Source organism: Muscardinus avellanarius (genome assembly GCF_963383645.1).
Source record: "Muscardinus avellanarius genome assembly, chromosome: 9".
Lineage (NCBI taxonomy): Eukaryota > Metazoa > Chordata > Mammalia > Rodentia > Gliridae > Muscardinus > Muscardinus avellanarius.
The window spans coordinates 78805274-79093631 of NC_137795.1; the positions used below are offsets into that span (position 1 = coordinate 78805274).

General features: G+C 35.0%; 2 protein-coding genes across 2 annotated transcripts; both read left to right on the forward strand.

Annotated features, from left to right (window-relative positions):
* Window positions 1-1526: 1526 nt before the first annotated feature.
* LSM8 (LSM8 homolog, U6 small nuclear RNA associated) lies at window positions 1527-6997 on the forward strand (the record flags this gene model as incomplete). Its single annotated transcript, XM_080701124.1, has 4 exons — window positions 1527-1557; window positions 3200-3240; window positions 4506-4633; window positions 6907-6997. 4 exons carry the CDS (start codon window positions 1527-1529, stop codon window positions 6995-6997), a joined length of 291 nt encoding a protein of 96 aa, XP_080557250.1.
* A 23740-nt stretch (window positions 6998-30737) lies between these two features.
* ANKRD7 (ankyrin repeat domain 7) lies at window positions 30738-150020 on the forward strand (the record flags this gene model as incomplete). Its single annotated transcript, XM_080701213.1, is given in 10 exon segments — window positions 30738-30949; window positions 33265-33292; window positions 34101-34393; window positions 42206-42320; window positions 42477-42650; window positions 43596-43702; window positions 44538-44675; window positions 53988-54018; window positions 54022-54095; window positions 149828-150020. Coding segments are annotated over 10 exon segments (1365 nt in total).
* Window positions 150021-288358: the final 138338 nt, after the last annotated feature.

Genomic DNA, 288358 nt, shown 5'->3' on the forward strand with positions numbered 1-288358 from the left:
TAATATCTCATTTAATATTAATTAGCACCGTGTCTTTGAATTTAATGCATAACACATGCAAATCTCATGTCTTCTTTTTTCCATTTATGGACAAGAATTTGTTCTCTTGTCAATGGAGATACTCGTCACTTAATTCCTTACTATATTTGATTTCAAACAGGTCGTAATAAATTTCAGCATGTGAAATATTAACCTTGTGTGCGTGTGGAGTGATCTTCTTTTGTCGGTGTGTACTCATGAAGAGAAGCTTCACTTTTCAGAGGAAAACTGCTGACCCTGTAAGAGTTACTTCAAAGCCACAATTTTTTAGTTGAGAAAAATACAGCTCAACTGGAAATCATAAAGATATTTCGTGAAAAAGGGAAGTTACTTCTGCCAGTGTTGTGTATACAGATCCCTCTCTAACCTGAAGCCCTTTGAAGTTAGAACACCACAGCAATAGGTGGCGCAGGCTTGTAATCCCAGGACTCAGACCAGAGGATTCGGTTCGCGGACAGCCTCACCTACTTAGTGAGGTCTCCGCGACTTAGTGAGACCCTGTTTCAAAATAAAGTCTAAAAAACAGAGCAGGGGGTGTAGCTCGGAGATCAAATGCCTCTGGGTTCCATCCCCAGGCCCGCAAAAAAAAAAAAAAAAAAAAAAAAAAAAGTTGAACCTCATTGTTTTCGAGTGTCATCCAGAAATACCCAAAATGACAACTGTGGCAGGAGCTAAGGAAACTGAGGTCCAGAAGAGTTGAAGGGACTTGTGCAAGGGCACGGAATCACAGAGGCAGGGCTAGAACCCAGTCTGGGGCTCATTTACTACCCTCTTCCGTAATCCCTCCGTCCACGGTGGTGCACCAGCCTTTTCTGTGCTGATTTCGCCCAGAGCAAAGGTAGCCCTCACAAGGCTCACACACGTTTACCTATCTTGATTTAATTGCCTAAAAAGTGAACAAGCTCCATTTTGAAGTACTTTTAATCGAGTGTAGAATACACGAACATGCTCTTCATTGTGGGTTCTGCAGAAATGTACACCATGTGGTTACAACACGCGCCAATTGGTCCTCTGGTATGCGGCTTTTTAAAATTTTGGGCCCGCAGTGGAAAAAAAAAAAAAACAACAACTACGATCGCCTTTCTCTGGCTCTCCCTGACTATATTGTTTTTACATTTTTCCCTAGTAACTTCTACTACATTGCCTTTTCCTAGGATCCGAAACTAAATCTCCCTCCACCCCACTTTCAAAGACATCTTTCTTTCTTCTGCTTCTCGGTGCCTTTAATCCCTTTCGGCTTCCGTACCTCCTACCGGAAGACTGGCGGAAACACTTCGCGCACGCGCATTGATTCGCCTTGACTCTACTTCCGGTTAGGTCGGCCCGTTCTTTTCAATTTCCGATTCAGCGGCTGTTAGCGCTGCACAAGTCTCGCGATATTTTCTGACACCAGTGGACGCGAGCTGCCTCTGGTTTCTGGCGGGCCCTTTCAGCTCGGGTAGTCACTGGCACCGCTCTTGTTGCTGGGACTCTCCCGGCCGAGCAGCATGACGTCCGCCCTGGAAAACTACATCAACCGTATCCTATAGCCGGCTGCCATAGCGTCGGGGCCATGGCGGGGTTGGCGGAGGAATTGGAGCGGGAGAGGCGCGGGGAGGCCGGGGTCGGGATCCGCGGGCCGCTGGGTGCGGGTGGCCGAGATGAGTACCCAGAGTCGCCTAGGCTTCCTTTCATTGTAGCTGCAAAGCAGGGGGAAATTATTCAGAACTTTTCTCTGTACTAAAAGTGCCGTATTTGTTTATAGTGTTTCCCTAAGGCTTATATGTTCAAGTTTGGATATGAGATGAACTATTCCCTGGCGGCGATAATGGCCTTGCAAATCTATGCATTGTATTGTTTTATTCGCAGGCTTTGCTCCTTGTTCGAGGATAGCAAGACGATTAAAGACGGCCCACAAATTGAGTTTCGGCCCCTTTGGCATTTGAATTCCCAACTTGTTGATAGAAGTAATGCTGTTATAAAGGGTTGTAGTGGGGGCAAGTAACATGAAGTTTTATTTTTTATTTTTTTGCGGTACTGGACATGGCACCCAGGGGCATTCCACCTCTGAGCTACACCTCCAGCCCTATTTTTTATTCTTTATTTTGCAACAGGGTCTCAGTGCGTTGTAGAGGGTCTCACTAAGTATTTGAGGCTGTCCGCGATCTGCGATCCTCCTGTCTCAGGCTCCCAAATGCTGGGATTATAAACCAGTCTCTCCAAGTCCAGCCACATGAAGTTTTAAAGTTATCATCTTTGGAAAAATTCTGTGTTCACGTACAATTTAGGGTTCAAAGTTTAATACTTAAGGCTTTATTTTTAATGTGCGTACGTATTGTTGATTTTTGTGTGTGGCGCTAGGGATTGAACCTGGGGGGATTCTACCTCTGAGTCTCCTCCCAGCCCTGTTTTATTTTTTATTTGAAAATAAGGTCTCACTAAATTGATGAGAACCTCACTAACTTGCTGAGGCAAGTACTGGGATTGCAGGTGTGTTCTACCACATCTAACTACAGTCAATATCTTATCACATTAATTATAATTTATTTTCTTTTGAATTCCAAAAGCCAGGTCCTGGAAGATAAATATCTTTAACAGTTCTAAAACCATGCAACATTTATTAATTTACCACTTAAATGTTCACTTTAGAGAAAAGAAGTAGAGATTAAGAAAGATAAAAATGCTCGGAGTCCTAGGTTAACAAGGTTCTTTTGATCCAGTTGTTTTGAGACAGGATCCATTGATCACATACAAAAAGGTTTTTTATGCAGTTCTGGGGATTGAACCCAGGAACATTCTACCTCCCGAGCTAGACACCCAGCCCAATTTTTTTTTTTTTGTTTTGTTTTTTATTCTTTATTTTGAAATAGGATCTAACTAAGTTGTGGAGTCCCTCACTAAGTAGCTAAGGCTGGCTGCAAACTTGCAATCCTCCTGTCTCAGCCTCCTGACTACTGGAATTACAAGTGTACACCACCAGCCAGCGGATTTTTTCTTTTTTGATTGTAATTATTACAAAAGCAGACTTTTTAAAAATTGAAAACTTTAAAAATTTTATGTATTGAATAGTTGGATTTTTATTCTTTCAGCTTTCTTTTGATAATTCAAGCCATTCCTTTACCATAATTTAAGATTTCAGTTTGTATTTTCAAAGAAATGCTTTCCTTGATTCAGTTACCAGGAACTGTTGCTGTTATTACATCTGATGGGAGAATGATTGTGGTAAGTCCTTGGCATTTTCATTCTCTACTTTCTTGTAGACTTATTAGTTGGGAGTTTTTACATAGAACCTCTGACGCCTAGATATCACAGTACCACCTGTATTACAGTTTCGTTATGATTCACCTCTTTTCTTTTATCTTTGTTGCCAATCTATATTTTTTCCACTAATAAACACTAAATATATACAAGAATTCTAGGAGATATGGGTTTCCATAAGAATAATCATTTGCTAACTATATAGGAAATACTCCAAATTTTGTTTTTCTCCCAAATTTTATGTTCTAAGTTTCTATTTCATTCTGACTTTATATAGTTTTGATTTTTTATTACATTAAATAGTTTAATAGTGAGCTTGAGAGATTAGCCAACCAAAACCAACATAATTCAACTCTTGCTTCAGAAACTTTAATAGCATCTGAGTAACTATATTTTGTTAGATCTGTCTCCTTTATTTAATATTAAACTTATTTCATAAAATTTTTCATGATTATTCAAGTCTCTGGTTTTAATTATTACACTCATATTTGTATCTGTATCACTGGGTTATTGGAAGAATTGAATATTAAATACATGTGAGACACAGAATACTGGCAACTAGTAAGTACTCACTGTTAGCTAATAACTACCATTTGAAGTTTGTATATATATAGGATAGATTGAATCTCTGAAAAATGTCGTTATGTTGTTTACAATAATATGTAGTTGTTTATTAGTTTATCTCTGGAGCTAGCCTTTTGTGGTTGAATCCTGGGCCTGCTATTTAACTTTCCACAAGACCTTGAAATATTCTTCTCTGGACCTTACATTTTTTTCTTTTAAATGAGCATGATTATAGTTTTACCTTGGAGGGAGGAGAATAGTTAAGATAGAGTGTACACTGTGTTTAGCACATTGCCTAGTACTAGTATGTAGTGTGCAGTGGTATTGTTATATTGCTATATCTAGTAATATTAGCTCCTGTGTGAGCTTTTTGCTACTTATTTAGATGCTCTGAAACATAGGTCCTCTGCAACTCTCAATAACTCTGCACACTATTCATGTGTGGTACAAGTTTTTCCCCATCTTACACAGCCAAGAGGTAAATTTAGTGCATTGAAATATTGCTGCTTATAAGTAACTATTTTATTAAACAGTAGAGTTTTATTTAAGAGGTAGAACTTACCTGACAACTAAAATGGCTGAATAGTTGTAAGGCTGAATTTACAAATTCAGGTAAACATGTATATCTCCCCCCACCCCTCTTTTCCTGGATGTTTTCTTTTTAGGGAACACTAAAAGGTTTTGACCAGACCATTAATTTGATTTTGGATGAAAGCCATGAACGAGTATTCAGCTCTTCACAGGGAGTAGAGCAAGTGGTACTAGGACTATACATTGTAAGAGGGGACAATGTGTAAGTAAAATGTCCTTTTTGGTGGGAGGGGAACAATAATGGTGATTGAACCTGGAGACTTGTGCATGCTGGCCAAGTATTCTACCACTTAGCTACATCCTCAGCCCTATGTAAAATAAGTCCTTTTAAATTAGGTTAAAATTATACTACAGGTAAGTCCTGTGGTGGCACACGCTGTAATTCCAGTACTTGGGAGGTTGAGACAGGAGGATCTGGGTTCGTGGACTGCCTCAGCTACTTAGTGAGGCCCTTTGCAACTCAGTGAGACCCTGTTTCAAAATAAAGAATAAACAAATAGGGCTGGGGCATAGCTCGGAGGTAGAATGCCCCTAGGTTTCAACCTCAGTACTGCAAAAACAAACAAACAAACAAAAAATATATATATAATAAAAATATAATATATAAGTAATATATATTATATAGAAATAATATATATTATAAACATTATATATATATATACTATATATATACTATAGGTATACTTCCTTGCTTTACAGAAAAGATATTCTCCAAATTAGCATTCTGCATCAAATACACATAGTTAATAGAATCATCCTCTCATTTGTTGTATAAAAGTAGCTTTTCTTGTACTTCCTTAAAATAAAGTGAATCTAGAGCCTGGGGTGGTGGCCCACGCTTTTAATCCCAGTACTTGGGAGGCTGAGACTGGAGGATCACAGGTTCAAGGCCAACCTCGGCTACTTATGCCCTCCAAAACTTTAGTGGGAACTTGTTTCAAAATAAAGAATAAAAAATAGGGCTGGGGGTTGTAGCTCAGAGGTTGATTGCCCCTGGCTTCAATCTCCAGCACCACAAAATAATTAATAAATGAATAAAAATAAAGTGAATCTATATGTTTTATGCTAAGATTTTCAGTGGCTAACCAAGTTATCTCTTTACAAATTAAACTTTTACTTACTGAGATTTGTCCGTATATCTAATAATTAAAGTGACTTGAATAGGGTCCAGAACGGGCCTTGCCTTCGACCAAATATTTTATAAAATTCTTCCAAATACCATGAATTTCAGAGGAACATAAGTATACTCCTAGGGCCTAAGTCTAGAGTTGGAAAAATGTCTTTGAAATCTTTTTGAAGTTTTTTAAATAATTTAAGTTCACGCATAACTCATTAACTTAAAAATGTAATTGACACACTTAGGATATCTCATGTTTGTGCTGTGGTCTCAGTTATCTTGGGACACACTGATAACCGGCGTGAGGCGGTTTTAGAAGTGGCAGTATAAGGAAAGCCTGCAATGATATAGAGCAGTGCTGGCCACAAAAATTTTCCTAATGTTGAGAAAGTTATATTGGTATTTTCTAATATGTTAGCTATTAGCTAGATGTGGCTACTAGGCATTTGAAAAGTGGCTGGCATGGTTGAGAAACTGAGTTTTGAATATAATTTAACTGTAATTGTTAATACATATGTAACTAGTATTAGTGCAGTTACATAGGCTAGAAGAATGTTTAATTAATGTTCCAGCAAGTACTATATAGAGAGTCCAAGTATGACTGGAAGGCAACAAAAGATACATCAGCAGTTTTAGATGATTTGGGGAGACATGTAAGATATAAATAATGAAGGAATACTTTATTCATGTAAGTTTATCTTAAAATCTTCTGTAGATGGATTATTTATTTGATCTCCACTCAAATCAGGAATTTATAAAACATTTTTGGAGATGACATTTAAGTAAAGTTAAAAGGTGAGCTGTGAAAAACGCGGCAGAACAGATTGGGCTCAGATGCCCTGACCATAGCAACGCTGATTGCTTATGTTGGGATGGTGTATAATGACTGATCTTAGGGAGGCTTCTCTTCAATTAAAAACTTTTGCCCTAGACCTAATTGTGTGCTAGAGCTAGCTTGTCCTAGCTTATGGAAGCAGATGATTATATTTTCAAGAATTTTGCAAGCTAATTGATGTGTTATTAGTGCTTAAAATTGGCTATGATGGGAGTATTTGCATGAAGGATGTTAGTAAATGCTGCATATCAGTCTGTTTTTCTCCAGAGAGCTGGTTTTAAACATTTTAGTATTGGTTTCTTTAATCCTACCTTTAAATTATTTCTTCTTGAGTTTTGTGACTTAAACGTACGCTTCACTGACTCACGAAAGTGTTCTTTTCCTTAAGTAGTTCAATTTTACATGTTTTAGAAGACTAATACTATATGGTTTGATTTGATAAAATTTTAGAAATACAAGTAAATTTATTTCAGAAATGTATATTTTTTAACTCTTGATTTTTTTCCCCTGTCAACAATTACAGTGCAGTCATTGGAGAAATCGATGAAGAGACAGATTCTGCGCTTGACTTGGGGAATATTAGAGCAGAACCTCTGAACTCTGTAGCACACTGAAGAAAATACTACATACATAGGAAATCTGTAAATGTTGTACAGAAACTGATTATTCTGAGGATGATGTGTAGAAATTTTATGAACATGTAATTGTGGATTTTTGACTTCTTATTGATTCATTATAATATGTAAATTAAAATGTTTCTACATTTTTATTGAAAAAATGTTTGCCTAAATTATAAGTGTGGTAGTTTGGTTTTATTTTTCTATTAAATGATGTGAAAATAGAATGCTTTTAAAAACTTTTAGAAAAAGTGCTTTATGATATTTTAATGTTTCTGGAAAATAGCTGAAAAGAAATATTTGTGTTATATAAATGTGCCCACAGATAACATCGGTATTGCAAGATATTTGTGTTTCCCTGATTCTTAAGGCAGTCGCCTGAAGATAAGTTTTTATCTCCTGCAGATCTCTAAACCATTAGCATTTATCTTACTAATGGTGGTTTGCCAATACTTTTAAAAGTTGCTCTCTAGCATTTAGAGGTATAGATAAAATGGTGGAGAAAAGGATAAATGTAAACCAAGTTTTAAGACTAGGCCAAAATTTAGAACTTAAGAATTGAATATTAAGGAGAAGTAGGATATTGGTAAGAATCTTTCATGCCCAGTGGGTTAGATATGAGACTTATAGGAACACATTAATACTAAATTTTAGGAATAGAATTTTATCTGAAAAAAACTTATTCCATATGGTCTTAAAAACCTTTGTAGCTTCTAGTTTTTAAGATTTGATGAATTTCTTTTTTGTGTGTTTGTCTGTTTTTTGTGGTAGTGGGAATAGAACCCAGAAACATTCATCCTACCTTTGGGCTGCACCCCAGCCATATTTTATTTTATTTTTTTGATACAGGTTCTTACTAAGTTGCTAAAGTCCTTGCTGAGTTGATGAGGCTGGCCTCCAAACTGTGATCTTCCTATCTCAGCCTCCCAAGTACTGGGATTACAGGTATGTGCTACCATACCTGGCTAAGAATTTCTAAAAATAGTTTGTTGTTTGTATATTTGGGAAAATAAACCATAAGCTTAGATTGGATCAGTGCTTGCTATTGCTTACAACTTTGGATGATTCACTGTTTCCATAGACTGATTCCAGGACTAAACTTGGTTTTTAGAGACTCTATATAAATAGCATTTTAGGTAGTGTTTAGATAATTCATACTAATCCACAAAAATTCTCAGTTTATGTGTAGGCCAAAGTGTGTCTTTGTCATGAGGAGTAAATAGAAAAATAATTTCAAAAACATTTAAAATAGGTGTTTAAAAGAAGTGTATACAGTGGGGGGTGGTCAAGTTTTTCTGTAAAGATCTAATCAGTAAATATTTTAGGCTTTGAAGGCCATATGGTCACTATCACAGTAACTCACTGTACTCTTGTAACGTAAAAACAGCCATAGATAATGCACATATGAGTAGTTGTCTTCCAATAAAACTTTATTTACAAAAACAGGTGGCAGGTGGGATTTGGCCTAAAGGCCATAGTTTGCCAACTCTTGGCTTACACTTAAATTTAATAGATGATGGATAATTAGTATAAATTCTGCAAAGGGCTTCTAGAATGGGTATTTTCAGAGCATTTAGAGGTGAGTTTCATTCACATCTTTTATTTTTTATTTATTTATTTATTTATTTGTTTATTGGTGGTACTGGAGGTGGAACCCAGACACTTTGTACCTCCGGGCTATACTCTCAGACCTATTTTATATTTTTTATTTGGAAACAGGGTCTCACTAAGTTGCTGAGAGCCTCACTAAGTAGCTGAGGCTGACTTTGAACTTGTGCAATCCTCCTGTCTCAGCCTCCCAAGCGCAGGGATTACAAGCATGTGCCACCATGCCCAGCTTCATTCACATCTTTTAAAATATTTAAAACTTGGACATGATAGTTTGGATTAATCAGAAACAAGTCTTAAAAGGAAAGAAATATTCAGATAGTTTCTTCATTGGTTCATCAAGCACTGACACCCTTAGAATAACTTGGTTAATAGTCAGTGCTGGCTCTGGGAGAATTAGAGGGAGGTTAACTAGTGTTGACTATTCATAAATACTTGACCTTTGGTAGTTTAAGATGGTTATAGTTTGGATCTGGAATGTCTCCCAAAGGCTCATATGTTGAAGGCTTGGGACCCAATGCAACAATTGCTTCTGGAAGGATTTTTTTTTTTTTTTTTTTTTTTTTTTTTTGCGCTACTGGGGTTCCTGAAAACCCTTCTACTTCCGGGCTACACTCCCAGACCTATTTTTATACTTTTTTATTTGGAATAGGGTCTCTTAAGCCAGCATGGCTGGCTTCGAACCTGCGTGATTGATCCTCTTGTTTCTGCCTCCCAAGCGCAGGGATTACAAGCGTGTGCCACGCCTGGCTGGAAGGATTCTAATGTCATCAGTGGATAAAGCCATTGATGACTTTATAAATTGGTGGCTGTATTGGAAGGTGGAGGACACTGTAGGTGGTGGAGCCTGTTTGGAGGAGGAAGGTCACTGGGGACATTCCTTAGAAGGGTATTTATTTGACCCCAGCCACTTTCTCCTGCTCTTGTGTTGGTATACCTGCCCCCTCCTCCTCCTCCTCCTCCTCCTCCTCCTCCTCCTCCTCCTCCTCCTCCTCCTCCTCCTCCTCCTCCTCTCCTCTCCTCCCTCTCCTCTCCTCTCCTCTCCTCTCCTCTCCTCTCCTCTCCTCTCCTCTCCTCTCCTCTCCTCTCCTCTCCTCTCTTTCTTCTCTCCCTCTCCTTTATTTAGTTAGGGACTGTGAACATGCTACTTTAAAAAAAAAACTAGTATTTTAATTGCTGAACTAATTCCAAAAATTAAGTATATAGAACATTCACTAAAAAATTTATTTGGACAGTACAAATTAAGTCCAGAGTGATCTCTTCCCCAAATACTTGATATATCAACACAAATTACATAAAAGTAAACCATAGTCATCTTTCTCATAGTATCTTTTGGAAATTATATAAAACATCTTCAAAAGATATTTTTCTTGATGTTGGTAAAAGAATCTCCTATTAATAGTGTATGGAGGACATAAACAGTAACTTAACAAATGGTATACCAAATTTCTTTCCTAAATGCACGATAGGCTTTTTATGCTTACAGCCAACTTAAACTGGGCTTTGCATAAAAATTGTAAAAGTGACAACCATGTGCAATAGCATGATTAATATGCAGTATAAAGTTTTCTATATTCAATGAAACTTAATTCTATAATCAGAAGAAGAATGTTCTTTGGCAAGATATTTTCAGTGAAGTTATTTGAAAAAGGCAATTAACTACAGAAAGGACTTATGTTACCTTTTTTACCTGAACAGATAGTTTAAAATAACATTGCTTTTAGATGAAAACTCTGGTAAGAGCTGGGCATGATGGCTGTTATCAAGGCTAAGACAGGAAGATCAAGCAACCTCAGCAAGGAGACTCAGCAACAAAGTGAGATCATTTCAAAGCAGAAAATAAGAAGGCTCAGGGTGTATCTTGGAGGTAGAACAGCCTTGGGTTCAATCTCCAGTAGCACACATGCCCCCAAATAAACCTCTAGTAAATACTGACAGTTTGGGCTTGAATATTTCAAATCTTGATCCCAGAACAAGAGATACTAAAGACAAATTTTATTAATATTCTATTTAATACCTTTATAAAATTCTGAACATTTAACCTAATTATGTGGGATGTAAATAGGACTATAAACTTGTAGATGTCTAGTAGTAAAAATATTTCTCAGGCCTGTAACAGTAATATTTGCCATGTGGGAAAGAAAGTAAATAGTTCTTCATAATAGATGTGACCCTGATTGTCTAGTAGCAAAAATTATAAAACAACTCTTAGTTGGCAATATAGTATATTCTGGGCCTTCATTTTCAAAATTAGGTAGCATTTGAATGCCTATCATTTGGCAGGCATGATGCCAAGTGCCTACAACTGTGATCATTTTATAAGTGGGGAAATTGAAGCTTATGAGGTTAAGTGTCTTACGAAAGGTAGCACTGGTGAGCAATAGGGCTCTGGTTTGACCAAATTTTTGTACATAATATTTACTGTCATCAGAAAACATAATCTCAAAATAGAGCATCAGAAATCTGATTGAGAAGTAGGTAAGCTAAAGCAATTCCCAAAGCTAAGAAATGGAAAAATATAGCCCATTTTATTATAATAACCTGAGGCTTTAAAATTTTTCTTGGTCCCTAATTCATTAATTGTGGTTCAGTAGATCTGTAATGGGACAAAAAGGAACAGTTGCTATCAGCGAAAGAAAGATTGGTAAAATTATTAAAAGACTCAGTGCTTGTGTGCTGGGGTCTCTACCAACCAAACCCTTAAGATGTAATAATAGCTGTAGAAATAAAACTAGATTGCACTTAAAACACTTGGAAGGATTTCTAGGACATAATAGAAAATAGCCATTGCTCATAGTATTCACTAGGGAGGGGTTTCAAATGTGGGTCTTATAAGTTTAGTTTTGCAGTGTCTGTTTTACTGGATATCATAGCTCCACAAGAAACTGGCTTATATAACTTGTGAATAATTCAGGTTATGTGGAAGGTATGCATAAGTTTATAAAATTTTAGCAAATATGCAGTAGAATTAAGTTTTCTTTGGCAATCATATACTCTTGCAGGAGCATGAAAGTAAAAAATTCAGAGGTGTAAAAAGGAAACTTCATTCTGAATTTACTAATTTGCTTCACAGGTTTCTTCTTTCTTTTTTCAGTACTGGGGCTAGAACCCAGGGACATTCTACCTCTGAGCTATACCCCCAGCCCTATTTTTTATTGCTTTATTTTGAAACAGTCTTATTGAGTGGCAAAGGTCCTCATTAAGTAGCTAAGGCTGTCCGCAGACCGTGATCCTCCTGTCTTAGCCTCCCAATGCTGGGATTACAAACATGTGCCACCACGCCCGGCTGGTTTATTTCTAATTATTTTAAATCTCATTTTCTTTTGGTTTTTAAATTGGTGCATTGTAGTCATACATCTTAATGGAGTACAAGATGTTAGAGGCATACATGTACACATCACTTTAGCCCTTACCCAATTCCCACCCCATTCCCTCCTTCTCATGTTTAACTTAGTGATTGACTTTGATAAGTTTGTGAATGTACATCATGTACATTAGGGAAGTTTCCCTCTTAGTTTTTATATTGTGGGAAAATCTGATAGTGTTTTCTGTTTACATGCATCTAAAACAAATAAACATGGAGACGGCAAAGCTGTCTTCATCCAGATTAATACGGAACCATTCATTCACAGTGCTCTCATTCAACCAGCTACAAATCCATATCTAGTTCTTTTTGTTTCCAGTACTAAGGATGGAACCCAGGCATTCTACCTCTGAGTTACACCCCCAGCCCTATTTTTTTTTTTTTTCGAAACAGGATCTCACTGAGTTGCGAAGGACCTTGCTAAGTAGCTGAGGCTATCCACGAACTGTGATCTTCCGGTCTCTGCCTGCTGGGATTACAAGCATGTGCCACCACACCTGGCTCATATCTAGTTCGTATAGAGGGATTATTCTTGTAAAATTTGGCAAATGCCTTGATGGAATTTGTGTTCTTTTTCTATACTGAGAAATTTGACAATGTAGCTGTATATGGTATTTGTGAATCAATACTGCCTCCTAGGGTTCATTGCTTCCATCAACTTTAGAAAACAGATTTTGGAAAATTTTCTAGGACATTTGTCAAGCCATCAATTCAAGCCAGCCACTGTGCTTGAAGGTGGGAACAGAATTAACAAGTTCTTGTCCTTGTGAAGTTTGAATCTATCTGGCACCTCAACCAAATCATCTTGACTCTAAAATTTACTGTCCAAGGTCATGAGTCATTTCATCAAATGCTTTCAGTACCTAGGATATAATTTGTGGATTCTAGATTCATTTAAAGCAACTACAGATAGTCTTTTAAATGGATATAATACACATTAATCATTCTCATCTTTTTTCTGTTTAAGATTGTTAAGTCTGTGCAGCTTGCATAATTAAGGATGCAGGCAAAATAGAGCTTTACCAGCAGTTTTTTTGATTAATTAATAATATGCCACCTGTCTACTGCCATCATTTATTTATTTATTTAGGTGGTACTGGAGCTGGACCCAGGGCTTCCTACCTCTGGGCTATGCTCCCTGACCTATTTTATATTTTATTTGGGAACAGGTTCTCACTAAGTTGCCAAGAGCCTCACTAAGTAGTTGAGGCTGGCTTCAAACCTGTACAATTCTCCTGTCTCAGCCCCCCAAACACAGGGATTACAAGTGTGTGCCACCACATCTGGCTTACTGCCATCATTCAGAGGATGGAGTTGTTGGGGACTGTTCTTCAAGACAGCTTTCAAAGAGGAAGAGAGAAGCCAGGCATGGTGGCACTCATGTTTTGGGAGACTGAAATAGGAGGATCACAGGTTTGCAACCAGCCCTAGTAATTTAATGAGGTCCTCTGCAATGTAGACCTTTCTTCTTCTTCTTCTTCTTCTTCTTCTTCTTCTTCTTCTTCTTCTTCTTCTTCTTCTTCTTCTTCTTCTTCTTCTTCTTCTCCTCCTCCTCCTCCTCCTCCTCCTCCTCCTCCTCCTCCTCCTCCTCCTCCTCCTCCTCCTCCTCCTTCTCCTCCTTCTTCTTTTTTTTTTTTTTTGCGGTACTGGGATTGAGCCCAGGGGCCAGCTCTGAACTACACCCCAGCCCTTCTTATTTTTTGTTTTTGAACCTGTCTTGCTAAGTAGCAGTCTTACTATTTGCTGAGGCTGTTCTTGAACCTGTAATTCTCCTGTCTCACCCTCGAAAGTCCTGGGATTACAGACTTGTGATACTACACTCAGCGGAGACCCTGCTAAATAATAATAATAAAATTGGTCTAGGTGTGTACTCAAAGGTAGAGTTCTCACCAAAAAAAGAGAGAAACTTTAGTATTAAGAAATATTTAAAAGCCGGGCGTGGTGGCACACGCTTGTAATCCCCATGCTTGGGAGGCAGAGACAGGAGGATCACGCAGGTTCTAAGCCAGCCGCACGTGCTGGTTTAGGAGACCCTGTTTCCAAATAAAAATGGAAAAATAGGTCTGGGAGTGTAGCCCGGAGGTAGAAGGGCTTTCAGGAACCCCAGTACCACCCCCCCAAAAAAAAAAATTTAGCCGGGCCTGGTGGCACACACTTGTAATCCCAGTATTTGAGAGGCTGAGACAGGAGTATCACAGGTTCGAAAACAGTTTCAGCTACTCAGTGAGGCTGTCAGCAACTTAATGAGAGCCTGTTTCCAAATAAAATATAAAATAGGTCTGGGAGTGTATCCCAGAGGTAGAAGGCCCCTAAGTTCCATCCCCAGTACTGAAAAAAAGAAAAGAAAAGAAATGTTTAAAATTTTAATATTTTTGTTGAATAAATTTGTATTTACTTTTTTGAGCATGTTTCATTTGTTTGTACATTTAAAAATTCAGAGAATATTAGAAGTACCACAAATCAAGTGTTTGTGCAATTAACATCTAAATCCTATCCTATTAGTTCTACTCCAGTGTTTTTTCAGCTGCATAATATGTCTTCTCCTATTCTCATTATGGTAATGCTCAATGATACTGTGAACATTTTGTTCTTAGTTTTCTTTCACCGATAAATACTGACTTTGCAAATACTAACATTACCAATTTAAATTAAAAAGAAAATAATCCAGGAGTTGAGATGGGTAAATGGGTAAGAAACATTTCTTGGGAAATACAACACATTGTGTCATGTATTTAAGACTAGTCTGGAGAGAGTATGAAGGAGATAATGTATTTCTGTTTAATATCTGAAAATATGTACAAAATACATATACTTCACTTAATTTGCCTCATATCAAGAAAATCAGAGTAAACTGCACTCTATAGTACAAATTGCCAGAGAGTGCTGCTCTGTGGCTTATATATTTTTAAATAAATGGCCCAAAAGAGGTTACAATGAGGATTAAAAGTTTGCATTTTAAATTTATTAAAAAAGCTAATTCTTGTTTTAAAAAGTATTTAGATCTATCAACCTGATTTGGAAAAATTATATTGTAATTATGCAGAAGAGGGCCAGAGACACTTTAATTCAAACTTTAAATGGAAATTGTTAATTAGGTCTCAGGCCAGGCTAGCATGGCACTAAAGGGCACTGGCTTGGAGTCAGCCTTGGCTTACTCAAGTGAAAATGAGATAACAGTATCTGCCTCTTTGGATTGTGAAGATTAGTAAACTATTATGACACTAAAACACACTGAATTGTCAGTAATAGCTAACATTTATCCTAATATTGAGTGAAGGACTCCAAATTACTCATTGTAACCCAGAAAAAATACTCAAAAGCATATAATATTCTCTGATAAAAATTTTAATGGGGGGTCGTTGTTAGTATAATTTTGACAAACCTAAAATTTTATAGGGAATGAAAGTATCTTTCACTTGTACTAAAGATAATGACATGTTGATCACCATATTAGGGGAAAAAAGGTAAGCCAGCTAGGCGTGATGGTGCATACCTGTAATCTCAGTACTTAGGAGGCTGAGACAGGCCAGCCTCAGCAACTTCAGCTTTCAGCAACTCAGTGAGACCCTGTTTCAAAATAAAGAATAAAAAATAGGGCTTGGGAATAACTCGGAGTTAGAATGACCTGGGTTTCATCCCCAGTCCCACAAAAAAAAAAAAAAAAAAGAAAAGAAAAAGATCACTATTAGTGAGGAAGTATTATAGATCTGCATGCATGTACATGTAGCACAAGTATCTACAAAATCTAGACAAAATCCCATACAAGTTTATACAATATAGAAAAATGACACACCTGGTGTGATGGTGCACGCATGTAACCCCAGAATTCAGGCGTATCATGGTTCACAGACAGCCTCAGCTACTTAGGCCCTCCATAACTTAGTGAGACCCTGTTTGAAAAATAAAGAATACAAAATGGGGTTGGGGGTGTAGCTAGGAGGTGGAATACCCCTGGGTTCTATCCCCAGTACCACAAAAAAAGAAAAAGAAAAACGACGACACAACCTGCTCTTGTCTTCTTGAGAGATAGGTAGATGCACCTGGTGATATTCTATGCATGCTTCAGAGTTCATTTCAGAGGGATGTGCTTATTCTAAGAGTCAGAAAGTCCACGCTTTGGATTGCAAAATCAAAACTGTAGGTCTGTGATGGGGCCTATTATGTTTTCAGAGACTTTCTAATAAGGTAAACATAGGTAGACTTCTCTCTCCTCCAAAGAAAATTTTACCATTTTACTCTTAGGATTTTCTTTTTGTTTGACTTTATAATAACATTATAATTTTCTAAATATTGCGATTGCCATATCTGTTATTTTTTTGTCTGGGCAGTCTGTAACCATTGAAACAGACATCCCATAGCAAAATACAAGGAAAAACAACTATTAGAATTGCAGTCAGATGAATTAAGAAATTGAATATATGAATATGATAGCAAAAATGTCTATTTGAGTAGTAGTCAACCTTTTAGAATGCCTACTTTTGAGTGCATTACCAATCTCAGATACTTGCTGAAACTTCAGGTTCAAACATCAGTCTTCTTGTAGTACCAGCCTCCTACAGGAAGCACAGGTCCAGTTGGTTTTTCTTTCCCTCTACAGCAATGTGAGTGATCAGAAACATCTGAATATTTCTTCCCAGTGCAGTCACATCTGACCTTTGCACTTTCTGGGCCCTGATTCTGCAAATAAGAACTTTCTTAGTCCTTATGACTTTTTCTCAGGATTTCTGTTTCTGAAAGCAATGCTGAAATCACTGCAGCTCACTTTGTACAGAAAAGTTTCAAGTACAGCTGTCAGCAAACCTTCTTAATGGGCCTTGAGCATTTTCAGCCCTGCCTTTGTTGTGGCATGGCACCTCCAAAGGGATGGCTTATGTTGTGCGCCCTAGTGGACTGTTTCATTAAACAAGTGAAGGTGGCTGATGGTAGTATTTTATGCAGTAGTCAGTGGATTTTTTTCGTGCATAGAGATAAAATTGAAAACATACAATCACTGTATAGTATTTCTGCAAACTCTAGATTTTCCTTAAGTATGGGGAGAGAAGTCTGTGAGACCTACAGGGGAGAAAAGAGCATATGCACTCCTATTGAGGCAGGTCTGAACACACACACACACACACACACACACACACACACACACACCTATATTTCTTCCTAGGTTGTTGGGAAGATTAAATAACACAAAGTCTTGAAAGTGTGTTTGAAGCCCTAAAGTGCTATATATGAGGAAGGTATGAGTATTGTTCATAAGTGTATCTGTTAGAATTACACTCGGATATAAGCACTAAAAATACTGTCAGGCAGTGGTTTATTAATCTTAGATGAATAAAGGAAGAACAAAACATCTCAGGAAGAACAAAACATCCTGAGAAATAAAGATCATATCTGGGGAAGCTACTTAATGTACTTGAACATTATTTTCTACATTGCCATCCTTTTGTCCTTATGATATTTTCTTTCTAGGTAAAAAAAAATAAAGTGCAAAATCCAGTGGTACATCCCTGTAGTCCTGGCTATTTTATTTTAGGAGGCTGAGGGAGGATAGCCTAAGTCCAGGACTTCGAGACTAACCTGGATAACATAGTGAGACCCCCATCTCAAAACACAAACAAATAAACAATAAAAACCAAGGATAAAGGAAGATGTAATAGGAAAGTGAACATATCATATAGGAAAAACAAATGCTTTCCCAATTATAGCCAGCAGATGATATTTCCTATATATACTCCTTGAGTTTCATTGGCTAGGACTTTGTTATATGTCCATGCCTAACTGAAAGGGAGAATGAAAAAGTGATGGACTTTATTATTCTTTTCATGGTGATGCCATGTCACTGTAAATAAAAAGGGGATGGTGTTAGGGAGATCAAAGACTAGAGATGGATGGACAGACAACCAGCAGTGCCTGTCATGGTGCTCATGTAGAAGCAAACATCTCAGAAGCGATCAAATCCAACTCTTGCACCTTACTCGGATCAATTGTCATTCTCATTTTGGCTGTCTTCTATTGCTGGAGATAACACTAATTTACAAGAGTATTTCTCTCTTTTTTTTTTTTTCATTTTTGAGTCTATTGGGGATGGAATCCAGGGGAATTCTACCTCCAAGCCGAGCCACACCCCAGCCCTATTATATATTGGTGCATTGTAGTCAAACATCACAATGGAATTCAAGACTTGTGAGGATATTCAAGCACACATCATCCAATCAACTTTTATCTTATCCCCATCCCACTCTCTCCCCCAACCTCATTCCCATGCTTGATTTAGTGATTAACTTTGATATATTTGTTTACGTACATCATGTGTTTTAAAGAGATTCCATCTTCCCCCATCCTATCCCCTTTGATTGGTTACCTTAAATACTCCTCCATTAGGGCCCTTTCTTCAACTAGATTTCCTTCTATTACCCATTTCTTCTAGTTTTTGCATATTAAGGAAAGCATCTGATTTTTAAATTTTCTGTGATATTTATCTGTGTATGCCGCATTGCACATTCTGATCCCACTCTTGAAGGCCCTGGCACAGGCCTGACCACCCTGCAGACTCTGATCCTGTCCTCACTGGCTCCAGCACCAGCCTTGCCTCATGGCAGGCTCCGATCCCAGATTCGCAGGCCCCAGCACCGGCCTTCCCTTAAGGCAAACTCCTATCCCAGCCTCACTGGCTCCAGCTATGGCCTCACCGCATGGCAGGCCCCGATCCCGGCCTTGCTGGCCCTGGCACTGGCCTCACCCCTTGGCAGGCTTCAATCCCAGGCTCAGAGGCCCAGCACCAGCCTTGCTTCATGGCAGGCTCTGATCCCAGCCTCGCTGGCCTCAGCACTGGCCTCACCCCTAGGCAGGCTCTGATCTCAGCCTTGGAGGCCCCAGCACTGGCCTGGACTCATGACAGGCCCAGATCCCGGCTTCGCTGGTCCAGGCACCAGCCTCACCCCTCAGCAAGCTCTGATCCCAGGCTCAGAGGCACCAGCACTGACCTTGCTTCATAGCAGGCCCCAATCCTGGCCTCGCTGGCCCCAGCACAAGCCTTGCTCCTCAGCAGGCTTCGATCCCGGGCTCAGAGGCCCAGTACCAGCCTTACCTCATGGAAGGCTCAGATCCTGGCCTTGGCACTGACCTCACCCCTTGGCAGGCTCCAATCCCAGCCTTGGAGGCCCCAGCACAGGCCTTGCCTCATCGCAGGCTCCTATCCTGGCCTCAGAGGCCATGGCAGCAACCTTGCTGTGAATTGGGCTCCGGTCTCTGTCACTATGAGCAGGTTGTCTACAGATGTTCCCTTTTTTCTTCCTTTTTTTTTTCTTTTTAGTCTTACTGGGGCTCCTGGAAACCCTTCTACCTCTGGGCTACACTTTTTATTTTTTGTATTTTTATTAGAAAACAGGGTCTCTTAAGCCAGCAAGGCTGCCTTGAACCTGCACGATCCTCCTTCTTTCACCTCCCAAGGGTGTGAATTACAAGCATGCGCCACCACGCCTGGCGTTCTTTGATATATATATATATATTTTAATATGAGGGAGCAGTACATGTCTTTTGCAAAAGCTGGGACCCCAAATACCTAGTGGTAATGAATTTTGTCTTCCCTTCTAAAGGCAGAGGTCCACAGCTTCACTTCGGAGAGCAGGCTCTCCTGCTCCACGTGTACCTTGGCCTCCTGCTCTGCGCAGAGGAGCACAGTGGCCATGAGGGCTGATGATTGCCAGAACAGGCAGCATGGTGGCCCATCCTGGCTATACGGGGCTCCCTCTGAAACCCCCCAAACCCTTTTACCACTTAGCATGTTGTCCAGAATTCCCAAGCATGTGTGGCAGGAGCAGTCTACTTTTGGGGAGATTTTCTCGAAAGTTCAAGGTGGACTAGACTGGATCTGTCTGCCCCTCCAAATTCTGGTCACCACCACCGCTGCTGCTGCCACTGCCATCTTGGTTCTTTCCTGAACACCTTTCACACAGTTTGTTTTCTAGAAGTCCTGAGCATGTGCAGCAGTAGCCATATACCTTTGAGGATATTTCTTTAAAATTATGAAGTATATTGGAATGAATCTCTGCCTCTACCAAATACTGACCACTGCTGCCACTGCCACAGCCATCTCAGTTCTCTTCCAAGCACCTTATTCACACAGCATGTTGTCCCAAATTCCTGAGCATGAGCAGTGGTAGCATTCTACCTTTTGGGCAATTTCTTCAAAAGATCAAGGTGGATTGAATTAGATCTCTGCCTCTACTGAATACTGGTCACTGCCATTGCTGCTGCCTCCACTGTCTCAATTCTCTCCCAAACACTTTTCCCACACTGCATGTTGTCCAGAATTCCTGAGCATGCACAGTGGTGGCACTCTACCTTTGTGGAAATTTCCTCAGAAGATCAGGGTGGGTTGGATCAGATCTCTGCCTTTCCCAAATACTAGCCTCCATAGACACCGCCTCTGCCACCGCCGCCACCCCCTTCCTCCTGGTTTTCCACTGAGCTCCTTCCTTACATGATATGATGTCCAGAATTCTTAAGCATGTGCAGCAGGAGCAGTCCCCTTCGTGGGGATTTTTTTTCCCAAAAGTTCCAGGTGAATTGGATAGGATTTGTCTTCATCTCCTGAATCCTGGCTGCTGCCGCCATCTTGGCCCCTCTTCAATATATATATGAGAAGACAGTATGTGTGTTTTGAAGAGGTTGTGGGATCGAGCACTCAGCAGCAATGAATTTTATCTCCCGTCCAAAAGCGGAAGCCCACGGCCTCACTGCATAGAGCAGGATCTGCTGTTCCAACCGCAACAAGAACCCCAGTGCAGCACAGAGGAGCACGGGTGCCAGGTGCACTGAGATTCCCAGGAAGGGTCGCGTGACTGGGCTTCCCTCCCGGCACTGCTGCACTCCCTCTACAATGTCTGGATCATTTTTCTTACAAGGTATGTTGTTAAAAGTCCCCAGCATGTGCGGCTGAGGCGGTCCTTTCTCTAATCTCTTCTGGGATGTTCTTCTAAAAATCACTTTTCTTGCATGGTGTGTGCCTCCTTGTCATCTTGCTTCTAATTCCGCCATTATCCACTTTCTTTCCTGTATTCTATCTAGGAAGTCATGGCTGGAAATGTCTACTTAAGTTGTCCCAATCAGATATTAAACCAAAATCTGGTGTGTCCACGGTTTCTCCAAGGAATGCATGCCCTTTTTGGCAGCCATCATGGTCGCCACTGCGACCACGGCCGCCGTCATCTTGAAGAGCTATCTTAAATTTTTAAAGTTATATTTGTCTCAAACCTGATTCCATTTTCTCTCCAAGGATCCCTGGTTCCTTTTTGTGGGTAATAGTATTTAATAGCCAGGATCTGAGTGCTAGGTTGGTTTATTGTGATGGGAGTGCCATTATTTGTAGGCCTTTTCAGTGAATAGAAGCACTGTTTCTTCTGCTTCTTCCTTCTCTCCCCTCTCCTGTTAGGATCAAGAACCACAATTCTTCCCCTCTGTCAAACAGAGCAGCCTTTTCCTCCTCCAAAACCTTGTTCAAGGCATTTGTTAGAACAAAGGCAGCCTTCTTCCTCAGTGACAAAGATCGTGCAAGCGTTGATGATATCCAAGAAGTGCCTGAAGCAGCTGTAGAAGGATGTCTGCTGGAAGCAGGGTTTGCTCAGCTGGAAAGGAGGTGCATTGGTGGAGGTGTTAGCGGCACTAGCCACTGCCACTGATGCTGTAGTCGTTGTATTCCCCATGGCCACTGACGCCCACCTTATTTATTTATTTATTTATTTATTTAATTTATTTATTGGTACTGGGGATGGAACTCAGGGGCCTTCTGCCTCTGGGCTACACTCACAGACCTATTTTTTGTTCTTTATTTTTATTTTGAAATAGGGTCTCATTGCGTAGCTGAGGCTGTCCGCGAACTGCAATCCTCCTGTCTTAGACTCTCAAATGCTAGGATTACAAGCATGTACCACCATGCCCAGCTTTATTCTTTATTTTAAAACAAGATCTTTCTAAGTTGAAGAAGGCCTTATTAAGTAGCTGAGGATGTCCACAAACTGTGATCTTCCTGTTTTAGCCTCAATAGTACTGGTGTGTGCCACCACGATTGGCTATCACTAGTGTGTGCCACCACACCTGGCTAAACTTCTCATTTTTAAGACTTCTATTATTAGTGAATGGAAACTTTTTTTGCCACACTGGGAATGGAATTCATGGGCATTATACCTTTCAGCTATACCCCCAGCCCTATTTTTTATTCTTTATTTTGAAACAGGGTCTTACCGAGTTGCAAAGAGCCTCACTAATAGCTAAGGCTATCCTCCAACCGCAATCCTCCTGTCTCAGCCAAATGAAAACCTTTTAATGTTAGGCTTACACTATTTCTCTCTATATTTCAAATGTTAGGAGAATTTGGTGAAGGGACCTTATCTAGGACAGGAATCACCTCTCTGGAAGCAAAAAGAAAGTGGTGGCAAGTGGGTTTCCAGAGGAGGAGGTTCTGGTGGTGTTTGGGGAGGAAATCAGGATGCTTCAAAGTTTTAACAGAATTCAAAAGGACATTGGGTTCACTGAGGCTTTTGTTTATCTGAAGATTTCCCATTTTGGAGGAGAAGGGACAGGAAGAGCCTCTTTTTTTGCTGTTCTCTCTTTTCCAGAGAGGAGACCATGTGGGCATTTGTTGGACTGTGGCTGTGTAACTGTTCGCACCACTTTCTTGGCCGCTGTCCACTTCCTTCCAATGCCATGGTCAAACCTCAAACCTAGAGCCGGGCGTGGTAGTACATGCTTGTAATCCCAGCATTCGGGAGGCTGAAACCAGAGATTCGCAGTTTGCCCACAGCCTCAGCTACTTAGTGAGGCCCTCTGCAACTTAGTGAGACCCGGTTTCAAAATAAAGAATAAAAGTAGAGTAGGGGGTGAGGCTCGGAGGTTAATTGCCCTGGGTTCCATCCCCAGACCTGCAAACAAACAAACAAACAAAAAACAAACCTCAAAACTGCTGGGCAGAAGACGATATGGAAGCCTCACACCTGAGAATGGTAGACTATTTGTCCACATTCTGCCTGGACAAAAAGAGAGATTTTACAGAAGATGTAAAATGTAAGCTGGTCTTGAGGCTAGGGAGTGCAAGTGGCAAAGAACTAGAGGAAAATTATTCTAGCTAGAGATTATGAAATGAAAAACAAAAAAGACTGAGATTATGATGTATATGGTGTCTTCTAGATGCCTGAAGGTGAGAGAATTAAGCATGTAAGTAAACATAGGGTAAGTTTATGTGCATTTTAGATATAAAATATATAAAATACCATAATACAGAGAAGGAATATAAACTCCCCATGTAGATATTAACCAAATGGGTTTAAATTTTAATACATGTGAAAAAAAAAGACTGCTATGGTTCAGATATGGTTTGAGTGTGCCCCCCAGATGTTCATTTGCTATAAGTTTGGAATCATTTTTACAGTGTTGGAACCAAAAGTGAAGGAACATTAAAGAGATAGAGAAAAATAATTAGATTAAGGGAGTGTGCAGTTGGAAAGGATTAATGAATTCTCATTGAGTCCCAGTTAATTTCTATTACTGTATAATAAAGAGTGAGCTTGGTTCTCAAATCTCTATTTTTTCTGGCTTACTATGTGATTTATTCTGCGTTTACTACTACTGCTGTTATGCTTTCTGCCATCGTTCCCTCATCAGAAGCCACACAGTTGGGGTTTATAAATTTTGGATTTTCAGTCTCCAAAACTGTGTGTTAAACGAATGTCTTTTATTTATACATTACCCAGCCTCAGCTATTTTGTCATAACAACAGAAAATGAGGTGAGACACAAAAATATAGAAATGAAAATATAAAGCACTTTTTACATCAAGGGGCTCTTTTAACATTTCACATTGATTTTATTAGTGTTTTAAGATTGCATACAGCAAGCAGTCATTAAGGCATGGTTATTTTCTCTACATTTCGTAATCAGAGATACAATATATTTTCTTGTTTCCCACCCCAGTCTTCTAAGAAGAGCATCTGGTTAGAATGACATCATCAATGTAGCCAAACAATGTTGGACTTATTAAAGGAAAACACAGTTCCCATGTTTACAAGTGGACTTTTACTTTATGTAAAAATTAGAATTTTGGTGCATAAAAAAACCTTCTTATTAGTTAGGTATGGTAACACGTGCCAGTCAGTAAACTCAGCAGGTGGAAGACTGAGACAGGAGGTTTGCAGCCGGTTTGAGGCCAGCCTCAGCAACCTAGTAAGACTCTCAGCAACATAGTAAGATCCTGTTTTAAGACAGAAAATGAAAGACATATCTGGGGCTACAGCATGGAAGGAGAATGCCTCTGGGTTCAATTCCCAATACCACAAATAAACAAACAAAAAACAAAACTTCAAGGATCACATTTCTTGTTTTTATGAATCCATATGAGATATAGAGTTTCCAACCTGAAAACCACTGCCTTTAGGCATCTGAAAACATAGAAGAAGAAATAGAAATATCTGGGGTATATTGTTCTCTAAATGGTTTTTACTTCAGCTTGTAATTTTTTTCTTAAAATGAAAATACCAAAATGTCATATGAATTATTTACATCAGACTCTTCAATTAAATTTGGATGTACCATAATAGTTTAGGTAATAAGACTGTGAACATATTAAATATCCTAAAGGATACTTCTATACTTCTTTATGTAGTTAAATATGAGATGCAAAATTTACATCACGAGTGAATCTGTATTCTTCATTCTTCCTGCTTTATTAGGATTTTTTATTTCAAGGGTAGCCTGAGAAGTAGCTATGAAGCAAGATGATTCAGAAAAAAGGCACTGATATAATTTGGAGTTAATAATTGAGATAAAAATGTCAAAGTTGTTATACTCAAATGAGGCTATTTCTCAGAATAACCTTGGAAAGAGAAAGGGACATAGAATTGGTTCCACATAAATAATTACAAAGTCCACTCATACATTTATGCACAGTTAGTGCTGAGTCCTATCTTCATTCTTGACCTTGAAAATGATTAGTTCCTACATTTCTAGTAAGGAAAAGAACCCAGCAGAAATATAAATCCATTATTAATACCAAGAAGAAAATGAGAATAAAATTTTGATACAATATACAGCTCCTATTTTGAATGTAAGATAATCTTCCAAATTAAAATAGAAGTGCAGATGAATGTGAGTCTGTTTATTGATGGGGAGAATGATAGCTCTTTATCATATGGAAAAATCTTGCTCCAAAAGGATCAATTGTGTGTGTGTGTGTGTGTGTGTGTGCATGCACACATACAAACCTGTGTGTGGTAGTAGAGAAGGAAGCCAGGGGCATTTTACCTCTTAGATATACCCTCTGCTCTATTTTATTTTATTTTTTGTAGTACTGGGGATGGAACCCAGGGGCTTTCTGCCTCCAGGCAAAACTCACAGACCTATTTTATATTTTATTTGAAAACAGAGTCTCACCAAGTTGCTAAGAACCTCCCTATATAGCTCAGGCTGATTTTAAACCCTTGGGATCCTCCTGTATCCACGTCCCAAGTACTGGATTACAAGCCTGTGCCACCATGCCCGGCCTTTTATTTTATTTTTTTGAAACAGAGTCTTACTAAGTTACTGTATGCCGGCCTGGAAACTGTGATCCTTCTGTCTCAGCTTCCTAACTCCGGAGTTTACAGGTTTGCACCCAGGCTGACAGTGCAATGTTAATGCAAGTCATCAGAATATTAACACCTTTGCAATGCAAGTACTTATGGTGATTATTCTCCAATGTGTTGTGTGAATCAGAAAGAATCAGAAAGTAGAATTGTAATGGCAGAGCAGTGAAGTGAATAATAAATTTTATCAACAAAATCAACTGCTCTTTAATAGCCATCCTGATATACACATGGAGAATAAAAGGATAAGCTAATAAAAGGATAAGCTTTTAAATTCTAAAAATTACAGCTCTAAAAATTGTCCCCACAGACATAATAAGAGGGTTAAAATTCAATACGCTGGGCATGGTGGCACATGCCTATAATTCCAGTACTTGGGAGGCTGAGATAAGAGAATTTCAGGTTCATGGCCGTTCTCAGCAACTTTGCAAGACCCTCAGCTAGTAAGATCCTGTTTCAAAGTAAAATATAAAAAGGGCTGGGAGTGTAGCTTGGTGGTAGAATATCTCTGGGTTCAATCCCCAGTAGGAGAGAGAGAGAGAGAGAGAGAGAGAGAGAGAGAGAGAGAGAGAGAGAACAAGCAAAATACCTCAATAAATTATTGTAATTATTTTAAATATATTTCAGTTAGACTCTATCTCCTGGCATTTTGGGTCTATGTGTTACGTATCTTGGAATAATTGGTCTGTGTTACATCAGGATAAATGCTCAGACTTTGGCTTGTAGGGAATGGGGGTCTATTGGAGAGATTTTCAGTAGTTTTTACAAAGTTGGTGGTGGTGTGAAAGATAAGCAAGAACCAGTGCTGAAAGTAGAGGCTCACTAGTGATTTATTAGGAGCCTGTTGTAATAGTTTAAGTAACAGATTAGAGCTTGGATAAGCTAATGGAGGTAAATGACAAAGGTACAAATAGAAGAGCTGGGAGAGAAGCTCATCGCAGGTGGAAAGCAGTATCCCTTTCACAGGTCTGCATCTCATACAAATGTCAAACTCCTGGGTTCTGGGTTTTGATAGGTGAGCTGTAAGAGATAGGCTTCATCTCCCTGATGGGAAGAGAAGCCCAATGGAAGTAGGTTCAGGAAAGAGTTGGAGGAGAAAGAGTGGAGACAATCATTTTATACAGTTCTGTCAAGAAATGTTTGTGTTAAAGGATATGGGCAGTAGATAAAGGTGTTGTTGTTTTGTTTTTAAATAAAGCACTAGAAAATTATAATATATATTGAATAAAGCGGAAAACATTGTTTTAGAGCCATAAAGGGGACAATTTTTAGGGCTGTAATCTTTAGAATTTAAAAGCTTATTATTTTTTCCAATGGCTAGCCTATTTAAGAGCAGAGATGTTTAATTGATAGTAACAGAAAAGAAGGAATCATAAATGGGCAAAGTGCAGGTGAGAGGGTCAGTGTGTTCCTGGAAACTCTGGTTGTCTTTCTCCTCAGTGAAAAACAAAGCAAATTCAGAGTAATAGACAGGCAGACACAGAAGGTAAGAAATAGTGATCCACAAGGATGGGAATGTCAGGGACCTGGGAACTATCATTATAGCCTAGAAACATTTAAGCTAAGTAGAGAAAAATTTTCATGAAATGTTTGTATATTTCCAAAGACTAGTACTTAAAACACTAAATAGAGCTTTGAAAGAACAACAGTCATTATTAAGTGCAACAGCCATTATTAAGAAATGCTTTGCTTTGAGGAAAAAGTGAGAAACCTTCAATTGCCACTTACTACTAATACTTAAGTTTTATTTTTTTAGGCCACATTGACCTACACAATTGAATTGTGAGCCTTCATTGCAAGGTAGTGAAAATTTAATAGTCTCTTGATCCTGTATGTAAGCAATTCTGGACATACACTAGGCCAGTATTCTCAAGTTAAGCTAATGGGATTCTGGGCCAGTCATCTTTCTATCACTGTAATAAAATACTTGAAATAATCAATTTAATAAGAACACAAGTTTATTTTGGCTTATAGCTTCAGAAATTTCAGTCTGTGATGGCATGGTTCTGTTGCCTTGAGCCTGTAGTGGCATAGAACATCATGGTGGGACAACATGAAGGAGAAGGCCTAATCACCTCAGGGTGCTGGGAAGAGAGGAAGAGAGAGAGAGAGAGAGAGAGAAATGAATCACACCTCACTCTTCTCTTTTAGGGCATACCCCAATAACCTAAATGTCTTCCTCTAGGCCACACCTACTCCTAAGAGTTCTACTACTTCCCAATAGTGCAGTGAGCTGGGGATCAAGCTTTTAACACATGAGCCTTTGAGGGACATTTAAGATCAGACTGACAGACTGTAAAGACAACACAAACAAAAACAAAATACTTCTGTATGTGTATTATATTTATTTACATACTAAATAATATGAGTGCATGTGTCATTATGCTAATATGCCATATGTATTACCGAATATACAGAAATACACAATCTTTTTCAAAGGAAGATATACAAAGATATAAAAATAGAAACAAGAAGGAAGTTCTAATACTTTTTCCCCCTCACTCAGTGGATACATTTTTTATATGACTTGAGCATCATGCACTGCTCTTCAGAGATGCTTGCTCTCAGAAGTGCCCTGAGGGTAGCCAGGTGTGGTGGCGCATGCTTGTAATCCACGTGCTTGGGAGGCTGAGACAGGGGGATCGCACAGGTTCGAAGACAGCCTCAGCTACTGAGTGAGGATATCAGCAACTTAGTGAGACTCTGTTTCCAAATAAAATATAAAATAGGTCTGGGAGCATAGCCCAGAGGTAGAAAGCCTCTGGGTTCTACCCCCAATACCACCAAAAAAAAAAAAAAAAAGAAGTGCCCTGAGGGTAGAATAGGGACTGGCACTGCCACATGCTGACTATGCAGTTAAGCCTCCAAGAGCCCAAGGACCAGGCAGTCTCCCCATCTCCAAAATCTATATCTGAGTCAACTTAAATGTTTTCCAGCTGTGGGCAGAAAATAATCCTCCTGGGTCAGCCACCCATCAGCCTCCAATCATGGGTCAGCTTTTAAGTACAATTCCAGAACAACTATGTCAATATCCCATGAGCAGGGAGGCCAGAAATGGCTTTTACAAACATATAAATTGAATCAGAGAAACAGGAATCCTGATCCCTTGCCATTCTCCTTGGAACACACCACTGCTTCCAGTTTTAGAACCAGAAACTCAGGAGTATCAGCCTGTTCAAATGCTCGACAGGTCAACAAATAGATTGAGACTCTATTCTCCAATAGTACCGAACTCATATACTCTTCTGAGCTTGCTGATCCTCGAAAGACAGATTTATACTGTGCTAAATTTAAAGGATGCATTCCTTTCTTTGCCACTAACTCCCATTAGTACCTATCATTGCACTTAAGTAGACTCCCATTAGTACCTATCATTGCACTTAAGTAGACAGATCCTGAGGGAGGATTATGGGGCAATTATCTTGGCCTTAGCTTCCCTAACGGTTTAAGAACTTCCCATCCCTGTTTGATGAAGCCCTGAGTGTTGACCTTTTAGAGCTCCAGCAAGTGTACCCCCAAAGCACCCTGCTCCAGTATGTAGATGATCTTTTCATAGCCTCAGAAACAGAGAAGGAATGCAAGGAGGCCATGGAGGGACTCCTGCAAATACTCTAAGACCTGATCTATCACATCTCCACCAAAAAAGTACAACTCTGCCAGACCAGAGTGACCTACCTGGGCTACAGCCTGGAGAAGAGAAAGAAGATGATGTCTCAGAGCTGCTTTGGCCAAATCCTCCAAATCCCAGCCCCAGAAAATAAGGGGCAAATATGGGAATTCTTGGGGCAGTGGGTTATTGCTGGCTATGGATCCTGGATTTTGCTGATGTTGTAAGACCACTATATGCCAGTCTGTCAGGGGTGTGTGTGGCCCTCTCAAATGGTCAGAATTGGGACAAAAAGCTTTTGAAGTTCTAAAAAGGGTCTTAGTCTCTATGTCCCGTTTTTGGCACTCCCTACCATTACTAATCCACTCCACTTGTTTGTGGACAAAGTTTGGGGCATTGCCAAAGGAGTCTTTGTTCAAACCTTGCGTCCCTAGAAGAGACAAATGGCTCATCTGTCCAAAAGATTGGATCCTGTTGTTTCAGGTTGGCCAGCCTGCCTGCGATCTGTGACTGCTACAGCCATATTGGTAAAGAAGGCAGATAAGCTGACACTGGGCCAAAAATTGCTCTTGACACACACCCCCATTCAGTCGAGACTTTCCTGAAGGGAACCCCTAAACAGTGCATGTTTAATGCATGAGTGACTCATTCCCAAGAGCTTTTAGTCCAGTCCCCAATATACTTCTGCCAAACAATGGCCCCCTAACCCAGCAAGCCTGTTGCCAGATGACATCCCAGAAGGACCCTTGCATGACTATACTGAAGTGACTGATGTGGTTCAGTCTACCTGTTCAGACCTGACTGATGTCATAAGGCATAAGAGGAGAGGCGCTTTATACTGATGAAAGCAGCTTTGTCCAAAATTGTATCAAGCATACAGGGGCTACAGTGATCACTGAGCATGTAACTATCTGGGCCCAGTCCCTCAACAGGTGCACATTGACTCAGAAGGCTGAGCTTATTGCTCTAACTCAGATGCTGCACTAGGGAAAGGCAAAGTCTGTCACCATATACACCAACATCTGGCACACTTTGCCACTGCTTATGTGCATGGAACATTGTACCAGAAAAGGGGACTCCTCACTATGGCAGGCAGAGAGATAAAAAGTAAGGAAGAGACCCTAGTCCTGCTAGAAGCCATCTGTCTACCAAGGAAAATAGCCATTGTACATTGTAAAGGTCACCAGAGAGGAAATTCTCCTGAAGTCAGAGGCAAAAGAGCAGCCAACCAGAAGGCTCGAGAAGTGGCCCTAGAACCAGTGGGGCCTTTTTCCATTGTGGTCATGTACCCTAAGCTAGAACTGCCACAAAAGCCACTATCTTCAACTAAAGAAAGGGACTGGGAAAAATAGGAAGGTGCAACACTGAAAGAAACTGGATGGTGAATATTACCAGCTGGAAGACCCAGCAACTTTGGGAAGAAAATTAGTATCCTAATTTCACCAGACCAATCACTAAGGGGCAACAAAGCACAGTGAGCTCCTCAGACCCAGGTACAACATACCCAAGCTAGACCAAATTTGTAAATGATTTGGTGCCCAGATGTCAAGCTTGCATGCAGGTAAATCCAAAAGGAGGAAAGAAACGCCCAGGAGAAATAGAATGTCGAGATAATACACTGGGGGAACACTGGGAGCTAGATTTCATGAAAGTGAAACCCACCTCTCTTGGATACAGGTACCTTCTGGTGCTCATGGACACATTTTCTGGACGGGTAGAAGCTTACCCTACCAGGATTGAGACTGCCTTAATTGTGACCAAGAACTTGTAAGAATTGGTTCCTAGATTTGAGTTGCCCTTCTCATTGCAGTCCAACAAAATCATGTTCCAAATCTCTCAAATTCTGGCAAAGTCATTAAATGTTTGGAAACTGCATTATGCATACAGACCTCAGAGTTCAGGACAGATAGAGAGAATAAATAGGACTCTAAAAAAGCCATTGACTAAACTGGTCTCTGAAACCAGGAACGTTGGGCACCTCTTCTCCCCTTCACCTTCCTACAAGTAAGGTTTTACACACCTCATCGCTGTATGTCTCCCAGAGTAAGTCTAGGCCTATTCCTCTCACTGTCATTTTCTGCCTAGCAAATATTGATTGGTTGATGGCTATACCCACATACTTTGGGGGTTTGGGATTTAAACGTAGCCAGCAGTCCTCTCCCAGATTCAATCTGACCTGTTAATTACTTGATGGAACTTATTTAGCATCTTAAGCATAGATGGGTCCTCTTCTATATTTGTGGGTTTAGATGGTAAGGTTATTAGAGAGAGTGAAGTACTATCTGGTTCCCTAGTAGTTAATACTCGTACCTCAGAAATGTCTTTAGGTACTGGTAGGTAAAGGTTGGAGTTTGGGCTAATTGGCTGAGTTTTTCTAAGCAAGGGCTTTTTCTGTATGGCAAATTTGCTACCTGGGTCCAATCCACTTATATATAACCAGAATCCTCAGATCCTACCAGTTAGCCAATAACAAGTAGATTCCCTTACTGAAGTAGTCTTATAAAATAAGAGAGAACTAGATATCCTGTTCATAAAGCAAAGGGAATTATGCATGGCCTTGGGTAAAACATGTGCTTTTATACTAATAAGTCAAGAATTATTAGAAAAAGCTTACCTTAGCTGGGCATAGTGGCTCAAGCTTGTAATCCCAGCGTTCGGGAGGCTGAGACTGGAGAATCGTGATTCGCAGCCAGCCTCAGCTACTTAGTGAGGCCCTCCACAGCTTAGTGAGACCCTGTTTCAAAATAAAGAATAAAAAATAGGACAGGGGTGGGGTAGCTCGGAGGTCAAATGCCTCTGGGTTCCATCCCCAGACCCACAAAAAATTAAAAAAAAAGAAAAAGCTTAACTTTAGTTAGAAATAACCTTAGAGAAAGAAAAAAAAATGCCAGCATGAATCTGGCAACTGGTATAAGTCACTATGTTCCTGGTCTCCCTGGTTGACTGCCCTAATTAGTGACACCACAGGCCCCTTGTTGCTTCTCTTCCTGGCTATAACTATGGTACCTTGCATCATAAATTGCCTAGTAGCCTATGTCAAAGAAAGGGTAAATGCAAGGAAGTTGCTTATTATAAGGAGGCAATACCACCCTTTGCATGCAGATGATGAGTCTATGATTTGACTCCGTAACAAGAACCAGTGGAGAAGGAGATGCGGTGTTTCTCTATATTTTTCCTTGCTTAAATATTAATATATGATTTTTGGTAAGGCTTAACGGCTTGTCTGGCTCCTATACTTAGTGTTTGACTTGCACAGATGCAACTCTTGCCAAAACCCCCTTCTGACTTATATGTAAGTTAAAAAATAATTTTAACTGTTATCTGTGTCTGTAATCTATTTTGCTGAACTGACCTGGTTAAAAGGTAAGGAAGCTGTGTTGCTTATTCCAAAAGAACATCTAGTGTTTGTCAAATAGCCCTATTGCTTGACCTTTTCATACCCCTTCCTTGTAGAGAAGGGGTATAGAAAGTAGTTAAAACTAACAGGTGGTACGACAGTGCAAGAGAGTGCTACTTGCCCTGACTGAAAAATAAAGCAACCTCTTTGGCCTTTTGGAGTCTGGCTTTGAAATTTTAGAGTCTGGTGTTTCTCTATGGGTAAACTTGAAACAATATCATATGATGGAGATTATTATTATTATTATCATTATTACTTTGGCAGTACTAGGATTGAACACAGGGACATTCTCCCTCTGAGCCACCCCCTCCAATTTATTTTTTGCTTTGCTATAAGGTCCTGCTAGGTTGCTGAATATCTCACTACTTGCTGAAGCTGTCCTTGAACCTCTGATCCTCTTGTCTCAGCCTCCGAAGTACTGGGATTATAGGCCTGCACCACCATTCATGGCTATGGTTAATCTTTTCTAAAGGCAGTTTCAACTGAGTGATAGAAGCAAAATGGTCATCATGGGAATGGCTTTGAGACAAAGGAGGAAAAAGTATGGATAAAGATTATAAGATCATAGATAATCCTTCAGGAGTTTTCTGTAAAGAAGACAAACCGAGGTGAAGATTTCATGGGAAGGTGTATGTAATCCGTGAGTAAGATGTCCTCTAAAATTTCTCTTTGATTTTTCTCCTAGAATAAGGAAACAGGTTATTCCTGAGGATGTTTGAAAAGAGAGAGAGAGAGAGAGGGAGAGAGAGGAGAAGAGAAGATATGCAATGGCCAAGGAAAGCGAGGGTGGTCAGAGAATACCCAAGAACTTCTAGGAGGGATAAAAGACCATTTGGGATGATTTTCATTAATTAAAACTTAAGGAGTACAGCATGGTTATGTTTTTTCACATTCAGTGTCTCCATGCAGAGAAAATGGAAATAAATTTTTTGAAGGTATATACATAAAAGTGATTTTAAGAATCGGCCATGGACTATTTAAATAGGGAAGTAAGGACACAGGGAAAGATGGTAAAGATCAAGAAAGGGTGGTAGGATTAATTAACCATCGATGCTGGGAGTTCAATTTTCAAAGGAATTTTGGAGTTTTGTGACTAAATAAAATGAACTGAAATATGAGAGGTGGTGTTCAAAAAGTATATTTGAATTTGAGATGAGGGATTATGGTACTTATTGTATAAAAACGAGTTGTACCTTGTGACTATGGGAGTGAGGCTGGGAATGGGAAGATATCCATGCTTACCAGAGGGAGGGTAAATATCAGTGTGTAAGAATTAAATTATGGGGTTCTAACCTCGAAGAAGAAAGGGCTGCTTGAAAGAAAGTTTTCCTATGAGGCTCTTGACCTAAAGAAGTCTGCAGATGCGGCAGGAAGGTCAAGGTCACAGGTGAAAATCCTGGTTAGGGAGCCCCTAGGACCAGGTCACAACCACAGCTGGGCAGCAGGAGGCCCTGCGTTACCAGGCAACTGAGGGCGGTAGCCTGGAAGAGCTCCTTTCTCGTGCTCCCACTTTGGGTCTAGGCGGAACGGACCTCGAGCCAGGGCTCCGGGGAGAGGATGGCGGTTAGTAGCCCCGGGAACAACCTGGCCTGCACGGAGGACAACACCGCCATGAAGAAACTTTTGAGCTTCTGGAAGCAGAGGCAGGAACGTCACAGCCTCCCCTCAGGTCTGACCGCGGGCTGGAGCTACAACCTTCCGAGTAAGCACTTGAAGAAACTTCACAGAGCGGCTTCCGATGGGGATTTAGAGAAGGTTCAGGAGTACCTTCAGCTCAAGAAACAGGATGTGAACGTGCGGGACAAAGAATTCAGGTGAGTGAAGATGAAGAGCTGGGGAATTTAGGGGCCGTGGTTGAGGGAAAGCTGGGCTATTGGGTCCTTTAATCAGGAACAGAACACGTCTGGGATATTTGACTGGTGGTCACTCTGGGTTTACCTGAACAGACACATTGTCATTGGCAAAGGATTACACTTCCTTAATTAATTAACTGGTACTAGGGATTGAGCCCAGGGTGTTCTACCACAGAGCTCCTCTTTATTAGCTCTATTTATTTTTATTTTTAATATGCTTATATTTGCCATACTGGGGATGGAAATCAGGGGCATTCTACCTCTGACCCATACTCCCAGCCCTATTTTTTATTCTTTATTTTGAAACAGTCTCATCGAGTTGCAAAAGGCTCACTAAGTAGCTGAGGCTGTCCTCAAACCTTGATCCTCCTGTGTCAGCCTCCCAAATGATGGGATTATAAGCATGCGCCACCACACCTGGTTTTATTTTTTAATTAATATATTTTGGTGGTACTGGGGTTCCTGGAAGCCCTTCTACCTCTGGGCTACAGTCCTAGACCTATTTTATTTTTGGAAACAGGGTCTCTTAAGCCAGCGGGGCTGGCTTCGAACCTGCACGATCCTCCTGTCTCCGCCTCCCAAGCTCGGGGATTACAAGTGTGCACCACCACACCCGGTTTTTTTTTTTCTTCAGTACTAGAGATGGAACCCAGGGTAATTCTTCCTCTGAGCAACACCCCAGCCCTATTTTTAATTCTTTATTTTGAAACAGGGTCTCATTGAGTTGCAAAGGACCTCTCTAAGTAGCAGAGGTTGGCTCTGAACTACAATCTTTCTGTCTCAGGCTCCCAAATGCTGGGATTACAAGCATGCACCATCACACCCAGCGCCAAACTGATCCTTCTATTTGAGTCTTCCGAGTACTGGGTTATAGGTGTTTCTCACTGCAATCAGCTTCTTATTTATTTTTTAAAAATGCATACCGGTGTGTTTGAAAGTTCCCCATTATGGATGTAACAATGATGAGGACTCTTTTCCTTGATTCAAATAGATAAATTGAATTGGCAAAATAAAACGAATAGCTCAGGCCGGGCGTGGTGACCCACGCTTGTAATCCCCGCGCTTGGGAGGCAGAGACAGGAGGATCGCGCAAGTACACGCTGGTTTAGGAGACCCTGTTTCCAAATAAAAATGTAAAAATAGGTCTGGGAGTGTAGCCCGGAGGTAGAAGGGCTTCTAGGAACCCCAGTACCACCAATAAATAAATAAATAAATACATAAATAAATAAATAAATCGAATAGCTCATTTACAGCTTTAAAAAAATCTTTTATTACAAACTGAGTAGGAAATTTAAATGGAAGAGAAAAAAAAAAACAACAAAAAAAACAGCATGCCTGGAAGACATTCTAGAGAGCCCTGAAAATGAAACTTTGTCCCCTCTCAGACCCTGGCCCATAAATATAGTTTTCTTATTGGTATGTTTTTAATCAGCATTACCAAGACAATGGGCTAGTAATATATTTATTAGGCAGGTGGTGCCTTTTTGTCTCTGGGCAGTGCACTTACTAAGTGTAAGGGTTAATAATCTATCTTTTCCTACCTCTACTGTATCAGTTGCCCATCAACTCTGGATGCTTTGAAGCAACACACAGAGTTTACATTTTCCATATCAAGGCTGGGTCCCCTAGAATAGGGAAACAAGGGCACTAATTATAGTCATTATAGCTGTGTGTAATCTCTAAGAGCAAGGCATAATGCCCTTGCTATCTTTACAGCTTTAAAACATGCCAGGCAGAGCCATTGTGATCTTGTTTTTTTTTTTTAATTTGTTTATATATACTTGTAATGTTAAAAGCTTTAATTGCCTCTCTATATGTTTAATTGTCTAAATTAAAGAAAATTTAGGCTAAAGGCTTGAATTGGATGTTCTTACTATGGTTTAACATTAGTACAAAGGGCATAGGGGAGGAGGCCTTCTGTAGTTATAACAGGCCTAGCTGTGCTTCTCCCTGCCTGGGCGCCTACGTGGCACCCAGACTCTGAGTGCTTTTTGTATTTTTATTGGAAGTTAATGCTAGAGGAATTTTTCCTCCCCACTTCACCCTTTGAGACTTCCCACAGCTCCTTCAGCATTAATCTCCACTGTGTACTCTGTCCTCTCTCCATTTTGCTGTTTTGCTCCTTGGTGTAGGTTGTCCTTCCCAACATAACATTTGCTCTTCTAGTAATGGAAGAACAGGAAAGGAGTAGAGATGGCCAATCAGAACAGCAATTATTGAGATTGTAAGACTTGGAAACACTAAAACAATTAACCTACATTACAAAGAAATAGAGAAAACAATTTCACTTAATATATAACAAAGTTATTGAGCAGAGGATGATTTTTCTTTGTTTCTGCATTACACATTCTTTAGCATTACTCTGCTTAGATTTGAACTAATTTGCTCAACAAATTTATGCTGCAAACATTTGTAACAACTATGTAAACAAAGTCATGTTTTAAATTGTGGGATAAACTGAATAGACTTGACAGACTGTTCAATAGCCACATTCATTACCATTGACCTTAAGTCACAGATGTTTCTAAATAGCCCAAAGGGCCTTAATGCACCACATTCTGATAAATAGCCTCAGATACAACATTTACCTTGCTTTGGTTACAGTATATAAGAATCAGTAATCTCCAGATTCAGAGCTGCTATTGAGACTAGTTTGACAGCACAGGCAGTCACTTCTGTAGATATTTATATACCCAAATTTATATACCCAAATCAAGTAAAAATGTAATCACCTTTCCTCCACCACCCAAAATCTATAAATTTTATGATGGGCAGCAGAATTTTATATTATTTTGGTAAGAACACTAAACTTTAGATTTACCCTCTTAGCACTTTTTTTTGTACTGTGGATTAAACTCAGGGACATTTTGCCTCTGAGCTAAATCTCTAGACCTTTTACCTTATTTTTATTTTGAAACAAAATATTGCTAAATTGCTCACGATCTCTTGCTGAGTTGATGAGGCTGGCCTCCAATCTGTGACCTTGCTGTCTCTGCCTCTCTAGCAGTGAGATTACAGATGTGTGCCACCACACACACACACACACACACACACACACACACACACACACACATTTTGTGGTACTGAAGTTGGAACCCAGGGGCATTCTACCTCCGAGGTATACCCTCAGCCCTATTTTTTTAGCCTTTTTAAAATTTTTGAAACAGGGTCTCACTGAGTTGCAAAAGTCCTCACTAAGTAGCTGAGGCTGTTTGAGAATCGCAATCCTCCTGTCTCAATCTTTCAAATACTGGGATTACAAATGTGTGCCACCACACCCAACTTCTCTTAATATATTTTTAAGTATATAGTACTTTTTTGTTGGTTTTGTTTGCTTTGTTATATGACAGATCTCTAATGCTATTCACTCTGCTGTGCCTTCTGGTAACTCCACATTTCTCTATACAAGATTGTCTCACTCACAAACAGGGATGGACAGCTTTCTTCTTCCTTTCTGATGGAATGCCTTTTATTTCATGTGTATTTGTGTAGTTTTCTTGTAGTATCTTTGTCTAGCTTTAATATAAGGGTATTCCGAATCTTGTAAAATGAGTTTGGAAATGTTTTTCCTCTTTAAATTTGTAAGGATTGAAATTAGCTCTTCTTTAAATATCTGGTAGACTAAAGCCATTCATTTTTGGGCTTTTCTTTATTGGGGAAGTTTTTGATTGATTATTCAGTCTCTCTATCACTTTTAAGTGTATTCAGAACTAATTTATTAATGAATTATTCTTGATAGGTTGAATATTTCTAGGAATTTATTCTTCTATTTTATCCAGTTTGTTTATATATATATATATATATATATATATATATATATATATATATATTTGTTCATAATAGTCTGTTATGGTGATTTTTATTTTGTGGTATCAGTGGGTAGTTGTAAAGTTTCTTTTTTCATTTCAGGTTTTATTTCTTATCTCATTTCTTTGGTCTAGCTAACAGTTCATCAGTTTTCTTAATAAAAACCCATTTTAGCATCACTGACTTTTTCTATTATTTTCTGTTTTCTGTTCATTTATTTTTGCTATAATGTGTTACTTTTTCCCTTTTGGTAACCTTGGGCTTAATTTCTTCTTTTTATAATTTCTTTATGTGTAAAGCTATATTGTCATTTGAGGTTCTTTATTTATTTATTTATTTTTTGGTGGTACTGGGGTTCCTGGAAGCCCGTCTACCTCCGGGCTACACTCCCAGATCTATTTAATACTTTTTATTTGGAAACAGGGTCTCTTAAGCTAGCGCGGCTGGCTTCGAACCTGCTTGATCCTCCTGTCTCACCTCCCCAGCTTGGGGATTACAAGGGTGTGCCACCATGCCCGGCTTTGAGGTACTTTTTAATATACAAATTTATTGCTGACTTTCCTCTTAGTATTGCTGAGAAGGATGTTTATGTCTTTACTTCAAGAGCACTGAACAAAATGTTTGAAACTGAGTAGGAGTTGTTTACAGTTCCAGGATTTTAAAATTCTCTACCTGTCTACATTCTATGCTGACAGTTCTACCAGAATATAGTGAGAGTGTGTGATAAAAGAACTTGAATGAAACAAGATTACACTAGCTAGCCTAAAACCCTAGAAACTAATGCAATCTTCATAGGGATAAGTACTGAGTTAAGAAGTAACAATATAAGCTAAATCCTTATATTGACAATACAACATATTAATAAAATTTAAGGATTATTAAAATTAGAATTATGTTGATGTAAAGTGTTCAAGATATCTATCTATGAATATATTTTTGTATTACACTGTTTAAAAACAGAATAGCTTTTGGTTTTGACATTAGCTAGAAAACATTCATCCTGACCTCAAAACATTTACATTATACATTTAAACAACTGGATAAGAGACTATAACAAAGATATTATTTAATGCATGCTTACTTATTAACTCTGGAATTTAAGGATAGTTAAATATAAAATTTTAAGTGAAATAAATGCAAATGTATAATTTTAAAACAATTTTTTTCTTGTAAACTAGAGGACTCCTTTAAAACATGCTGAATATTTTAGGTAAAAAATTCCATTTTACAGTATCATTTTGAAGATTTTAGTGACAATGTAAACATTTTAGTGTTTCATATTTTATTAAGATAGATTTATACTTGTTTTCAAATTTTGAGCAAAAGACCACAGACCGTATTTAATACTTCTTTAGGAAGCTGAACCTTTCACTGTTTTGTTCTATTGAGTTTGTGGCTGATTTTCTAAGTTCCTTGAAACATTTAAATGGAAACTAAAATGTCCATGGAGGATTTTACTGTCACAGGAAAGGGATGCCAAGTAGAAGATTAAAAAGATCAGCCGGGCGTGGTGGCGCACGCTTGTAATCCCCGCGCTTGGGAGGCGGAGACAGGAGGATCGCGCAGGTTCGAAGCCAGCCGCGTGTGCTGGCTTAGGAGACCCTATTTCCAAAAATAAAATAGGTCTGGTCTGGGAGTGTAGCCCGGAGATAGACGGGCTTCCAGGAACCCCAGTACCACCACCAAAAAAAAAAAAAAAAAAATCAGTAACCACTTTCAGATGATATATTAGAGTTAGAGCTAATAATTGGGTAGAAACCACCAAATTTCATTGAGATTAAATTCTTAAGATGATTCATACAATATCAGATAAAGAAAAAAGATGATGATGATGATGATGATGATTTTTTTTTTCTGTAGTGAGGATGGAACCCAGGGGCATTGTAATCTCCGAGCTACACCCCAATCCTATTTTTTAGTTTATTTATTTATTTAGTTAATTTAGTTAATTAATTAAATTATTTATTTATTTAGGTACTGGGGATGAAACCTGGGGGCATTGTAACTCTGAGCTACACCACCAGCCCTTCTTTTTAGTCCTTTTTTTTGAAAACAGGGTCTCACTGAGTTGCGAAGTGCCACACTAAGTAGCTGAGGCTGTCGGCGAACTGCGATCCTCCAGTCTCAACCTACCAAATGCTGGGATTACAAGCCTGCACTACTGCTTAGTGAGAAAAAAGATTAAATTTTTTAATGCTACTTCAAGGAGTTTTCTCCGGCAGATTTAAATCTATTTATCCATGTATGTTTGGTTGTGGGCTGGAATTTTCTTTTATTAAAGAAATTCATCCTTAATCCAAATTATGAAAGTTAACAAAATGGCTCATCATAGCTTTACTGTATCAGGATTATTGAGAAACCAAATTTGTCATCAGGAATTTGTTTATATAAGGATGGAATCACAGTAAGTTAAGGTTGATAGATTTCAGTAATATATCATGTAGACAAAGATATCTGGAAAATTTGTTCTGCAACAAAACATTTCTTTCTTATAACTGGAAAGAATGAGTTTCTTAAATTTAGTATGTCTTTTTTCATGAAGGATGTTAATTAATCATGAACAACTTATGGTTCCATTCTGCCATCCCAACTGATCGTTCTCTTTCTGATTAGAGTCTTTCTTCATCTAGAGAATAATAAAATTGAGTTTTGTTTTTATATTGTATTTATATTACAGTTCTACCTTCTGTAATTATATTTAGGTAAATTAAAATGGAATTGTAGCATTCCAAAATTATTCAAAGATATAGATAGATAGATAGATAGACAGATAGATAGATAGATAGATCATTGCTATGGATATTGAGGTCTGTTATTGTATTTAGGCTTTGTTAGTTTAGCTTTTTGAAAGAAATCATATTTTCAAGTCTTTGAGGACCACTTTTTGCGACCTCAATGTGTCAATAACAGCTTCCTTAGGTACATGTGAAATACATCTGAGAACCTGAAGAAGGCAGGGGAGTGGCATCTCAGTTCTCTTCCTTGGGACATGGGCGATGTATATATGTATATATAAAATTATCTAAGGAAGGATGCAATGATATCACCCTCATAGATGCAGCTTATTAAGGGCCAGTCTAGGCTTAAAAAGTGCAAAGTATAAACAGAGCAAATTAGTATTCATTATACTTCAGTGAATATGTGCTTAGTTTCTAATAGGCTACTTAGAGTTCTTTGAGAAATGGAAATCAAAATAGATTTAGAATAGGTTGAGATCTTTAAAATTGTTTCAGATCTATAAGTTGGGGTGTCTTTTGGCTTTCATTCTTGTGTTTGTTTTTTTAAGATTCAAATGCCAATTTTAATAACTGAACAAAGAGAATAAAGAGGTGCATTCCATTAACTAGGCAATCTCTCCATTCTATAACCTATTAGATGTATTTCAGATTTTGGAGATTAATTCTAAATTTCATTGTGATATTTAATCTTACCATCATTTCCCAAGATTCAGGGGCAGTTTTGGTGTTTGAAAGAAAATTATTTTTAAACTCACTATAGTTGTTTTCTTGAAAGTGAAACGAGTTAAATATTTGACATCTTCTAGACGTTTGCACAGCCATTTAAATTCAGTAAAAGCAATTATAGTAAGGAGAACATGGTGGCATGTTCTTGTTATCCCAGTACTTGGGAGGCTGAGGCAGGAGGATCTCAGGTTAGAGGACAGCTTTAACAATATAGGAAGATGCTCAGCAACCTATTGAGACTTTGATTCAAAATAATAAAATAGGGCTGGGGGTGTAGCCTGGAGATAGAAATCCCTGGGTGTAACTCCCACTACCACAAAACACACACAAAAGTAATTATAATTAATGTAAATTTTATTTTTTAATTTTTTAATGTAAATTTTATATAACTATAATCATATGAAACAAATTACCTTAATTTACAGTTTGGCTTGTTCTTGAATATAAGTATCTTCTCAAATGAGACTTACCTCTAATCTCATGTTTCATCATATTGATATAGAACACCTTTGCATCTGGCCTGTGCCAAGGGATGTACCATTATTAAATCTCTCTGGAGTGAGAAACAATGCAAGTTAAGTGTCCAGGATAGTAAAAACAGATCCATATTGATTGAGGTGTGTTGTCTTTTTTTCTTTTTAATTATAATATGTTTTGTTCTCCTCCTAGTTAAATTTCACTGATTTTATGTTTTCAAAACATAGTGTTAAATGCTAATGTGTCATATTCTAAGTAGCAAATTAGTTACTCATTTTTTCTTATTGCATGGACAGGAATTGCAGTGTCAAAAAGAAAATTGTGCTACTATTCTTCTAGACCATGGTGCAGACCCCAATCTGGTGGATTTTCATCTTAACACTGCTCTTCACTACGCTGTGTGTGGCCAGAGTGTCTCGTTAGTCCAAAAGTTACTTGAACACAAAGCTAATCTTGAAGCTAAAAATAAGGTAGTTTTCTATTAAAGACATATTTTTTTAAAGTAACCAAAGGAGTGTTCACTTCAAGTACTTTATATAATAGAAATGTTTGTTATATAGTGAATTTTCTAAAGTGAAATTGGAGAGAATTAGGAGAATGAGATTATAAAAAACTGATTAAAATTGTCCTTTTAATGTATTTCTTTACTTAATTGCAGACCATAGTGCCAATATCCAAAGTAATATGCATCATAGTTAACAATAATTGTTTAAAGGGCCATATCAAGTGAGAAATATTTGATTCTCATATAAAGGGTATTGATTAAAATCTGAAACCTCATCTTCTTCTACTTTACTCATGCACTTATGAATAACAGTAACAAGATTGAAATAGAGAATTAGTCATTATACTAATAGTAATATGATTCCTTTTGAGATATTAAGGATATGACTCGATTTGAGATATTAAGGATAGCTGATGAATGTTTTTGCAAAGATTATCTTGGAACTTTAGTTCATTGATATTTTATCTACATGATAGACCTAAGTAAGTATCAGTTTTGAAAATTTAACTGAAACCCTAAGGACACCCAAGTATGACATTATAAAATGTAAATTTCTGCTACTCGGGAGTTAACATTAAATTATATGTGCTCTCACTTAAGTACTCTATGCTGCTCTTGCCCATAATTTGAAGACTGCACAAAATTTAAAAGGCATATGATTTTATACAATATTTTATTTTATTTTATTTTTGCAGGTCTGGGGATGGAACCCAGAGGCATTTGACCTCCAAGATACAGCCCCTGCCTTGTATTTTATTCTTTTTCGTTTTGAAACAGGGTCTCACTAAGTTGCAGAGGGCCTCACTAAGTAGCTGAGGCTGTCCAAGAACTGCGATCCTCTGGTCTCAGCCTCCAAAATGCTGGGGTTATACAATATTTGAAATAATCATTTTGAAATAATCTTTTACAGGATGGGTATACTCCTCTTCTACTTGCTGTTGTTGAGAATAATGCAAAAATGGTAGCATTTCTTCTGAAGAAAGGGGCAGATGTGAATGCTTCAGATAAGAATGAAAGGTATAATTAATAAAACTATATAAGGTGGTATATAACTTAAGAAGATCACATATACACACAAATACACACACAATCTCTCTCATGATTCTCTCTCTCTCTCTCTCTCTCTCTCTCTCTCCCTCTCTCTCTCTCTCTCTCTCTCTCTCTCACACACACACACACACACACACACACACACACACACTACTAACAGTACCATATGATACAATTAATATAATTTTGGGCAAATTACTTAGATTTCCAGAATCTGTTTTTTCTATTTGTAAAATCAAACAGTTTGGCTGGATTGTAACATTTATGTTCTTGTTGTTACTAATAACTTAGAATATTATGTAGACGATCGAATGCTATAGTTAAATGGGGGTTTGGAACCCAGAGTCTCAGACATACCTTTCCATGAATTTTGAGACATCCTGAAAACACTAGCCTTCTAGAGAGCAAGGTTTAAAACCACTGAGCTAGCCGCTTCCTAGAGATTCTTATCTTTAGATTCCATCATATGATCTGTTATTGGCACAGCTTTTTAAACAGATTTGCCTCACTTCAAAAAAATTTTTAAATTTTAGGTGGAATATATTGAAAACAGTATACATTTAGACTGTACTTGGTGCCCTCTCCCCATCCCTGCTTCCCCCTCCCCCTCCCAACAATGAGCATCCAGGTTAACCATGCTATATTCATACTTTTACACATATTTGGATGTAGCTCCTCCATTAATCAACCTCCGCCTTTTCCCTCTCCTATCCTTCCATTCAGTTTTCAGCCTTTTCCTAATAGAGACCCTGCCTTTGAATGGTAAATTGAGAAGACTAAATTTTTATATTTTTTGTTCCAGAACTGCCCTTATCCTTGCCCTCATTGATGAACCAACAATTTTAGTAAATATTCTTCTTCAGCAAGATGTTGACTTATCTCACAAAGATGTTTATGGATTCACAGCTGAGGAATATGCTTCTTTTAATGGCTTTACTATGTAAGTGATATTGTATGTCATTTCACAGTTATGTGGGTTTGATCTCAAGAAACAAAAAGAAGTATCCCAAGTGTAATAGGCTTAGCTGCAGGGGCAACCATCCAAAACTCTAGACCTATGAATCTAAAGATCCTTGATTTCCTCCATTTGTAGGGTTCAGTCAGTATGAGTACTTAGGCAGCTTGAGTCAACAAATTGAATTCCCACTGGTATGGGATTTGGAAGGATGCCAGGACAGGAATTCTGATACCATAATGTAGCCATTAGTAAAACATATAGGCAATCAAGCCATGCGTGGTGGCACAGGCTTGAAATCCCAGCATTTGGGAGGCTGAGATGGGAGGATCGCGGCTCGTGGACAGGCTCAGCTACTTAGTGAGGCCCTCCCCAACTTAGCGAGACCCTGTTTCAAAATAAAGAATAAAAAATAGGGCAAGGGGTATATCTCAGAGGTCAAATGCCCCTGGGTTCCATCCCTAGACCCACACACACCAAAAACAAAAACAAAAACAAAAATCAAAAAACAAAAACATATAGGCAGTCAAATTTGATAACAGATGATTAATTTACACAGACCCTTTCATTGTTTTTAGGTATTAGTAATGTAAGGATTTTATTTAGGTTTTGATTATTACTGTAAGTGTTTTACTAGCTAGCTTCAGTTTGATAAATATCCAGAATTTTTAAGTGTATTCTTATTATACCCAGAAGAAAAAAACATTTTATGAACATGCATTTTTTATTGTTTTTTGTGGTGCTGGGGATTGAACCCAGGGGCATTCTACTTCCGAGATACACCTCTAGCCCTACTTTTTATTTCTTTTTTTAAAACAGGGTCTCACTAAGTTGCAGAGGGCCTCACAAGTTGCTGAGGCTGGCTATGAACCCGAGAACCTCCTGTTTTAGCCTCCCAAGTAATCTCAATACACCACCATACCTTGCTCATTTTTTTAAGTTTTAAGTCAATGATAAAATATGATACAGTGTACATAAACTTTATAGCTAATAAATTTAAACAACATACACAGTATTTTCTTTATAATTTTATTTAAGGACAATTTTAAATTATGGATAAGTATTTTTCCTAGATTTTAGTGTATAGTTTTCTTTCACATAGTTTATTTACATTTTGGTAATACATTTTTACAATAAGTTCCATAAAAATTATAGATGGGAGGTTTTGAAATAATCATAAAAGCATTTTTTTCTTTCTTTTTTTTTTTGCAGGTCTGGGGAGGGAACCCAGGGGCATTCGACCTCCAAGATACAGCCCCGGCCCTATTTTTTATTCTTTATTTTGAAACTGGGTCTTACTGAGTTGCAGAGGGCCTCACTAAGTAGCTGAGGCTGTCTGGGAACCGCGATCCTCAGGTCCAGCCTCCCGAATGCTGGGATTACAAGTGTGCGCCACCTCCCTCGGCTTCTTAAAAACATTTCAATGTTTAGTTTTTAAGTCTTTTTTTGTGGTACTGGAGATTGAAGCCAGGGGCTTACTAGCTCTGTGCTATGCACCCAGCCCTATTTTTTAAATTTATTTATTTTGAAACACGGTTTCACTAAGTTGTGGAGGGTGTCACTAAGTAGCTGATTCCAGCTGTGAACCTGTGATCCTCTTGTCTCAGCCTACCAAGTACTGTGATTACAAGCATGCACCACTACACCTGGCTAGTTTTAAAGTCTTAATTGAACTTTAGATAACAAGAAATTAATATTCTATTACATGTGTGTGACATAATTGAAAACATTATTTTCTTTTTAATATTGGATATGATTACCATGTTTTATTTATTTATTTTTATTATTTTTTTTCTCTATTTTTTCATATTTATTTTTAATTGGTGCAATGTATTCATACATCATAGTGGGATACATACTTTTGTAGACATACATGCACACATTGCCCAGTCAGTCCCCACCCGATCCCCACCCCGTTCTCTCCCTATCCCCCCCTCCTATGCTTGACTTAGTAGTTGACATCTAGTATTATAGCAATTTATCCAAAATTAAAAATGATAATCTCACATAACAGTTTCATTTGTCTGATACCAAGCCTTTGATGACTTAAAGATAACATTTCAATATTTCTTTTTGCTTTCTTTCTTACCAGAGAATCTATTTTTTTCTATTTTTTAGGTGAAACTATCATATATTTATATATTTATTTTTCAGAAAAAAAATCTATCCTAATATGGAATATGGACTCTAGGTACCCACAACGATCTTGAAAAAGAACAAAGCTAGAAGATATATATTTTCTGATTTAAAACCATATAAAGCTACAATAATTGAAACAGTGTAGTACTATTCTAAAGGCAGATATATAAACCATTGGAGTTAAATAAAAGCCTAGACCTAAACTCTTCCCTATATTGTCAAGTTATTTTTGACAAGGTTTCCACGAACATTTGGTGGTAGAAATAATAATCTTTTAACTAAATATTGTTGAAAAATAATAATTACATGGAAAAGAATAAAATTGGACCCTTACCTAATCCCATATACAAATATTAACTCAAAATAAATAAAAGACCTAAATATAAATCTTAAGACTATAAACTTTTAGGAGAAAATCTGGGTCATAAAACCTCACAACATTGAAATTGGCAGTGATTTCTTGGTTATGATTTCAATGGCACAGGCAACAGAAGAGTATACAAACTCCCTAAAAATTAAAAAACATATTGTATATCCAAAGACAATGTAAACAGAGTTAACAGTTACTAATAGAATGGGATAAAATATTTCCAAATGCTATATCTGAAGGTATATTAATATTCCAACTAGAAATCCTAAAAATTAACAACAATAAAGGCAAACAATACCCTTTAGAGATAGGTAAAAGACTAACATAAATAATGAATCTCCACAGATAACCAATCTTAGTTGTCTGTTGGATGGAAAATCTTCTTTCTCTAGTTCTGGAGTGTGTTACCTATTTCTTCTTTGTAGTTAATCTCTTTGAGTATTTTCTCTAGTGCTGGTTTTGAAGACATAAATTCCTTCAGTTTCTGTTTGTCATGGAAGCTTCTTATTTCTCCATCTAATTTGATAGAAAGTTTTGCTGAGTAGGAAATTTTTGGATGGAAGTTGTTTTCTTTCAAAATTGGGAATATGTTACTCCAAGCCCTTCTGGCTCTCATAACTTGGTTTGGGAAGTCTGGAGTGATTCTAATTGGTTTGCCTCTGAATGTCACTTGGCCCTTTGCTTTTGTTGCCTTTAAGATTCTCTGCTTGGCTTCCACATTGGTCATTTTGACAATTATGTGGCGTGGGGATCCTCTTCTCCGATCCTGTCTAAAGGGAGTTCTATAAGTTTCCTGGACCTGTGTATCGATCTCTTGCTCTATGTCTGGAAAATTTTCTGCTATTACTTCTTTGAAGAGATTGTTGATCCCTTTGGTTTCACTTTCTTTTCCCTCCTCTATTCCAATTATTCTTAGGTTAGCTCTCTTAAAATGGGCCCATATTTCTTCAATATCAGATTCCTGCTGTCGGATATTTTTTCCTAGATTAGAAACTATGCGTTCATTTTTGGAATGATCATCTTCTAAGAGCGAGATTCTGTTCTCCATGTGTTCTAATCGGTTGTTTGTGCTTTGAATTGAGGCCTTTACTTCATTAATTGCATCCTTTATCTCTTTTTGGCTCTCTCTGAGTTCTTTTCGAAGCACCTCTATTATTTCTACAGTTATTTTCCTGATTTGATCTTCTAGAAATCTCTGATTTTCTGTTTTATCGGGTTCTGATGTTGTGGGGTTGTGAGCATTCATTGCTCCAGTATTATTCCTCTTTCCCATTATTTTGGAAGTTTGTGCCTTCTCTGGGTTCTTCCCTTGGGTCACTATGACTTCACTTAAGGTGTTCTGGATCTCGAGTCAGTAGTATCTCAGACCCCACTACTCCTTTACTGGGTTGTATCACAGAGTCTCCGACCCAGAGAGTCGATAGAGGCTGCTTTAGACTGTGTGGGGTGCCAGGTTGCACGTTCTCCTATGGTGTGATATCACTGCCACCGCCCTTCTCCCATTGGGTCAAGTCCCAGTGAGTACAGTACTGGGATTTCTCCGCTGTGGCCCGCAATTTGACTCACTGTTCTTGAGTACGCAGATGTAGCTGTAGTGAATTCGGTGCTGCTGCCGCTGGTGGCAATATGGCGCCGCTGCTACGCCCTCGGCTTTTGGGCTGGCGTTTTTTTTTCTTCTTGGTTTTGATTTCCACTCTGAATCCCTGCAGCGTGTGCTGAGCTCAGACACTGGGAGCTTTAGATGTCCTCTGCGCTGAGAAATCCGCCTGGCTGTTCCGCAGCGGCTCCCCTCGGCTTGCTGTGGCCGTCCTGTGAATTCGCCGATGCCGCCGGCAGTATGGCGCTGCTGCCGCGTCTGCTGCGTCCTTGGGCGTGAGGATCTCCTCTGTGGCTCTGTTCTCAGTCCGCTTTCTCTCTGGAGCCTGGTGATTTTTTTTGTTTCTCTGGTGATGTTGTTTTCTGGCTTTGAAAGGCGCTGATTTTGTGGTAATGGATATTTGTTGTTAGCGGGGCTCTTAAGCCCCACTTTTCTCGGTCGCCATCTTCCCGGAAGTCCTGATTACCATGTTTTAAACAAACTATCTATATGAAAAATTAAAGAGACAAATTACTGGTGAATATTCCTATTATAAAAAGGTTCTTCTTTTTTTTTTTTTTTGGTGGCACTGGGGTTCCTGGGAGCCCTTCTACCTCCGGGCTACAGTCCCAGACCTATTTTGTATATTTTTATTTGAAAACAGGGTCTCTTAAACCAGCGCGGCTGGCTTCGAACCTGTGCGATCCTCCTGTCTCCACCTCCCAAGTGCGGGGATTACAAGCGTGCGCCACCACGCCCGGCAAGATTCTTCATTTTTATAATAAAGATCACAAACTGATCATATTAAATATAAAAATATTCCCAGAACTTAAAAAACTGGGGATATATGAAACTAGGGGACAAATGTTTCTGGTCAGTAACATATCTATTGGTAAAAAATTAGTACTTACATATTTTAACTAATGTACTTACTTTTATAACTCTTATAAAGCCATTATTGAGTAGTTAGATGGACTTCTCAGTTTTTCTTTTTCTCTTTTTTGGGGGGGAGGGTACTGGGAATTGAAACTAGGAGTATTATACTTTCGAGTTATACCTCAGCCCTTATTTATTTATTTATTTATTTATTTATTTATTTATTTATTTAGAAACAGGGTCTTGTTAAGTTGCTGAGGGCCTTGCTCAGTTGCTGAGGCTGAACTCAAGTCTGCAATCTTCCTTTCTCAGACTCCCAAGTACTGTGATTACAGGAATGTGCTTCCAAGCACACATTGTATTGTCATAATTTTTCATTTTCCTTAAACGGTTCTTTGAAGGTTGATTTCTTATTTAAAAATAAGGCTGGGCATGGTCATACACACCTATAATCCTTGCAATTCTAGTACTTGGAAGGTTGAGGTAAGAGGATAAACATGGCTACGTCTGTGCCACTATAGTAGTCTAGTTTTAATTCATTTGGAAAGAAAGCTTAAAGAAATTAAAGTTTGGGATAGCTGGACCATATTTTGGTTCTGTCCCTAGACTTTCAAGGAACTTCTATACTGATCTCCATGGTAGTTGCACTAATTTACAATCCTATCATAAGTGTGTAAGTGTTCCTTTCTCCACACATCTTCACTAGCATTTGTTATTATTTGTATTCTTGATGATTGCCATTCTAACTGGAGTTAGATAAAATTTCAGAGCAGTTTTGATTTGAATTTTTCTAATTGCTAATGATATTGAACATTTTTATGTATTTGCTGCTATTTGCATGTTTTCTTTTTAAAGGTGATTACTTATTTCAATTGCTTACTTATTGATGGGATTATTTTTGTTTTTTGGAGTTATGTTTCTTGAGCTTGTTGTGTACTTTAGATATTAACCCTCTACCATAGGTGTAGTGAGCAAAGATTTTCTCCCATTCTTTAGGGTCTCATTTAGAGTCTCACATGCTTTTGAATTTTTTCTTTACTGTGTTGAAGCTTTTTGATTTGATTCAATCACATTTATTGATCTTTGATTTTATTTGCTGGGCTTTGGAATCTTATGGAGAAAATCTATAATCTATGCCAGTGCCCCTATGTTAGAAAATATATTTTCTTATTGTAATCTAAAAATTACTGGTCTAACTTCTTTGATCTATTTTGAGTTGACTGTCTGCAAACCACGATCCTCCGGTCTCAGCCTCCCGAATGCTGGGATTACAAGCTTGCACCACCATGCCCGGCTTCTTAAAAACATTTCGATGTTTTTAAGGGGATTTAGTTTCATCCCTCCGCATATGGATATTCAGTTTTCTTACTTCCATTTTTTGAAAAGACTTATCTTTTATCCAACGTACACATTTGATACCTTGTCAAAAATCAACTGTTTATAAGTGTGATAATTTGTTTATCTTTTGTTTCATTGATCTATGAGTCTGTCAGGTATTGTGATTCCTGCAGCATGGCTCTTATTAGCTAACAATTGCTTTAGCTATTCTGGGTCTTTTGTTCTTCTGTATGAATTTTGGTACTATTTTTTCTAATTCTGTGAAGAATGAAATTCTTATTTTGATAGTGATTGCTTGAATCTTCCGATCATTTTTGGAAGTATGCCATTTTGACAATATTTACTCTGCTTATCCAAGAACATGGACTGTCTCTTCATTTTATGATGTCTTGTTCAATTTCTTTCTTTAGCATTCTACAGTTTTTCTTATACAGCGCTTTTAACCTCTTTGGTTAGATTTAATCCTAAGTATTTTGTTATTGAGCCTACCGTGAATGGAATGTGTTTCCTGTTTTCTTTTACAGCGGTTTCATTATTGATGTACAGAAAAGCTGTTGATTTTTAAAGTTTATTTTGTTTCTGGCTACTTTGCTGAATTTATTTACTTGCTCTAGATGTCTTCTGGTTTGAGTGTTTTGGGTCTTCTAAGTATAGGATAATGTTATGTGCAAATAAATAATTTTACCTATTTTTCTATGGGTATCCCTTAAATTTTCTTCTTTTGCCTAATTGATTTGGCTAAAAGTTTAATTATTGTATTTAGGAGGAGTCATAATGGAAACCCTTATCTTATTTCTGATTTTAGATGAAATTCTTTTAGTCTTTCTCCATTCAGTATGATGTTGGCTTTAAGTTCGTCATATATTGCCTTTTTGATGTTAAGGTAAGATTCTCCTATTCTGAATTTTTTTAGTTTTTCTTATAATATACTTTTATTCATATATTATAATTTCACATCATAATGAAGTTCAGACTAATAGGAATATATATGCACAAACTCTTGATAAACTTTTTCATATCTTCCAATCACTCCAATCACTTCTTTCTTTCCTTGTATAAGATACTGAGCTTGGCATTGACAATGGGTGTTGAATTTTTTAAAATGCTTTTTATGAATCTATTAAGATGATCATGTAATTTTTAAAAACCCTGTTAATGTGATAAAGTACATTTATTGACTTGCATGTATTGAATCAAATTTGTATCCCTTAGGTTAAAGTATCCTTGTTGTGGTGTTCAATCTTTTTGGTGTTATTTTGAGTATGAATTGTTAACATTTTATTAAGAATTTTTGTACTTATGGTTATTAAGGATATTGTTTCTGTAATTTTCCTTCCTTAATGTGTCTTAATTTAGTTTTTATATCAAGGTATACTACCTTCATATGATGAGTTTGGGAGTATTCTTTCTTTTTCATAAATAATTTCAACAGCATCGATAATTGTTTTACTTTATTTATCAGGTAAAATGGCTGGGAATCCATCTGGTCCTCGGTTTGTTGGAAAGCTATTTATTACTGTTTCAATATTTTGCTTGTTAGTTTGTCTAGGTTTTTTTATATCCTCATTCAATTTGAGTAGGTTCTATGTGTCTAAAATTTTATCAGTTTCTTCTATGTTGTCAAATTCATTGGAATGTCAGTTTTCAAAATAGTTCCTAATGATTCACTGAATTTTGTAGCTGTCTATGATGACATCTCCTTTTTCATTTCCAGTTTTATTCATTTTGATCATATTTTCATTTGGATAGTTTGGAGAGTTTTTTTTTTTTTCAAATCTTGTTGATCTTTTAAGTAACCAACTTTTGGTATCTTGAGCTTTTGTAATTTTTTCTTACTTAGAAGTGAAGTAATTTTTAATTACTAAACAATTACTTTTAGGATGTGGAAAGTATTGCATTTAATTAAAGTTACACATGCCTCATATAAGCTTCAATCTTATTCCTTCTGTTTTTCTGTTTTTTTTTTCTACAATAGGAACTAATGTTTCTGTAATTGTGATTTTTATTGTGAGTAAATTTTTCCAGTATAGCATACTGAATCACATGTCCTTAGCTTTTTAGCATCATCTGTTAGCTCTTTTTCTTGGTATATAAGTTCTATTGCTTAGTAAAAGTAGAAGCATGAACATTATTTTTATGTAGTTTTTTAAAAATAAAACTCTCAAATGAAGAGAAATATTGTTTTTATTTAGAGTTAACCCTAACTCATACATCTCCTCTTTGCTTTCATTGAAATTCTGATACTATATCCCTTTTAATGAATGATTAGAATGGGCTCTTTTCAGGGTGGAGAAAAAGTATTTTTTACTGAATGTGTTTCAGTCTCTGACCAAATTAATGCCTTCCTTTTGTTGAGTTACTGTTAAGATTAAGTGCTTTGAGCTAAATTTCGTTTCCTAAATTTTATGGTATAACTCCTAACCTCAGTACTTCCTCCCTGATGTGACTGATTTTTGGAGATTGAATCATTAAAGAGATGATTAAGTTAAAATAAATCGAGTAGGGCACACCTTAAGAGGAAATTAGAAACATACAGAGAAACACCAGGGGTTCTTGTGTACAAGGATACTTTATGTAAATAGGGAGCAGGAACACATGTATCTATAAGGCTAGGAAAGGCCTGTAACAGATCATTGCCTTATAATCTTCAGAGGAAACCATCAGCACCACGATCTTAAAGTTTCAGCTGATGGGTTTGTGAGAAAATCAGTTCCTCTTTAAACTACCTACTTCGTTTGGCAAACAAATATACCGAATATCACATAAAGCCAAGTTTTTTTTTCTACTTTGTTGGTGGCTTTTCAAAATTAAATTTTAGATAGCAGGAAGAAAATAGGTGCCAGAGAATGAAAGAACGTGGAATAAAGGTGTTCTTTAGTAAAGCATGGGTGTAAGAATGCTTGAGGGAGTGTGTGACCTATGAGGGAAGGTTTTACTTGATAATGTCATATTATAAATTGAATGCTGGGATTTGTACATATTTTGTCTTTATGGATAGATATCATCAACTAGTTGCTAATTATGGAAAATAAAAGAAGTTTAAACAAACATCTTACTCTGAAGATACAACTCTGTACGACTCGTCATACAGAAGAGCTAGAAGAAGGTAAGACATGACTGAGCAAGAAGTAAATTTTTTATTCTTTTTTATTTAAGGAGGAAAAGTAGCTTTTTAAAGTAATATTTTAATTCTAAATTAAGATTTTCCTCTATTTTAAAATGTCAGGCGACTTTTTTATTGATTGTCTCTAGTTGTGCATGTATACAAAACTTTTTTTTTTTGGTGGTCCTGGGGTTCCTGGAAGCCCATCTACCTTTGGGCTACACTCCCAGACCTATTTTTATTTTTTTATTTTTTGGAAACAGGGTCTCTTAAGCCAGCGCGACTGGCTTCCAACCTGCGCGAGCCTCCTGTCTCTGCCTCCCAAACGCGGGGATTATAAGCGTGCATCACCACGCCTGGCCAAAAATTTTGATAGATGTAAAATGGCCATAAAATTTTAAATTTTATTATAAGGACATTTTAGATAAATATACTTGATAATATATAATATTTATATATGAAATAATTACATAAAATTTAAAATTGCATAGCATTATCTGTGAAGAATTGAATTCACTTACAACTGCTGAAACGTTTGTTGCTCGATTTTAAAAACATTTATAATTATTTAAGTATGTAGAACAGCTTTTTTGGTTCATATGTCTTAACTGATTATTTTTATTGCATGAAAGAACAGTCCTTTATAACTATGTTTTGCATATACTAGCAATCTACTCCTATCCTAAACTGAACTCACAGTGTTAAAGAGAAAATTAAAAAAAGGACATGGAAGAAGCATGGTGAAAATGGGAGATTATACAAATGCCACAATAATTCACAATAATTCTCTCACATCTATAGTGATGGTACTTACCACAGTGCTTAGTTCTATTGATTGTAGGTGGGTAAAGTTAAGAGGAATTTCTCTGAATTTCTCTTAGTATACACATTTAATTTTTTATACACCTTTAAAAATAAAATATCCACACATCTGTAAGAAATAAAGAATATCTATGATTTATACTTCATTTGAAGTATAAATGACAGAAAAAATATTTATTTTGATGTTTTCTGAAGGTAAATATTTAAAATTATTCACAATCACTTTACACTAGCAATACATAGTCCAGATTCTGGTGAAATGTTAATCTTTATATGTTTTAAACCATAATAAAATATCAGGTGAAGAAAATTACCAAAATGTAAAGGATGATAAACTTAAAAACTTGTATTTCTGTCAGATTCGAAGGGGACAACGTAATTATTTTTAAAATGACTGCAAAATTCAGAAGTATCAATATTAAATTATAATTGCATAGTAGCTCAGAAATATATTTAGGAGGAAAATATTTAGATATAATGATGACATTATTAATATTATTTGTTTTCTAGATGTGTAACTTCATTTCTACAAAACCTGTACTGCTTCCTCTAATTACAGAAGTCTATTTTGAAAGAGTGGTTAAGTGAACTATCATAAAGCATTTTAAAAACTATCCATTTACAAAGAAGTTTGTTAAATGAAGAGCAGTTACCTTGGAAGACATGAAGACATTTCAAAGGACTAACATCTATGTCATAAACCATTGGTTGAAAAGATGCAAATTGTATTCAGGATATAGATGGAGAAAATTTGTAGTCAGAATATCAAATGGGATGATTTTAAGAGGAAGCTGTGTGAGGCACGTAGAAGAATGTTTAAATAAAAATGTTAGCATTTCAGCTACACTATAGCTGAAAATCCTATGTGTAAATGGAAGTTGTCTTTTATTTACAAGTACGTTCACTGATAAAGCCTTTTTAATTTTTAGAAAAACTACAGTGATATATATTCAGAAGACTTGAGTATTACAGAAAATAAAAGTAAAGCATAATCTATAGACTCACCACCCAAATAAACCTTTGTTAATTTTGGGTACATTTATACAGCCATTAGTTTAGCTTTTTTTACCCTCAAAGGGAATTCACAATTTTACTTTTTGAATGTTGGTAATTATAATCTCACATCATAATATGGTTTAGAGTGATAAGACATGCATGTACATAGCACTTGGTGGGCTTTCTCCCAGTTCCCTCTCCACTCCTCCTCCCTTTATGACATACCGTGATTGACATTGGTCTTCTCACAAATGTTCGTGATGTCAATGGAAGTAATGCCTTCATTGACTGTCCCTCCCTGACTCTTTCCCTTAGACCACCTCCCTGACTCCACTGGGGTTTCTCCTTCAGTATCTAAAGTCCTTCTGGTATCCTGATTACTCCCTGGCTTCCTGGTATGAGAGAAACCATAGGATCCTTCACATTTTGTGAATGCCTTATCTCACTTAACATAATGTTCTCCAGGTCTCTCCATTTCCAGACAACGACACAATTTTGTTCTTCTTTATTGTAGAATTCCATTAAATGTTTATCCCATAATTTCATAATCAATTCATGTGTTAATGGTCACCTAGATTGGCTTCATAATTTGGCTATTGTGAATTATGCTAATATAAACATAGATATACATATATTACTATAATGTTCTGATTTAAGTCCCTTGGGAAAGATGCCCAGGAATACAATTTTATTTTATTTTACTTTACTTTTTATTTATTTATTTATTTTTGGTGGTTCTGGGGTTCTTGGAAGCCCTTCTACCTCTGGGCTACACTCCCAAACCTATTTTTTATATATTTTTTTATTTGGAAACAGGGTCTCTTAAGCCAGAGCGGCTGGCTTCGAACCTGAGCCATCCTCCTGTCTCCGCCTCCCAAGCACGGGGATTACAAGCGTGCGCCACCATGCCTGGCTATTTTTTAAAAATTATTTATTTATTTATTTTGGTGGTACTGGGCGTGGAACCCAGAGGCTTTCTGCCTCTGGACTATACTCCCAGACCTATTTTATATTTTATTTGGAAACAGGGTCTCACTAAGTTGCTGAGCACCGCACTAAGTAGCTGAGGCTGGCTTTAAACTGTGTGATCCTCCTGTCTCATCCTCCCAAGCATGGGGATTACAAGCGTGTGCTACCACACCCGGCCGGAATACAATTAGAAAAATACATTTTCTGCATTTTTCACTGTTTTACTGCCTCACTTACATGGGGTCTGCTTTCAGGACTATTCCATAGAAGATTCTTTCTTTAGCTGTTGTCTGAAAGCTTCTTCCCTTCAGATGGGACCTCAGTGGCTACTCTGTCATTCTATAACTTAACTGTAATACTGTCTGTTCCTTTCTTCTTTCCTTTTTAGCATGCATCTCTGTAATAGTTTGATCTTTCAATTTTCCTCCCACTTATAGACTACCTGGAATATAGTAGATATTCAGTTTACCAAACACATAATAACTGACAGGTCAGGCACTGTTCCAAGAGCTTTACGTGTCTAACTCATGTGATCTTCACAGTTTTGTTGAGGTAGGTACTATTTATACCATAATTTTAAATATGAGGGCATTGATAAACATTAGAGTTTAATGACTTGCTAAAGGTTACTACGCTAAGAATCTGAGAGCTGGATATAAACCCTTAAACATGGCCAGTCTGACACTAGAATTCATGTTATTAACCAGTATACCACATTATCTCTCTCTCATAAATGAACTAATATACCATCCTTATAAACACGATTTTAATGGCTCAGAAGAGAATTTTAGTATTATTTACAATTTAATTAAGCCATTCATTATTTTAGTGCTCGATGATAATGAAAAACTAGTGTGCAGGAAATCATCTGACAATTCCTGACATCAACACAATAAATATTTTTATTATGGTTTGAATGGGTGTTTCTGAACTGGGAGCAATTTTGCCTCTCCATACTCCATGGGACATTTGGCAATGTCTGGAGAGATTTTTGTTTGTAAAGTCTGAGAAGGAATACTGCTAAATATTCTAAAATACAGAGAAAAACTCTCACGACAAGTCATTTTCTGCCCCAATGTGTCAGCAGTGCTGAGATGGAAACCCTTAACTTGATTATATATCATATGCTTTGAAACAAAGAAAATATCTCATAATTTCTTCCCGCCTTGAATTCACAAATGGCTAATATGTTCTAGTTCTCTCCCACTATGTAAATGTATTGTATCTTTACCATTAGCAGAGCTAAAATGTCTAGAGCAAGTTAGGAAGGGTCAGGGATGATTTCCATCAAACAGAAAATTTTGACTGAGTTTGAAAGATACGGAAGTTTCTTAGGTCTTCCAATCAAACTTCGCTTAATCATAATAAAAATTTATAATAGAGTCAACCATAGAAACACCAATGAATCAGAAAAGAGAGGTTATTTATGGAAGTCACTGCCAGGTTAACATTGGTGGGGTAGAGATTTGAATAAGGTTCTGAAGACTTGATGGAATTTTATCAATGGATATCTAATAAAAAATTAGGTGAAATAAAGAATTGTGTATTTTATCTTTGAGCTTTTGTTGATTGTTCATTTGGGGAAAAATGTATTACAAATGGTATGTTGTAGTGCAAGTATAGTACAAAGACACTTGACTTGCGTTTAATTGCTTAGTTTGCTTCTACAAGACCATAGCACCTCTACACATATTTGACAAAGGGGCCAAACACAAATGGTAAACCACACACAGAAAAATGGAAATAAATTCTACTTTCTCATCCTGCACGAGAGTCAACTCAAAATGGATCAAAGGCTTGGAAATCAAACCAGAAACCTTGTAGTTTTTTGAAGAAGGCATAGTCTAACACTTGAACATATAGGCACAGGTAAGAACTTTTCAACAAGCCCCCTAAAACACAAGAAATTACAAGGAGGATCAGTACTTAGTATTGCATTAAACTGAAAAACTTCTGTGCAGCAAAGGGAACTATCAAGAACCTCAATAGAGAGCTGATAGAATGTGAGAATTTTTTGTTGTTATTTTTAAATCATATATTTGAATAGTATACATTAACTTCCAGCTATGAAAAGTTAGGTCATGAACCTTTTCTCCTTATTTTCATTTCTCTTCTGGCTTCATGGTTTTGTTGCTTCTATTATTATTTTGTTGGCATCTTAACCTTTCATATTTTACTCTGCAATTTAATCTCCTAATTACATAGTTTTTCATTTTGAGTAATAACTCTTTGGTTAGACTTCATGGTCAGAAAGCATAACTTGTGAGATGTCTTTATATCTGAGCAATAACTTGACAGATCACAACATCCTTAGTTTATACTTTTTTTTCCTTCGGGATTTTGCTTTATTGGTGTCTAACATTGGGTTTCGTTGTAGTCTAAGGCAAGCCTGGTCACTCCCTTTCTCCTAGTTGACTTTTTTTTTTGTTGTTGTTGTTAATCTCAGTGGCTGCAGTATTTTTTTAAAATCCTTGACTTTCAATAACTTCAGAAGTACCTGAAAATAATTGTTCTTTATTAATGATTTTTAAACATTGTGGTCTCAAGACCTCTTAATACTCTTAAAAATTAAAAGACAAGTGGTTTTGCCTGAAGTTACTTTAAGAGATTTCTAAAATGAAGTTTATATCTATCAATATTTACTGTATTAGAAATTAAAATTTTAAAAATTGTGTGAAACCAAAATCCACAACTACACATTCCATTAGCTATCATAAAATATCTTGTGAGATGAGATAAATTAGGCCAAATAACATCTAGTTATAGTAGTTTCAACCTTAAAGACCTCCATGAATGCCATTATATATTAATTTTATGAGTTGAATATATGCTGTTTCAATCCTCAGATTCAGCTCTTCTATAAATTGCCTGGATTTTTTCTGCACTTATCTTTTGAGTTTTTTATATTAGTCCTCTTCTCTGTACTTTTAAAATCTTTTTTCTTTTCTTTTCTGCATTCCTAATGATTATACCATTGATTTCAATTGATTCAATTTTCTGGAATATCTATTCTACATCTTATTATTTCTAATTTATATCAATTTTATAATGATATGTTTTTGGTCTTTGGTTGGCTTACCTAATTCATTTACCTTTAATTCCCTTAATTCTGAGTTCTACATTCCTGATTTTGAGCAATTTATTTTTTGGATACTTGATCTTACAAGCTCACACTATAGTATGATCAACTTGAGCAGTAGTTATTTTCCTTTCAAACTGTATTCATGCTAATTATACTTTTGCATGCTAGCTAAATTTCTTCTTTAGTTTTTTATTATCCCCCATTTTGGGGGGGAGGTTTATAATGTGAGTCTGCATTTGCCACATTATTTCTTTACACTTTGCTTATCTTTATTTTTTATTTTTATTTTATTTTTTTTACAGTACTGGAGATGGAACCCAGGGGAATTCTACCTCTGAGCTACACCCTCAGCCCTATTTTTTATTCTTATTTTGAAACAGGGTTTCAATGAGTTGCAAAGAGCTTCACTAAGTAGCTGAGACTGTTCCTGAAGAGACATCCTCCTGTCTCACCTCCCAAATGCTGGGGTTAAATATGTGTGCCACCACACCCAGCTGACTTTGCTTAAGAATTTTTACTTAATTTTTTTTTTTTTTTTTTTTTTTTTTTTTTTTTTTTTGTGGTGCTGGGGGTGGAACCCAGAGGCTTTCTACCTCCGGGCTATACTCCCAGCTTTTTTATATTTTATTTAGAAACAGGGTCTCACTAAGTTGCTGAAAGCCTCACTAAGTAGCTGAGGCTGGCTTCGAACCCGTGCAATCCTCCTGTTTCAGCCTCCCAAGCGCGGGGATTACAAGCGTGTGCCACCACGCCCGCTACTTAAGTTTTTTTTTTTTTTTAAGAATTTTTAATTTAAGAATTTTTGCTTAAGAATTTTTACTTAGCTCATTTGTTTGCTCTCTTGATTTTGTAGCAAGTTTGTTGTGTTTAGTACTGCCTAAGATTAGTTATTAGTATTACATACAATTTGTTTACTTGGATACAAACAACATATTAAAATGTTTGTTTGCTTTTGAAGACTAGAGTTTTAAAAAGTGTAAAATTTAAGAATTTTCTTATAAAAATGATTGGAATGGGTAACAGGAAGAACTCTAGATGAAGAAGGAGACTCTATAGGTGAGCAAATAAGGTAACCGAACTTAGGGGACTGGAGGGTGGTAAGAGTGAAACTCTAAAGCACATGATGTACTTAAACAAACACATCAAAGTCAATCACTAAGCCAAGCATGGGAAGGAGGGAGGGGGAGGGAATGGGACGGGAATTGGGTAAGGGCTAATTGGGTGATGTGTGCATGATGTCTCCAGCATCTTTTGTCCCATCAAGATGTATGACTACAATGCATCAATAAAAAAATAAAAAAAGAAATGATTGCAGTCTTTTTGGCAGGTTTTGTTTACAGTCTAGCTAAAAATATAGTAAATTTAAGTGATGGTATGTGTCTTCTTGTCATGTCAAGTTGTAGCTATATATTGTTTTTTCTAAGCAATAAAATGTTTAAGTATTTCAGGTAAATAAAATACTTTTAAGCAACAGTTCTTTTAAATTAACTTATAAAATAACTGCCCTTATATCTTTATGACATTAATAAACATACTACAGTTAAGATATTATTTTAGTGTGTTAGAGAACCATAGCAAATCTTTACAAAGATGAAGTGTTCAAAACTTAATACAAATGTTAATTTAATCAGGTCAGGCAAAATCAGACATTTTTTAAAATAAGTTGTAATATTTCTGCACTGAAGTTAATGAATAATAAATACAGCTAGAAGCCAATGTATTTTTATCACTTGGAACAATATCTTGAACTCTATCTTGCATTTTGTGCTAGTCCAGATAACAAGTTAGCAGTATTTTAGTGCTGTGCTTCTATTCAAATAAAGACACTGATTAAAATTAAGCCCCTAGAAGCATATGATGGTATATATGATCCACAATAATTTTTATTGGGTTGCAACTATAACCATTGTAAAATAATTAGGAAACTTTCTTCTAAAAAAATGCCTAAAATCTAAACAGTGTCATTGAGAAGAGATTTTTAGGGTTTATAAATCTGGCTTAGATTTTACTTCTTTTCCCCCTACATATGTTAACATTTTTGAACCTAGAAATTTTACAAGATGAAAAGAATTTCTACTTTCATTTGGCACCTCAGGACATCTCACTGTACTTTTTTTTTTTTAAACATAATGCTTACCATTTTGATATAACACTTCAGAACTAATTCTGAGAACTCCAACTTCTACAAATCCCCAGAAAATCCAGTTTTAGAAATATGAACGCTTTCTTTTGAATCAGTAGCATCTCAAGTCTACTCTGAACCACCCACTATATTATTAAAATTGTATATCTATTATTGAATTATATCGTTGTAACACTCGGAATATGTTCTTAGGAATCACACTAAAGGCAAAGATTTATATTGAAGTACTTCACAGAATTATATTAGCAAAAATGTAAAATCCATTTGCATGTTCAATAAAAGTGAATTTCCTGGAATTCTAGATTGAAGTGATTTTCTCCTTATCTTGTTTTTAGTGGGCCAGTATCCTACCTACCCTGATGACTTTGCTGATTCTTTACTGCATTTACTCTGCCATTTTTGGAAACATAACACAAATAAAAAATAAAACATTATAACACAAATTAACAAAAATAAAATAAAAACTTCTCTAATTCCTTAACCTAAATTAATACATTGAGTATAAGCATAAATATGATAACAGTGCATGTGTGTGTGTGTCTAATAATGTCATATTAGTTTTAGAACTTATTTTTCATTTATTAATTTGTTATAAACAGAGTTCTAAGTCATGGGATATTGTTTTACAGCAAAAAATTATAAATGCTTGCATAATATTTTATGGTAGGAATTGATATGCCATTATTTAATAGTCTTATATGACAAACATGTAAGTAATTTTTAGTTTTTCACTCTTTTTATTTCTCTTTTTTGTGGTACTGGAGATGGAATCCAGTGGCATTCTACCTCTGAGCTATACCCCAAGCCTTATTTTTTTTTTTAATTCTTTATTTTGAAACAGGATCTCATTGAGTTGCAAAGGGCCCTCCCTAAGTGGATGAGGTTGTCTGTGAACCGTGATCCTCCTATCTTAGACTCCCAAATGCTGGGATTGCCACTGTGAGTCACCACACTTGGCCAAGTTTTTCACTCTACATATAACGTTGAAAACTTGTCCATTTCTTTTCTTAGGCTATCATTCTAGAATTATGCTTTCTGTGTAAGAGGTGAAAGTATCAAAGGTACATGTTCCCAAATGAAATTAGAAAACTTGGGACCAATATATATTTTTATAAGTAGATAAAAAATTTACTTATCCATAACTCATACCTGTTCCTCTCTTTTGATGCCTTCTGATTATAAGTAGTCTACGGAATATAGTAAAGAGGGAACATTTTTCATATTTACTAGCCATGTTATTTCTTTTGGGGGAGGGAGAGTACTAGATACTCATTCATATTTTTCCCATTTCCCCATTTTTCTTATTTATTGGAATAAATACTTAAACTATTAAGGCTCAAATATGCATTGTCATATATGACAGAATATTTAGTAAATTTAGCTTTGGTTCATAATATTTTAAGATGGTGATTTTTTTGTAGTAATCAGTTCTACTACTAATATTACATTTATCCTTCCTTCCATTAACTATTCCACACTTGAATGTGTTCTCTTCATGTGATCATTAAAATTTACTTTCTATACATAGCTATTATGTGACTGCAATGTTTTAAGATCTAGAACAGTTTTTTTCTTAGGATTGCTTATGGCACATATTTATCTTATTTACCTATGTCACTGATGAGTAATTATGAGCCTCTTATTCCTTATAGCTAAGTAAGATTTTCTTCATATAATTTTGTCCTTCCTTCCTTCCTTCTTTCCTTCCTCCCCTCTCTCCTTCCTTCCTTCTTCCTACCCTCCTTCAAGCTTCCTTTTTTTTCTTCCTCAACCAGGAGTTTCTGACTCATGAATAATTGTAATATAATAGGAATTTTCAAGTATTTTTCTCTGGTTAAAGATTTGAGATGCTTTTAGGATATTTTATTTGGTATTTGATTAATTTGTAAAAAAAATCTGCCTTTATGACACAATTTGTAATTGTAGAAAACATTTTTCTATTGTCTGTTTCCTTGTGTAACTGTTTGCCATCTAGTGGACAATCCAAAGGCTGCATTGTTTTGTAAAATAGAGGGTTCTATGGAAGATACATGGAGATAGAAATTGAAATTGGTCAGAGATATCTTGTGAAAATGTGTGTTTTCTATTAGTGTGTACAAAATCAGATTACATAGGATAAAAATACTTAATCTTTTTTGTTTAGTCCTTATAGACTGACATTATAGATATACAAATTTATCATAGATAAAGCAGATTGTTCTTATTATGTATTGATAACAGTATTTAGTATTTGAGATTAAAAAACTAATTTGTATACTTATTATACAATATGTGCAGTGTCAAAGATATGCATGTAGAGCAAAAATAAATTTCTTGGTTCCTCCTTAATTTCAGAGATAATCTAGTCAATGAGAAAATGAAATTTAATACTATCAAATTAAATTTTCAGTACTGAAATAATTATTTTAATAGATTTCAAAGAAATACCATATAAATAGTCAAGAAATAATTATTTTTCCATGTGATCTTACCTAAACTGCTAATTATCAATATTAAAATGATAGCATATTTTCTTCAGATATGTAAAATAAATTTATTACATTTGTGATTACCATATTTACATATATTTGTAATGGTAAATGTATTTACCTCCAAAGTACTTGTGTACCATAAACAACATGAATATAAAAACCATTTATAAGTGACTATGATCACATATGTTTTTGTGAAAATTTAGAGATCACAAATTTTTAAACTTGGTCTGCAGTTGTAGCAAAAGGGCATCTGAGAATAAAGAAACTTTATTTAAAAGATAAGAAAGAAAGAATTATATCACTTCTTTTTAGAAGCTATACAAGTCTGAAGACAATAGAGGAAACTCTTAAAAGTCCTGATATTACCAAAATTCATCTTTAATATCTTTTTCTGGGGGGGTACTGGGGTTCCTGGAAACCGTTCTACCTCCGGGCTACACTCCCATACCTATTTTTTATTTTTATTTGGAAACAGGGTTTCTTAAGCCAGCGAGACTGGCTTCGAACCTGCACGATCCTTCTGTCTCCACCTCCTAAGCGTGGGGATTACAAGCATGCGCCACCATGCCCAGCATCCATAATATCTTTTAAGGATGAAGATGAAGTAATATTTCTTACACAAGGAAAAGATAATCTTTTTCATACAAGAAGAAGCAGAAAAAATTTCTTGCCATTAGTTTTTAGAGGATGTTATTTAGGCAGGTGTATGGTAATAGATGAGAAAATAGATATAAACAAAAACAAAGCTTGAAATGGCAAATATGGAAGAAGGTAAGTAGTTTAACTGTTTAAAGAATTTATAACATAAATATGTAGAAGTAACATATATAACAAAGGACAAAACAAGGAAGAAAGTATAGAAGTTTACTATGATAAATCCTTATGCTACATGTGAAGTAGTTCAGTATTATTGGAAGATAAGCAGTGATATCTAATTCGAAAGCAACTATAATTTAGCTGGGTGTGGTGGCTCATGCTTGTAATTCCAGTACTTGGGAGGCTGAGACATTAGGAGTACACAGGTTCGAAGCCAGCCTCAGCTACTTAGGCTCTTTGCAACTTAGTGTCACCCTGTTTTCAAGACAAGTTATATCACCAGGAATAGTCAAAAGCAGGGCATAATCATATATAGCCATTTTGTGCAGAAAATATGCATATATATATATATATATATATATATATATATATATATAATCGCAGACCTTACAGACCTTCAAAATATATATAAGTAGCTGGGTGTGGTGGCATACACTTTTAATCCCAACACTTGGAAGGCTGATACAGGAGGATTGAAGGTTTGAGACCAGCATCAGCAACTTAGTGAGACTCTCAGCAACCTAAGGAGACCCTGTTTCAAAACAACAAAAAGAGCTGGGGAGCCTGGCAGCCTGGCGTGGTGGTACACGCTTGTAATCCCCGTGCTTGGGAGGCTGAGATAGGATCGCTCAGGTTCGAAGCCAGCCTCAGGTACTTAATGAGGCTCTCAGCAACTTAGTGAGACCCCGTTTCCAAATAAAATACAAAATAGGTCTGGGAGTATAGCCTGGAGGTAGAAAGCCCTTGGGTTCCACCCCCAGCACCACCACCACCAAAAAAAAAAAAAAAAGAGCTGGGGTTATAGTTTGGAGGTAGAATGCTCCTGGGTTCAATCCCTGGTATCCCCCACACCACAAAGGTGTGTGTGTGTGTGTGTGTGTGTGTGTGTGTGTGTGTGTCTGTGTGTCTGTGTCTCTGTGTGTGTGTGTGTATAAAACTGATAACTGCTGAAAGGAGACACAAAGCTACAATTTTAGCCATAATCTGTAACACTTTTTTTTTTTAGTAAATGATAGAAAAAGCACACAAAAATATTAGTAACATATAAATCTTGGAAATTACTATCACCCAAATTAACATAGCTGACACTATAGACTGCTATATCCAGCAATAACAGAATATACTTTTATGAAGTTCACATGGAATATTCAATAATATAACAGTGTATCTAGAATGTCTCTTATAGTCCCCAGCATGGCCCTAAGGGGAGGAGGTTGTGGATGCCTTAAAAGTGGGGCCAAGCCTGGCGTGGTGGCGCACGCTTGTAATCTCCATGCTTGGGAGGCAGAGACAGGAGGATCACGCTGGTTCGGAGCCAGCCTCGCTGGCTTAAGAGACCCTGTTTCAAAAATATAAAATAGGTCTGGGAGTGTAGCCCTGGGGAAGAAGGGCTTCCAGGAACCCCAGTACCACCAAAAAAAAAAAAAAAAGAAAAAGAAAAAAAAAGTGAGGTCAAATGGGTCTTTCATGAAGCAAAGGTTTCAACTTCTAATAAAGTCCAATTTAAACATTGATTATTTCACTGGTGGAACATCATTGAAATGAAAAAAAAAATAGAAATGTGGAACATGTTAGTGTTTGCAGGAGATTAAGCAGTTTGGGGTAGGAGGGATGTGGTTATAAAAAGGCAATATAAAAACTTTCTAGTGATGAAAATGTTCTATATCTTATATGTATTTATGTACTTTGTTATTTTACATGAGGAAAATCAGGGTAAAGGGTAAGTGGGGTTTCTCTGTATTTTTCAATTACATGTTAATTGATCAAAAATAAAAAGGTTAATTAAAAATATGTACGTTTAAAATATTACTGGAGCAAAGCACACTTTTCTGAAGGTACAAGTAATAAATGGTAGTTTACTTCTTCCAACCTAATATCAATTTCAGAGGGCTTCACAAAATACTTTTATGCCCTTGAAATCTTTAAATTTTTCTATATAGTTGAGAAGCCAGGCTCTGTTCTATGTGTATAATACTCATATATTTCCATAGACATGCAAGTTGTTAGTAAACACACTAAAAAGATGTATTTATTTTTCTAAACAATAGGTGGCATCTTAGTTTCACAAATAGAATGATGATTTATGCTGATATGTCAGAAAATTTACAAATTAATTTAGAATTTAATCTACATGATTTTAACCAGTTTAAATAAATTTTTGTCTACTATTTGCACTGGAGATTTTGCTGCTCTTGGGGAAAATAAGCTACAGATTTCATAATGTAGTCTTATGTCCTTTTGAACAAATTCTTATTTATACAATTAATGGGAATATTCTTTTTCTCTCAAATCTATATAAGAAATTTTAACTAAGATCTAATAATTTATAATGCAAGTGAGGTATTATTTTTCCAGGTTCAGTTAGTATTATTGAAATGTGAAGAAAAGTAGAATGTAAGTATTGGATATATAAATGACACAATTTTATTTTCAAAATGAAATTTAGATTATTTAGAAATACTAGCCTTCTAACCATGAAATTGACTATTTTATATCTCAGGCACTGACTATTTTCTTTTTTCCTCTCTATCAGATTTTGAAACCTTGTAGGGGTTATTTTAAGCCAAAAAAAATCATACTAGGTGAGAATAATCACTATTGTTTTTAGGTATTCTATATAGTCTATCCCAAAACAGAAAGAAATATATACAAACACACAGACACACACACACAGACACACACACACACACATACACACACATACACATACAAACACGCACACAAACACCAAAACCAAAAACTAAACCTCACTTGGACCTGAGATATAAGATTATAAGAGATATAAGTTCTTTTATAAGTCACATTAGCACACAACCCCAAAGGGCAAAGCCAGCCTTGGCCTTCAGGTTTCAGCCACCAGCCCAAAAGGATAAAAGCCCAAGCCCTGAATAAATAAGTGATGAAAACAATTAAGGTTTTCCATTTAAAGAGTGTGTTTGAATCCAGGGACTGCAATTTTTGAGCAATGGAATCGTGCTTAAGTTTTCTAATCTCTGAGGAATCAGTTTCATCTACAACATAATCTGTTGTGTGAATTGTTTTGAGTATATATATATATATATATATATATATATATATACTCAAATATATATATATATATATATACTCAAATATATATATATATACTCAAATATATATATATATATGAAAACTATTGTCTAACAGGGATATTATTTTTGCTTTTATTCATTAGAAAGTAAAATTTTAAAATGAATTCAATTTATAAGTTCAAGCCATTATTAAAAGAGTACTAAATATAAATTTCCAATAATAACCAACTAGTTGTGAGCTAAAAGAGACACTTTTTTTTTTGGTGGTGGTGGTACTGGGGTTCCTGGAAACCCTTCTACATCCGGGATACACTCCCAGACACCTATGTTTTTATATTTTTATTTGGAAACAGGATCTCTTAAGCTAGTGAGGCTGGTCTGAACCTGTGCGATCCTTCTGTCTCTGCCTTTCAAGCCCGGGGATTGCAAGTATGCACCACCACGCCTGGCCTAAAGGAGACTCTTAAAAAAGAAGAAAATAATAAAACACGAACAATCAACGTTTGAGAAGCACACATGGTAGAGAAAAATTAGTAATAGTAGATGTGGTGATATTTGAAGGAGAATGTCTATGTAAGACATAACTGAGAAGATGAAATTTGAGCCACATACTGAAGTGCTGGAGAGCAGTGCTGAATCACACCGCACCAAACTGAAGGAAGAAGGCTGGCCTTTGAGGAATAAATGACTTAGATTATTCTCATATAAGTGGTTGGGGATCTTTTGTCACACATCACACAAATGTAAAACCAATAAAGTATATTGATTTTAAAAAGGCATTGAAAATTATTTAATAATGTATCTATGCTGAAAATAAATAAGCTGTATTACTTTTAATGTGTGCTGAATTTTAACAATCTTTTTATTAGTTGTAATTATACATCATAGTGAGGTTCAAAGTAATACAAACATACTTTATGCAGCTCTTGATGTATTTCTTTCAGCATCCCACCCTGCTCCTTTCCCATACATATTAATGAACTTGATAGTAGTAATACGTTTTTATATTTCTATGGTATTATTTGAACAGTTTCCTTTCTCGGTCCTCCTCCTTTTTCCTCTCCTCAACTCTCTTCCACAATCCCCTTCTACTTTTCTACTTTCTGTTCACATCATTTAAAGTTCCCTATTTCTCTCTAGCTTCCACATATTACAAAAGACACAATTTTTTACTTTTGAATCTGGATAATCTCACTTAGCATAATATTCTATAGTTTCATCAATTTTTCTGCAAATTACATAATTTCCTTATGGCAGTGTAGCATTTTATTGAATGAATATACCACATTTGCTTTATCCATTCATCTACTCAATAACACCTAGGTTTGTTCTATAATTTGACTATTGTGAACTGTGCTGGTATAAATATGGGTATGCATGTGTCACTATAGTTTTCTACCTTTATTTATTTGTTTATTTTTGAAAAAAACCCTAAGATTGTTGTATCTGGGTCATATTGTGGGTTTTTTTTTGTTTTGTGTTTTTTTTTTGTGGTACTGGGGTTCCTGGAAACCCTTCTACCTCCGGGCTATACTCCCAGACCTAATATATATATATATCCAGTGCAATCCCCCTGTTTCAGCCTTACAAGCCTGAGCCACCACGCCCTCAGGGTGTCACTAAATTGCTGAAGGTTTTCGCTGGCCTCGATTCTCCTGTCTCAGCCTCCCAAGCGCTAGGATTACAGGCGTGCACCACCATGCCAAGCCCATGTTGCTGTTCTAATCCTATTCTTCTGAGGAATCTCCATACTGATTTCCATAGTGGTTGTACTAATTGGCTATCCTATAAACAATGTATAAGAGTTTCTATTTCTCCACATTTTTTCAGCATTTATCATTTTTTGTATTCTTGATGATTTTCATTCTAACTGGAGCTATATTAAATTTTAACTTGGTTTTTATTTGAATTTCCATGGTTGTTAATAATGTTGATTTTTTTACATATTAATTGATGATTGTATTTTTTAAAGTGTCTATTCAGTTTGATTGTGATTTATTAAGTTTTTAAGTTGTTTATTAGTTCTTTGTATATAGCAAATCTGATTGCTTTATCAGAAAAGTGGTTAGCAAATATTTTCTCCAATTCTGTAGGCTCTCTATTTACATATTTAGTTGCTTCTTTTTCTGCATAGAAGCATTAAAATTTGGTGTCATTCCACTTATTGATTTGCAGTTTTATTTTCTGTGCTTTTGGGGTCTTAGAGAGTTGCTCTTATGTTTTCTTATAGTAATTGCAAGGTTTTGGCCTAATTATTAGGTGTTTAATCCATCTTAAGTTAACTTTTGTGCAGGGCCAGAGGTTAGAATCTAAATTTTATTCTCCTGGAAATGGATTTCCAATTTTTCCTGGCACCATTTGTTAAAAAAAAAATCTACCTTTTCTCCAGCATATGTTTTTGGATTTTTTGTTAAATATCAACTGACTATGTGTGAGATTTTGACTCTGTACATCTGATCTAGTCCCTTGTCCTATATGTCCATTTTTGTTCCAGTATCATACTGTTTTTGCTATAATTTTTTGTATAATAAATAAATATATTTTATAATAAATATAATATTTCATAATAAACATATTTTATTATATTTTGTATAATACATAAAATAAATTTTGTATAATTTTTAATCGGGTATTGTGATGCCTTCAGCATTGTTCTTATTTCTCAGAATCACTTTGGCTATTCTGGGTCTTTTTTATTCCATATGAATTTTAGAACTTTTTATTTTCCTCTGTGAATTTGGAATTTATACCAAAGAAGTTGGGTAAGTCTTCTAGTTTAATAATTATAACCAAATTTCTTACCCGGGAGAACATGGTTGAAAATATAACCTATGCATTTCCTGTAGTGTTTTTTTCCTAGTTGATTTACTTTGCAATCACTATATAACTAAAATTAAGCCTGCAGAATTGAGAGGGAGCATGGTCTTTGTGTTCTCTACTAAACATTTTATCATCAAGCTGGCCATCAGCAATATCGGTTAATATTCAGTTCTACTGCCTAGCTGTAAAGCAGAACCTTATAGCATAACACATACACTCCGAGGGAGGAGTTAAGAAGAGGAAAAAAACATGATCTATTGCTTTTTACTTATGAAAACATAATTCACATCTAGTTTGGACTGAATAGGAATAAAATTGCACATTCTAAACACTTTTACTGTTCACTTGCCTGTGGAAAATGCTTTCAATAAGCAAATTTAAATAAGAGAGAAATATGTGATTTTGTAAAACTCAAATGCTGCCCTCATAAAATATTTCTTTTTCTTTGGCAACACTCCTGAGCTCAGCATAACCTGCTGATGTTATAAACTGGTAAACTGTCCAGTATTTCTTCAGTTCTAATAAGTATTGATAACACAGTGATATGATAAACACTTCAGCCACAGAAATGATTGTTCATGCAAAATTAATTTTTATTGACATTAATGAACATTCTATATTGTAGAAAGTTTTAAGAGATTTTGTCATTTATTTTCTCTATTAATCTTAATAGTATGGAATCTAATTCTTTAATTTCTAAGTTATAGCTATTGTAAAGACAGTGAATACCGTTGAGATGTTTTCATGATTGGCCTTTTCTGATCAGACCTATCTATGAAGAATTTTGACTACTACTTTAGCTCCAGGAACCTAAGTTACATTATGATTGGAATGATTAAAAACACCTGTAATATGTACAACATGTAGAATACCCATCATAACAATCAGATATTAGAAAGATATAGGACCAAACACAGAAAATATAAGGTGTTATGTAAGATGATGAAAATAAAATTTAGAGAGTTATGGCAGAAGTATGGAAACCAAAAAGAAATCTGAGAGATCTAGGTGCCATTATTAGCTCAGCAACAGGTGGAGACAGGAGGATTGCAGTTCATAGGCACCCTCAGCTACTTAGGTACCTTTGCAACTCAGTGAGACCCTGTTTCAAAATAAAGAATAAAAAATAGGGCTGGCGGTATAGCTGAGAGGTAGAATGCCCCTGGGTTCCAAACCTAATACCACCAAAAAAATAAAAGTTCTCACCTAGCCTCAGGTACTTAATGAGGAACTCTGCAACTTAGTGAAACTGCTTCAAATAAAAAAATAATAAAAAATAGATCTGGAGATGCAACTCAGAGGTAGAACACCCTGGGTTTCATCCCCAGTACCACATAAACAAACAACAACAAAACAAAAACAATATAAAACAAAAAATTCCACAGAATATCCAAAGTAGTTCTCAGCCACAAGAACTATGCATGAGGCATAAAAATATCTGACTTAAGACTATACTAAAATGCCATAGTAATAAAAACAGCATGGCTCTGGCACAAAAGCAGACACATAGAACAATGGAGTGGAATAGAAGGCTCAGAAACATCCACACACTTACAATCATTTGATTTTTGACAAAGAGGCCAAATATACACTCTGGAAAAAAAATCTTCAACAAATGGTGTTGGCAAAATTGGTTAACCATATGCAGAAAAATTGGCAAGAAACCCCACTTTCTCAACCTGCATAAGAGTCAATTCAAGAAACTCAATACTAAAAAAAATCCAATAAAAAATGGGCAAGTGAACTAGACACTAGACACTTCACAAAAGAAGATAGTCAAATGGCCAATAAATGCATGATAAAATGTTCAACATTATTGGCAATCAGAGAAATACAAATCAAAACTACCCTGAGATTTCACCTAACTCCAACTAGAATGGCAATCATTCAAAACACAAACAACAACAAATGCTGGCAAGGATGGGGTGAACTCTAAAACATTGTTGGTGGAATTGAAAATTAGTGCAACCACTTTAGAAAACAGTGTGGAAGATCCTTATAAGAATGGGAACAAATTTACCATTTGATCCAGCAATACCACTTCTGGTTATCTACCCAAAATAGGAAACCAAACTACCAAACCTATGCATGTGTATCTATGTTCATAGTTGCACAATTCACCATTGCCAAACTCTGTAGCCATCCAAGGTGCCCATCAACAGATGAATGGATTACAAAACTGTGGGATATGTACACAATGGAATTTTACTCAGCCATAAAAAACATAATTACATAATTCTCAGGGAAATGGATGGAATTGGAGGACATTATGCTAAGCGAGATTAGTCAGTCACAAAAAGTAAAAAAAATCGGATGCTCTTCCTAATATGTGGAAACTAGGAAAAAAGAGGTCATAGGAGGAATTCTAGATAAAAGAGAAACCATAGATGAGCAAATAAGGCTACTTAACTGAAGGGGATGGAAGGAGGGAAGAGGAAAATTCCCTAATGTACTTGATGTACATTTCTAAATATAAAAGTCACAACTTAAAGGAAGAAAGATTTATTGACTTCTCAAACATGAGAAGGAGAGAGGGGGAGGAAATGGGGTAGAAATTTGGGAAAGTCTAAATGAGTGATGTATACATACGTGTCTGTGTTTACCATGTTGTACCCCATTAAAATATATGGCAATAATGCACCGATTAAAAAAAAGAAGAAAAATCTTCTCCCTCTGTTTGATCTCTGCTTCTGGCCCCCACAATATGAATGGAGCTTTATGTGCTTTCTTTGTTCACTTCCTGCAACCATGTCCTGAGCTTTGAAGATGTGACCTAACCTGACATGAACTGAAACTCTCAAATCTCCAAGAAAACTGTGAGTCAATAAATCTTCCTTTAAGTTGTGTGGTCAGTCTTTTTGGATTATACAAGTGAGAATGTTGAGTGAGAAGCTATTTGACAAGATGCAATTCATAGGGCTAATAATTGTGGAGTGCAGAGCAGGGCACAGAGAAAAGCTGAAAATGAATCTGGAAATAATATATAGACAAAAGGCAAATGACCAGTAAAGTCTCTTATAAAAATCAAATTTATTACAAAAGTCTTCTCTAATGTTTATTTCTACCAGGTTATCAGAGCCTTAATTTTAAGGTCTATCCACTTAACAATACTCAGAGAGGTTCTTCAAATCAGAACCTAGTGTACTGTGGTTCAGTACTCATGTGTACATGTATTCAATACAGATCTGGTATGCAGAGATGTGTAATGGAGACTAGATACTTCTGCTAAATGGGCCTATATGGTGTCTCATTCCCAAATATGCCTCTGTGTTTCTTAATGTATATTGATGTCATGATGCCCAGGACGAAAAAGTCTTTGATACTGGTACATCAATGTGGTTCAGACAATTTGATAGTAAGGGACTATGACAGGAATTTGTAATTATCCTGGATAAGGAAAAGTGTTATCTGTTAATCCAGCAATAAAGCCTGAGTTCATAGGGTAGTAAAAGTTACAGTCATATGGCTAATTTTAAGCAATTTTACTACTTATCACCTTATTACCTGGGAAAATCTTTGTAGTAAGAGTCTTGTATTGTTAGTGTTGCTGGAACCAGAGAAAAGAGCTTGACATTCAGGGAGAGGACTTCTCCTTAGGTTTCTCTGAAACAGAGCTTTGAAATACCATCTTCATTGGGGTGAAGAGTGAAAGAGTTGTATTCTTAACCACCAGAATATTTACATCTCAAAATACAGAATCTAATTCCTATTTCTATTGAATGTAGCACAATAGACCCATTTTTCTTAATTTTTAAAAAATGTGGATTTTTCTACTTATTAGCCACAACCTCAGTGGTATAAAAGATAGCGCTACTATTGTCTTTTTTTTTTAATTTTTGCAGAACTGGGTGTGGAACCCAGAGGCACTCTGCCTCAAAGCTACATCCCCTGCCCTATTTTTTGTTCTTTATTTTTAAACAGGGTCTCACTAAGTTGCGGAGGTCCTTGCTAAGTAACGGAGACTGGCCATGAATTCCAATCCTCCTGTCTCTGCCTCCTGAATGTTGAGATTACAAGTAGGTACCACCACGCTCGGTTTTTGTCAGTTTTGATGTTGTGGGTTTTCAATTTCACTTGGAAACAGCTTTTCTAGTGTGGCAGCAAAATAACAGGTGATAGTGAAAACGCAGTTTTGGACTAGGCCTCTTGAGCTCAGCTGTCACTCTCACGGAACAGTGAAATCATTACCGATTGTTCACACAGTCACATACATGATTCGTAATTTTGTAAGAAGGACTGCTTTTCCTGTAACCGGACACTTGGGTAACTAGAGCACTCAGATTAATATATTGATGTGACTATATCTGTATTTACCACCTGGTGGAGCTCATATACAAAAGTTTGGCTTAAATACTATACACATATTCAGTGGGTCAATAAACAAACTATGTACAAAAGGAATATCTTTGAAAATATTATGTAGGTGTTTTCCCTATAATTTTCTTTATTCACCAGCATAAGTAAGTTACTAAGCATAGTGAAGTCTTGCCCTGGAAATTGGAAAAGGTAGGAAGCAGAAGGAACTTAATTCTAAAGCTGTTTTTTTTCCTGAACAAAAGCTTAAATCTTTTGAATGGAGTATTAGAGAGTGGAGGTTATTGAGCACAGTGAGATGGGAAAGCTACTCAGAGACTGGGAAGGGGGCAGATGCCCATGCATTCTGGGACTGCTTCTTTTTTTCTTACTGGTATTTCAGAGGGGCATTAACTCTTTAAATTGGGGTTTCTGTCCTCTTTAAAAGCTCCTGTGTCTGACATGCAGTCTGAGCAGAATAGAGAAAAGCAGAAAGACTGAAAGAACAGTTTTCCACACAGATAAATTGCCAGTAGCCAAGGGTTTTCCTGACCTCTGTTCAACCTTGTGGAGTAAATAGGAACCCCAAGAGTGATTGGTTGGATTTTCTGTCATCTTGGTCAGTGGGGGTCCTTTATTGTAATTAAGTTAGTTTATATAAAATGTTGAAATATTTTTTATACTGTTGGATGTGTGGACTGAGTTTTTATTACCAATAATTACTATTAGAGTGGGGCAGTTCTACCAGTTTCCTACAAATACTTTTAGATAGAATGTTAAAAGCTTTAGCTAATGTGGGCAGGTTAATTGCCTTTTTTCTAATCCAGGTTGAATTTTTCTTTATCTTATACAAGTCACAGGAATCCTCATGTCATTGTTAAGAACTTCTGTTCTCCGTTTTCTAGATATGCAGTAGGCCAAAGATTTCATCAAGCAGTCTTTATCCTCTGAAATCTTATTTACTTAGTATGCTATAGAAAAATTCTGGGTATCTGCCCTACTTATTTATTTGGTGTTCAGTTTATTCTAAATCCTAAAGACATTGTAAAATATCTTCTCATGTGGCTACAAAACCATGTAAAATGTCATAAAAGCCACTTTTTCCTATCGTGTAGGAGACCTCTCTTCCCACTTTTGTACTTTGCACCTCTTTTTTCATTTTTCTCCCATCCTAACGAATGTCTCTTAATTAGTTTTGCTTTGTGTATTTTTTATTTTTTCATTTTTCACTCATTTGCATTTTATAAGCCAATTTTAGATTTGTCTACCTCAGATATAAGATATAATAGAATTTTAGAATTTATCCCAGGCTTCATAACAAATCACTTGACCCTACACAACACAGAGTCCTTTGAGACCATTTTTACTTTTTTTTTCTTCTAGCTCTTTAACTCTTTTTTAAATCCAAAGAATGTTGTAACTAGTGAGAAAATAATTTTTTTTATAATTTTTAAGTCAACAAATCACTATGATGACTGGTAGCATATACAGAACCTTCATAGAGAATGAACTAAAAAAAAAACTTTTTTATATGAATGGGCACAGCCCCAAGTGATGGTCTTTGCCCTATCTAAATACAGATTTATTAAGTGGGACCTGGACTGCAATTTAGTCTCAATTTACCTATTCAGTCAAGCAACTTTGCGTCCATGTTTTCCACTTCTTTTGGTGAAAATAGGGTTAATTCTTAATATGAGTTTGAGCAATATTATCCTGATTATCCTTCATATTATGACATTCTGTTTCCATAAGATGTTTTATCTTTCCCACTAGGAAATGTACCATCCTTTTTCTTTTTACAACAGGACTGACTCCCTGTGTGTCAGCCGGGAAAACCTACTACACATTGGAAAGCAGCTGAGGAGGCTGATTGCAGCCTCGAGAGCCACACCTTTAATATATAAATTATCAAGTGTCATCATCTCCATTATTTTATTGTTTGTTTTCAGTGGGTTAAATGGTTTTGACCTATAGAATATGGTTTCTCAACTCCACATTGCTGATATTTTGGGAGATTATCCTGTGTCTTGTGGGATGTTTAACGCTATTCGTGGCCAGTACCTATTATATTCCAGTAAGCATCCTTTTGGTTATGGAAACCAAAAATGTCTCTAGATAATTGCCTAATTTTCCATGAGTGTACAAAATCACCTTCCAGTAAAATTATAAAGTTCATATGAACATATTAATGCATTTTAAAAGTTCTGTATTGCCTTGTTTCTCATCTTTATGTGAAGAACCATTTCATATTGGAAAAATCCTTTGGTCATATTCTTCATGACAGCAATTTCTCTTAGTTCTACAAAGAGAATCATGAGGAGGATTCTTTTAGAAGAAACCTTTAGATTAAACAAAAATACTTACAAATGTAGGTTATTCACATTAATTTTCATGTTCATATGTTCACATATAAATTTATTGTTCTATTATATCTAGGAAAAGAAGTCCAAATGAATTAGTAGGGCTTAACTTGAAGAATAAGACTAGGGAGGTAGAGTGTTTTAGTTTTTCACCACACACAAAAACGATAAAATTGTAGTAAAATTTAAATTGTCAGCATTTTTAAGTAGTTTGTTTAGATACAGAGAAATCAGATTTTCTCAAAAGGTATTATTTTAAAAGATGTACCTAAACAGATTTTTCATTATTGAAAGACAATAAACTTTATATACAATACACTTAATTGGCTAATAAAAACTATTCATTCTTAAGAAATTTCTAAAAGGCATACTATAAAAAAGTACTTAGTTATTTCCCAAAGGGCTTCATTCCGAAAGATAAGCAAATTCAAATTTAAACCATTTTTTTTTACAACTGCGTTAAGTACATCTCTTACGCTTTTTGCTATAAAATCTCTTCAAATAGAAAGCATCAAAAATTAAATTTGTGTTCTGAATGCCAAATCTTCACAATATTTCCCAGCTGTGTTGGTGTTCTAAGCTAGGCTCTTTCCCTTTAGAGTCGGTGTAATAAGCTATAATTGATGGTGGCGATGATGACGAGGCATGAAGCGAGTATTTCTCATGTAAGCTCATTCAGAGGAGTTTCGAGCAATCACTTGAGCCAGACTGTCAAGTTTTTACAGTGAATGAACAAAATTATATAAAAAAATTCTTTTTTGAACCTGATTTTTTTCTCTGGCCATCAATAAATCTTTATTTTTCTTTCATGTTTTAGAGGATTAAGAGTGGATTTATTTTCCATAACTTAGCTTCCTAAATTTTATCAATTATCTTTTCTTCAAAGTACTATACAAGCTTAAGTAGCCCTGAAAAGAAAATTTATACACAAAGTGCAGAATTAGAAAATATACGTCATTTTTTCCTTTGAGAGGTGCTATAGTTTTGCTGTGGATTTTCAAAGTTGTGTGCAGCATTTTATATTAGTAAGCTGACTTGGTATAACACTAATTTGAATGATGGCTTGGTAAATTCTCTCTCTCTCTCTCTCTCTCTCTCTCTCTCTCTCTCTATATATATATATATATATATATATATATATATTCAGATATTTAAGCATACATTTTACTATCTAGAGTTTAATTTTTTATATTTTAAGAAAATATTTATGTACAGAAAAACATTTAAATCTTAAATGATGAAAAATAGAGAACTTATACAGAAAATATAAGAAATTATGTTAGGAATCACTGACTTATTCAAACATAAAATACTTAGTCGACAGAGACTGTTAGAGGTCCTCAAGCTCAAATATTTTAATTAACTTCAAAAATCCTTCCCCAAAGCATGATATACCTTAGAATAACACTTGGTGAAAACTTGAAGAAATGATGAGAAATCTGATACAGAAGGATTAGTGCTTCTACTGGTTAGATATCTTTGCAACTCTGGTTGTCCAAGTATTAGTATCTTTATAGAACAGAAAACCGAAGACAAATAACTTGTTTATAGATTTATAAATGGAAAGTATTCAAGTTGCTACTTATCCCTCACTTCTCCCAAGTATAAAGCCAAACCTCTATCCATTCTTTAAAAAATCACATTAAAATTTAAAATTATAATTATCAGTATATATTAATTGTACAAAATAATGGATTTCTTTGTGACATTTTCATACATATCTGACATGTATATATGTGTAATTGACCTTGATCATTTAGATCATTTAGACCAATGTATTACTCTTTCTTACTTTATCTTAGTTCTTTGTCACTGTGACCAAAATACCTGGCAAGAACATGTTAGAGGAAGAAAAATTTATTTTGGCTCAAGGTTTCAGAGGATTAAGTTTGCACTGGGGAAGCTACATTGCTTTAGACCTGACATAAAGCAGAACATCATGGCAGAAGGGTGTGAAAGTGGAAGGTTGTTCATCTCCTGGCAACCAGAAAAGATGATAAGGGATAAGAGAGAAGATAAGTCCTCCCAGGGCAGCCCCAGTGGCTTCCTCCAACTAGGCCCTACCTTCTAGCAGTCCATTCAAGTGTCTATTGATTAATCCATATGGTAACCCAACTGATTAATTCATAAAACAGATTAATCCACTGTTGATGGCAGAGCCCCCATTGCCTAATCATTGTCTGGCCTAAAAACCCTACCTCTGAATCCTGCTGCACTGGGAACTATGCTCTCAACATGAGACTTTGGGGGCATTCCATGTCCAAACCATAACAACCATCTTTCTCCCTCAGTTCCCTTTTTTCTTTAATAGTCTCCCTTCTGCTTCCATGGCACTAATTTTTAATAGATTCCACAAATGAAAAAAATATTTAGTGATACTTGTCTTTTTAAATCTGTCTTATTTTGTTTAACATGATGACCAGCTTCATTCATTTTTCTGTAAATGACATAATTTTGTTCTTTATGGCTGAAAAATACTTCACCGTGTGTGTGTGTGTGTGTGTGTGTGTGTGTGTGTGTGTGTGTGCGTGTGTGTAGGTATACATACCTAGAAAATATATGTAAATATGTATATGTATATATTATACATACTATATATATATATATATATATATTCCTTTTTCCAGTTATTAACTCATTGAGGTTTCATTTCTTTCAATATAGTCTAGTTTTTTCTACTTTTCAGAATAAACATAAGTGGAATTATACAACACATATTCATTTTTGTTTAGCTTCTTTTAATGAACATCCTGTCCTTGAAATAATTTTATGTTGCTATATTTGGGAATATAATGGTCTTACCATGCATTTAATGTCTGCATTCATCTGGCATAGTTTTTTGTATATAGTGGGAAGTGTGACTCAAAATTTACTTGTTTTCACATGGAGATCTAGTATAAGGTGGCTATATATATGTATGATTGTTTTTGTCTCCATTTTTTGTTCTTCAATATGGATATCTTTGTGCCTATTCCATACAGTTTTAAATAGCTTTACAATAGATTTCATATCTGGTATTTTAAGTCTTTCTTGTTATTTTTTGAGATTTTCTTTGCTATTCTTAGCTTTCATCAGAAATCAGTTACTGAAAGAATGGTTATTGAGAAAATCTATCCACAATTGTAAATGTGTCAGTTTTTACTTTATATATTTAGTTATTAGATGCAATTTAATTTAACATTGTTAAATATTCTCTTCTATAGGAATCTTATATATGCAAGCATTAATAATGTTTTATAAATAAAACAACTAGAATATAATTTATGAGCATTTTGGACATAGCATCAAATACAATGGAATTCATTTCTTAAATAAAAGTTGTCTCTACTGGTGGGAGCGAAAAAAGCACTATTTTTCCCATACATTTATATGGTTATGAGCTATTTTTCTTAGTTATAATGTGTCAGTAAGTCACAGATATTGAAAACTATTTTCAAGTAAGCTAATTTTCAAAGAGGTTGTGAATATATTGACTGTTAGAATGGAGCTCTTGCCTCTTTCTTATCTTAGAAGACAAAGAGTGACTGCATATACTTTGGCTTGATAAGTTCTGTTCAGGTAAATCATAGCTTCTTTTTCCATTACAGGCTTAATGTATTACCACCCCAAACACATGCTATCCATTCTTCAGTGTTGTATGTAATAAGTAAATATGCAGTATTCCATTATTATAATGTTATGCTCTTGTTGCTAAATAGGGGTGAAAATTATAATTTATCATTTTTGTTATTAGTCCCCATCCTCTTTCTTAAAAAAAGAAATTTGGTCATAAAATAAAATATTTACTTCTTGGTTGAAAACAATAACAGATATGGTCCTGAAAACAATAACAGATATGGTCCTACCTAAGAAATGAAATTTATGGATCATCCCTTATGAAGATTCTATAGCAAGAAGCACTGCTAGCAGCTGAAGAATCCATTCTGAGTAAGATCAGAATAAGAATCCATTCTGAATAAGAATGTGCTCTCACCATTCTCATCCCAGTCACCACTTGTTTACTGATGTGCATATGACACTGAATCTCATAAAGATGATCCTGTTGTTCTCAGTCATTTTCTCTTATGTATTTTATGTTTTCTTTTGAGACAGAGCAAAATTCTATTATTGTTAACTGTCAAGATTATAATAAGAATTATCTGTAAAGTTAGAAGAAACAACATTTTACTTTGAATCAAGAAACAGATTGTGAAGGGAAGTCAATTAATTTGGCATTTCTTGTAGGAGAAATGTGTGCCTGAACTTCAGCACACAAAACTCCTGGTCCTCATGGGCAGCTTCTAAAGAAACTTGATATTTAAGTTTGTGAACCAGCCAAACTTGCATTTAAGATCACCACCATCTGAGACAGAATAAAACTGAAATCTTGCTAAGCCGGGCGTGGTGGCGCACGCTTGTAATCCCCCCGTTTGGGAGGCAGAGACAGGAGGATCTCGCAGGTTTGAAGCCAGCAGCGCGCTGGCTTGGGAGACCCTGTTTCCAAATAAAAATGTAAAACTAGGTCTGGGAGTGTACCCCGGAGGTAGAAGGGCTTCCAGGAAACCCAGTACCACCTTTTCACATAAATGCTTTTTGTGTAACGATTTATAGAATCTATAATGGATAGACAATGTGATCAAAGGAAAGAATGTACAGCAGGCAGAGACATATATAAGATTTATGAATCATCACTACAATTTTATCTCCTAAATAAGCCAAAAACCTGTGGATAGGCAATAGTTCTCTCTTTCCTCTTCAGTGAGGGCTTTGCTCTATATTTGCATTATATTTTCATCTGCTTGTGTATTAATTTTTAATTTAAAATTAATGTAATGAACTCTAAGTATTTTATAAGTTAAATGTAGATATTCCTCTTTCCTGAAATGTTAAAACAATTAATTGGCTTATAATGAGCTCCCTTAGGACATAGTTTTGCATTGTCTACTGATTTAAGATTTTGGACTCAGTAAGTATTCAGTAATGTTTCTTGAATAGATATTGTTTCTTGAATGTAGGGATTCTTATTCTTCACAGGATGTTAAAAATAAACAATCAGTTTAAGAAAAATGTAATTTTTGTATTCAACTAGTGAATGAGACTATATTCAATATTAATACTTTTTTTAACAAAATTTCTTTTCAACATCTCCAAGTGTGAGTATAAATCTCTTCACTTCAGGAGTGTGAAATAGAATACTCTGAAAATCCTAGCTGAATAAAATTTGTTTGATTAGGAAATAGATTATAAATGACACATGAAGTGAGAAATTTGGGGTGAAAATGTTTTCTTGGAAGTGAATGTGGCATTTTCTCTATGTACTTATTTCTTCCTTAGAGTGTTTGCTTCTACTCGTCTGCATACTCTTAAAAATGACAATCAAGCCGGTGTGGTGGTGCATGCATGTAACCCCAGTGCTTGGGAGGCTGAGACAGGAGAATCACATAGGTTTGAAGCCAGCCTCAGCTACTCAGTGGGGCTCTCAGCAATGTAATGAGACTCTGTTTCTAAATAAAGTATAAAGAACGTAGGTCTGGGAGTGTAGCCCAGAGGTTGAAGGCCTCTGGATTCCACCCTCACCACACACAAGAAAAAAAAATGACAAGTTTATACTGTATTGAAAAATAAAGGTCTCTATATTCTCTGCCATTTTAAAATTATTGCTTTGACTTGCCACTTGAAGTTTTCATTGCAAATCCCTATAATATTTTATGAACATTGATCTGTCTTACAACTGAAGAGGTTGACTTAGGAAACCAATCAGCAAACCTTTGTTGAATATTAATGGAGGATTTAAAATAACATTTGCAAACTCCTAGAATGCCTAAGTCTATGACAGAAGTTTTGGAGGATTAGAATTTAAAAAGCATAACCAAACATGAGCCGTGCTTTCAAGGTGTTTACACTCTAGGAAAAGAAATAAGACACATTTACATATGGCCATGTGAGATACCAAATACTTTCACTAGAATCAAGATTCCCAGAGAGGAAGATTATTTCAGCCTGGTACTAGGGAATGGTTTAAGGAATACTGAAAATAGTAATAAAAGCCAAACTGACAATACTAATGCTGGTAAGAGACCACTCCAACCTTTATGAAAAACCTTAAATATATGAAGTTATATAATAACTATATATATATATATATATATATATATATAATCCTCACAATAACTTCTTAAGGCATATATTCTTATTTTACAGATGAGGAAACCAAGGCTTAGAAAGGCACTAAAGGAAAAGGGGTATTTAAAGTACCAGTGTAAATTTCCTTAGGGAGAGAGAGCCAGTCATGTTTACTGCAGCATAGGGTGGAAAATAGTGGAAAATAATTAGGAAGTACATTGAGGATGTTAAAAGCCAGATGTCAAAAGCCCTTGAATATGTTACATGCTCATCTTTATTCTCCTGATCCATAATTTGCATGATTTCTCATGTAAATATATACTATAGAGTTTTGACCTTAATTTAAGATGGGAAAAAATACTAAGTTGGAAAAAGAGAATGCCAAGATGAGTATTGTGTTTTAGGGGGATGAATACATTTGAGATAAAATTTAAGAGGTGTTTGAGAATTACTTTAGGATAGACATTGTAAATTAATGACAACCAATACTTTTTATATATGATTATATAGCATTTTAAATTATGTCAGTTTTAAAACTGAACTTTTATCTTTTCTATTCATTCTTCATTACTTTACTTATACACAGAGCTCTCTGAATGTTTTAGATATTTAAATCTCAGAGCATCTTCACAGAGATATGATGTTAAGTATGTGTGTTCATTGTAGATGAAGCTACTAGAACTCTACGAATTAGGTGATAACACTGTGCTTTGGAAATTTCAAGAAGACTATTTAAGTAGAGCTATATGTTTGGAAAATCTCCTGTTCCAACAAGATTAAAGTACAGAGAAACACCAAGGCCTCTAAAAGAAGTACCAGTGGTGATTTATGAAGATCAGTAATATACAGGGTTTGAACTTTCCTATTTATGATTACTGACTTCAACTAGTTGTGAATAAAATTAGAAAATTAGAAATATAATCGTATAGAAAAACATACCATTATTATTTTAGAACTTATAGGAAATTATTAAAATACCTATAGACTAATTATAAGAAACCATCTAAAGAAAAAAAAACCAAAAAAGCCCACTATATGTGCTCATAATTAATCACTGGCTATTTTTTATAATGTTATATAGTATGCAACATTAATTATCCTATAAGGATAATTTTTCATAATTAAAAGATATAGTGGATAATAAATAAATAGCTTAGGGAATATACTCTTGGTAAATTCTATTTGAGAAAGTTTAACTTAGACAACATAAACAATTCTATAAGATTATGATGAGCATATCTTTTCTGACTTTGAAATCTCATGTTTTTTGTTCTAAAGTTCAAAATGTGAATATCTAGAACTTATTCTCAAAATTATACCCTGAACTTTTATAATTTTGACCATAGTAATCATTTGCAACAGGAAAAGTGAAGCTTTCAAGAAACAAATTTGACAAAAAATAATTTTAAAGATAGCCACCACTTTATTTTGAGGTATATCTGTAAAAGTTTCTTTTTTCATTTTTTCATTGTAGTCATACATCTTAATGGGGTAAAAATGGTAGAGGCATACATGCACACATCACTCATTTAGCCCTTCCTCACTTGCCACCCCGTTTCCTTCCCCTCCCTTCTTCTCATGTTGGGCTTAGTGATTGACATTATATGTTTGGGAAAGTACATTATGTACATTAGAAAATTTTATTCTTTTTTATAATGAAGTTAAACATGGAAATTAGGAAATCACACATAAATGACCATTGTGGATTTCAAGATTACATTAGCTTTTTTGGGGGGTAGGGTCCTTCCTTCTTTTCTTCCTTCTTTTCTTCCTTCCTTTCTTCCTTCTTTCCTTCTTTCTTTCTGTTCTTTCTTCCCTTTCCTTTTTGTACTAAAAATTGAACCCAGGGGCATTCTACCTCTAAGATACATCCAACCCCAGCCTTTAATTTTTTTTTCTATTTTGAAACAGGGTTTTACTAAGTTGCTGGGGGCCTTACTAAGTTGCTAAACCTGGTCTAGAATCTGCGATCCTCCTGACTCAGCCTCATAAGTACTGGGATTACAGGTGGTTACCACCACACCCAACTAGCAATTGCTTTTATGTTCCATTATTCCCTTATCATGAACTACTATTAAATGGCAAATAGGGATTGTAAGTACAAGACAACCTATTAATTTTTAATCATAATGAGGTGTTCATCTATTGTTAGATACCTAAATATTCCAGTAAACATTTGACTGAAATCACTCTTTATAAATGATGGCCATCTCTATAATCACTGATTCAATGTCTTGCTTTTATTATATAATAAAATTTAAAATATTAAAATAATATGATCATTTGAGATGTTCATTTGAATTTACATAATGACAACATGAAAAAACAAAAAACAAAAAAGCTGAAAAAAGAGCCCTTTAACATATATTTTTCAAAGAGCCAGGATCTAGTCTGGCAACCAAGTCTATACTGACCTGCATCATACAGTGGTGAAAAATCATCAGCAGATAATCAGAAACATTTACTGAGCCTTTTTTTTCTTTTTTTGTGCCCAGCATTGAATTAGATCCTGTGTTTGATACAAAAAGAAACTTATCATTTTACAATTTAGTGAAAGAAATAATATAACTAAAAATTTCTTTCCACATACAAGTGTACACACACACACACACACACACACATACACACACACACACACACACACACTCACACTCAGTATAGTCACTGCTTTTGGTATAAAATTCTTTAAGTTTTAACACACACATAGAGTTTTCTAACTAACACTACACCTGAATACAGAACAATTGTAATATACCAATGAGTTCCCTCATGTTGACTCTTTAAATCATACCCTTTCCCCTACTTATAGTCCCTGGCAACTACTGATTTGTTTCTCATTTCAAACTTTTTGTTTGTTTTCTTACAGAATATCATATTAATGAGACTTGTGTATTGTATACTCTTTTGAGATTTACTTTGTTGACTCAGCAAAGTGCCTATAAGGTTCAATTTGTTTGTGGTAAGCCTTAATATTTACTTATAAATAGAATTCCCATGTGTGGATATACCACAGTTTCCCCATTAACCCAAATATATTTGAATTATTTTTTATTTTAAGTCATTGTAAGTAGTGCTGGTGTGAACATTTCATGTACATATGAAAGTTAAAATTTTGTTCTTCCTAGAAATAGGAAGAATAGTTAAGATAACTAAAATTTCAACCACAGATTAGGAGAAAATATGTGCAACGCACATTTTATCTTGAATATAGAAAGTTGACTCTTGAGTTATTTGAGATAGTATGCCTAAAACAAGGAAAAACATGTTAGGGGAACTGAATGGTAATTTTGTTCTGAAATGAAACAATAATAAGAACATTATAACATAGCTGCAATAGTAATGTAAAATAATGTGGTAACTGGACAGATGCTTAAATTTGGACAGGCTAGATTATAGTAAATACATATCTATGAAAAATAGGAATAGAATATTAACTGAGAAATTTTTAACAAGGGAATAAAGAGGTCATTGCTTTTATAGGGCTGCTGCACACATTTAAAATACGAGAGTCTCTGACTATAAACCTTGGCATTTGGAGAGCTTTAGATGTGAAAAGCTAAGTCACAAAGTGATCAACCAAAAACCTATTATTCATAAAATACGTGGGAAAGAGAGACACATGATGTCCTGGTTATCTCAAGGCCAAATGTGTTTTAATGGGGGCCGGAGAAAGGAAATAAAATGTAAAAAAATTTAAATCATAAATCACCTAGTGTTCATATGTGTAGTTGATGTTAAAGCTTTGGGAAATGAACATAAAAAGATCTGTAGAGGAGGCAGTAAATGAGAAAGTATTACATAAGAGAGAGAAGGAAAAGGCAACTATGTGGTAAAATTAAAAGTGTTCAAGTGGCAGATATGACTTCAGGTGTTTCAAGATGGTAGTACTATTTCTGTGTACTATCCTAAGAACAAAGATAGAAGCTTGGATGATAGTAACAGGAACACATGCAGAAATAAAGAAACTTACATTTCTTTTGACAGAAGCTGTCTTCAAGAAATTTAACACTTATTATCATATTCCTTTTCCAGATGCTTTATGAAATTAAACTATGTTCAACTCATATTCTCTTTACCTTGATATACTTTTAGAAACCATCATGCAAAACAGATGCGTCTATGGACATTTCCTTCTAAGGAATTGTGTTATAATAAGGACTACTAAATAACTCATGTATAAAAATCAATATGTAGCAAAAATAAAATGAGGTGATAGACAATGGAGTTTAATAACAGTTATATCATTTTATGAGAAAAAGCATTTTATAAACTCCAGGTATTATTTCAAAACTAAAACAAATGTAAATATTAGGGTAGAGTAAAAAGAGTCTCTACAATGTAAGCTATATTTAATGTAATGCTATATACATGCAAATGTAAGCTATAGGTTAAGTTATAGGTAAATTAAAAATAAACAATTTTTATCTGCTAATCTCTATGTCCATATTTATCCTTTAAAATAATAATGAACAGATATGCAAAAACAAGAACAAAAGGCTTTTACAAAAAAAAAGTCTAGCAGGAAAAAAAAATAGTGGTTTGAAAGAACATCAGACAGACCTATGTTTGAATCCGAGGTTAACTAGAAGCAGTGTATAGAGTCTAGCAGAGTGCGGTACACATAGTAATTTTTTGAATAATTGCAGATGATATTTTTCTTCCCAGGCTTGGGTAGTATAACCCTTGCCCTAAATTGAAGCCTTCTTCTACATCTTAGAAACTATGTTCTAATACCATAGTTTAGTTCACTAAACCATCATATTTGTCATTTAAACCCATAGACTCAAATTTAAATTTTGGTGTCTGGCAGAAATGCTTATTTAAACTGCCCATCCTCCACCAAATATGGGCCCGTCTTTGCAAAAGTAGTGTCTTCTGAAGACTGTCAACTGCCACAACATTGCAAATCACTCATTTAGTCCTCTATCAGAGGAGTAGCTGGCAAAGATCTTATACCATTTTCCTGGCTCTTTTTTAAGGTTCTTTGCTGCTCAGAAGCTCTTTAATTTGATGCAATCCTCCTTATTAATCCTCATTTTAATTTATTGGGGTCTTAGTGAGAAGTATCTACTTTGCTTATATTTTAGAGTGTTGGACCTACCCCCTTCTCTAGTAATTTCAAAACATCTAGTCTACTTTTCAGATCTTTGATTCATTTTGAATTGACTCTTGTTCAGGGTGACAGGTTGGGATTTAATTTCATTTTCTCCACAAATGGATAACCAAGTTTTCTAACACCATTAAAAAGGCTGTCTTTTATCCAACATATGTTTTAGCACTTTTGTAGAAAATCAATTGGCTATGAGTGTGTGGATTAGTTTCTGTATAAAGGACTAATATATAGAATATATAAAGAACTTAAGAAGCCTCTAAAAACACAAAGAAGGCAATAATGGTCAAGTGAACCAAATAGACATTTCACAGAAGAAGAAATACAAATGGCTAATAAATACATGAAAAATGTTCAACATCAGGTCAGGGAGATGCAAATCAAAAGTACACTGAGATTCCATCTAACTCCAATTACAATGACAATCACCAAGAAGTTCAACAGCAATAAATGCTGGTGAGGATGTGGTGAAATAAGAACTCTTCTATACTGTTGGTGGAATTACAAATTAGTGCAGCCACTATGGAGATCAGTGTGGAGATTCCTTAGAAAATTGAGAATGAATCCACACTGATCTCCATAGGTGACTGCACTAATTTGTAATCCCACCACATAACAACAACTGAAGTATATATTGTTTTTGTACATAAGAGAACAAAACCCAGGTGAAGACTAGAGAGATAAATAGGCTTTAACAAGCTAGTTTCTGAGACTGAATTCAAAGTTACACATTCCAATTTTAAGTCTAACACTCTTTCTATGATTTCACAATGTTCCACAATAAATCAGAAAAAATAAATTACTTTGGTTGTTACAAACTACCCATTTTTAAGGGAAAAGTGATTTAGTCCTCCATGGAAAAGACCATTTGTCTCTTCATTGTTTTTAGATAATAAAACTATCAAGAATAAAACTATTTTCTTTTACAACTTAATAAATATTTTATAGTAGAAAATATTTGATTGTAGAATGTGGATCATGGTCAAATAGAACAAAATGACACTCCAGAGAGAAGGCAAGAGAATGCAATAAAATATGACAATGTAAAATGCCAGACTTTTAGATGACCATGGAGAGTGTCACCATAAGGGAGATGAGAGGCTGAGTCATGCTAGCTGATCACATTGGAAACATCTTTTGTTAAGTATGATGGTCACCTTTATGTATCCAATTAGGATGCTTCAATGGAGATATTTAGTAGACAAAAACTATAGATTTGTATGTTTTCTTCCCTAAGGCATCAGAGCAGGATACAGAGATTTTAGTGAATTGATAAGAATATGGTCCTCTATCAGATGACCTTTGTAACATTATTGTATAATATACTTTTTTAAAAATAAGTCACTGTAAATGCAAATGTATAAGATTGATCTCTGAGAAATTAGGACATTTAGGACCATAGGGGGGAATAAGAATTATCCATATCAAGGCCTTTAGTAGTTCAGACCTCTTCCTCTTGCTTTCCAGGTATCAGAATCTGTCAGGCAGGGTCCTACTTCCTCCCTCTCTGCAGACCTAGGTCTATGGCTACAATGAACCTATTAATTTTCTGTTGGAAAGTAACTGAAATGTTGGTGAAAACTATCATTTTCAATCTTTTAAGTGGCTTTTAGGTCTTTGCTAACAAATTTGAAATCCATAGTTTATAATTTTTATTTCAACCACATAATTTGTTTGTGTATAGTCTCAAGAGTCTTAGTATAAAATGCTACTTTCATTATTGTAAACACTTATGAAAAATTACCTGCCAACTTGAATTAAGGGCAGTTTCTTTTATAAGTATTATAAAAATATTGTTCTTAAGAAGTACTAAATAAGGCTCAAACCTTGTTTAGATATTTTAAAGCCCTATACAAGAGGATAAAAAAATTCATAGTATTTAAAATCATTTGTACTTAGTTCTGTGTTACCATATGGATAATTATATTTGTTATAAATTATACAATATTAGATAGCATACAGAAAAATAGCATGGTGTAGTGAAAAGTGTAGGACTCTAGATTGGCATAATTCAAAACTAATTTCTGTTTTTTTGTGATTATATGAACTTGAATGAGTCGTTTACTCTGTGTCTTACAGCTCTTATCCATAAATGGGGATTTGCTTCCCATCCATTATTAACTGATTATACCTTGCATATTATCATGAATAATAGGAAGGGACCTCATTCTACTACTTACATAGCTCCCTGTGTTGATCAGTACAATTGCCAGGGATTGAGATGATTTATATTAATAGTAAGAGTTATTTTAGAGTCAAAACCAACACAATATAAGCCAAGGTTTTAGCGAGCTTGCATAAATAGGGGTGGAATATCTGTAGTGCAAGCTGGAACAGAACTTCTCAACTTCATGCTGAGAAGACATCAGTAGGGTAATGTGTTCTCTGAAAAAAAATTTACAAATTGAAGAGTGCATATAGCTAGGCAATGAGCATATTTTTGAGCCATTGTCTGGGAACAGACATGATAAATTTTTCTTGGAGAATATTATGGTTAGATATAGACTGCCTCCTAAAGAGAATATGTATTATTTGTCATGGTTGATATAGTTAAAAAGTCATCAGGGTTGTAATGACTGAATCTGGGTGGTAACCTGGGAAGGTAGGGTGTGGCTAGAGGAGACTGTGGTCTTAGGGATTATGTATTGTTTCTTCCTCCCTTGCTTGCTCCCTTGTGTTTGGCCTCTGTGATGTGAGAGTGGAGCCTTGAACTCTCCAGCTCTCCACTTTCCACCACCATGCCCTGGGATCCATGGTCCCCAGCCTCACATAGACTGAACCCAAAATGCTCAAGGAAACTGTATTAAATAAATCTTTCTTTTTCTCAGCTATATGGTCAGTTCTTTGTATTATTGCAGTGGATATACTGATTAAGACAGAGAAAAGTGGAACTTCCGGGAAGATGGCGACCGAGAAAAGCGGGGCTTAAGAGCCCCGCTAACAACAAATCTCCATTACCACAAAATCAGCGCGTTTCATAGCCAGAAAACACCATCACCAGTGAAACAAAAAAATCACCAGGCTCCAGAGAGAAAGCGGACTGAGAACAAAGCCACAGAGGAGATACACCGGCCTCACGCCCGAGGCCGCGGCAGACGTGGCAGCAGCGCCATACTGCCGGCAGGACCGGCGAATTCACGGGACGGCTACACAAGCCGAGGTGAGCCACTGCGGAACAGCCAGGCAGGATTTCTTTGCGCAGAAAGCATCTAAAGCTCCCAGTGGCCGAGCTCAGCACACGCTGCAGGGATTCAGAGTGGAAATCAAAACCAAGAAGAAAAACACCAGCCCCACAGCCGAGGGCGTAGCAGTGGCGCCATATTGCCACCAGCGGCAGCAGCACCGAATTCAGCGAGGCCAGTACAGCTACATCTGCGTACTCAAGAACAGTGAGTCAAATTGTGGGCCACAGAGGAGAAATCCCAGTACTGTACTCCCTGGGACTTGACCCAGTGGGAGAGGGGCGGTGGCAGAGATATCACACCATAGGAGAACGTGCAACCTGGCACCCCCCACAGTCTAAAGCAGCCTCTATCGACTCTCTGGGTCGGAGACTCTGTGATACAACCCAGTAAAGGAGTAGTGGGGTCTGAGATACTACTGACTCGAGATCCAGAACACCTTAAGTGAAGTCATAGTGACCCAAGGGAAGAACCCAGAGAAGGCACAAACTTCCGAAATCATGGGAAAGAGGAATAATACTGGAGCAATAAATGCCCACAACCCCACAACATCAAAACCTGATAAAACAGAAAATTAGAGATTTCTAGAAGATCAAATCAGGAAAATAACTGTAGAAATAATAGAGGTGCTTCGAAAAGAACTCAGAGAGAGCCAAAAAGAGATAAAGGATGCAATTAATGAAGTAAAGGCCTCAATTCAAAGCACAAACAACCGATTAGAACACATGGAGAACAGAATCTCGCTCTTAGAAGATGAGCAATCCAAAAATGAATGCATAGTTTCTAATCTAGAAAAAAATATCCGACAGCAGGAATCTGATATTGAAGAAATATGGGCCCATTTTAAGAGAGCTAACCTAAGAATAATTGGAATAGAGGAGGGAAAAGAAAGTGAAACCAAAGGGATCAACAATCTCTTCAAGGAAGTAATAGCAGAAAATTTTCCAGACATAGAGCAAGAGATCGATACACAGGTCCAGGAAACTTATAGAACTCCCTTTAGACAGGATCGGAGAAGAGGATCCCCACGCCACATAATTGTCAAAATGACCAATGTGGAAGCCAAGCAGAGAATCTTAAAGGCAACTAAAACAAAGGGCCAAGTGACATTCAGAGGCAAACCAATTAGAATCACTCCAGACTTCCCAAACCAAGTTATGAGAGCCAGAAGGGCTTGGAGTAACATATTCCAAACTCTGAAAGAAAACAACTTCCAGCCAAAAATTTCCTACCCAGCAAAACTTTCTATCAAATTAGATGAAGAAATAAGAAGCTTCCATGACAAACAGAAACTGAAGGAATTTATGTCTTCAAAACCAGCGCTAGAGAAAATACTCAAAGAGATTAACTACAAAGAAGAAATAGGTAACACACTCCAGAACTAGAGAAAGAAGATTTTCCATCCAACAGACAACTAAGATTGGTTATCTGTGGAGATTCATTATTTATGTTAGTCTTTTACCTATCTCTAAAGGGTATTGTTTGCCTTTATTGTTGTTAATTTTTAGGATTTCTAGTTGTAATATTAATATACCTTCAGATATAGCAATTGGAAATATTTTATCCCATTCTATTAGTAACTGTTAACTCTGTTTACATTGTCTTTGGATATACAATATTTTTTTTATTTTTTAGGGAGTTTGTATACTCTTCTGTTGCCTGTGCCATTGAAATCATAACCAAGAAATCACTGCCAATTTCAATGTTGTGAGGTTTTATGACCCAGATTTTCTCCTAAATGTTTATAGTCTTAAGATTTATATTTAGGTCTATTATCTATTTTGAGTTAATAGTTGTATATGGGATTAGGTAAGGGTCCAATTTTATTCTTTTCCATGTACTTATTATTTTTTAATAATATTTAGTTTAAAGGTTAATATTTCCACCACCAAATGTTCATGGAAACCTTGTCAAAAATAACTTGACAATATAGGGAAGAATTTAGCTCTAGGCTTTTCTTTAACTCCAATGGTTTATATATCTGCCTTCAGAATAGTACTACACTGTTTCAATTATTGTAGCTTTATATGGTTTGAAATAAGAAAATATATATCTTCTAGCTTTGTTCTTTTTCAAGATCGTTTTGGGTACCTAGAGTCCATATTTCACAGTAGGATAGATTTTTTTCTGAAAAATAAATATATAAATATATGATAGTTTCACCTAAAAAATAGAAAAAAGTATTCTCTGGTAAGAAAGAAAGCAAAAAGAAATATTGAAATGTTATCTTTAAGTCATCAAAAGCTTGGTATCAGACAAATGAAACTGTTATGTGAGATTATCATTTTTAATTTTAGATAAATTGCCATAATACTAGATGTCAACTACTAAGCCAAGCATGGGAGGGAGGGATAGGGAGAGAATGGGGTGGGGATTGGGTGGGGGCTGACTGGGAAAAGTGTGCATGTATGTCTACAAAAGTATGTATCCTACTATGATGTATGAATACAGTGCACCAATAAAAAAAAAACAGAGAAAAGTGAATTAGGAATATAATAGCTATCTTTGATTATTTACAAGAAAGTCATATGTAGTAAGGTTCATGCTAATTTTGTGAAGTTCTGGAAGACAGGACTGGTATGGATAGATGGAACATGTGCCTTAATATAATTTCTAAAAATTAGATCATACCTCAAAATGGATTGGGGTAATAGTTTTCTCATCATTGTGAGTATCTAATCAGAGAATAGAGAGATGCTTTGGAAATTTTTGTAAGGTATTACCTTAGATTATGTCTTAATTGCCAAAGTCCTTTCTCACATTGGTTTCTGAATTTATCATTTATTATTACTGTTGACCAATTGTTAAATGACTAGATTGAAATTATAATATTTTTCTATTTAATCAAAAATATCTATGAAAAACAACAGGTAAAAAATAAATATATTTACATTATTATGTTATTCAATTTCATCATATTTTCTCAGGTCTATATTCTTGAAATACATATGACCTGCTGAAAATCTGTTTTATGTATTTTCTGCCATATTTTCCATGAATTTGTGAGTTGTAAGAACATTTTTCACCTTTGGTATTATCTTTTTTAGAAATAATTTAAAGAATAAAAATTAGAGGCATCTTAAAAAGCTTTCTAGGAAAATAATTTACTGTGTTTTTATTTCATTCTTTCTATTTCTTGCTGGTGGCAGTCATCCATTTACCTTTTCCACCTCAACATGCTGTTGCAGACCATCAGGGATTAAGTTTCTAAGGTTAATCTAATGGTCTTAGCAGAGCACATCAGTGATCTGTGGAAAGGAGAATTCCTACATGCAAGATTGTCTCCAAGGTCCTGATATATCCATATCAGAAACGAGCTCAGGTGCACATATCTCCTTTGTATTATATTTGTCCTTGTCTTACGCTTTTGTCTGAGATAACAAGTTATGTTTGTGCATCTTAAGTTTGGCAGATGCTTTGTTTAAACTCCAGTATAAGAGGCTTCTGAAAGAAGACTGGCAGAAGAGGATCTCTGCTCTTCTCCTCAGCTGCCCTGACTAAATTAAATTTATTTATGACTCCGAGTCTTTCATGTGAGTGGGCTTCTAAATCTGCAGTATCCATGGCAGGTGACATCCGAACAGACCCTATGAAGCAAGCAAGCTTCATTTTTGGTGAGTGCCTCTCATTCTTTCAACCACCCAGGTCTTGACTGTTTGGAAGGGAAATTTCACAGGTAACAATGGGGAATAATTTGTCTCAAATGCAACATTACTCTGGTTTGTTTTTTTGTTTGCTTAAACAGGGGGGAGTTAATGTCAGTTGACAGACTATAAAAGAGTTATTAGATTGGGTTGTAGAAGCTTAATCTTTGTTTACTGATAAAGGAATAGTTAGCATCATAAGATACCTAAAAAAGTAATCTAATTAAAATCTTTTTGTAAAATTATAAATATTTAAAATCCCATTTAAGAGGGACTATAATCTCCATTAGTAAATAAGATAACACTGATAAACAAATATAAATATCTCCACTGATGAACAAGATAACCTGTCTATCCCAGTAACACCATAACCAATATTCAGACCAAAAGGGGCCTGGAGATATAAACAATATTCTATGCTGTGGTCTCCATGTTGGATGAAGGCTCCTCAGAAAAATATAATGCTACCTTGTTGGACTGTGGTCCACATCATCAATTAAAAAATAACAATAAAATTTTAAAATTTGGTAAATATTCCAATCAATCTATTACCTGGAGTGAACATTGACTGTCAGGACCTATTTTACACCTTATGGAATGAAAAGGGCATATAACTCTCCTTCATGCACAATAATAGTAGAGGTCAAATCTTCCTTTTTTTGAATGAAAGGCTCCTCATGGTTATTATGGTAAATTTGATAAATAATTACTCTATTATTTTCTAATAATGTTACTGATTCTCTTATTATTTATACTACTCATCCATATGCATTGTTATGGGGAAATGTACCCTCAGTTATTGAAATGACTTTTATATATTACATTACTGTTTCACCTCCTTCTTGGTTTTTAGATTGTTTGACATATCATAATGCAACTGACAATAATATATCATTTGTTACAGTGCTAAAGAAAAGAGCTGCAATTTGGCTTTCTGTTCAGCATACTCACACTTGGCTTAAAGAGCATAAAATACACACTTTAAGAATCTTTAGATTCTTTGGAATCTAAATCTTTTAGAATCTTTAAAATGAATTAGACATAAAAGGTTTCTAGCTATACTTATAGCATTTATTATTTAAACAGTTATCATTATTGCTGCAGCTCTTTAAGCAATTATTTCTTTAATAGAGAATATTCATACAGCTAAAACAGTTGAAAGTGTTCTCACAAATGTTACTAACAAATTAGAAATGCAAGTAGAAATTGATAGAAAATTTATAGCTAGACTAAAGCTCTAGAAGCTGTTATAAAATGGTTAGGAAAACAAGCTGCCATGGCTGCATGATGACAGTTAAAATGTGATTGGCAGTTTACCAAACATTGTGTTACTGCTCTCCCATTTAATAATTCCTATGATAACCGGCAATCAGTAAAGGAACAATTACTTGACCTTTTCAATATATCCCTACATAACAATGCTAGTTATTTAAATAAAATCAATTAGACTATCAGTTGCAAAATATTTATACACAGTTCTCTTAATCTGCCTTTCAGTCTATTAAGCAAGGGTTCATTGGTTAAACTTCACTAATTGATTCTCTGAAATATCTTTTAGACTTTGTATGATATTTCAGCCAGGGTTGTGTTTTATAGCAATGTATTAATTATACCATTTAATACAATGTTACTGGTGTTATGATATTACAAAGGCCTGTTGCAGTTACTCTTGAGGAGCCTTGGCAAGAGACTCCTTCTGTGTTTTTCATGGAAGAACTGTTAACACATTTGAAAAGATAAACAAAGAGTTTTATCTGGAGGTTGATTGCTGGGATCGTCATACTTGCCAGCATCATTGCATCAGTGTCTACTGTTGCTGTTGCTTTATATCATATGGCACAAAATGCTAAATATTTACAATAATTACCAAAAACTTTACTGAGAATTAAGCAAACTCAAGTTCATATGGATTGAGATATTCTTGAGGAACTTTAGCAACATAATAATACTATAATTTGAATTGGAGAACACAAAACTTGCACTGATCTCAGTGCCTACAATGTAATTATAATGTTACTGAATATTGTGTAATTAAGCTTTCTTATAATGATATAATGATATCAAATAATGCTGAGTTAAAACTAATTTGTTAGTCCTAGTCTCCTTTCACAATGCTTCTCTAGATATATAAAAATTACAGTCTAGTAGTGTGAGAGGGATATTGAAGTCTCACAATATATTAATGCGTGGCTTAATGTCAGAAAGAGTATTTTCATGAAAGTGGCTGCACCTATGTATGGGTCATAATTGTTGACTGCCATTATTTCCTTTTGCTGGATTGTTCCTTTTGCCAGTAAAAATGATCTGCTTTGTCTCTTCTGATAAGCTTGACCTTGAAGTCTAACTTGTCTGATATCAAGTTCCTAGTCTTGCTTGTCTTCAGGTTAAATTGGCAAGAATTACCTGGCTCCAGCCCTTTACCTTTAATTTGTTATTATCTTTACTTATAAAGTGTGTTTCTTGTAGGCAGCAAGGAGATGGATTCTGGTTATTAATTCATTTTGCCACTTTATATCTTTTTTATTGGAGAGTTGAGGCCTTTAATATTCAGTGTGATTATTGAGAGATGGTTTTTAATATCTAACAATTTGAGTTTAACTTGTGTTTGAGGTAAAGTTTGTTTTTCTTTGCTTATTTGTTTGCTTGATAGAAATTATTGCTTCTTTGGTTCTGGTATGTATAACTTACTTTTCCTTTTCACTTGATCTTTTTGAGTATTTTCTCTAGTGTTGGGTTGGAAGACATAAATTCTTTCAGTTTCTGTTACTCATGGTAGATGTTTATTTTTCCTGCCAAATTTGAGAGATAGTTTTGCTGGGTAGAAAATTTTTGGTTGCAAGTTGGTTTTTTTTTTCTTCTTCAGAGTTTAGAATATTTTACACCAGGCCCTTCTGGTTTTTATGACTTGGTTTGGAAACTCTAGAGTGATTCTAATAGGGTTGCCTCTGATTTCTTTTTTTTATTTATTTTTTTGTAGCCTTAACATTCTCTCCTTGGATTCTATGTTGCTTAGTTTGACTATTATGTGATGTGGTGAACCTTTTCTCTGATCTTGTCTGAAGGGGGTTCTATAAGTTGTCTGAATCTGTATCAACCTCTTGCTCATATTTTAAAATTTTCTAATATTACTACTTGGAAAATATTGTTGCTACCTTTGGTTTCACTTTCTATTCCCTCTTCTATGCCTTTTATTCTTAGGTTACCTTCTATAAGGTGGGACCATATCTCTTCAATGTCCAAATTACGCTGTCAAATTACTTTTTCTAAAATAATGCTAAGCATATATTTTTATATATTTATCTATATATATATTTTTATTGGTGCATTGTAGTCAAACATCACAATAGAATACATGACTTGTGAGGGTATACAAGTACACATCATCCAATTAGTCCCTATTCTCTCCCTGTCCCATTCCCTCCCCCTCCCTCAAGCCCATGCTTGATTTGATAATTAACATTGATTCATTTGTTTATGTATATCATGTGTTTTGAAGAAATTCCATCTTTTCCCATCCCATTTCCTCTAATTGGTTACCTTAATTGCTCTTCCATGGGTCCTTTCTTCAACTAGATCTCCTCCCATTACCCATTTCTTTCTAGTTTTTGCATATTAGGGAAAGCATCTGATTTTCTATTTTCTGTATGTTTCTCTATGTATGCCGCATTGCAAGTTTTGATCCTGCTCCTGAAGGCTCTGGCGCCGGCCTGGTGCCCCTGCAGACTCTGATCCCAGGCTCACTGGCTCAAGCACCAGCCTTGCCTCATGACAAGCACCAATCTCTGCCCCACTGACCCCAGCTCCGGCCTCACCCTTCGGCAGGTTTCAATCCCGGCCTTGGAGGCCCCAGCATCAGCCTTGCCTCATGGCAGGCTCCAATCCTAGCTATGCTAACCCTGGCTCTGGACTCATCCCTCGGCAGGCTCTGATCCTAGTCTCTGAGGTCCCAGCACTAGCCTTGCCTCACGGTAGGCCCCGATTCCAGTCTCACTGGCCCCGGCACCAGCCTCACCCCTCAACAGGATCTGATCCTGGCCTCAGAGGTCCCAGCTCCAGCTTTGGCTCACTGCAGTCTCTGAGCCCAACCTCGCTGGCCCCGGCAATGGTCTTACCCCTCGGCAGACTCTGATCACAGCCTTGGAGGCCCCAACACCAGCCTTGCTTCATGGCAGGCTTCAATCACTGCCTCGCTGGCCCAGACTCTGGGCTCACTGCTAAGCAGGCTTCGATCCTGGCCTTGGAGGCACCAGCACTGGCCTTGCCTCACGGTGGGCCCCAATCCTGGCCAGGTTGGCCCCAGCACCGGTCTCACCCCTTGGCAGGCTCCAATCCCAGCCTCAGAGTCCCCAGTACAAACCTTACCTCACGGCTTGCGCTGATCCTGGCATTGCTCACCCCAGGATTGGCCTCACTCCTCAGCTGGCTCTGATACCAGCCTCGGAGGCACCAGCACCAGCCTTGCCTCACGGCAGACCCTGGTTCTAACCTTGGTGGCCCTGGCACTGGTCTAACCTCTCGGCAGGCTCTGATCCTGGCCTCGAAGGCCCCTGCACCGGTCTTGCTTCATGGCAGGCTCCGATCAGGGCTTCGCTGGCCCTGGCATCAGCCTCACCCCTCGGCAGGCTCCAATCCTGGCCTCGGAAGCCCCAGAACTGGCATTGCATCATGGCAGTCTCCAATCCCAGACTCACTGGCCCTAGAACTGGCCTAACCCCTTGGCAGGCTCTGATCCTGGCCTCAGATGCCCAAGCATCAGCTTTGCCTCATGGCAGGCTCTGATCCTGGCCTCACTGGCCCTGGCATTGGCCTTGCCCCTTGGCATGCTCTGATCCTGGCCTCAGATGGAGGCCCCAGCCCTGTCCTTGCCTCATGAAAGGCTCCAAACCCAGCCTCCCTGGCCCTGGTGTCAGTCTGGTCGCCTGACAGACTCCTATCCTGGTCTCAGAGACCCCAGCACTGGCCTTGTTGTGCATTAGGTTCTGGTCTCTGTCACTATGGGCAGGTTGTCTACAGATATTCCCTTTTTTCTTCCTTTTCTTTTTTTTTTTTGGTGTTATTGAGGTTTCTGGAGACCCTTCTATCTCCAGGCTACACTCCTGGAGACCTAATTCTTTTTTTAAAAAAATATATGTATATATTTATTTGGAAACAGGGTCTCTTAAGCCAGCAAGGCTGGCCTCGAACCAACGTGATCCTCCTGTTCTCACCTCCCAAGCGTGGGAATTACAAGTGTGCGCCACCATACCCAGCGTTCTTCCTTTTTTTTCTTTCTTTCTTTTTTTTAACTATGAAAAAGCAGTACATGTCTTTTGCAAAAGCTGGGACCCCAAATACCTAATGTCAGTAAGTTTTGTCTTCCCTCCAGAGGCAGAGGTCCGTAGCCCTCTTCAGAAAGTAGGCTCTGCCATTCACGTGGACCCTGGCCTCCCACTCTGCAGAAGAGTGTGTTGGCCATGAGGGCTGATGATTCCCAGAACACACAACAGGTAGTCCCACCCCGGCTATGCGGGGCTCCCTCTGATAACCCCCATACTCTTTTGCCACTTTCCATATACTCCAGGCTTTTCGATCATGTGTGGCAGGTGCAGTCAGTCTACTATGAGGGGATTCTCTCAAAAGTTCAAGGTGGACTGAACTGGATCTGTCTGCCCCACCAATTTCTACCTTTGGGGAAATTTCTTCAGAAGATCAAAGTTGGTTGAATCTGGTCTCTGCCTCTCCAAAATAATAGCCTCCACCTTTGCTGCCGGCACTAGTGCCTGCACCTCTGCACTACCCTACCATTCCTCTGCTCTGCTGGCACAGCCCGCCACTGCGCTGCCCTCCACTCCACCTGCGCCGCTTTGCTGCTGATGTCCCAGGACTATGGCTCAGCTCCCCACCTGGTGCTTCATGTCTCCCTCCACCACTCCCGGCCCATTTTTCTTACGAGGTGTGTTGATAAGAGTCCCCAGCATGCGCAGCTGGAGTGGTTCTTTCTCTCATCCCTTCTGGGAAGTTTTTACGAAAGTCGTTTTTCTTGTGTGTTGGGAGCTTCCTTGTCTCCTTGCTTCTAATTCCACCGTTATCCATGCCCTCTCCTGTATTCTAGATACAAAGTAGCAGTTGGAAGTGTCTCCTTAAGCTGTACAATTCTGATATTACACAAAAATCTGGTGTCCAGGGCTTCACTGAGAAATGGCCACCACCATCTTCCTGGGATGTAAGCATATATATTTAGAGTGATCACCATCTAAGAGTAAGATTCTATTTTCCATGTGGTCTAATCTATTGTTTATAGTTTTATAGAAGTCTTTACTTCAATGATTGCATCCTTTATTTTTTTCAGGCTCTCTCTAATTTTTTTTCAGAAATTCTGAATCATTTCTACTGTTAAATTTCTGATTCGTCCTTGTAATCTTCAATTCTGTGTTATCAGGTTCTGTTATTGTGGGGTTGTGTAAGCTTATTGCTTTATTGTTATTCCTTCTCATAATTTTGAAGTTTGTGTCTGTTGCTTTTGATAAATTTTTCAGTCTTTAAGTGTCAGCTGCTATATACAATGACAAGTTGTTTTTTTTATTCAATGGTGAAGGTTGAGTGAAGAGAAAATTGAAGTTGTAAACGCAAGAATATTGTAAAACCACAGGCAGGATCAAATAGAATGAGATTATGAGTTTGATAAGATAGTATATAGTAGAGATTAAAAATAGTGAATATGTAGTAGTATTCTAGTAAGCAATGTAGAGTATTTAATATAGTGATATGAAGTGAATTTAATATAAAACAAAGAGGAGAAAAGAAAAAATGAAAAGAAAAAAGGTATGGAGTGAAGAAAGTATTAGTGTACAAGAAAGATGCTTGTGAAAGGTGTGGGGAAGAGAGCAAGCAAATAAACATACACATACAAAACAAGAACAAGAACAACAACAACAACAAAACCAAAACAACAAGAAAATAATGCAACCATATAAATATATGAATGCTCATCACTTGGCCTCTGCAGTCTCTGTACAGACGTCAAGTGCTACTGGCACCTTACTGCTCCAAGCCTGGTTCTCCGAGTCTCTCTCAGTTTGTGCAGATGGCCGGTATTAATGGGGATGGATCTAGTGTTAAGTGTAGGTCTCCCTTCATGCTTTTCATTGATGCAGAGCCTGGGTCTCTCCTTGCCTGTGTAGACAGTTGATGCCTCTGAGACCAAACCCATTGTATACATAAGAGTCCCTGTTCTCCATAGCTAGGGCTGGATTGGTCTAACTTCTCCTCGTTCACCATGGTTGGGTAGTCTGTAGTGATCTTGAAGATCTTATTAGTTGGATCTAGTGTTAAGTATAGGTCTTCCTCCACAAATTATTTCTTTTCTTTTTTTGTGCTAGTGGGGATGCAATCAAGGGGCGTTGTACCTCTGAGCTACACTCTCAACCCTATTTTTATTCTTTATTTTGAAACAAGGTCTCACTAAGTTTCAAAGGGCCTCAATAAGTAGCCGAGGCTGTACACAAACCACAATCCTCCTCTCTTAGTCTCCCAGATTCTGGGATTACAAGTGTGTGCAACCATACTAGGCTAAGTCTGAATTTCTCTGAGCCTCTGCTATGTCTAACAGCAGACTCCACCTGCACTTTCAAGTCTCAGACCCAGGGTGTTTATTATGGCTGCATGAGTCCTTGCTGGCACAGTGCTGGGGGTTCTCCTGTGGAACAGAGGGTTCACTTAAGGTGTTGTTAACAGCCACTCTGGATCTCTGGAGGGCACAGTGAACTCAGTTGCCACTTCTGTAAGTTGTAACCAGTGTTTGCACAGGAGGAACTGATGGCTTAAAATTTTGATGAGCTGTAGCTGCCTTCTTTGTTTCAAGTCATTGGTTGTTTTCTTGTTAGTCTCTGTCAGTTTGGCGAGGTGAGGCAAGATGACACTGCTGTGATGCTCATTGCCACAGCCATGGAAGGTGGGTGGGATCTTTTGGGCTCTCTTATTGGCCTTCTAGATTTTTTTCTGCTGCTTTCACTTATTGTGCTCTTTTTAAAGTTTTTCTGCTTTCTTTCTTTTGTTGTATGATGTTTTTACAGCAGTGGAGACTGAATGTCAGCAGGACTGATATGTGCTGCTTCCCTCTGTCACCATCATCCTGGAATTCCTATATTATAAAAATATATTTAGAGAAAAGCTTTTCTTCTTTCTTATAAGATCTGTTATTAAACCATACTCTTCAGTTTAACAAATGTATTATTATTTATTGTCATGTAGGTCTTCATATTTTCCTAATTAAATTCAATCTTAAAAATACTTAATATATTATTTTAGTATTTCAAAATTTTATGAAAGCTTAATTTAATTATCCAATACATTTTCAATCACTTGCCTATGTTAACAAAGGTGATAAAATTTATATTATGTTTCACATTATGGATTAAAATGTTGAATGGGAAAAGGCTGATGAATGAGCCACATGGTATATGACTAGAAATATCCAGAATGATACATAACTCATTATTCAGTCACATTCCGTGTGAACACTTAACAGTTTACTTGATTGTCTCCACACACAACATATAACATATGTTGCTGAGCATGCGTGTGTGTGTGTATGTGTGTGTGAGAGAGAGAGAGAGAGAGAGAGAGAGAGAGAGAGAGAGAGAGAGAGAGAGAGAGAGAAATATGTTAGAAAAGCCTTTTTCAAATGCTTTGATGAAGACTATTTTGCCTAATTTTGCGATAGCTTCACAGGAAGCATGATGTTTTGTGTTTATTGCAGTTCACAGCTGGTGACTAAAGAGGGGGAAGGGAAGGAAGGAGGGGAAATGACTTTTTTTCTTGCTTCTGGAACTGAACATAAGTGGATTTGACTGAAGTGGCTGATTTCTCAATGGAACAGGACCATGCGGCTTTATTGTCCAAACAACTAACTGACTCGTTTTTAATGCAGCTATAGCTGGTATCTAATGTTAAAATTGGTTGGTTGAGCCTAGTGACTGAGATGAGACATAAGCAGTTGTTAGTTATTGGGCATTACAGTGGGCAGAAGTCACTCTGATTCTTTGTAGACCTCCCTATTCTGGAAGGAACAATAGTATTAGTGAGGAAGATGAATGTGGTTTGTGTTCTTTAGGTTGGTATTTAGATTTGAGTATGATCTTATGGGAGTGCCATAGAAGAAACCAGTTAAAACTAAGGAGTTAGGCCAATGTATAATGAAAAAAGGCGCCACTTAATCAAAAGGATAAAATTACAAATTTATAATTTTAATTTAAATATAAATATATGTTACATATTATAAATATATATATGTACACAATATTGGAGCACCTAAATAGGTAAAAGATCTACAGTACTGTAATAGCAGAAACTTTGGTAACCTGCTTTAATAATGAATTTTTATTTGGACAGAAAACTCAATAAGAAAACACTGGTCTTGAGCTATACTTTAGACCAAATAGACCTATCAGACATAAAACAGAACGGTTCATCCAACATCAACAGAATACCCATTCTTCTCAAGCATGCACGTAATGTTTGCCCAAACAGATCATATACTAGGCCACAAAACAAGGCTTAGTTTTAAAAGGATTGAAAAAATATTGAATTACCTTTCCTTTATCTTTTTAAACACATATTTATTTGAATTCCTTTTGTACCAACTAACTACAGAAGCACTTCATTAACTAAAACTTTTCCCTTTAATAAATACTGAGTATACTTTTGAAGAATATTTATTTGAATGAGAGCCCATCCAAAGGCTTATAGTTCTATGACCATATTTGTTTTGAATAAACACATCAGCAGAACTGTGATCTTGAGGGATATAACTCAGTGGTATAACACTTACTTGTCATGCACAATGCTGTGAGTTTGAGTCCAATGCTTGTGTGCGCGCACACACACACACACGCACGCACACACACACACACACACACACATCATTATTTTGCCTAATTTCTCTCACTGGTTCTCTCTTTCTGTGAGTATGAACAGGAGGAGAGTATTTCTTTTCCATATCTATGTGTTCAATATTTTTGAGGGATAAATTATACAAAAGTGGACTTAGCAATTATTTCATAGTTGGAATCAAATATTTCTACCCTAGACCCAGGATGAATTCAATACAAAGGCATTAAATATAATGAATTACAAAGGAATTAAATCAATATAAGGAAGTTAATTGAAATAACTATATTTAAATTATATTTTTTCTTTGTAATGTTGTTATTATTATCCCTAAATGTATTTTAAAATAAACTTCCAGCATATCAGATAAAAAAGTAGATGGAAATTCACTATTAAAAACCCAATGTCTTTTTCATAAAAAGAGGTTATAAGTATGTATGAATAAAAATACCATGTTATTTTATTTTATATTATTTTTTATTGGTGCATTATATTCAAACATCATATTGGGGTAAAAAACTTGTGTGGGCATACATGTACACATTACCGATTTAACCCCTACTCAATCCCCACTCCATTCCCTCCCCATCCCTCCTTCCTTTGCTTGGCTTATTTGAACATTAAATTTAAACACATACAATTTAAACATTGCACTTCTGTCTATTAAAATGAAGTATGTAAATGATAGTCTTGTTTCCAAAATTATGAGAAAAGAGTTGAACATTTTGAATATTTGTGCATGAATAGCGTCTCTACCTATTCCAATTAGATAAAATAATACTCATTTTATCTTGATATAGTTTTGCTCTTTCAATCACCTTTTATTAAAAGCTGTGAAATCACCTCATAATGCTAATATTAAAAATTCTACATTTCAAGTTATGCTTTGGAATTGTATGAACTAGAATATTAAGAAGATTTAATATTTATCTATCTATTGTGTTACTGGTGATTAAACCCGTGGGTACTCTATCACTGAGCTATATTCCCAGACCTTTTTATTTTTTAAATTTTGAATAGGGTCTTGCTAAGTTACTAGTGATTGGCTTGAACCTGTGATCCTCCTGTCTCAGCCTTCCAAATGCTTAGATTACAGAAGTGTACCACCAGGCCTAGCAAAAATTATTTTTATTACATATTTAATTGGTGGTATTTGTTTAATTTAGGTTCAAATGCAAAATTTTCTTTTTCAGATAGATAGCTATTGGTTCTTTTTTCTGTTACTGTGAAAAATGTTTTATAATTTTATCACCTTGAGATAAATTGAAATGTGATATAAAAATTTCAGTCCATATATTAAAAAATAATGTTGAATAGTTAGTATAACTTTGGAATTTGCTTTTGAAATATGACTCTTGGAAACTTTGAAAAATAACATTAGTATAAAATTAATTTGAGAACCCATAAAATTTAACTTATATAGTTTACTTAAGCATAGAAGGACTTGCTTTAGAAAGGGCTTCCTACAAGAATTCCTAATAGGACAGTTGTATCAATCAGAATGGTAGAGATGGCAAAATGAAGATAGATGTAACCAAATGTTTAAAGAACTATAGTATATTTTGTTGTGAAGAATCATCAGGTTTTCTGCTAGACAGTTATATGGGCCATTAAGATGCATAAATTTAGCAAACTGGGTTGGAAAACAATATAAGGACCTTTTGAATTCCAAAGAAAGAAAATGTTAGTTCTGTTGTAAATATCTACATGCCTAATGCCTGAGATCTGTTCCTTTTAAAGAAAATAGAGTACACATGATATAATTTTCCTGAGAACTCTGAAATATTTGGTTATTTAGATAAAAAGGTTCTCAGGTTATTTTCTTAATTTTTACTCAACCAATAGAAACATTTTAGGTAAGATGAGGGGCAAAAAATGTAAAAATAAACTGATTCCAAATGAGAATTATATCGAAACACACCGTAATGGGGAACAGATGAGAGGACTGTTACCTAGGTAAACGAAGCATAACTTGGCTCTTGCCAGCTTCTATTAAAATTTTGGCTAACATCACTTTAGAAAAGCTAGACTTGAGAAGAGCCAGCTCTAGGTCAATTAGCCAAAATTCAACTTACCAAATGACCTTGTTTCTTTTAAATGTATTAATTGACATTAGCAAATTTTCATTTTGTCATCATAATAGTTTTCAAGTAAATATTAATTTGTTTCTATTCCAACTTATTAAAAAATAATCTTTTTGTTTCTATGACAGCTGGAGGTCAACAGCTAGAGAAATGGAAAGACTGACAGGCAAGAACCGGTTTTTTTTTTATAAAGAATTCATACAAAATAGTATTTCTGAATATATTCTTTATGGTTGTATTCTTAATGTATATATTAATTAAAATTTATATTTATGAACAAAATTTATATTTGGGAAGGTAGATTTTTAAAAATATATTTTATTAGGAATAGAAATATATAATTGATCTCATGGATAATTTAGAATGTCAGTAATTGCATATTTAATTTTATTTTTATTTTTAAATCTTCCCTTTTGCATGTACTTTAATTACTCCTCTTTCTTCTCCTCGGTTTCTAGCGCTCTAAAATGGTACCATGAAGACAAAACAGAGCCAATCAATATCGTGAAAGAAAATAAATGTTAGGTGAATTATTGAGTTGTCTGTCCTCTATGTGTGTGCAAATTTGTTGGAGGAAGGTTAATTTCTACTATTTACTAAAGGAAATATAAAGCTGATAATTTGCTATGAAGAAGAGAATAAATCAAAACACCCAGCTTTTAGTAGAAGTGCTTGGGATGATCAATTCACAAATGTTTTAGGCCATTTCTGTACTGGCTGCATCTTTGTAAGGATTTATGATTTTAATGCAAGATTGATTTAGGGTCTATTTGACTATCATGCAAGATTTGTAATCCTGCAGTGTTCTTGTCGCTTCACCCTGCAACAAAGGTGCATGCGTGCAAATACTATACATTATTGTCTTTTACAATATGTGTATGTGAGAAACTGTTCTAAGTCTAAAAAATATTTTTTAAGGATTTATAGCTTCTTACTTGCTTTGGCAGAAGACTGGCTTTCTTGAGGGTATTGAAGTCAGGGACCTTGATGCTTCTTTGCTGTTTGAGCTAGGCCCTTCTATTTCACTACACCTTTGCTTGCTTTGCTTATGGATGCAAGACTGCCCCAAGAAGAGGGCTGAAGACAGCAACCTCTGCTCCTCTTGAAAAACCGCTATATAACTTACCTTCTAAAGCATTTATTTCTGTTTTCTTTTTCTTTTATTGGTACTGGACATGGAACCCAAGGGCTTTCTACCCCTGGTCTCCACTTTCAGACCTATTTTATTTTATTTGGAAACAGGTTCTCACTAAGTTGCTGAGTCTGGCTTTGAACCTGTGTGATCCTCCTGTCCCAGCCTCCCAAGCTCGGGGATGAGAAGTGTGCGCCACCATGCTCGGCTACTTCTAAACCATTCCTAACACGATGCGTTATGCTATGGCCAGAGAAAATTAATCATTTAATGACTCAGTCTTAATTCTGTAAACCTGTAATAAAAGGAAGAGAAGAACTTCCCTAGGGGAGTATGGCTCTCTTGTCCTCTCTTCTCTCACCTCTTTGAGTCCAGGAATAAAGTCTCAAGAACATTTTTTTTTTTTCCATCATGTCATCCCATGTCCTGCGGCACAGAGCCCGGCATGTATGTATGTATGTGTGTGTGTGTGTGTGTGTGTGTGTGTGTGTGTTTCCTGGATGTGATGACATGCAGTAAGCCAAAAAAGTAAGAAAAGGTAAGAAAATTGTATCAAGATATTAATATTTTATGTGTATCAGTTATAGATATTCAAGCAGTGCAGTGAAATAAACATATACTGGTTAAGGAAGGAAGGAATAGTCTTTTAGTTTAGTTATTGTGTTTGAGAGATTTGAATAAATCTAAAGTAAAAACATAAACTATGTGTTCCCCAATACATTTATAGAATGGCTTCATTCAGAACTTCTCACTCATTTGGTGATTCCCTTTTTAGTGCTGTGCTGTGATCAGGTCAGTCACAGCCTGTTCAATTATTCCATCGTGCAGTAAGGATGTGATGTGATGTGTGTGTGTGTGTGTGTGTGTGTGTGTGTGTGTGTGTGCCATCATGGGAAGTAGTGTTTGATAATACTAATACTCTTTATGTTTCAGGCTTCAGATAGAGTGTGATTACCTCTTTTATACTCATGGCATTAAGAAGAAGCATAATATGCAAAATAAAGTCAATGAATCACTTTCCTTTCTTTGCCTAAAATTTGACTCAAAAAGATCTCCTTAATTCAGTCAGCTTCACAGAGAAAGCAAACGACAGAGCTTTTCTAAATCAACTCATATATAAAAGAAATAATTGAAATAATTGATTAAATTAAAACGTGTCCTAGAATTATGAAATATCCTTCATTACAACCATCCTATCTGGCAGATATACTGATGAAAAGATTGACTTGAGTTCTTTGTACAATGAACCTTTTTGACTACAAAGGCATGGACTTGACTTGAATACCCAGATGCATTTTATACACACACACACACACACACACACACACACACACTCACTCACACCTGTGTTCTAAAATTTATTTTATTCAGACTATTTAGTATGGACAAATTTTCCAAGAGAGCAACTTCCACGAAGGAGTTCAGAGTATGCCACCCCAAACTATGCCACTTAGACTTAAAGATTATTCTGAACTGAAAACAATTGAAAAGAAGCACAGAAAAGAAAGACTTCTCTATACCCATACACATACATCTTCAGGAAGGGTAGCATAATTCTTTATCTCTGGAGATAAATACATATTCATATAAGACCACAGAAGGCACCAGAGGAATTCACATAAACTTTACTAAATAGCCCTTATAATTTATTAATATTTCCCCTATATTTATTTTTCTAAAGCTCATCGCCCTTAAAAACCTAAGCCACTTTTCTCTCTCTCTCTCTCTCTCTCTCTCTCTCTCTCTCTCTCTCTCTCTCTCTCTCTCTCTCTGTGTGTGTGTGTGTCTGTATATGTGAGTGTGTGAATTTTCTACAATTTTATAAGTCCTGGTTTCTAACCACCCTTTTGATTTACTAATCATTACAACTTCCATATATTATTGTGATATTCATGTTAGTAAACTTCTGTCTCTTTATACCTGGTTAATCTTTTGATCAGTTTAATTTGCAGATGAAGAGAGTAACAAATCTTTTTTTTTCTTTCCAACATCCATACTTCCTTTTGAACAGAGAGGGTTCAAATGCTTAAACTGAGATATAGTAAAAGGTAGAATGTATCCACATTCTTATCTCAAATAAATATCCTTTTAAAATAACTTCAAAGTACCAAAATATGGATACTTACATATTGCATACGATAAAAAGAAGAAATCCGGTCTCTGCTTCTTTCTTTATATGATATTTTCCTTTCTGTGTGTCTCTTTTTGCACATGTTTCCCTCTTCGTTTTATCAGAACACCAGTCTTGGATTAGGCTCCACCCTAACCAGTAGGACTTTAACTATTTCTATCTGTGAAGACCCTATTTCCAAATGCAGTCATATTGTGGGCTATTCAACCCAGTATAATTTGTATATTAAACTACCAGCCTAAATAACCAGTTTGTTGCTCTCCTTTTATTTACTTAAGTGTTTAAACTATTATTTCTTATCAGGCAAATGTAAAATAGGAATATGAACGTAAATCACGTTAGATTGAAATAGCAGGTTGGTCATGGATTGAGATTAATGATATTATTTAATTTTTCAAACGCTCACCCAAACCAGGGGGAATAACACAGTTAAACACAGCAAGAAAATAAGCTGCAACTAGATAGATAAGTTGTCTATCATCAAATAAAATGTTGACAATAGGTGTGATCTCAAGTTTCTCTTGCGTTATTAACTGTTCCTATCTATTTTCTCTTAGCTTCAGTGGAGTGAGAGAGACAGTCTCTCATGGTTATAATGTAAGAGAATTTCAATGGAATAATATATAGAAGCACCTTTCTTTCAGTTAATAGGGATAAAATAAACTGGAATTTAGCCTTACTGTTACTTATGAGGTTTTTATACAGGTAATAAAATAAAGCTTTTTATGAGAGTTGCAAAAAATAATAATTGTGTATGCAATCTTCAAATAGATATTCAGGATATTTTTCAGTTACTATAATGATATTTTGCTAAATTATTTGGTTTTACTGTGTTTTATATGTTACTTAGCTAATTGCTTCTCAGCCTTAGATCAAGTGTAATATCTGTGTTACTTACCTAAGATGGCACTAAACTAACTTCCTTTGTTCCTTCCTTCTTCTCTTGAACCCAGGGGCATTTTGGCTAAAACCCCAACCTTTTTTATATTTTGAGAGCAGATATCACTAAGTTTCTGAGGCTGGCCTTCAATCTATGATCCTTCTTTTTCAGCCTCCCAAGTACTGAAATTATTGTCATGTGCCACAATGCCTGGCCCCACCTCTTATTACTATTCTACTGTGTATTAGATTCTGACACATGAATTGAGGAAGGGCAACAACACTGAAACCACAGCATTCATATAAATGTATATTATTAAAGTCACGTGAAGCCAGTGAATACTTAGGTTAGATTGTACTTCTAAAAATTTTTTTTTGGGGGGGATGGAACCTAGAAGCATTTGGCCTCCAAGCTACACCCCCTGCCCTATTTTTTATTTTTTATTTTGAAACAGGGTTTAAGTAGCTGAGGCTGTCCGCGAACCATGATCCTCTGGTCTCAGGCTCCTGAATGCTGGGATTACAAGTGTGTGCCACCACACCCGGCTTATCTCTATATATGAATAACAAAATAAATTTATTCAGAGATATAGGAATAAAAATGCCATTATGTTTCATAAATATGTATGATTATTATGTCAGTCAAAAACTTAAAAAGAACTACAGAAGCAAAAGAAGTAAAAATATTATACTTAATTACTTTAGTTGCCTAAAAAAATCCCATTTAGAGAATTCACTGTTGTGTATGCACTGCTATATTGCTAGTGAAAATATTTTGATGTAACGAAAGGAAACAAACATATAAAAGATAGCTTTTCTTTACAAATTTTATTTTAACTTTAATAAAGTCTTGAAATGCTATTAATATTCAAGCAGGTTTAGAATTTCAACAGCAAAGGGACACTCTCTGGCTGTAGCAATTTTGTGTTTTTAATTTCAAGGTCTCTGTATGGCATGCACATACTGATTAAACACATTTGTTTTTTCATATTTCTGCTAATCTTTTAAGCCACAACTCGAATGATCAGAGATGGTAAGTATAAATATTAAACATGCAGAACTTTGTGTACTCATTGTATTTATCTTGCACTTTAAGTATCCAACTCATTTTCATGCTCTAAGTCATTTACCCAGCATCTCTGAGGCTAGACGCATATGAGCTTTGTTACTTGAAGAGGAGGCAAGGGTTTGGCTTGAGATACTAGACTAGGGCACTGGGCATTATTGGACTTGATTTTTTTCTCCTTGGTCTTGGACTATGGTATTTTGTTTATGTGAAAAAATCACCTAATTTTGGTGCTAGATTTAAGTTGTGTTGACTGAGGCAAGGCAAGGAAATACATCATATAAAGGGGTGTTCATTAAGAGACAGGTTATTTGGGAGAGAATGTAAGAGTTTATGATATCCTTAGCTTTTATCATATATTAGTCTATAAACATGAAAGTTAATAGCACTGTGTTCTGTTGCTGGGTCCTGTTTACCTCTTATTTTACCCTTTAAGTTTTACATACTTCATATCATTTTCTGTGTTGCTAACACAGAACAACTGAGCATATCTCTCAATGCAAATCTGTTATTTATTCATCCCATAAGAAGGAATCAAGCATCTAACCTACCTCTTGACCCATTTGAACCTCCAAACTCACTGAACTCATCAGATAAATCATGGTTTATTCTGTAGTAATGAAACACTTCTGAGACTATTTCATATCTTCTCACTCTTATTACATCTTTCTACTTTCTGAAATACTTTTTTTTTCTTAGAAAACTTTTCCTGAACATCAGTTGGGCTAAGTATCCTTGCTGTCAACTTTCATAGTACTGTGAGCATTCTTCCAGTTGTCAGGGCAGCATCATGATTGATAACTATGGCCTCAAACTGGATTTGATTCTATTCTGCTCTTTCCTATCTGGGTATCTCCAGGTTCACCAAACCTCCCATATCTCATCTTAAAAAAAGGCTATTCATAATGTCAATTTTACTTGTAGAGTTGCCAGTGAGTTAATACTTATAAATCACTTTACCATAGTGCCTTATGTGGGTAGCAATTTTGAATCTAAGAAATATTGGCTTCAGGATCTATGGCTCTTGCTTACCTTAATGGAAGGTCATAAAAAGAAGGCACGGAGGCAGTGACTTCTGCTCCTGCTTTCCCTGAAAATATCTTTCTCATGCATAGAAAACTAATGATCTCAATTTCTTGTTATACTAGCCTTGAGTTAAAGATAAACTTGTATAACTACAGACACATTTGAAAGGCTTTACCACAAACAAGAGAACTCATTCTCTTTCCAAAGAAAACAACTTAAACTCTATACTTTTGCAAATAAAACTGAGGTTGAACACTGGTTTGGGGAGATGACTCTCTTGCCCTCTTTCCTCTCACTTTTTGACTCAGAATTTTTGTCTTAAGAGTATTCCATAAAGTGGACACAAATCAGAGCCTAGAAGTTTAGCTGCCTTATAAATTGTAAACATGCAATACGTGTTTCAGGGACCATGTTTTAATAACATTTACTATTATCAGTAATTATCACTATAGCTTCTTTTTACTATTCCATAGATAGTACTTGTCCATGAGTTCATCTCCCTTTCAGATTGCCTATTATATAAGGCAATAGTCAGCCAGTACTTATTTCTAATGCCTCTGGGGAGTGTATTGAGCCTAGTTCATAGAGGAAATCAATAAATGTTAGATTATGTTTACCATGTCTCTAAGCTTAAAGTATAAATTAATATTAAAGGATCACACTCTAGACTTTGTAGAATGGATCAGCAAAATGTTTGTTCATTGGCTGAAGGGCTGAAGGCTGTGTTCAAGTACCTTCCCAATTACTTCAGTGTAGTTACTGATTGATAAGTAGTCCTATGGTTTCTGACAGCCACTGTCTTCTCTTTCTATAGGGATTAGACTGAGCCTTACATTCTGTTAGCATTTAGAAGGTACTTAAAATGAAAAGTTTTACAAAAGAAGGTACAGAGCTAACAATTTAACTCTTGTTTGTTTTTTTAAGCTTAAGCATTTTTTATTATTACAAAGGCAGAAAGAAAGGGACAGAAAAGCACTACATCAGAGTGATATAGTGTTGTGACTTGAAAATAAAACACTTAATTCTTGTTTTTAAGTTTAGGATTATGTTAATTATTTTAAGTTTAGAATAACATGATCATCTTATTGTGAGTAGATACCGATGATGTTATTTATTTTATGCCTTTGTTTTAACTCTGAAAGTAGAATGGTAGATGGAAATCTCTTCTATAGTGTCTTCTTAATTTTTATTATTATTATTTTTTGTAATCGTCCATCTCTTTGGAATACAAGCACACATCATCCAATAAGCCCTCATCCAATCCCCATCCCATTCCCTCCCCCCTCGATCCAATGCTTAATTGGTGATTATCTTTGACATAACTGTTTACTCATCTCATGTGTTTTAAAGAGATTCCATCTTCCCCCATCACCTCCCCTCTGATTGTTTACCTTAATTGCTTCTCAATAGGGCCCTTTCTACTACTCAACCTCCTCCTGTTACCCCTTTCCTCCTAGTCCTTGCTAATTAGGAGAAGCATCTGGATTTTATTTTCTGTGTTATATCTCTGTGCATGCCGCATTGCAAGTTCCAATCCCACTCTTGACAGCCCCAGTAGTGGCCTGGCCACCCGGAGAACTCTTATCCCGACCTCACTGGCTCCAGCACCAGCCTTGCCTCATGGGAGGCCCCGATCCTGGCCTCGCTGGCCCCTGCACCCAGCTATCCCCTCCTTGGCTGGCTCTGCTCCCGGCCTCAGAGGCCCCAGCACTGGCCTATCCTCATAACAGGCTCTGATCCTGGCCTTGCTGATCCTGGCACCGGCCTAACCGCTCGGCAGGCTCCTATCCTGGTCTCATAAGTCCCAGCTCCATCCTTGCCTCACAGAAGTTTCCAATCCTGGCCTTGCTGGCCCTGTCACTGGCCTTACTCCTCGGCAGAGTCCGATCCCAGCCTAAGAGGTCCCAGCATTGGTCTTGCCTCATGGCAGGCTTGTGTCCTGACCTTGCTGGCCCCGGCACCGGCCTAACCCCTTGGCTGGCGCCAATTCCTGCCTCAGATGCCTCAGTAGCGGCCTTGCCTCATAGCAGGCTCTGAACCCGGCCTCGTTGGCCCCGGCACTGACCTCATCCCTCAGGAGGCTTCAATCCCGGCCTTGGAGGCCCCAGCACTGGCCATACCTCAAGGCAGGCTCTGATCCCAGCCTTGCTGGCCCGGAAACCAGTCTAACCCCTTGTCAGGTTCCTATCCAGGTCTCGGAGGCCCCAGAACCAGCCTTGCCTCACAGCAGGCTCCGATCCCGGCCTTGATGGTTCCGGTACTGGCCTAACCCCTCGGCAGGCTCTGATCCCGGCCTCGGGGGCCTCAGCACTGGCCTTGCCTCACGGCAGACTTCAATCCCAGCCTCGCTGGCTCCGGCACTGGCATAACACATCAGCTGGCTCTGATCCTGACCTCAGAGGCCCCAGCACCAGCCTTCTCTCATGGCAGGCTCTGGCCTTGCTGGCTCCGGCACCGGCCTAAATCCTTGGCAGGCTCTGATCCCGGCCTTGCTGGCCCCGGCACCAACCTAACCCCATGGGAGGCTCCGATCCTGGCCTCGGAGGCCCCATCATCTGCCTTGCCTCAAGGCAGGCTCTGATCCGAACCCCCTCTTCACCCAGCAGGTTGTCCCACATTCCCGAGGTGCGTGGTGGTAGTATTTCATCTCTGAGGTAATTTCTTCATAAGTTCCAGGTGTAATACATCAGATCTCTGCCTCCCCTGAGTACTTGGTGCTGCCAATGTGACTGCCTCCACCATTTCAAATCTTTCCCAAGCTCTTTTCCCATACCGCATAATGTCCAGTGTTCCTAAGCATGAGCAACAGTAGCATTCGACCTTTGGGGTAATTTCTTCAAAGGATCAGATGTCTGCCTCTTCCAAAGACAAGTCTCCACTGCCATCTCAGTCACTGCTGCTGCCACCGCCTTCCTCCTAGGTCTCTGCTAGACTCTCTCCTTACAGGTGATGTCTAGGATTCTTAAAGATGTAGAGAAGCCTCAGTGCTCCTTCGCGGGAATTTTTTCATAAGTTCCAGTTCAGATGTATATATTTTGTCTGCATCTCCAGTATTCTAGCTGCCGCCATGGTCGTCTTAACCCCTCTCGAATATTTTTCTTTTTTCTTTTCCCTTTTTTTTTTTTTAAATAAGAGAAGAGAGTATGTGTGGTTTGGGGAGGATGTGGGTTCAGGCACTCAGTAACGAAAATTTTTTTCATTCCGGTGTGTGAGGTGGGGGTCGCCTAAGGGTGCCCTGCCCACGCCCTCCGATGTGCCCAGGGTCGGGGCCTGGCAGCTGGGACCTCAGGGTCCTTCCCGGTGAGGAAGGGGTCGCCTAAGGGTGCCCCATCAGCGCACGCCTGTCAGCCCAGGGTCAGGGCTGGGGGCCCAGACCTCAGGGTACTTCTGGGTGGCGAGGGTGTCACCTAAGTGTGCCCCGCCAGTGCCTGCCTATCAGTTCAGGGTTGGAGCCGGCGGCCATCTTCTTAATTTTAATATCAATAAAATTTATATTTTGCTACATAATTTTGAGGATTTAAAAGATGGTAACTTTTTCACTTTTACAAAGGTAAACAGAAAAAAAATAAGTTTAAGATGTTTAGTAGCTTGATTTCAATATTTTGTTTCTTTTGAAAAGATGAAGGTATTTAGTAGTAAATAATTTCTTCTTTTAATTTTAACAGGAATTGTCAGTTCTGTCAATGTAAACACAGAGTGTTAAACTTAAAACTAAAATAGTATATAAGATATGGATGAATATTTACTACAAATTTCTATTTTCCAAGACTTCTAGAAGATTGATATATTTTGCTAGTATTAATATTCTCATGTCTTCACTAATAGTTTTATTTTTAATTGATTATTGCCTTGTTTTTTTAATTTTCTCTGGAAAAGCACTGAGAATATAACATGCAATGCCCAGTATTATGAAGCATATCTCATTTTTCACATGGTGCTGAATGATTTATTATAAAGGGTTCCTCCTTGTTATATTATGTAATATGTAATGTATACATGATTTGGTACTTTGAAGTTACTTATAAGAAATATTTGTTTGAGAAAAGAATGCTTATCATCTTTTTGTTGTTATTCTAGAGCTTTTTCTACAGCTCAGTTTATGCACTCTGAACGTTCTCTGTTTATAAAAGGAAGTATGGATGTTAGAAAGAAAAAATATTTTTTTCTCTCTTCCTCTAGGGTTCATTGATTAGGAAAGTCTACAAATTAGACCAATTAAAAGATTAACCTGGTATAAAAAGACAGAGGTTTACTAACATGGGTATCACACACAATACATAAAAGTTGTGATGAATAGTAACTCAAAGGAGTGGTTAGAAATCAGGACTTATAAAGCATCTTAAGGAAAGAGAAATAAAATTGTAAGAGATCACACACACACACACACACACACACACACACACACACACACAAAGTGGTTTAGGTCTTTGGGAAAAATAAGCTTTAGAAAAATAAATATAGGGAGAAAAATTAATAGATTATAAGGTCTATATTTGTAAAGGTTATGGAGATTCCTCTGATGCTGTCTGTGGTCTTTTATAGTAAGGATTTGTCTTCAGAGATGAATAATTATTCTACCCTTTCTGGAAAGTGTGTGTGTGTGTGTGTGTGTGTGTGTGTGTGTGTGTGTGTGTTGTATTTCTTTTGTGTGGTTATTTCCAATTGCTTTCAGCTCAAAATAATTCTTATGTCTAAGTGGCATACTCTGAACCCTCTTTGTGGAAGTTGCTCTTTTGGCAAATTTGTCCATACTGAATAGTCTGAATAAATGGCACACATTTTGGAACATAGGTATGTGTGTGTGTGTGTGTGTGTGTGTGTGTGTGTGTGTGTATACAAAATGCATCAGAGGATTCAAGTCAGTCCCAGTCTTTTGTAATAAAGAGGCTCATCCTACAAAAATCTCAATTTATTCTTTTCACCAGTATATCTTCCAGATAGAATGGTTGTTTAACATTTCAGAAGTTGTTGCTCTATATAGTCCCTTGAATTTAGTGCAAGATTTAATAATGGATTACAAAATTGTGGGATATGTAATCAATGGAATTTTACTCAGCCATAAAGATAAACACAATTACATAATTTTCAGGGAAATAGATGGAACTGGAGGGCATTATGCTAAGTGAGATTAGTCAGTCACAAAAAAAAAGAAGAAATTGGACTCTTTCCCTAATATGCTAAAGCTAGGTAGAAATGGGTAACAGGAGGAACTCTAGATGAAGAAGGAGATCCTATAGAGGAGCAAATAAGGCAACCTAACTGAGGGGATGAGAAGGGGGGAGAGGAAAACTCTCTAAAGCACATTATGTACTTAAACAAACATATCGAAGTCGATCACCAAGTCAAGCATGAGAAGGAGGGATGGGGAGGGAAAGGGATGAGGATTGGGTAAGGGCTAATTGGGTGATGTATGCATGTATGCATACACAAGTCTTTTAACCCATTAAGATGTATGACTACAATTCACCAATAAAAAAAAAACTAAAAAAATTATAGGAAAGACTTTAATCAATTCTTTCTTACATACATGGATTGATTTTAAAAAAAACAAGAGAAAGGTTCATTGGGTGCTGTGGGCAGAAATGGACTTGCACTAATCTTATTCCAACATTGTCTGTTGACCATAAAAGCAGGATATCTGGACACATTGGCACACAACTATAATCCAAGCTACTTGGGAGGCTATAGCAGAAGGATTGCAAATTCATGGCCAGCTTGGAAAATTTAGTGAGATCCTGTCTCAAAAAAAAAAAAAAAAAAAAGGATATGAGATTCAGCTCAGTGGCAGACATCCTTGAGTAAAGTCCCTCGAAAGGGGTGGAGGGTAAAAATAAAAAGGATAACCCCAAAGATTGTCCTAATATAGTAGTGACTGGTGTATTATTGAAAACTGGAACATTTAATGCCTTGGCTTGTGTGATTTCATTTCAATAGAAACCATGTGGCAAAAGCATTCTTAATTTCTGACCATACTCCTACATTATTTATTTCTTTTTCTTGTAAGTCTGAAAAAGAGTTTGTCTTCTATAGTTATGTTAGGAGTGAAAAATTTTATTGAATTTTTTAAAAAGAAGATAGAATCTATTATTGGCTCAACTGTTTTTATTAAATGCACACTATGTACTATGATGAATAAACACATTTTGGGTGGACCAAGATGGATTTATAATTTATTTACTTTATGTAGCGCACAAATATAACATATAAGCCTAATTATCATTTTTATTATTTATTTATTTATGTATTTATTTATTTATTTAATTTGTAGTACTGGGGGTGGAGCGAAGATGCATTCTACCTCTGAACTACGACCAAAGCCCTAGTGTTTATTCTTTTTATTTTTGAAACAGGGTCTCACTGAGTTGCTAAGGGCCTCACTAAGTAGCCGAGGCTGTCTGTGAGCCATGATTCTCCTGTCTGAGCATCCCAAAGACTGGGATTACAAGTATGAGTCACCACATCCAGCTCTAAACATCTTAAGTATTACTTCCAGTTTCTTTTTTTTTAACAAAGAAAGATACTATATTATTTTGTAAATTCCCCATGAGGCCTATGAAAAAGTCTATGATGTGATTATCATGTAGCAGGTCAGCTGATTCTAAAATATAGATGGTAAAAAAGGAGTAGAATAGCAGAAATAATACTGAGTTTCAACTTTCTTATTCTTTTGAAAAAGTGGATTAAAGGATTCAAGCTAACCAATTGTAAGGCATACTACTACAGAGCTACAGATAAAAGTCTAGTGATAGTAAAAGGATAGGCATGTAGATCAATGAAACAGAACAAGTTGAGATGTAAACTTAAACAAATATAGTCTACTGATCATGCATATTTACAATTATACTCTTTTACTATTTTAGAGATAATAGATTACATTGAACTCTTATCATGTTTGATTCTAGTAGGCTTTCTTTTTTATATACCGATATTGGTACATTGCATTCTCATTCATGGAATTTTGACAAAGAAACAAAATCAGCTGGAACAATTGCATATCTTTATGCAAACCCAGGAGTTTTAACACATAACTTACAGGTTCCAGAAAAATTAACTCAAAATGAACATTGACCTAAATGTAAAATATAAAAATGTAAGATTTTAGAGAAAATCTTAGGTAAAATTCTGAGTTCACTGGGCATGTGTCCTAGACTGTTTGCCCAGCATACATGAGGCCCTAGATTCCATTCCCAGCAGAAAAAAATAAAATTTGAAATATTTTACTGTATTAAAATTTAAAATAATGTGGAAGACACTGTTAACAAAATGGAAAGATAACTCACTAACTTGGCAAATCATATATCTGTTAAAATATTTGTATCTTGACTATTTGATAGTCTCAGAAGTCTTTTAAAACAACTCAGTTTTTAAAATACGAGCTAAGGATCTGGACAAACATATTAACCAAATGATCAAGTTTAACATTACCAGTAGTAATAACATGCATCGACTTCATTTATTTTCCAAAATCATGCCATGAGTATTCTGTTCCATTGTAATATTTATCCCTTAAGTTCTAATAATGAAGATATACCAGGGAAACCCCAAAATGAAGAACTTCCTAAAAAATATGAGACAAGTACTCATGAAATACAAAGGAAGTCTCAAGAGCTATTGTAGTTGATAGAACTACCACAGTAGTGAGGCAGTGTGAGATTCCAGATCAGAAAAAGGATATTAATGAAAAATTTGTAAAAAAAAGTCTGTAGTTTAACGAAAGTATTTGTGTTGGTTAATTTTATATTTCAACTAGCTTGGATAAAGGGATAAGTTTAAAAAAATGATAGAAGATGGAGATTTTTTTTTTTTTTTTTTGCAGTACTGGGGATGGAACCTAGGGGAATTCTACCTCTGAGCTACACCCCCAGAACTATTTTTTTATTCTTTATTTTGAAACAGGATCTTACTGAGTTGCAAAGGACCTCACTAAGTAGCTGAGTCTGTCTGTAAACTGATATTCTTCTGTCTCAGCCTCCCAAATTCTGGAATTACAAGCTTGCTCCAGCACGCCTGGCTTGTGAATAGAAAATTTGAGAAAAAGATTTGTGGTTTTTCACTATAAACCTTTCTCTGACCTTTAACGACATATTCATATGTATTATTTGTTTTTGGACTTCTCTGTTAATAGAGTTGTCTTGGTTTATTTCTTTTTTATATATAACTGTGATAAATACCTGAGAAAAGCACCTTAGAGGAGTAAAGATATATTTAGTTCAAAGTTTCAGGAGTTTCAGTCCATGGCCCGCTGAGTCCTTTGGTTTGGGCCTGAGATGAGGCAGAACACCATGACAGAATGGCCTGGCAGAGGCAGCTGCCCGCTGTATAGAGACCAGGAAGCAGGTGTGTGTGGGAGTGGGGAGGGGGAGAGAAGAAGGGGCTGGGATGGCATAGAGCCTTCCAGGGAATGCCGCCAGTGTCCTACTTCCTCCAGCTAGGTTCCATCCCCCAATAATCCATTCAAAGGCTTTAGTCCATTGTGGAGGTTGGCTTCTGCATGGTCCAATCATTTTCTAAAAGTCTCATTTCTGTGTTGCTGCACTGGGGATCCAGCCTTCAAGTACATAAGTCTTTTGGGAATAGTTCAGATCTATCTCATGCCAATAGATACCACCCATGAGAGTCATAAAACTATAATTGACATAGCAAAATATGAATACATATATATATTCACATTTTTATGTGTGTATACACACATACACATAAACACATGTATATAAAAGAGAACCAAATTCTATATTAAAATTTATCCAATATAAACAAAATTACCTTTAGAATGCTTTGAAGTAATAGATTCAGCAATTAAAATGGCATTTGTCTTCAAGTTAATTATTTAAGCAATGACATTTGTCTTTCTAAACAAAAGTAACAAATTGTGTCTTATAAGGTCCTTGTCATCAGTAAATGGGATTCTATGTGTAATGTGCTTGATTGTTTTGGCATTACAATAGCCATAACCATGATGGTAGCTATTATTATATGAACTTTTTTACTCTTCCGCTCTGTTGCCAAAAATACTTAGTGGAATACGGTGTGAGGGAAATTGGTAAATAAGTCTAAGAAGGAATATTGACAATCTAAGTGTGGAAAGTCTAAGTGTCCAAAGTAAAACACTAGGATTAAACAGGTTTCTAGCCTTCTCTTAAATTAAAAAATATCTTTACATTTGTGTGTACTAAATGTATATATGTATATAAATGCACACACTTGAAAAATACCCATTGTAATATGAATTATCATTTTAGATAGTTTTTGGCAATATATGTGAAATAGATAATAATTATATTTGGTAATAAAAGAAGGTTCTAGATTCTGTCCTATGTTCTGAGATAGCTGAACCTTCTTTCTTTAGTTTTATTTTTGTTTTTCTCTTTTCTTTTCTGATCTTATTTATTTATTTATTTATTTATTTATTGGTGTGTTGTACTCATACATCTTAATGAGGTACAAGATGATAGAGACATACATGCACACTTCCTCAGTAAATTTCAGTCTCTCATCTGCCATTGATCCAGAATAAACTGAGAACTAGAATCCTCATAGTTAAATTGATTTCTGAAATCTATGATGATTATATTGAAGTTCTATTTGGTAGATTTTTTGCCTAAGTGTTTTTTATCAAAATATACTTTCAAAATCCACTATGATGGCAACTAAAATGCTGTCACAGCATTTCTGAGATTCTGTCAATGCAGTTTTGTAGTAAATAGAATTATAATGTCAGTGTATCACCAAGAAGGTGATACAATGTCAAGGATACACTCAGCATGGCTACACCATAAATTATGGGGAATGCATATTTATGGAGACTTAGAATGTCAAAACTGAGTCATGCAAATATTACATTACTAAGAGAAAAGAAATCAAGTCAGGGCACTTTGTTAAAATTATGTAAATTCTATCGAATGAAGAATATTTTAAATTATGACAGTCAAGGTGCCTTCAGATTATAAGGTGCTATCATATCTCCCATGACTATCCCCCACACCAAGTTCTATTGACAATGTTCAATGTCCTTGGACCTAAAGGATATTCCGGAGTCATTCATAGATTTTTTTTCCCCACCAGGATTTTGTGATAGGACCAGAAAAATTTTAATGTCATAATGGAGGTTGGAAGTTGTTAAGCTGCCCTAATTCCAAGGCCTGCCTACCATGACTTTCTTACTTGTAGACTGCTCTCCTGTTTTAGTATTGGAAGAAGAGAATTGAGGTCTTAGACCTACCACTGTCTTATCTATGTGAAGAAGAGCATCTGTGCACAGTCAACTGATATCTTCTCTTAGAAAATATTCTCCTGAGTTAAGATTTTAAAATGTCATTGCTACTAGAGAGTAACACATCAGCCCCTTTCCATGCTTACTGAAGTGTTTTTTTTTTTTTTTTCAAAATATGGTCAGTGGATGGCATGTATTTGAATTCCCTGGGATGCTTGTAGAAAACACATTATTTCTTTCTGGATCCTCTCTCAGCTGTGTCGAGTCAGAATACTGGGGGATTAATATTTATTTCCTTCCCATGAGTGTGTCCTGAGAAGAATTAGACACTGAAAAACATACCTTTTCTTTGGGCTAAGAAAAAACCCAGCCATTAATCATCCTGAGTGCAAGGCTGGCACTCATTTCTTTCTTTGCTTGGTTTGCAGGGCACTGTGTCTCTGTCTTGAAAATGTCTGCTATTCAATATTTTTTAAAGATCCTTTGAAAGGGCATTAAGTAGATAAAAATCTCTGTTGTTCCTTCTCACCAGCTTATTTACTGTCATGCCCAGACAAATGGAGAACCACCTCTTAACAGCTTGCATACATTTTGTATTTCATTCTTAAAGTGAAGGTGACCATATAATTTATGGTTTTTTTTTTTTTTTGTGGTACTGGGGTTCCTGGTAACCCTTCTCTTTCAGGCTACACTCCCAGACCTATTTTTATATTTTTATTTGGAAACAGGGTCTCTTAAACCAGTATGGCTGGCTTTGAACCAGCGCAATCCTCCTGTCTCTGCCTCCCAGGCGCGGGGATTACAAGCGTGTACCACCACGTCTGGCTAATTTATGGTTCTAATTGGGCTTCTCTTTAGCAAGAGAGAGAGGGTGTTGTTAATGATTATGTTGGGCTTTAGGAGAAAAATCAAAACTTTTTCAGACAAACTTAGACATATATTCTAAAAGAGTAACACCAATCAAATTTTACCAATCAATTCTAAGCTATTAATTATATCTTTTCAATCAGTGTTCTGATAGTGTATTATAATTTAATACCTCTTTAGTCTATGAAGTCAATTATAATTTTGTTGAAATTTCCTCCTTCATCTTCCCTCAACTCCATACACCCTTAAGCCTATGTTTTAAGGGTTAATATTTCTATAATATTTTAATTTCTATAATATTTCTATTTTAAGGGTTAATATTTCTATATAAAATATTTGAATGAAGCATGAGAAACTTGGGGATGGCCCAGAAATATGTTTTACCAAGCCCTCCATATTATTCTGTTTCATGCTTGATTTTGTTTGAGGACCACCTGAAATATTGGAATTCTTTTCCTTCTATTCAGTTCTCCTCCCACTCCCTGTTCCTCTCTCTCTCTTTGGCATGTTGAACTTGTGATATCATCAATTCAGTTCTTCTGTTACTCAGGTTGGTGAAGTTGAAGGATGAGAAAACGTGAGGTCTAATTTTTAAATCAAACTTAATTTTATATTACACATATTTTAAGCATCTACCTTATGCTAGGCATGAAGATATGAACTAGAGTCAAACTCAGATCCTGCTGTCATAGTATAGTGAGCTGTCTTCTAGAGAGACGGAAATGTAAACTAAGTGCAAGTTGTTGCGTCCCATGGAACTTGGTATGGTGGTAACAGATTCTTTACAAGGAAATCTCCTAGAATAATAGTAGAAGTTCACCTAAATCACTCTGGAACAAGGTATATTGGAGAGCTTTTGAGTCTTTAAGGTCTCTTTTTTGGTTCTTTCATGAAGCTTCATGGTGTTTCATCTACTGATTTCTGTGTCTGTTCTTTTTCTTCTCTCATAGCCTTAATGATTTCTCCATTATATAATGAATATTATATAATGAATATTATATAATGAAGAGAAATAATCTCTTCATTATTGTCTTTCAGCACCAAAGCCTATGGTTTTTCTTAATGAGTCTCAACTGGTATTCTTTGTTTGTTTGTTTTGGTAGTTTGAGTAATCATCACTTAATTAAAGATCACTGATTTTTAAATCCAGTCAATAAAGAATGTTTATATATACCAATATAGTTCTTCAAAGTTATACAAAGTGAGAAAGTATTTTAAAAAGAGATAGGCAGATAGGCATGGTGATGAATACTTGTAATCCTGGTATTTGGGAGACTAAGATCAGAGGTTTGAAGCCAGCCCCAGCAACGTAGTGAGGCCCTCCACAACTGAGATCTTGTTTCACAATTTAAAAAAAAAAAAAAAACAACCTAAAAAGTAGGACTGAAGGAGCAGCTCAGAGGTAGAATTCCTGAGTTTAATCCCCAGTAAAACACACACACACACACACACACACACACACACACACACACATACACACACACTTGGCAAATGCTATTAAGTTGTAAAATTAATTGTCTCCATATTTACTTATGTTTATCTGTGAATGAGGAAATGTACAAAAGATGAGAAAAACTGCTGTTGGTGAAAATGTTTCTCAACAAAGTTATATTGAAATATTTTTGTATAACATTTAGCATTCTCTCTCTCTCTCTCTCTCTCTCTCTCTCTCTCTCTCTCTCTCTCTCTCTCCTTTCCTCCTTCCCTCTCTCTCTTTGTACTTTTGGGGCAGATGTCAGACTAAACCTGTGGCTAGCAGTTCTCTCTTTCTCTCTGTCTTAAGGACCAATAGTTATTTCAAGCTGCTTTATTTAGCTAGGAGAGTTCCGTGGGAGAGTGCTGATGGTGTCCTTGTAATGCAGGCTTCCTGAGGGATAAAAGCAGCCTGGGGCTGACTTTTAGAAAGCAGATTTAAAAAACACCATGCTGTGGTCTTGCTTTTATATTTTATTAGCTGTGGGGTGACTATTATCTTATCTTTTTACAGAATTAACTATTTTCAAGTTCTAGACAGGATTTTTTCTATCAAAATAAATATTTCAAATGCTGAGAAATCAAAATGCAGTGTATGTATCTACTTTAAGTACAAAATGACCTTAGTCAACGTTATTTAAAGTTTCCTCATCTCAACTTCTTCATTCACAAAATATATATTTGAATAGTTCTAACTGAACAAGTCAGAATTGTGCCAGATCCATGAAACACACTCAATAAATATTATTTTTTCATTTAAAATAATTACTCACTTTAAAGCAATACTGTGCATTTTTTACATAATATCCTTTTAAAATTTAGACATGTATTGGAGGGAAAATATATGATGTAATTTTGGCTTATATAAATGCTGACAGGAAGGGGTCAGAAGTTCAGATACACATGAAGGCAGGTTAATTAGACTGGATGGAAGGAGACAAAAATGTTAATATCTTGTTTATGAGAAAACCAAAACTATGGTTAGTTCTGTTTGAGCATCCATCAGTCTGGCTGACTAACATTCAGACATAAAATATAGTCATGAGATGACTTGTTCACTTTTCAACTAATTTAAGAATTGTAAAAACGTAACGACTGTGTGCTGTTAAGACTCTATTTAGAAATTAGCAATTGATTATGTAGCACTTTGTAATTCTTAAGTTCCGTTCATTAGTAACGAGTATAATTTAACCACATTTGTAGAGCTAGAACTATGCTTTTGGATTGAGGATTAGTTTGGAGCTGGGGAAATTAGTCCTCCCTGTTGGTTGGGTAAAATGCTGAGCCCTATCCTAAATCTGAGGAGAGCTCTTCTTCAGTGATCTCAGAAGCTCAATTCAAGCCAAAGTGTCAAAGATTTAAGAGTACTTCCCAGATGTGTGCTTGTTTGAAAGAAGAAACCTATAAATCCAACACAAATGAATAACAATTCGGGGAGAATTTCAGCAGTCTAGAGAAGACTTTATTCTTAAACATTGAATTAAATAGATATTGGCTTATTCTCTCTCCGGAATATCTCTCTATAGACTATATATATATATATATATATATATATATATATATATATATATATTTGTGTGTGATATATGTTTGTGTGTGTATACATGCATCTTTATATATACTTATACAGTGTTTTATGAATATATAGTATATAGTATAATGCATATGTGCAAATAAAATACAATATAATCATATGTGAAACTTTTCTCTGGCCTTTCGGGGATTCCACTGAATGTTTGAAGACTCCATTCAGAATGATCAGAGACAGAATATGTGAGAATAGTTAACAACTCCACTGTCTTTCTTGGCTTCACTCTGGGGTTTAACTCTCTGTGTGCTCTGTCAGTACCTGGTAAGAACCTAAGAGGATCCCCATATTGATGTCTGCAGCTCTTTTCTGCATAACTCATTCCTCTGTGAAACTCAGCCACACATCTTCCAGAAGCTCCACTTCCCTCTGAGATCTGGCACTTGTGCTCTTTTTACTGGGTTGTATAGCTTCTAGCATTGCTTCCCACTGCCTAAGCAATTTATTTTCTTAAAACATAAACTCAGCAAGTGAAACAAATTTGTAGTTATTTTCTTCAAAGAAATACTTTGTAACCCATACAATTTAGTACAAATTTGGAACTTGTAATACACTCATGGAAGATAAAAATCAATAACCTTTATTTAATTCCAATAATATTTTGCTTTTATTAAAATAGTTGACATATATGTTAGAAAAGTATGCTACACTCACTTTTTACTCCGAGTTATATACAAGAGTTACTCTTAATATTAAAGTCAGTAAAAAAAAAATGGATTCTGGAAGTTAGCTCAAGGCATTTTATAAATATAACAAAGATTGTGTTTTTTTTAAAAAAGTAGTTTAGCTCTGTAGATTTTTTTTGAAAGACAAAACAAAGCCCAGTTAATGCTGGAGTTTGTTCTTCTCCTGGGCTTTAGGTTAGAATGCCTTTACCTTTGGTACCTAAACTTTTTCCTCCCATTTTGTGCTTATGATGAGGGCAAGGAGTTCATCTTCTCTTATTTTCTTCCCCACTGCACCTCTACCACCAAAGTAGGTCATCTTCATTTCAGGGACCAGATTCTACCTTAGTGAATGCCTAAGTTGTTAGTGCACACATTCTTGCCATGTCTCAGTTTGTGAACATTTTCTTTTTTTTTGGAATGGGGGTACTGGGAATGGAACTCAGGACATTCTATCTCTGGGATATACACCCAGACCTATTTTATTTTTTATTTGGAAACATAATCTCATTAAGTTGCTGAGAACCTCACTAATTGCTGAGGCTGGTTTTGAACCTATGATACTCCTATCTCAGCTTCCTAAGTATGGAGTATACCATTGCACCCAGCTAGAATTTTCGGTTTCTCAGCCCTCTAGCAATTGACGTTCAAGGGAGTAAGTTTATAAATATATTTTTAATAATATTACTTAATGTATATGTGGAATTTCTTGGCCTTTATCATTTGCTATACTAAATAATTTCTCTTTAACCCATTTTGTCCCATTGTTTCAGATGTGAAACACCTATACAATTGAGTGGCAAGTATACCACTTATAGTAACTTTGAATTAATTATTATATTTGTCAAGGTCTTTTTTTGAAAGTGAATAATTAGAGCATTTGAATGCATGTGTACTTCATGTATATAAAAATATAAAAGGTAAGCCGGGCGTGGTGGCACACGCTTGTAATCCCCGCCCTTGGGAGGTGGAGACAGGAGGATCGCGCTGGTTCGAAGCCAGCCTCGCTGGCTTAAGAGACTCTGTTTCCACATAAAAAAAAAAAAAGTTAAAAAAAATAGGTCTGGGAGTGTAGCCCGTGGGAGTGTATCCCGGAGGTAGAAGGGCTTCCAGGAACCCCAGTACCACCAAAAAAAAAAAAAAATATATATATATATATATATATATATATATAGTGTAAGCTGTAGATTATGATTTCTAATCTATTTTAATGCACCTATGTCAATTCTGTTGAAATATTTGCAGAATTTAAAACCTTGGATTTCATGGGTTAATCTTATGTTATATTGTTAATGGAAAAAGGGAAGTTTGCAGACGATTTCTTGAAGTTTAGCACCATTTATACAAAATTTAAAAACAAAATGTCATATATTTTTATGCACATATATGTATTTGGTAGAGTATAGAGGTATGCATTTGAACAATAAATACAAAATTTAAATGATTTTGGGGGAACATAATAATTGGAATGAGGTAAGAGTGTGTTTCCTAAAAAGGGTATTAAAATAACTTTTGGGCTGGGCGTGGTGGTGCACGCTTGTAATCCTCGTGCTTGGGAGGCTGAGACAGGAGGATTGCACATGTTCGAAGCCAGCCTCAGCTACTCAGTGAGTCTCTCAGCAACTTAGTGAGACTCTATTTCCAAATATAATATAAAATAGGTCTGGGAGTACAGCCTGGAGGTAGAAAAGCCCCTGGGTTCCACCCCCAGTACCACACACACACACACACACACACACACACACACACACACATACACACACACACAAAAAAAACATTTGAAGCATATATAAAAATATTAAAATAGATAAAGGATGTGATGGGGTGAGACACGTTGCATTAGGAAATTTGAGGGACAGGCAGCTAGTTTATATTAACAATTTTATTTAGGATAGGTTTTGACTTACAGAAATATCCATTGTTTTATTTATGATAGCTATCTGAAGTGTTTGCCCTGGAACACTCTAAGTTTGTCTTTAATGAGAAAGGAGAAAAAATGAATGGTGGATATGTGCCAGTATTGAAAAATTGCTCCAGTATTGACTTCCAATAGAAATATAAAAAGGAGTCAAAGTCTGGGTGCCACATGGGCACTCAGGCAGGGTAAAACACAGCTTATTCTGTTATATTCTCAAACTCCCCTTCACCTCAGCTCTTTGTTTTAATGTTAACTCATAGTAAAAGGTAGAGATAATTAAATTCTTTAGCCTTAGAAATACATAAAGAAAATTAAAGCCTTTAGCTGTACAAATATAAAATAAATTAAAACCCCTAAGATCACAGTGGCTCTGCCTGGCACATTGTAAAGCCACAAAGATAGCAAGAGTTTTATGCCCTGCTCTTAGAGATTACACATAGCTACACTGGCTGTCATTACCACGTTTTTCCCTCCTATTCTTTATGACTTGGTCTTGGTATAAAAAATATAAACTCCATGTGTTGCTTTAGAGCACCCATAGTTAATGGGCAACAATTATAGCCCAATACAACAGAGGTTTAAAAAAGGCAGATTATTGACCCCTGCATTTATTCAGTCACTATTTATTTTTGTCACTATTCAGAGACTAAAAGGTACCACCTGCCTAAAACATAAGTTACTAACCTGTTGTTTTGGTAATGCTGATAAGAACATAACAACAAGAAAACTGTATTTAAGGGCTGGGATTGGAGAGGGAGTAGAGTTCCATTTTTGGTCTTTCTGGCATGTCTTCCAGACAGGATGCTTTTTCCTCTTATCTTTCTATTACTTTCTGATTTTAATAAAGATTTGTTGAAGATGAAACTGAGCTGTTAGTTATAATTTTCCAATTCCACTTATCTATTTGAATCAAAGAACTGTTTGTATCAAAGAACCCTCAGCACTGTTACAACTGTAACAGATTTTTTGTTTGTTTTTGCAGTTCTAGGGTTTGAATCTAGGAGTGCTCTACCTTTGAGATACATTCACAGACTTTTTAAAATTATTTAAATTATATTTTTCTTTTTTATATTTTGAGATAGGGTTTTTGCTAAGTTGCTTGGCCTTGAAAATGTAGTCATCTTACGCAGGCCTCCACAGTAGCTTGGAATCAACGCATATGCCACTGCCTCTCATTTAAAATATCCTTAACCAATGTATATTATATATTTCCTTTTTATATGCACTTAATATACAGTATGATAAAAATTCTAAATGGATTTAAACTCTTCTGCTTTCTGGCAACAAAAAATAAAAGACAAAGCACTGCTTTGAGCAGTGGAAATATATATTAGAAATTATTACTATTATTGACATCTTTGTAATCAGTGATTGAGCCTCTACCATATGTTCCTGTCATAGTGAAGTTATGGTGGGTGTGGCCACTGTGAGGTCTTGTCTGGAGGAAACCAAGAAGAAAAACCCAAGAAATGCTCAAGAGCAGGGAGGAATCTTTCTAACCATCCTTCTCCCCCTAAACCATAAATTTACCAAATCTGGCTCAGTATCAAGCCCACCATTCTGAGAAATACACCACTGCTCTTGCACTCTTCTTTCCTTCCTAACCCAATAAGAATCCTCAAGTCTGTAAGGAAATGGGCTTTGGCTCTCATGGGGTCTTTTCCTATGAGAAAAGAGGGTCAGGTGCTCCCTGCCAGGTTTTTATCCCAAATAAAGCCTGTTTCTTGCTGTTGAGCTATGTCCCTTTTGTTCCTATAATTTTTAACATTTTGTCCTGAAACCTGGAAGGGAACCAGAAGCAAGATCTCACTTGTAACCTGGGAAGTGGCAGACAACTGCACTCACCTTGGCACTGTATCTGTGCTAGTTCCCAGATCTTGAAAGATTCTGGCTGGCCACCTTCCAGGAGACCAGTGCCATTTCTCTTCCTCCATTTCTTTTCTCTTGAGTGTGGTCAAAAGGATTACAAGGGAATGAAACAAAATTCCAGCAGAGTGCAATAGAAACTTTAGGGATTAGGCTCACTCCCCAGACTACCCATCTAAGTGTTCTAGCTGGCTGACTTACACTACCTTTCCCTCCCTCCTTCTCATAGCTTCAGCACTGGAAGGTCCTTTCTAGGTCCTTTCTGGGTTACTGCTTCCAACACTAATCACTAATTCAGGTCCTGCAAGCCCTGCCCCCATCTACCTTTCAGTGATACCCAAAAAGCACCCCCAAAATCCTACCTGCAACACCCAGGATTCTAGGCTTCAGAAATTCCCTTTCCACACCCAAAGGCCTAAGGAATCCCCAGCTCTAAAGATTTTTTTCCCAATATGCCCAAGGGTTTTTCCATGTTCAAATAGGTACTCAAAGATATTTGGCTTCCTTTTTCTGGCTCCATCTATCTGCCAGGCAGATAACTGTACTCTCCCTCCCTTTATTTAAGATGCTTTGTGAATGCCAAATCTGTCCTTCAGCATCGTGTCTTAATAACCCATGGGTTTATAAATTTTAAAAATCCCCCCAGAGTTCCCTCTGGAATGCTTTTAAAACACATCTCTATTTGGGACTGAAGGGAATCTTAAATCAAATTATCTTAGTCTTTCACTCTAACACTGCCTGGCCTCAATATAAATTAGGAAATGAGAGTCAGAGACCTGCCTAAAAATGGCACATTCAATCCCCAAATCCAGAAAACGTATATAGTTTTATTGTCCAAAATGGCCAAAGATAGGAGGCCCTTTATTTTCAAGCTTTTTCTCCTTTCCATTCTCAGCCCTCACTATAACAGTCACCTTATCTGGCAAGCCATTCTCCTTGATGCAAAACTTCACAGGAAAAATCTTCTCCTAATCCTCCCCTGCCTTCTACCAGCCATTGCCAGAACCTAACCTTCCGACTCCACTTTGTCAGTTCTGGCCTCTCCCTTCAGATCCATTCAGCCCTTACATTCCAATTTGCTCCTGCTCTTCTCTTTCCAGTGGTCTCCACATCACCTCATGTGATCCTCCTGCTGCCCATTCTCCCTTGACTGCTGCTGCCCCAGCTCTTGCAGGTGCTTCCGCCTTGGCCTCTGCAACCACCATGACCCTCCTACCATACCTGTCCACCCAGGCCACTTCAAATCTTTTCCTCTTTCTCTACCTCTCACTCACTTCTTTTCCATCACACATTCACATGACTTTTTTAATGATCAATCTTGCTCAAGTGGAGGAGTGACAAGAATCTTTCTGTGATGCAGATGAGCTCTATCAACAAGCTCCTGACACTTACCCACTGGGTGTTAATGCTCTTCCTAGAACCAATACTGATTGGACTTCCAACAAGGAAATATCTCTCTAATAGTAGGAACAATGTATTCTCCTGGATTTTGGTTGGAATGGACAAAAATGTCCATAAGGTGGTAAGTTATAATAAGATTAGAGGGTAGACATAAAAGTTCAATGAAAACCCTGTCTCACCTCAGGCAGGTGATGCTTAAACACATAAATACAGATCCATATTCACTATCTCTAATTTCTACTATATACTACCTTACCAAATTCGTGCTCTCATTCTATTTGATCTTATCTGTGGCTTTATCTGTTCTTGCACTTATTACTTCACTTCCTTTCTCACCTCAACCTTCACTGTTGAATACAACACAATTTATTCTTGTATATACCAGAGGACACCTAGAGACTGAGAAAAATCTACCCAAAGCAACAGATACAAACTTTTAAAATCACGAGAAGAGGGGATAACAAGAAAGCATTGAGCTTCCATAACCCAACAATAACAGAACCTGACAACACAGAATTGCATAGATCTTGAGAAGGTCAAATCAAGAATATAATTGTAGAAATAATATAAGACTTCTAAAAAGAATTTAAAGATAGTCTGAAAGAAATAAAGGATGCAATCACTGAAGTGAAGGCATCAATTCAAACCATTAACAATTGATTAGACCACATGGAGAATAGAATCTTGCTCCTAGAAGATAATCACTCCAAAAATAAATGCATAGTATGTACCTTAGGAAAAACAATTTGACACCATGAATTGGACATTGAAAAAATATGGGCCTATTGTAAAAGAGATAACCTAAGAATAATTGTCATAGAAGAGGTAATAGAAGGTGAAACCAAAAAGATCAACAATCTTTTCAAAGAATTAATATCAGAAAAAATTCCAAACATAAAACAAGAGATTGATCCACAGGTACAGGAAACTCATAGAACACTCTTTAGACAAGATCAGATAAAAGGTTCACCACACCACATAATAGTCAAACGGACCAATGTAGGAACCAAGGAGAGAATATTAATGGCAACAAAAACAAAATACCAAATGACATTTGGAGGCAAACCGATTATAATCACTACAGACATTCCAAACAAAGTCATGAAAGCCAGAAGGTCTTGGAATAACATATTCTAAACTTGGAAAGAAAACAACTTGCAGCCCCCAATTTCCTACCTAACAAAACTATCTCCCAAATTAGATGGGGAAATAAAATCTCTTTTAACAAACAGAAGCTGAAAGAAATTTATGTCTTCCAAATCAGAGGCTGAGAGACTGAGAGAACAATGTATTCTTCTGGCTTTTGGCTGGAATGGACAAAAATGCCCATAAGGTGGTAAGTTATAATAAGATTAGAGAAAATACTTAAAGAGAAAACTGCAAAGAAGAAATAAGTAATATATGTCAGAACCAGAGAAACAAGGATTTCCATCTAGCAAACAAGTAAGCAAAGAAGAATAAACTATCTTTGACAGAAGTTAAATCTCAATATGTTAAAAATTAAAATCATTTTTCGATAATCATACTGAAAATAAATGGCGTCAATTCCCCAACAAAATGACATAAAGTGGGAAAAGGGATTTAAAACCATAATCCTTCTATCTTCTGCCTGCAAGAAACACACAAGTAAAGATAGTAGCAAACTTAAGGTAAAGGGCTGGAACAAAGAAATCCATGCCAATGGAACTCAAAGACAAGCAGGAGTAGCTACTATGATATCAGACAAGTTAGATTTCAAGCGCAAGTTTATTAAAAGAGACAAGGCATGTCATTTTTACTGGTAAAAGGAACAATCCAGCAGTAGGAAATAATGATACTCAACATTTATGCCTCAGATATAGATGTAGCTACTTTCATAAAACAAACTCTTTGTGACATTAGGTCACAAGTACCAGTACAATAATACTGGGAGACTTCCACACTCCTCTCACACTGCTTGTCTGAACTTCTAGACAAAAGGTCAATAAAGATACCTTAAACCTAAAGAACACCATCAACCAAATGGACCTATTAGACACATATTAAATATTCCATACAGAGTTCACATCTTTCTCAGCTGCTCACAGAACCTTCTGCAAAAGAGATCACATTCTGGGCCACAAAGTGAGAACTAGCAAATTTGAAAAATATGACATACTTCCCTGTGTATTCAGACCATAATAGAGTAAATCCATAAATCAACAATAAGAAGACCCAGAGAAAACACATAAATATGTGGGGCCTGAACACCACACTGGTGAATAAATATTGGGTCATAGAAGAAGTAAGGGGTGAAATCAAGAAATTTCTAGAAATAAATGAAAATAGAGATACAACATATCAAAAACTCTGGGACACATTGAAGGCAGTATTAAAAGGAAAATTTATAGCACTAAGTGCTCACATTAAAAGAACAGAAAATCACCAAATATATAACCTAATACCACATCTCAGAGCCCAAGAAAAACAAGAACAATCTAATCCAAAAGCCAGTAGAAGAAAAGAAATTATTAAAATCAGACTAAAAATCAACAGAGAATGAAATGAGAATATAAAAAATGAACAAAACCAAAAGTTGGTTTCTCAAAAAATATTAACAAGATAGATAAACCACTAGCCAACTTAATAAAGAAAAAGAGAATATACCCAAACTACAAAGACAAGAAATGAAAAAGGAGATATTAACACTAACACTGTAGAAATCTAGAGGATTATCAGAAACTACTTTGAAAATTTATACTCCAACAAAATGGAAAATCTGGAAGAAATTGACAATTTTCTAGATAAATACAACCTTTCTAAACTGAGTTAAGAAGATATGGAAAACTTCTTTATTTATTTATTATTTATTTAATTTTTATAATCATACATCACTTTGGAATACAAGACTTGAGAGGATATACAAGCACATATCATCCAATAAGCCCTCATCCCATCCCCATCCCATTCCCTCCCCCTCCCTCGATCTCATGCTTAATTGGTCATTATCTTTGATATATTTTTTTATGCACCTCATGAGTTTTAAAGAGATTCCATCCTCCCCCACCTCTTCTCTCTGATTGGTCACCTTAATTGCTTCTCAATAGGGCCCTTTCTACTACTTGACCTCCTCCTGTTACCCCTTTCTTCCTAGTTCTTGCTAATTAGGAGAAGCATCTGGATTTTATTTTCTGTGCTATTTTTTTGTACATGCCGCATTGCAAATTCTGATCCCACTCTTGAAGGCCCCAGTAGTGGCCTGGCCACCCGGAGGACTCTGATCCCAACCTTGCTGGCTCCAACACCGGCCTTGCCTCATGGGAGGCACCGATCCTGACCTCGCTGGCCCCTGCACTGAACTAACCCCTCAGCTGGCTCTGCTCCCGACCTCAGAGGCCCCAGCGCTGGATATAGAAAATTTAAACAAACCAATAGCAATTAAAGAGAAATAGCAATAAAGAGCCTACTATGAAAGAAAATCCCAGGACCAGATGGTTTCCCAAGTGAATTTTATAAAACCTTTATAGAAGAGCTAACCTCAATACTCCTCAATCTATTTTGTGAAATAGAAAAAATTGGATTCTCCTAAATATATTTTATGAAGCCAACATCACATTATTACTAAAATGAAATAAATATAGCTCAAGGAATGAATACTATAGGCCTATGTCTTTGATGAACTTGGACGCAAAACTGCTAAACAAAATATTAGCAACAGACATTCAAAATTACATTAAGAAATTCATACAACATGACCAAGTAGGGTTCATTTCAGAGATGCAAGTGTGATTCAACATATGAAATCAACTCACGTAATTCTTTACATAAACAGAACCAAAGACAAATATCATATGATCATTTTAGTAGAGGCTGAAAAAGAATTTGACAAAATCCAACATCCATTTATGCTAAAAGCACTGCAGAGAATTGGAATAGAAGGAGCATACCTCAATATCATAAAGGCAGCCTATAATAGGCCCAAAACCATCATCATATTAAATGGGCAAAAACTTCTAGAATTTTCCTTAAAAACAGGAACAAGATGAGGATGTCTATTATCAACACATTTTTTTTTCTTTTTGCGGGTATGGGGATGGAACCCAGGGGCATTTGACCTCCAAGCTACACCCCCTGCCCTATTTTTTAAAATTTATTTTGAAACAGAGTCTCACTAAATTATGGAGTGCCTCACTTACGTGGCTGAGGCTATCCTCGAACCATGATCCTCTGGTCTCAGCCTCCCAAATGCTGGGATTACAAGTGTGTGCCACCACGCTCAGCTCTATTTATTTTTAATATTGTACTTGAGACTCTAGCAAGAAAGATAAGGCAAGAAAAGAAAATCAAGGAGTACAAATAGGAAAAGAATAACTAAAACTTTCACTATTTCCATGATACTATACTTGGTACACTCAATAAATTCTACCAAAAGGCTTATAGAACTGATCAACAAATTCAGTAAAGTGTCTGAATACAAAATCAATCTTAAAATATTAGAAGATTTTTTTATATATCAACCATAAATCCACTGAGAAAGAAATCCAGAAAACACTATCACTTTTAGGATATCTCACAAAAAATAAAATACTTAGGAATAAACTTAACCAAGGAGGTAAAAGACCTCTATATAGGAGGAAAGTATAACAGGGCTTGGTGGCACAAGCTTGTAATCTCCTCACTTGGAAGGTGGAGACAGGAGGATTGCACAGGTTCAAAGTCAGCCTCACTGGCTTAAGAGACCCTGTTTCTAAATAAAAAATATTAAATGGTTCTGGGAGTGTAGCCCGGAGGTAGAAGGGTTCCATCTCCAGTACCACAAAAAAAAAAAAAAATTTAAACATTGAAAAAGAAATCAAAGATGACCTTAGAAGATGAATAGATCTTCCATGTTCATGGATAGGCAGACATGGATAGGCAGAATAAGTACATCAAAATGGCCATACTTCCAAAAGTGATCTACATATTCAATGTAATATCCATTAAATTACCAAGGTCATTCCTCAAAGACATAGAAAAATCATCCTTCATTTCATTTTGAACAAAACATCCCCAGAATGGCCAAAGTAGTTCTCAGCAACAAAAATCATGCAGAAGGAATTACAGGCTCCTGGCTCTTATGAGTTCTTTCTCCATAAGAAAAGAGGATCATTTGTTCCCTCCCAGTTTTTATTCCAAATAAAGCCTCTTTCTTGATGTTGAGCCATATCCTTTTTGACCCTGTAATTCCTAACAGTAGGATATTTGCCTTTAAGATATCTTCAAAACTCTCTTGGAAACTGGGAATTTCTTCCCATTCATAAATCTTGAATGCATCTTAAAAGGGATTGAAAATTTATATTTATCATTCTAATAATGAAAGAAAAGTTGTGGGGATATTGCATAAATCATTTGGCTTGTCCAATGTAAAGATTGCATCTATAAATATTTCTAGCTATTTGGATTACGCATGGCCCAAAGCACTTTTAATTAGTACATTATCTTTAAAATTTTAAAAAGTGCTTTACATTCATGAAATCACATTCTCTGTTTCCTCAGGATGGATATATTCTTGTCCTTTCTCTCTGTCACTTGATGGTCATCATTCAAAGTAGGCAGAAAGGACACACAGTGGGGGCAATTTCAATGATAACTTATCCAGAAAATTTATTCCTTTTGGTTCCATTTCTAGCTCAGAATAAAATTAGCTAGAAACCAATTATTTTAAAATGAACATTTTAAAACCTTTTTAATGTATATGTGTTTTTGCATTAAGACTTATGGTTTATTGAAATTTTTTATAATCCACTGATCCAATAATACATAGTGATCTCATTTTTTCCTATTTGAAAGAATAAATTTTCAGCATAATTTTCACATATCTATCAAAAGAGTAATTTTAAACCACAAAGGGATTCTGAATATCATAGATGGTAGAGTTGCAAACAGGATTTGGCATTAGTGGAATTATAGGTGAAACTGTGCAAAGCTTAGCCTTTATATTAAAATATGACTTATTTACTAACAAGAGTATGTTTATGATCAACTCTACAATGTATAAAATATAAATACCATATTTAAAGGACAATTATGTAGAAGAAAAATGTATATATTATATAGGCCCAACCCATATTCATAAAGTAGTAGGACTGCTAAATGTACCTGTTTTATAAACACTTCAACATAATAATGTAAAACCTTGGATAAATGTTCTCACAAATATATTTTTCTCTATTTTCTATTTTGGTTAACATCAGCTATCCTCCAAGCTAAGACTTGAGATACTATTAAGCTTTTTATACATGGCTCATACTTCACTCACACACACACACACACACACACACACACACACACACACATTTTCCTTTTTGTTTTTTGTTTTCTGATTTTTTGTTTATTTGGGATTTATTTTTTTTCCTTTTATTTGGGTTTCTTGTTTGGTTGTTTCACTTTGTTGTCTCACATGGTTGCTAGTTTGTTTTATTTTATTTAATTTTTATCTCTTTTTTCTCTTAATCCTCATTTTTTCTATTTTGGTTGTTTATTTTTCTTTTTGTTGATGTGGTTATTTATCTTTGAAGTATAATAGTTAGCCTTTGCATCTTGTTTTGTTTCTTTATTCATATTTGTTTGCTTCTCCCCCCCCCACTCCTTTTACAAAATGCTTCACTCTAGTCTATCTACTCTCTTCTCTCAAAATGTCCTCTTTGTCCCTTAACTTTATCTTTTTGTTTAATACTCAAAGTTCCTTGTATCTCCATACTTATATATTCTACTTACTATAAGTGTCCTACTATCTAACCTCCTCCCATTCTCAACTAGATACTACCCTATTATACTTAAATTCTTTCTCAACCTAATTATATCCTCCACCTTACCCGACTCCTGCACCTATCACCCTAGCTACTTCACCATCACCCAACCCTGACCTCTGGAAAAAGTACTGCTTACCGGCTGACTCTTCTAAATTTCTACTACTAAGACTGGATTAAACATAATATGCACAAACAATGGTAAGACATTAGAAAAACAGGCCTGAGAACCTTGAATATACAAGAACTAGGAACAGTGAAGAGACAATGGAAATCATGAATACTGACCTACAAGAAATGCAAGAAGGGGAATTCCAATTCCTGTTCTACAATATGATTAACGGCTTTAAAACAAGCATACACGAAATGAAAGAGGAATTAGAAACACTAAGAAAGACTCAGAAAGTGGTCTGAAATGAAATGAGTCAATAAATGAAGACAGCAATAGAAAGAAATTCTGAAAGATTAGATGAAATGGAAAGAAGAATATCACTGTTAGAAGACAGTTCATTCAAAACTAGAAACATAGTCAACAGCATACAGAAGTCATTACAACAAAACCTAAACATCCAACAACTATGGGACAACATGAAACCTCCTAAATTATGGATGAAAGGCATTGAAGAAGGTTTAGAGGTACAGACCAAGGGCATCTGTAATCTCTTCAGAGAAATAATTACAGAGAATTTTCCAAACATGGATAGAGACTTGATTTTCTTGTCCAGGAAATATATAAAACACCATTAAGAAAAGATCAAATAAGGAGCTCCCCATGCCTTGTAATAGCCAAAATGACCAAGATTAAATTTTAAGAAAAAAATGGCCAAGGAAAGAATTTTAAAGGCAGTGAGAACAAAAGAATGTGTGACATAAAAACAATATGACAATTTTGTCATATTGTCATATTGGGAAAAACAATAAAAATTACCCCAGACTATACAACCCAAGTCATGAATGACAGGGAAGACTGGTATGATGTGCTTCAGACCTTGGAAGAAAACAACTTCCAACCAAAACTGCTATATGCAGGAAAATTACTATTCTAAATTAATGGAGAAAACACAAAAGTGTTTCAACATAAGCAGAATTTCAAAAAAATTATTGAATTCAATGCCAACACTAGAGAAAATATTTAAAGAAAAAAACATAAAGAAGAAAAAAGAAGCACACTTCAAGATCAGGGAAAAGATGAAATGGATCAGTAGGGCATCTAACTAAAGAAGAAATAACAAGCTACCAGACATAAAACAGAACACAAAATGACAAGAAACAAAAATCATATTTCAATAATAACTCTGAACATCAAAGGAATTAACTCAACAAACTAAAGACATAGACTGGCAATTTGAAGTAAAGAACATAATCCAAATATATGCTGTTTGTAAGAAAATCACCTTATGACCAAAGGCATTCACAGACTTAAAGTAAAAGGATGGAAAAAGATATACCATGCTAATGAAGACCAAAAATGGGCAGGAATAGTAACGCTGATATCCCACAAAACAGACTTTAAGCTAAAACAAATCAGAAGAGAAAAAGCAGGACACTTACTTTCAATAAAATAGGCAATCCACCAAGAAGATATAATTATAGTAAATGTTTATGCCCCAAATGTGGGTGCAACCACATTTGTAAAACAAACCCTCCTGGACATCAAATCTCAAATAAACACAAATACAATAATTTTTAGAGACTTCAACACACCTCTCACACCAGTGGATCTATCTTGAAGGCAAAAGATGAGTAAAGAAACTTTAGAACTAAAGAAAACTATAAACCAAATGGACTTAATGGACATATATAAAATATTTCAACCAGTAACAACAGAAAACACATTCTTCTCAGCAGCCCATGGAACCTTTTCCAAAATAGATCACATCCTGGGACACAAAGCAAGTACCAGCAAATTTAAAAGATGTATTATAATTCTCTGCATCTTTTCAGACTACAATGGAATGAAAGTAGAAATCAACAACAGGAAACTCAAAAGAAACTATTTAAATACATGGTGATTGAATGATACACTATTGAATGATGAATGGCTAAGATCAGAAATTAGGGGAGATATAAAGAAATTTCTGGAAATGAATAAAAATAGAGAAACAACAAAGTCTATGGGACACTTTGAGGCAGTGTTAAGAGGAAAGTTTATAGCATTGAGTGCCAACATAAGGCTGAAAATCTGCAATCCTCCTGTCTCAGCCTCCCAAATACTAGGATTGCAGGTGTACACGACCATGCCCAGCTAAGAAAGGCTTTCAAGAATCCCAAATCCTTACTGTCTTTATTCAGAAAGTCAATATCATAAAATAGCTCACTCATATTACTCTAATATATTTTAATACATAATCTATTAATAATTAATATGAATATAATTTATATTTATTCATATTAATTAAGCATGTCTATACACATGCTTATCTGATTGTATGAATATACAATCACATGTTTATATAAATATAAATTTCACAAGTATATATTAAAGCTGCAACAAGTAATATTTTAAGATGAGAAAAGGTACAAAAAGATAATAAAGTAATAGCTTTATAAAGATAAAAATTTAAAAAATAGTGTTAATATTGAAGGAAATATCTGTAGGCTTCTTTCTCCTTTCTTTATCATTTTAGTAAATATGAGCTACTTGTTAAGTAAGAGGCTTCTTTTAAAGTTACACCTCTTCTTTGAGATCATTGTACTTGCCAGGAGATGGCACTAATGCACTTTCTTCCAGAGTCTAGAAACTGACTCTATATGCCAAAGGTTACCTCAACAGTGCATTATGTAATACTGCGTGAATTAAGCATTTTGTTTTGCTCCACTTCTTACTTATACTGCATGTTATACTGCATGTTAAGATTATTAGTTTTCTTACCATGTCTATATTAAAAGATCAACTTGTATTACTTTAGGAGTATAATATATGCTTTAACAAAATGATCTGTCTCATTTTGCAATTTATTTGAGAAATGGTTTTAGCCCTAAAAGGAAGAAAAAAATTAGGTATGAAAAGCCCAAAGGTTACTAGGTTTATAAATAATAATAAGCTGTAAGGATACCAATGGAGATCAAAATCAACATAAATTAAGTGAGGAATAATGTGGGAATTGTACCTATTGATTTCTTCTGTCATTTGTAATTTTTGTACTGCTAATGGATACATTTTATTACCTTATGAATTAATTTTGACTTTTCCCAACAAGTAAGGTTTGAGAGATAATCATTCCCAAAGATTGAATACTTAATGGATATTTATTTTAAATTAAATAATTAGAAAAGTTCTATTTTAGATTTTTCATTATGGAAAATGATAAGAATATTGGCTTGCTAAATCATTACAGAAATTGGGTGCTTACTTTGAATAAAATTCAAAGAAACATTAGTGTGTTATGTGCTATGAGCCAGACTTCATTCCAGCTTTCAGGAATACAAAGATATAACAATTTCACATCCTCACCCTCAAATAGCCCATGTTAGTACATAAAAATTCCAGCTCTTCTACTTCCTCTACAATGCTTGATGTGGCCAGTTTTAATTTTTTTTTTTTGCCTCTTCTAATAGAACTTAGTGAGAAAAATAAAACAGGGGCACCACAAAAAATACAGAAGATTTTAATTTTGATAAAGTTCTGATTATTAATGTTTTCTTTTTTGTGATATACTTTTGGTATAAGAAATATCAGCCTAATCCAAAGTATAAAAATCTTGTCTCATTTATTTATGTGTATCTATCTATCTATCTATCTATCTATATATATATATATGGAGAGAGAGAAATATATATGTGATATAAGGTTTGAATTGAAGTTCATGTTTTTTTTTTACATGGGTAACCAATTGATCTTTCCTATTAATTGGAAAACTTTTTTTCAGTGAATTTTCTTTTCATATATTGTCAAAAATGTTATTTTTGATTTTTTGTTTTTATAGTTTTGGGGATTGAATCCAAAGGCATTCTGAGCTACACCCCACCCTTTTTAAAAAAAATATATTGTTAAGTTGATGAGGGTCTTGATAGGTTGCTGAAGTTGGCCTAAAACCTGTGATTCTTCTATCTAATCCTTTGAGTACTGTGATATAGGCCTATACTGCCATACCTGGCTAAAAGTCTGTCTAGAAATGTGTGGGGCTATCTGGACTCTATTCTGTCCTGCTGATCTATTTGTCTATGTCAATGTCACACTTTGTTGACTATTGTAGTTTTATAGTAAGTTTTAAAATTATGTAATATATTATTTCAATTTTGTTTCTATTTAGAGTTGTTTGGAATATTCTAACCATTTGCATTTATATTTCAATTTTAGAATCAGCTTCTCAATTTCTAAAAAAAAACAAATAAATAATCTCTCTTGGAACTCTATCCTTACAGTGATGCTGTACAGATAATTTAGGGGAGAATTTACATTTTACTAATATTGAGTCTTGTGGCCTCTGAACATAGTATACATAGTATACTCTCTTATTTAGATCTTCTTTCATTTCTCTCAGTTGTAATTTTAGTTTTCAGTATGCAGTTCTTTAATATTTTTGTCAGTTATTTCTGTTTTTATTTATATTTTATGCTTCCAGAGAAGCTATCTTTTAATAATCTCAATTTCTAAATTTTTTCTTCCTCCCTTCCTTCCTTATTTCCTTTCTTCCTTCCATTTTTGGAAGGAAGACAGTTTATTTGTCAAAGCAAAAATATGAGACAATGTTACAGAAGCAAGGAAGATTTTGCTTAATTATATTAAGGGAAAGAGGCCAGAACTTGGTCCTCAGTCTGAGCTCAAATCCTTGGAACACAAGCTAAAGAGATTCAAGGGCTGGAATCAGGGAATTACAGGCCACCTGTATTCACTAATTGGGTTTACTCTATGGAAAAGTAAACATTCTTGAATTTTCATAACAGCAGGTAGTTTACAACTGGATGCGAATGCAGAGCATACTGTCTTCCTTGATGATTACATTAAAAGTAATAGCTCTCAGGGTCTGGAGAAAGACAGTCTTGGGTTGTCAAATTGGCAAGAGGCTTTTGAAAAACTTTAAATCTCAAAGAGGCAGGGAAATAATTTACAAGTTTTCTAAAGTAGATACTTGAACAAAAGGGAGATCAGGGGTCTATAGTCAGGAGAATCTTGTCCAAAGTTTAGTCAAGCTGAGGGGAACTTTAAGAGCCTCTTGGTCCTATGTTACATTTTGACCTGAAATAGTGAAACATTCATAAACTCATTACTTTTAGAAACTTTGTTTTCGGCATATTTACTGCACAGAAAATTATGACAAGTGTGAGGGTAGACAGTTTTACTTCTTTCTAGAGTTCTATCAATTTTATTCATCCTTTCAGATAACCAGGTTTTAGCTTTGCTCTCTGTTACTGTTTGTTATCTATTTAATGAATTTCCAATATGTTCTTTATTATTTTTGTTAATTATATTTTTGTTTGTTAATTTGCCTTTTCAAGTTTCTTAAGGTAGAAAAATACCATGCTTTTAAAATTTTTCTTTGTTGATATATTTCTTTTTATAATTTTCTTCTATTATATGCACTAGTGGCTTTCCACAATATTTTTAAATATTATTTTTGAATGTTTTTCCTTTTATTTATCACAACTCCCTAATTTTTGTATTCTAACTGAATATTTAGATTCTCTGGGCTGTCCTATATAAGCAATATTATATCTTAAAAAACAAGTCTTATTCCTTTTCTCTTTTTTACCTCTATTTTTCTCTATTTTTTTCTCTCTCTCTGTCTCTCTGTGTCTCTGTCTGTGTCTCTGTGTCTCTGTCTGTCTCTGTCTGTCTCTGTCTCTCTGTCTCTCTCTCTGTCTCTCTCTCTGTCTCTCTCTGTCTCTCTCTGTCTCTCTCTGTCTCTGTCTCTCTCTCTGTCTCTCTCTGTCTCTCTCTCTCTCTCTCTCTCTCTCTCTCTATATATATATATATATATATATATATATATATATAGTCTCTATTATCATTGTTCTCATTTTTCTTTAATTACTTTGACCAGTATCTTTGATATCTTATTGAATGAGAAGTAAAGTAAACAGGGATCCTTGTCATGTTTTGGATTTTGTTAAATCTTCCAATAATAATAACTAATTTACTAAAATATTTGGTTAGAGATTATCAATTAAGAACACTCTTTTCTACTTTGAGATGTTTTTTAATGGATTACTATTAAAATCTATTATGTGTTTTGTTTATTAAATTATTATTGGATATTATCTTTTAATCTATTAATATGATGTCTCAAATGGGTAAGTTTTCTAATATTGGCTCACCTCTTAATTTTTGGAAAATTATCAATTTAATCAAGATATATTTATACAATATTTCAATTTGTTAGGAATTTACTTAGGAACTGTGTATCTACATTCTTTTTTGAAGCTAAACTAAGCTATAGAGTTTATTAAGTGTTTGCAATAGTTTCCTGGCAATATAACAGTAACCCAAGGAATTGGGGAACATTTTTCTCTCTTACTCTTTGAAAGAGTATAATTATGGTATGCATTGTGCTCTTTTGATGTTTGATGGTTGCAAATAAGCATTTCTGATTTGGGGTTTATTGAAAGAGGATATTTTAACATAGTAACTTATGTAATTAAAATTTCTTTTTTAAACTAGGTATGGTGGTACATGCCTGTAATTTCAGTACTTTGGAGGTTAAGACAGGATGATTGTAGGTTTGAGAACAGCCTCAGCAAAATATTGAGACTCTCAGCAACTTAAGAAGACCTTATTTCAAAACAGGAAATAAGAAGGGTTGGGGATATAGCTCAGAGGTGGAATGCCTCTGGATAGAGTCCTTATTGCGCGCGCGCGCCCGCACACAAACACACACACACACACACACACACACACACACACACACACACACACTTATATTTCTTACTTGAGACATTTTTTTCTTGAAATTGTCCACTCAAGCTGGGTTTCAAAACAATGGCTTATAGGTATAAGCCATTCTCTTCTTCTCTCTTTGTGTGTGGTACTGAGGATTGAACTCAGAGATACTACTTCTGAGCTATACCCCCAGTCCGATTTTATTTTTTATTTTGAAACAAGGGTTCCCTAGGTTGCTGAGAATCTTACTATGTTGACAAGGCTGTCTTTGAATCTGCAATCATCCTGTCTCAGCCTCCCAGAACTGAGATATAGGTATGTTCCACCATTCCTGACCTCTTTTTTTCTTCATATGCTTATTGTAAACATACATCATACTGAGATTTAGCATAAAAGAAACACACAGATAAATAGTACTGGGTACATTTTTTCTGGATTCTGCCTCCCTCCTCTTTTATAATATTAAAATTGATATGGATAGATTCACAAATGTACAGAACATTGTTAAAACTTTTTTCTTCATCAGGTATCCCTTTTCCCCTCCACACCTTCCTCCCTAAGTCCCCTTCCACTATTCTACTGATATCTCTATAAGATGGATAATTAGATGAATAATAAAGAGATAGAATACTTTCTATTTTATTTATCTTTTGCATTTTGTTTTTTAAATTTTGTAACTGACAAATATAAAAAAAGTCTAGTGGAGGAACACAAGATGTTTACATACATGTATACATTGTGCAAGGTTTAATTCAGGTTTAATATATCTGTCTTTTCAAAATTTATTATTTCTTTATTATGAAAATATTCATAATTCTTTCTTTTAGCTTTTTGAAATATATGATATATAGTTAATAACTATGATCACCTAATATATGCACATCAGAATTTCTTGTTCCTATCTAGCTTTAACATAATATGCATTGATCAACCATTTATTTTTATTTTTTAATTTTAATTTTATTTTTAATTTAATTTTTTATTTTTATGTGGAACATATTGAAAATGGCACACATTCAGACTATGCTTGGTACCCTCCTGCCATTACTCCTTCCACCACCCAACAATTAGTGTCCAGGTTAACCATGTTATATTTATAATTTTACACAAATTCAGATGTAGGTTTTTCATTAATCAACCTCGGCATTCTTCCTATCCTATACTTCCATTCTAGCATTGGTGAGGTTTCTCCTCCATTGTCTGAAGTCTTTCTGATATCCCCTAATACTCCATAGTTTGGGCATATTAGAGAAAACATAAGTCCCTTTGCTCTCTATGCTTGGCTGATCTCACTTAGCATAATATTCTCCAGGTCTTTCCATCTTCTTGTGAATGACATGATTTTGTTCTTCTTTATAGCTGAGTAAAATTCCATTGTGTGTATTTCCCATAATTTTGTAATCCATTCATCTGTTGATGGAGACCTAGGTCGGTTCCATATTTTGACTATTACGAATTATGCTGCTATGAACATGGGTATGCAGGTATTATTATAGTTTTCTGATTTAAAAACTTTAGGAAAAATACCCAGGAGAGGTATAGCTGGATCATATGGTGGATCTATTCCCAGTTTTCTAAGGAATCTCCACACAGATCTCCATAGTGGCTGAACTAGTTTGCACTCCCACCAACAGTGTAAAAGAGTTCCTCTTTCCCCACATCCTCGCCAGCATTTGTTGTTATTTGATTTCTTTATGCTTGCTACTCCGACTGAGGTTAGATGGAATCTCAGTGTAGTTTTGATTTGCATCTCCCTGATGGCTAATGATGTAGAACATCTTTTCATGTATATATTGGCCATTTGTATCTCTTCTTTTGTGAAGTGTCTATTCAGTTCAGTTGCCCATTTCTTGATTTGGTTGTTTGTTTTGATAGTGTAGAATCTTTTGAGCTGTTTGCATATTCTGGATATTAGCCCTCTATTTGAGTGGTGGCTTCTCCCATTCTGTAGGCTTTATCTTAAGGTTCTTGATGGATTCCTTTATAAAGGAAAGGGCTGGGTCCATATAATATTTGTATGCCTGATCACTGGTATATTCTGGAATATATTCCAATGTGTCTAATTTTCTCTGTATCCTATTGTCAGCTTTTAAATCCAATCTCTGCATGATCCCACTCTCTCCCCTCTTACAGCTTTGTGCAGAGAGCATCTAATATAGACTTAGCACGCCCTCCTGTGACTTTGTGCAGGTACCATGCCTTGAGCACCTTTCCTGTGTTTCTACAGGATCTAACTGGACTACCCCACCAGGTACCTTCTCTGGGTGCCCAGGATTACCTGCCTGCCCTGGTCCGGGTCACAGGAAGGCTTGTTGTGCTGCTGTAACCCAAGGATTTTCTGGGTGCACATGGTTACCTGGTCCTCCTCTGAGTCTCTAGAGGACTGTGCTACTGCGGGTGCCACCTTTGGTGAGTACACAGGATTTTCTGCCCTCCACTTAAAATGTTGGAGGTCTGTGGCCGTTTTCAAGCACTTGGGTTATTTATTTGGATTTCTTAAGGCTGCGGCACCAGGGCTTGCAGTTTGGGCCCATGGCCCATGGTCTGCGATGGCGCCAGCAGCTTGTCTACAGGTTAGTCATGTGCTCTGGCTTTTTGCAGTGGATCTCCCAGTTCAGAGTTATTGGATTCCTTCCACTGTGGTTCCTCTTTCTGTTTTGGTTCATAAGCTGCATTTATTTTGTTTGTATAGATGCTGCCTTGAACTTTCTTTCAGCTACCGATAATGTGCTGCATCCTGCAATCAGCATTTAGAATTTCCCAATCAACCATTTCTTACTCCATTCCCCATATTTACTCTAGCCTCTGGTAGTTAGCATTCTATTCTCAACTTCCATACGATCAACATTTTTAGATTTCACACATTAATGAGATCATGCAGTTTTTGTCTTTTTTATTTCTTAAATACTTTCATATTTGCTGCATATACCATCATTCATTTTGGATAATGAAATTTTATTTCTTTTTCTTCCATCCACATACTTTTTATATTTTCATTTGCTCATCTCCCCTTATTAATTATCTATTTTAAGTCTTTCTGTGCTTGGATCATTTAATTGACCGTAATGATCTCCAGTTTCATTGGTGTTGTAACAAATGGAAGGATTTCATTTTTTATGGCTGAATAGCATTTCATTATATATTGATATCACATTTTCTTTATCCATTTATTAGATGATGGACACTTAATATTTTTCTATTTTTTGGTTATTGTCATGTGTTCTTATATTAGTGTTCAAACTGGGTGAAATAGAATAATAAAGTGCACAGTTATCAGATACTTTCAACTTTTTGTTGTTGTTGTTGTTTTTTGGTGGTACTGGGGTTCCTGGAAATCCTTCTACCTCTGGCTACACTCCCAGACCTGTTTTTATATTCTTATTTGGAAACAGGGTGTCTTAAGCCAGCAAGGCTGGCTTTGAACCTGCACAATCCTCCTGTCTCTGCCTCCCAAGCACAGGGATTACAAGCCTGAGCCACTATGCCTGGCTACTTTCAACTTTAACACTAATGGTTTGTTGAGTCATTGAAGAATAGATAGAAAGATGTAGACAATTTTTTTTTATCCTTTGTCCATCAGTGAAGTTATAGAACTTTTAAGTAGACTTAATATATGAAAAAATAGAATTAATCTTTGAGTTATTAAAGTACTTAATATAATGAATGTTATAATTTAAAAATTACTTTAACATTGTGAACTATTTCTAAAATGATTTTTGTATGAGTGTCAAAAGCACACATAATGATGAGTGAAAGTATATGATATGTGTCTTGAAGTCTGTGATATTCTCAATTATATTTTATGATACATAGTTATCTGTATGTAAAGAACTGATTTTAAATAAGTTAGGTTTTGGTTGTTTATTTTATTTTTATTTTATTTTGTCAAAACTGATGTACCATACAAATGAGTTTGAGTTTCAGAAAATTTATAAAAAATACATTAGTTAAATTTGACCATTTATCTTTAGTTAAAATCTTTCTTAAAACATTTCTTGATTATAATATTTTTGTAATTTGACACTTTAGAATTTTCTGAAAGTCCTTCTTTTCATTAATACAAAACAAACCTCAAAGAAGGTTATATTTTTCACAATTGTAATAACTATGTTATGATTATAAAATTTTTCCTCACAAACCCTGAAAATTAAACAATGATTTCTGATTATTTTTATTCTTCCATTGTGCATAATTCTTACTGGGATTAAGTTACAAATTACTACAAAAAAGGACTTTATTAAAATTAGTCCAAGTCATATGTGAATAACAGCTGCCAAAGTATAAAGCTTAATCAGTATATTAATCAGTACATATCATTTTCAAAGATACATTTGTATTCATAAATGCATAAAGATTAATGACAGGAAAATCTTTTGAAAAGCAATTGTTTCATTGTTAAAACAAATTTAACTATTATTATTCTAATTTCTACAGGTATAACTTTGATATTTCTTAAGTTAGTTAAAGCATAATTCTACTTATATGTTCTATTACATGGTTTTGAAATTGATCTTTGGTCCTGGGAACTATGAGAGTGTTTTATTGCAAGATGTCTTATTCTCTGCAGAGAAGTCTGTCTATCCTTTTCCTATCCCACCTTTTGCTTAGCAAACTCCTTATCAATATATGCTCCTGGTATCTACTCTCATTGCAACACTAGACTGTCATCGCAAGCATAACAGCTCTGGTTAAAATAATGAATTATTTAATTATTGCCTACTTTGGGGGCTATGATGTAAATTCTGAGATAGTGGAAATTAGGTCTTGCCAGCACCTAACATAGCCAGGCACAGGGCACCTTATCAATTATGATTAATTGATTTTGTCCATTTATGACTGGAGAGAGGAGGGTGAGAGGATGAAGGGTTGGGATTGATGCTCTATAGAAAAGGATTCTTAAAAGAGTGATGTGAGTATGCCTGTATCATCTTGTATTACCTTAGGATGTATGATTATAATGCATCAGTAAAAAATTATGCATAATATTTTAAAGATTACAAAATAATAGAGTAATTAAACATAATGTAATCCCCCAAAATAATTAGTCTTGAAAAAAAAAGAAAACCACACTTAGCAGTATCTAAAATACCCTGAGTATATGATGTGAGAGAGATGAAAGCACCTAATAAATTTGAATATTATTTAAATACTTAAAATAACTGGTTTCAAAAACAGATTTATTTATCGCTTAGTTGATATTTAGATGTTTAGTGAGGTTTATTTGTTTTATTGGTTAGGACCTAGAGCTGATGAGCCTGAAGTTGGTCATTGCTTCTCTAATTAATTTTAGTGGAGTGTAAAAGAAATTGTTCCTATATTTTCAGACTATATATAACCTCAACTTGTGTTAAATATTGTCTGATATCCAACGTGGACCCAGTCAAAAGAGTGGAGGTGCCTTAGAACAATTGCATGTGATCTGACAATTCTAGGTAATAAACATTTATTGAGCACCAGAGGTTACTGAGAAGGTTACTTCCACCAAGGAGAGCAGTGTCTTTCAGAAAACAGATATTATGACTATGGGGACAATTATGGCCCTTTTGTAGTGAAGTATACCTGCCAGTTGATCTATCTTCTCTTATTTATTTGAATTAAATAGTATCTACTTATTTTATCATACCAAAAAAGAGGAATTTATAAGATTTGATAAAACTTGAAATTCTGTTATGAATGTTTTGGTATAGAATTTTGGTTTACTCAGTTCATCTCTCCAAATTTATGATAATTTGATGATAAATATTTTTAGATGGAGACAAATATATACCAATGGACAACTTGTTTAGGAAACTTCCCTCAAAATCCATAGACAATTAAGTCATATAGTTAAATAACCCATATGACTTTGATAGGACTATTTGAAATATTACCAGTTGCTACTGTGTATTTCCTAAATTAAACACACATGTAAGTTAATGGAAGATTTAGACTTTTTTGACAGTCTAGCCATTCCTTACTTATAGACTAGTAATACTTTATTTATTCTTCTACAGTTTTGTATTACTGCTAGTTTTATACTACCATTTATTACTGCTCTATAGAAGCTATTGTTGCCCTTGAACAATGTGTGGGTGAGGGGCACTGATCTCCTTCACAGAAGATCCATGTATAATTTTTGACTCTTCTAAATTTTAAGTATCAGTAGAATTAACAGTAATATAAGCAGTTGGTAAACACATATTTTAAATATTATAGGTTTACATGGTGAAAATTATGTGTGCCTTTTTAGAGATTACCTTTTATTACATCATAAAATTTACTGAAGAGAAAAACTTCTCAGGGGGAATTGTCTAGAATCACATGACCATTTAAGCACAGGGAGGGTTAAGTAATACTCTAACCCCCAAGCTCAGCACAATAGCAACCATGACTACAAAGCTATTATATAAGTACAGGATGTGCTACAGTTATCTTTATGCAGTGGACATTTAATTCTACATCTCTGCTTGCTTATATTTTTCTTTACTGTGAGTGGAACCAATGTCACTCTCTTTGTGTTTAAGTTTTGATAAATTTGAGCATTTTATAATTGATTTATATATATTTCATGGTAGTAAGTAATAAAGTAAACTCTTATCTACATATTTTATGTATTCATATTATACCTAACTTTACTGAGACTTCTAGGTTACATTATTTTCTGTTCTTTTTTTCAAATTGTCTCACATATAAAAAATATCCATATATAACTGAGTCTATTCAGTTCAAAACCATGTTCTTTCAAGGGTTATCTGTATATTATCAAGCAAGTAAATTGTTAGATAATTTTAATTTAAATTACAGAGACTAAATACATTTTAGAGACAAATTATGATACTAGTAATCAGCTGAGATCTTTTTCACACAGAAATATAAAAGGGAAATGAGAAGATTTTACTGATACAATCTAAAGAAAAAATGGAAAGAACTGTATGTACATTGCCTCAGATATTTGAATGTCATTCAGATTGATAGATCAAGATAAGTCTCAGGGGGTAGAGGTCAAATATATTAGACTTTTACCCTATTTCAGTAAATAATTTTGATCATCTTAATGACTATGAAATGAGTTATAGTTTTTCTGCTATTGTGGTTTTATCTAGCAACTTCTCAATATAGCTATCTCAATCTATTCCGTCACAATTTTGACCAGATCCATAAAATAGTAAAGATTAGTTACTAGTATGAGTAAGATAATCAAGTAATTTATTTAACTTAACCATTAACAAATTTTGCTTAGGAATTGTTTTCATGTAAAATTGACCTATGTAAAGAATGTTTCCAATCTCCCTTTAATTTATAATATTATCTCCTGCCATGTGTTTTTGGACCTCATATCTGATCATATAAACATTCAGAATTCTTTATACTAGTGCTTACATTTTCAGACTTTAAAAAAAGTCATTAAAATTCATTTAAGTATTTTGGCACTGTGTATTTTAAAGAAACTTATTAGGACTTTACTAAATATTTTATGTAAAAGTAAATATTACTAATTGCTAGAAGTATCTAATGGATTTCTTCTATATTCTTTCATAGATTGCAATACTGAAAAAAGTTTTTCAATATATAAATAGATGAAAATAGAAAAATACTGTTTTCATTTTCTTAGAGTTCCTATTATTATTGATATGGTTTGGATTTAAAAGATCCCCTAGATACCACTTCATAAGTAAGGCAGTCATGTTGAAGGTGAGACTTAATTGCTGAAGAAGGGTCCCTGCAGATGTATCCTTGGAAAATTTATATATGATACTCTCTCTCATTGTTCTCTCTGCTTCTTGACTTCATAATGTGAGAAGAGTCCTCTTTTTACTTCCTGCCACCATGCCCTGAACTCCATAGACTTATCCTGGCCTAACAGATTGCAAACTTGGAAATTTTTAGAACTATGAGGAAATAAATCTTCCTTTCTCTAAGGTATAATCATCACCTATTTAGGGTCCTAGCACTAAGAATGTTGACTGAAACAGTTAAATACCAAAAGCACATGGTGATCTACCACCAAATACAAATTTTAATTGATCTGTCACATTAAGCTCACCTTCTAATGTCACTGAAAAAAAAGAGGTGTAAGGTGGGATGCATATAAATTTTTTATCAGTTTTGTTATGCAGAAATTAGAGCCGCCTTCTTCTTCTTCTTCTTCTTCTTCTTCTTCTTCTTCTTCTTCTTCTTCTTCTTCTTCTTCTTCTTTTTCTTCTTCTTCTGGTGGTACTGGAATTCCTGAAAATCTTCTACCTCTGGATTACACTCCCAGACCTATTTTTATACTTTTTTATTTTTTTTATCTGAATTTTATTTATTTTAGTTTTGAAGTGTCAAAAATAACCCACTGTAAATTTTAATTTTAGGTGGCCACTATTCACTCATAAATCTGAGAATTTTACTTTAATTATTTTTATTTAGCTATTTTGAGATATTCTTGTGCCTTATTTATTCTATATCCCCACTAGTATCATATTCTGGACTAATTATAGTAGCATATAAATTAATATGTATACATAAAGTACAGGATATATTACTAATCAAGATTGTGTAATACATTATCATTTTCCCCAGGTACATAGTCTACTAAATTGTTGGTAAGCATCCTTAGAAAATTTAATATACCTATGAACTCTGTAAATCTAAAGTATTTCATCAGTTCATTTAAAAAAATTTGCAAACCCAGCCAAGTATGGTGGCACATGCTTGTAATCCCATATTTTGGAGGCTGAGACAGGAGGATTGTTGTTTGAGGACAGCCACAGCTACTTAGTGAGACCCTCTGCAACTTAATGAGAACAAGTTTCAAAATAAAGAATAAAAAAATATGGCTGGGGAGGTCTAATTCCCCTGAGTTCAATCCCCAGTTCCATGAAGAAAAAAAATTCAGACATTTATAATGTGTGTCATTATCAATGTTACTTTTGGGGAGGGGATTACTTGGGGCATACCAGGAATGCTTTATCACTGAGCTATATATCCAGCCCTTTTTATTTTATATTTTGAAACATAGTCTCACTAAATTACTACACACTGACCTCAAACCTGCAATCCTCCTGTCTCAAGTACAAGAACTATAGGTGTGTGCTGCCAGGTCTAATTTCAGGTTACCTTTTTATTAACTAAAGTTGCTAATTTGTAATCATATTTAATCTAAAGTATTTTGAATTATTAAATATTCCTTTTTATAGAAGAGGATATAATTCAATGGAGAGAAGGATAGAACAAGTCCTAGGTCCTATCCTCAACCTTTTGCCAAACTTCTTTTGCTCTGAGATAATTGATTTCCAGAAATGGATAATTTCAAGTAGTTCTTACTTTTAAATAGCCATCTTCAAACATACATCTAAGAAAAAGTGACCATTGCTCTCCAGTGCATCCAAAAATTTAATGTACATACTAATCGCAGGTAAAAACCCAGATTCAGTGGGTGTGGGGTGAGTTTGCGATTCTGCCCATAGAATCCCCAGGTAATGATAATGCCACTATTCCATGGGCTATGGTGTGAGTTGAAAACCACATTCTCTCCCTTTTTTCTTTAAGCAATTCCCAATCAATTTCAGTAGACCTACAAATGTATTTCTGAATAAGATATATAAATAGCATCCATTAGGAAAAGTGAATAGTTGTCCTTACTCCCAGTATTATGATTTATTTAAAATAAAATTGGGATATCACTATAATATCATATTTCAGGTTATTTTAGATTTAAAAAGCTTTGCTTGATCCATTTGCAATTTAATTGCCATTTATAGCCTTACTTCTTTAAGAATATAAATTTCAAAATCAAAACAACTGACTTATTAGTAAACATTTGAAAAAATACCATTTATAAATTTAAATTATAAAATATTTTATAATATTTTCCCCAAAATACCTTAACTATACCAAGAAAATATTATAATAAGCCAGGTAAAAACACTATGATATATATGGTATTTTAAAATGTAGCCTATGTGAGGATGTGGGGAAAGAGGAACTCTTTTAAACTGTTGGTGGGAATGCAAACTAGTTCAACCACTATGGAGATCTGTGTGGAGATTCCTAAGAAAGGTGGGAATAGATCCACCATATGATCCAGCTATACCACTCCTGGGTATCTTTCCAAAGGGGTTGAATTCAGAGAAATACAGCAACATATGCATACCTATGTTCATAGCAGCACAATTTGTAATAGCCAAAATATGGAACCAACCCAGATCTCCATCAACAGATGAATGGATAGCAAAACTTTGGGAAATACACACAATGGAATTCTATTTAGCCATAAAGAAGAACAAAATTATATCATTTGCAAGAAGATGGAAAGCCCTGGAGAACATTATGTTAAGTGAGATCAGCCAAGCACAGAAGGAGAAGATACATATGTTTCCTCTAATATGCCCAAACTAGGAAACACAGAGGATACCAGTGGGACTCCAGATAATGGAGGGGAAATATCAGCAAAGTCTGAATGGAAAGATAGGAGAGGATGAAGGCTGATCTTGATTAATGAGGGTCTACATCTGGACATGTGTAAAATTATGAATATGAAATGGTTAACCTGGACAACCATTGGTGGGAGGGGGGAAGGGAAAATGGGGGGGGAGGGTACCAAATATAGTTTAAATGTATACTATTTATGTTCAATAAAAAATTGTTAAAAGAAAAAATAAATAAATAAACAAATTAAATAAAAAATATAAAATGTAGCCTATAAAAATAAAATAAACAAAATAAATAAAACTAAATAAAATATAGCCTATAAATTGTAATAAAGAAAATTTTATGATATGGAGAAATTATACAAATAACAATAAAGGTAAATTGATTTATAAAGTGAAAAGATTGGTAAAGTTTATAAAATAAAAATTTTACACAGATAGAAATATAACACATTTCTAATGCATATTAAAATATTTACCTTAGTCAAATTTATATTCTAATCAAACATTGATTAACTAATCAAATAAAACAACAATGCAACAGATATATAATTAAATTAACAGGAGCAACACAGATGTGAGAAATCCTGCTTTCTGACTTTATAGAAGGCACTACTGTTGGAGGTAGAGCTTGGCAGGATCTTGAAGGACAAGTAATTTCTTTAATGGAAGATGAAAACAGTGTTAGCAAGGGCACAGTGACAGCAAAGTGCTTTTCATATTTAGAAATTAACAACTAGAATAGTGAAATCCCATTCCTGAGCATTTGCATAAAAGAGGTTGGAAAAGTAGAGTGTGATAGACCTATGCAAGGTTAGAAATTTAAACTTGACCCTGCTCCCTGGAGAATACAAAGATTTTTCCAAGGGCACACAAGCAAAACAGTCATACTCATATATACTCTTTTGAAACTAATCTGAGGAATAACCAAATTCCATATTAGTTTTCTTAGTCTTTTTCCTCTTTTGAAAGAAAGATATCCACTTAATGCAGTGCATTAACCCAGGAAGTAAACCCTTTCTTTAACCAAACAAAAGCAGAAATTGATATAATTCTTTCAATGTCAAGAAAGTAACTCTAAAGCCAGGCGTGGTGGCGCACCCTTGAAATCCCCGTGCTTGGGAGGCAGAGACAGGAGGATCGCGCAGGTTCGAAGCCAGCCGCGCTGGCTTAAGAGACCCTGTTTCCAAATAAAAAAGTATGAAAATAAATGCTGGCAGAGATGTGAAGTGGAAACTCTTATATATTGTTGATGGGATTTAAAATTAGTGCAACCACTTTGGAAAACAGTATGAAGGATCCTCAGTAGAATAGGAACAAACATCATATGATCCAGCAATACCACTTCTGGGTATCTACTCAAAAGAATAGAAACCAAACTACCAAACTAATGCATGTGTACCTATGCTCATAGCTGCACAATCCAAAATTGCCAAACTATGGAACCAATCAAGATGTCCATCAACAGTGAATGGATTACCAAACTATGAAATATGTACACAATGAAATTTTACTCAGCTGTAAAAATGTAAAAACACAATTATGTCATTTACAGGGAAATGTATGAAACTGGAGACCATTATGCTAAGTGAGATTAGTTAGTCACAAAAATTAAGAAATTGGATGTTCTCCCTAATATATGGAAGCTAGGGAGAAAATGGGTCATAAGAGAAACTCTAGACAAAGAAGGAGATGCTATAGATGAGCAAATAAGGCGACCTAACTGAGGGGATGGGAAGGGAGGAGAGGGACATTCTCCAGTGTACAGGATGTACATTATTATTTTTTTTTAATTTTATTTTTTTGGTGGTACTGGGGATGGAACCCAGAGGCTTTCTACTTCTGGGCTATATTCCCAGACCCATTTTATATTTTATTTGGAAACAGGGTCTCACTAAGTTGCTGAGAGCCTCACTAAGTATCTGAGGCTGGATTCAAACCTGCGCGATCCTCCTGTCTCAGCCTCCCAAGCGTGGGGATCACAAGCGTGTGCCACCACGCCCGGCTACAGGATGTACATTAACAAACATGTCAAAGTCAATCACTAAGCCAAACATGAGGAGGGAGGAGGAGGAAATGGGGCGGGAATTGGGTAAGGGCTAATTTGGTAATGGTGCAGGTATGCCTCTACCATCTTGTACCCCATTAAGATTTATTAATATAATGCACCAATACAAATTTTAAAAAAGAAAAAAAATTAAGAAAAATTATATAGAGAAATAAATTTAAGCTATGTACTTAGTTCTAAACTGCTAGTGACTGATTTTTTAATATATGATAATTATTCATCTAAAATTAGTTAATATATTGACTAAGCAAAATTAAATATCAATGGATCCTTATGTAGTTGCAAAATATAAAGTACAATTACTTTAAACACTGCTGTTTGATTTTGTAATAAATGAGAGCCCTTCCTTCCTTTTCCTTCCTCCATCCCTCACTTCTTACTCCTTACCTTCTTCCTTTTTTCTTTTGCTTTTTTTTCTCTCTCTCTCTGTAACACATGAGTATCATATAATGCATAATATTATTATATACCACAGTCATATTATATATTATATTAATATGCTATATAAGAATGATATAATATGCATTCTATATTACTCATATATAATACATATTATTTATGTATATTACTCATGGGGGTTCTCAAATATGTAATTATGTGTATATAATATATATGAGTAGAGTATAGTGAATTTTACTTATTAGTGAATCTTTCTAGATGTTGACTGTGTGCTAATGAGTAGGAATAGAAAAGCTACCATGGATCTTCTTGGGTATTTTCTAGATTTGTGGCTTTGAAACAGTCACTTGCCTGTGTGTACTAATGAATAGTACACATACTCAACATTATATTATCATAGAAACTTTTGTGCTTTGACTTACTTTAATAGTAAAGGTCATATTTAATTTACTTTTTATTCCCATTACTTTTCACAAGACATAAGAAAGTTAAAATTACATGGGCAGATCTTAATTTGAAATTTGTCCCCCAAATAATTGCCAGACATACCTACCTTTAATCATGCTTTTATTTTTCTCTCTTTTCTTGTGAGTTGTTTTCTTTTTTGTATGTCTTATTTCATGTATAGTGTTGTGATATCTGTTCAAAGAAAGTCTTTATGCTTCACATCATGTAATCCACTGAAAATAGAATATTCTCCCATTGTAGTATATGAGTGGTATAAATTGTAACATCAAAACATGGGTGGAACTGTGAAGATAAATTCATTGGGTATAATTGTAAGAGCTAAAATGACTTTCCAAATAAAATATTAAAAAAATAGGTCTGGGAGTATAGCCTGGAAGTAGAAATCCCCTGAGTTCCACCCCTAGTACCAATCAAATAAGTAAATAAATAAATAAATAAATAAGATTTCTATTTAATTAGAATAAGTTCTTTATAAGGAATTATCAGGACAATGTATTGGAACAATTGAAATCTTTTGGTATATATTGCCCAAGTGCATCCTTGAAATTTTTTTCTTATCATGTTTTAACATTTGAAAATTTTACTATTTATTGTTTTAATTTGTTTCTAAAGTTGATCATTTTTTAAGTTTGTCAAGCATTTGTATTTTGTTTTCTAAAAATTTTGCACTTTCTCTAACTAGGAATATTCAGAAGCCAGTGCCACTTTTACTTTACTTTCATGTCTTCTCCTTGGGCTGATGCTGTTACTTCTACCTTAGAAATGTAATTATTATTATTTTTATTTTTATTTTTATTGTGGTACTGAGGTTCCTGGAAGCCCTTCTACCTCCGGGATACACTCCCAGACCCATTTTTACATTTTTTATTTGGAAACAGGGATTTCGCACCTGCGTGATCCTCCTGTCTCTGCCTCCCAAGCACGGGGATTACAAGAGTGCACCACCACGCCCGGCTTATTTATTTATTTATTTTTTTTAAAGCAGCAAGCTTTATAAAATGTTCTGAGGGGGGAAGAGGAAAATCTCTAAAGCTCACGATGTACTTAAACATATCGAAGTCAATCACTAAGCCAAGCAAGGGAGGGAGGGACGGGGAGGGAATGGGGTGGGATTTGGGTAGGGGTTAAATCAGCGATGAGTACATGTTTGTACACACAAGTTTTTTACCCCAATAAGTTGTATGAATATAATGCACCAATAAAAATAAATTAAAAAAAAGAAATTAGATCTCAAAAAATAAATAAATGTTCTGTAGAACACCTTTGCTTTACCTTTTGTATCATTTTAATGCTCTGATACTCAAAATCATAATTTTATGCTCACCGTTCTCTTTCTTTTATTTTGTGGGCAATCATCTTTAAGTTTAATTTTTTTTCTAGAAGCTTCTTACTCTTGATTGGTAGAAACTTTTAAGCCTGACAACAAAGACCTTCCATAAATAATATCTAAGGGATTCAAAATGGCAGCTGTGGGATGTAGCACATCTCAGAAGCTGGAACAAATAAAGTCCAGCTACTGAGAAGGCAGCGTCTTGACAAAGTACACAAAGCAGCAAAACATACTCACGAGTCCCAAATTGTTGGAACTGGAAATATAGTCCCATTTGTGAGTTGGAAGTGAGACTCACTCCTGCTGCCACAAGAATATTCTCAGACCCAAGTTTCTCCCTGTTTGTGATACATCAGGATAAAAGATTCTGATTCAATGTATAAACCAGGAGAAGCTGCTCCATTCTCATGAGAAATTGCTACAGAACTGTTGCATCTTCTGGCTTTCAGCAGGTCACCTCTGAGTACTATAGGATAAGACAATGTATTTTAGGTATACTCTCTCCTTTTTATATTGTAATGTGGGTTTCCTGGTTGGCCAACTTATGTGGGATTGGACATTCTGTGAACTCTGATGTAGTTTTTCTGGTTGGTATCCTTCAGGCAGAAAAGGCAAACTCATGACTAGAATAGATATTTATGCATGATAATATATCTCTCAAAGAATGACACTGTATCTGCATTGGTCCCACTAAACATTTGAAGGCAACAGTAACTGAATTTGCCTGTGCTCTTGGGATCATGGGTAGCCTTCATGATCAATAGGTTTGCCAGTCCTAGTGAGGAGAGAGTCATAGCAAAAAGCTGGGAAATATCAACTGAATTCTGTTCCCCTTGTTGTTAAGTTTCCAGTGAGACTTATTGGGACTAAAGTTCTTTATATGCTGCTTTCACTCTAATTGTACTCTATCCATGTACATCGACTCCAGACAGTTTTGGCTCTGATATTCTATTTTTTTTTTTTTTTAGTTTCTGACCAGCTGTATTAATATTCACAAATAAAATTTAAAATTATCACAAAAATAAATATTTAGAATGAGAATAACTCAGAACACAAATGAATGAGCTTCAGAAGTGCTTTTGGAGGTTTCACCACTGTCACAATATTTTAAAGCCTTCCCTGAAGAAAGCTGTAATGCAGTCACTGCCCATTTTGACTTGAATGCATAAAACCAATCAAATCATCTTCCAAACAAGATTCACATTTCCTCTTTCTTCAGATGGTCATATGGGAAGCTCTTTATGATCAAATATGTGAGCTGAGGGAACAGAGCTAGAGTAATCATGGGTAATGACAAGGAAGTCCCAAATAACTAGTTATGAAGCCTGCTCACTTTCTCTTACATTGCTTATTGTAATAAAATACAAATGGCATAAAATTTACTATGTCAATCATTATCAAGTATCAAATCATTGATATTAAACATATTCACATTTTTTTTACAACCTACACCATTTCCATCTTTTTCATCATATCAAAATGAAATTCTGTATCCATTCAATAACTTTCTATCCCATTCATTCTACTCAGCCAGTGGTAACCATTATTCTGTTTTCTGTCTCTTGCTAAATTTTGATCGCATATATTAAGCAGTGCCCTTGATAACCGCATAGCTATTTTGTCCCTGGGGATGCTATGTTCTATTAAACCACCTTCCTAACTTACTTAGGCATTCCACTGACATTCTGGTTTTGTTGCTTATTAAAATAGTTTAAATCTCCTGGCTTCTGACAGACAAGTCACACAGCCGGGTCTTTGTTGCTTTGAGGAGCCTACCATTCCCTTTGATATCAGCAAGCCAATTTCTGTGATAGAATCTGCTCTCAGTCTTGGCCTGCAGAGGAGAGCTATCACTGACCATTTTAGTAGAGCTGATGATGCTCACGCCAGCTCATTGCTTCTGTTTTGGTAATCAGTGTGTTCTCTAGTCTTCCCAAGAAAGAGAATCCTTCTTTGGGTTTTATGGCCTCTCATAACAACCATTTCAGCAGGCCCAAATCTCTGAGCCTTTTAAACTCTTCCTTTACCATCTGCCACAGCAATTCAAGCATTCCAAACTAATTCACCTTGGGCCATCGCTTTTCCCAGGCTTCTGTTAGGAATCCTAGCAGCAAATTTGTAACATATCTTGGCTTTTTAGCAAGGACAGTATGTTATAAATCTATCTAGAAGAGGGTTCTCTTCTAGATAAAAGTCAGTGAGCTTTTCCTTATCTGATCTTACGTCTAATTTGATTGATGTTCAGGATCTAGTTTTATATCTCTTCTGAGGGGTGTAGTTTATTTCCTCAATCATTAGCCTCCACGCTTCCCAGCTGCATTGATGTGTGTTAAGCTTGGCTATAGGACTTAAGGCCAGGAGAAGAGGCCAGGGAAGCTACTGAGAGGACATCAATTGCTTTGTATGAGAGAGTGGGACAAATGTATAATCTTTTCATATAAGGGAAATACTAGTTCTTAGGAGGGAGTGGGAACATTTGTTACATTCAGAAGATTCAGCCGCTTGTGGAGAGTAAAAATCATCAGGGTTACCACCTACATTTTCCCTTTACCATGTGATAGCTGGGGACCTGTTTTCTGCAGAGCGCCCCTGCTTTGAACATTTAAACATCTTGGCAGTTTAGCAAGTCTATTTGTTTTCACACTTCATGAGAGGAGGGCTTCTTGTTACCTACCAAGAAGAGTCTCATGTTTTCATACTCTCAAGCGTTTTTAAATCCCTCTCAGCATCCTATTATCTATCTTTAGTAACAAATGCACTTAGTAAACTTTGTTAGATTCTATTAATCTTATTTTTATTGATCATCATGAATAGTTGAATAGTTCTAATCCTCATACCTTTTAGGGCATAATCTTCTACCAGCACAATTCCTCAGGTGGCCATAGGTGTTCTAATAATTAACTGCCCAATTTCCATTGAGGATGGATTGATCTACTTTGCCAGTTGAGGAGTAAGCAACTGGCCCCATAAGCTCTCTTACTACCTGCTTTTGTAGGCATTCCTGTTATAAACTGTGTTCATTGGGTTGTCAGGAAATCAAATAGTGAGACAAAGTTAAGAGGTTTACTGGCGGTTAAGACTTAGGAAAGAAAAGTGGAGATAGGATGAGGCAGTCAGGCTACCATACAGCACTATAAATGCCTTTCCAAGCCTAGCAGAAGCTCTGGAGCAAAGATTTATTTTATAGGAAACATTAGTTGGGTACAGTGTGTTTCATTTAGCTTTAATTGGTCTTTACTTGAAGGAAATGTATGAGTTTAATCTTGGCTCAAAAGCTCAGGCAGATCTTGAAGAAACTAATAGCTACAGGTTATCAGCAAACCACACTCCTCATAGGTGAACAGTATGTCTCTTCTTCAAAGGGGATCTTGGGTAACATAATTATTCTGCCAAAGCTTCCACACAGTATGCCCTCTTTGCTTTGAATTTTGAATCTATTACTGATTGTGATGTATTGGAAATTTGAAATGTCACCCTCACTGGAGGTGTTCTCCACCTTTATTAGGAAAAGATAGACAATATGACAGGGCCTGACAATATTACACTACCAGAGAAAGGGCCTCAGAGAAAAATACATTCATTTGTTCTAATTAAGTCATTATATAATTTATTTTACATATACATGTCCTATCATATTTTGGGATTCTTCTGAGTATACATTTAATTATTGATTTCAATAAGAATATAGAGTTTGAAATATGATTAAATGATACTAAGACATCTTATATACAAGATATTAATTAAAAGTATTTAGTTAACACAATAGATATTTTGGACATACAAGAGACATTTAGAATTAGAAATACCATATGACTTGTTTGAGAAAGTCCACACAGTGGAATACTAATAATCAGACACCAAAAACATATGTTTTCCTGATGAAACCAGTGTAGTTTAGGTAATATGGAGATTTAGGACTACACTATTAAACTTAATTTTTCACTCTTCCAAAAAAATTATATTTACTCACTCAGTGAGTAGTTAGTGAATAATATTGTAGAAAATCTAACCCTTTAAAAGCTTTCTAGAAGCACACAGTTTAATTATGTCATTTTCATCTACTTCAACATTTTTATACTTGTTAATTAAAGTATTTATCAAAAGAACTTGCTTTCCAACTCTGTTTATCCTAACTGGAAGTGCCCTATATACTTGAAGGTAAGCATATTTAATAAAAATATAGTATGAAACATTCATTTTACTAATCTAAATTGGGCCCCCATCCTCAGATATGCAGCATGCACTTATAAGTAGAGTTTTATTTAAAGTTACATAAATATTTTACTAATACACATTGGCCTTTGCAAATTCATTATGTGTTTATTTGTGAGTTTGGGACTCTTAAGGTTGACCTAAGGGAAAATTTATTATAGAAGTGATGACAGAAGCCATTTCTGTCTGCAGCAGTGGCTTTCTAAGGAGGTTGGACAGTGTTAAATTAATTTCTTTTAAACAGGATACTTTGATAGATCTGAAGATGCAAATCTGTGCTTTGAGCTGAATTTCAAAGCAGTGTTCTGAGGATAATTTGTAGTTCTGTAAAGGAGAACAGGAGAAGGGGGAAATGACAAGGAAATCAGGTAGTCAGGAAAGTGGGGACAAGCTGCAAACCTAAATGGAGTAATAGGGTCAGGGAAAGCATACATTCCTGGAATAAGTGATCAGAAGTTTAATATTAAAAATAATGTGGAACCTATTTCCTTAAGTCCTTTTCTGGTGTCTTTAGATCTTCAGTAGAATTTGTTACACACACACACACACACACACACACACACACACACACACACCTCATTTGAGAGCCTCAGTATTTTTTGTAGTTGTTGTAGTTGCATGGTTTGTTCAATTATTTAAAAAAAGCAGAAAGATTAAAGCTGAATTTTATGAATTGACTGACACAAATCAGAGATGGAAATCATTAGAAAAACTTACAGAATAGGAGTCAGACATGAGCATAAAAATGAATCAAAGCCATTTTCATTTCTTTCTCCCTTTCCACCAATTACAATGAACAGAAATATTAGGATATTTTATTTATTGCCCAAAAACAGTAGAATTAAATTTCACATTTATTAGCTAGGGCTTAAAGGGCAGGTTGCCCAGTTAAAAGTTTGAATCCAAGTGTAAGAATACAACTAGGCCTCAGTAAAAATAGAACCAGAAACTCAAATTTTAGAAACATTTCTTCAATGGTTATTTTCAGTTTTTCTGGGTACATTAACTTTTTTACTCATCTTACTGGGCACTTGTTTTCTCTACATTGTAGGAAACTTGACTTCCAACAGTTACCTGGAAGGAATGATTAAACTTACTATTTTACAAATCCCAGGAAAAGGCAGATTTATGCTTGATAGAGATCACTTCTAGTGACCTCTTCAATGCCCCTTGTGATTGTTAGGTTTTGGCATAGAAAAAGGTGAGAGATCAAGGGTACAGGAAAAGAATTTTAATGTGGTCTTCTCTCGGGGATAGGGGCTAGACCACTCCTGGAGACCTCTGAGCCCGTCTTGTGGGTGGGGCTACCCGCAGGAACCCTGCATCTCTCGTGATATTGCCTGCAATATCGCCCAGCAGAGTCTCCTCCTCCTTTTCTAGGGTTCTGCCCCTGCCGGGAGGGACCCAACCTGTCAGTGATTTTGTATAGTTTGCACTGCATAGTACTTATATAAGGTGTTTGTATTAAAAGTATTTACATTTTTGTATAATTTATTCCTACCTTGCTATTTTGATGTAAGGATCAGGAATGTCACATGCCCCACCTTGTTAACAGGTGTTTTAACCCATTGGTTACATAATCTTATGAACTACCTTCCCCCTATCATAAATCATGTCATCTTTGAAAACAACACTTACTAAAGGAATTTAGAAACATGGTAATGAATAATTAATAGAACTACTGAGACAAGGGTAAGGATGTACTTATAATAGTCAGGAATAGTTGATTGATGACAGAGCATATTTTTTTACATAAAGAATTTATGTTACCATCTGGAAAGTGTTCTATGGATGTTTACCTGTATATTTTGAGTTTAATAACAATTCTAGACATCTTTAATAAATCACATCTGTCAAATGATGTTGATGACAGACAGCTAAACAAGATCTCTTCAAGGACAGTCTGGCTTTACCAACTAACCACAGATATTATTGATTCAGAGAGACTTGAAAATGTGATATGGGTTGATTTTTAACTGCCTTTCTTAAATTCCACATAGACAGAATACTTAGAATGTGTTTGAATGTATGCATATATTTGGTGTGAGAGTGTAAATGTATGTAAATGTCCTATTTTATATGTGATATTTTTGATCTTTGTGTGCAACACTGTGATCATATATCATGTAAGCTTAATGATATCTGCCTGGCATCTTTCTAAGATGTATCAGAGAGGCTCAGGTAACAATCTCTTTTTCTTTGTATTGTCCTTATGGCTCCTTCACTGTTCTTGCCATTTTGTTAGGATATTCTAAAGTCATAATTTAAAATATCAGTAGCTTAACCTGACATAGTTCCTTTTCCTACGAAACAGCCAGTGTAAATTAGTAGCAACATCTGAGTGGGAGCTTAGATCCATAGTGACTCAGGACCCTGGCTGATAGAGGTTCTACCATCTTATATTTGAGCCATCTACAATACATGGAGTTCCCCAAATTTGTAATACACAAAGAGGCACTAGAGGTTCTTGCATTGGTAATTAAATACTTTGCTCTGGAAAAGACATGTATCATTTTATTGACCAGAACTAGTCATGTGATCTCACCTGGTTGCAAAAAGTTTGGGAGGTATAAGAGAAAACATAAAGTGATCAGTGAGCTGAATGTCTGTCATACTGTATTCTAGGATTATTTTTGTTGAGTAAAGGAAATTGGATTAATTGAATGATTAGATCATTTGAACAACTTGTCCCTGTGGATCAAATTCTTTAGTTGAGAAGAAGTCCTATGTGTCATATTCAAATTTTATGTTTTAGTAATTTTATTTCTGAAAAAATTTCATATTTTTAAACATACAGGAAATTATTTAAATATACACTGAAGCCTGTTATTGTAAGCACTTCAAACTTTACTTCTTATTTTGCAACATATAGACCAGACTAATTTTATCTTTAACTCTGATTCATGGACTGTGAATGATAAAATCAACCACTACATGGTTTTCCACAAGCTCAGTTTAATCACAATGATATCAATTTTTGTTTAGTTTCATCTTTTGTAATGAATACTAAAATAATTGAGTCATTTTAGCACAAAAGTAAAGCAAAAAAGACTAAAAGAGGAGTTTATTGTGATATCCTAGACTCAGTTTTGGCCAAATTTATGTTATATAATTATTTTTAAAATAATGTTTTTAATTTTTCTCTCTTTTCTTTATCAGAACAATTTCCTGTTAACTAATACAAAGTTTTGACTTTTTAGTATGTTTTAGGTGCAAAGATCTAGGGACATTCTTCTACTGAATATACCTGACAGACAAATTGATCAACTGACCTGAAAATATTTAATAAATTAAAAAAAGATTAAATTTAAAATAACAAACTTGGAAGGCTGAGACAAGAGGATCACAAGTTCAAAGCCAGTGTCAGTAACTGAGCAAGACCATGTTTTTAAAAAAAAATAAAGAGCTGAGAATGTAGCACAGAAATACAATGTCCCTGGGTTCAATCCTCCATTTCAATGAATAAATAATAAAATAACTCTTTATTTTCTCTTTATTCAAAGGGTACAGATTCCTAATTCACATTCCCCCTGATTTTTTTCTTTGGTGGTACTGGGGTTCCTGGAAGCCCTTCTACCTCCGGGCTACACTCCCAGATCTATATTATACTTTTTTATATTTGGAAACAGGGTCTCTCTTAGAACCTGCGTGATCCTCCTGTCTCCACCTCCCAAGAGCGGGGATTACAAGTGTGTACCACCATGCCCGCCCGGCTCCTCCTGATTTTTAAACTGACAATGTTGTTCTTCCTCTAGCTGTCATTTAGCTCCCCAGTTGGATGCAAAATCTCAGTAGGCCAGAGAAGACATGCTGAGAGTTCTAAGTTAACTCTACCTAGAGAAACTAAATGTTAAAAATTCACACACAACAACAGAGACCCCATTGTTTATATATAGTTAATCTTAGATTAAGAATTTATGTACAGATTAGAAAGTAAATGTCAGGTATCTGCACATTTTTGATGCAATCTTCACCTTCTCTTTTACCTTCTATCCATAATTAAGTTCTATTGAAGAATAGATTGAAATTCACTACTTTTGTCCAGCAATTTACTGTAAACCACCCATTCCTCTCCTTTTCAGAATTTATAATATACAACTTTTTATTGATGGATTGTGGTCACATATTTAAATGAGGTATAATTCACAATGGCCAAACTATGGAACCATCCAAGATTTTTATCAACAGATTAATGGATTACAAACTAAGGTATATGAATACAATGGAATTTTACTAAGCCATAAAGAAGAAAATTATGTCATTTGCAGAGAAATGAATGTAACTGGAGAAAATTATGCTAAGTGAGATTAGTCAATCACAAAAAGTAAGAAATCTGATGCTTTCCCTAATATGTGGAAGTTAGGGAGGAAAAGGGTCATAAGAGGAATTCTAGATGAAGAAGGAGAAACTATTGGTCAGCGAATAAGGTGACCTAACTGAGGGAGGTGGAGGGCAGAAAGAGAAAAGTTCCCTAATGTATAGTCATAAACATATCAAAGTCAATCAGTGAGCTAAACATGAGAAGGAAGCTAAATACAAGGAGGTAGGGAGGAGGGAACGTGGTGAGAACTGGAGAATGGCTAAATGCGTGACATGTGTATGTATACTTCTATAATCTTGTTTCCCATTAAGATGCATGACAACAATGCACCAATAAAAATTTAAAAAGTAAAAGATGGTTATTTTAATTTAGTAATAAAGAGTGATCTGACAAGAATGTGCACATTTTAACAGGTGCAAATTATCTAGCTCTTTTACAAAATATCACAAGCGGATCCCAATTTGGATTAGGACCAATTCAAATTTTATACCGAGAGAGATGTGTTCTCCAGTGGGGAGTCTTGTAAAGAGTCTCATTTATGATAGATCACAGTTACTTTTACTTCTTGTATATATGAACACATACTTAGATGACCATCTAAGAAAGTACTTTGTGGAATAGCATTTCTCATGGTATTTATTTTTTGCAAGTTTTTTTTTTTAAGATTTAAATCACTGTTGTGGGTTCTTAAAGATGAACCATCTGTCACACCAGAATCAACATTTATTATAACTTATTAAGAGAGGAAAAGTTCCTAGCAAAAACCATTTAAAGTGTAAAATTGGATATTGGTGTATTTCTTTCCCACAGAGGCCTCTAAAAAACAGATTAGATGTTCATATGCGAAAATAGTTCTGACTTTTTGCAAATAGGCAATTACCTCATATGGCAGAGTCACTAACAAGCTAAAATGCATGCAGAAGGAAGGCAGAGGGACAGACACCATACTCTGTGCATTCATGCACCAGAGAGGGAAAGTGAGAGGGAGAGGGAGAGGGAGAGGGAGAGGGAGAGGGAGAGGGAGAGGGAGAGGGAGAGGGAGAGGAGGAGGAGGAGGAGGAGGAGAAAGAAGAAAGAAGAGAGAGAGGGGGGGAGGGGGAGGGGGAGGGGGAGGGGGAGGGGGAGGGGGAGAGGGAGAGGGAGAGGGAGAGGGAGAGGGAGAGGGAGAGGGAGAGGAAGAAGGAGAGGGAGAGGAAGAGGAAGAGGAAGAGGAGGAGGAGAAAGAAGAAAGAAGAGAGAGAGGGAGAGAGAGAGAGAGAGAGAGAGAGAGAGAGAGAGAGAGAGAGAGAGAGAGAGAGAGAGAGCGCACAGGGATACAGCCACTTTGTATGGCAGCAGTGTGGAATTAAAATCACTGGGGTGGTGGAAGGTTGGAGGGTTCTCTAGTCTGTGACCAACTATTCCTCTGTATAACTCATCAAAATCTTGAGTGAAATTATCAAATGGATTCCTAGGACTAGCTTTTTTTTTATAGAAACCAGGAGAAGGGCCGATATCTGCCTTTCAAGGAGCTGAACCACGATCTCACTTCAGACACAAGAACTGACACAGATGCAACCTGAAGTGAGTTTGCAGATTTGTAGAACCGGTGGGAAAAGCAGGAGATTCACTCAGGTCATACATACAGAGTCTTAAATTCCATTTTCTTGATTCTAAATTATTGGCTAGCTTCAACTGATATTTGAGTTATAGAGGCACATATGCTACATTGCACTGTGCTTTATTACTTCAGGTAAACCTCGGGTGAAGCATATCATTAAACATATTCTTAGGAATTAAGTGATTCCTACAACTTTCAAGCTTAGATAACGGCATTTAAAAAGTAATGGTTAAAAAAACCAGAAGTTTGAACCAGCTACGAAGATATTAAAAATATTAATCAGATACCCCACATCTTTTTCTCAATTTACCCACTCTTATAATTGTCAAGTTATAGGAATTTTTAAAAAATCATCCCCAATTTTTTAAAATGTTTTCTTTCTGATTCACTTTAATGACAAGTTAGCAATATTGAGTGATTCTAACCATTTCTTGAAACTACAGGGGAAATATTATTGATTTTTCTGTTGTTTCAAGTGAATACACATGACTAAAATATTCTGGAATTTGTATGCACCATACAAACATCATTTAAAAAGTAATGCCAATCATCTAAAATTCAGTATCATTTTAGTGTTTTTTTAAATCTAAGAAAAATTTTATTTTAGTGAGTATTTAAAAATTTTGAGAACATTATTACACTTTAAATAACAGGCCAAATAGGTGTAGCAAGAAGGCATGTAATACATAAAAGGAATGTTGCTATTCCAGGTAAATGATATTAAGGAAATCAACTGGAATAACTGTAGGTACTTGGCATGGCTCCAAAACTTCTGAACATGATTATTGTTTTCATTAACTAGAGCAAGTTTAACACACAATATTTTCAGAAGATACGATAATTACTGAAGTCTTAATTACTGATTTCTATGAAACAGGGATTTATTTAATGTGAGGGCACACTTGGGTTGCTATTTAAATAAAAAAATTATACATATAATGCTAAGGTAATACAAGGATCAATAGAATATAAGTTTATTTTTTGCATATCATAAAAGAGAAAGGCATTGAATATTATTACTTACAAGTTATTGTTCTAATTGAATTTTCCTGTTTTTAAATAATTGCTAAACAAAAAATAATTTGATTTTGACCTCTTACTACTAACAAATACTACTTTTTAGTTTGAAAGAGAGATATACTATGAGAAGGAATATGAAGAAAAATCATACCTGAAACACAAAAGGTACTAATGAATATGGTTATCAATTTATTCGTTGTATTATAATAAAATAATTTTCTTGATAATATATGGCATCATAAGCCCAGAGAACTCTTCTTATGGAAATATTATGTTAAGCATTGAAATTTATGTAGATAGCTACTAATTTTTCTGGGTTTTCTTTTTTTTTTAAGTGGTACTGGGGTTCCTGGAAACCATCTTCCTCCGGGTTGCACTCCCAGACCTATTTTTTATATGTCATTTGGAAACAGGTTCTCTTAAGCCAGCACAGCTGGCTTCGAGCCTGCACGATCCTCCTGTCTCCGCCTCCCAAGCATGGGGATTACAAGCATGCACCAGCACACCCAGCTTTTTGTGGGTTTTCTAATGAACATATTTATAGACTCATAACATAATCATGTATATGTACAGAAAAATGTAGGACAATAATTTTAACTTAATCATTATAGTGATATATATTTATAAACACTAAGTTCTAAAGCATACATTTTGCTTGCTAAAATACAAATACTAAAGTTTAAAAAATGAAGATAATATTTTATAAAAATTATATTTCTAAGTCCAATGTGTTGGAACACATCTGTAGTTCTAATACTTGGAAGGCTGGACCAGGTGAATTGCATATTCAAGGACAGCTTCAGCAATGTAACAAAACTCTCAGAAACCTAGTGAGACCTTATTTCAAAACACAGAAAAATAAAGTAAAAAAATGGTGGGGGTATTGATGGAAGGTTGCATGACCCTGGGTTCAATCCCAAGTATCAAAATAAATGGCATTTATAATATTGTTATAAAACCTAGATATTATGCTGAAATAAAACTTCCACATGAATATAATTTTCCTTTGTATTCTAAATATTTTTGTTGCATTTTTCTATTACAACAGAAGTATATTTGAAGTGGATCAGGTACCTTCTTGTTCCCTTAAGTGTGGTAAATGATGAATTTCGGTGAATTAATACCTCCATTATGAACCTAAGTTACTGATTGTGGCTGTGGAACAGAAATGTCTCTGGAGACCTCTGCGGCCCTGTGAAATCCATCCATAATAGACTTCACTTTAATGTTTCTTTATGAATTCAGTTGCCATTCTTTAAAATATTTTTCTTCCTCTGGTACCACTGCTGCTTTTAGAATTTGTTGCTTTTGATTTGTTACATCAATTTACATGTTTCTGTCAAATGTATAAAGCTTCTCTACATGTTTCTGTCAAATATGTAAAGCTTTTCTTACTTTAGTTCAGAGACTGTTTTCCATGCATATAGTCAAACTGAAAACAAGAGAAAGAAAAAAATCATAGCTATTTACTGAGAATATCATAAATGATATCCAGAAATCAGTTTTTACTCCTTTTATGATATAGTTACAAAATGTGCTTCATCAGTGTTTCAATTTTTTATAAGAGTTCAGTGTCTTCTATTATTTTCAAAGAAAATTCTTATTTAAAAATGTTTGTAATAAAAATAATTTCATAAAAATATTTGCAATTTACTTGGTTTTCTCTGTCTTGTGGAAAAAAAAAGCACAGTAGAAATTTTATTTGGCATATTTTTCTCCTATTACTATTCTGCTATTATTTAATGCTGACCGATCCTTGAACTCTATGTGGCTATGGCCAGACCAGCTAGTTTATGTATGAAAAGCAGACATTTATATATGGTTCTATTGATTAAATATGATCATTTATCAAGATGTATATTAGTTCTCATATACTTGGGATGCACCTGCTGTACTTGAATTTAGGCTATCACTGAGAGATTGTTCTTTAAAGAGAGCTGATGTTTGCAGGAGGATGTTTTGTTTTAAAATGTGTATTGCAAAAATGATTTGTAAAACAAAATGTAAAAGTTTAAAATTATTAATTATAAGTTTATTATACAAATGAAGCCACAATCATTATGTAGTTTATTATTATTGTCAGTTTTCTTATTTGTCTTCTTTTTAATAGTTTCACACCTTTGTAGCTAGAGGTTTAATTATCTTTGTATTTCCAGTGACTGGCCTGGAGCTCAGTTCATCAAAGTTCTAAGTTTGTTTTCAAAAATTGAACCTGAACTCCAGAGAATCAGATATTATTTATAGTTTTGCTAAGGTATAATTCTGCACTTCAGCAAGCTCATATTTAGAAAGATGTGGAAAACACACATATGAATGGTGTAGGAAAGATAGTGTGCAGAGGAGAAGGAGTTTTGAGACAACAGCAACTAATATTTAAAGTCTCCAGATACATCTGAAGAAGAATATTACTTTCTATTCTTTCTCTATGTCCCATCAGAAATGAATCTAAGTTCAGTATGACATAGAATACGATCCAGATCACAATTGTTACTGAAAATAATCTAAGAAGCTGTGTTGCTTAATATTCAGAAGTGCCCTTCACATATTTTATCCCATTTATGCAAGGTGACTATGTAGATAAATGCTATTTTACTGTCATAAAGGAAACACAGATTGGGTATGCTGGCACCTGCCTGTAATCCCAGTACTTGGTAGACTGAGATCAGATGATCACAGGTCCTAGACTAGCCTCAGCAACTTAGGAAAACCATCAGCAACTTACTGAGACTCTATTACAAAATAAAAAAGAACAAGCAAACTAAACAGGGCTGTGTTCAGAAGTAAAAGACACCCGGGATCAATACCCAGTACCACAAAAGAAAAACAAAACAAAAAACTGGGAAGTGAAAAAAGAATCCATGTTTAGAGGAATTAACACAAAACAGCTGAAACAGCAGAGCTCTGATTCAATTTGTCTTTCTTATCAAATAACAGAAGTCCTTTTGAATCTCTTTGGATAGTCTTTCCCTGCTTTTGTGGACCTGAGACCTGGACAGTAGAGCAACCTACTGTTCGTCAGAGTAAAAAGCACTTGGTTGAACATAATGGAATTTTAAGGTGAACTTTCAGAGAACATTTTCTATAATAAGTATTTCTGAACGGCTTTAAAATATCTAAGGTTGTAGTTAATGAAAGAACTCTAGGCAATTATGATTTTGGGGTCAACAGATAGATTTATCTAGCAATAAAGTAGAGTGATAAGAAGTATTCCAGAGAAGATATTTAGTTATCACCAAAGAAATAGAAAGCTTTGTAACCTGCAAAAGGGATGTTGCATATGTCACAGCACACAAACTAATCTTCCTGAGAGCAGATTTTGGTCATTGCAAATTGCTTACATTAATAACAAGTAAAATAAAAAATTCAGAATGAAATCTCTCATTTGCCACAATGTTGATGGACCTAGAGGATAATATATTAAGTGATATAAACCACATACAGAAAGACAAATGCCACATGGTCTCATTCATATGTGGAATTTAAAGAGGTTGATCTCATCATAGAAATAGAGTAAAAGTGTGGTTACCAAAAGCTGGGGAGGGTAGAGAGGAAACTGGAATAGAGAGAGTTCAATCTATAGGAACAGTTACAGTTAGCTAGAAGTTAAATTCTGGTGTGCTGTTGCACAAGAAAGTGGCCAGCGTTAACAGTATTTTATTGAATATTTAAAATATCCAGAGGAGAGGATTTTAAATGTTTTTTATCTCAAAGCAATGACAATTTTATGAAGTGATGGATAATCTTAATACTCTGATATGATTGTTACACAGTGGGTACAAGTATAGAAACATCACACTGTTTCATAGTAGTTATTATGCATCAGTTAACAAGAGACCGAAAAGAAGAATATACCAAAGCAATTGTAAAATAATAAAGACACTCAGAATTATTCTACAATCTCCAAATGAAATTCTTTCATCTTTTGTGTAATACTTAATCAATATGCATATGCAATCTTAATGTGGTCACAAATGCTATACTTTTAAATAGTTTACTTTTCATTTATCACAAACATTATGGTACTGCTCATTCTTAATTATCCCTTTAAATTTTAATAACCACTTTGATTTGTTAGATAGTTCCTTCGGTGAATAGTTTAGAATCGTGATATCCAGAAGAGAAAGAGAGAGAGAAATAAAGTGGCCAGAGAAGATATAGTCCTCAAAGCCACAGATCTAGTAACTCACCTCCTTCAGTCATGCCTCATCTCTGAACCTAACTGCGTTGCCAACACATGAGCTTTTTTGGGAGACATTCCAAGCATAATATTCTATAAAGTTAGGTTTACTTTAATATAGACAAAGACAGATATTGGTTTATAAATAGATCACTTATGTGCAGAATAGTGAACACACATATTTTTAAGCTGTATTGAGGTGGAATAGAAGCAGTGAAACACCTTTAACAATGTCCATATCCAACACCATTTTTTAGTAAAATAAAACAGGTATCTTTGGGAAAATGTGTAATTCTGAGGTTAGGACAGGGAATAAATATGAGCATGGAATTTCATGTGTTAGAAAGTAAGTAAGTGCTAAACCAAAGCAAAACAAAATGAACCACAATGATGGGGATATGCCAAAGGTACATATTAGTGAACTCGAAGCATCTCAGTGACCAAATATGAAACAGTTTCAGCCTGCATTTGAGCCTGGAGATTCTTGTGTCAGAAAGTAAAAAAGTGCTTAAAAAAGCAAAATGGCAGAGATAGATTAAAGGGACAAAGATTCAGCATGATGAAAGCTTCCAATGGGAAAAGCTGGAAAATTTAGCAATAGAATAATAACATAGTATTGGATTATAGCCCAAAGGATAAAATAAATATTCATGGAGCTATAATGATATGAATATGTTATTGAACAAATGAATAGGGAATGAATGAATGAAAGAGAATAGATACATTTCCTTTGCAGAAGAATTCCAAACCATTTATGTAGGTACCACCCACCTCCTTGAAGAAGATTGAAAATTACTCAGCCCTTCAACATGGAGAACACATACTAAGTCTTTCCTAATGAGTGCATTTGGAAATGGAAACAAAGTAATTTAACAGAGAAATCTGATAAATACTACCAAAGGGTTAATATAATAAATTATAAGTGATCTCAGTAGCATGTACTTTGATGTCATGTGATGATAATGCCACTTTACCTCTGTAGGCTTTCTCCCAAACACCCACAATCTCTACTGATAAGTGCCATCATAAAAAACTTAAAAGATTCAGGGCTGGTGGTTTCTACTACATCCCCATTGTATTCATTTGCATTTTCAAAACTGTAATATAAAAAACTGACAATACAACTTAGAGGAAGAAGATTTATATGCTCATGATTCAATCCATGTGAGACTGGATTGCAGATCTTAAGGTAATGCAGTAAGAAGTGTAGAGAGAGACAGCAAGGCTTTGCTTTTTACATTTTGAGGCTGGAAGCAATAGAGTTATCAATAGGGACAAGGAACCATATAGAATTCCTAAGGCCACAGCTCCAGGGACCTACCTGCTACAGGAAAACCCTACCAATCTGGGCCATCATCCAGATAAATACATGCTAACCAAGCCTTTTTTACAACATTGCCACTCCATTTCCATGAGGGCTGAGGGGCATCCCCAAATCCAAACCATTATACTCCACCTCTGGACCCCTAGACATCACAGTCATTTCACAATGCAAAATGCATGTAGTCAATCTCCAAGAGTTCCCAAAGCCTTAACAGTTCCAGCATTACTCAAAAGTCTCAAATTTCAGAATCTTCACTGAGACTCAAGGGGAACTCTTGTGAGCCCCTGTGAAAGCAAACAAAAATCAAAATGAAAATCAAATTATATACATTGAATATACATTGGCAAAGAATAAATATTTGCAATAGAAAGGTAATATGGCCATAGAAAGAAAAAATGGGATTAATTCAAAATCAAAATCCAGCAGGGCAAGTATTTGGTCTTACAGCTCTACTTCTGGCAGTAAGAAGTGATCTCCAAGGGGCCTTGACAGCCCTGCTCCTGTAGCCTGGCCAATACAATGGGCAGTACACATGCTCTTCCATCCTGGCTCCACGACTCACATCTAGCAGCCTTTCTCTGTAATCATTCCATGTTTCTGCCATTTCTAAATCTCAGGGGTTTTTCTTTCGATCTTGGCTTCAACAAGCTTTACAAATTGTCTCATTTGGACCTGCTTGCAGGAACTGAAACCCTTCCACATGTTGCCTGGCTTCCTAGGCCATCATTTGAAATCTGAAGGGAAGTCTCTATGACTCCACTTTCCCAGCAAGACAGCATTATTGAGTGCCAAGACTGACCACCAGCAGGAAAGATAGGTACTACCTCTTTAATTACTGCCACTGGGTTCTTTGAAAATCACATCTGTAGGGCACACTCTATCCATGTTGCCACAGGCCCCAACTCCATCTTCTACCTCCATCATGGCCATCGATGGCTCCATCACCATTATGACTACCACTTCCTTCTTGTAAGCTATGTTACTTTTTTTTATAATATCATCTCTCTAGGACTCAGCTTTCCACATGCCTTTTTGTCCAAATTACAAGTCTATAAAGTCTCTCTGATTTATTTTCTGATCCTAAAATTTGTTTTATAATCCTTGAACAGGGACATCATGTTTAGAGATTTTCTTTGCCAGCTTAATTAGCCCATAATCTTTAAATTTGTTCTCAGTCTCTGGTCTAAAAGAGGTAAGGATTTAGTTCCATCTTTCTACAAATAGATAGCCAGTTCTCCCAGAACTATGGAGATAAGTGTGGAGATTCATTAGAAAACTGGGAAATGATCCACCATATGATCTGGCTATACCACTCCTGGGTATCTTTCCAAAGGGAAAAATGTCAGAGAACTACAGTAACATATGCATACCCATGTTCATAGCAGCACAATTTCTAATAGCCAAAATATGGAACCAACCTAGGTCTCCATCAACAGATGGATGGGTTGCAAAATTATGGGAAATATACCCAATGGAATAAAGAACAAAAAAAAAGCTATAAAGAACAAAATCATGACATTCGCAAGAAGATGGAAAGACCTGGAGAACATTATGTTAAGTGAGATCAGCCACACACAGAAAGAGAAGGGACATATGTTTTCTCTAATATGCCCAAACTAGGGAGTATTAGGGATTCCAGAGTGACTCCAGATATGGAGGGGAAACCTCATGAAAGCTGAAATGGAAGGGTAGGAGACAAAGAAGGCTGAGGTTGATTAATGGAGGAGCTACATCCAAATATGTGTAAAAATATGAATGTAGCATGGTTAACCTGGACACTCATTGTTGGGAGGGGGGAAGTGAAGTTAGGGGGGAGGGGACCAAGAACAGTCTGAATCTGTGCTATTTTCAATATAATCCACATAAAAATAAAAATAAATAAATAAAAAATAAATAAATTTGTTCTCACACAAATTTTCAGGACATGAGCAAAATGCTGATACATTTTTTGTCAAAGTGTAACACATGTGGCTTTTAAACCATTTTATCATGATATTCTTTTTGCCCTTTTGAATCTCTTGAACACAATCTTTACCATATGCCCTTCTAGATACATTCTGGTCTTTTCAATGTCCTCTCAAAAGCCAGTTTTAAAAGACTTACAATCCACATGGTCAGACTTAGATATAGCCATAATCCTAATTCTCAGGTATTATTTAATGTATTAGTCAGCATTTAGCTACTATAATGCAAAGACTTGACCATGTAAATTAGAGGAATAAAGATTTTTATGCTAACTGTTCAGTCCATTTGAGGATAGGGACTGCCAATCTCAGAGCATGGCAGTGGGAAAGGAGAGAGAAAGAGAGAGAGAGAGAGAGAGAGAGAGAGAGAGAGAGAGAGAGAGAGAGAGAGAGAGAGAAAGAAGAGAAGAGGAGAGGAGAGAAGAGAAGAGAGGGGAGAGGGGAGGGGGGAGAGGGGAGAGAGGAGAGAGGAGAGAGAGAAAAGAAGAAAAAGATGAAGAAGAAGAAGAAGAAGAAGAAGAAGAAGAAGAAGAAGAAGAAGAAGAAGAAAAGAGGAGAGAAGAGAGATATTGAGATTTGCTTCATCTATCATAAAGGCCAGAAGCAAGAGAATGGTCTAGGGGGAAAAGGAACCACAGATAATCCCCGAGACTGCAGCTCCAGGGATCTATTTTCTCCAGCCACACCTTACTAGCCTGGGCAATCACCCATAAAAATCCTTACAACTATGCCCCACTTCCAACATTGTTATCTTATTTTCATGAGGTCTTGAGGCATCCCAAATTCAAACCATTACACCCATTTAACTCCTATTTTACCTGTGAAGAAGATGGGAAAATCCCGAAGAATGATAGATAGTGGGTTATAGAAAGTTTAATCATGTGGTGTTCTAATTTTAGTAGCAAGTCATAGTGATTCTAATTACTTGAGCAACTTAGCAGATTTTCTGATACCTGGTAATCAGTTATTGATTTGGTAAATACCTTCACTTCATACCCAATCCAGAAGAACAACTAGAAGCATTTGCTTTCAGCTAGCAAAGCCAGAGAAACACCTTCACTCTCATATCTCAAGGTTATACAATTTCTTCAGCCCCATGTCACAGTTTAGTTCACAGGGACCTCTATTCTCTCCCTTCTACAAGTCATCCCACTGGTCTGTTATACTAATGACTTGTGCTCTTGAATTATTGGTTAACATATCTGCATTTAAAAGAGTGATAAATGAGTCTGACTAAAATTCAGGGACCTTCTAACTTAGTGTGAATTATAGGGGTCCAATGATGGGGAACATATTAAAATATCTCTTCTAAGGCTGAGGATAGATTAGATTATTGCATTTGGTTTCTTCTACAACTAAAAAGGAGGCACAGTGGTTTCAAGTGGTCCTATTTGGATTTTGAAGGTGACACATTTCTCATTTTACTGCATTACTCTGGATCATTTAGTAAATGAACCCAAAATTGGCTAGTATTGAGTGGAACCCAGAATAGGAGATAACTGTGCCAGAGGTACAGGCTTCTCTGAAAGTTGCTCTGCCATTTGGGCCATATTGCCCAGCAGAACCAATGGTACCTGAGTTATCAGTGGCAGATAACTGTTTGCAGACTGTGTCAGACCATTCCAGATTAAGAACAGCATGGACCTTTAGGATTTGGGAGAAAGGCCCCACTATAATCTGCAGATAACTATTTTTGAGAAACAGCTATTTGCCTGCTACTGGGTCTTAGCAGCAACTGAAAGCTTGACCATAAATCACCAAGTTATCATTCAAACTGAGCTTTTTATTATGAACTGGTTGTTATCTGTGCCACCAAACCATAAAGCTGGGCATGTGCAGAGGCGTTCCATCATAAAATAAAGTGGTATATATGTGATTGAGCTTAAGTTGATCCAGAAGGCATAAGTAAGTTACATAAAAAAAGTTTCTTAAATAGCAATGGTTTCTACTCCTGGAACATTGCCTTCTGTCTCCCAACTTATATGGGATCAATTGACAAAGAAAAAACCAGGGCCTAGTGTGTAGATGGTTCTACATGATATGTAGGTATACCTATCAGTGGACAGCTCCTGAAGTACAGCCCTTTTCTGATATAGGGCTGAAAAAGAATGGGTAAGGGAAATCTTAGTGAAACTTTAGGCAGTGAACTGGTTGGGCACATGTCCTTCCATTTTCTTGGAAAGAGAAGTAGTCTTTGTGCAATTAAATGTTGATTCATGGACTGTAATTTATTGGGCTAAATGGTTAGGGACTTAGAAGAAGCATGAATGAAAGATTGGGGACAAGGAAACTTCAGGAAGAAGTATTTGTGGGTAGACCTTTTTGATTTAAATTCTTTTTTTTTTTTTTTTTTTGTGGGTCTGGAGGTGGAACCCAGGGGCATTTGATGTCAGAACTACACACCATGTCCTATTTTTTTTTCCCTTTATTTTGAAATCAGGTCTCACTGAGTTGCAGAGGGCCTTACTAAGTAGCTGAGGCTGTCCGCAAACTGTGATTCTCCATTCTCAGCCTCCCGAATGCTGGGATTACAAGTGTGTACCACCACGCCCGACTTGATTTAAATTCTTTATATATTCACATCTTTGAAAATAATAGTAGATTTTAAAACAAAATTAATTAAAAGGTATTTACAATTCAGATATGAATTCCAATTGACTTGTAATAATGCTGACAGATAGCATTGTATTTTGCATAACTAAGCATAGTGTGACTATACAGAACCATTAACCTACAGAGTATCCAGTGAGTCAGATAATAGAATTTGTGTTTTATAGCTATTGCACAATTAAAATGAAAACTTAGGACAATACCCTCAGAGCAGAGGTGGATTTAGAATTAAGAGGTTGTTTGCCTAACTCAAACTTATTTAAAATATATTAATAATGCATTGTGTTGAAGTTAGCTTATAAACAGAAATTGGTAAGCCAGAAGTGGTGTTACATGCCTATAATCCTAGTACTTGTGAGGAGAATGAGATAGAAAGATCTCAGTTGTAAGCTAGCCTCAGGAACTAAGCAAGTCTCTCAGCAACTTAGCAAGACCCTGTTTCTAAACAAAAGCTAAAATAGAGCTGGGGGTATAGTTCAAAGGTCAAAATGACTGTGCTATATACTTTGGACATGGTTATGCTGAAAATTGTTCATCTGAAATTCAAATTAAAGTAGGCATTCTGTAATCTTATCTGCTAACCCTAGGAATTCTATCTTTCCATCCATTGGTTGAAAGGCAAATGATAACAGAGCAAATCTATTCTTTCCATATGATATACAGTAATTTGTTCATTCACTCATTCATTTGTCCATTTAATCATCTGCATATTTTATCAGATTCTAAATAAACATAGATATTAAAATATTTGCCCATGAGAAGTGAGGAAGTTGAATAAATATTTATTAGGCAATACGATCAATTCTGTGGTGGAGGTAAGTTCAGAGTTCTTGACAAAGGGAACCCTGAATTTCCTGGGTAATAGTAGATGTCAAGAAAACCTAGAAAGAGGAGAAGGTCTCTGACTACAGCATTATTTTTATTGCAAACAGAATCATGAAGACTTACCATCAAAGATAAGCTTGGATATCAAAGAGGATAATGGTTTGTATTGGGATGTAAGAAAATGGAAGTGATCTACACATTGTGAAAAATAAAATATTTCTTCCATTTATTTTTTCTCAAGACTAACATCTTTATTTTATTATTGATAATAATATTTTATTTTCAAACTCTTTACTACCCTTAAAACATCCATATTTGTCCCAAGTGCAGTTTTAAAACTGGATTAAACATTTCACATATCTGGAAAGCCTTCAAATATATCTTTGAAAATAGTACTGTACTAGTTTCACATATTCTCCAGTTCAGCCAATTTCACTGCACAGTTTTCTTTTTCTTTGTGGCCAAGTAGAATTTGATTGAAGTGCGTGTGTGTGTGTGTGTGTGTGTGTGTGTGTGTGTTCCATAATTTTGTAATTCATTCACCTATTGGATATCAGATTAATATCTCAGCTGCTTCTATAGTTTGGCAATTACAAATTTTACAGCTATATACATAGATGTATATATGCACAAATTAATATCATAGTCTGGCTTATAAATGAAATTAATTGTAAAACATGAAAGATTTGATGTTATACCTAATACATTGAAACTAGGGAGAAATTGGGACACAGGAGCTTGGGACACAGGAGGGACTCCGACAAAGGAGGGGAAAGCTTAGCGAAGTGAAGGAGGGGGCCTAACTGAAGGAAATGGGAGATAGCAGAAGACTTGAAGAGGGAAACATTTCAATGGACATGATGTACATATACAAACTCATCACAGCCAGTTCATGTGCTGAGCATAGGGGGTGGGGAGGGAATGGGAATGGGGTGGAAACTGGGGAAGAGCTCAACAAGTACTATGTGCACGTATGCCTTTATTACACTAACTTCATCAAGATGTCTTATTATAATGCACTAATAAAATTATTCTGTAAAAGCTAGTGTCTTAAAACCTATCTGGGTGATACTATTGAGCTAAAGCAATGAGATCAATACCACACAATGACTAGCATCCAGCCACATTTTGTCTTTTTATTCTAGAGATATTGCTCTCATAATTTAGTTTTGTTTATTATGGTATTTCAAGAACATAAACTCTAATTGGTGGTTTGAAAACTCTCTCTTTGATTGAATATCATGTAAATTATGATCAGTTTTTATATGAAACTCTCAAGGTCATTCTGTAGGGGAAAGACAAAGGAGATATTTAGCAGCATGCTTCCATTGATTTACTGGATTTCTCAAATCTGACACACATCAACCATCTGGAGTGAAAAAGATAACTCCATGAATTTGTTCCAGTTTGCTGTGTTTCTCTCATGAATCTCAAAGTCATAAAGAGATAGTTGGTGGTGGATAATAAGAAAGGGAGTAGGGGTGAGCAAACCCAATATGTAGTGACAAGCAGCTTGCAAATAGCTAAGTAGTGGCTGGAAATTTATGATAACATTAGTCATACGCCATTAACTTTATCCTTGTACACATTGTGAAGTAAAGAAAGGTAGAACCATTGAATCCAGGGGTGCACAGTAAACTCAAAATTGACCACCAGCTCCTAACAGTTCAATATATCAACTTTGCTGGTGATATGTGCCTCATAAAAGGCAGGGTCAGAAATGACCAGTGAAGATCCTGTGAATATATAGTAGGAAGGGTGTTTTATCTTCTCACTTTGTCCGCAATAATAAAGTTCTTTAATAATATAAAGAACACAAATCTTATCACATTTATATGTTATTTGGTTTTTATGCCATTTTTTGTGGCAAATTTTGTGTCAGTAGCCCAGGTAGATACTTATTGTTTATGAGCAAGGGCATAATCTGTTTCTTTTTGTATTTACATGTCAGGTTTGCCCATATGTATCTGTGTGGATATAGCTTTGAGCATGTTGATTAAACTATGTATGTTCTGTTTATCTACATTTTAAGGATGACTACAGGAACTTTATTTAATTGCTGTGTATTTGATCATATTCTACAACAGTTAACCTACTCCCTGGTACATTGTAGATGCTTTATGAATTACATATATTATTTCATAGTAATGATAGAGTGGGTATAGGACATAGTACACCTGTCGTACAGATGTTAAGTGAGTTTTGTTATCTCTTGACTGGTTTGAGTCTTGATCCATTTCTTTCCTACCTGAGAAGTTATACCCAATTAGTTCACCAGTAGTATCACATGGCTGCCTCTACATTTGTTTCTATGAATAGCTCAAGTTGCTGGGCTTCTTTAAGTATTACTTAGGCCCTGGGGCTTTTTCCATTCTTTTTCATTGTATACACTAATAACTAAAGTTTTCTTCAATTCCCGTTCTCTCCCATGGTGGTTTCCTGGGGACTTTGTCCCAGATAGAATAGGGAAGACTTCCATGGACTTATTGGCCTTGAGTTCTGAACTAATACTGCCTTCCTTGCTGTATTTCTTCATTTGAGGTACTCTGCTGCTATGAAAATGTTCCCCTCCCTCCAGCATTGGGTTGGTCCAGTTCTCCTTGCTTTGCTTATCTTCCAGCATCAGAAGAGATTTCTCAGTGTCTCCAAAATGGAATGTCTCTTGAGAAATAAGAGGAATCTAGCAGAGCTTCCATACATACTATTTTTCAAAAAAAAATGCAGGAAATAAGTTAGAAATGGCTGTACATTGTATAAATGGATCTTTTACAGCCCACAAGGTGCATGTCAAAAATGGTCATGTGTTTCATGTCCTGTGAAGGGAAAACTGGGAAGAATGAAAGGAAAGAAGCTTCTCACCCTGGATACAGGTGTGGGACACACATTGCTGTACTGGATTTTAACATCTTGTCTGTATTACAGTTGGCAGGCACTCTACAAGGTGAATTTTCAGATATACAAAATTAACATGTGATTTCATATAAGGAGATTTCACATTGAATATATCAACAGAACCAATAAATAAAAAGGGCAGGTTTCATGTTTCTCTTCCAAGAAATGTTTTTCTCTTATGACATTATAGCCTAAAAATATAATAATGGAATCAAATTTACAATATTTTTTGCTCAAAATACATTAAGATGTTTCAATTACAGAGATTTACATACACTATCATTATACATAATCTTTACTACAATTTATATATTATGTATCTGTTATATATACTTATATTTCTCAAATATAAATTAAGTAAAAAAAGTGAATCTAGAATCATATTTTTAAATGGCCAATCACAATGTTAAGCAAGTAATCAATAAAGTTCTAAATGTTTACTTAGTTTTAATCATACTAATATTATATAATAAAATTATGTGTATACTTACATATGATGTAATTAATAATATATTTTATTAATACTTTTATTGAAAACAAAATATTTTTGCATCATCATAATCATAATTTACTATTTAAAATATTTATTATTTTATCTTTATCTCATCCTTTTCTACTTAAACACTGGACTTCTTTATATAAAGTATAAAATATTTAACTGTAATGCATTTATATAATTTATGAATCATATTTAAAAATAATAATTTATGCCAAAGTCTTATGCCAATTGTAGCACCTGTTCAAAAATGTTGGTGACCAGTCTTATAACACCAATTTTCTTGGTGGCAATACTAACAATGTTCCATGCGCCAAATGACTTCTGAGAAACTGTTTCAGTTTTGTCAAGGTTTTGTCATGACTTTTCCACTTTGGAAGCAGAAAATAAACTTACTATGCAAAGAAAAAAACATGCTTTTTTTTTTAAAGCTTGGTGGATGAGAGAAATCCACTGTTGGCTTGGAAGTACCTGGAAATTAGTGACTTCAAGGAGACATATGTGGCCTTAAAGTCTTTTACACATTGTCAGTTAAAAGCAGTATGTATAAACCCTAAGAAAAAAACGGTGTAATAACAATAAAGAGCTATCATTTATTAGCTATAAACAGTGATGTAAAGCATTGGATACATGATCAAATGCCTTAGTATACATATATCATCTTCCCCAGATACTTTGGTGGCCATAATATGTTTTCCATTTTCTAGTTGAGAAAATTGTTGCTTAGAGAAGTTAAGCTACAAGGCATAGGTCATAGATTCAAGTACCCATTGCTTGAATCTGGTTGGAGTAAATTTCTGTAAATAATTGTCTGTGCATGCAACTCAGAATTAGTGGGTTATTACAGGAGATGATACTACATGGAAACTACAAAGACATAATTACCTGCGTGAGAGATTCTTTGCCTTAGCTATCACCAGCTCTGTATGTTGCCAGTGCATACCAGTTTTTTAGGCTGAGAGAACATACCTTTTCTTCTCATCTGTAATCTCTCAAAGGGAAGTCATATCAAAAAGAGGGAGTCATCTAAATACATTATTGCTATCTAGAGATTATTTGCTAAACTGAGTTGTGAAAGAAAATGCTCAAATTTTATGATGAATATATAAATGTTGATAAATATTTATTTATTTAGTCTCTAAGGGTAGCCTCAGGAAATATAAACAATGCATTGGAGGATATGAAAAATGTTGAAGGCAGCAAAATGTGCCTGCAATTTTAGGAGTAAAAAGATGTCAAAAGAAAAGATGAGGAAAATCGTTGGGGAACATAGTCTGAGAGTAGGTTAAAAATAGCAGTCAAAATTGCTTGACTTCTATTGTTTCTTTTCTTTTTTTGTCCTTCTAAATAGATCACTCTTCACACTTGATACGACAGACTGTGCATTAATACAGGTATGTAAATATGAGGGCAACTCACTAGTTGATGTCTTAATATATTAAGATTTTTTGTATGTCAAATATGATGTACATTAAAACATATCAAAGTCAATCATTAAGCCAAGTATGAGAAGAGGAGAGAAAGGGGGAGGGAATTGGGGAGCCTATGATGAGTGATGTGTGTATATATGCCTCTACCATTTTGTACCCCATGAAGATGTATGACAACAATGCACCAATAAAAAATAAAGTTAAAAGAAGTGTGAAAGTTGTAATGAGTATAACTATAAAATAAAATCAAATAGATGAAATCCAGAAAGATTATATATCAAATTATATACATATATGAGTTTTCAAAAGTAATTTAAGAATGTAATAATGTTTTAAGTAGCAGAAGGAGGTTTTATTTGGATGCTAGTATTTATTAAAGTGAAGATATAGACATTCTGCTCAAAAATAATAAATCTATCTTCAGCTTCATTTAGTGTTTTTCAAATTTTATTGTTGCATTTTAGTAATACATCTTAATGGGGTACAAGATGGTAAAGGCATACATGTATACATCACTTATTTAGCCCTTCCCCAATTCCCACTCCATTCCCTCCCTCTTCTTCCTTCTCTTGTTCTGCTTAGTGATTGACTTATGTGATACTAATATTAATAAAATTATGATTATGTGCTTCCTATATTATATTTTCTTTTGCTTTATTTTCATTTGATTGTGTTATACTGCCATTTGATTAAAATCAGCAGTGGAATCAAATTAACTTGCAAAATTGCTAGTTTCTAATGCTCTTCCAGATCATTGGATGCTGTCCTGTGGATGATGTCTTAGTAATTTGCTCAAATAGAAGACTTAAATATGGTTATTTTGGAATTAGCCCTGGTAGGGAACCATAAATATGAAAAAACACAAGGAGATTTTTAAGTGATATTTTGAGATCTAGAGTAACAGTATGGTGGCAGAGAAATTATCACTTAGAAAACTATTTCTAGCAATATGTACCATGTATTTTATTATCAGTGGTTATGTCTCTTTTCCAAATGGTTTCAAATAGCATTCTGAATGGTGACACTTCTGATGTGGAAATATGAAGAGTTGTCTTTTTTATAACTTTCTTGTCATTTAAAAATACATTTTTCTTTTTCTTTTTTTATTCATGTCATCTGGAACTTAGTGTTTACAATGTGACCTGTGAGTCACATTATTTGTGAATTACAAATGTCATCACTTTTTCATGTATTTTCAAATGTCTTAACATATATACTACCCAAAGTTTCTATACTCTTGGTTGTATCTGGGATTCAACTATGGAATAAAATTATATTATTTGCAATAAATTTATTTTGAATAGAACCTCATATGTTTTCTACTGTTACTGCTTCTTTAATAGTATTTTAGAATCATGAGTTTTGTAAAAAAGAATATCATATATATTATATATTATATATTATATCATTATATATCATTTCATAAATAAGAATATTGTAAAAACCTTTATTATTCTCAAAGTTATTGATTGTCTAGACCTCACTATTCCTGAATATATTTGGAGATAATGAACAAGGAAATTCTGCAGAAAGAATTATAGGTGTGGGAAAAATACATCTGAAGTTTTAGTTGTTATTACATGTTAACTGGTATCAAATCCTGTATTGTCACAGTAGGTTACTGAGCTTAAAATTGTGAGTGACTAAATTTCTCTGGGTCACTTTATAGTTATCCATTGTTACCATAAGAGGATATTTCCAATGTAAAATTTACATTGGGGTAAATTTTGAATAAAATGATAAGACAAGTATTTTATCATATTTGAATATCTTATCATATTATTAAAATATGATAAAACAATGTACCATATTTTAGATACTTAATTTATTGACATCCATCCCCACATCATTAAAATCCAGTTGAAAAAAGCAATAATGTGATAATTTTGAGTATATCATTAAAATATTTTGATGTAAAAATTTCAATTTCCAGAATGCTGTTATATTAATCTCAACTTGTAGTATTAGGGGGAGAAGGTTGTATTAAATCAACCCCCCATTACTAAACAGAAAGCAAAAATTGATAATGGACACTTAAGCTACCACAACAATAATTATTGATAGTAAAATAATTTTAAAATAGGACTTCCGGGAAGATGGCGACCGAGAAAAGTGGGGCTTAAGGGCCCCGCTAACAGCCAATCTCCATTACCACAAAATCAGTGCCTTTCATAGCCAGAAAACACCATCACCAGAAAAACAAAAAAATCACCAGGCTCCAGAGAGAAAGCGGTCTGAGAACAGAGCTCAGAGTCACAGAGGGGATACACCGGCCTCACATCCGAGGATGCGGCAGCAGTGCCATACTGCCGGCGGCAGCGGCAAATTCATCGGACGGCTACAGCAAGCTGAGGTGAGCCACTGCGGAACAGCCAGGCGGGATTTTTCAGCGCAGGGAACATCTAAAGCTCCCAGTGGCTGAGCTCAGCACACGCTGCAAGAACTCAGAGTGGAATTCAAAACCAAGAAGAAATAAGCCAGCCTCACGGCCGAGGGCGTAGCAGCGGCGCCATATTGCCACCGGCGGCAGCAGCAGCGAATTCAATAGGTCCAGTACAGCTACATCTGCGTACTCAAGAACAGTGAGTCAAATTGCGGGCCGCAGAAGAGAAATCCCAGTACTGTACTCCCTGGGACTTGACCCAGTGGGGGAGGGGCGGTGGCAGAGATATCACACCATAGGAGAACGTGCAACCTGGCACCCCCCATAGCTTAAAGCAGCCTCTATCAACACCCTGGGTCGGAGACTCTGTGATACAACCCAGTAAAGGAGTAGTGGGGTCTGAGATACTACAGACTCGAGATTCAGAGCACCTTAAGTGAAGTCATAGTGACCCAAGGGAAGAACCCAGAGAAGGCACAAACTTCCAAAATCATGGGAAAGAGGAATAACACTGGAGCAATGAATGCCCACAACCCCACAACATCAGAACCCGATAAAACAGAAAATCAGAGATTTCTAGAAGATCAAATCAGGAAAATAACTGTAGAAATAATAGAGGTGCTTCGAAAAGAACTCAGAGAGAGCCAAAAAGAGATAAAGGATGCAATTAATGAAGTAAAGGCCTCAATTCAAAGCACAAACAACCGATTAGACCACATGGAGAACAGAATCTCGCTCTTAGAAGATGATCATTCCAAAAATGAACGCATAGTTTCTAATCTAGAAAAAAATATCCAACAGCAGGAATCTGACATTGAAGAAATATGGGCCCATTTTAAGAGAGCTAACCTAAGAATAATTGGAATAGAGGAGGGAAAAGAAAGTGAAACCAAAGGGATCAACAATCTCTTCAAGGAAGTAATAGCAGAAAATTTTCCAGACATAGAGCAAGAGGTTGATATGCAGGTCCAGGAAACGTATAGAACTCCCTTTAGACAGGATCGGAGAAGAGGATCCCCACGCCACATAATTGTCAAAATGACCAATGTGGAAGCCAAGCAGAGAATCTTAAAGGCAACAAGAGCAAAGGGCCAAGTGACATTCAGAGGCAAACCAATTAGAATCACTCCAGACTTCCCAAACCAAGTCATGAGAGCCAGACGGGCTTGGAGTAACATATTCCAAACTCTGAAAGAAAACAACTTCCAGCCAAAAATTTTCTACCCAGCAAAACTTTCTATCAAATTAGATGGAGAAATAAGAAGCTTCCATGACAAACAGAAACTGAAGGAATTTATGTCTTCAAAACCAGCGCTAGAGAAAATACTCAAAGAGATTAGCTACAAAGAAGAAATAGGTAACACACACTAGAACCAGAGAAACAAGATTTTCCATCCAACAAACAACTAAGATTGGTTATCTGTGGAGATTCATTATTTATTTTAGTCTTTTACCTATCTCTAAATTGTATTGTTTGCCTTTATTGTTGTTAATTTTTAGGATTTCTAGTTGTAATATTAATATACTTTTAGATATAGCATTTGGAAATATTTTATCCAATTCTATTAGTAACTTTTAACTCTGTTTACATTGTCTTTGGATATACAATATTTTTTTTTTTTTTAGGGAGTTTGTATACTCTTCTGTTGCCTGTGCCATTGAAATCATATCCAAGAAATCAATGCAAACTTCAATGTTGTGAGGTTTTATGACCCAGATTTTCTTCTAAAAGTTTATAGTCTTAGGATTTATATTTAGGTCTTTTATCTATTTTGAGTTAATACTTGTATATGGGTTTAGGTAAGGGTCCAATTTTATTATTTTCCATGTAATTATTATTTTTCAACAATATTTAGTTAAAAGATTATTATTTCCATCACCAAATGTTCATGGAAACCTTGTCAAAAATAACTTGATAATATAGGGAAGAATTTAGCTCTAGGCTTTTATTTAACTCCAATGGTTTATATATCTGCCTTTACAATAGTACTACACTGTTTCAATTATTGCAGCTTTATATGGTTTGAAATCAGAAAATATATATCTTCTAGCTTTGTTCTTTTTCAAGATCGTTTTGGGTATCTAGAATCCATATTCCATATTAGGATAGACTTTTTTCTGAAAAATAAATATATAAATATATGATAGTTTCACCTAAAAAAAATAGAAAAAAAATTCTCTGGTAAGAAAGAAAGCAAAAAGAAATATTGAAATGTTATCTTTTTTTTTTTTTTTTTTTGGTGGTACTGGGGTTCCTGGAAGCCCTTCTACTTCTGGGCTACACTCCCAGACCTATTTTTACATTTTTATTTGGAAACAGGGTCTCCTAAGCCATTGAGCGCGGCTGGCTTCGAACCTGTGCGATCCTCCTGTCTCAGCCTCCCAAGCGCGGGGATTACAAGCGTGCGCCACCACGCCCGGCTGAAATGTTATCTTTAAGTCATCAAAAGCTTGGTATCAGACAAATGAAACTGTTATGTGAGATTATCATTTTTAATTTTAGATAAATTGCTATAATACTAGATGTCTACCACAAAGCCAAGCATGGGAAGGCGGGATGGGGAGGGAATGGGGTGGGGATCGGGTGGGGGCTGACTGGGCGATGTGTGCATGTATGTCTACAAAAGTTTCTATCCCACTATGATGTATGAATACAGTGCACTAATAAAATAAATTAAAAATAGAATAAAAAGCAAAAAAAATAAAATAATATTTATATCAGAAAATTTTACAATTTTTACACATGTACCTGGCTATATCAATATTTTGACACTTTACATTTTTATTTTGTATACATAGATGGCTCTCAGATTCACCTTCTAAGAAAAACTAGTCTCACTCAACTCCTGGGAGCTTCCTCACCCTAAGTCACAACGTTCTCCAAGCACATCACCTTCAATGACAGATGAGTTTCGAATGGCCATTGTGGCACCACACAGACCACTCTGACAGGAAGGTTGAGTTGATGAGCTTTCTTTAGAATTGTCCAGCCTGCATCATAACCTACAACTCACTATGATAGGCCCTGCTTCTTTTCTACCTCTTCTTTAGGTGTCTAGGGTATTTAATAAATAATCTGACCATGAAATGCTACTTCAGCATCTGATTCCCAGAACTATTTTTGTTGTTTTTGTTACTATTTTATTTCTGGTATTTCAACTTGTCTAAAACAGCATAACTGCTCTACTTCAGCACTTAGAAGTAGGGAGGAAAAAGGTCATAGGAAGAACTCTAGAAAAAGGAGAGAACATAGATGAACAAATAAGTCTACCTAACTGAGGGGGAAGAGAGAAGACAAAAAAGAAATTCCATAATGTTCATGACGTACATTCACAAACATAATAAATTCAGTCACTAAACCAAACATGAGAAGGAGGAAGGAAAGAAGGATTGGGGTGGGAATTGAGGAAAGGCTATATGAGAGATGAGTGCATGCATGCCTCTACCATCTTGTACCACTTTAAGTTGTGCATTTCAATATTTCTTTTTGCTTTCTTTCTTAACAGAGGCTATTTTTTTTCTTTTTTTTTTAAGGTGAAACTATCATGCATTTCTTTCCAGAAAAAAAAAATCTATCTTAACATGAAATATGAACTCTACATACCCAAAAAATCTCGAAAAAGAATAAAGCTAGAAGATGTACATTTTTTATTTCAAACCTTATAAAGCTACATTAATTTAAACAGTGTAGTACTCCTATAAATGCAGATATATAAACCAGTGGAGTAAAATAAAAAGCCTAGAAATAAATTCTTCCATATATGGTCAAGTTATTTTTGACAAGGTTTCCAAGAACATTTGGTGAAAGAAATAATGATCTTTTCACTAAATATTGTTGAAAAATAATAATTACATGAAAAAGAATAAATTTGGATCCTTACCTAACACCATATACAAATATTAACTCAAAATAGATAAAAGACTTAAATGTAAATCTTAAGACTATAAACTTTTAGAAGAAAACCTGGGTCATAACATTTCACAACACTGAAATTGGCAGTGATTTCTTGGATATGATTTCAAAGGCACAGGCAACAAAAGAATAAACAAACAAACTTCCTAAAAAAAATTGTACATCCAAAGACAATGTAAACAGAGTTAAAGTTACTGATAGAATGGGGTAAAATATTTCCAAATGCTATATCTGGAGGTATATTAATATTCCAAATAGAAATTCTAAAAATTAGCAACAATAAAAGCAAACAATACAATTTAGAAATAGGTAAAAGACTAAAATAAATAATGAATCTCCAAAGATTTTAACCTATAAACACATGAATATATTATTCTTTGCTTAGTTGTCTGCTGGATGGAAAATCTTGTTTCTCTGGTTCTGGTGTGTATTACCTATTTCTTTTTTGTAGTTAATCTCTTAGAGTATTTTCTCTAGCGCTGGTTTTGAAGACATAAATTCCTTCAGTTTTTGTTTGTCATGGAAGCTTCTTATTTCCCCATCTAATTTGATAAATAGTTTTGCTGGGTAGCAAATTTTTGTCTAGAAGTTGTTTTCTTTCAGAGTTTGGAATATATTACTCCAAGCCCTTCTGGCATTCATGACTTGGTTTGGGAAGTCTGGAGTGATTCTAATAGGTTAGCCTCTGAATGTCACTTGGCCTTTTGTTTTTGTTGCCTTTAAGATTCTCTGCTTGGCTTCCACATTGGTCATTTTGACAATTATGTGGTGTGGGGAACTTCTTCTCTGATCCTGTCTAAAGGGAGTTCTATACGTTTCCTGGACCTGTGTATTGATCTCTTGCTCTATGTTTGGAAAAAATTCTGCTATTATTTCTTTGCTTCTGCGCCTAGGTTAAACTAACACATATAAGAAGTTAAACTAAATGTAAAGAAGTGCTAATGCTATCAGAAATCCTACTTCTAAACTTATGTGAAACTCTTGCAATACACTGAAATTGAACAACATTCACATATATAAGACATGTAAATCACTTTTCCGAGCTTCTGCGCTTAAAGATATTATTGATCCCATTGGTTTCACCTTCTTTTCCCTCCTCTATTCCGATTATTCTTAGGTTAGCTCTCTTAAAATGGGCCCATATTTCTTCAATGTCAGATTCCTGCTATCTGATTTATTTTTTTAAGTTATAAATTATGCATTCATTTTTGGAGTGATCTTCTTCTAGGAGTGAGAGTCTATTCTCCATGTGGTCTAATCGATTGTTTATACTTCGAATTGAGGCCTTTACCTCAATGATTGCATCCTTTATGTCTTTTAGACTCTCTCTAAATTCTTTTTGAAGCTTATGTATTATTTCTACAGTTGTATTCCTGATTTGATCTTCTGGAGATCACTGAATTTCTGTGTTATCAGGTTCTGATAATATGGGGTTGTGGGCATTCATTGCTCTATTGTTGTTCCTCTTTCCCATGATTTCAGAAGTTTGTGCCTTCCCTAGATCACTACAACTTCACTTAGGGTCCTCTGTATCTCAAGTCTGTGGTAATCTCTGCCACTGCGACTCCTTAACTGGGTTGGACTGCATAATTGCAGACCCAGGGAGATTATCAAAGTCCCTGGGCATGCAGTATAGGGATTTCTCCTTTAGGGGCTGCAATTTCACTCACAGTTATTGTGTGTGTTGATCAGGAACTGTCGAGGGCACGATGAACTCCCTGTCACTTCTGGCAACATCAGGCTGCTGCCATGCCCTCAGCCGTGAGGCTGGAGCTGCTGGCAATATGGCACTGCTGCCACACCCTCCTCCGTGAGGCTGGCATATTTATTTTCTGGTTTTGAGCTCTGTTCTGAGTCCCTGGAAGGAGTGATGAGCTTGATCATTGGGAGTTTTAGACGTTCTTTGTGCTGAAAGAACTGCTAAATTACACCCGTTTGATCCTCAGCTGCTCACTTCAGCCCCTTGTTAACCTTTCCTCTCTGGATCCTGGTGCTGTGAGGGAAGATGGTGCCAGCACAGCCCCGCTGCTGAATTGCAGGCTTGGTTTCTGGTCTCTGGTTGTTCTTCTAGTCTTTTTTATCTCTGTCCCTTGTGTTTACATTTTTTACTTCTCTGCTGATGGTGTTTTCTGGCTACAAAAAGTGCTGATTTTGTGGCACTAGAGATCGAGTTATTTGGGGCTCATAAACACTGCTTTTCTTGGTAACTATCTTCCCCTATCTCCCAGACCTATTTTATACTTTTTTATTTTTGGAAACAGGGTCTCTTAAGCCAGCACAGCTGGCTTCGAATATGCGTGATCCTCCTTTCTCCGCCTCCCGAGCACGGGGATTACAAGTGTGTGCCACCACACCCAGCTATGAAAATAATTTTTAAAAATTATGCTCCAGAACCAATGCAAGATTTATTGAATATAAATATTTGGGAGAAAAAAATAATTTATACTTTAAAAAGTGAAGTATGTAATTAGAATACATACAATCAACTAGCTGGCAGAATGACAGTAACCTTCTCATAGGTATTATCTTCATACTTTAAACACAGGGCTGGAAATTGAGGGAGAAGACAAAAAGTGAAACCAGGTATAATGGATGGTATTATATTGACACTCATCTGAATATATTTCTTTATGTACCTCTGAATTTTAGAAATATGTTCATGTTGCATGCACAAATTCAGTAATAATAAGTAGGTGCCTCTGAATTTTAGAGATAAATTCATGTTGCATGAACAAATTCAGTAAGAATAATTATAAAATCTCTAAAACACAATGAATCCAATTATATTTCAAATAAATAACATCATCACATTTAAGGGAAATAAGAACTATCTTAAAATAACTTTTGAACCTGGTGCTTTGACCAAATACTGTTAGGCTAAAACCAAATTTCTCAAACCAACTCTCTCATCCCTTCCCACCTTTCTCTCTGTTTTGGCTACTATGTGGTGGGCAGCTTTCCTCTACCACACTCTGCTTTCCTGATGTTTCTGACATGGAGCCTGCTGATCATGCACTGAAGCTCCAAAACTTTGAGCCACAATAAACTTTTCCTTCTGTAAGTTGTTCAAGTATTTTTGTCACAGACATGAAAACAACTAACCCCATTTAATATGATGTTGGCTCTGTGCTTATTGTGTATTGCCTTTATTATGTTGAGTTATGTTTCTTATATTCATATTTTCTGCAATATTTCTGTAAAGGAAAGGAAACTATCAAAAACTTAAATAAAGAGCTTCTGATATCTAGTATATACAGAAAACTCAAGAAACTCAGCACTAAGAAAGTTAAAAAAATGAACAAATGAACTAAATTGACAAAATTTTTATTCAACTTTAACTTTACAAAAGAAGAAATTTAAATGGCCAATAAATATATGGAAAATGCTCAATATCATTAGCAATCAGAAAGATGCAAATCAGAACTACCCTAAGATTTCACCTAACTTCAACTAGAATGGCAATCATTCAAAATACAAACTACAAATGCTTGCTAGGGTGTTGAGAAGTTGGAACTCTAATACGTTGTTGGTGGGATTGCCAATTAGTTAAACTACTTTGGAAAACATTATGGAGGATCCTCAGAAGAATGGGAATCCAGAAATATCACTTCTGGGTATCTCCCCAGAAGAATGAAACCCAAACATCTAACTAAGGCATGTATATCTATGTTAATAGCTGCAAAATTCACAATTACCAAACTATGTATCCAACCAATATGCCCATGAATAGATTAATGGATTAACAAAACTATGGGATATGTACACAATTGAATTTTACTCAGCCATAAAGATCACAATTATGTCATTTACAGGGAAATGGATGGAACTGGAGAACATGATGCTAAGTGAGATTACTCAGTCACAAAAAATAAGAAACTTATGCTCTACCTAATATGTGAAATCTAGGGAGAAAATGGGTCATAGGAGGAACTCTAGACAAAGAAGGAGAAACTACAGATGAACAAATAAGGTGACCTAACCTAAGGGGATAGGACAGTGTAAGGGGAAATTTTTCTAATGTTTATGATGTATATTTACAAACATATCAATCAGTGAGCCAACCATGGGAAAGAGGGAGGGGGAGGGAATGAGGTGGAAATAGTGTAAGGGCTAATTGAGTAATATGTGCATGTATGCCTTTACCATTTTATATCACAGTAAGATGTATAACTAAAATGCACCAATAACAAGAAAATTAAAAATAAATAAAAGCTGGCTGTGGTGACACACACTTGTAATCCTAGCATTTGGGAGGCTGAGAGAGGAGAATCATGGTTCATGGATAGCCTCAGCTACTACTTAGTGAGGCACTTTGCAACTCAGTGAGACTCTGTTTCAAAATAAAGAGTGAAAATAGGGCTGGGAATGTAGCTCGAAGGTAGAATGCCCCTGAGTTCCATCATCAGTACCATAAACAAACAAACAATCAAACAAACAAATAAATAAATGTAATATGCCATCATCAGAATATTTAGGCATTATTTGAATTAGAACAATATTTTTTAAAGTTTGGTAGAGGTTTTGTATCTGCTAACACTGTATAAATGTCAAAGAATGATAACTTGGTTTTAATATTAAACAGTAAAGTTTTCCTTAAAAACTTTAATTAAATACAGATACATTGAAGAATTAGAAAGTCAAAGTCTTATCTTTCCCACTTTTACTTTATAACCTTGGGGGTATGGCTGAGAGTTTAAAAGTAGAGCAGATCTTTGGGCTGAGGGACAAAAGTCTTTACAATTTGATTGTTTAATCTTGTAATTAGAATAATTGTTGGAGTGGTTCAGTGAAATTTAAAAAAAATTCCTATTCATAATTTATTAAAATTCACAAATGACCCATCAGTTAGAAGATAACTTTTCTTTTAAAAGTTGATTCTGGAAGTAAAGAAATTACCAAAGTGATGAAATACAGATTATATATCGCCAGTATTCTTTTTGAGTAAAGCTGGGGAAAATTCTTCAGTTCTTAATGACATTTTATGGATTGAAATAAATTCCAATCTGAGATTCCTTTCAAAGAAATTATGAAAGAATTTTTATAGACTTTTTCTGGGCCATCACATAATTTTTAATTAATCAAGAGAATATCTACTCATGAGTCACTTAGGTTTATTTCTCTCTTTAGTCAAACTTAATTACATTTTGAAACTATCAATGTTATATTCATGGAGGTGCAGAGAGAGGAGTTGGCTGACTTATTAGCAAATTGTCTTTAAATGTTACTCATTTACTCACTTTTAAATTGAAATATATTTTATGGACTTAATTTTGTTGATTAAAATATGTAGCATGTACAAATATTTCTCATACCTATATACCTTTGTCCAAATACTATCTGACCTGGGATAATATTCATGGAGAGAAAATGCTTGTATATTCTTGGCATTGCTATAGTATTCCACAGCATTTTAGAGATCTTCTAATTCAGATTTTATTTTGTAATATTGAATATATTTTCACACACTAAATAAAAATTTCACAAAATAAATTTTAAAAAGAGAAGACATAAAAAGTAGTGTCATGTTATATTGTTGACCCAGAGAAGGATTTGTGAACTATTCTAAAATCAGTGGAAACTATTAGAGTTTTTACAGCAATTTTGAAAGAACAGTTCTATTATTATAAGTGGATTGGAGCAGGTCAGGAATTCTGGATGTTAATGACAGTGTACTCTGGTGGCTGTGCATATTTTTTGGAGATAAAAAGACTGACTATATTTGAAATATGTCTCGAAGGTCATGTAGAATGAAGTTAGTTACAGATTATGCATGGATTGAAAATAGAATGAAGCTTTTTTGTTGATTGTATTTTCTCTGCTGTTTTGGCTTGCTTTCTGTTGGATAAATAATATTTTCTATACTTTCATTCTATCTTTTGTCTCATCTGGAACTTTTAAGTTGTAGTAAAGCTTTTAATTTGATGGTTTTCTTTAAAATTTTAATACCCATATTTAATTATATATGATCTCTAATAAATCTTATACTTCTGAGCATTTGAATTGTCTTTAAAACATGAATTTTAGCTTTCTATAATTATTCATTGATAAATTCCCCTTACTCTTGTTTCTTTTTAATAGAATTTTTATAATTTAAAATTATTTATTTTTACACTAAAGTTTTTTCTTTGTAGGACTGTGGGTTGAACAGGGGCATTCTACTTATAAACTATACCTCAGTCCTATTTTATTTTTCGTTTGGAAACAGAATCTCATTAAATTTCTGAGGCTGTCCTTGAAGTTGAGCTCTTTCAGTATCAGCCTCCAAAGTACCAGTATTACTAACCTGTACCACTACACTCAGGTAGTCTTATGCTAAATTAAACAGTATATATTAACTACTTTCCTACTCCTTGATTTAATTTACTTTTTTAATTCCATGCCTTTTCTTACATTAACTTTCTGCTTTGGTGACTGATAGAAAATTTTTCTTGACATTGAATGTCAGGAAATGGCTTTACTTTACTCTCAAAATTGAATATAGTTTGACAGTTATCTTATTCCATCATTATATGTATACTGCTCCAATATTTTAAATATAACATTTAGTCATCCTGTGTAATAATTTGCTGTGGTAGAGAGCATAATGATTTTCTCTTGTTTTATTTTTATTGATTATATCCCATGATGACATATAATGTTTTCTGTACCTTTTATAAGTTGATAGTTACATTACAGATTTTTATCAGATCAGGTTGATTTATTTTTGTAATAATACTTTATTGGTAGTGTTTTAATGTTTTTTGAACATTAAAAGTCGTTGATAACCATGCATTTGTACACTGTCATTGTTATAATTATTATTTAGTATATCTCAATGATATGAAGTAGTGAAAATCCTGTACTTCATATACACATAGAATGGGGGCGTAGTAGGATCAGTTTGCCTTTGATTGTTTTTCATTAGAATATTAAGTGCCTAATGATTTCTTTCTCTGTGGAGTTTCATGCTTTGGCCTTCTGCTATCATGTCCTCTTATAAAAAATTGACAGAGTGAGAGGAACTAATGCATTGTCTATTTCTTGGCTAGGGTGCTAATGAAAATAACAGTGTTAATTTTTTCACCTAGAAGGGAGTATTTATGTTGCTCACAGCCACATTTTGTGTCTTACTTTAAACAGGTAATACAAAGGATTTTTAAAATCCATTTCAAAAAGTCTACATTTCTATGTAATGTTTTCTCAAAAAGACCAAAACAATCTAAAAGATCAGTTTCTTATGATTTGATTTCCCCCAGGAAGCTCACATGCTGGCAATGCCAAAATGTTTAAAAGTGAAATAATTGAATCCCAAGAGCTCTACTCTCATAATTATTATTAGTAATACCTATTGATAGTTCAAGTTATTATTAATAGTTCTGTTTTACATAGAAGAAAGAATTTATTCTGAAGCTCGTTAGAAATGAGCCATTTTATTACAGCAGAACAGAACATAGAATTAAGTATAAGATAAGATTATATTAAAAGGAACAGTCATGCACAGTATGTATACTCACAAACTGGGGTAAGCAACGTTTGAGCTCATGGGCTAGAAAGTCCCTGCAGACAGCTGATCAGAGTCCCAGTTGGAAAGGCTCTCCACCAGTGAAACTTCAGAGTCTGTAGTCAATCTCCAAGGAGTCCTTCTGAAAGACACTCAGACAATGTAGTCCCTGGTGGTGCATGTTTTGTGTGATCAGCTTGAGCCACTGGAGGCTATTTATTCAAGGTTTTCAAATAAGTGGCCAGATTCCCTAACAAGAAGAAACATAGCTTCCCCTGAGTGTTTACAATACCAACCATTCTTGAAGGTTGAATGCCCAGTCTCTATCTGTTCCTTACTGGTTGTCAAGGTTCAGGGCACTATGCTGCATGTACTTGTTGACACCAAGATTTATGAACTTGTTTATGCCAAGGTTTGGACAATTTATTCACTGTCCATACAAATTTGAATGAATTTACTGTATAGAAACTGTGGGCAGCTGGGATGTTGTTGGAGAAAGTAGGTGACATAGGATATAGTCTCTGGAACTGTACTTGTCCCTGGACTGTTTCCTTTGCTCTTTCTCCTTTCTGGCTGCCGTGAGCTGAGCAGGTGTTCTTCTTTATGTCCTACCGCCATGATGTTTATGCCATGGAGAGAGCCAAGCATGGATTGAACCTTCTGAACCATGATCCAAATAAAACTTTATTCTTCTGTGTTATTCCTTTCAGGTGTTTAGGTCACGACGATGAAAAACAGCCCAACACATGATTATTCTATTAAGCTATGTTGAAAATAGAACCTTATTGCTGACTTCTAAATAGTTTTGGAGAAGAATAGTTTTGAGATGCCTTCTGAACTATGTTCACTGTTAAAAATCATACTATTAAATACAATGTTACTTGATAAGGAGAATAATTATAGTAATATTAATATCTTAAAACCAAATTCAGTCAGGTGTTGTGGTGCACACTTATGATTACTTGAAAGGCTGAGACAGGAGGATAACAAGTTTTTGGTCAGCCCCATCAATTTGTGAGGCCCTTTGAAACTTAGTGAGATGCTGTTTCGAAATGAAGAATAAATAATAGGGTTGGGAGTAAAGCTCAGAGTTAAAATACCCCTGGGTTCAATCCTCAGTACCACAAAAAAATAATAAAAAAGACCTAAATTTCATTTTAGACATATGATAAAACTTTAGAAGAGTTTTATATAGATAACCTAAAACACCCTTTTGCTGTCAGGATGCTATCCAAATCAAAAGCACATACATGTATAAATAATCGGATTCTCTCCCTAATATATGAAAGCCAGGGGAAAAAATGGGTCATAGGAAGAACTCTAGAAGAAGGAGAAAATATAGATGAGTAAATAAGGTGACCTAACTGGGGGGGATGGGAGGGAAGAAGAAGGACATTTCCTAATGTACATTATGTCCATTCACAAACATATCAGTCAATCACTAAACCAAACGTGAGAAGCAGGGAAGGGCAAGGGAATGGGGGAATTCGGAATTGGAAAAGGGCTAAATCAGTGATGCATGCCTGTATGCCTCTACCATCCTGTACCCCAGTAAGATGTATGACTACAATGCACGAATAAAAAATACAAAATAAAAATAAAGGATTAAATATGGAAACAAAAAACACTAGCTTTTCATTATATAAGAACATTTAAAATAAGGTTTTATATCTATCTCAAAATAAATAACTTAATAATCGTATTTCTCCAGAGTTCCAAGTACCAGTTTTCCAGCTTGGGTCCAATTCATGGAAAGACTAATGATCTAGAGGAAGCAGTCAGGCAGGAGAAATTTCATCTTACTCAGACCTTGTTCTGTTTAAATCTTCAACTGACTGAATGAGTCCCACTTATATTACAGAGGGCAATTGATTCAAGCATTAATCTTATCTGGAATCACACTCACAGACACACTCAGAATAATGTTTAGCCAAATATCTGGGCACAGCATGGCCCAATCAATTTGACACATAAAATTAACTATCACACTGAGTAAAATTGGTTGCTGAATATTCTTATAAAATATAATAATATTTCCTTAATAAAAGGTATTCAATTGAGAAATTGAATCTACTTGATAACTTGGAATTAACTTGATAAATATACATGTCAGAAATTATTTAACTAAAATTCTGTGAGGTTGAAAATGTAGGAAAGTCATATTGAACTTTATATTTTATATGCTTTTGTAATAGATTCCTGTAAAGGTTATGCTTTATGTATGAGACTTATTAAAATTATATATTACTTTGCATTTTCTTTTGTTATTTTATTCTTTTCATTGAATAAATAAGACATTAAATATTAAAACTGTCATAAGCACTTACTCTTTAAATTCAAACAAAAAACCTTCCATATTAATTTCTATATTTAGTTTAGATATTTATTGTAGCCTACACTATCATAGATTTTCCTTAACCTAAACTTTTTAATTTAAAATATACAAATCATTTTGAGAAAATATACTTAAGGAAAGCCGATCTGTTCAATTGTAGATAAGCTATTTTTAATAAGAGTATTGCTGAAGGAAAAAGAAAGGCTTCAGTTTTTCTAATAAAGACACAATTACTTTATCAATAAGGACAATAAATGTTATTTATACTTATAATCTAGTTTTGGAACCTGTAGTGTTAACTCATATGTGGAAGTATATACCTATTAAGTATGCAGCTTGATGAAAATGGCATGAACACAACCCCATTCAAGAAATTAAAAAATGACAACACTCCAAATTCATTTTTGTGACGCTCCTCTGGTCATTACTCCTCTAATTGTAGCCACTATTCTGACATCTACCACCGTTAGCTTCGCCTGTTTTTAAAATATATATAAATTGAAATCACATTCTTTACAATCTTTAGTGAATCTTCCTTTGTTTAACTTTATGTTTAAGAGATACTTCCACCTGTTTGTAGCAACAATCAATTCATTTTCTTTGCAGTATATTATTGTATTATATAAAAATAGTGATAATGTACTCATTCTGAAGTGGATGAATATTTAAGCCCATCAGCTGATAATTTTTCCCATAAAAATTACTGCCAAGAACAATCCAGTTCTCATCTTTTGGTACACAGTAGAAAACAAAAAAGAAATGCCCAAAGTTGCAAACAGTTACTCTCCCACTGCTAGTAATTGATAATTTCACATCCTTGAGAACACACGAGTTTTTGCTAATGCTGTAAATATTTTGTTTTGAATTTGTAGTTGAAAGTCATATATGGTTTTAATTGACATTTTGGTATAGACTACTGAAGGTTTCAATGTATTCATTGACTTATGATTCACAGTGTATTTTCTTTTGTAAAATCTCAAGTCTTTTCACCATTTGTAAAAATGTTAATGCCTTTTTCCTTTTTGACTTGCAAAAATTATTTGCATTTATAAGATACGATTTCTTTGTCAAACTATTAAAGCAAATTTCTCCTACTCTGTGGCTTTCATTTCACTGTTCTAATGATTATAATGAACAGGTCTCTTAATTTTAATAAAATTCGGTTTATGAATTGTTTCTCTAATGATTATTCCCTTTGATATTACCAAGAAATCTTTGAATATCACAAATTCATGATGATATTCAACTATATATGCTTCCAGAAACTTTAGATATTTTCATATTTACTTCTATGACATCTAGAATTTATTTTTGTGTATAGTATAAAGGAGAGGTTGATGTTATTTGTTTTCAGCAGAGATAAAACAACTGCTAATGCCTTCAAAAAGCTGTTCAATTCTTTTATATTCTATTTTAAACAACTGTCATAATTATTCTCAGTGAAAGAATAAGTCTGATGGTGGTCATGACATAGAGGCTAGAGTAAAATTCCCAGTATAAATTATTTATGTTCCTCTGTGTAGTTGAGTAGTATATTGGCCAGGCTGAATCTATTATTGGAACAAAAGCCAAATGATTATTTTATGTAGCTGTGCATAATTTGCCACATTTCTATATCACTACTTTTCTCATTCTCTTAAAGATAAGATGGTTTGATATTTGATATTTTATTGAAAAGCTCTGTCTTTTTTCAAATGCATATTCTTGATATATATAAAAGATAAAGTGAAAGATACTTTCATGGTAAAATTGATATATAATATAATTTTGATTTGTGAACAAAAAGAAATATAAGGAGAAGCAAATTATTTTTTCACACTTTTATAACAAAATGTAAAATAATATTTAAAAAATATTCTATTTATAGGTAAAGAAAAATTAATTTTGGATTTTAGATATAAGAAATTTATTATAGAGTACATTATTAGGCAAAGAATATATAATTAAATGTTATATTGATAATCAACTGTAAAAATATTTTTATAGACCCCTCTTGATTGTATTATATTAATAGAAGTTCTACAAAAATTGTGGAAATAATTTAAAGCTCTCTATACTTTTGGCAAAAGTAGTTGAATTTTTTAAAAGCCCACATAATATAGGCATAAAAATTCAGTTTTTATACTTTTGCAGCTTACTTTATACCATAAATGTATTTTATAAGGAATAACATTTATTTATTAACTTTATATAATATGCAGTTCAGGGCATTTCAATAAATATTTTTGTATGATTCTAATTAGGTCTCCTGCAATATTCCTAATTTATTTTAGGTAAATAACAAGTTATTGAAATTTGAACTTGAGTTTTGAAATGTGACATGCTCTAAGCATTTTATAATGAAAGAAATCCATTACATTTGATGCATTTATAGGATTTGAGTGGCATGAAAGTGTGCTACTCACATCTTTTTCTGCTAGGAGTCTAATTGACTGATGGCCTCCATGGGAGCCACTCTTTTTACCTCTTGGAGCTGATGCTGAAGGCAGACTTTTGTGAGCAGCCCTCATTCAGTGTTTCAACACATCAGGGCACTAATGCATTTGCCTTAAGATAGTTTTCAAAAAAGGGTAGAATCATGACACATATAAAATAAGCATGTGTTCTTTTATTTAACTTAAAAATGACAGAAGAATATACATGTCATGATTTGTTCAAAGGTGAATTTAAAGAGCATACATTTTTAAGTTATACTGAAATGAATATTCAGTGCCACCCACATTTTATTTATGTGCCTGTAGTCAAGAATTATTCTGCATTAGTATTAGCTTTATCTATAATGTATGTATTGTAAAATGCCTATCCTAGAATCAGATTGGATAACGGAAGATGGTTGTGTGATAGAGTGCATGGTTCTCACAGAAAAACAAAAATTTTCCTAATCTCCCTCTATCCATGAAAATAATTTCAAAGAAAGTTTGTAAAACAAGATTGATCTCAATAGAGATCTCTTGATTATTTGTATACATATGTTAAGGAGTATTTACCATATAGGCCTCAAGTTTTCTTTGCTATGGGTTTTCATAAGGAATTTTCAAAACCCCCATAATTTGCTATCCTGAGGTCAGAAAATAAATTCTAGAAACTCACCATAGTAGAATTACTCTGCACCATTGTTGGCAGTGTACAATGGTGCAGCCACTACAGAAAAACAGTATAGAGTTTTATTTTCATTTGTGGGTTTGCTACCTAGAAGTGGAATTGCTGAATATCACTTTACATGGTAGGTTTGTTCTCATTCTTTTGGGGATCCTCCCTACTGTTTTCCAATATGGTTACACTAATTTGCAATCTCACCAACAATGCATTAGAGTGCCACTTCTCCACATCCTCACTGGCATTTGTTGTTGTTTGTGTTTTGAATGATTGCCATTCTAGTTGGGGTTAGGTGAAACTCAGGGTAGTTTTGATTTGCATCTCTCTGATTGCTAATGACGTTTAGTATTTTTTCATACATTTATGAGTCATTTGAATTTCTTCTTTTGTAAAGTATTTATTTAGTTCACTTTCCAATTTTTTGATTGGGCTATTTGTCTTCTTAGAGCTAAGTTTCTTGAGTTTATGTATATTCTAGATATTAGTCCTCTATCCGAGGAATAGTTGGCAAATACCTTCTCCCATTCTGTCAACTCTCTGTTGAGTTTCTTGATAGTTTCCTTTGGTGTACAGAAGCTCTTCAGTTTAATCCCACGTATCGATCTGAGTTTTAGTTTCTTGTGTTTCCAGTGTCTTGTTGAGAAAGTTTTTACCCATGCCTATGTGTTGAAGTGTTGGAACTATGCTGTCTTCAAGGAGCTTCAACATTGCAGGTCTGATTTCCAAGTCTTCGATCCATCTTTAATTGACTATTGTGCAGGGTGAGAAACTACCAAACTAATGCATGCATATCTATGTTCATGGCTGCAAAATTCACAATGGAACCAGCCAAGATGTCCATCAACAGATGAATGGATTGCAAAACTATAGAATATGTACACAAGGGAATTTTACTCGGCCATAAATAAGAACACATTTATGTCATTTACAGGGAAATGGATAAAACTGGAGAACATTATGCTAAGTGAAATTAGTCAGTCACAAAAATTGAGAAATTGGATGCTCTCCCTGATATATGGAAGCTAGGAAGGAAAAAGGTCATAGGAGGAACTCTAGATAAAGGAGGAGAAACCACAGATGAGTAAATAAGGAGGCCTAACTGGTGATGATGGGAGGAGGCAAGAGGAAAATTCCCTAATATACATGATATACATTCAGAAATATACTAAAGTCAATCACTAAGCCACACAGAAGAAGGAAGGAGGAAGGAGGGAATGGGGTAGGAATTGGGGAAGGGCTAAGTAAGTGATGCATGCATTTATGTCCCTACCATCTTGTATGCCATTAAGATGTATGGCTACAGTGCATCAATTAAAAAAAATAAAAAAGAAGAGCATGAAGATTCCTCTAAAAAAATTTAAACTACCATATGATCCCATAATCCTTCTTCTTGGCATATGTATCCAAAATACCTGCAATCAGTATCTTAAAGAGGTACCTGTAGCTCCACATTCCTTGCAGTGCTATTCACAGTAACCAAGACAGAGAAACAGCACAAATGGTTCCAAATAGATAAATTGATAAAGAACATGTGGTATGTACATACAGCTGAATATTATTAAGTCTTATAATGAAAGGAAATCCTACCACTTACAACAACAAGCACTAGGATTACAAGCGTGTGCCACAATGCTTTATCATTTGCAACAACATAGATACATCTAGAAGATATTAAGTAAAGAATCCAATCACAAAAGGAGCAATACTCTATGATTCCACTTACTGAAGTATTGAAGTGAGCAAATTTATAGAAGCAGGAAATAGAATGGTGTTTTTCAGGAGCTGGGAACTGTTGCTAAATGAGTGTAAAGATTCAGGTATGCGAGATGAATATGATGAACTATTGCACAATTTAGTATCTATAGTTAATACTGCATTGTGCACTGAAATATGTGATGAGGATAAATTGTGTGTGTGTGTGTGTGTGTGTGTGTGTGTGTGTGTGTGTGTGTTTAAACCTATTCAAGTAGTAGGGGCAGGGATGTATCAACATAAAATCAAATGTACCACAAAGTGGCAAGATAATAGCTTTGGTTGTTTTAATGAATTAAAACAGGTTTGTAAAATAACAAGTTATTCTTCTTGTATAATCTTCCTTAGTAATAAAAATGAATAAAATAGATGAGCAACAATATGAATCTTTGCTTGCTTAGCATCCTCCAGTCAGGTCTGTATTCAAAATTTAGATTCTTGGATTATAATTAAATGCAGAAACTTCTTTGCTGTAAATTATCTTTTAAGTGCTTTACATTATTACATCTTTCCATCAGACACCAAGACTATTAAATCAACAGAAGTTTATACCATTCTTAAAGAATTTGAATTGTTGATTCCTCAAGGCAAAGCCTAATTATTTTGCTAATGTGAAGCAAAATGAAAAATTAGCATCATATGTGGAGAAATAAATTTGTTGATCATGGAACAATCCTTATATTTATGCAGAATTTAAATGGTAATTATTTAGTCTTGCCTTTAACAACAACAAAAGAGAAGAAATGGCTTTTTTAACAAAGTTTCAGAAGTTTGGCCTATTAACTCTTTGCCTATAATAAACAATAGAAAATATAACCTGCAGAATCACTGTTATCTTCCCATGAAACTAATGAACTTTTAAGCATTTTAGAACCTAACAAGTTAAATTTTTAAAACCTTAAGTGCATTTTTGTGAGAGAACAAAATGAACAGATGTGTGATTAAGCTGATTTTAAAAGTAGTAATGGCAAAGATAATAGTCCTTAATGTATAACATCAAGAAAAATGTGACTATAAAAAACAGCTTCATTTAGGGCATAAAGGAACAAATCTCTACTTTCTTTTTCTCTAGGTACTTTGTAGATGTGGTTTGCTTTGCTTTAGCAAAGTTTCTATTAAAAAATTCAAGGAAAATATGCTAATTTTCAAAATAAGTTTGAGCCTGGATCTGGGGATTTTTCAGGCATAGTTAACCTAAGCACCAGAATTAGTACTGCATTTAGAAGCATTTTCATTTTATGAAGGCCCCCATAATTTTCTCCTTTCCTTCTTCCTTCAGTCCTGTTTTAATTTTTCCCTTCTAAAAGGTCAAGTGACAATATGTCATAAGGATTGTATATGTAATAATATTTTACTTTTATGTAAATAGAAGAACTTATAACATATATGCAAATGTTAACTTTAAAACCAAAACTTTGCCGGGCGTGGTGGTGCACGCTTGTAATCCCCATGCTTGGGAGGCTGAGACAGGAGGATCACACAAGTTCGAAGCCAGCCTCAGCTACTGAGTGATGCTCTCAGCAACTTAGTGAGACCCTGTTTCCAAATAAAATATAAAATGGATCTGGGAGTATAGCCTGGAGGTAGAAAGCCTCTGGGTTCCACCCCCAGTACTACAAATAAATAAATAAATAAATAAATAAATAAATAAATAAATAAATATAAAATAAAAACTTTACATATAGTTCTGTTCTTTAAACACTTTGTGATTTATTGAAATGGGAATGCATATTTAAAGATCTTTGTGATGAATGATGAAGGACCACAACATTTCACTTGGCATTTTTGTTTACTTAATTTTATTGTATAGAAATATTATGCCTTGGGACAAAGTAGTCAAAGGAAGGGTGTTTCAAATGCTAAAAATATTCATGGTTAGATAATAATATCCCAACGTGTTACTTGCAGAAATAAAGAGATATATACCTCAACAATTTATTTTGGTGGTACTGGGGATGGAACCCAGGGGCCTTCTAACTCTGGGCTACACTCTCAAAACTATTTTATATTTTACTTGGAAACAGGATCTCTTAAGCCAGCAGAGGCTGCTTCGAACCTGCGCGATCCTCCTGTCTCAGCCTCCCAAGCACGGGGATTACAAGTGTGTGCCACCAAGCCCAGCAACCTCAACAAATTTTTAAAAGATGGATCTGATGAGTCAGTAAAATTCATTTTTTTGAACCTGAACTTTTTTTCAGAGAGACATCACATACTCATTAGGCTCTTTCATATAAGCTTATATAATATTTATAGCAAATATTCTAAATAAAAATCATTATAATCTGACTTTCCAAAAATTTTTGACTATAGTTTTTTAAATTCTATTTTCTGGTACAATATTTTTTAAATTTTCATTTTCTGGTATTGAATTTAATTAGAGAAAGAGAAAAATTCCTATATAAAACATAACTGAATTTGAGCTGGGGGTGGTGCCACATTCCTGTAATCTCAGAACATGATAAACTGAGACAGAAGGATTACAGGTTTGAGGCCAGCTTCAAAATTTAGCAAGGCTTTCAACAAGATCCATAGAGTTTGAAGTATAGTTCAGAGGTAGAATGTCCCTGGGTTTGATCCCCGGTGCTGAAAAAAAGTGAATCTGGAAGCTTGAGGAACTAGAGAAGGTTCTAGTGTGAACTGCTGAGTATACTTTATGTTTCATACACTGCTTATGTTTGTCTGATATAACTGAAATACACATATTTTGGGGATGACTTTTTATCATCTGAATGGTTGGTTGGATTAAGGGCCTGGTTGAGATGGCTGTTTTTATAAAAGTTAAAGTAAGCATGCACTTTGAACTTTGCTTTGGGAAGCCATGTTGTTCATTAGGAAATCTTGTATCAATTTATCTCTGATTCAGTGTGAAAGGTTCCAGGAAGGAAGGACAACAGAGGCAGGACAAAACCTGTAAAGGGGTGGGGGTTCTCAAGGAAAGGTTGGAGCCTGTGCTGCTTACAGACTTTTTATCATCTGAATGGTTGGTTGGATTAGTCAAGTCTTAGGCAAGACAGAGGGGACCTTTTGGGAAACAGGAGGAAGAATGTACTGAGCAAAGAATTGGAAATTTTTGGCCAAGGTGAAGTCACTTTGAGGTTCTAACATAGTGTCTAATTATTCAGTTGCTAACCATGTAATAAAATGGAGTCCCAGTGATCCAGTGGGGTCTTTTGCTGACGTTGAATGGGTAGCCAAAGAAGAAGAGTGTTCAACAAGATTAAGGACAGAGATCAGGTCAAGGCCATCACTTCAAGATGGCCTTCTTTTCTTTGAAAAGCCTCCAAGAAGGCAGATTTCCTTACCAAACTTTTCTTAGTAATAGCCCCTCCTGCTGAAGCCTATAGCACTGAAGACTGTGCAATTGAACGTGAGTTTGCTGTTTCCAGAGCTCAGATTACCAAAATTACTACCCTGCTCAAGCAGGAAGAACTCACTGCTGGTGACTTTAGAATCTATATCATCTGTTACTACTGCACTAACTCTGCCACCTCCCAGGTGCTCCTATCACCAGGACTCCACCAAAATATATCTGCTGTTGACCCAATAAAGAGATAAAAGAAAAAAATCAGAGCTTGAATAACATTGGTTGTGGACAATTTAAACCTAACATGCCAAATATACTAGGAATCCTTAAAGGTATGAACAGTGCAAATCATCGATCACTAAAGAGGACAAAACACGAGGTAAAGCCCAACCCAGAAGATGTTACTGACTCTACTGCCCTCTATTAGAGACTTTGAAAAAGGAATTTGCATATTTATTTCAAAGTTCAACCAAAGTGAGGTTGAAAAAAAAATTTCAAAGTGTGAATCAAAGGTCACCTTAGAAACTGTGTTGTTTGGGACACATGTGGATTCTATAGGAAAAATGAAGGCTTTTGTTGGGAATGTTTCAAATTGCTTGTAGACAGTGGGCGCAAAGCTCAAACCTCAGCTGATGGTTTGTAAGGGCCGGGTTTGGATAGTAGAAATTATTTAGAAAACACCTGATTCAGTGATCTCCTTTTAAATCTAATTAGAAGATTAAGCAATGAAGAAAGTACAAATTTTGTTTTGTTTTTTATGAGATTCTTAGTATAAGAGTTCTTTATATGTGTATATTTTGACATTTTTATATGTAGTCAGCATGATTAGATTTACAGACTTGAAAACAGTTGTAAGATTTAAGAATATAGAAACGACATTTTTGGATATTACTATGTATTTTTGATTTTTAACAGTAATTTACCTCTACAAATAGTTTACATATATTTAAATATAAAAAATTGTGTAAAATTAGTAATGAGCTAATGTACTAATCTTGTTATTTTCATTTGTTTTTCAATGATCATTTACTATTTGATGACAGAATGGATGATAAAACATGAATGGTTGAAATAAAATGTTTGGTTTGATGTTGGAATCTTATTTTACTATCATAAATTAAAATGTAATTTATTGAGTAGATATAAATTTTCTGTGCTGTAGGATTATTTGAGTAACAATTCCACTAAAATTCTTGAGCTTCATCTTTCCCTTCACATAAATCATTAAAATATTTTTATTCATGCATTGCAATTATATATAAGTGGAATTTACTGTGAAACAGTCATACATGCACATAGCATAAAGTGGCCTACTTCATTTTCCCCTATCTTCCATTCCTCTCCCCTCTTCTCTTCCCTGATCCCCGTTCTTGAATTTATTTGTTCCTCTCCTATTTTCATGGCATCCTTTTTCTTTCACTTTTTTTCCTCTAGTTTCCACACATGAGAGAAAACATATAAACTTTGATATTCTGAATCTGGCTAATCTCATTTAGCATGCTATTCTCTTTTTCCATCCATCTTCCTACAAATAAAATAAATTTTTAATAACTATATTGTGTACATGTATCAGTTTCTTTAATCATCTGTCCATGGACAGCTAGGTTGGTTCTGGACAGCTAGGGTTGGTTCTATCACTTGGCTATTGTGAATCATGCTGTTATAAACTTGAGTATGTTGCCGGGCATGGTGACTCACACTTGTAATCCCCGCTCTTGGGAGGCTGAGACAGGAGGATCGCACAGGTTCAAAGCCAGCCTCAGCTACTTAGTGAGGCTCTCAGCAACTTAGTGAGACCCTGTTTCCAAATAAAAATATAAAATAGGTCTGGGAGTATAGCGCGGAGGTAGAAACCCTCTGGGTTCCACCCCTAGTACCACCAAAAAATAAAAAAATAAAAATAAATAAACTTGAGTATGCATATATTGCTGTTGCTGTAGTATACTGAATTTAATTCTTTTGGATAAGTACAAAGAAATGGGTTATATGGGTCATATGGTGGTCTCATGCCTAGTGTTCTGAGGAACTTCATACCGATCTCCATAGTATCTGATCTAATATATCAATAGCATATTAAATGTTTCTCCACCTTTATTGCCTAACACTTGCACACTTGCCACCATTTTTTATTGTTTGTATCTCTAATGATGACATTCTAAATCAAGTGATACAAAATCTGTGTCGTTTTGATCTGTATTTCCATGACTAATAAAGATATTGAAAAAAATTCTACTTTTTATCATTTGTGTTTCTTTGAGAAATATCTAAAAGTTTTGGTAGCAAGTTCTTTTTTTTTAATTCTGGACATTAATTCTCTGTCAGAAGGCTAGCTGGCACAGATTTTCTTCCACTCTACAATCTCTCTTGTTTTCTTTGCTATACAGAAACTTTTAACTTGATGTTATTCCATTTATTAACTGTTGATTTTATTTTCTGAGCTCTAGGAGTCTTATTTAGAAAGTGATGCCTGTATTTGTTTTCTGGAGTGTTGATCTAGTGTTTTCTCTTAGCAGTTCCAGTGCCTCTGATCTCATTTCTAAGTCTTGGATCCATTTCATTTGACTTGCTACAAGGTGAGAGATCTAGTTCTACATATGGAAATCCAGTTTTCTCAGAATCATTTGTTAGAGAGAGTATTTCCTCTTTTGTGTCTTTTTTGTACCTTTTTCCAGGATCGGATTGTTGTAGGTATCTGATAGATGTGTGAGTTTGTCTCTGGGTCTTCGCTTTTATTTCTTTGGTCTATGTGTCTGTTTTTATGCCTTTATTACTATAGCTTTACATTTTAGTTTTCTTTTATAACTAATTTTTACTCTCTAATAAAGCAATAGCTATTAAAGAAAATTTACACAAGAAAAAAATTACCATTTAGTCACTGTAATCTCAAACTAAAAATGGCTTTTCTATTCCTATCTTCATTGCTCAGATGCAGGTCTTCATTCTTTGAGATCTACATACAAGGTCTTGCAATAGGACTTAAGACACTGCTTCCTTTGTGGCCACCCAAGGGCTAGATGGTGCAGTCTACAGGCGGGAATCACTCTCCTGTGGGGCAAAAATGAGGTGGGAGGGATCTTTCACATAAATTTCCTCTCTTCTCTTTGGTGAATAAATGCAAAATCCATATGATATTTTTAAAAGTATGCCTAGAATAAAGAAAAACCCTATAGTCCTGGAGATGAAACCAACAACCCTAGGTCTTTGTAGTAGGCAAAAGCATAATTCTAATTTTTTAAAAAAGTAAAGAGCTTTATTTTGAGATATTCTAGATTCAAAGTATAGGAGAATACATTCAATTTTATTTCTATAGTATCCTCATAAAAGGCTCAGGCTAGTTAGTATACATACGAAAAAATAATGAAAAAGACATTAGCCGGGCGTGGTGGCGCACGCTTGTAATCCCCGCGCTTGGGAGGCTGAGACAAGAGACTCTGTTTCCAAAAAATAAAAAAGTATAAAATAGGTCTGGGAGTGTAGCCCGGAGGTAGAAGGGCTTCCAGGAACCCCAGTACCACCACCAAAAAAAAAAAAAAAAAAAAAAAATACAAAAGACAGGATAGGAATTGCTTTGCTTCTTTGCCCTGTTTCTCTTCTAAACTCCCTCACAATATAGCTAAGAGTATTCTTTGGTAAATATTCAACTTAAATGATTTTAACATCTTCCATATCTTTGCAAGATTAAAAAAAAATAATTGTAACAAAAGGATCCCCTTTTCTTAAATCTGTGAGAATATAATTAGATCTTTTCTATCAAAGGACTAGTTTAATTTAAACCCCATTTTGTAAAACTGCCATTTTGTAACTAGTAAAAGTTCTCATCATTTTGTAAGTTAGCATTTCTTTAAATAATTGCAAATGCAATCCCCTCCCCTGGCATTCTGTTTTAAAGGAACAAGCCAATAGCAGGTGAATGTGAAGCCAGGCTGCCACCAGTAGGAATGCAGTGTGGAGACTGTGTTAGGACAAAAACTGGACAGGCTTCTGTTTCAGTGTGCTTGCATACTACCTGGCTTCCCTGGTGGTAATACCCTTGTTGGAAAAAGTAAAATCACCTTGCTGAGCCACGTTTGAACATGAGTTTTTTCTTACAACACCATGAAAATTTATTTCTAACAAAGTAATCTGCATGGAAAATAGAATACAATTTTGTTCCCCCCATTTTTTTCTTTTTCCCATGGACAAACCTGTAGCTATCGCTCAGTCTAGAAATTAATATTACTAAGTGTACACTTGGTAATATAAGTTATCTGTATCTTTCTGTTAACGTGCATATTTTTGTCTGCAGAAATTATGATCTTTTCTAATTTTTCATAAGCTATAAAACTCATATAAATTATATATGAATCATAAAGCTATATATTATGTACATTTATATGAATAATAAAACTATAAAAGCTCATTATATATAGTGATTATTTTATTTTTGGCTCTCTGAGAAAATCTTGGTTAAAATATTTGGAATGGTGAGGATTTGAAAGATATACTGTTTCTGAAAATTATAATAATTCTTATTTTAAATATTGGAATAAAAATATGAGTTCTATATTCCTTAGCAAACATTTTCATGTATTTAAAACTTTTGTGAAGGCCTGAAGTAATACACTAAAGAATAGAAATAATAATTAGAATTGAGATACTTTGCTTGATTCTTATAGATATTACTCTAATATTTACTTTCATACTGTACATGTTCATGGAAGATTTTGTAATTGCATTGTTGGAAGACAGATTAAGTGTTTTGCAGTTTATATAGGGACCAGGGATCATGATTACGGGGAATTTATTTTTTTATTTTTATTTTATTTTTTTTTAAATTTTTTGTGGTACTGGGGGTGGAACCCAGAGGCTTTCTACCTCCGGGCTATACTCCCAGACCTATTTTCTATTTTATTTGGAAACAGGGTCTCACTAAGTTGCTGAGAGCCTCACTAAGTTGCTAAGAGACTCACTAAGTAGCTGAAGCTGGCTTTGAACCTATGCGATCCTCCTGTCTCGGCCTCCCAAGCGCGGGGATTACAAGCGTGCGCCACCACACCCGGCTGATTACGGGGAATTTAATGCAGTATTAAGGTGATAATGTTTGAATAAAGTTTTTTTTTTTGTGTGTGTGTGTATACACATAATCTATGTGTGAAAATTTTTCCTGTATTATTGCAGGGTAAGTTTTATTTGAAATTGAATATGAACTAAATCTACATGGCATGGAGTGTCTAAGTTTTTTTTCATATAGGTGCTCCCACACATGGTAATATAATGATCTGTTTTCAAAGGAATAGTCATAATATGATCATTTATTTCATCAAGTGCCTAGAAGTCCCCAAATCTGCTTAGAATTTCCTTAGAACAATTATAACAATATTACTGGACAAACTCATAAATTATTACAGTTTGTATTGAAGTTTTCTTTAAAAATATAGTTTTTCTTCTGTAACACAAAAACATTTTTATGTAATAATATACTAAAATACTTTATCTTTGGATCTAAACCAGACATGTAGAATATCGGTAATTATTCACTATTGATCTATTAATATTTGTATGTATATGACATAATATTGTAATACATGAGGTTACAAACAATAACTAAAGTGACATATTGAATATGATTAAATTCATTTTCACAGTTATTATTTCAATTTTGTGGCCGGGCGTGGTGGCGCACACTTGTAATCCCTGCGCTTGGGAGGCAGAGACAGGAGGATCACGCAGGTTCGAAGCCAATCCCGCGTGCTGGCTTAGGAGATCCTGTTTCCAAATAAAAATGTAAAAATAGGTCTGGGAGTGTAGCCCGGAGGTGGAAGGGCTTCCAGGAACCCAGTACCACCATAAACAAACAAACAAAAATAAATAAATAAATTGGCTAGAAAGTGAATTAAAATACTTACCTCTATTTAAGTCATACAGTTAGTAATATTAATATTCATGTTATTATTCAGAACAAAGCTAAACTGTTTCACCTAATATTGACATATTTGTCAAGCTGCAAGCCTGCAGAGTTTGCTGATTGCATTTTGCTTTTTATAAAAATGTCATAAATATAATTAATGACAAGAACATTCCCTTTATATATTCCATCATCAAGTGATATTGCTATGCTAATTCTGTTCTGGATGTCTACATAGTGTCAAGTTACCTAAATTGTTCATACTTGCCATTTTCACTGCTAAACTAGTTATTGACACAGGAGAGAGGACATTGAATGATTTGACACTGAGTGAATGAAGCCTTTACATGTTATCTTAAAATGGCTCTAGTGCCCTGGACATAATTGAAGGTTTATGACTATATGACAAAATTGTCAAATCCATTACCAAACCTGTCAAGAAAATGCACAATTCATATAGTTTTCCTTGCTTTTTTCTTTCATATAAGAATTCAATTTTATAACAATATTAGGTTCCTTCAGGCAAAGCATTTGAAAACTGTCACTGGGCCACTCGGCTTGTTAAGGACATTTAACATTTGCTCTTCCAATTTATATTACTATCCAAGGTATATTGAAAATTCCAAGGAAGGAACATGAAATATTTTAGTGCTAGAACAAGTAGATGTATAACAAGAAAGAGAATAAAATATTATCTATTTAGATATCTTTATTAGGATACAAGTGTTTACAATTACAAATGCAAAACAGTCTATCTTTTCAAATATGTCAGCATGGAAACTCACAATTTTCAAATGTTTACATTTCCGGTTTCCTGAGGAATTTATTAGAAACTTTATTTACTCATCTATGAGCAGGTTTGTAAGCAGATTTTGTTTATAAACAAATGTTGTTCTACCTGTTAAGGCTACTAAGATCCAAAGAGGGAAAATAAGGCCTCAAGGGTAAGTATTTTAGTGCCTATTAAACCTAAAACAAAAATAGATTAATTCAACTCAAGAATATCTAGCAAGACACACATACACATAGATGCACACAAATCTATACATATATATACATATGCATATATTTACATACACATATAAAAACATATGTATATATGTATATAAAACAAGTTTTTAAAACAGAATGTGGTAGTTTGATAAGACTAGAGTTCAGAGTATGTGTATATGCATTGGGAAAGAAGGAGGTGGCAGAATAAACAGAGAAATAAAAAACTTGTAATCTTGATTTAATACTTTATATTGACATTGAAAAACTGAGGCTACAAAATATTAAATGATTCATAGCGGGTCACTTAGCTAGTTTGAAACTCAATCCAATTCTGATTCTCCTAATACAATTTCTCTTTGCATTTTCTCTACAAGCAAATATAAAATTTTAACAAATGTTATTTGTTAAAATTTGTTGTACTTCTAATTGAAAATAAAAAAAGGAATTTCCAGGCTACCAATATGAGAGAATTCATCACTTTTTATTGTTGGACTAACTACTTAAAAGTAATTCCTCAGTTTAAATAAAACTCTTCTAGCTGAAGTATAGTAATGTAGAGAGGAAGAAGAATTATAGAAAGCTGTAGATGTAGATAAGTATAAATAAGCATTGGCTACAGAAAAATCAATAATATTGAATCTAGTAGAGGTTAGCAGTATCTAGGACTAATATGCAAAACAATAATAATGCAAATTCTGGGAAAGTTGGAAAAAGAAAGGGTTTTGAAGTAGTTTTGCCTCATAGAATTATCTGTATTTGTGTACATATTTTTATTATATTTTGTTCAACAGAGGAGATACTAGCCACTTGTGACTACAAAATTGAATGATCAAACTATGTGTAAATTACCTAAAATATTTTTGGTAGCATTTAGGAGATCAATGTACATATGTTCAATGAGTTAGAAATGAATGTCAACTACTCAAACATCTAATCCTCCCAGAAAATATAACATATGTTACTAATTTAAATAATAAATTTAAATATTCAAATGTGTGATAATATGGCATTAAGTATAACTGAGTTTCTCAGAAATAGATCACAGATCACATTATGTTATGTGCTTATATAAATAAGTATCATTGGATGCTGGTATCATGCATAATTGTTAGGCATCAATGAAAAGTTCAATAAATAAATAAAAATCATGATCACTTACGACTAGTGCTTAGCATTCCTAGTTGAAAAAGGCAGTTCTTCATTTTTAATTCCACCTAAGGTTCATACTGCATAATGTAACTCATCTGAACAGCATTTGGCTAATGATAAACAATGTATAGACAATTCATTCACCTATTCAATAGTTTCATTATAAAGTTAGTATTTTTATTGATATTAATTTTTTAAACTCCATCATGCTGGCATTTTCAGTAGTACTAACTTTGCAACCAAAGATCTGAATTATGCTTAAAGGAGATAAGATGGTAGGTTCTTGTTTTATTTTTAAAAACAGGAATTTAAATTCAAGAATTTGCTTCAGCGCTATTTGAATACTAGATTGTCATTCTTAGAACTGTATGACAGTGAAGTAAAGCATTTAGCTCTTTTGATCCTAAACACCTTAATGGGATCATGGAACTTCTGCAGTAGACATTATCAAATTCCTACTCAAAGCCAAGCTCCAATAAAATATGAGAGAGAATATAAATTCTCTTCAGGGCAAAGTGATTCCAGAATTTCTGGGGCTTCAGATGGTATGCATTCCAGATCCATTGACTATTATAGTTTCAATCCAAATTGATTATAAAGATGTGTAGTTAATCAGATTTTCTTGTAAGACAAACTATCTTACATGTCATAACTTACTTTAAGGTCCTAGGTATGAGCAGAGAGACACATTCCACAGATGTATATAATGAAGAAGATTGGTATATGAATGAAATTTAAAGTAAAAGGGAAATCAAGGACAGAAGATTAGAGGAACCCATAAAATCATAATACACTGAGAATGAGTTAAAATAGCCATCCTGCAAAGGAAAATTGAGTGGTGCTGGTGGCTAAAATTGACACTTTGATTACACTGATTGAACATATTGAAGCTTAGTTATATCTCCAGGTTAGGCCTTATTCTTAAGAGATAACCACTCATTAAATGTTCTCTACATAAAAGAGGATGAGAAACCCATCTAAACATATGTCTAAACTAAGGCATTAGGTAACATTGGTAAATAGAGCTATTAGATGCCCCTCAAAATCTATAATCCCCCAATAACTGAATCTATGAATATTGATGCTTAAAAATGATGTGCATTATTGGTTAATTGGGTGTAGCGAGTGGGTTTTATGGCTTGTTTATTTTTTATTTTATTAATTTTTGGTGGTACTGGGGTTTCTGGAAGCCCTTCTACCTCTGGGCTACACTCCCAGACCTATTTTATGCTTTTTATTTTTGGAAACAGGGTCTCTTAAGCCAGCGCGGCTGGCTTCAAACCAGTGTGATCCTCCTGTCTCCACCTCCCAAGGGCAGGGATTACAAGTGTGCACCACCACGCCCGGCAGTGGTTTGTTTATTTTTAAATATTCTTTATTTTGAAATAATCTAGATTCTCAATAAGTTTAAAATATTATACAAAGTTATGTATATCTTTTTTTTCCACTTTGCAATACTGCTGATTAAACCCAGTGTCTCGCACATGTTTAGCAAGCTCACTACCACTGACCTACGTACTCACCCCAAGTTCTTTGTATCTTGCATTCAGTTTTCCCCAATTATGATACCTTATATATAGCTATATTACAATATCAGAATTAGGGAGTTGACATTGGTGCATCATGGTTAACCAATCTGTTGACCTTTTAAAGTTCTAACCATTTTTGAACTTGCTTTCACAGAAATGTGTGTGTGTAGTTATATTCAATTGTATTACAATTGTATATTATTAGTCATATTCAATTGTATTATTTGTATTTATATTGTATTTGTAATACAACTGAATATATAGATTTGTGTAATCATTACCACAGTCATGGTACTGAACTATCCCATCACCACAAAGTGATGGGATAACTTTGTGGCGTTGTCTTGAAAATTACAGCTGTCACCCAACCCATTCTTCAACCTTGTTCTCTATATCTACAGATTTGTCATTTTGAGGATGTTATAAAGGGAATAAGACACAGAAAGGAAAATATTTTCAAAGACACATCTGATAAAGAACTACTATCTAAAATATATAGATGACATCTAAAACTCAATAATAGATAAACAACTCAATTACACCTTCAACAGACACTTCCCTAGATAAGATATAAAGATGGTGAATAAGCACATGGGAAGATGCTCCACATTATACATCATCAGGGTAAAAGAGATTAGAGCAATAGGATGCCACTTCATACCTCTGAGAACAGCCCAAATCCAGAATATTGACAGTACTAAATGCTGGCAAGAATGTGTAGTAAAGTAATTCTTAGTCACTAAGCCAGGTGTGGTGGCACATATCAATAATCCCATTACTTGGGAGGCTTAGATAAGAGGAAGACAGATTCAAGGACCATCTTAGCAATGTAGTGAGACTTCCAGCAATCAGCAATGCATTGAGACCTTGATTCAAAACAAAAAAATAAAATAGGGCTGGGGCTGTAGCTCAGAGTTAGAATGTCCCTGGGTTCAATTCCCAATGCCATACACACACACACACACACACACACACACACACACACACACACCTTCTCAGTCATTGCTGGTGGGTGTGTAATATAACACAGTCACTCTGAAAGATAGTTTGACAATCACATACAAAACTAAACATCTCCTTGTTGGCAATAGTATGTATTGGTATCTACCCAAAGGGGTTGAAACATTATGTCTACACAAAATCCTGCGCTTGGATATTTAAAGCAGCTTTGTTCATAATTACCAAAACTTACTTCTTGCTTCAGTAGATGAATGGACAAACTATGATATATCCAGATGATGGGATATTACCTAGTGTTAAAAATAACTATTAGTGATGAAAAACATGAAAGAATTTTACATGTGTATTATGAAGTAAATAAAACCAATCCAAAAAGCCTGCATATTTTATGAATCCAACTGTATGACAATCTGGCAAAGGTAAAGCTAATGAGAGATTAAAAAATTTAGTGGCTACCAGGGATTAGGGGAAGGAGGGATGAATCAGCAGAGCACAGAAAATTTTTTAGGTTAGTATAAAAACTAATACTATTATGATGGATATGTGTCATTATACATTTGTATAGGTCCATGGAATAGTTAAGACCAAGAGTAAAACCTAATCCAAACTGCAGACTTTGGATGTCTGTAATGTGTCAATGCAAATTCATTAATTACAGTGAATGTACCACTCTGATGGGGAATGTTGATAATGGGAAAAGCTATGCATGTTTTGAGGTAAAAGTATGTGGGAAATATTTTTACCTTCTTTTAAATTTTCCTATGAATCTAAAGGTCTTTTAAAAAGAGAGAGAGAGAGAGAGAGAGAGAGAGAGAGAGAGAGAGAGAGAGAGAGAGAGAGAGAGAGAATGTAGCAGTATTTAACCTTTTATCACTATGATTCCCCTGAAGTTCACCTGGATTATTGGATTATTGAATGTATCAAAAATTCACTCCTTTAATTGATCCACTATCTGTGTAGAGCAGATTTGCTCATTAATTCATCTACTGAAGGAAGTATTAGTTCTTTCCAATATTTTGTTATTGTAAATAAAGCTAGCACGAACAATTCTGTATAGGTATTTATTGAGGGGTTTGATAGGGATTAAACCCAAAGGTATTCTACATTTGAGCTACATCTCCAGCCCTATTTTTATTTTATTTTATCTTATTTTATTTGAAACATGGTCTCATTGAGTTGTGGAGGGCCTCACTAAGTAGCTGAAGCTGTCCATAAACCTGTGATCCTCCTGTTTCAGTCTCCCAATTACTGGGATTACAAGTGTGCACCACCACTCCTGGCTTTTGTACAGGTTTTTGCATGAGCGTATTTCTCTGGAGTATATGTCAAAACAGTGCAACTGCTGAGTTTCATGTCAGTGTTTTCTTAATTCTAAGAGACTTTTAAAATATATTTTATTCATATTAGCTTCTTGCAAGTATAACATGTATGTGTTTTATTTTCCTTTGGCTGTTGTAACAAGTTTATGCAAATTAAGTGGCTTCAAACAAAACAGATTTATTATCTTTCAGTTCTGGAGGTCAGAGGGCTTAAATCTCTTGAGAGGCTGATAGGAAGAAGGTGTTAGGAGAGTTGTGTTCCTCCTGAAGGCTCTAAGAAGACTCCATTGCCTTCCTTTTCTAGCTTCTAAGAGGTAATTCACATTCACTGGCTCATGGTGCCTTGCCATCTCCAAAGCCAGCAACCACATTGCTACCCTTGCTTCTCTCATATCTTCTTCCTTGACTCCTATTCTCCTGCCTCCTTATGATTGCAGTGGGCCCACCGGCTATTCCACTGTAGTCTCCCCATGTCAACATCCCTGATTATTCACATCTGTAATTACCAATCACATCTTTTACACTTAAGGTGACATATTCCTGGGTTCTGGCAGTGAAGGTGTAGACATCTTGATTATACTTCTGTATGCCCATTTGTAAGCAGTATTCTTGTGCTCAGAATTAGAATAAAAATGTATTTAATAAAGGATTATTTTTAAAAATTATATTTTACTCCTTGAATTAATTATTGCCATTTTAATAGACACCCAGCAGAGTTAAGCAGAATATACTTTCTTACAAGGAATGGAAATTTTACAGGGATAGATCAGCCAAAGCATGAAAAAACTTTTTAATTACCTCTTTAAATTAAAGAATAAGAGAAATAATAGTCAATAATGTTATATTTTATTTATATTTTCTGTACTTTTATGATAGTCTTAAGAAATGGAGATAGATTGTATTATGGAAAGTTTTCAGATTGTGAAGCAAGTTATATCTTGTTGACAAATTTTTATTCAATTTTTTTGCATACACATACATGTTCCCTGTTAGTGAACACAGATTGTTCTAGTCAATTAAGACAATAATAAACTAAATATTATTCAGAATAAAATCTGCCTCATTTGTTTTAATGTATTCTAGTTGTAAATGCCACTGCCTTCCTTAGCCACAGAGTAAATCTTACCCTAAGATCAGTTTGTAGTTTAAAATTATATTTGAGATGTTATATAATTATGAGAATTTCTGGGTATCATTTTAATTATCATAATTTTTGTAAAAGCACTGGATCTTAGAAAAGATATATGTGATTTAATTGAAATATTCTATATAAAATTATTTATGTACATTTTTTCTAATATTTCATTGATTTCACAATTTCAAAAAGTAGATACCTAAACAGCTGCTTACAGTATTCAGTAAAAATCTACAACATAATATTAATTTGCCTCCCCCAATAAAACCTATATTTATAAACTATAGAGTGTTCAGTTGTTCTTTTGCTTTTCAGGAGCAAGAGCACATTTGGTAAATCTTTTTATCATGATTAGTGTTCACTGAAATATTCTTACTCTGAAAAAAACCTATAAAAGATAAAGAATTCCTTTTAAAGAGGCTTGCATGTATATTTTTACTTAACATTATTATACATATTCAAATAATACTTTACATTATGATAGTGAGCACAGTCGTACTGTACTTACAAATAGTTGAATCACTGAATCTAATGTAACCTTTATTGGTTGAATTGTTGTCCTCTTAAGTTCATGTTGGACGCCTCACCCTTAGAAATAAAGATTCTGCCCTTATTTGGAAATGCACACAAGGAGAATTCTATGTGAAATGAAGAAAGGAATCAAGGGGATGATTCTATAAGCAGAGGAATATCAGAGATTCAGCAAACCACCAGAAGCTAGGGGAGGGATAGGAACAGATTTCTTTCCCCTCAGCTTTCAATAAGAACTCACTCTATTTACATTCTGATCTCATAATTCTTGTTTCCAGAACTTTCAGATAGTAAATTTATTTGTTAATTTGTGGTAGTTTGTTATGATAGCTCTAGCAAACAAATGCCTGTAACTTTGACTTTGATACCACATTTCCATTGTTATGTTGAACTATAATATGGAATCTCAATAAGTATTTCTGTCTAATAGCAGTTCTAAGTATTCAACATAATGCCAGTTTCTTTAGGGTATTCATAAAACCAAAGGAAGTGTTTAATAGCTGAATGAGCTGAGGGACAGTGGCATATGGAGAAACTAGAAAGATGAGCAAAGGACATATCCCAAAAACTTGTTTAGAATCAAACAATGATTGTAGTGGGTGAACTTGCTTATAAGTTAACCAATGTTGCCATTGCCAATGCACTGTGGTAATTATTTTATGTACTTGTAAATTCTAGTTCAAGTAAAATTTGTATCTTTATTCTTAAAATTTTCTTTGGCAATTTTTCATTTCTTTCAATCCCATTATAATGTTGCATTTATTAGGAAAATATGTTATATACTATAGAATATTAATTGAAGGAACATAAAATTTGTTAGCAATTTCACCACTTTGTTACTATTCCAGATATGCAATATTTTCTTTTTGATACTGTACTAATATTAACTTTAGTTTATAAAACATCAAAAGAATAATATTTATCCCAGTTGCTCCTGATCTTCCTACACTTTGTTTACCACTATATTAATATTTAAAGTTTTTGAGATTGATTTTTTAAATGTTGGAGGTTGAACCCATGAATTGATTTTTAAATGAAAAATAAATAGAATAAATTAAATGTGTTGCATATACTTCTTTTGCTATTTACATAAATGTCATGTCCATAGACCTCTCAACTGCCACCAGGACTTATTCCACATGGGGATGAATATCATTAGCTAACTATACTACAGTTCTGTGTGCAACTTATCACTACCAGTTTATGATAATTTCTTTTGAAATCATAGGCTACTTATTAATCTTTTGCTTTGGCACCAAGAAAAACTAAAAATGTTCCTTAAAATCTTTCTTGTGATCCATGTCTTTAGATTTGCCTGTAGAGAGAAAAAAATCTAATAAAAAAGAAATACTAGCAGCATGTTTTGCTCTTTTTGTTGATAGTTGGACATATATTGGTTTTCCATTTTTCTTCAGTATTGGATATTGAACCTAGGGGCGCTCTACTACTGAGCTACAATCCCACTACCCCCTCTTTCTCTCTCTGTTTCTGTTTCCTCCTCTCCTCTCCTCTCCTCTCCTCTCCTCTCCTCTCCTCTCCTCTCCTCTCCTCTCCTCTCCTCTCCTCTCCTTTCCCTCTCTTCTCTTCCCTCTTCTCTCTCTTCTCTCTCTTCTCTCTTCTCTCTTCTCTCTTCTCTCTTCTCTCTTCTCTCTTCTCTCTTCTCTCTTCTCTCTTCTCTCTTCTCTCTTCTCTCTTCTCTCTTCTCTCTTCTCTCTTCTCTCTCTCTCTCTCTCTCTCTCTCTCTCTCTCTCTCTCTCTCTCCAGGATCTGGCTAATTTTACAGGCTGGCCTCAAACTTGGAATTTTTCTGCCTCCCCCTCTTCAGTCATTAGGATTACAGGCACATGGCACCAACACTTGGTTGGCTTTATTTTAAAGTTTTATGTTAATTTTATTTGTTTTGATTTCTGCTCTTGATTCCAGGCATCCCTAAAGTACCTCTCAAAAAGATTCAGTGTCTTACTAGTCTTTCAGCTGTTAATATGATTGTAAAGAATGGGGAAGTGGAAGCATTCTTTAATTTTAGGATTAAATTTCAGTCTATATTTTTAAAATACACTTTTATTGGCACATTTAAATTATCTATTATGTGATACAAAGTGAAAGGAATATAGATGCATAAGACACTTGGTGTGCTTTCCTCCAAATTCCACCCTATACCCTGCCCTTCTCCATACATGTCATTAAGATAGGCATTGATATTTCGTATGCTTTCATCTATTCTCCTTCCTCCCCTCTTCCTCCCCCTAATCCCCCTTGATTCTTTATCACTCAACTGGATTTTTTTACTCCTTTATTTGAGGCCTTTTTGGTTACTCGATTTCTCTCTAGCTTCCACATATGAGAAAAAAAATACACCTATTTGCTTTCTGATATTTCGGTCATTTAGCAGTCTTGTATCCTTGGTATGTGACTTCACAAATAATGCCTAACTTTTGTTCCCACTTGCTTGAAACAAGGAGCCTAGAAGGATAAAGGACCTTCCTCTTTGGGATAAAGTTCTGTTAAATTCTTTTCCCCTGGAAGTAAACCTTTGTTATGTATGAAAAGTTCTTGGGTATATTTTAAAGTCCCCCTCTCAAAAAGTGACTTGATGGGATATGGCCTGGATTTTTTTTTTTTTTTACAATGAGAACCTTTTTTTCTATGTACACTGGAAATTATCACTGTTCTAAATATGAGAAACACATCACCATCCCTTTGTTGTTGTTATTATAGCCTTTTAAAAATCAATTTCCTATGCAAATGAAGTGACAGATTAAAATGTGTTTCATACTATATTAAAAATATAATGGAAAAGTATATTGTTAATCTGTATCTGGACCAGTTATAATTATCCCTTTGCTTACTTACTGCAGCTTAACCTTTATAAAAATGTAGATAGGATTAGACATGATATGAATTTATTATAAGACAATATATTGAACATCTTATTGCTTCTCCATTGATGGTTACAATACCAAAAATACTTTTTATAGCCTCACAAGTTTAGAAACATCATTTCATGTTTCAGAAACAGTTTGGGAGCTTCTGGTTTTCTCTCTGACATCTAAAGGCCTTGAAAGTTTCCATTCACATCTTCACAATAAGAAAGTACTGAGCAAACTGAAATCCAGTGACTTTTTGAACCTATCAGAGAGTTGAAGTCACAGTACTAATATCACTCCAGATACAGTAGTGACTGGCAAGCCCAGAGTCACAGTCTACATCTCCTTAGAGCAAAACTCTGAAGATTTAAACAGGTAGTAACAGGTATGAAGTAATTTTGATGAATAGCTGGAACCTGGGTGTGAACTAATATGAGACTGAAAAACTCCAATGTCTATAATTTAAGGGGATCCTATGCTACTGTAAGTTTTACATCTGCATCAATCTGGCTTCTCCATAGAAACAGAAGCAATAAAGTATTTGTATATGTAGATTTAAATATATGAAGGGAATTTATTAGAGAAATGGGCTCTCATGATTGTAGAGTCTCAGAATTACCATAAGAGGATTATTCTGATAAAAGCTTTTTTACCGGTATCAGAAACCGAACTCTTAAAATGTTTTTTGGTTTAAAAAAAAATCACATAGACTAATACCTCCATTGATTTTATATATATATATATATATATATATATATATATATATATATATATATTACTAAGAATGGAACCGAGGGTCATTCTACCTCTGAGCTACACCCTTGCACTGTTTTTTATTCTTTATTTTGAAAAAGGGTCTCACTGAGTTACAAAGAGCCTAAGTAGTACCAGAGTTTGTCCTTGAACAAGTGTGTACCACCACACCCGACTCTACTGTTTTAAAATTAACAATAAAATAAGTGCATTTTCAAACATCTGAGCGAATTATTTTAAGCAAAAACAGATGAAAAACTATATAAAAATAATCAGAAAAAGTTAAAATTAAAGAAATTATGTCAATCCTATATTTATCATTTTTATTCAGTCATAGATTGACAAATATATGTGCATATTATTTTATTTAATTTGTCTTTTAACCTTGCAGGCAATATGTTAATATCTCTAATTTTCAGATAATGAACGAAGGATCATGAAATTAATATACTTCCCATGATGTTTTATTGGATTGCAGAATCGTGACTTCAAGTTGTGTTTCATACTTCCAAATCCAATTCATAAGCTCTACATTTAGGACTAAATCTTTCATAAACCAGGTTGTTAACCTTATTCAAAACAAAATAAGAATAATAATTAAGATGAAGGCATAAAGTCTATATTGAGTTGGGAAAATGTATATATAAAAAAGAATTATAAGGAACACCATTTAGTTATAAAGAACAGCTGCCTTAACCTGCACTTCTAAATTTTTTTCTAAGTTTTGTGATATCAGGTATTGAGAGATTGGAAGTTTCTTTTCTCTTCTCAAGGTATTACAAAGCCTTCAAAAAAAATCTTACTTTTCAACTTCAGAAATCTTTTGTCCAGATGATTGTTTTTGTCCCTCTGTCCTGAATTCTTCTATTTCTTCTATTTGTTCAGTGCCTTGGTCCATTTGTGCAGCTATAGTAGAATACCTGAAACTGGGAAATTTTTTGCAATGAATAGAAATTTCAGGACTCAAGGGATGTCTTTTGTCAAGGGTTTTAGTATTATTTTGGTGCTGGCGATCAAACTCAAAGGTATTCTACCTCTGAGCTATACCTTTAGCCCTTTGTATTTTTTTGTTTTGAAACAGGATCTTGGTAGGTTGCTTACAGTCTCTCTGAGTTGCTAGGCTGGTCTCGAAGCTCCCAAGTATTGGGATTATAGATGTGTGCCATCATGCCCAACTTGGGCAAGGGTCTCTTTTGAGAAAGCAGAAGAGTATGAAAAGGGGGAGTAAAGAGTATGAAAATGGGGTCAGATTTGTATTTTGAAAGAACTCAATCCTGAAATAATAAAAACATTCCATCGCTAATAGCATTAATCCATTAATGACAGGGGAACCTTTGTGGCCTAAGTATCTCTTTAATACCCTCCTTCTAAAACATGCTTTTGGAGGGAATACATTTAAACCACATTATACAAACCATTAACTGCTGTAATCTAGGCATATTAGGAAGTTCCATTCTATTGCAGGTTTTCCACCAATACACCTTCAAACACAGCCTCTATTCTAAGGAGTCAAAATGTTTTTGATAGGCTAGCACACCAGCTCATTGAATGTGTGAAAATCCATGATGTAAAGGCTAACTTCAAAATAATTCTACAGAACTATGTGATTTTCTCACTCTTATTAGATTTTCAAGTGTATAACAATTGTTCTCTGCTATGCTTCCTAGTTTTGTAAAAATATAGTTCTTATAAAATGTATTGATAACACTAACATAATGCTTTACTGTTATTTTAAATGATCAATTTTAATTAATAAATTAATAAATATTCATAGAAATAAATAATTGGTATTTGAAAAGCTCATTGGAGTTACAAATGAGTGTTCAGCATGTAAAAGGAGACCACAGGCCAAATATTTGAGAATCACTGCTCTAAACACTTTAAAAATGATAATCTGCTTGTTTGTGCATAATATATTTTTTCTCTTCAGAGAATAGGCATCCACAAAATGCAGGCTAAGATAGAAAGAAATCTGTGTAGGCACATAATAATAGCTTACATAAATATATAAACAAACACAAATACAGTAATGAATATAGTTTTAAAAGGCATTTTTGAATCAATGATTTTTGAAGCAATGTTCAAAACTCATAGCACCACAATTCACAATAGCCAAAATATGGAACCAGATGAATGGATTGCAAAATTATGGGAAATACACACAGTGGAATTCTACTCAGCTATAAAGAAGAGAAAAATTATGTCATTTGCAAGGATATGGAAAGACCTGGAGAACATTATGTTAAGTGAGATCAGCTAAGCACAGAAAGAGGAGGGACATATGTTTTCTCTAATATGCCCAAACTAGGGAGCATTAAGGATACCAGAGGGACTCCAGATAATGGAGGGAAACCTCAGCAAAGCTAGTAAGGAAGGGTAGGAGAGGAAGAAGGCTGAGGTTGATTATGGAGGAGCTACATTCAAATATGCATATAAGTATGAATGTAGCATGGTTAACCTGGACATTCATTGTCAGGAGAAGAGGGAAAGGGGAAGTGTAGGGGGAGGGCCCCAAGTACTGTGTAAATGTATACCACGGTCAAAATGATCCACATTATGATGTGAAACTATAGTGTACCAATAAAATAAAAACTCCTCTCGTAGGCAAGGCTTCACCTTAGTAATGTTCTTCAGCAATTCTCTGACTGATCAATACATTTTATCCATGGAGAGAGTAGATTAAAATGGAAGTAAAACTAGCGTTGCGAAGAAGTTGCAGGCACATTTTATTTGAGAAAGGAAGATGTTTGGGATTTTGCCTATTACCCAATAATCTTTTCACCTCAACATATGAGGATCACACAGTGAACTCATTTGATGTGAAACATCGTTTATGTCCAACCGGCCTGGCTATGGGTTTGTTTCTTTTGTATAATATTGTGACCTTGAATCAGATATGCTTTGGGATGTCAGAGCTATTTGTTTGTCTGTGTCCTTAGTTTTCTTTTTTCTCAGAGATTCCTATGTACAATTAAGCACCAGATCTAGAATCCTTTTGCCAGAAAGACACATGCCAACCTCCTCATGAACTCTTTTGCCACAATCCCATGATAGTGATAGAGACATGGAGATTCTGCTTGTAGAGCACCTAGAAGCCTCTTCTCCAGTGACTGAGGCGTGAGGCCTGAGCACTGTGTTCTGGGCTGCTCACTCTCTTTACTGAGTTATTTGGTATTCTATTCTGTTGAGGTAAGACAGATGGAAATTTGAAGCTCACAGAACAAGTTGCAAGTTTTTGTCTCTTTTAGCATACAGAATATCTATAGGCAAAAGTCCATTATCTCTTTAGAATAGAAGACCAAACATTATCACCTTTGGTTTGGAGGCTTTAGCCAAAACTTTATAATATAAAAATCTTCACTCAATGGTTTTATATGGGGAGTTTGTCCTCTTACTTTAAAAAAAATATTTATATATATATTTACTTTAGAAAACAAGTTTGTTTGGTTTTAAAATAAACTAATATTTTCAAGTGATATAAGGTTTTATTTTAGGAGAAAAACATTTATTTTTTTCTCAAATTGTTTTCTATTTTGTGAGAAAGTATCAGGAAGTATCAAGGACATTTCTAAAATTAGTATTCAGAGCACACAAGTGCTCTTCACCTAGAAAAGCTAGTGTGTAGAAGCACAATAAAGATTTTTTAATGCCAATATTGCCATGAATTTAAAATAGGAGCAATGTAAGATTTTCTAATTCACCCTAATATTTTAATCTAAATACCTAAGCAAATCATTGTGATATTATCACTCATATGCAGGAAAAGTCTTGAGAAATACACACTACAAAGACTATATTGTAGAATATTGTAATTCAAAAATAATTTATCTCATGGTAGCCAGACCCAGGCATTTTGATTGAACCATATCATTGCTTATAAGTGAGAATAAAAACATGAAATAAGATATTGCCTATCAATAGAAATGTGAGTGAAAAGCAGATTTCAAAATGAAATTGCAGTAATAAGATGTAAAATTCAAACTCTCCAGACAATCATGTATCTTAAACAAGAAAAGACCTAATTTAAATGAACTCCATCCCTTTTATTCTCTTTTGATTTAATCATTTGGGGAAATGTTAATTTTTATTAGAACTTTGAGGCTATCATAATATTGTTTCTAGTATGTCCACAAAGTGCTTAAATCAATTTGTAAGTGAAAAGTTCCAGTAAATGATTAAGAAATTAATCTGTAAAAAATACCTTATGTTTATGAAAGAAGGAACCTGATTAAATCCTAAGTCAATACATTAGATGGTGTTAATTTTTCCTTTATTAATAAAGCTAAGAATTGAATAGTCTTTATGATTTGTAATTCAAATAAAATACTGTGTCAACCTCAATTCAAATTCACACCACACACACGGCTTTAGGCACTTCATATATCCCTCTCAGCAACAGAGCACTCACAAAGTGCGAAATACAGACTAACACTACCAGACTCCACTCAGAAACCAAGGAAAAGGGTCTAAGTCCAGTCTTAGAGTCTCCCCAGACAATTGAGAATTTTTTGTTTTCACTCTTTGCATGGATTTAATTCTAGGGATACACCAGAGCCTCTTATAAAAAAAAAAATTCAGAATTGAATACTTGGCATATCCCTTTGTTTTATGTATCTTTATAAACTAGACCAGGGGAATCTTATTTTATTCTAGGATAAGAAAAAAAATTATGGCTGATGATAAGTGATAAACTTAGAGGTGAACTTCAATATCAATTTTCCCTTTCCTTTATTAAAAAATTCCCTGTATTTTAATTGAGCACCTTGTCATCAAGAAAGGCTATATTTCTAAGCATTTTTTTTTTAGTTACCATGTTACCAAATCATTACCAAAGATATATGAAGAGATGTGATCAGAACAACTTCAGGTCTTATTACTAAAAGAAATGGTTCGCTCTGGGTGAAATATAATTTTCAGAATGATAAAATATCATGACACTCAAGCAACTAGAAAATTAATACATGTCAGATTTTATTTAACATAATAATTAAATATTCAAGATAGTTATGACAGGCTCAAAGACCATTTGAAAATCAAATATTTCATAGGCAATTTAACAAAGAAAAATGCTAGGATTATTGAGTTAAATATAAAATAGAATAATGGCTAGCAGTGCTGTGCATTAACAAATTAGCAAGCAACTTTACTAAGTCTGTGACTGTTAATTTAATAACAGTGAGGTTACATAATACTTTCTCCTATGCTTTTGTGAATTTTCTCTCCCTATACAATTGAAAAGATTTGTTGTTGTTTTTTTTCTCTGCTATTAAATTTCAGGTAATTTTTCTGTTACAATGCAGTTCTTTTTAATTCATGAAATGTGGATATTATAACAGATGATGAAATAAATATCTTGACCCTAAGAATGTATCTTGAAAGAGAAACAACTTTAAGAGAGCTGTGGATACCCAAAACAACAGACACTTATGTCTTTCCTTAGAAGTTTTTTTATGATTTTTTTTTTTTTTTTTTTTTTTAGTACTGAGGATGTAACCCAGGGGCATTCTACCTCTGAGCTACACCCTCAGCCATATTTTTTATTCTTTATTTTGAAACAGGGTCTTACTGAGTTGCAAAGGGCCTCACTAAGTAGCTGAGGCTGGCTGCAAACTATGATCCTCCTGAAACAATCTCCCAAATGCTGGGATTACAAGCATGTGCCACCATGCCTGGATATTTTAAAATTATTTTAAGTGTTTTCAGTTCTCAGCTAAACCTCTACCCTAACAGAATTTTCTACCCAAAGTGTACTAATAGCAAAATCTAATTTTGGGGGCTTCCCAAAAGGCACGAAGAAAATAGATTTTGTATACTAGAAAACTGGCACCTGTTGTTCCATTGCAAGTTTAAACTGCTGCTCCCGATATTATGTAAGCCCGGCCATGAGAGGGGGAATGAAGCCTTAGTTCCCTACCTTGAATGCAGAGGAAAAAGGTAACACACCTTTGTTAATGGACTCTTGTATCTACAGCCTACCATCTAGCCTAAGGGATAAGACCATATTTTGGGGTCTCTGAGAGGTAAAAACAATGATTTTGAAGCCCCAAATTCAAGAGGTGATGTGAAGAGTCTCTGAATCCAGACTTTTGACTATGGCCAAACCCCTATACTGCTCTAGACTGAAACCTTAGATTTTTGTGTGACCGTGGAACATATTTTACCCTGTTTAAGCCACTGTAGTAGTGGGTATTTTCTTTTAAGATACTCATGAGCCTGCTTAAATAATACAAGTGTTCTTTCAAATATAGTATGCATGTCCAGTCTTGCAGGTTCTTAGGTTATTATAGTCAAAAGTTTGGGCTTTTGAAAATCAAAAACTTTGATGCCCTGGAGTAAAAGTCTTTTAATTTTGATGTCTCCTTCAGGCAATAAGTGCTGCCAATTCTTTGAAGAAAGGGCAGTGTTAGGGAACTGTGTATGTATGTGTGTGCATGTGCTCATTAAGAAAAACCCAGAAAAGTTAGTACTACTCTGCTATAGAGAAAAGTCTTTTCATTCTACTTACTTTAATTCTGCTAGCAATGTGCATTATTATTTCATCCATGTTCCTGAAAAATGCTGTATCATAAATGGAACATTACACTTACTGCTTTATTTACTTTTACGACATCCCAAGAATATTTCTTGTTGATTCGATTACACCCAAATTTTATGTCATTGGTCTGGCATTTCATTCTTTGCAAAATTGTTCCATACTTAAAAGTACCTTTAAGTATCCCAAACCTATCTCTTTTTTACCTGCACCTCAGGAAAAAAAAATATATATATGTATATATTAGATGTGATTCTCACTACCATATATTTATTTTTAGATATACCTTTATTGATGCATTTTAATTGTACATTATAATGAGATTCAGAATGATAGACATACATATATGCACACAGCACCTGGTGTGTTTGCCTCTAGGTCCCATTGTGGTCTCTCCTCATCCTTGAATAAATTATTGAAATTGAGATTTATAGCTTCATATATGTACACAGCATCATTTGAATTGTTTCTTTTCAACCACAATTCTACTGGTATCTCTTCTCATCTATCTGAAGTCCCAGTTTCTCTCTAGCTTCACCTCTTAGGGAAAACATCTGTCCTTTCATGTTTTTGTGACTGACTAATCTCAATTAGCATGATATTCTCTAGTTTCATCCATTTTTCTGCATATGACATAATTTTATTCTTTATGGCTGAGTGGTTTTATAATTTGGCTATTGTGATTTTTGTTGCTATAAACATGGATATGAATGTGTCACTATAATATTCTGATTTCAAGTCTTTTGAAAAGATACCCAAGTATAGTTGGGTCATATGGTGGTTCCATCCAGTCTTTTGAGGAAACTCAAAAGAAGAAATGAAAAATATGTTCAACATCATTATTAGTTAGGAAAATGCAAATCAAAACTATACTGATATTCTACCTAACTCTAGTTAGAACGCCAATCTTCAAACATACAAACAATAAGCCCAGCGTGATGGTTCATGCTTATAATTCCAGCATTTGGGAGGCTGAGACAGGAGGATGTGGTTCATGGACAGACTCAGCTACTATTTAATGAGGTCTTTTTTCAATTCAGTGAGACCCTGTATCAAAATAAAGAATAAAAAACAAAGCTGGGGGCATAGCTTGGTGGTAGAATGCCCCTCTACTCCATCCCCAGTACCAAAAAAAAAATACAAACAATAATAAATGCTGCTGAGAATGTGGGGAAATAGAAAATACTTAATCAGTGGGACTACAACTTAGTACAGTCACTACCATATTTTAACCAATCATCTTTAACACATCTATAGCATTAATCATTCTTTTTTTGTGTGGTACTGGGAATTAAAATAAGAGCGTTCTGTGAACACGTCCAGCTCTTTTTGTTTTATTTACATGGAAACAGGACCTTGCTAAGTTTCTGGGGATCTTTCTAAGTTGTCTATCCTGGCCTTCAACCTGGAGATCCTCCGGTCTCAGCCGTCAAAGCACTGAGGTTACAGGCATGGTTCATGACCTCTGGGATCAACCATTCTTCATAGATTGATTTGCTTAGTGCAGATATGCCTAAAGCAAAAGTAATAACCTGTGCTTAAAGTACAGTTTCTTCCCACTTTTTACTGAACATTATTCATGAACTTTTTCTTCCTTCTTCACTATATTCACTATGTTAACTGAATTTGTGTTCTGATTATTTAAATATGACTTTCAAAAGTCTTCCTTTAATGTCACATCTCCCTCTACCAGTGGACTTACCTCTTGTCTTTCATCCACAAACAAAATTGTAAAGAATGCTTCTCCCTCTCTCTTCTTTTTCCCAGTACTAAGGATTGAACTCACACCCTCTCAAGTGCTAGCCAAAGTCACTAAACATTAGTTTTGAACCACAGGATGCATTTGCTCACATGGTATGTGCACTCATTCCACCTCCTCTCCAGACAGTGGATCTGTATTGTTAAGTCCCACAAGTATATTCAGTCCCCAACTTCCATTTTCATTGCTAAAACAGCCATTGGCTCGTTTCCCTTTCTCTTGTTTTCTTCTGATCTTTCATGTTTCTTCTCAGTCCCTTTACCTGACGTCTCCTTTCCATGAATGACAAGGAGTTTCCTCAAGTCTCCGATATCCTATTTAAAAAAAAACTATGGATGTGTACACCGGGCGTGGTGTTGCACGCTCTTAATCCCAGCGCTTGGGAGGCGAAGACAGGAGGATCACGCAGGCTCAAAGCCAGCCACGTTGGTTTAAGAGACCCTGTTTCCATATCTGGGATTGTAGCCTGGAGGTAGAAGGGCTTCCAGGAACCCCAGTACCACCAAAAACAATAAAAAATAAATAAATAAAACTATGGATGTTTATAAATAAATTCAGAATAACAGAGACATACATGTACACAGAATTTATTGAGCACTATCAGGCTCTCAGCCCACTCTCTCCCCTCCTCTTCTACACAATATTGACATTGTCCTTGATAATTTCATATATGTAGATAATGTCAATTGAAGTGTGTTCTTCATCAAATATCCCTCCCCCACCTCCTGCCCTAGGCTCTTCCATTGCTCCACTGGGGTTTGCTTCCCTTTGTCCAGAGTTGCTTTTGTATCCCAAATTTCTCCCTAGCTTCCACGCATAAAGAAAAACACACGACCCTTATTTTTTTTGTGACTGGTTGATCTCACTTAGCACAATATTCAATAATTCCACTATATCCTCACTTTACTGATTCTTTATGTCTATTATTTTTATCCATAATCTTAATTATGCTGTTGGATCTTAAGTGACTGTGCAACCTTTTTCTCTGTGGTTATGTCTACCTAACTCCTCAACAAAGCAACCAGCAGCTCTCATAAATACTTTATGTTCAACAGTTTTAGGATAACACTTTCCACTGTATTAGTTCTTCATTTGCATTTCCCTTTTCAGTGATTCCTAAGCCCCCAATGTTTACATCATCTTTGATTCATCTCTCTCCCTCCCCACCTCTCTCCACATCCTATTCTTTCATCATGCCTTATGTCTCAACTGTTATCATTTCTCTCCATCTGCATGACTACCACTTTAATCCAAACTGCAGGCATCCTTCATTTAGACTAGACAAAAGGCCATCGGTTCTTTCTTAGGCATGTTGGCAACTTGCATTCTACAGTAAAGTTAAGGAGATTTTAAAAACATTTATCTATTAATGTTTCCTACTTACCTTATCTTTACACACAGGATAAAGAGAAAAATATTAGCATGTCCTATAGTTTGGCATAGAGGGATCTCAAAATGCTCCTCTAGGCTTAGATATGCTAACCTTTTATGTCTCTTTCAGTCACCGAGTGAGGCTTTCTCCAACCAAACTTATTTATAAAATGTTTTCCCTTTTCTTAGATTTTCTCTGACTCTTCTTTACATTGGACACTTCTACCCAGTTTTCATGATACTTCTCAAGAGTTTTAGTTTTTTTTTTTTTTTTTTTTTTATGGCCAAACTTCACCCGGTAAGTCTACATTAGGTCCTGTAGTGAAGATAACTTTTATGGGATGTAATTCCCTCCCTCTATAGTTTTCATTCTGCTTCAGATAGATAAAGAAAAATGACAGTATACAAATATTAAAGATGATTACTTATTTTTCAATATATTTCTCTTTAAAACATACATATGCTCCTTACATAATTGTGTATATAGTCATGTAAGAAACTTTGTCATGCATTTTGTACTACAGAAGCTTAGTTTATTATGATTAACATATTCACAGAAATTGTACAGAAAGAGGCTAATGTTTATAGAAAAATAGTATAGAAAATATTAACTATAATCATAGTTTATATTATAGTGAGAAATATAGAATGGATGGAAAAATAAATGAAATAAGAGTGAATAGTATGAGTTTAGCTGTGGAAAAATAATGTTGGGAATTTTAATGGAAAGAGACTTCAATTGGAATTTTGTCTTTCAAGAATGGTAGATAGAATTTGGGTTTGAATTTATTGTGAATTTTCTAAAAAAAAGAAACAATATTTATAAATGGACCGAAAAATAAAATATACTCTTTTAAGGGAGAAAGGATGATCATTTTAACTATTGCCAAGAAATCATTTAACTAAAACAGTAGGGAGTAAAGATAAACAGATTAAAGACATATTTCTAAATTTTTTAGCATAAGATTAAAGAGATTGGAGTTATACTTTGTCTTATAAATGAGGGAGTTGAAACAGTGGTGGGTAGCAAGGGTGTTAGTGATATAAAAAAGGATAAAAAATGGGAAAATTCCAGAAACGAATGAATTCCAGAACAAATAAATAAGTATGAATTAAAACCCAGTTACCATAATCTATAATGGCAGTAACCAAGTTGTCAAGTATAGACAAGGGGAAGGCAGATAGGCCTTTAGAAGTTACAAAGTCAAGTTACAAAATCAAGATAATGGTATATTATTAGAATCTCAAATTATTCCCACAGCTATGAGAAAACTCTGAAAAGTGGAACTACAGTCTCAAAACTGGGTTAGCGAATTACTCAGTTTTTCCATCAGTCCAAGGTTATTACTGTTCCATAGTATGGAGCAGGAGGGCGCTCGAAGATGGTCTTATGTTGGTTGATCTAACAGTCACAAAGGAGTATTAATGCAATGGCCGTATTTTCCATATCTACTTTCTTAAAGAGTCACAGTTGTGAATGTCAGTTATCTTACTTTGCTATACGGGATTTTCAGTGGATACTATATCTGTTGGGATTTTTTTAGTCTGGACAACAGAGCTCATGCCAGTTAGGAAAATAGAGAAAATCTAAGTCTGGAAAAAATTCTGTTTTTAGAATTAAAAAGCCAGGCAAGAGTCATGAGGCAATGTAAGGAATAGTAGTAATAAAGTGCTCCTGTCACCTCTTCTCAGTTATAAAGATCAAAGAAAGTGATGCTTTGCCAGGGCTCAATGCAAAATAAATCCTGTTCAGAAAGAACTGGAACCATGAAAAAGACACAGGATGGATACCATGCCAGTACTGCCCTGTGAGCTGCACAAAGGACTCCTGCTCTTAGGTGTGTGACTTAATAGACTGCCTTTATTAAAGTATAAAATATAAATAAGCCGGGTGTGGTGTGGCGCACGTTTGTAATCCCCGCGCTTGGGTGGCAGAGACAGGAGGATCGCGCAGGTTCGAAGCTAGCCGCGCTGGCTTAAGAGACCCTGTTTCAAAAATATAAAATAGGTCTGGGAGTGTAGCCCGGAGGTAGAAGGGCTTCCAGGAACCCCAGTACCACCAAAATAAAAAATAAAAAAATAAAAAAATAAATAATATAAATAATATATTTTAATGTCATTGAAATACTATGTCTATGCCCTACAAAATATAATGAATGTGAAATGCAAAATTGAAATTACTCATTGTTGTGAAAATAAGTCTCCAGTAATAATGCTGTGGATAAATGACTTCTTTTAAATTTTCCATTGACTAAACACATTAGCCAGTTATATTATTTGGGTCAAGTAGCTGAAGCTGGCCTCGAATTAAAATCAGCCTGTTTGGCACTCTATTTATCAAAACCAATTAATTTATTAAAAAATTGAATTTGTAGAATGTCATCAAGACAACATAAATTCAATAGAAAAATACACTGTCTTTTACCCCCCTTACCACTGGATCTTCAACTTGCCCAATAAATTTGTAACATTTGACAGATTTCTGGTTTGATGGGTTTTATTTATAATTCTACTGGAAAAGATGATGAAAGAAACTACTTTTTTTTCTTAAAAAGAATAGGATGTAGAGAACTTTATTTATCCCATTGCTAACAGAGCTTTACAAGGGAAATTTTTCCATTTCAGTGTTTGAAGGGCTTATTGGGTTTCTTACTTTAGATAATTACTTCTTCAAATAAATTTTGCCCACTAATTTCCTTTGGGACTGAACTTGCTCACTTGTCATTCAGTGTATTCCTGGAGAGAAACTTGTTTTGTGTTTTCTGACATTGATTCCAATTGTTAATTCTGATGTGAAATAAAGATAGCCTTTCCCTTGAGATTTTCATTTATTTAAATTTCTCCTACTGGAATTTTTACTCTGTTAATAGCCTTGCCACATCTTTCAAGTATTTAATTATCTTCTGAATTCCTATAACTTGTTTTCTATTAAAATTTAGGATTTATTTCATTTTTTTCTTTCTTTTTTCTAAATAGAAATTATTGTTTTAAAAAGGAAATTATTACTTTTTAAATAAACATTATTTCTCAATGTCTTTTTTTCTGGCATATCTCACAGAGTTTGGGGCTATTTTTCCATGTGTAATTGAAGAAAACTTGCCTTGTTCGTTTTATTTTAGAAACTCAAAGACTACTGAGACCTTTATTGCAAACAAGAACATGTAGCCGGGCGTGGTGGCGCACACTTGTAATTCCAGCATTTGGGAGGCTGAGACCGGAGAATCCTGGTTTGCGGACAGCCTCAGCTACTTAGTGAGGCCCTCTGCAACTTAGTGAGACCCTGTTTCAAAATAAAGAATAAAAAGTACGGCAGGGAGTGTAGCTCGGAGGGCAAATATCCCCGGATTCCACCCCCAGACCCACAAAAAAAAAAAGAAAAAAAAAAGGATATGACATATCACTGCTTACCTAATAAGCACTATTATTTTTTTTTCCTGGTGTTGGTGGTTTTGGTGGTATTGATGGTGGTGGTGGTGGTGGTGTGTGTGTAAAGAGAACAAATTTGACTTGGTTTAAAATAATATGTATATCTTGTACATTTTCCCCCTCTACCACATTAAACTGGAAAAGATAATACTGACACTCATTCAGAAGTATTTCATCTAAAATATTTTCTATATCTCTAAACACTATCAAGAATTTAGATCACTGTGTATTGTCACTAAAAAGCAAGGCCATTGTTGACTACATTTAGCTAATTTAGTTGGTTTTTCTCTGATAAGTCATATAGGTTCAGGGAAGGAAAGGGGGGAATTAATGAAGGAAACACTTCTATTGACATTATATACATATATGACAATCCAATGCAATCTCAACATTTTGTATGGGAGAGAACAGAGTGGGAAGGATGCCAGAGAAAAGCTTACCAACACTTTGTACATGTATGAGATCATTATGAACTACACTAGGAAGTGAGTCTTTAATGTTCCAATAATAGTACAACTTTTTTTTTTTTTTGCAGTACTGGGGATGGAACCCAGGGGCATTATGCCTCTGAGCTACACCCCTATTACTATTTTCTATTCTTTATTTTGAAACAGGGTCTCATTGAGTTGCAAAGGGCCTCACAAAGTAGCTGAGGCTGGCCTCAAACCCTGATCCTCCTGTCACAGCCTCCCAAATGCTGGGATTAGAAGCATTCACCGCCATGCTTGGCTAGTATAAAATATTTAAAAAATAAAAGTTTGTGTGGGTCCACAGCTCCACATTGTTGTAATATCTATGCTATGTAGAAGTCTTTGAAAAACATATAACACAAAGAGTCGTGTTTTCTGTCAGTTCTTACTTTTTCAAATAACGCTATGTACATATACAAAATTATCAGTGGTGAAACAATTTTGGGTGAAATTGGTAGAAATATAGTCTACATGTTTAGAACTGAGTCGATATTAGCTTTCCTAGGCATTTTTATTTATCTTTTTATGTGAGAATTTTTTCCATGTTTTTCTCTGCATTGATTTTCTCTAAACCCTACTCACTGGAAAAGAACTATCAGGCTCAGGAAGAGCACTTGCTTGAGGAACCACAGAGGACTGAATTAATGACTGTGGCCAATACTTCCCCTTTTACTCACTATTTAAAGTCATATAAAGGAGGCTGGTATGTAGGAATATATAGGATTATTCCATCCATTAGGTAGCAAAGTTACAGGTTTGTGATGTATCATGGTGAAACATGCACATATCACCCTTACTCAATTCTCACCCCAGTCCCTCCCCTTCCCTACTTCTCATGCTTGGTTTAGTGATTGACATTGATGTTTGTTAATGTACATCATGTGCATTAGAGAATTTCCCTCTTTCCCCCTCCCATCACCTCAGATAGGTTGCCTTATTTGCTCATCTGTAGTATTTCCTTCTTAATCTAGAGTTTCTCCTATGACCAATTTCTCCCTAGCTTCTGCATATTAGAGATTTCTTATTTTTTGTGACTGACTAATCTCACTTAGGATAATGTTCACCAGTTCCAGCCATTTCCCTGTACATGTAGTAATTGTGTTTTTCTTTATGACTGTTATATATCTCATAATTTTGTAATTAATTCATCTGTTGATGGACATCTTGGCTGGTTCTACAGTTTGGAAATGTGCAGCTATGAACATAGATATGCACGCATTAGTTTGGTAGTTTGGTTTCCATTCTTTTGGGTAGATACCCAGAAGTGGTATTGCTGGATCATTTGTTCCCATTCTTCTGAGGATCCTCCATACCATTTTCCAGAGTGGTTGCACTAATTTTCAATCCTACCAACAATGTATTAGTGTTCACACTATTCTACATCCTCACTAGCATTTGTTATTGTTTGTATTTTGAATGATTGCCATTCTAGCTTAGATTCCATCTAACCCCAATCAGAGTGGCAAGCATAAAGAAATCAAATGACAACAAATGCTGGCGAGGATGTGGGGAACGAGGAACTCTTTTACACTGTTGGGGTGAGTGTAAAGTAGTTCAGCTGCTATGGAGATCAGTGTGGAGAGTCCTTAGAAAGCTGGGAATAGATCCACCATATGATTCGGCTATACCACTCCTGAGTATCTTTTCAAAGAGGTTGAAATCAGAAAACTACATTAACATATGCATACCCATGTTCATAGCAGCACAGTTTGTAATAGCCAAAATATGGAACCAACCTAGATCTCCATCAACAGAGGAATGGATTGCAAAATTATGGGAAATACACACGATGAAATTCTATTCAGCTATAAAGAAGAATAAAATAATAGCGTTTGCAAGAAGATGGAAGGAACTGGAGAACATTACGTTAAGTGAGATTACTCAAGCACAGAAAGAGAAGGGACATATGTTTTCTCTAATATGCCCAAGCTAGGGAGTAGTGGTAATACCAGAGGGACTTCAGATGATGGAGGGGAAATCTCAGCAAAGCTAGAATGGAAGGATAGGAGAGGAAGAAAGCTGAGGTTGTTCAATGGAGGAGCTACATACAGATATTTGTAATAGTATAAATATAACACGGTTAACCTGGACATTCTTTATTGGGAGTGGGGAAGGTGAATGGGGGGAGGGTACAAAGCACAATCTAAATGTACACCATTTTCTATATGTCCTACATATAAATAAAATAAAATATGGAAAAAATAAGAAATAAATAAATACCAAAATATAAAAAATAACAAATAAAAAATATTTTAAAAATAGGACTGAGAGTGTAGCTCAGAGGTAGAATGCCCATGGATTCTACTCCCAGTACCAAAAAAAGTATTTGTATCCATATATCTATGTATCTATATATCCGACTAGCCAAAATTTATTTACTGATCAGCATCTGTGTGCCAAGTACAGTCCTTAGGAATAAGCTAGAATTATTGACAATATTCACTAAATGTCTGTGAATTAACTAAGATTCTGTGTATTTATTAGCATAGCTATGTGATATAGAATATTCTATCTTAGGTATTATGGCTTTTTCTTATTTAACTCATTTCTGCCTTTTAGGTTCACTGCCCCTGCAAAATTATGCTATTTCCTTATAATGATTCAGAACAATTTTTATACTTTTTACTATGACCTTTTTGATTTCTATAATGTAGTGTGATATATGGTTATTTCTCTTCAAGTTATATAGCCAAGCCTAGTTGTGCCTAAAAATTAATAGTATATCTTTTATAATTATCAATTACACTATGCTATTTGAAAATAAGCATTCTGTAGATTTGTTAGAATTTATACGAGATTTTTAGACTATGCCCAATAAAATATAACTAGTATTTTTAAAACATTTGTGTTGAGCCGGGCATGGTGGCGCACGCTTGTAATCCCAGCATTCGGGAGGCTGAGACTGGAGGATTGCGGTTTGCGGATAGCCTCAGCTACTTAGTGAGGTCCTCTGCAACTCAGTGAGACCCTGTTTCAAAATAAAGAATAAAAAACAGGGCTGGGAGTGTAGCTCGGAGGTAGAATGCCCCTGGGTTCCATCCCCAGACCCGCAAAAAAAAAAAAAAATAAAATAAAAAAAATAAATAAAACATTTGCGTTGCGTATATGTTGCAGTTTCTTTAAAAAGTTCAGATTTTACATGTTGTATATGTATTAAACTATGCAATCTTAAAATAGTTATAAGCAGTTGTTCACTATGACTCATTTTACAGCTGAGGAAACTGACCCAAAGAAGATATAGTGGTTTAAGTAAGGAAATAATTAGTATGTGGTACAGTGTAATCTCATGAGTTTAGCCATATACTACATGGCCACCAGAATCAGGGGACACAGGCTTCTATTCATAGAAGCAATTTATAATCGAATGGTGATGTACATTTCTACTTTGAGATTGTGAGGCTATTGAGATTGTGAGATTCCCAAACTTCAGTAATGTGAAGAGCACACAGATGCCTAGGGGAAAAAAATCTTTCTAAAAACCAAATTACAAGAGGATTCAAGATGGCAACTGTGGGATGTGGCACATCTCAGTAGCTGAAACAAATAAAGTTCAACTACCAAAAAGGCAAGTTCTGGACAAACAAAATAAACAAAGCAATGGGAGATATTCATGAATCAAAACAAATGGGAACCACAGAGGAAGGAAATCCAATACTCTGAATGCAAGATCTACACAAAAAACCCAAGCACACAACTGACCTGGTGTGGCGGCCAACACCATCTCAGCCATCACCCTGAACCGCAATTACTGGTGCTGGTTCCGAAGCTGCTGCCCTGAGAAATCCCAACAAATAATCCAAGCACTTGAAGTACAGAAAGCAGCAGCAGAGCTCCAACATCTTAAGTGACCAGCACCATTCTTCAGGGTTACTGAAAAAGATCCAAAAACCTGTGCCTTCACCAGAGGCAGTACCTGCAGACTTGTATAGGACAGAGATGCTCATTTACTATTTCTCTCTCTTTTTCTCTATTTCTCTCTCTCTCCTTCTCTGCCCTTACACACACACCTAAAAAATATACACAATAAAAAAACCAGCACTTTATAAATAGTTTACTAACCTATACTAACCTATTCTTGAACTATCATGATTTTAAATGTGGTTAGATTTTAATAATAGATTAATATCAACTACTTTTCATATGAGTAAATGTTATTAAAATGCCCTTTCTTTTAATTACTCAAGAAACTAATTACTCAAGAAACTAATGACATTTGAGTTGCATTTTAATAGCTTAGTATCAGATGTTTTTTATAGCCTAAGAAATAATATTAAAATATTATAACTGACATTATTTTATATTGCTACATTTATTTACAAGGCTCAAAATAGTGTTGCTGAGCACTAAACTAAAATGCAAGAAATGAAGCCGGGCGTGGTGGCTCACGCTTGTAATCCCAGCGCTTGGGAGGCTGAGACAGGAGGATCGCACAAGTTCGAAGCCAGCCTCAGCTACTCAGTGAGGCTCTCAGCTACTCAGTGAGGCTCTCAGCAACTTAGTGAGACCCTGTTTCCAAATAAAATATAAAATAGGTCTGAGAGTATAGCCTGGAGGTAGAAAGCCTCTGGGTTCCACTCCCAGTACCACCACCAAAAATAAATAAATAAATAAATAAATAAATAAATAAATAAATAAATAAATAAAATAAAATGCAAGAAATGTACATTTTCTCCTAAAATGTTAACAGTTAAGCTACACAAAAATTCTACATTAATTTTTTTTATTAGGAATTTTTTTTTATTAGGAAAACAATGAGATGATATATCAGTTGTGTTTGTTTATTCATTACTCCTCTGTGTCAACATTAGTATTCTGGAGAGCTTGGGAGCAATATTGAATAGTGGTCACAGAGATATTTCAGATCTACTTTGTACTTTAAAGATTTGTGCCTTTGTATACAGTCCATTTCCTGAGGGACATGGTGATACTGGCAGAGAAATAGAAATAGAATTTGTGTTGAAGTAACACAGCAAGTTATGGAATACTTTGGGGAGAAATTGAAAGAAAATGTTGAGCTTAATTACAGTTGACTTAGATAGGAATGGGGAGAGGAAAGGTTAGATTAAGTATTTGCTATTGATTTTTGAGTCATTAAACATTAAAAATGTTTCAGTGATACAAAATTTAGTTTTACATAAAGAAAACTAGGGAATTAGCATTCACAATGTAATCTTGAAGTCACTATTTCTTATATATATATACATATATATATGTATATGTATATATATATATATATATATATATATTGAAAATAGGATACACTTATAGAAGTAAAAAATAATGAAAGATCTTACTCATACATATTGTAGGATTTCAAGACATGAGAGAATTACACTATTATTACTACATATAGTAAACCTTATATTACATTTCTACACATGTAAGTAGAATATTTATTAAATTATTAGAAAAATACTGATGGGACCAATCATGTTAATAAAGGAGCACCCTGAAAGTAACTTTTTTTTTTTTTTTGGTGGTACTGGGGTTCCTGGAAGCCCTTCTACCTCCGGGCTACACTCCCAGACCTATTTTTATATTTTTATTTGGAAACAGGGTCTCCTAAGCCAGCGCACGCGGCTGGCTTCGAACCTGCGCGATCCTCCTGTCTCTGCCTCCCAAGCACGGGGATTACAAGCGTGCGCCACCACGCCCGGCTGAAATTAACTTTTTACAAATCTAAGGAATTCTCAAGAAAATTGGAAGTAAACTAGTTCTCGGGAAAAGGCCCAGTTTATAAGATGGTAGAAGAAGTAATGTGAGCTTCATGCACCTTGATTTGCTCAGCTGAAAGACAGTGAGTTGACTAAATCACTGGGTAAGTGTGTATTTTTTATTTTATTTTATTTTTTTAGTTTTTTGCAGTACCGGTGATAGAACACAGGGGCATTGTACCTCTGAGCTATATCCTCACATCTATTTTTTGATCTTTATCTTGAAACAGGGTCTCACTACGTTTTGAAGGGCCTCAATAAGTAGCTGAGGCTGTCCACAGTTTCCAATCCTCTCAAGTACTGGGATTATAAGCATGTGCCACCGCTACCATGTCCAGCTGGTAGGCGTGCATTTCTGATTCAATCTTTTGCCCCATAGTCACTTACATTAGAAATTCTTTATCTATGCTCCAATACATGAAATTTTGAATTATTGGTCTGATACTTCAAAATAATTCTGTTGTATCTCTCCCTGTGTATGTTTTTTGGAATCTTGCTTTATTTCCCAGGCTGGTCATGAACTCCTGGCTTCAAATGATCCTTCTGCCTCAGCTTCTCAAGTAATTGGGAATACAGGCCTATGCCACTGTGCCTATCTTTCCTGTTTTTCTCTTAAAATAATATTATGTAAAATAATAAAATTTCAACCTAAAAAGAAATATCCTCTCTATAGATAACGTTTTTCCTATTCTCAAAAAATTAAAATGCATTTTTTTTGGTGGTACTGGGGTTCCTGGAAACCCTTCTACCTCCAGGTTATACTCCCAGACCTATTGTTTTTTATATTTTTATTTGGAAACGGGGTCTCTTAAGCCAACGGAAGCTGGTTTTGAACATGCGCAATCCTCCTGTCTCAGTCTCCCGATCCCGGGGATTACAAGCGTGCGCCACCACACCCAGCTGTAAAATGAATTTTTAATAAAACTTTTCTAGCAGTAATTGTAGAAAACAGTGTGTACCCCAAATTTACAATTAGCAAATATTAAGATATTTTCTTTTTTCTTTGTAGTACTAGGGATGGAACCCAGGGGCATTCTATCTCTGAGCTACACTCCCAGCTATATTTTTTATTCTTAATATTTTGAAACAGGGTCTCACTGAGTTTCAAAGGGCCTCACTAAATAGCTGAGGTTGTCTGTGAACCATGATCCTCCTGCCTCAGCCTCCCAAATGCTGATATTACAAGCATGTTCCACCAAGTCCCGTTTAAGATGTTTTCTTCACAGCAGAATTTGTTTATGAAAATTTTCTATGTAAGCTCTGTATTCTGTTCACACATCCATTTTCTACCTTTTCAGGGTATCTTTCTTTAGAGAAATTCACTATCTAGACATTAAAATTCATTTTCCCTTACTATACTTTGTATCCTCCTATGCTGTTTTAAAGGCATATAATATTAGGGGTCATTAGAATTATTTTTAATATTTTAACTTATTTAAATATTATTATTTAAATATTAATGCTATTAAATTATTATTATTTAAATATTATTCATGTTTAATATCAATATTATTTAGTATCATTCTTCAAGTTGATGCTTTTCAGTCATATTATAGCAATAATTTATAACAGCACATATAACATCGAATGTCTATATCATACCTTATGCTTTTTATGTAATAGTCTATTCCATCGTGTAATTATATTTCTTTCCTTATGTTAAATATTGCTTCTTTTCCATTTAGCATTGATCATATTGATAAAATAATTATTTTATACATTTTATGCAATTATATATTTACAGAGTATATTTGTTTAATAATAGGATAGTTGTAGGACCATACCTTTCTAAAACTCTTCTAGATATTGCCAAATTGCTCTCTAAATAAATGGACTAATGTATACCACCCTAATATATGTATAAAGCTTTCCATTTTTCTACAATCTAACAGATAATTTTTCTTTAAATATCAATAAATATGCCCTAGTATATTCTTGTTTTTAGCTTTCATTTTCCTAATTACTAGAGTGACTAAGCTTTGTCTTTATTTCACAAGGTCTGCTAAATAATTCTTAAAGATAAAATTATCAATATTTCCTTTTAAGTTTGGAATCAAACAAAATAAAGCACTTATACTTATCAAATTGTAAAAAGATCTTGGCTGTTATAATAGGAAAACAAAGTAACAGGTTTAATATTGTGGTGGTAAAATTGTTACTGCATTGTGTTGTACCTTGAAAACTTAAGTATAATGAGAGGTACCAAAGTTTAGATTAGAATGTGTCCAAAGGTCCATACATGTGTTAAAAGCTTAAAAGGATTAATTTTCATGCCTCTACCATCTTGTACTCCACTAAGATGTATGACTACAATGCACCAATAAAAAAAATTAAGAGAAAAGAATATTTTCTTAGAACCCAGAAGTCATTTTTGTGTAATTAATATGAATAAATCTGGCCATAAAACTGTACTACCAGGATGCCACCTGGATCTACAAAACCAGATATTGTTAGGGTAAAATTAGAACATATAAGTGTAGTAAAATTCCTTAGTTTGTTAGGAATGACTAAAAATTCCTTATCATGGCCCAAAAGAGGAAATAAATTTCAAAAATGTGTTCAAGTCATGAAGATTGAGCTAGCTGACAGAATAACACATGGAAGAGGGCATACAGCATCAAGAAGGAACACGATATAAAAATGTATGAACTGCATGCGAAGTAACATAGTCTGCACCAGATCAGAAGTAACTTGATCAGGGAAATGTCACAAATAGGATTTGGGCTTAAAGGTGAACAATGCTCTTGAGATAGGGATTTGTGGCTGCATTCACCTTGACAATCTCCACAACCTCACACATGTCAGGGGATCAATACATATTTGTAACTAAATTCCTGCAGAAGTGGAGAAAGCACTGATTGCACTTACTGGTGACTGTTCCAGGTACTGAGTAGAACCCATCTGCTGTACCAGATGTCCAGTGGTTGATTGGACAACAAATGTGCAGGAGGCAAAAGGCATCCCACATGCCAAAAGGCATTCCAAAAAGGCTGGCAGGAAAGAGGCCAGGACGACTGTGCCAGGACCACTCCTAACCTTCGTCCACAGCCTCACGATCATATTGAGTTTCCTAATTAACAAGAAAGCTTCCCCAAATCTGTGTCCAGAGAGATGACTGAGCTGCATTCTGTAGTTTAACATAAACAGCCTGTGCTTGTTTCTGCTAAAAGTAAATTCATAAGGTGTGTGTTCTGCAAATCTCTGTTCACTGTGCCTTCCTTTAAACAGAGAAGAACAATATTTTCTGCAGTTGCTTAATTACATGCCATTTCTGAATCAACTCTCAATTTTCAATTAATTAATAATTTCATGCATTTCTAGGATTCAAATGTTTATTTAGTTCTGATTTATGGAGGCAGAAAGAACTTGAAAATCATAATGGATTAACCCTATTTCAGATTTCTAATTCCTTCCTTACTCATAACGAGTTTTGGAACACAATTATATGAAAATGCCTTAAATGTGTGCTTTATATTTTCCTATATAGACATAGGCTTGATGTAGTTAAAACAGTCTATAAGCAAAGTCAAATATTTTACTGTAAAAATACATATGAATCTACTAAATTTGGTACTGTGGATTGAATCTAGGAGCATTCTACCTCTGAGTTATACCCCTCTCTTTTTTACTTTTATTTTTATTTCTTAAACTTGAAACAGTGTCACACTAAGTTCTGGAGGGCCCCTGCTAAGTTGCTGAGGCTGGCCAGGAACCCATGATCTTTTTCTCTCAACCCCTCAAGTATACTAATCTTTAAACATCTTTCTTTCTCCTACCTTTTTTTTCCCCCTCTCCTCTCAGATTTTATTTCTCTTCTCTCTTTTCTTCTCTCTCTCTTCTCTATCTTGCACCCACACAGGTCACAGTTATTTTCTTATTTTTTTACTGCTACTATATAGTAGAGGGAACACTCATTGCTTTAATTCCAGGAGATAACTTATTAATAATACTAGATGCATAAATCTGTTTAGAGCCTTTAAGTCCATCCAGTTCTCACGGTAAATCCAGAGGTAAACGTTATTATTCTCTTTTACAGTTCAGTATTTTAGTATTGGGTCCCTGATCCACACAGCTGCAAATCTGCCAGATTCCAAAACTCGTGCTCAATCAGATCCGTCTGCTGCTTTCTTGTCTAGCAAATGCTGAGTATTTATTAGAAGGAGGAAGAAATAGGGGCAATATTTCTGTCTTGTAACTTGGAGATATATACAAGTGCCTCTCCATTGTGGAGTCTGTCCACCAATTCTACAGAATAATCAACAACACTTTAGAAATAGCCAAAGATGATGCCGGGCGTGGTGGCGCACACTTGTAATCCCTGCGATTGGGAGGCAGAGACAGGATCGCGCAGGTTTGAAGCTAGCCATGCTGGCTCAAGAGACCCTGTTTCCAAATAAAAATATAAAACAGGTCTGGGAGTGTAGCCCGGAGGTGGAAGGATTTCCAGAAACCCTGTACCACCACCAAAAAAAAAAAAAAAAAAAGAAATAGATGAACCTGGTCTTAAAGTTTTCATGTACTTATATCTAGTGGATATAGCATGGTGTTAGAGGAAGAATTCATTGTAAGATGGGATAGAATAGAAGCATTGATTGTGAATGAAAGAAATAAAATGAGGCATATTTGAAAAAACATAAAATGCCAGAAAATACTGGCTTTGTTTTATCTTGTTAAACAATCTCAACACTATCTATAAATCTTGAATATAAGAACAAGGGATTCTGGATTTGGGGAAGGTTATTAACTTACTGTGAATCCTCATAAAAGAAAATAAAGCATTTTCTTAAACCAAATAGAAAATCATGCCTTCAAATATAAATACTACCCACCAGAAGATATTCATTAGCTGCACTTTTTTTCAGTATTATAACTTTAACTAGTTGAATTTCTCTTGTAACTTCTTGCAATAAAACTGCTTTGAGAGAAATAAGCCTTAATCATAAAGCTTTATTTCAAAACAAGGTTAAAGGAAGGAGAAAAACATATGAAAGATATAGGTTTGCATGTAGACTATGGTGCCAAATAACCACTTGGTCTTGGACGATAATCTGTGTGAGCCATTTTTCTTATCTGTTTAATGTGGATAATAGTTCGGGGAAAATTAAAAGAGAAAATACATGAAAGAACTTAGCATTATGCACGCTACTGGTAACATTCCTGAGTATATACTCTAAGGGATATATGACACTTATAGAATTTATAATAAATTATAGAATTTAGAATTGGGTTTTGATATAATTCAATGAACACCTAATTTTAAATTACATCCCCAGATTTCTGCCAACATAAATACAAAAACTCTTGAAGCTGTTCTGACGTATGAGCTATGTCTTCCTCAGTCAGACTTTGAGCTTACCTTCCTGAATCATGTTGTGAAGTGATTCTAGTTGGCGACAGAACAGCAACAAGAGGGTCTTGAGAATAAGCGCATGTGGACGAGCCCCAGGTGAGGTTACTACAGGGTCTTAAGCAGGGGGGGCTGGTCTTGTAAACAAGAGAGCAGGCAGCTGCCACTGGCAAGGTAGACACAGGTGACTCAGAGTTGAGGATTCCTTGCCTTGTTCATGTCCAACCGTGAATCTTTCCAGTTATGAGGATTCCACTTTGTCCTTAGCATTGTCCTAACCTTCACATGACAGAATTGATGACACTGCAAATTCAACTTCTGTTGTAATTTTGCAACCTACCCAATTAAAATTTGTGTCTAATTTTAATTAAGCCCAGGCCTGTGGCTATAAGGCATAAAGGCTTATTTTAAGACCATCATAGAATATCTGCAATTATCTTACTGTAATTTGAGTTGAGCATATAAAGAGCTGAGCTTGTTATTTTTGTCCCTGTAAGTAATCCAATGTCCTCCTTGGGGTCATCCTGAATGCAGTTAATAGTTGAATAAAGCAGTGACTAGCTCCCCCAAGGAGCTTGCTTCATAAGCACGGTGAGAAGATAATTAATCACAATACCATACAAGAGGTAGATTAGTAGCATCCCATTTACCATCTGTAAGGATCTCAGTACTGTGCTCCTTACCAAAGACATCAGTCACCAAACCAAATCCAAGGCCTTTGTTTTGAGTCTTGACCACAACCACTACCATTGTCTTTGTCATTCAAGTGAGGTCCAGTGACCTCAAGTGAGGTCCAGATACATGCTATGATAGATGGTTATAGTGTTATGGTGACAACAACAAAATTTAAAACGAAGAGTTACTAACTAGAGATTTAAAAAACGACAACAAAAGGCAAAGGTATCATGTAGGTTGTAACTGCTAGCAGTATCATTTACCAACAAAGGGGAGAGTTTGAAATTATTCGCAATTAGAAGCATGAATAAGGGACTCTTCAGAGATGAGATGAAATTCATACATTAAGTGGAAGACTAAATGGAAGACTAGTTGGTGCCAGAACTTCAGGGAGCTGGGGGTTGTCAAGAGCCTGACCACGGGCAAACCCTCAAACTGGAACCAGATGCTGCTGCTGGAACAACCTGCCACACCCAGGGTGAGGAATCTTTCCTGAAGTAACACGAACAAGAGATGGATAGCTAGAAGGGGATTTGAAATGAAAAAGACAGGAATGAGCTTCATTTTTCTTCCAATATTTTTGTCTCTTTCTAAACTCTATAGTCAGAGTCTAATGAGGGATCCAGTTGTCAAAACAAAAGCATGGCTCATGGAATCACAGGCAAAGTATTCCAGAAAAGACGATAGTTTGAGATCTAAAGAAAATACTGAAATTGATAGAAAAAATTTGACTTATATTAAAAAAAATGAGAAACATGTACTATATATATTTGGTACAAAGACAAAGGAACATATCTTTCACTTAGGTTAAATTAGTTATCACTTATAAAATTTTTTAGTATTATTGAGTTATGAAAGAAATTACTATTTCTAAAATAGAGAATTTGTGCAATGAAGTAGAAAATTAAAGATATCTTCAGTATAAGACAGTAACAGGTTATAATAACTATTTATAAGGAAATATGGGATGATTATCTAATGTTTAGACAATGTTTACATTCAGAGTAAAGGTGAAACAAAAATGCAAAAATAATTTTCTTGTATCCACCCTCCACTTTATACATTCAATATACATATGCGTTTTTATTTTTCAAATCTTCTAAAAATAATTTTATTGTATTTTTGTTGGAAATGCCATATTTTTGCATAAAAATATATTCTTTTGTATAAGAAAATGACTGGCTCTACCCCTCCTTACCTGATTTTGACCACTTCCTCTTAGCATTGCTTTTCTTCTAAAAGAATAAAAACTAGAACCAAGTTATTTCTTCAGACTATCCTTGCTTTTGCTCTGTTTTGTTTTTATTTTAATTTATTTTATTATTTTATTTTATTTTATTTTATTACTGATGCAAGAACACCACCTTTTTCTATTAGTCATATCCAGGTATTATTTACTTGTTAAGGCCTAGATCCATTTTTTTTTTTACTTTCCTGTAAAAATATGTATAAAATATGTATACCTCACATATTTGATATACATGGTAAGATATAATATTGTGAAATAAATTGTATTTCACAAATTTAATTTTATTCTGATTTATTATCATGTGTTTGTTAACTCCAGAAAAAATATTAGGTGATACCACTTGTCTCAGTTCTCTCTGTAAGTCTAAACTCACTTTGCATGAATCATGAGCTAAATGTGTTACTTAAATAATAGGACCAGAGGAGGCAGCAAGACTTAGAGGAGGAGGATGCATAGGAAAACTGCAGAAGCTAAGCCAAGGGCACAAAAGCACCCATGATGCCAAGAGTCCTTTGCTCACAAGGATGGTTCTGAAGCTGAAAAGCCACTTCTTAAGGGATGAATTTAAGTAGATAGTTTGAGTTTTGTGGATAAAGCACCTAAGTCAAGTTTTGAGAGGTAATAAGTGACAGAGAAAAGAGAATAAGGGTTATGCACAGCACAGTTCTGACATATTCCTTCCATTAGCATTTGAAATTGGATTATCTAGACTGTTAATCAAAAAGATATAGCTAGCAGATATCTTTCACTCATGTCAAAACATTGGAATACCACTATTTATTTACCATATTTGCTTCTGCTTAAAATGTTTTTCTATCTAGTTGTGCAATGAATAGGAATGTCCACATGTTATGTTTGGCTACTTTTATTATTATTTTTATTTTTAATTTACTTTGGTTCATGTATTGCAGTCTCACATCATAATATAGTTCAGATAGTGGCATACCTGCACACACACTGGGTGAATTTCCTCCGGCTCCCTTCCCATTACCTCCCATTCCCCATATATGATATTGAGATTGGCATTGATGTTCTCACATACATATGCAACACCAATGGAAGTGTTTCCTTTATTAATATTTTGAGTGCACAGTGCAATGAATAGACTCCTTAGGCCCTCATTTCTGATGCTTCTCCCTATTTTAAGTATGTGGGAGGATAAATAATGTGCTATGTATTTAGAGTGAATCCACAAACTAATTATTGTAATTGGAGAAATTTCATTTTATTGCTAGAATTTTTGCTTCCATTCAGGGAATGCATTTTGATTTTATTTGGCAAATAAAATCTTCTATGAATTCTTGATGAGATGCATATGGAAGTTCATCAAAGGTTTATTTCTTCATAGCCACATTTGATGCAAGAAAATACATGCCCGAAAGTCATCTACAGAGCTTTCCTTAAGAACAGGAATAAAGGGGCAGACTTTAGTCACACAGGAGCGCATTGTTATCGGCTGCAGTTTAGATAATGGTGAGGTTATGGCACTGTTGACAGAGCTGCTTCACACATCTGTGAAAATTGCCTCACACTTTTGGGTGTTAATAAACAAACCTTTTAACTTCAACAATACCAAACTGTAAAAGGCTTCACTTTGTGCTTCATTTTTGCCATTTTTCTTAAATGAAGCTTTTTTTTAAAAAAAAAAATGGAAAATCATTACTCTTTTATCCTTTGGCAGACTTTCCCCAAAATAAGATAATTTTAAAATATAGTCACTAAAATCCAGACATAAATATTTAATTATATAGATCCACTTACAGAAATTTTTTCTTACATGACCAAATCCACACGGTATAATCAAGATACTAATGGCTTTCTTTTCTAAGCAAAATAAAACAAAAATAGTTATGAAGCAAATAAAATCAAACTAAAACTCAGGTTATGAGTTAATACTCTTCATAAATATAGTAAATTATTGGGGTATACAACAGGAAACAAACCTTTAAAAGTGACATACTACTTGAGTTTCATTTTATCCACTTCTAGAGTTTATACTTTTTTGTGTAGAGTACGGTCTACTGCAATGAATTTTCTCAGCTTCTGTCAGTTTGGTTTTATAAAGATATCACTGATTCTATAAAGATACATTCACAAGTCTGAGAATTCTGATATGACAGCTTATTATTTTTTAACCTCAGTAACTACTCTCAATAAGTCATTCTATTGACTTCTGATTTGCTTAGTTCCTGAGAGATCTACTAGAATTCTTTTCTTTGTATTTATATATGTAACATGATTGTCTAAGTCTGTTTTGTGCTGCTCTAACAAAATACTACAGACTAGGTAACTTACAGAGAATGGGAATTTATTTTCTCATGATTGTTAAGGCTAGGACATTTGAGATTAAGGTGCTAGCCTGTGGTCTGTTGAGGGAGTTCTTGCTATGTCTTAACATGACAGAAATTGTCAGGGCAGCTAGGTATTTTCCTGAACTCCTGTAATTATAGCTCTTGGGAGGCTGAGGAAGGAGGATAATAAATTCAAAATCAGTGCAGGATAATTTAGGGAGACTCTGTTTCAAAATAAAATAGGTCTAGTTGTATAGCTCAAAGGTAGAATGCCATTGTGTTCAATCCCTGTTACCACAAAAATAAACAACAACAACAAAAAATGAATGTGGCAGGGCAGAGGGATAGACTTTGTCTTTAGATGAGCAGAGGAGAGCAAATCTCCTCCTACAAGCCCCTTTTATAACTTTTAATACATTCTTGAGTGCCAAGTACCTCCTGTCCTAAACAGCTTTCATCAGGCCACATCTCTCAACACTGTTGCACAGTTGCCAACACATAAATTTTGAAGAGGACAAAATCACTCAGACCATAGCAATGTCCTTTTGTTTACTCTGGCTGCATTTAAAATCCTATTCCTCCTCCTTGTTCTTCTCTTTTTCTCCCTTTGTTTCAGTAATTTGAAAATGCTGTAGGTGTCATCTTAGAATATTTAGGCTTCTTGGATCATGTGTACTATTTTTGGTGTGTATGATGGCACTGGAAATTGAACCCAGAAGCATGCTACCTATTTTATTAAACATTTTTATTTTGAAACAGGGTCTTGATAGATTGCTGAGGGCCTCATTATGTTGATCAGGCTACCAGAAGACCTGCAATCCTCCTGTCTCAGCCTCCCAAGTATTGGGACTGCAATCATGCAGCACCATACACCGCTTATTTTGGAATTTTTAAGGCATTATTTTTTTTTCATTCACTTCTTCACTTCTTTTGTCCTGTTCTTTTTTTAAAAAATTCTGTGTTCTATATCTTCTTTTTTTGAAACTCTAGTTAATGTGTGTTAGACTCTGCTTGGAGTGTAGACTCTTCAACAGTCTTGGATGCTCTTTTTTTCACCCCTTTATTTCCATTTGTGCTTCAGTTTGTGTTGTCTCTACTGACCTACTTGAAGTAGCTATTGCTTTAGTTATGCCCAGTTTATCTCTGTCTTATGGTTTCATTCTTTTTTCTGAATCATTCTGTTTGTGCATATGCCTACTATTTCTTTTATATCATTTAACACAGAAACCGTAACTTGTTTAAAATCTCTGAGAGTTCAGACATCTGGATTACCTGTTTCTTCTGTTGATTTCTTTTTTTCCCCCCTTTGGCAACTTTTTTTATACTTGTTTATCTGTCTCATGACGTTTTATTAACTGCTGGTTGCTCAGCATAGAAAAATATTTGTTCAAGGAAATTAGCATGACTTTTCCTCTGTCTGGTATTTTCTGAGTGTTGAAGTCATTCCATTTAGTAGATCTGAGATTTACTTTTGCTGCTTCTTTGAGTACTTTAAACACACCAGAGAGTTCAAATTCCTCTAGCAACGGACTTCTGTTGTCTTGTGCGTATTAATATGGAGGCTAAGGATCATGGTGGTTTTTCTGTGTATTAATAACCTACTCCACACCATTAGTTAATATAGCATTCCTCTAATCAGGAATCTCTCTCCACCACCCTGTGCTAGACTACCTCTGCTTTTGTTTATCGTTGCTATCCTGGTAGTTACGGGGTGGGGCTGGTGCTTCTGCTTTATATTCAACCTCATTCTTGCTCAGACCTTGTGAACAGAGCTCTGGGTGACATTCCCTCAGCTTTTCAGCCCCTCTCTCCTATTGCAGCCAAATTCTTCCTTATATCTTTGGCCTTGTGTCAGAAAGAACATCTTACTTATTTCTTATTGGTAGAATCCATTTGATGATATTGCGGTGGGCTCCTAGGAACCCTAGAATCTTTTCTGTTTTTGCCCAATGGTTTTCTTATTTTACCTTTAGGGCAGCAATAATGAAACATTCCTTATACTCTGCCATGGTCTGAATGGGCCATCAAATCCATATATAGAAATCCTAGCCTTGAAGGTGATGGTTTTAGGAGGAGAGACATTTTGGGTTTTCTCTCATGAATCAGATTAGAACCCTTATAAAACAGGTCCAAAGAAACTCTTTTGTCTCCTCCACCATGTAACAATACATAATAAGTCTTCCTCTATGAATCAGGAAGTAGGCTCTCCTCAGAATATGAATCTGTTACTGCCTTGATTTTAAACTCCCCGGCTTCCTGAACTACTAGAAATAAGTTTCTGTAGTTTATATTCTCCATCATTGGAAATATTTTGTTATTTATAAGATGTTTCCCATCTTACCTGCAATATTTATTATGAGCAACTATTAGATGCGAGTAGGAAATAACCTGCGAATGAGTGTGAAATCCACTTTGGTTTGAATCTCCCGGGAGTTCTAAACTACCATATGCCTCATACATGTCCCTCATCAATTAAATGAAATGTCATCTCTTTTATTCCGTACTTGCTTGTATGGAATCTACTTTCTTTTCAGTCATGTTCTGCTTCAGGTATGTCTTTTTGGAAGAGCTTATTTCTCCTTGGATTTCAGGATATGTCATTGTCTTGTAACCTCAGCTCTTTGATGAGTTTGTGAACAATTATAATTTTTGTACTTTCTCCAGCTTTCTCTTTATAGTTTATTCTGTTGATCCTTGCAGATTTCTACAACATAGGCAGAGGTTGAACTTTCACAGATTAAATTTTAAGAGTTTTGACCTTGCCAATGTTTAATATCACACAAGGTAGCTTTAATCAAGTTATATACTAGTGTCAAGGGATGTGCTGAGCTTGGTCATATAACCTAAGCATATCTTATTTAATTAACCTTTCATGATTTGAATATAGTTATCTATAGCTATATCTTAACTCAAAATGTTATAATAACATTAAATTGTACTTTAATAATTTCCTGTTTCTCATAAGCTCCTTAAATTTGTATTTAGATATATCTATAAGAATGGGTATCAACACATTCAGCAATAGTAAGGAATTTTGACATGACAGGTACAGAAGAATTTGGTTCTCTTATTGTCATTTTCTATTTCTCAACTTATATCTCTTCAAGGAAGCTAGCTTCTGTAGTCAGTGGAAGTGAAGTACTAAGCAATATTTGGAAGAAGGAATAAGTAGTGTGAGGGTGAATGAAGTTTCATATGGGTCCCAATTGTCATGGACAAAACTGTCTTATGACTAAGCAAGATTTCTCAACCCCCTTCCATGGAAGTAGAAGCATATGAAGAATACTTAGAATAATAATAAAACTAACAAGTAAAAAACTAAACAGTTATATGACAACCACTTTTTTGTGAGCTATTTATTTGAACAGTCTGACAAACTTATTAAAGGAGTACTGCTAATTATGTCATGGTATCTCTGTTGGTGGCTCAATTTTCCCTCTAGTCAAGATATCCATCATCCAGTTCTCATAGACATCTATTTGGACATCCTGTATGATATTATCTATCTAAAAATTGTTTATATCAAGTAGTCGTAGATCCCCATGAATATTTTAAAAACTTTGGCTTTGATCAGTTTGCAAATATTTCTCTGCCTTTTAGGTGTTCAATGGAGACCATGTTCAGTACCATTATGTAACAATCACTGATCATTCCTAGCTTCTACTCCACTGATTAGGTTCATCCTTTAATCAAAGTGCTCTTGATTACCTGTAATTTTAAGAATGTTAAGATCAAGATTCCCGAGACACAAAAATATGATAATTGCCCAGCCTTAGGATTGAGGTCCAGAGAGAGCATATTTTTTATTATTTTTTTATGGCCAGCAGACCTTGAAGAGAATATGACTCCTTTATACTCTTAGCAGAAATATCTACAGCTAATATTATAGGGTAAATGGGATGGGATGGGATGGGAATCAAAATATGTTCAAGTCTATTCTACACTTAATGCATCTCCTGGAAATAAAACACTATGTTCTTTTCCTTGTAGAAATTTCCTAGTAGATGGTTTTGCACTGTGGGCCTCAAGCAAAGAGTCATCATGGCTTATATATATATATATATATATACAGAGCTATATATATTTCAATTGTACTTCAGCTCAGACTGGTGACTTTATAATTTTTTTGTTTATAAGTGAGAGAGTTTGATTTTTAAAACAAAATGAATTGGATCTGTTTAAAAATTATCTCTTTATAGAAGTATATAATATGAGTTCAGCCCCATGCTACTTATAGAGATTAATGTGAATCCACAAACTGACAGCCAATATTTCTGTCATTTTCCTCTAAGTCTATCTCTAGGGGCAAATCACAGATAAATAAAGGTCAAAGTTATCTTCCAAACTCAGAAACAGCTATTCTGAAAATAACATTTTGAGTTCTTAAAATGTTTTTAAAATTGGCTTTTCTAAATTTTATTAGAATAAAAGATGCAAAGAAATCTACTTTGTAAATATCAGAAACAAAGGAACAAATTTTTTAAATTTCGTATCATATTTAACACAAATAGGATATTGCAGCAGGCATTTAAACTGTTTGAAAAGCTTTTAGTTACTCTTTTGTGAAAAGAAATTTGATTAAGAAGAGACAATATACACTGTATGTTACAATGAGGAAATTTCTTATCTTGGGTGGTTAGTTTATACAAAGATTATGAAGTGAATGAATTGTGAGCAAGCTATTCTGTGTCAAGTGGCTGAGAATTTTATCTTAAAATTCACTGGATTTATTCATGCTATAAGCTGAAAATTTTTGCTTTTTTCTTAAAAGAACTAAAAAATATAGTATATATCTTAATTATACAATATTTAAGAAACTAGTAATGACAATATTTGAAATTTAGAGATTCTAGTTCTAATATGTTGTTGACTGATAAAATTATAGACTAAGTTATAATGACCTATCATTCTTGAATTTGAAGCATAAGAATCCATATATTACATAAAAAATAAAAATACCTGAAAATATTGCAGATAAATTATTATTATTTATTATTACTATTATTATTAGATGTAAATCATTTCAAACCTACCTATATGTTTTCTTTTGATATTTAATGTTTAGATAAAAGTTTGCAATTTTACTTAATATATATACACATATGAATAAGGACATGCTCAAAGATTAGCCAGAAATATCCAAAGCTACATTTTTATTTATTTAATAAGTTTTTCTATTCTTCAAAGTATCTTATGTTTATTCAAATGTCTTTAGTTCTTAAAAATTAATGAACTAATAAAAGAGTACTTCATCATTGACGGGGCAATAAGTCTTATCTGTTTAAAATCTCCATAAATAAGCCATCCCTCAGAGAAAGCAAAACAAGAAATAAAAAAAAAATAGAACAAGAAAGTTATTTATTTAGGAAAATCTATTTATAAATAATAAATGTGCATCAATTTTTAAGTTTATGAAAGAATAAATGTAACCTGTGGACAAGAAAAAATTGAGGATTCTCATGTGATTCTCTTGTAGAGGACAAATGTTATTTCTTCCAGGTTGTCCTTAAACTGGTGCATCTTTGCCTATGTCACTCTAAAAACATAAATTTGGTATCAAAAAACAAAAGGATTTCTACACAAATCATTATCTTAAAGTGTCCAAAGAAAATTCAAAATGACAAATTTTACTTACAACATACTTCTTAAAATTCTTTTCTTTCTTCCCGTTCTACCTCCTCCTCCTCCCTTTTTTCCCTCCTTCTTCCTCTCTCCCTTTCTTCATTCTCTCCTTCAAATGACCTCTGATAAAGTTCCTCAAGTTCTTATTTTCCTTCCTTTATCTCCTTTTACTTTTTTAATGTCTAGTTTGTTCCCTTTGTTCATTAACTTTCTATTCCATCAATGGCAAATTAGCTTAGAAGTTTTTGTTTGTTTGTTTGTTTGTTTGTTTAATGAATTAGAATGAGCAGCAGGTAAGAATTTTCCCAGGGAATATATGGGCATTATGATGGTTAGGACTTTTAAGAGGAATATTCAGCAGTTTTCTCTGGGTATATTTTTATAAATAACCAGATATACTTCAGAAAACATATATTCATATATCTGTATATTTAAATGTATCATTAATGTTTTTTTGGTGGTACTGGGGATGGAACCCAGGGTCTTTTTACCTCCAGGCTATACTCCCAGACCTATTTTATATTTTATTTGGAAATAGGGTCTAAGTTGCTGAGAGCCTCACTAAATAGCTGAGGCTGTTTGAACCTGTGCGATCCTCCTGTCTCAGCCTCCCAAGTGTGGGGATTACAAGCGTGCCATGCCTGGTGTATCATTAATTTTTGAGCAAACATATCAAAGTTAATCACTAAGCCAAATATGAGAAGGGAGGGAAATGGGGTGGGAATTGAGTAAGAGCTAATTGGGTGATGTGTGCATGTATATATACCTCTACATCTTGTACTACATTAAGATATACGACTACAATGCACAAATAAAAATTTTTTTTAAATATTTTAATATAACATTGTATAATCTTTCAAAATACTATGACAAATGCTTTTTCATGTGTATATTAAATAACACTAAGCTCCTAGTAGTATAGCTCACAATGCTACTGTTAAGATGTCTTAGAAAAAAGCTGGGTGTGATGGTACATGCTTGTAATTCCAGCAATTGGGAGGCTGAGAGGGGAAGATCATAGTTCTCAGACAGCTCCAGCTACGTAGTGAGGTCTTTTGCAACTCAGTGAGACCCTGTTTCAAAATAAAGAATAAAAAATAGGGCTGGAGTGTAGGATTCGGAGGTAGAATGCCCCTGGGGTCCATGCCCAGTACTGAAAAAAAAATATGCCTTGGAAAAGAATAGAGATTAAAATATATTATGAGAGAAAAGGTAGGAGTAGATTTAAATTTCATTAAAATTTTATTTTTTATTTTGTTTGTTAAAAGTGTTTTTCCATACTAAAATAAGACTCATCTACTTGTTATAAATGATGCCAAATGCAACAGAGGCCATTTCTTTAATAATATTTTTATGAAAAATTTTTGAAGCCTAGGATTAGGTATCATTTAACAATTTACTTTGGAAAATATAATAACCCAAGAAATACAGCAGGAAGGCAGCTTAGCATTGACCTATCTTAATCTTTGTCACTAGAGAGCAGCAGTACCTCTATATAGACTGGGTATCTTATTGTTAAGAACTTTAAAAAGCTATGACACTCTCCTCTGCATATTTTGTTTATATAAAAATTATAGCATCTTCTGGGTAATTTTACATGCAATGGGTACTTTTTAGAACCCAGTGGGCAATTCTGAACCATTTCCGGAGCAAGCTTTGATATATGTGTTTCTAACTATTTAAAGTGTGGATGGTTTAGCTTAATTACTTCTCCTTGAGTAATTTGGCATTGCATATAGTGACAATCATAATTATTCAAAGATAGGCTTAATTATGTTTTAAAGGCATTCAGAATGTATTCCTAGTGCTTATAATAATAGTAAGCTTTCTCCATAAGTGTTATACTTATCTTAGAATTGAATAATCTTAAGTATTTCAGTGCATTACAACTTTAACCTGAGATGCTATATGTTTATACAAGAATGGGATAGGCATCCTCATAAAATTAAAATTTAATCATAAAATTAAAATCCTGGTCTCTTTTTTGGTTTGGTAAAAGAAAAACTTGACATTTCATAGAAAGTATTGTGGTAAAAGAATTATTCCCTTGCATGTGGAGAAACTCTTTTATGAAGCCCATCCATTTTGCTGTATTTTATGAGTGCTAGAAATTAATATATAAATTTTTGTTGTCTATTTCTTGGTCAGTAAAGTCTCAGCTTAATTAATGTTGCATTAATAAGGGTCACCAAGATTTTTCACTTGCTCTTAGGAAGAAATAATAGCGTACTTCCTCTAAATAACTTGTATCAAAAGTTAAGGGAAAGAAAAAATAAATAAAATGAAAGTAGAAAATCTGCTCCTATGTTCTGCCTTAAGGTCCTGGAGAGAATCAAATCCTGGTTGACACTGGGACACTGATTGTCCACAGGGAACAGGACATCCTGTGTTCTCAGCTTGGAGATTGGGCAGTTGATAGTGGAATTGCTCTTCCCTCTGGCATAATCCTGCCTGTCATAGCTGATTACCATGGAATAATAATTTGCAGGATTAACATAGAATTTACCTTAAATGCATGATGCTTGCCAAAACTTTTAGACATTAGTTTGGGCCCAGAAACATTTGAATTTTTTATTATTCATAAATTTAAAACCTTGGATTGCATGGTCACAAGCAAGAACTCTTGTCAATAACTATTTATAATCAACTGTATTCCTCAAGTCTCCATCTTTTCAGGAATGTTGTGCAGGAATTATAAAAGTGAGGGAGGCCAATGACTATTAAATATGGATTACCTCTTTTTCTGTTCTGACATGCAGATAGTTCTTCCTATCTTATGGAAGCACACTATTATTCAATATCAAAAAAGCTCTTTTCTACTAAAGTTTTTTTGATATTAGGGATTGAACCCAGAGGTATCCAACCTTCAAGCTAAACCCCAGTCATTTATTTACTTACTTACTTACTTAAAACATGATCTTACTAAGTTCTGAAAGTCTTGCTAAATTGCTGAGGTGGGCCTCAAATGTGTGATTCTTCTGTCTTAGAATCCCACTTATTAGCATTATTTTTGTGTACCACAAGGTCCAGCCCAGCATTAATTAGTTAGCCACATTATTATATCCTTTCAATTCTGATTCACTTAACCTCATGAGAGCAGGAAAGTATTCCGATTACCATTTAAATGGTGCTGAAATTGACTTTCAGGGAGATAATGTTACTTGCCCAAATCTTCTATAGACAGTGCTGTCTCAGATTTTTTTTTTTTTTTTTTTTTTTTTTTGGTGGTACTGGGGTTCCTGGAAGCCCTTCTACCTCCGGGCTACACTCCCAGACCCATTTTTACATTTTTTTTATTTGGAAACAGGGTCTCCTAAGCCAGCGCGCGCGGCTGGCTTCGAACCTGCGCGATCCTCCTGTCTCTGCCTCCCAAGCGCGGGGATTACAAGCGTGTGCCACCACGCCCGGCTCCTGTCTCAGATTTCACTATCACTTTGTTTTTGTTTTTGAAATTAAATTTATTTTCATTAATATATACAAACACAAAATTGTATTTATTGATGTAGTCCCATGTACTATTTTCTTATATTTATATATTGTGTAATTAAGTTAAAGATAACTGCTACTGTAAACATTTATCACTTCTTAGTGGCAAAACATCCAAAATACTTTTTTCTGGGCTTTTTGAAATATGTGATCCAGAATTGTTATCTGTAGTTATCCTACTGTGCAATAGCACCCCAGAACTTCTATCTAACTGTAACTTAATACGCATTGATCAACCTTCCCCTTTTCCTTTCTTCACCCTATCAATATCAGCCCCTGCTAACCACTATTTTACCTTCAATTTCTGTTAGATCAACTGTTTTATTTTCTACATATGACTAAAATATCCTTTTGCACAATTTTGGCAAGTAATAATGATATACTAGAAAAGATAAAGAGACCTTTAAATGATATGCACCAATAGAAACATATGGTTCTATGACTAAAACTCCTTTCTATATTCAACTTTATTTTTTCTATACTGGAAGTTGAACTCAGACAGTCTACATCTGAGCTACAACCTCAAACCTATTTTGTTTCTTATTTTGAAACAGGATCTCAATTATTTGCTGACATTGGCCTCAAACCTTCAATTCTCCTGTCCCAGCCTAACAAGTACTAGAATATACCCATGGTGTTGATGTTGACTGATTGAAGTCTCTTGTATGAATGACAGTGGAGTCATAATGATTTTTAGAAAAAAATATTATTATTAGAGGAAGAGACCACCTGAGGTGTCTGGGGAGAAAAGAGATAGAGATCTCTCCTACCTGTTCTTCCACCAGCATCTTACTTTTATTAAGAGTTTTAATCATTTTTTGATTAATTACAGAAAACAGCAGGGGTGAATAAGGAAAAAACATAAAGGTAGTCACAGATGAATCAGAGAATTAAAGAGTAAACAAGGAAGTTCTCAGGGGCTTTGCTTATCAGCCTCATTTGGCCCTTGGAGATTTGTCTGTGTGCATAAATCTCTACTTGGGTGGGCAGTTTGTGCACCTCCCAAGCCAGACCGAGGTGACCTCAAAGCTGATGACTAACAACACTTCCAACACTAGAATTACAGGCATATGTCATCGTGCCCAGTGGAAAGCTTAGTATTTTTAAATGTCAAATGATCTTAAAGTACTAAAAGTACCATAAAACTTGTATTTGAAACCACCATTGCAAATTCCTAAAATGTTTTATTTTAAAGTAAAATTACTGTTTTAAAATGAATTCATAAGATTAAAAAAAATCAAAGAAAATTTATATAAATGATAAGGGAAATCCTCTTTTGTTGCCTTATTCCAGTCGACTCCCAATATATCAAGTGTTAATATTTTATAACGCAGACTGAATAGAGGAAAAGCAAATATAGACATAAGGGATTTTGCTACATACTCTTCTCAAGGGTGATTATTTTTCATAATAATTTATTTAAAGAGTTGGGCATGTGAGTCTGTCTCATTTATTTTATTGATTGCTCATTTTTAAGTTTTAATGGTAGATTATAATTTATTTAAGAGATTATGGATGATATTTACTTTTGCTGTTTAAATTGTTGTTGTTGTCAGTGATGCATTGACAACAATGGTGACAAACTTGATAAGAAGACACTTGGGAAAATCCGGGTGAATTTGTATCAGAAATACAGGGCAAAATATTTAGAGATCTATTGCCAAATTGCCCTCTTTAAGAACATAAAGTATCTACTACCAGCTAAACCATTAAACTTTACTTCCAATAGGCCCCAATGACAAACTGTTAATAAACATTACAAGTGCATATATTTTTCGAATTAGATAACAGAATCTTGTTTGCTTTATTTTTCATTGCTTTAAATATGAAATAAGTGTTCAGATCTTCTGGGTCATTTGTTTTTGTTTACATTTCATTTTATGTTCTTACACAAAGTAATTTTTTATTGTTTATTTCTTTACTCACATTATTTTGTTTTTTATTTATTGTTTATGATTTTTGTTAAATTAAAATTTATCATGTTTTATGTTTTAAGTACTATACCTTTTCCTCAAAACTCATTTTCTTTTCAGTTATTTTCTTTTCATTCAGAAAAAATATTGCTGGTGTTGAATTTAGACTGCCAAATATTCTTTACTTTCAACATCAAGAGTGTTAGGCAAGCTTAGAAAAATTTTTCTCATTCAGATTCTTTTTCTAAAGAGATGTAGGTAACATCTACTATGTTTGAGTATTTTAATGTGATTTTGGTGTGCTTTCTGTCTTTAAACTGGTGATAAGTACTCACATGTAAATATGCTCAAAAATGCCTGCTGACTGTCCCAAGCCACACTCTGATTGCTGGTGCTCTGCCTGTGAGTTCCTAGAAGCATCTACTTTTGTGATCTTATGGGCCACCAACATTTTTTTTTTTATTCTTCTCTCTTCTACCCTTTTCTTTGCTCTTTCTTTTTTTTTTCCCCCATCCACATCCATTTTAATTGACGTCTCCTAACCATAACAATAAAAATCTGTATTTAGTCACCCTGAAACAAGAAATTGCTGACACTAATCTACATGCTATTGATTTTCAAAGAACACTGGTTGATATTTTACAACCAATCTTAATTTTTTTATCTTCTACTTTTAAAAATATTTTGCTTTTCCTGGAAGTAGTGTCAGAAAAATAAGATAATGAGATAATGTATTGTCAAAAATTGAGACATACTTATGACTATAAGTGGGAGTGATAAAATAATTTAAAAGCATTAATTTATCATCAGGGTCATCTAAATGTATGATCGCCCGATCATTTGAAATTTTAATCATTGTTATTTTGTTATAATGCTGGAACCATGATATGAGGAAATATGTAACCTAATATGGAAAAAAACTAAAAATATTATTTACCCTTATTTTTGTTTCAATTTTAAACTACTGGATCATTTATCTTTTCATCTCCCTTTAACTCAATGGTTTACAGTCACCCACTTCAGCTCCACATACTGAACTCACTGAATCAGGCATGGTATTCTTTTTTTATTTATTTAATTTTTCGGGTCTAGAGATGGAGCCCAGGGGCATTCGACCTCCAAGCTACACCCTCTACTGTATTTTTTATTCTTTATTTTGAAACAGGGTCTCACCAAGTTGAGGAGGCCTCACTAAGTAGGTGAAGCTGTCTGTGAACCACGATCCTTGTGTTTTCTACCGGTTTCAGCCTCCCAAATTCTGGTATTACAGGCGTGTGTCACCACGCCTGGCTAAAGCATGGTATTAAACTCTGTATAGAAGTTAGAATGAGCCAGTGGTGACCAGCTAGTAAGCCTTGAGGAAGGTTATTGTTGAGTTATTCTCTGGACTAAAGTTTACTGATTTTTAGATTTGAAAGACTGTAAGATTATCGTTAAGATAATTTCATTTTATTTATTTAATAAACAAATCCTGAAACCTACATAAATAGGAATAAATTCCTGTGAAGGTTAAATATATGCAGTTATCTGCAAGTGTCTTATATATAGAAAAACTGAAGACAGTTCTACTGGAATAAAATCCAGGAAACAGTGATATGTAGACAGCACTTGTAATAAGTCTCCACATACTCACTAAAAAAGGTTATGCTAAACAGCCATATAGTCCTGGACGTGCTATTGAATTATTGAATCACTGATTTCCTCTTTTGTTCTCTGTTCTTTAGCTCTGAAGTGTTATTCATTCAATGTTTGTTCCTCTAGTATTGTTTCTCTATTTTTTTATTTTTCTCTCTTATCTCATTTTCACCAACTTTTCACTATAGAGTAGATTTTCTTAATGTCATCTCCTATTTTTACTTAATTTGATTACTGTTTTTATTTCCAAAGAATACTTTTATTATTCCCAATTTACACATAGATCTTGTTGTTTTAACATAGGTGTCATATTTTAATCTTTCTAAGAATATTGCATCTTATTTTTAGGCTTTTCTTTGAGTTTTCTTACTCTATCTCCATTTAAGAGGCTTTTCTCAGGTGTCTAGTAATTTACATGTGTAAGGGAAAATTCACATAAACTATAAGAGGTTAATTCTTTCTGTTGAAAGTAAGAGGGCAAAACATAGTCTATGTCTTTTCTGTATTTACTTTAGAAAACTTGTCAATACAAGTTTTCCCTGTATCTCTGAAATGTATATAAAAATTTTAAAAATATAAATAAACCTTTACTGGATCTCCTTATGTTACCTTTATTACATCTCTTTAAGCTATAATCAGCAAGAGAGAGGGTACTCCTACTTCTCTTCATTTTTAAAAGTATGTCCTATCCTAAACAGGTACCTGCTCCAAGTTGCAAAACTCCTTCCTGTTTTAAAGATAGGAGAGTTTTAAAGAGCTCACAATTTTGTTCACATTTCACAATACAAACGAGAACTGTGCTGCCTCTGTTCACTTCTCCATTCCAAAACTCTTCTCTCTGGTAGGAAAGGGGAGCTAGTCTTTGTCATTGTGCCATTTGAAAACACCCAGTCACAGCATCGTGATCTCCTGGTGGAATAAAACAAGTGATATAAAACTGATACCAAGAGGTTCCCTCTGTCCTTAGCTGTCTGATTATGTCATCCTTGGTTGTGGGCACCTTCAGTAGAAGAGGCAGGTCTCATCACCAGGCATCAAAGGGAGCTGGCCTCCCAAGTGAGGCCTCATTCCAGGAACAGGTCTCCCCAGCATCATCCCAGGAAGAGGAGAGCCCATCACTGGCATCAGAGGAGGGCTCCCATCGGGGGTGCTGGCATGATCTCTGGCAGGCTGGGATAGGGCAAGATCATTGCCTTTTTTGGAGGAGGTGCAGAGAATGGAGCAGGAGGGATCTTTTGTCAATCAGACTCTAGGCCTGCTCCTCTATTCATTTCTGACAGTAGTTCTTCACATTCTCCTTGTGTTTTCTACCACTGCAGTGTGCCTTTCTCACAGATGGAGGGTCATGGGTGAGGTATGTAATTGCAACAAAACTAGGGCATGTTGCTGTAATTGCAATAAAATTTTGCCATGTTGAGCAGTGGGCCTTGGGTCTTTTGTTTCATGTTCACTTAGAAATATTTAAATGACTCGTCCAAGTTCAAAACATAAATCTTTGTATTCTGACAATGCAACTGAGCTAAATGATTACTAAGATCTCTTTCAATAAATTTTAAAAATATTTGAATATTTCACAAATTTTTATTAGTTTTTATCTGATGTCAGACCAGTGGGTTTCTGTGTTCTGCATCAGAAAAATTACACAACCTTGTTAAGAACAAGAAGTTATTGGAACTTCTTGCTCCAGTGGAAGAAAAGTGTAGCGTTAACCAAATGAGTATCAGGCTGGCTCCCAGGACAAAGGAGAGAGCTTGTCCTACTCATGTCAAAAGATGGTGGAATGGGATAGGCTTTAGAAATAGCAATATTTTAGCTATATTTTAAAGATATATTTTTCATCTCCTAGGAGAGTACTTTGACTCTGAGAGAGGCACTGGTAGCTGTTCATCAGAGAGCCAAATTGAAGTTTTTCATATTGATGCCACATCCTGGCTAAACATCTCTGCCTTGTAATAAAGACGAGCTGCTGTAGCTGTTAAGAAAACACATGGATGGGAAATGGAAGAGAACACAAATCATGGAAAGTAACAAATTAAGGGCCCTGGGAATTTGCCATTTTGATGGCTCCTCAACAGTTGTTATAATTTACTATTGTTTGTCCCCGGAGAGTTGTGGAAAGAGCATCATGGCCCTAAAGATGCAGCTGGTCCTTGAAGCTAAGCACGTCCAGCTTGTAGTAGCTAACAAGCTTTGAGTTAAGATGGGTGAGAGGAGTAACGTGGATCCTGTCTTTGAATGGATGTCAAGCCAGAGCAAAAGCCCAGGAGTACATTTTCTTCTTGTACTTAGACTGGTTCCTGTCTTATTTCCTATAAGTTGTTTCCCTTAAAGTTATTGGGTTTCATTTTTCAAATGTGAAAAATAAAGCCAATGAGCCTCCTACATTGCACAAACACTAACACAGGGGTAGAGGCATAGCTATGGATCAGATCTTTATACATTGTGTTAGCAAACAAAAGGTAAAAATGTCTTAGTTTATTTAAAACAAAATGACTAATCAGAATTTGAATCCTTTATGGCATGTGTTTGTCATGGTGCGTAGGTATTAATCTGGTGTCAAGTGTAAGATACCAATCATAAAGACTATCAAAAATATATTTTTAAAATAACTTACGGCAACCGTTTATCAGAATAAAAAGAGATCCATAGGTAGATGGCATCTGTCAATGAAATACATGTGGTTAGTCTGTTTGTATTTACAGCATAAATATGATTACTGTAATCGGTTTTTTTGGGGGTTGGCCTGTGCAGATTAAAATGAAATCCAAAGCCAGGTGTGGTGATGCATGCCTGTACTCCCAGTACTTGGGAGGCTGAGATAAGGACACAGGTTCAAGGACAGCTTTACCAAATAGCGAGATACTCATCAACCTAGCAAAACCCTGTTTCAAAATAAACCTGGGATGTAGCTTGAAGGCAGAATGCCCTTGCGTTCAATCACCAGTACCACACAGACAAAAAATAAAATAAAATAAAATGAGATTGAGTTAATATTTCAAAAATAAAAGCCAGTATCCAGTAGAAATGTAAACTGAAAGATTTTAATTTTGTCACTCATGAAAAAGATATTTTTGTAAGCAGTGTAGAGAACATATGTAGTAAACACCTTCCTGTACATATGCTATGATTATACTTTAATATGTAATGTAAATATTTTGGCAAATGCATTACAAAGTAAGTTCCATCATTTAAAAAATATTTAGCTATTTTTAAGATAGTGAATTTTCATGCCCCTCTCTTTTCCAGATTGAGCACCAAAGATATAATTTCAAAAGAAAAAAATTGCATTTTTATATAAAACATACTACTGATTAATGGGAAATAACTAACTAAAAATAATAATTTGCATGCCTTAATAATAAAAGTAAGGTTATTTCAGTTAAAGAAAAATTCCTATGGGTAAAATTAATTTTTCATTGAGTAATGTAAAAAAGAAAATCTGGCCATATGTCCTTACATCCTATTATATCTTTCTATTATATTTTTACCTTGACATTTCACTATTTATATTGCTTTTGCAATGGAAAATATTGGACAAACATTGCTGACACTGCAGGGTTCGTCTCTGTATGGTGTTCATTATCATAGCCCAAGATGGACTCCCTAGCTTCCATAACAAGATTTGTTGCGGTCAGTGGAAGCAGCTTGATTGGTTTATAGAAGAGGCAACTCTATTTGATAGGAGTTATATGTGTAAGTTGGAAAATGTTATTGAAGACTTGGGAAGACCAGATAGGAATGGGCAAGTTTAAGCTGCTAGAACACAAACATAATTTTCTTTAGAAAAAAATAAGGATTTTAAGGAGGGATTGTTGAGACTCTTTGTTCTCAGACCAAAGAAGAAGAAAAGATGATTAAAAAGACATGAAGGAGAAGGAACAAGAGAAAACAGTAACAAAAATAACAAAATTGATTTTATTATTGGCAGACTGAATAAAATAATTATGCACTAATGGATAACAGAGAAATCAGTACTGATCACAAGTGCAAGAACCACCTGTTTCAGAAAGTGTGCTGCTGGTCCAGTCCTCACTGATACCCAGCTTCATCAGACTCTTCAGGATAGCTCTGCCTCTCAGCCTCTAATACTCACATTGGAAACTTAAGTGGCATCTGGGAAATTAGGAGAAATGACGGTTGTTGGGTGTATTGTTAGACTTAACTTTTTTCAGATACTCTAGGATGGGCCTTGTCAACTGTGTGCGGACAAACCCTCTGAGTGATTCTGAAGCAAACTTGAATCTGAGGACCACCACTGTAGGATAATGCAACTATAAGATTAAAAAGAACACGTAATTTTATGCTTTTTATTGTCAGTTTTTAAGTAGTTCTTTGATGGTAGGGATATATATTGAAGAACAGTCAGGAAGACATTGTTCTAGAGACAAGGGTTTGGATCATGAGCTATATATGTGTGTGTTTGTGTAATTTATATTGTTCATATATTATTTTGTGTATTTTAAAATATATTTAAATTTAAAATATATTGTTTATATATAGTTCATATATGCTGTGTTTTAAAATATATATTTGACTGGGTGTGGTGGAGCAAGCTGTAATCCCAGAGTTTGGGAGGCTGAGACAGGAGGATCACACAGGTTCAAAGCCAGCCTCAGCAACTTAGTGAGACCCTGTTTCCAAATAAAGTATAAAATAGGTCTGAGAGTATAGGCTGGAAGTAGAAAAGCCCCTGGGTTCCACCCCCAGTACCACAAATTAAAAAAATTACTTTAAAATATATATTTATATCATGTTTTAAAATATATATTGTTTACATATAACATATTATCATATATTATTTATATTTATATGTTGTGTGCATGCACACACACATATATACACAGTACATGCATATATGTATGTATATAATGTAGCTTATGATTCAAATCCTTACTTCTAGATTAAATTTTTCATAATTTTTTTTCAAAAATGAATAATTGTTAAAGCAAATTTTTTCTCATTGTTTGAGACTCTAATTCTATGTAGGTAAAGTTTCAATCGAGCTAGAAATGATTGTTTTAAGTATAATTGTTTTATTGAAGGGCTTAAGAAGATATTTCTTCTAGGAAACATTTTCTCGTTGCAAAACAAATGGAAAGCAAAGATTGACTATTTCGCGAATATTAGAAGCACTTACTTTAATGAACAAAGATACAATCAATATTTTATGACACCAAATAATGAGAGAACAATATGGTTTCCATTACTTGCACTTTTGCTTCAAAAGGTTTAGAATAAAGTGGCTGTCATGGATATAACAATTTCCACACGACAGTCCCCACGTTTTCTTCTATCAGATTTTGGCCTCAAAGGTATTTTTTTTCTTTGCCTTTTTCAGGTAAATAGAAGTAATTTATCCTTCAGGTACCTGAGCCTCTTTTAGTATCCAACTAGATACTATCAATGCCTCTGACCTATTCACAACTTTTTTTTTCTCTTTTTGATTTTGAGGGAAAAAATTGTTATATATACAAGCTCTATAAAGCTTCATATTTTTTTTATAGTGGTGACATTTTTCAGTGCTCTTAAAATCAGTTCATAAATTTGACCTAAAGTTAAATAAATAGGACCCTCTTATGCTTACAGATTCTCTAATAATAACAAGACAAAACAACATTGTTATGTTTTTATTTTTAAACTTATGTGTAAATAAATTGAAATCCTCAGTGTCTCCATTTATATATTTTATTTAAATGATTCAGAAGTTTTTTTTCCTTGAAGGATGTTGAGAAAGGTAGCTTCTATTTCTCAACTCTGCCATAACATTATCTCCCCTGACACTTGAAGTAGGAGAGAACAAATAGTTGTTTTTAGAAACTCTACTCAAGATTCTTATATTTCTAGTGTTACACTGCCCTTGTGAATCCACACTTCCAAAGGTGAAGGCAGTTCAGTTCAGTAAAGGCATTTGCTCTCATAGCTTGGCCTCTTTCTTTTGGCTTTATATTGATGGCATTCAGATAATAAGCAATGAGGTTTTCATGTAATATCTAATTATAATGTCAAGTATTTTTCTCTTGCATTTTTATATTTTACTTTAGGATTTTAAAATTGTTTCTCCATCCATAATTTTTTGTTTTGACTTGTTATCACCTTTTATTTTGGGTTTGAAACTTTTCATGTAGTTTTCAACTCAACTCAGATTTTTTTTTTAACTCAGTATTGGAACACGAACCCAGGGGCATTCCACCTCTTGACCTACGCCGTTATCCTTATTTTATTTTTTACTTGGAAACAGTCTTGCTAGATTGCTTAGAGTCTTGCTAAGTTATCATGGCTTAGCTTGAACCCGGAATCCTCCTGTCTCATCCCAAGGACTGGGATTCTAAGTATTCATCACTATGCCTGGCTCAGACTATTAAATTATGATGTGTCAACCAATTATATCAACCTTACAAAGCTGCCATTTTCATTGATAATATCCTTGTTTTAACTTGCAGTCCTTGAGATATCATTCAGGTACTTCTGTTTCCAAACTTAATAGACAACAATGCAAAGGAATAATAAATGTTTTTGTTGTACATAACAGTATATACTGTCATTATGTCACTGTTTGTTAGAAGGGAGTGTAGCCGGAGGTAGAAGGGCGTCTAAGAACCCTAGTACCACCAAAAAAAAAAAAAAAAAAAAACCCAACAACTAAGAAATTGTTAATTTCTATGTTAACTATGAAAACTTGATTCTAATTTTCCCAATTATTCCACTAATGTACTTTGTTCTAAATGCCACCTATGATTCTGTGTGACATTGAGTCATGACATCTTTTCAGAATATTCTTTTTTCAATAACCTTGTACTCATTAAGATAACTGGATATATATATATATATATATATATATATATATATATATATATATATATAATCATTGAAGTTTTAATTTGTATCCCAATAGGTAATGATGTTGAGCATCTTTTCATGTAATTGCCTTCTTACATCATTTTTGGTGAAATGTGTGATGATGTCTTTTTTTCATTTTCTAATTAGTCTTTGCATTTATTGTTCACTTTTGAAAGCTCAGTCTTACTCTGCTTCCTTGATGCTGGGCAGAGGTTCAGCTTCATTTCTTTTCCCAGTGGTACTTGGGGGACTGGGGTTGGGTAGCATCACCTAACACTTCACTGTTGCTTCATTCCATATGTCCGACTCCAGTTGGAGTAAAGGCTTGGTTTCTCATGGGGGCCCCCTCTCAGGGATGGGAATGCATAATCTGGAGGACTAAGGAGCCTTGCTTTGCATCACCTCATTCAATTAGTTTGCTTCTGCTGTGTGTATGTAGCTTCAGGCCTTCCCCTGCACCTGCCCTGCTGATGGCAGTGTGCAGAGTATTCACTACCCCATATCCTTCCTACCTGTTCAGTTTCCTTGAGGTGGGGATGGAGGCTCATCTCCCCACTAGACCGGGCTGACACTATCCTGATGAACTCATAACACCACTGCATGTTTCCTCCAGGTGTGGGAAGGAAGACTCACAATCAACTTTCTGCTAAGGAAGTGGGAATGGGAGCATAAAGACAGGAGCAGGGGTTATCAGTTTTGTTTGGTACTGGATAGTGTTGGGCAAGTGTTGTTAAAAAGGTTTTCTGGTGTTACTTTACCCTTTTTCCTTAGAAGGAATAGGCTTTGCTTGTGATGTGTGTGTGTGTGTGTGTGTGTGTGTGTGTGTGTGTGAGAGAGAGAGAGAGAGAGAGAGAGAGAGAGAGAGAGAGAGAGAGAGAGAGAGAGTTGATTTGTCTGGATCATTTTAATTGTGAAAGGGGAAGAATAGGAGTTATTTTATCTTAGTTGAAACTAGGAGTCTACAAGAATTTACTTTGCACAAATGAATATAATAAATGGGAAAAATTTCTGTCTTATGCATATGAAATATTTCATCAGAAAGCTATCTCTTTCCTCTGGTCTTCTTGACAAAGCATTCCTTTTGGACAAATGTTGACTAGATTTCAATTTCTTTTAAACTGAATTCGACATGTGTTTCTGTTGCTCAGAATGAAGTGACGCAGTTCTGTTTCCTACTCTGACACTACCAATGCATATCAATGCTCTGCTGCTGGTTTTGATGGCTTTTTCCCTAAAGAAGTTTTTTATTCTTGGTTATAGTTTTGTTCTTCTCTTATCATACTTACAAATATATACTACATAAATATTTAAATGAGGAAATATTTTAAATATTTTTTATTTAATACTTAGACAGCACAGCAAGCCCTGTACCTAACATGTGAGAGTCAAGTAGTAAATAGGATTCTATGTCTTCGGGACTTTAAGTTTTCTCCTGCAGGTCTCTAAATTACAGGGAATCAAGTATGTTCTCATTATCATAGCCCTCTAGATTAATGAAAAGAGTGTAATATTGAATATTTTCTAAGAAATCAGTTTTAATGTTTTCAACTAACCTCCCCAAAATGACTTTTGGAAGTTCTGAGGCATGTTTTAACAAATTTATGGAAATATCTTAGAATGTCGTCCAATAAAGGTTATAAATAATTTTAAATATTCTTTTTATTTCTTTGTGAGGTCCTTTCAAGTATTTCCTTTTAAATGAATGTGTATGCACCATGTGATATATGCAGTAGAAAAAATCAGGCTAGGTAGTGATGAGTTATGAATACAGAAAGGTTGTGAATTCACTATGAAATATGTTTATGTAAATAAAAAATGAAAAATACAATCATAGTAGAATTTCACAATAACTAAGGAAATAATACCCAAACATCCTAAAGAGCACAATTAAGGGAATAACTGCGCTTAGCTAATTAAAAGATTTTGAGAGAAGAAATAAAGCTTTAAAGGAATAAAGTTCACAGATTTTAAAAAGGAGAGGAAAGAGAATTCCAGGTAGACGGGAAAAAATTCTTAAATGTGTGTAGCTGAAACAAAGTATCCAGGGGAGTTGATAAAATTGGGCTGAAAATGTACTTTGGCTTAGATCATTTTGGCTTTATACCTAGTTATGAGAAAAGTCACTGAAAATTGCTTCCAAGTAAAAAGTTAAATTCTATAAAGCATGACTAATAGTAAATGTTCATTGAAAAATCATTTTAGAACTAAAGATAACCTCGAATTCTTAGCCTTAGTGAATAGAGGGATATATCTTAAATAATAATTATCTTGAGACTTTTGAATTATATGGACTGTTACTCCCATTTTAATTCCTGCATTGTAGTCACACATCAGAGTGCGATTAAAAGCGATACAAACGTACAGGCATGCATCGCTTGGTGTTTGCTCCTCCATATTTACCCTCCTCATAATTTGGTGAGATTGGTAGTGATTCATTCAAAAAATGACATTATATTATTTGAACTGTTTTCTTCATCAAACTTCCTTTTGTAGGAAGTTGACCATTTGCATTTCTACTTTTGATAAGTGTCTATTTAGTTCAGTTGCCCATTTTTGAATGGGGTTCTTTATATATTCTAGATATTAGTCTTCTATCAGAGAAGTAGCTGGTAAAGATTTTCTTCCATTTTTGTGGACTTTCTCTTCAGGCTCTTTTTTCATTTTCTGCAGAGAATTTTTATAGTTTGATGTTATCCCATTTATTTAATTCTTGGTTTTAATTAAAATCCTGAGATTGAGGGTTCTGTTGAAAGTCTCTAACAGTACCTATATTTTGGAGAGTTGGTACTTCCTATGTTTTCATCTAGTAATTACAAAGTTTATGGTCTAGTTTCTAAGTCCTTGATACATTTTTATATACTTTTATTGGTACCTTATATACTTTTATTGGTACCATAGTGAGGTTGAAAGTCAAAGAAACAAACAGCACAAAGGTCTTGTTTGATTCCTTTGAGGTCCCATCTCCCTCCCCACCCCTCCCCATACATAATAGTAAGCAGTAATACTTTCATTCATGAGCATAGCATAATTTAAACTGTTAATTTCATCAATTTTTTTCTCCCTTGCCCCCATCTCCTTTCACTATTGTACTGGTTTATCTACTCAATGACCCAACATCCCTTTTGTTTTCTAATTTAGCTCTAGCTTTTACAAATGAAAGAAAAACTATCCTTGACTTTTCTGAGACCGATTTGATTTCATTCAGCAAAATAATCTTTACTTTTCTACCCATTTTCCTGAAAATGACATGATTTGGTTGATTTTTATGGCTGAGTAAAATTCCACACATTTTCATTATCCATTCATTTTTTAATAAATATCCAGGTTGATTCCATAATTTGCCTATTGTTAATTGTGCTGCTCTAAATACAAATATGTATATATTCCTATAGTATTCTAACTTTAATTATTTGGGAAAGATACTGAGGTGTAATATAGCTGAGTTATATGGTAATTCCATGTCCAGTCTTCTAAGGAATCTGCATACTAATCTCCATCATATTTCTACTTATTTGTAATCCCCCTAACAATGTATAAGAGTTCTAGTTTTCACCACATATTTGCCAGAATTTATTATTGTTTATTTTTTTATGATTTTCATTTTAACTAGAGTTAGATGGGATCTCAGTATAGTTATTTAATTTCATCTTTAATAAATAAAAGAATGAAAATAATGCCCTAGCTTCAGAGATTTTTAAAAATTTGAAATAATTTTAATTTATGAAAAAGTAAGAGATATTATAGAAAATCTCATTATTGCTTTAACACAGTTTACCTGGGTCTAACAGCTTGCATAACCAAAGTACCGGGTGTGGTGGCACATACTTATTATCCCTACGTTTGGGAGGCAGAGACAAGAGGATCGCAAAGGTTCGAAGCCAGCCACTGGCTTAAGAGACCCTGTTCCCAAAAATTAAAAAAAATATATAAAATAGGTCTGGGAGTGTAGCCTGGAGGTAGAAGGGTTTCCAGGAACCCCAGTACCAAAAAAAAAAAAAAAAAAAACTAAGAAATTAATGTTAATCAAATACCTTTAACTATGAAAACTTGATTCTAATTTTTCCAATTATACCACTAATGTACTTTGTTCTAGATGCAACTTTTGATTCTGTGTGAAATTCAGTCATGTCACCTTTTCAGAATATTCTTTTCTTAATAACCTTGTACTCATTAAGATAACTGGCTAGATATTTGCATGATGACTCTCAATTTTAGTTTTTCCTTTCTAATTTGTCTCTGTATAATATGAAAATCTTCTGGAAGGTATAATGCCTTGAGGTGCAACCATGCACAGAGTTTACAAGAAATTCAGATGGATGAAATTCAGTTAATGAAAAGGAGAAGGAGGAGGAGAGTGAGGTGGAGGAGGAGTGAAAAAGGAAGATTAAGAGAAAGCTCAGATCATACTGGGCCCTAATGGCTCTTTAAAGTAATTTGGCTTTAACTGTGGAAGGCTTTGGAGGGATTTCAACAGATGGGCAACATAATTTGAGCTATTTCTTTTAAATGAATGGCACCAGCTGCCATGTTGAGAGGAGGCTGTAGGGACACAGCTAGGAGGCTGTTCTAGTAACCCAGGTAAGAGATGAAAGTGCCTTGACCAGGAAGGTTAAGAAGAGGAACTGAGGACAGAGGCAGAACGATGGAACTGATAAAGAAAAAAAAAAAAGGTGTTGGAATTGTCTGCATTGTATAAAGTCATGAAACAGGAGGAAGTGAAAGAGAAATAAAAAGAAACTGATATAATGGGTATAAAGAGAGGAAGCACAGCAAAATGCCTGCATACAGGTAGTGAAAAGGAAGAATTGAGAGGAAAAAACTGGGACACATTTTTCTGTAAGAAAGCTAAAATTAGGCAGGAAAAACTTCACCATGACTACCATTTCATAAAACCTGAACACTTTAATTAAAATTGATGGACATTCTTGCCCATTAACATGGCTCCAGTCAGGCCCATCTGTCAGGGTGGCATAACTACCATCGAAAAGAATTATGCCAGATTCATAGGCCACAGATGCCAACCTAAAATAGTTTTATAGAATGCTTTGATCAGGTAGAAATATACCAGAAATAGTACAAGTTTCTCTGCAACATTCTGCAGTGAGTCTGATAAAACTTTATAATTCTAAGAAAAATTCTGGTCCATGTTTGGTTTAGTCTCTGAACTGTTTAAATTTCTTGGACTTGTAGGGATTGCTAAGTCATGTGATTTTAATTTTCCCATCTTTGTGTAATATAGAATAGAAATATATCTACTTTATGTTTATTTTCTCATTTGTCTCTGATAGCCTGTATATTATTCAAGTTATCTGGATTTTATCAAATAAAAATAAAAATAAAAACTTTTTATTTGTGATCACAAATTATATTTTTATCTATTCAAAATTGATTAATGTTCCAGCTTAAAGAATTATCTAATGACAACTGAAAGCTAGTTATAGGAATTACAAGATGTTTTGTTTATTCTGCTGATTAAAAATAACTCCTATTTCATTGTTTATTATGTATGATAATTTTTATAAATCATATTTTTACCTTTATAACTTTTATATTCGGGGAAAAAAGAATTTGCTTCATGCTCCTTTCTGAATTACCCAGTTGGTAGTTCTCCTAGCCATATGTACTGTTCTTACATTTCTCTTGTACCACTGTCAAGTAACTGTAGTTCCCGGCTGTTTCCTCCCACTCTGATGTTGCTGAAACTACTCAAAACTCAAAGACGGAATGACTGGGCTCTTAGTCTTGTTTGGTTTCTCTTTCTTTTTTGCCTTATTTTCTTCAAGTTTACCCTAAAACAATATGAGGAGTATCTCTCTGTAGGGTCCACTTCTCCCCTCAGGGAAATGCATTGGATATGATATTCCCTTGGCAGAGTGGTTCTCAGACTTGGCATTTTCAATCTAAAACATGATGTTGAGATAATACCCAAGTTGCTATTTTACTGGTCATGCCCAGTAGAACAGGCCAAGTTTTGATCTGACGTCCAAGACTGTTATCTTCAATGACTTTTCTGGTTTTATATGTAAATAATTCTACTTCATTTCTTCTACAAAATTACTTATTACTGTTGGTTATTTCTGGAACCCCCCCACAAACACTCAGAATAAATAAAAATTGTAGAAGTATTAAAGAGGCAAAATGACTATACATGTACATGCCTGTAATTCCAGTACTTGGGAGGCTGAGACAGTAGAATAGATTTTAAGGTCAGCAGCACATAGTAAATTAGTGGCCAAGGATTTACCTTGGAGTTAAAATGTACAATTTCTAGTATTCCCTGAAAAGGAGGTATATATATATATATGCCTTCTTTACTCCAATTACATAAATATATTTTCTTAATGAGAAGTTCTTTTTTCACACTAATTAGGAATAAGTTTGAAAGCTAATGAGGGTTTTTAACATAATTTTTATGTTAAAAAACATTTTATTTTATAAAATTTTATTTAAACATTTTATTTTATAAACATTTTATTTTATAAAATTTTATTTAAAATATTTTATTTATAAAATGTAAATAACATTTTATTTTTTTACCTATTATTTTATTTTATTTTGCTGCAGGTCTGGGGATGGAACCCAGGGAAATTCGAACTCTGAGCTACACCCTCTGCTCTATTTTTTATTGTTTATTTTGAAACAGGATCTCGCTTAGTTACGGAAGGCCTCACTAAGTAGCTGAGGCTGTCTACAAATCACGATCCACAGGTCTCAGCCTCCCAAATGCTGGGATTACAAATATGAGCCACCACGCCAGCCTTCATCTAATATTTTAAAAAGCCATCCTTACTATTTTTTTGTCAGAGAAATAGATGTGAGCAAGATATAGTATAGTGAAAGAAGTATAAACAAGTTGAATTTTTGAAACTGCCTTATTAGACCTCTGAATATAGATGTCGAATATGTTTTTGAAAAACTGAGTTTGAGAGCAGGCTGGTGATGTATGATTCTCTTACCTTTCAGGTTCTGTGTATCAGGGACTCAAGATAGATAACCTAAGAATATCACACTTGCAGCGCTCACTTATGGAGAAAAGGCTGTGCTCTGCTCTGAGTTCTTCCATGAAGTATAAAACAGTAGTGTGGAGGCTATGCCTAACTCTGAGTTACTGCACTTTTTAACCCAGTAGGTTTCCATGAATTACTCGATTTGAATACAAGTTCCAAGATGGAATGACTTTACACCTTGTTTTTATAACCAAATAACCACTTCTACTCAGCACGACTCTAAGACACCTGTTGATAAATAATTCATTCATGCTCACTTATAATGTTTTGGAATCTGTGATCATCCTGTCTCATCTTCCTAAGTACTGGGATTACAGGTATGCACCACCATGACTGGCTTTGTACCTGGACATTTGAACATACCAAATCATATCAGGGACACTTCATAGAACTTCATTAGCCTCATCAGACATAACCCCTTCCCCTATGACCTATAAAAGGAGAAGCACCTCAGGACTGGACACAGCAGCACCCAACCTAATCATCTGGTCATTTGTCAGGAACTTTTTCCCGGAAGATTGCTGGAGCAAGGAAACTTCAATTCTCCGTCCCAGCCTTCAGCTCCGCATGGTTTCTCCTTCTTGTGAGATATTGCAAGGCCTACTGCAAACTGCTGTCCTTAAAGAACCTTGATTTGAATAAATGGAAGTGTTTCAGTAAAACTCTTATCTGGCCACATGCAGTGACGCTCTGAATTTATATCCACTGTCTGCCTTTACTTTATTGGCAAAGCCTCCTGCATTCCTGCACTACTCTAATAATTCCTTTAGCATATATAGATATAACTGTGTGATGTATGATGTGTGAGTTAAGTGTTAATGATATTGGAAATTAAGACTGGAATAAAGTAACTGTGACTGTCCAGTCTGTGGCTTCCAGGTGACCCACAAAAGTATTTGGTTGAAGAGCAACTAATGAAAGTGGTGTAACTTGTGAATGTATTGTTCAATTCATTTGATAATGTGGAAAGAGACAAATGTGTTTGGTCTGTGTTAATGATGTAGCTTGCTCACAAAATGTGTACTGTTCATTCTGTACATTGGTATTTCTAAGAAACTTATGTAATAATTTAGGTCATACTGCTCCTGATCTTCGACTAATTCCATCCAGAAATTCACCATTACAGATAATTTCTTTAAGACATGTAAGTTTTGTTATTGTATTAAAACCTCCCTAGACTAATTTACTCCCAATTTTGATGGATCCGTTGCATTCTTTTTAAAATTTAATAGAAAAATATCTTTTTCAGGCAAATGTAAAGTGTGTTTTTTTGTGTGTGTGTTTGTTTGGTGGTACTGGTTGAACCCAGAGACATTCTACCGCAGAACTTTTTATTTTATGTATTAAACAAGGTCTTGCTAGATTGTGTAATGTTGCTAAATTGATGAGACTGGATTTAAACTTGGAATACTCCTTTTGCAGCCTCCAAAATTGTGGGATTATAGGAATGTGCTACCACATCTGGTTAAAAAGTGGATTTTAAAAAAATGTTAAATAGCAAAGGAAGAGAAATCTAAATTTTATCACACTAAGTAATCTATACCATTTCACTTTAAATAAAGTTTTTTTCTATTTTACCTATTTAGGTCTGAGAATTATTGACAGAAACTTCTTAGTGGTACCAGTAATTTAAATAATCATATTACTTACAACATAAAATCAACTCTTTGAAATGTACTTGAAATAACTTGACTTTTTTTTCCCTTAGGTTTGTGTCCTTTCGTAATAAACTCTATGAATCAGACTTAATATTAGTTTGATGTATGAAGAAACATTACTGTTCACATAAAATAGAAATAGTCTTTGATTTCAATGTTCAAAATATTGCTTCATGGCTTACATGGGTTGAGAAACATCTTATGAATTATATTTTTATGCAACCATGAATATGCAATGGCATTGAAAAAATTTATGAGAAAAATTTCTGAAGCAAAACAACCTGAAATGACTCATGCCATTTGTTCATAGTTACACATCCTGACCATGGATTAATTGATTTTTTTAAATTATTGTTTTTCTAGTTCTAGGTAGTCTGCTGGTATAAGATTTGTATGTATAATCTTTCACAGTGGCTGGGGATGTCTCACATAGATTCAGCACCCATTCAATATTCCCTATCCTGTGAGGGCATTCAAGGCTGTTTCTGTGGTTTGAATATGATTTGTCTTTCAGAGGTTCATTCAATGGAGGCTTGATCCCAAGTATTGTGGTGTTGATATGATAGCATCTCTATCAGGTGGAGCCAAGTGGAAGAAAATTAGGTCATGTGGGCTTTGCCCTCATGAATAGATTAACGTTGTTTCTTCAGGCCGGGCCACTTCTTATGGGACTGTGTTAATGCATTCCTGTAAAAGTAGGTTATCATAAATGACTGAGTCTGGCCCTAACCCAGTATCTCCCTTTCTTGCTTATACACATTT